The sequence below is a fragment of the Rhamphochromis longiceps genome, linkage group LG3 (genome assembly GCF_057381845.1).
Source record: "Rhamphochromis longiceps isolate RC_006_pf linkage group LG3, R_longiceps_female_GT1.1, whole genome shotgun sequence".
NCBI lineage: Eukaryota > Metazoa > Chordata > Actinopteri > Cichliformes > Cichlidae > Rhamphochromis > Rhamphochromis longiceps.
The window spans coordinates 16,770,302-17,014,906 of record NC_140559.1 but is presented as its reverse complement, the minus strand read 5'-3'; the positions used below and the strand labels follow the sequence as shown (position 1 = coordinate 17,014,906).

Below are 244,605 nucleotides of genomic sequence, written 5' to 3'. Positions count from 1 at the left end.
CTCAGTACACACCCCTGTGGAGCACCAGTGTTCAGTGTGATGGAGGATGAGGTGATGCTGCCCAGCCTGACCACTTGGCGTCTGTCAGACAGGAAGCTAAGGATCCAGCTGCAGAGGGAGCTGCTCAGTCCTAGATCCTGCAGTTTCCTGTCCAGCTTCGAGGGAACGATGGTATTGAATGCTGAGCTGTAATCTACAAACAGCATTCTCACATACGTGTCTCTCTTCTCCAGGTGTGACAGGGCAGTATGTAGTGTCAGGGCTATGGCATCATCAGTGGACCTGTTGTGGCGGTATGCGAACTGTAGAGGGTCCAGTGAGTCGGGTAGTGCAGAGCGGATGAAGTCCCTGACCAGCTTCTCGAAGCATTTGCTCACGATGGGGGTCAGGGCTACAGGTCGCCAGTCGTTCAATGAGGAGATGGTGGAGGATTTGGGTACAGGGACGATGGTGGCCATTTTGAAGCAGGCTGGGACTACAGACAGAGAGAGGGAAAGGTTGAAGATGTGTGTGAACACTCCAGCCAGCTGAGCCGCGCATGACTTGAGGACGCGGCCGGGAATCCCGTCCGGACCAGTAGCTTTGCGCGCGTTCACGCATTTATGCTTATCTATAAATTTTTCCAGTCTGTTTTTAAACAGTTTTTCAAGAACTTTTGAGAATTGAGGTAGTAAAGAGACAGGCCTGTAGTTTGTGAAATGGTGTTTGTTTCCAGATTTGTATAGAGGTATAACTTTTGCTATTTTCATTCTGTCTGGAAATCGACCAGTTTGAAATGATAAATTACAGATGTATGTAAATGGTTTTATAATAGCCTCAATGACTCTTTTAACCACTATAATATCAATATCATTACAATCCAAAGATTTGTGATTTTTACATTTTTTGACAATTTCAAGAACTTCATTTTCATCAACGGCTGTGAGAAACATAGAATATGGATTTCTGTCAATCAGTGTATCGGGTTTTTCCTGTGCTTTCCCAGGATGAGTGATTGTTCTTGCTAAATTTGGTCCAGCAGTTACAAAGAATTCATTGAGACTATTTGCCACAACATCCATATTGTATTCTTCATGGTCATTACAAATGAAATACTTGGGATAGTTCTTTTGTCCAGTCCCACATTTTATAACACTGTTCAGGATTTCCCATAATCTTTTATGGGAGCATTTTTCTTTATACATGCATTTTGCAGACCTTTTGTTATCCATGGACAGTCCATATATTTCTGTTTCCTACTATATTGCTTTATTGGACAGTTGTTATTGTACAGTAATGTAAATATTCTAAGGAATTTATTATAAGCACTATTAACGTCCTGTTCCTGATATACTTCACCCCAGTTTTCCTTCAATAAATCTTTTTTAAATGCATTCATTCTTTCTTCTGTTCTTACTCGTCTGTACTCTTTTTTACTGTCCATTTTATTGATCTTGTAATTCCTATCATAGATTGTAAAAATTGGAAGATGGTCACTTATGTCGTTAATCACTTGTAATGATTAGAAACTTGATAGAATTTCAAATCTAGTTTGGGGAGTCATTCAGTGAGAAACAGTGAAATGATTTTCCATGTGAAAAGGTGGACAGCAGAAACAGAAAGAAACAGTGAAACTAAAAGAGAAACAAAGAGCTTTGGAACAACGAGGCAGCAGGAGGACAGCTGCAGTTTAACAGCTTCAACTCACTGACAGGAAACAACATTAGAAACATCATCATCCTCAACTCATCTGCTGCACTGACACTGACACCTTCAACGGACACACCTTCACTTTACCATCAGTCCAAATGTATGGAAACATCCTGTGAGTGAAAGTGTGTGTGAAGGTGTGTATGTGTGTGTTAGTATCAGGATCAGAGAACGACAGCTTTCCTCTGTTCCAGTCCAGATTCACTCTGATCCTCCGGAGCTTCTTCTCTACTGAGAGAGCAGATTCTGATGGTGAGCATGCTGAGTATTTACTTTTAATTCCATTAAACCGTATTCTCCATAATCCAGACCGTATGTCTCCCTTCCTCTGCACAGACTCTGCTAACACACCCAGTCCCCACCATGTACTGTCTCCAACTTCAACATCCCAGCTGTGAGTCCCTGAGTTAAAGCCCTCAGAGCCCAGGACAGAGCCGTAATAATCAAACCTCTCTGGATTATCAGGAAGCTGCTGCTTCTCTCCTCCTCGTCTCACACTGGTCAGATCTTCAGACAGGATGAGTTCTGGATAAGCAGTGTTTGGGTCCAGAATGAGAGGAGTGTAGGAGACCATGTCCTTCATGTTGTTCCAGATGTTGAAGGTCAGGTTGCCCAGGTGTTTGGCCTGGTCTATCAGAGCTCCTGAGGGCAGCTGTGGATCATCCAGCAGGGGGCAGCGCTGGACTCTTTCCACTGCAGCCTTGTAGTTGTGCAGGAATGAGACGTCTTCAGCTCTCAGCTCCTCCTCTGTGGCTCTGACTGTGTCTGAAAGAGCTGCTATCTCTCTGCTCAGAGCCTCCATCTTCTCCTTCATCATCACACTCTTCTGCTCCTCTTCCTCCCTCAGTGCAGCCAGCCTGGCCTCCTCTTCCTCTGCTAGAAACTGGTGAAGCTTCTTAAACTGCTCCTTAATCTGCCTCTCTGTGTGTCGGGCCTGGACCTTAATGTGTTCTGCTGTTTGATCAAACTTCACTTGAACTTCTTCACAAACCTTTAACTTCTTCTTTAAGGGCTCCAGAGTTTCTTGAAGTTCCTTCTTGTGTTGTTGTGCAGCTTCATCGATGGGTCTGAATCTGTGATTGGTGTGTTTTTCTGAGTCTCTGCAGACGAGACACACTGGCTGCTGATGGTCCAGACAGAAGAGTTTGAGTTTCTCAGAGTGCAGACTGCAGAGAGCCTCTGAAGCTCTCTGATCTCTCTCCTGTAAGAACGACTCACACAGGTTCTTTAAAGCTCGGTTTAAAGGTGGATCATAAACTGATATTTCCTTACAAACTGGACACTCGTGTGTTGGTCTCTCTCTCCACCATCTCTTCAGACAGTCTTTACAGAAGCTGTGGCTACATGACAGAATAACAGGATCTCTGAAGACCTCCTGACAGACCGGACAGCAGAGATCCTCCTCTGATCTGGAAGCCATTGAGTCTGTGAGTGAAGCTGAAAACAGCAGACAGGAAGTACAGTCAGTCCTGGCTCCCCTCCCTCCTCTACCACCTTCACTGAAACGTCCTTTGAGTCGTGTTTTTGCTCAAACTCACATTCAGTGTGTGGAGCGTCAGCAGCTTGAAGCAGCAGTGTTGGAGTTTTCCACTTTTCTCTCCTGTAGCTGGACTCACTCAGAGGAAGCTGCTAGTTTGGTCTGAGCTCAGTCTGATCGTCTGTGCGTCTCTCTTTACTGAGGACGAAGAACTTCCTGTTTCCTGGTTTGTCACATTTGAGTGACGTGAGGGGAGGAGACAAATGTTGCTGTTTGACTTTTAACTAAGGTGTGTTTCAATCCTGCCTGCAGCTCAAAAGCTGTAAAACAGGTTTTGTGTCTTTTCACCTCCACAGGTCACAACATGAAACCTGTTGTGAAGTTTATAAAATAAAGTGTCACTCGGTGGTGCAGCTGTTTGTCAGCTTCTATTTTAGACTTTGTTCTGGTTCTTGTTCAGGTTCCCAGCAGTGGGAGTGTAATGCAGTCACACACACACAGGTGGTGTTAAGGTGGATTCACTTAGTTACAGACAGTGGTGTTATTTCCTGTAACTAAGGGTGTGTTTCACTCCAAAGTTCAGACATTAACCTGCCAGAAGCTGTAAAAGTTACTAATAAAGAGCTTTTCTCTCATTTCACATGTTGTCCACAATCTCCTCGTGATTACCTCTGGAAAGCCCCGTGGCACAGCTCTCCATCCAATGCAGCTTTATGGTCATTGCTGTGGTTCCAGAATCTTCTCATGATGACCAGTAGGTCCCCAAACAGCATGACCTTTGACCTCAACCCCTGCCTGGGCTGTCAGCTATGGTCCCTACTTCTCGCTGGGTCTCTGAAGATTTCTCAGGAGATTCCACCCTTGGGATCATTTCTTCCAGCAATGCTCTGCTGCACCTGCATCTCCTCACTAGAGGAAAAACTTCTATTTGGAAAACATGTCAACCATCATCAAACCAAAATTTCCTTTCAGTTCAGTGAACTTCACTTATCAAAAAATATAATTATTTATTAATTATATTATTGGTTTATCACGTTTTCACTTTCACTTATAGGCCATCAAAGTGTTTATTATCTTTACCCAAATAATTGGAGCAGAACTTGTTCCATATTCAGTTTTTCAGCAAAACGTGTTTGAGAAAAGATTCATTCTTATATCTGGAGGAATAAATATATTTCAATAAATATTAACGTTAGCCTGCGACTTTGTTCCAGTTTTGAATTTTGGCCCACTGTGTATTTGAGTTTGACACCCCTGATCCATAGCTGGACTGGCCATCGGGCATACCGGGCATTTGCCCGGTGGGCCGCTGGCGATTTTTTGTTTTTATGGGCCGATGGATTTTTTTTTTTAGGAAGGGTATTTATAATGAAAGGTGTTGGATTGGCCAATTGGTCATGATCGACTCTTGGCTGGACCAATTACAGCCGAGGAGGCCGGATGCACCCTCCCCCTTGTTTAGCAATCACGTGATTTTCGCGCATTGCATGCCGGGAACTCGTGGCAAAACAATCCAAGTACCGCATCAAATGCAAGCATTTGCAGCACCGCTAAACGTTCATTCTCCGGTTCCAATACCTTCTTGTTTTTTCTTTGCCGCACAATAAAGGAATGTACAAAACAAAAGGAGAACAATGCCGGTCCGTACAAAGACAGACTTGATGAAAAGACAAAGAAAAGATACGAGGAAAAAATCAAAGGAGTGAAAGGGTCAGACCCTTACGAGCACACAGAGGGACAAAAGACATTAGCGTGCTGCCCAACTTTCACCACGCTCAGATCTATAATTATACGGTTCTTGGAGTGAGTGCATACACTTATGAAGTTTAGTAACTTCAGGTCACTGCAACAAGCCCAGGTACAGTTTACCGACGGATGGGTACAGGACCTTGAAATGCACCGTGTAGAACGAAAGACCATCGTACGAACAAAGGTAAGTTTACCAGTCTCACAAATCGTCGTCATAAATACACATTCGTTAACCATTTATTAATATAACCTTTGAGCTCAACGGTAATTAATTAGTAGTGGAAATAATTTCTGGTTCATCACAGAAATGTAGCAGTGACAATAATATTGTATGCTGTAATCGCACTGGAGAATTAGTGATACAAAACAACTGTGTTATCCTGTGAATAAAATGTTTTTGTCAATGTACCATGGTAATAACAGAAGCGAAACACAATATTGTGTCACGACAATTTACTATTTATGCACAATAAACAAAGGAGCATAGCGCGACAGTTTCTGTTCAGACTTGCTTGTAACCTATATCACCAATTATGTTAAGAAAAATGACACATTAACTACAACAAAACTCTGACCTTTGTGGGAATGCTTGGAGCAGACTAACATGTGAGCTGGAGTGTTCTGGGACGTTATGTTTGGTATATCCACCGCGGTAAAGTGAGCCGTCATTTGTGAGCCGCGGTCAAGCCAGCCGCCTCCTATCCGCCGCATAAATTTCCTTGCGCTTTTACACCAGTCTTTACGGTAGCCCCTTTTCGCTTTATATAAAAATTCATTAAAAATCATCCTGAGTAGTTGAGGTCCAACTTTCAACACATCCCTCCTCTAGGACACCTACTGTACCTGTGTGCCAAGTTTCAGCCAGATTTACTGTAGAATTCCTCAGAAATTAAAGGGTACTTGTATCCAATGCAATACAGCCAATACTGCAGGACTCCCGTTCACTGCTAAACGGTCACAGCTTCACAGCAAGAACCTTGAGAGCAAACTGCTGCTGAAGCTGAACCACCATTTCACTGACTGAAGAAACAATTTATGGTAAAGTGAGCCATACACATATGTACATCCACATAGTGGAAATTTGTATTTGTCTTTTATAATCAGTTTTACTCTGATTTCAGTACTTATTTGTGAGTGTAGTTTTTACATTTTTACATATTACATTGTGTTAATCCACTGTTTATACTTCAGGGTATTTTAGTATACAAAGAACATTTTAAAGTTTTGTTAGAATGTCTATTCCTGTGGAATTTTAGCACAGATGTGTTGTTTGTGGTTTTTTTGTTGTTTTGTTTTAATTCCTGCTGTCCGCCTTGGGAATAAACTTTTCCTGATTATACCTGTTGCAACTCTATGTCATTTGTTTCTGATTTACTTAATCCCTCGTTGTATTTAAAAGAACCACCCCTAGTTTGACATTCTGGCGCATCAGCTGTAGTCTGTTATGTTGAAGTTGCCTCGTTCTAATGTTTTCTCTGAGGCTGCTGTAAATGCGAATATATTTACTGTGGGTTTTTCTTGATAGAACTTTTACGTTGTGAAAAACTGAAATCTTGAAATTAGAATTGTTGTGCCTTGTTTTGTGGATCTTTTTACATATATTCCTTTTGAAAATACTAAAATTTGTATGTTTATTTATTTTTGTTTGTCTGATAACATTTATTTATAAAATAAATCGGACATTTCAAACAGTTACTCGCTACTTACTCAGTACTTGAGTAGCCTTTTCACCAAGTACTTTTTTACTCGAGTAACTTTTTTGATGGCTACTTTTCACTTTTACTTGAGTAATAACATTTTAAAGTAATGATACTCTTACTTGAGTACAATTTTTGGATACTCGACCCACCTCTGGGCCCCATCTTATCTTAATGACCTTGTAGTACCATATCACCCTATTAGACACTTCACTCTCGCTCTGCAGGCCTACTTGTTGTTCCTAGAGTATTTAAAAGTAGAATGGGAGGGAGAGCCTTCAGTTTTCAGGCCCCTCTTCTGTGGAACCAGCTTCCAGTTTGAATTCGGGAGACAGACACTATCTCTACTTTTAAGATTAGGCTTAAAACTTTCCTTTTTGCTAAAGCATATAGTTAGGGCTGGACCAGGTGACCCTGAATCCTCCCTTAGTTATGCTTCAATAGATGTAGGCTGCCGGGGATTCCCATGATGCATTGAGTTTTTCCTTTCCAGTCACCTTTCTCATTCACTATGTATTAATAGACCTCTCTGCATTGAATCATATCTGTTATTAACCTCTGTCTCTCTTCCACAGCATGTCTTTATCCTGTCTTCCTTCTCTCACCCCAACCGGTCGCAGCAGATGGCCGCCCCTCCCTGAGCCTGGTTCTGCCGGAGGTTTCTTCCTGTTAAAAGGGAGTTTTTCCTTCCCACTGTTGCCAAAGTGCTTGCTCATAGGGGGTCATATGATTGTTGGGTTTTTCTCTGTATCTATGAAGCGCCTTGAGGCGACTTTTGTTGTGATTTGGCGCTATATAAATAAAATAGAATTGAATTGTGTGAGAGCGTTTCAGTAATAATGTCCCTTACGGCACCTCATATCAGACCATTTGCTGGTTTGTAATTAAAACAGTATGACACTTTTTTTTAGGTTGTTACTAATAAAAAAATGAAAAATCTCCACATCAAAGAAAAACACCAAAACAGGGTATTTGATATTTGAAGGGTAGTTTTTACATGTAAACCCCTTCAAATATTGATAGGTTTGCTAGCACAGACCTATTATTGGAACAAACAAGACAATTCGACTACAACAGCAAAAGCATTAGACACCTGGCTGAACTCTTTGGGTAATCTTCTGCACGAGGGAGAGAACTTAGATGACCACTGTTCTTGCCGCTCCCACCCCAGTCACTCTCAGTTAGCTCCCTTGTAGCACTGCTCTTTATTGTGGTTACATGAATATGCATAGTCTCATTAATATGACTTCTTACACAGGCATGCATACAAACAAAGAGTACCAGTCTGCATGTACGTGTGTGTGTGTGTGTGTGTGTGTCAAGATGTGACCCTGTGAACGACTCCTCAAAGCTGGTGCTAGGAACCAAGCGGTCCACCTAAACAAAGGGCTCTTATACTTAAAACAGATACAGAATAGGTGTCCTCCCATAGTATAAATCAGTAAGAGAAGGTAGGACCTCTCTCATGACCTTAGGGTGTGTGTGTGTATGCCAGAACCCTCTGGAAGGCACACAGAGTCTTTGCAGACTACTAAGGATCAGAAATCCTATCCCTATACAATCGATTATACGCCTCTAAGAATATATGGTTATATATTTCTAAGCATAAATGACAATCCACAATATAAACCTAACAAATATCATTGATGCAAATATCAACATGTTTTGTATTGTTAAATCCCCCCAATTCTTTCAATCATTGGGCTGAAGGAAGGACAATACTCGGTGTATAAACGCTCAATCAACAATTTCTTTATTACATACTGTTACGAAATCAGTTTTACCCCGGTTCTTTTATTAGTCGAAACTTCCAGAGATGGCACCGGAACTCAGTAGTCATTTCACAAAACCTTTATTCATCTTTATTCATCTTCATTTAAGCATGCACTTCTAGAAGGCAAGACGAGGCCGGTGTCCCTCTCCAAAATCTTCACTCCTTTGTCTGTGAAACACAGTTTTATACGGGCGACCCCATCATAAAACCCCCTACGGTGTGCTGCGAACTCTGTCTGTGTCTATGTGCACGAGCACATGAATGCCTACATGTGCACGTTCCCTCGTGTCTATGTGAGTGCTCGTGTGTGACTGTGTACTGTTGAAAATCCCCAATTCTTTGAATCTTTGGGCTGAAGGAAGGACAATACTCGGTGTATAAATGCTCAGTCAACAATCATTTATTTCCATACAATTCAATACTTATGAGCATTAGAACCATCATGATGGGGAGAGCTGCCTGCAGAGGGTCACAGCAAGTCTCAAAGTGGTGACGGGTTACTCAGCTTTTTATACCCTCTAGTGGCCCCCACCTAGTCGCAAAAGCCTAAACATTACATTCTTTCTCTCTTACGGCGCCTAAGTTATGACCTCGGCTCCCTGTCTTTCTGCTCTTCTGAAAGGTGGGGGTCTGGAATGTGGTCCGTTTCTTCTATTATCTGCACAAGGTCCTCTGCACACAACATTCTCTTCATGATTCAGCAGTATGAAATGTCAAGAAACAGTGTAACACATTCAACAGTGTCGAGTAATACAGGTCAATCCAATAGATCAAATGATTTTCACACTCTTTTAAGTCAGAAGTATAATGCAAACTAAAACTACATACTGATCACACACTCTATGTTAAAGGGTATAATATGATCTATAGCAGTATCATACTTCAACTACTTTGATTACATATATAAGGTAACATATGATAACAGAATAATATCACAGTACACATACCTGTGTGTATGTGTGAGTGCACATGAGTGAGTGTGCGTGTGGATGTGTGTGCGTGACAGTTAAAACACTGTGGGTGTAGGTAACTCCCTAGAGGTCATAAAACCCCTCTCACTTCCAGACCACAGTTACAAATCTTGAGACCCCCACCCTAAAACATCCTCTGGGGAATTTCCACTCAGTGGGGGAGAGGTCTCCTACAATCTACTCCTAAGTTCACGACACAGTGAGGCCTTTATTACTTTAAGGGCAGTATCTCTACAATAGTTCTACATTCTATGATAACACATTTCTAAACTCTAAAATAAGCTAAACATTCTACAATACAATTCAACACTTTTGAGCATGAACCATCCGGATGGGGAGAAGGTCACAGCAAATCTCAAACTGGTGGAGGGTTACTCAAACTCTTATAGCTTCTAGTGGCCCCCACCTAGTCGTAAAAACCTAAACATTCACATTCTTTCTAACTTCTAGCGAGCCTGACTTATGGCCTTGGCTCCCTTCAACAACGGTGGGGGTGAAGTCTCCCGAATGTGCTCTGTCTCCTCTACTATCAGAAAAAGCAAATTCCTGACTCTCTGAAAACAGTATTTCTTATAACTCAGCAGTATAATGCATCATAAACAATATCATTCATTCACACTGAATCAGCAGTCTAATGTAAATTAAAATTAAAAGAGCAGTTATGTAACTGCGCAAAAGTCCGCCAAGAAGCCAAAAAAAAAAGAAGACTAGAAAATTTACATTTTTTAATTTTTCCTGCAGCAGAAGTTACGTAGACAACGTTGGAAAGCTTCAGAGTTCAGAGATCAGACTGAGAGAAATGTCTGATTCTATGTTGGATCAACTCAAACTATCTCTGGATCAAAACTCAGGCTGATGAAGCTGATGGACTCCCATGAGTCTGTTTCTCTCATGAAGACACCACACTCGTATGCTCCAGTGTCATTAATCGTCACATCCTTCAGAATCAAAGACACGTCTCCATCCTTCATCTGTCTGTTCTTCAGATCCACCCGGTTCTTAAAAGATGGATGCTGGTTGTCTGGAACAAAGTGACCATCCTGGTACAAAAGCACATGTTCATCTCCCAGGTCAGCTCTGCTCCACTTCACAGCTGTGATCTTGTTGTTTGGAGCTCGACATGTCAGAGTGACGTTCTGTCCAGACTCAGCTGCGATGAATTTATGGTCTGAAAGAGGAAACAACACAGAGCAGAGAGGTTAAAGGTCAAAGTACAATTATGATCAGAATGATTGACTTTAAATATTTTCTTTATTTCCTTTGACATTTGAGTTTGTAGTCATGTTGGATTTAATGAACCTCTGAACATCCAGCAGGTCACCAGTGACCCACTGAGGGGGAATTTTAAGTTCAATAAAAAGTTTCAGAGTATCAGGATCAGACAGAAATCTCTGAGTGTGCAGCTCCATAAATCTGTAGTTTGATAACAATCATAACACTGTGAGCTGTAAAACACCATCAGCTGTATTTAATGAAAAGATGATGAAACCTACTGAGTGTAAAAATAAGCAGCATCAGTTAAAGAGAGGTTTGTTATACACACTTTGTTTTTCTTCCAGTCTGCTGCATTCAACACACACAAAGTTCATAGAAACATGAAAGAGCTCAGTTTGACTTGGACAACATTTCTACATCCAAACTGAGTCAAAGCTCGTTCATTTGTAACTGATCGATGATCCTGAACACAAGCAGGCAGATTATTGATCGTCTATAATCCACAGACCTTCATCTACACTCAGATCATCACACAGCGTTTGTGTTGTCACTTCATTCAGTGTGTGTAGCAGCTGATCTCAGGTCTGTGTTGTTCATCTCTCACAGAACAAGTTCTTACAAACAGCTGAACCTGAAGCTCCAACACAAAAACACTCACTGACTCTGAGATCAGAAATTCATGTATGTTTGTAACACAGTTTGACTTTGTGTCAGTAAATCTCATGAACAGCCTGAAGATGAATAAACTGTAGTTCAGAGTCACTGACAGACAGCACAGACACACACTGTTGGTCTGAGTCTGAACATGATGATCATCAGAGAAATAACATCAGACTCTGAACATCCAGCTTTCTACTGCTGGATGTTCACCATCATTTATTTATCTTTCTTTGTGTTTGTTCATCTGACTCACATTTGTGCTGAAGATGCTCTGCTACATGTGGATCAGCAGGATTCGGTTTACATCTTCTGTAGATCAGGAAACCAACAGCAGCTGCAGGAAGAAGAAGAACTGCAGAAACTGTCAGACCAGCTATCTGTCCAGTAGATAGATCCTTCTTCCCTCTGTCTTTGTCGTCTTCATCCTTCTCTTGTTCTCTTGTCTGACCTGCAGGTGAGAAACAGGTGTGAGGTGTCAGGTAGGTGATGAGTGAAGAACAGAACAGAATCCATTTCCTCTTCAAACTGCTGTCAGACATTATCTACTGCACTCTGATCACATCACTCAGACCAGCTGCTTTCTACAAAGTCTCATCAACAACATCTTTAGAAACAAACATCAACAAGCAGGAAGCAGCTTCACCTCTGATCACACACACACTCAACTCTACTCACTCACCTGGAGGATCAACAACCAGGTCGGTGCTGTTGATTAGAGTCATAGGTCCTCTCACTCGCTGGACAACACGACACTCGTATGATCCAGCATCATTAATTGTCACATCCTTCAGAATCAAAGACACGTCTCCATCTTTCATCTGTCTGTCCTGCAGATCCACCCGGTTCTTAAAAGATGGATGCTGCTCATCTGGAACAGGGTGACCGTCCCGGTACACAAACACATATTCATCTCCCAGGTCAGCTCTGCTCCACTTTACAACTATGATGTTGTTGTTTGCAGCTCGACATGTCAGAGTGACGTCCTGTCCAGACTCAGCTGTGATGTTTTTCTGATCTGAAAGAGGAAACAACACAGAGCAGAGAGGTTAAAGGTCAAAGTACAGCTGTTCACTTCTACAGCAGCCAATCAGAAACACACAATAAAAGACAGTCTTCTATTATTAGATGATGATCTTTGATTGTGTGTAATCTGTTAGTTTGATAAAATGTTGTTGATGGACGAGTTCATTGAGACTCTGGATGTCTGTCAGACTGAGTCACTGCTTTTTATTGTAACAGCTGTACTGATGCTCCTGAATCTGGCCTCTGACACAAACCTCCAAACAGTAAGAATGAAAAAAGAATAAAACTATTAAAACTCTTCAAGCAATAAATAATCAAACCTGAAAAAGAAGAAAATCATCTGGAAACTAAACTGAACTAAACACAAAAAGTCCAAATGGAATAAAAACTCAAACTAATGAGAAAAAACTACAATAACTCTGTTCCACAGAACAACAACATGTGCTGATAATAAGTGAACATAATGTGTGAGAGAAAGCAGCCTCTCATTATAAGACACTGTGAGTCTCTGCATGCTGCCTTTATGGAGCTACAGCTGTTTGTATACACTGAACAAAAAGCTTTGTAGCTGCATCCTGACTCCTGACACTACAACACATCACACTGACACACACATTACACTTCTTTGTGTCTGTGCTGCAAACTGCACCAACACACAGACTCCACCCAGCTTTGTGTCGATCGCAACACTGAATGAGTAATAAACTACTTCTTAGAGAAATATAATCAGCATGTAAACCAGACTGAGACTCTTTATCTCAGAAATAAACTCAGTTTAGTTTCTATCAGTTAAATCTCACCTGCAGAGACGAATAGGACAAACATCAGCGTGGAGCAGAGCGACGCAGTTACAGCAGACATGTCCGTGTTCTCTGTTTCTGCCGATCTGACTCTTAGTTTGTCCTAAATGTCTGAGTCTGTTGGTGTTTTCACTCAATAACTGAACCTGAGTTTAAACCTGAACACATCAGATTAAATTTAAGGTTTAAATAAAGCTGAAGCTGCGGTTCAAACTCTTCCGTGTCTCGTGAGGACGTGGCGTTAGAGTGACGTTTGGTAGGTTAGACTGAGGATGCGCAGAAATAAGTGCGTCACAACAAACGAAGTAGAAAAGTTTTAGTGTTCAGTTGTTGAACGATCTCCACAGAACAAAATCAGAACCTCTCATGTGTCGTCATGTAGGAACAGTTTGTGTTTCAGTCGCTGAAGCACAAGAACGTTTTGTTTCTGACGGCAGTTTGATTCTTGTTTCATCGTCACAAACAGAAAAACTGAAACAATATGAAAATAAGTCTCAGGGAAATATTTTTACTGTGCAGCCAAAACTTCCTGTTTTATCTCAGAGTTAAATCTCACCTGCAGAGACGAACAGGACAAACATCAGCGTGGAGCAGAGTGACGCAGTTACAGCAGACATGTCCGTGTTCTCTGTTTCTGCTGATCTGACTCTTAGTTTGTCCTAAATGTTTGAGTCTGTTGGTGTTTTCACTGAATAACTGAACCTGAGTTTAAACCTGAACACATCAGATTAAATTTAAGGTTTAAATAAAGTTAAAGCTGCGGCTCAAACTCTTCCGTGTCTCGTGAGGACGTGGCGTTAGAGTGACGTTTGGTAGGTTGGACTGAGGATGCGCAGAAATAAGTGCGTCATAACAAACGAGGCGAAGTGGAAAAGTTTTAGTGTTCAGTTGTTGAACGATCTCCACAGAACAAAATCAGAACCTCTCATGTGTCGTCATGTAGGAACAGTTTGTGTTTCAGTCGCTGAAGCAGAAGAACGTTTTGTTTCTGACGGCAGTTTGATTCTTGTTTCATCGTCACAAACAGAAAAACTGAAACAATATGAAAATAAGTCTCAGGGAAATATTTTTACTAAAGAGCCAAAACTTCCTGTTTTATCTCAGAGTTAAATCTCACCTGCAGAGACGAACAGGACAAACATCAGCGTGGAGCAGAGAGACGCAGTTACAGCAGACATGTCCGTGTTCTCTGTTTCTGCTGATCTGACTCTTAGTTTGTTCTAAATGTCTGAGTCTGTTGGTATTTTCACTCAATAACTGAACCTGAGCTTAAACCTGAACACATCAGATTAAATTTAAGGTTTAAATAAAGATCAAAATTTGTTCTTCAACGATTTGCTCGATCTCAAAATGTCCGACTCGTTAAGCCACAACCAACAGGTCACGTGGAATATTGTTCCACGTGACCTGTTGTTCAGCTGCGTGTTCAAACTCAACTCTTCAATCTCAGATTCAACACCTGATACAGAAGAAGAAGAAGTCGTGTTGGTTCGATGTTTGATATGTTGGACCAATAAAATGTGAATTTTCTAGAAATTTCATGTTTCAGGGTTTACAGGGTTAACATCCAGTAGAAATTGAATGACAGTAGAAATTGAATGACAGTAGAAATTGAATGACATTTTAAAATTTGTCTCAATTGTTTTTGAAACAGTTTTTCTGTTCAAACATTTTTGTGGGTGGAAGTTAACTGAACTGTAACCATGACAACTGAAACTTTTTACCTAAAAAGTTTGACTGAAGATGATTTTAGAAAAAGACAGCAAACACTTACTGTTGTTCTTAAGAGATGTGTTAAATCCTCAAACACTCTTCTGATCATCAGGATGAACAAACATCCATATGAAGATAAAAAGTGTGAGATTGGTTTAATCCATCTGCTTTCTCTGTAGGTCAAAAGGAACCTACTGCTTTTACAAAGCAATTTGTAAGAAGTCAATCTGTTGTTGAACTGACCTCTGTGCCAGACAGCTCAACAACTGACTCTTGCTTCACTTTGACGTGCCATTTAACAGGTAAAGCAGGTTTTACAGTAACAGGAAATGAACTTTTCCAAGGAAACAGGGAAATGTAGAGACAACCCTCCACTCTGTCTGTCTGAGAATTGAGATAAACTTGATCTTAATGAATAAAGTCAAAGGTCATGAGCTCCTGTGCAGCTGTTCTGCAGAATTTTGTCCACCTTTGATTTATTGATTGATTTGCCAGTGTGTCTCAGTGAGTTGAGTTAATGGTAACTTTATTGTAACAATATGGGAAATTGATTTGATCTGTCCACAGAGAAACAAAAACAAAACAGACAGTAAAAAAAAAGTCTTTAAGTTGTGTTGCAGCCACAGAGAGCAAATCTTTGTTTTTTATGTAGAACCAGTGAGTTTGTTTGGACAAAGAAGCAGCACAAACACACACAGAGAAAACATACATGACTGTAATCAGAGTACAGGAGAGTAACTGACTAAATTTCCTCTTTGTGATTTAGGTGATTTTCTTCTTTATATTGTGTCAGATAAAGTCTGACAGCTTTTAACAATAACAAAAATCACCCAACTGTTTTTTCTTTCTTTTTTTCAAGAATAATTTTGTGTGCATGTTTCTTTTCTTTCTTGTCTGTGTTTTTGTGTTCTGTTCCTTTTGTGAAACACATGATCAAAGAGTTTATGAGCGGCTGTGTTTGTCCACAGTCACAACCTCAGCACATGTGATTGGATCAGTAATGGCAGCTTTGAGTCTCACATGGTTGGTGTTTCATGGGTGGCTGGAGTCACAGTTTTACTCCAATGTTAAAAACCTTTAAATACTCTTCATAGTATAAATAACATATATAAATATTAAGATGTTCTCCCAAACTCAAGGAACGTTCTTTTCTCTGATTGTGCATGAAAACAGGAAGTTATGTCAAAGTGAAACTAAAAACCTGTCTGTTTTTAAATCAGTTTGTTTATGTAACATCAGCTGATCGAAACTTCAGATGAAGCTTATCAAAGAAACAAAACAGAAACAATAAGAGAAGAGGAATCTGTGATGTCAGAGGTGGTGTACTCAGAAACAGTGGACCTTTGTGTTCATGGGAGGAAGTGTGACTGAGTAAATTTCCTCCAGTTGAAATGAGTTAAGTTCAGCCTTAATGTTTTATTCTGTTTTACACTTTGGTGACTTTACACACTTTATGTTCTACAAACTAAACATGTGAAGAGCTCATGATCCTGTTAGCGTCTCTGGGTCTGTTCCCACTGTTCTGTTTCTTGGACTTGGATCTAGGTTGTGTTTTGACAAGTGAGTTCTCTTATAAAGTGAGACACACAGAGACCGAGTTCCAAAGCATACACAGATTTCTATGCGAGGCAAATTTCTCTCCATGTGTGAACCTGCAGGTAAAACAGAGGCAAAGCTGTTCCTGTGAAATGAAACTGAAAGCCTCGAATTGGATTTGTTCACCTTAATTACAAACACCTCCATTTGGAAACTGGATTTTGTGTTTTCTTTGTTTGATATTTAAATCTGTTTGATCTTGTGGTATTGTAAAGAATTATTTGTTCATATAAATATATTTGTTTGCGTATGCATAGAGGTTATTAATTACAAGTACAGACATCTGAAGTTCATGTTATTCATCTGAAGAACACACAGAATGAGTGTGATAATAGTGTGTTGCTATACTGGTAATGCCAGGTGAGGCAGCATCGGTGCTGCGTTACGTGAATGTCCTGTACAAAGGTGGAAGAAGAGAGTGTCCTGTAGGAGGCAGTGAATGGACACTGGTGTTGTGAACATGTGACTAAAAAGAAGGTTCAGTAAAACAAGTAGCAACAATATTCCTGTGTGAGGCTCAGTGATTTCATTTTGGTTTTTGAAGATGCAACAGATCTGAAACATTTAAGTTTCAGCTCCTAACTTTTTTTCTTAGGTGTATCAACACAAAAATTAGGTGCAACCAAATTTTTCAACCACATTTTTTTTCAACACTGCAGCTGAAGATGTTCACTTTTTAAAAAATACATGCATAATGCAAAATGCTGCAGCAAGAGTCCTGACAGGGACTAGAAAGAGAGAGCATATTTCTCCTGTTTTGGCTTCCCTTCATTGGCTTCCTGTTAAGTCCAGAATTGAATTCAAAATCCTGCTCCTCACATACAAGGTCTTAAATAATCAGGCCCCATCTTATCTTAATGACCTTGTAGTACCATATCACCCTATTAGAGCACTTCGCTCTCGCTCTGCAGGCCTACTTGTTGTTCCTAGAGTATTTAAAAGTAGAATGGGAGGCAGAGCCTTCAGTTTTCAGGCCCCTCTTCTGTGGAACCAGCTTCCAGTTTGGATTCGGGAGACAGACACTATCTCTACTTTTAAGATTAGGCTTAAAACTTTCCTTTTTGCTAAAGCATATAGTTAGGGGTGGACCAGGTGACCCTGAATCCTCCCTTAGTTATGCTGCAATAGATGTAGGCTGCCGGGGGATTCCCATGATGCATTGAGTTTTTCCTTTCCTTTATGTTTATGTAAGTTCCAGCTGGAAGGTGATCATTGGTTGGAGAGTGAATGGGGACGACTACAAGACTGGTTGTTCCTACCTATGCCGCATTTCCAATCAGGCTGTGTTTACTTGTGTGATGAAGTTTATGCATCTAGAAGAGCTAAATTAGTTTTCTGTAGAAATTATTAATATTGTTAGTTATTAGTTAGTTGGTTATTAGATGCTGCTCCAGCCAGAGAATCCCCCGCCCTCTCCTCCCTGTGCTGCAAGCAGCAGGTGCACCTCGCAAACGGAGGGCGCCCTTACTCCCAGCAAATGGCCGATAGAAAACCGATTGGTGCCTATGCCATTCACAATATGCGCTGGCTAATGTCGGGGCAGCATGAGTACGAGCAATTTTTTATTTTTATTTTTTTTGCCGATGCCCGTGATGCCGCCCCCCACCACAATGCCACCCCGGGCAACCACCCGTGTCGCCTGTATCAAAAACCGCTACTGTGTGTAACGTTGGTACCCAGTCTGGATTTGTGTGATTCATTTCATAGGCAGGCTTCCCTACAGTTGTGCGAAAGAATTAGTGAATCGTTACATAGCACGTATGTCTGCACCGTCACTTAATTCTATGTTTGTTCGCAATTTCTACAACCTCCAAGAGCCCCAACGATAATATTATTAAGCTATAAAGAGTGATATGAACATATATAGAACTTACCGGAGTGAAAATGTCTGGAGCACCAACAGATATCTGGAGATGGAAGAGAACTGGATATCAGCTCGTCTCACGGCTGCTATCCAGGCTAGACGCCTTCGTTTTGTAAGGTCAGCAATGTAGTATTTTTACTCAGTTGTATAAAGCATTTGTATTCTATTTTTATCCTATTGTATATTTTATTCTATTTATTCTACTGTATATAGTATTTTATTTTATTCTATTCTGTACAGTTGGGTACAGTATTTTATTCTTGTCGTATTCTAATTTTTGCTATATAACTTTTACACTGTCCACTTCCTGCTGTGACAAAACAAATTTCCCACGTGTGGGACTAATAAAGGTTATCTTATCTTATCATGTTGCTTCCAGGTTGGGAAAGAATAAAAAGACAAAACCTTTTTAGGCTTATTCCTGTGCCGGTCGTGTGACCGAACATTGCAGCCAGCATTGAAGAACCATAGCTGTGTGCTCCTTTTTCGCTTGCGCTTTGTTTGGTCCTGGAAAATGGCGCATCAGGCCAAAATCCTTTCCACGCCCACCCCTGTGACATCACGCTGGTTTAGACCGCCATTTTGGGGGTCTAAACAAAGCGCAAGTGAAAAGGGAGCGAAGGCACAACAGGGTTTATCTTTTCATTCTTTCCCAACCTGGAAGCAACATGAGGCAGCTCGTGTATCGGATGTTACCAAACGAAGGCGTCTAGTCTGGAGAGCAGCTGTGAGAGGAGCTGACGTGCAGTTCTCTTCCATCTCCAAATATCTGTTGGTGCTCCAGACATTTTCATTCCGGTAAGTTCTAAATATGTTCATATCTCTCTTTATAGCCTATTAGTTTTATTTTCTATGCGCTCTGAGCTCATAGCAAATTAGAACAAACATCCTACTGAGTGATTTTGCAGAACTACCTTCTATTTATAGAGTTGCTAATTATTTGGCATTATTGCAGCAAACCAGCCGATGAAATGGATGAAACATCATGACTGGGTTCCAGCGCTACACAAGGGACCTGCTTCAAACATACCACCATGCCAATCAGATTACTTCTTCCATGTGAGGGTGAAGAGGTGACCCTCCTGGATAAGATGGTGAAGGTTTGCTGCGTTTGGTGAACAGTGTGATAATAAAACCAGAGAAGAATGAAACCCGCTCCTGTTAAATACTCTTAAGTCTTGTGCTGTTATTTTTTCAAAGGATACAGTAAATAAAGTAATGTTAGTAGTGGGTGATATCATGTAAACACTCATGATTTTGTGTAAACATTTTGTCATTTGTAAACTATAAATGACATGGATTCTACATTGTAACTGATGTGATGTTCTATAAAGTGGTTTTAATAAAAAAAAAAAGAGGCAAAAATTAGTTTGTTTCTTTATTCAGTTTTTGAACAGTGGGACTCAGTCAGTACATATTCAGTAAATGCAAATTATTTACACGGCAGTGCACTACAGGCATAAATCTAGACCCTTAGATAAAACATTATGGGTCATTCCCACAACCCACAGCTTTACTGTGTTCCAGCAAAGTATCCAATAGCAGTGACAACTGCTCCAAAGTGTCATGGTCCGCGGCCCGGCGTCCGAGGTGCTGATGGGATGCCCACGCCCACGGGCGTGGCTGTTAACTCCACACCTGCACCCCATCCCAGGCGATCATCAGGTGGACTATTTGATCCAGCCCAGCCTGCTGCTCCACGCCAGTCCGTAGTCGTCTCACAGCGGTAACGTACACCTGCGGGAAAGCGATTGTGAAAACTCATCTGTCTGAACTAGTGCTAATTCTGTCCTGTGCACTCAGATAACAACTCGGCGTGTTTTTTGAGCCACCTGCCCGTCTGGAATTTGGATCGCCTTCAGTACTCGCCACCTCGACTTTCCTGGAGCTCCCCCGCGGACCCTCACCCTCCCTCCGGCTCCCACGGCCCCGCTGTCATCGTAAGACTCATACTCTTCCCCCACGTATGCTGCTATTCCCGCGCCCCAATAATTCTTTTCCTTTTTCTGTTGCAGCCTCCCACAGTCCCGTTTTTGGCGTTCCTGCGCGACTCATCTCCCGGTCCCTTGGTTTCTCTAGTTTCACGCGTGTTTTCCTTCTACCCTCCCGGGACACCTTCAGTTAAAATAAAGTTTATTTTCTCGTACTCCTGTGTGTGTTGGCTCTGCTTCTGGGTCCAGCTTGTGCGCTGAACTTCGGTTCATGACACAAAGTAGCAGGTGGGATTTTTCTTTTTTGAGGACGGCTCCTTTTACCTGTCACTACAGATGGTCTGTTTATGTTTTGATCAAGAGCCTTTTTTTAGGCAGCTGAAGAGGAGAAGTCCATCTTATGGCCAACCTCTGGCTGTATCTTGGTCACATTACCCAGCAAAACCCAGTATGCAGGTTCATCTATGTTAAGTCTAATTGTTGAATGTTGCCATTGTGTTTCTTAAATTTGTACAGTCTTAGTTTAAGCAGTAGGATCAAAGCCATTCCTTTGATCCTGACCACCTCTCCAACCACTCTGTGCTGGGGGAGGTTTTATTGTAGATACATCCTATCTGAAAGATCTGTTTCTTTTGATGTAAGCTTCCTGGGTTTTCGACCCTTTGGTCAGCAGGAGGTCTGACACACACATTCTCACATAACACACACACACACACACACACACACACACACACACACACACACACACACACACACACACACACACATTCTTACAGAAGTTCACACATATACATAAAATGCTTTGTCTTAGAACCAAGGGGGCGTGGCTTTGTTCTGACGTGTTTTGTGTGAACTGTCTCTCAATAAAAGGTAGCAGGAGGAGGTCAGATCTGGGGGTCATTTTCGTGGTGGACACAGATGAGGCCTCCCTTGCGCAAATAATCGATCGATCGACTGTCTTGTTTTCTTCATGATGAATAAGTCTCTAGAATTAGCGGGGCTTGTGGAAACACAGACCCAACAATCTGTAACAGTCCTTGTGCCACGGATCAACACTGTTGCTTCTACATTAAACAGAAGAGCAGCGACATGGCTGCAGGTCTCTGCGACTCCAGCCATACAGGTGCAGTGGGCAGCTTCAACCTTCCCTGTGATGCTCACAGTGACCCATGGCTGCAATACTGGTTCATTCAGCCTTTGAGAGTGCAGGACCTGAAACACACACAGACAAATTTCATTTAAAGACAAGAACTATGAGCCAAGGCCGACATAAATGTGTTTAATCTACTTTATCATAAATGTAACAAAGTGTTTAGAAAGTTAGCACATACATGTAATTTTTCATTTCTTTATGTGTCCATCTATAGAATGCTGCAGGTTATAGTGTAAATCTGTCTGTTCTCTGTCAGAAACCTGCCTGCAGAAAATGAACCTAAAGTATGTAATGCAAGGATGTCATCACTTTAGAGATGGAGAAAGCATAAAGTGACAATTATGAATCACTTAATATAATAAGGAGATTCTGCAGGTCATTGATCAAAGTATAAAACTAAAATAAAATGTATTTTTAGTGACACAGGATACAAACATGGAAGCAAGATGTATAATTAGGATTATTTATAATAAATATGAATAGTGCAATTTCTTTAACCATAAGGAATAACTAAATCCTTCAGGACAGTGTCTCATCAATGCACTGAACTCACTATGTTATCCATCTAACAGCCTCCACATGTTCTCACTGTAATTTCCCCTCATGAATGAATTTATGCTGCACTAATCTGAATGTTTGCAGGGAAATCAAACGCGTTTCACTCGCAGTACTCGAGCTGACTTACCTTTGTTTGAATGACGACTTGTACGCGCTGACTCCACAGACAAGGTACGAAAATATATCAGGCTACGTCAGTAGCGGTTGGTCTTCAGGGTTTCTACTCCACGGCCGTATTTCATACGGGTCCACATTTCCAATGCACGCTATTTTCTGCAAGTACCGCTGCTTTGCCTCTGGACGCAATCGGTCTCTATACAGTCCATTCTCTTTTGAGCTGCTTTTAAGCATCTTGTAATCGGCGTTCCAACACTGTGTGTTTGTGTGTGCCCTATAGGGCTTTAGAGTTGATGTCACGCCGCAGTGCATTGTGGGATCGCGGTGCCATGTTAGAAAGCCACAAATCAAAACAAACACACTGTGTTGGAAGGAGGTCTGCCAGAACCATGCTTAAAATCAGCACAAAAGACAAAGAGACTGCTTGCGCCTGGATGCCAAGAGACATTAGGCTGTTTGTTCTAATTTTCTATGACCTCAGCGCATTGAAAATAAAACTAAAAGCCTATAAAGAGCAATACGAATTTCTTTAGAACTTATCGGAATGAAGATGTGGAGAACACACCAACAAAAAATGATGACAGAGAACTCGATATCAGCTCGTCTCACCGCTGCTCTCCAAGCCTGACATCTTCGTTTGGTAACATCAGATACATGAGATCCCTCACGTTGCTTCCAGGAGGGGAAACGGTAAAAATAGAGCCCATTTTCCAGCTTATTTCTTTCCCTATCGTGCTATCGCCTAACACTGCAATCGACAACACAGCAAGTACAAGCCATAGCTGATGTTTCCATCTGCTTTCGCTCCTGTAGCCCTTTGTTTGGCCTACTAACATGGCGGCTCGACCAAAAATCGTGACCACGCCTCCTCCCATGACATCACGCTCTAAAGCCCTATCGAGCTGGTGGGTAAGAGACGTCTCTGAAAACATCAGCGCACTTTTGCAAATATGTGATGTCTTGATAAACCAGATATTTGAAATTTACACGACTACTTTCTCACCTGAAAATATGTTAAAAGTTTATTTTGTGACCAAGAAAGATTAATAAAAGTAATTTAAAACCTTAGTAGTGGCCGCCAGTGTTGGAAACTGAAATTGGCTGGGCCACGCTATGAATTCTGGGATATGGTGGACCACAAAGGACACACCCAACCCATCCTTCAAATTCGGGGAAGTGAAGGACGCATTTGCAGGAGTCTATGAATTGGGACAGCCTTCGTCGCCTGACTGTAACTTAATCGGCCTTCAAATGCGGCCTCCGGTGGATGCAGCCGACGTTTTGGGACACAGCTGCTGAGAGTGCCAGCAACACATAGCGAGCAGGTCCGCAGAGATCTGAGCAAGAGCAAATGCAAAAACTGAGCCATATGGGCTGTTATTGTGTGTGTATATGGATAATAGCAAACACTGAAATACATTTTTTGCACGCAGCAATGAATTTGCTCAAAATAAATCTCTCCTCAAAATGCAACACGTATTTATTTATTATTTTTTTTACGTGCGCTCAAATGTTTCATGTGCCCTCAGAATAGTGGTACAAAAATAACACTGTACTGCACAGCAAAAAGAGGACACGTGACTGCAGTTAACCTCTCTGCCACCAGGTGTCATTGCTGGGCTTTACAGACCTGAGTACATACAGGAGGGTCTATGTTTGAGCTTTTTATTCATTTTTACAGCATTTTTGATCCCTCATTAGTTCATAAAGTACAGATACAAAGAATAAAACATTTTGAAACAACTACAAAATAAAAGATTATGACACATAAAATAACAAAAACAAATAATAATAATTAAAATTATCATAAGAAAGGAAATAGACTTTAGAAACACTGAAATTTCTAAAGACTCCACTAAATCAGGGTCAGATGTGTGTGGAGGTCCAAGACGTTTGCTGGATGCGAATTATCATGTGCAATGCTCCAGTTTGACCACACGGGGGCAGTGCTGTTACACACTCAGACTGCAGGACATAATAACAGTGTTGGAGTGTGAAAGTAAATCAGCTTTTCTCTCAGTGTTTCCAGAGTGATTTCTGATGACATCAAATTGTTTGTGTGTCTGTTGTCACAGCAGCAGCCATCAGTGACAGCAGCACACAAAAGCAACACAACAGGAGGTTGTATGTTTGTCACACTTAAATGTTTCAGATCAAACACAAAATGAAGTTTGTAAATGAAGGCGTTTGTTATTAAGGGAACAAATCCAAAGCTACATCTTCCTGATCTGAAACATGTAAGTGTGACAATTATACAAGGAACAGGAAATCAGTTTGAACAGCTGTAATCAAACTGTCAACCTTTTTTAATAAACAGTCCGAAAACACCAATGAGGTGAAGGAAAGGTCACTAGGAGAACTGATAAGGAGTTAGGAAATAACAGAGCCGTGTGCTGAGAATGACCTTACACTCTCTCTCATTAACAACGTGATGCTGGATGTCCACAGGGTTAAAACTACAATGACCAGAAGATGGACTACAAAACGTGCATCTTACTTTTCCACAGTGTGTCTGACCCTGCTGTTTGAAAAATACGTGTTCACAACAAAGGTTGAAATTTTAAAGAAGATTTAGGGTCAGATTTACTAACATGTGCAGCAGCATCACATCTGTATCTGTGAGAGTTTCACTGTCACGACAAAAAACTTAAACGAGTCACACAGATGTGAATTACAAAGACTGTTTTACTGTAACTGCAGGAAGTGAAACTATCCTTCCTCATGCCCATTTGCCTGTGGCAGTTGCTGCTGGGAGGTTATTACTGGGAGGGAGATGTTATCAGAGTTATCAGAGCTGTCAAAACAGCACCAAAACTTTGTCTCTGTCAGTAAACTGGAATGAGCTTCTTCTCTGCTGGATCTGAAACAAAGGCAGCTGTTACTGTGTTAGATTCTGTCTGCATGTTGAAACATCTTATTAAAAGTAAAGATGTGCACATACAGACACGTATCACAGTGACGGCTGAGGATCCTCAGAGTCCTCTGAGGGATTTCCTCATCTTTCATGTTGTCTGTCTGTTTGAATTCAAGCACTATTGTCTATAACTGAGCCTCAAACAGCCTCAAACAACCAGAGCCTGAAAATGAGACATAAAAAGCCTTTTTGGTGAAATTATGCTCACATTTAAAATTGATGTCATTTGCTTCATTTTGAGCTTGATTCTTTTTTCTTTTCTGTAATTAGTTTCCAAACCTGTAAATGGTTGAGTGCAGGGGTGTCAAACATAAGGCCCGGGGCCCAGAATCGGCCCAGCAAAGAGTCCAAATCGGCCAAATGGAAGTTTTTGGAGAATGTGAAGGAGGAACGTCTCCTCCGCCATGACCACTCATACAAAACCAAATGAATGAAGCAACAGAGAAACAATTAAATGACAGAAAATTCCTGTTTTTCACTGTTTATAGAAATAAAAAAAAGACATTTTCTGTTCATTAACAAAAACTTTTTTACAGATTTTTAGATGAGCTACATTCCTCTGAACCTTCAGTTTGGTTATTTATTTATTTCCATCCTTGTTCTTAATGTTTTGACCATCACAGGTCCAAGTCACCAAGCGTCGGTTCAGATTTGCCGGTCACATCCTTCGGCTACCGGACCCGAGACCTGCCCGTGTCGCGGTTCTATGGAACCTGAAGAATGGAAAGAGACGGCGAGGAAGACCTAAAATAACATGGAGGAGGACTTTCCTTGAAGATTTACGTTCAGTCGAACTGTCATGGGATGAAGCAACAACTGCCGCGATAGACCGAGTTCGATGGCGTTCTCTTGTCGCCCGATGCGCCGATCAGCACGGGAGGATCTAAGTCTAAGTAAGTCATCACAGCACTATGAACTGTGGGTAATCCCTCAGGTCCACGGAGATGAGGACTTATAGAAAATGTGAATAAGGACTCAAAGTGTGTGCAGAGAGCCGTCGTGCACTTGATAACATGACAACTGCCTGTCGTCCTCTGAGCCTTCAGAGGCCGACACAAAGCTGTGACTGTTTATCTGCACGTCTCAAACACGCCTCCATTTGTCTGCAGGCTGAGTGATCTGACTGAGCTCAGCCTCCATTTTCTACAGGGAGACGCTCAGAGGGGCTTTCAGTTTCATTTCACAGGAACAGACTTGCTTTTGTTTTACATGCAGGTGCTGCACAGAACACACCCTGTTCAACCTGTTTGTGTGGCTGACTCCATCTTAGACTAATGGGTGGATCAGCTGGTTCAACAGCTCAGCAGTTTGCATGATTTTCCTCTATATAAAAACCAAACAGTCCTGTACACAGTGTGCTTAGTACTCCGAGTGTGTTATCTGTCAGTAATCGTGTTGAAAGGCTCTAAAGCCTGAGTTTATAAACAAACCCGAACTCTGGATTTATCTCCACCATGTAACCTGCTGACATCCACCTAGCTGCTGTTGACCCATGATATGGAGATATGGTACTCTGAGATAAGATGGGCCTGATCATTAAAGACCTTGTACGTGAGGAGCAGGAATTAAATTGTGGATTTTACAGGGAGCCAATGAGGAGAAGCCAGTATAGGAGAAAGCTGCTCTGTCCTTCTAGTCCCTGTCAGGACTCGACTGCAGCATTTTGCATCAGCTGAAGGTTTTTCAGGCAGTTTTTAGGACATCCTGATAATAACCAGTTACAATAATCTGTGCAATGTTCACACTTGTTTCTGCTGCTGATATAACTTCTGCTTCCTGTCTGTGTGTTTCTTCAAGACAGGAAGCTGATTCTCACGCAGGTCACAGATCCACACTCTAAACCCACTGTGGACTGTCCCACAGACACAGAGCACATCCTGTTCAACCTGTTTGTGTGACTGAGTCCAGCTCAGACTCCAGCTGGTTTGACAGGTCAGTAGTTTGCATCATTTTCATCTATGAAAACACCAAGTTCCACAGTGTGTTTAGTAAAGCACAGCAGAGGCTGCAGAGACAGATGCTGGTTGCGGTTTATCTGTGTACAGAGCTGTAAATTAAATCTGTGTTATCAGTCACACAGAATAACAATAACTAGATTATTTGTGACGGGCTGACAGGTTAAGTGTGATCATCAGAGGATTCATGGACTGTTACTGTGAACACAGCTGAACCATGAGGACACCTTCACTCATGGCTGACTGTGAGCTCCTGATGGTGGGCTTTGAATGAGGGGAAAGAAAGTCACAACAAACAGTCTTATTATCCAAGGGAGGATTTGTTATTCCCATCAGCTTTTGCCTGGAGCTTCCAGCTGGCGCCAGGGGGGCTGCATGAGATGAAGATGGTAGCTGTTCTGGTCAGTGCGAACAAACTGCTTCCAATTTTACAGTTGGTCTAATGTCTGTCACTGGTCACCAGGTCTCTCAATTCCCATTGTTCTTCTCCAACATCTTATCCATATTGTGTTCAATAAACACAGTCTGAGTGCTCACAGCCCTGCCCATCGTCTATCATGTTGGCCAGCCTTGTGGGATTTTGAACAGCTGTAGCCACTTTTGTTCTTCGATAAGCCAGCTCCAATCAGCCAGAACTCTGTTATCATGGTTCTGAATTGGTAGATGTCATTCAATGTCCTCCATCAAGATTGTTGCCAGACACGCGATGTGACCGACGAGTATCCGGCAGCAAATGTCTCTGCAGGACAAGGACGGGATCTCCCAAGAACAGGAGGGTGTCAGTTTCATTAAGGGACCAGTTGATCAAATCTATAATTCTTCTTCAAGTTTTTAGAGAACACGTCTAGGAGACTCTCTTAGCGTTAGAGAACAAGCGAGACTATACAAAGAGAAGCCAAGCAGAAAAGATAACGGAGAAGGAGAAAGTGTGACAGCCTCTCAAGAGCCAAGAGCAGAGAAATCCTGCTGATTGCTGCTCAAAGCTGCTTTGACCTGAAAACTGGGAGATGGATTCAAAGTATCTGAGGATTTCAGAGATGCTTTGGGAATAACAGGAAGGGGTTACTGGTTACAGACGAAGGTCATGTGAAGGTAGTGTAAACATCTGATTTACTGTTGTCTGGTTTCATCTGTGAAAACACATCATATGAAATGAATTCAAGAAAAGCTGTCAGACTTTATCTGACACAATATAAAGAAGAAAATCGCCTCCATCACAAAGAGGAAGTGAACTCAGTCACTCTCCTGTACTCTGATTACAGTCATGTGCTTTACAGGAAGCTGCTGAACACCCTGGACACACATGAACCAAGCTGTTTAAAGAAGGAAGTGAAGAGTACAGAAGTCGAACAGGGTGGAGCAGTTCAGTGATGTAGGTGGAGGCTTCACACTGTCAGGCCTGTTTGTTGTGACTCTCTTTCCCCTCATTCAAGGCCGCGTTGATCAAAGATTGTTGACTTTTGCTTAACTGGGTGAAGGGACACTGTCTCGTGATTGTGCACAGAACACACACACACACACACACACACACACACACACACACACACACACACACACAAACATACGCATGTACACTGACACAGACCTGCACTCACCCCCTCCAAACATCTTCCTTTGCAAGTTAACATGAGGGTTCCCGATGGTCAGGGACAAATGCAATCACAAGGCAGGTGCTGTAAATGGACCAAACTTCAGTCACGAGAACAACTGAGATAATCCAGCCACAATACGACGAGTCTAGTCTTTAATTTACTGCTGTATGTGTTGGTTGTAGTTACATCATAAGGTTTTAAAAACTGAGCTTCAAAACGAACGATGGAAACAAAGACCAAGAGAGTCTGACAGTGATCACTGCCTCGTTTTAGGGGCCTGTTCAGATTAAAAAGAGCAAGATACAAAGAATTTAAACATGTTAAAAACACAACAGCCTTAATAAACACAGAGTAGTTTGGACCTGGACGGAGGGTTTATCACTTAATGACTGGATATCCAACCTGCTGTGAATGTTTTAATGCAGTACAGTTGTTATTATTATCACTTGTCACATCCTGTTTATGACAGTTAAATTAAATATAATTAGTATAAGAAATAAAAACTTCTCATGTAAACTGTATATGGTGTTAAATACTACTATAATGTCGGTCATAAGGTGGTACTTTAAGAGCCATATATTTTATAAGGTGGTACTTATTGTGACAAGTTTGAAGACCACCGCTGTAAACAAAGCAGCACGTCTGAGGTGCAGGCCACACCTTTTCTTATTCTATAACACGTGTTTTTTTCTCAGAAACTTATTATTATTGCATGCAATAATAATAAGTATAACATAATAATAATAATAACATGCAATTATTTTTGCATGTTGGGTCAGGAGCATACCCACTGTTCTCTCTGCTCCCGGGCTATAGAGGACACCCTGCATCCTCCACCACGGTTTCAAAGCTCCAGCCGAATACTGACCATGCCGCTGTCAGCTGTCACACACTATTCTCACTGAGAAAAACTGGTAAACATTATAAACTTCTATTCACATTTAGAATAACTGATTAGGCCATTTTATTCATTTGCTACCATTAAAAATCCATGAATTAAAAAAACAGGACCACCAACATGAATGTAGAAAGACGTTCTTTCATGTTTACCTTTTAAATAGGTTTGCTTACAAAGACATCATGAACGTCTTTAAACACTGAGCTCCCACATAAACCATCGCTAATCCCCGTGTGTTGCACCCTCTTCCCTGTCAAATTCCAGTGTTAGTTTCCATGTTTATTTTGTGGCTTTTGAGCCCTAATGAGGGCTAATGTAACACTGAGGAACAAGTGCAACATTTTCAGTGTAGAGGAAGGGGTCTCTCTCCTCCCATTTACTTTCATACAGCAGCGACAGCAGGAAGTGCGACCTTTGATGCAACTAGTCCACTAGTAAACTAGTAATATTTGTACAGTATTTTTGCACAAGAGTTTTGTACCTGGATTTTAACTGATTACATTTCATTAGTGGCTTTTCCCAAAGCTAGTCACCGATTGAAGTTAACCAAATCATTTTTAAATTATTCAAGGTGTTAATGTTGGACTAGCCTTTTCTTTGAACTAGAAACTGATTATTTACGAGCTTTCATAGGATCTCAGAAGCATCTAAAAGTTCAAAGATCTTTTCAAATAACGTGTTTGCCAGTATGATTGTTAATTTACAAATTGAAGAAAGGCTAATATTTGCTGTGCAAATAAACATTTGTGATAGTCAGGCTCCTTCACTGTCAAAGGAAGAGTTAAGGAGTGGTCAGAGAGAGGAGACCACTCCCCCAATAAGAATTACTTATAACCTGAACAGAAACTAAACTAAAATTCACTTCTGTCTGATCATCTCACGATGCAGATCCTTGTGCTGGTCCTTGGGATTGTGCTGCTCCCTAAAGGCAAGTTTTTGTTCAGTTATCTGTTCTTTTAAAGGAAGTGTGTACTCTAATATTCAATGAAACTTTTTTAAATTGCTTTTACAACATGTACAACCCAGCAATGTGTCTACTTCCTGTAAATGATTTTTTTTGTTCTTTGTTTGAATCTATTTTAGTCAGTGTTTCATAATTTATCCACACAATTAATGCAAGAGAACATGATTTAACTCTCTTTTTAAAAATATTTTGTGGTTTATCAGCCTGCCCATTGAAATGCTATGATTGCATACCTGGAACATCTGGAGTCTGCATTGGGACAAGAGATTGTCCTTCGTCCTATACTCGCTGTGGTTCAGCCAGAATTAATACAAAAATGGGTGAGATTTTATTTTATAGTTCTTCTTCTTTTCTTTTTTGACCTTACTGAGCTGACAGTGGTTCCTCTTTGGTTTCAGGTGGTTTGGAAACTAAACGTGTGTTGAGAACCTGTTTTACACCTGATCAGTGCTTCAATGGCTCACTCAATCTCGGATTTTCCCAAGCTGTAATTAACACCATGTGTTGCACCTCTGATCTTTGCAACTCTCAAGATGTCCCTGGTAATTCACACCATGTTTCTTGGTATTGTGGAATAGTATTCCCTGTTGTGATAAATAACTAGATTTTATTAATTATGTGAAAAAAAGTTACAAAATGAGGTTTAAGACTATTTATTTTTTCACTCACCAAGTTCACTTGATGAGAAAGAATCCAGTATTTGTGTATCTGAAGTTTTTTGGCACTTGATGAAATAATCAATGAAAGAAATATGACATATATTTTTGTGCTTCATAGATTGGAGCATCTCCTCTCCAAATGGGAAAAAGTGCTTCCAGTGTGATGAAAAGGACTGCACCAAAACTCTCAGCTGCAATGGAACTGAGGACTACTGCATCTCAGCAGCAGGTAATGGGCCTACAGCATTACGTTTCTGCATGTTTCTTCTTTTCTGCTTAGAGGAACATTCAGTGATTCTTTTTTCAAACTTGTAGTTGAATAATTTTTGTTTTCTCAGTGAAAGCAGGAGGGACAACTACTAAAGTAAAGGGCTGTGCCTCCAAGACGATTTGTTCACATTCACAAACTGAACAGCTCTCAGCAGTCATTGGAGGAGAAATCAGCTGCTGCCAGGGTGACCTCTGCAACAGAGCCAGCAGTACAACAGCCCACCTCCTGCTTTTTGTGTCCCCGCTGATCTCTTTGGTCTTTTTCTCTTAGCTGACGGGAAAAAGATCACAGTCCACTTTTCTTTAAACCACTTATTTACCAAGAGTTGGATGAAAATATAGTTTCATGAATAACAGTCTTTACTTTTTATCCTTCCTCAAATATTTTAAAATTTGCTCCTTTAATTTCTTTAAGTCCTTTATACATTTATACTGTTTTCTTTAACATTTCTAAAACATTTTGACGTACAAAGTGTGTATACTCATTATTATGTTACTTGAACTCTCCCAGCAGCTTCTATGAATGACACGCACGCTGATGATGTAGATGTAGAGTCAATGTTCATTTGAATGTGACAGCTTCAGTCTTGGTGACACATCAGATTAACCTGTACTGACACACAACTGTTTTAGCTGATCTTGGCTCTGTAGAAGCTTTAGCACCACTTCTTAAAAGATTTAAGTGAGTCTATGTAGATATTTAAGCCTGAAGAATTTTTGTGCCTTGTGGATTAGAGAAAATCTCAAATAAATGTATACCTGTGCACCCAAGTCTTGTTCTTTTAAGAATCTAAAGATATATAATGTACAATCATTCAATTCTGGAAAATATCAGCGAGATAATTACAAATCTTCAAACATCATCTGGTTCCAGTAGCACAACATGTGTACATAATTATACGTACAGTACAAGCCAAGCAGGGAAACATAGACAGAGAGGGAAAAAAGACGTTTCCACCTCTGCCAAGAGAGAAATTTTAATGAAGCAGAAATATCAAATGAACGCAATTAATAAGACAACAATTCAGTTCTTTAAAGAAGTTTTAACACAGTCGCTCAGCAAGATCAGGATTAAAAGAATAATGCAACACGGTTGTTATTCTTCTTTAATTGTGGAGATTTCTGAGATGAAAACTACACTGCTACATTTAACACAGAGGTCACATTATGAGTGATAGCATAGATGAAATAAACATAAACAGAAGATGTGATTCCCAGGTCTGAATCCACTGTGATTACAGCCCAGTACAGGTGGAGATCCACCACAGCGCCACGAGGTTTCCACACGAACGGGCAAATTAGCTCCAGCTGCTAATCTGTAGCATCATGGCTAATCTACATCACTACCAGTAATATACAGTAACCACACATAATGGGAATTAACAGCCAACTTTCACACATTCCCTGCAACCGTGTGGACTTATCTTTAGACCAAGGTCAAACTATTTACTGCTTTTATCTCTTTACCTGCAAATATATAGACATAGTATATTGTTACACACTTGTAAATGTCTCATTGGAGACTGGCACACACATTATTTTGCAACAACTAAAGAAAAGAAAATATTTGAACCATCAGAACATTTTAACCAAATACAATATTGTAAATAAAAGATTACAGGGGCAGCGTTTCTTGTTTTTGTCAATAAAGCTTTTCATGTCCTTACAAGTGCTATTTTTTCTCCTGCTTAAAAATTTGGTCAGTGACAGTCCCTGGATAAGCAGAGGAAGATGGATGGATTAAATTTTCTTAGTCCATCCATCTTCTATAGAGCTGAGGTGTCAGATTCTGTGTAATATTATGCCACAATCCTGTCAGGAATCAGGATGATTTTGTTGTGTTTTACGCTTTGGAGGGACAAAATAACGTTAGGTCTGCTGGATTAAAAAATTATTTTGTGAGATCATGCTTATGTGAAACTAGTGGAGATGGAGGTTGCCCAGGTGTTTGGCCACATCTATCAGAGCTCCTGACACCAGCTGTGGATCATCAAGCTGGGGGCACTGCTGGACTCTGCTCACTGCAGCCTTGTAGTTCTGCAGGAAAGCAATGTCTCGTGCTCTCAGCTCCTCCTCTGTGGCTCTGATTGTTTCTGAGAGACTTGCTATCTCTCTGCTCAGAGCTGCAATCATTTCACTCATACTCGCACTCTTCTCCTCCTCTTCCTCTCTCAGAGCAGTGATCCTGGCCTCCTCTTCCTCTTGCAGAAACTGGTGAAGCTTCTTAAACTGCTCCTTGATCTGCCTCTTTGCGTTAAAGGCCTGAACCTTAATGTGTTCTGCTGTTTGAACAAAGTTTCCTTTAACTCGTTCAAAGGCCTTCAGTTTGTCCTGTAAGGGTTTCAGTGAGATCTGGAGCTCCTTTCTGTGATCCTGCGCAGCCTCATCGATGGGTCTGAATCTGTGGTTGCTGTGAGTTTTTGAGTCTCTGCAGATGAAACACGCTGGCTCCTGATGGTCCAGACAGAAGAGTTTGAGTTTCTCCGAGTGCAGACCGCAGAGCGACTCGGACTCTGCTGAAGCACTCTGATTTGTCTCCAGTAAGAAGTTCTCACACAGGTTCTTTAACACCAAGTTACAGGGTGGGTTTTTCTTTTTAGATGCACTCTTACAAACAGGACACTGGTGTATTTCTTTCTTTCTCCACCATCTTTTCAGGCAGTTTCTACAAAAGCTGTGGCTGCACGACAGAACAACAGGGTCTCTGAATATGTCTCGACAAACGGGGCAGGACAGCTCTTCTTGGATTCCAGACGACATTTTATCTGTGACTGACGCTGTTAACAAACCACACAAACAGGAAGTTAGAAACTTACTAATCTATAGAAGGTACTTCCACATTTTTAGGGCTCTAAAAACTCACGTAAACGAGGTGAAGTAATCCCAAATCTCTTCTCCTTCTGTGGGTTTTGTCTTCTGGTGAATAATATTGAATTGTTTTTTACAGAGTTTGAAGTTTCCCCTCAGTTGAAAAAGATCTTCTGCTTCCTCTTTTTAGTAACGTAAGTCAGGAAACACGTGGAGCGCGCTCATACGTCAGAGGTGCTACATCACTTTAAATTTGTTTATAGTATTGAAGATATCAGTTAAAGAGACAGCATCATCTTCCGTGGATTACTTTAGCCTGAAGTCCAGATTTTCAAATTTAACTCAATAAAGTTAATGAAAAAAAAAGAAAAAAAGAAAAAAGAAACTAGTGGAGACGTTTCTACATAATACACACAAACAGTTTGGACGCAGCTTTTCATTTTATGGTTCTTCTTTATTTTGTAGATTGTCACTGAAGGCACCAAAACTCTAAATGAACACATGTGTAATTTTGTAGTAAAGAAAAAAGAATGAAATAACTCAAATATGTTTGTTATGTTTATGTTATATTTTTTAAAATAGTCGACCTTTGCTTTGATCACTGCTTTGCACACTCTTGGCACTCTGTTGAGGAACTTCATGAGGTATTCAGCTGTGTTAAGGAAGAAACGCTTTTATAAGGTTTGTGTTGCATTAAAGTATATGTTCATATTTTACTCTTAATAGGAAAAGAACAAAATGTACTACTCGCTCTGTCTCTAGAAACAGGAAGTTCACCCTGTGACATTTACCGCGAGAGATTAACACACACACACACACACACACACACACACACACACACACACACACACACACACACACACACACACACACACACACACACACGTATGCAAAATTAAAGGAAACTGCTATGCTTGTTTCACCCTGCTTACTATAAATAAAGACGAACTGCAGCTCGGTGTGAGTGAGTCTCTCTCTGAGCTCTCACCCGTGCAGCACGTTAACAGTCTCCAAGTGTCTCAGTGTTGTTTATTCACCTAACTGTTTGATAACTGTAAATCTCTAACAACCTGAAATATTATTGTTATTGTTATCTTAAAGTAATATTATTATTGCTTCTAGGCTGGACTAATGTAGTTCATTATTATCAGGATGTCCTAAAAACTAACTCCAAAGGCTGAGTGAGTTCTGAACAACCAAAAAGCTCAATCAGACCAATGTTTTGCCACTAAGCAACATCCTCAGGCAGAACTCTATGTATCAGGTTGGTCCTGATGCACAAACATGTTTTAGATGGACTCAGCGGTTTAACATTAAGATGTTATTATGAAAGAAAAAAAGTTTTGCTCTGACAGCTTTTCTGAGAGATCTAATAAGATCCCAAACACATTGACCTCTTTGTAGAACATTATTAAATAAGCATATTATTTAACCTTTTAAACATTTTAAACACTGGGTTGTGAATAGAAGATGGAAAAACAAAACAACTAAAACAAAGAGAAAAAAGCTACGCAGCACACAAACTCTGGAAAGGGGACCTTTATGTCACCGAGCACATTATTATGTATGCATTAATAAATAACAACTTAATAAAGATATTACACTCTTAATTTGTCGTTCTGTCACGGCTGGGGCGGCAGTCGTGTGGAGGGTGAGAAAGGAGGATCCAATAGCAGACAATGGCGGAGGTGCAAGTGGGTTTTATTTACAGTGCACAAAACCAAGGTGTGGGCAGAACCGAACATAAACCTAAACTGGGAAACCTAATGCAAAAACGGAGGACATGAAGCGAGGAGCAGAGACACAAAGAAACATGGAACAATGCAGACTACACGGGAGGTTCACAGAGAAATACAGACGACACCACGAGAAGCAGACACCAACTATAAATACACACACCAGGTAATCAGGAAATGGCACACAGGAGGGGACACAGCTGGAACTAATGGGCATAACGAGACAGGGGAGAGGTAAAACTGAACACACTGACATGTGATATGAACTTTCAGAATAAAACAGGAAACTAACAGACACAGAGAACCAGACAGGACACTGAACTTGACAGGCAGACTCATGAGCAGACACAATAACACCATGGACAGACAGAGGGAACACAGAGAAGTGGGAGCAGGCAGGCAGAGAACAGAAACCTAACAAATGGCAAAATCACAACAGAATACACACTTGGAATGAACAAAAGCATAAAGAAACACAAAACACTGAGTCCTCAGACTCAGGACCATGACAACTCTAAAGCAATAGGTAACCCAAGTTGTTTCAGTACCTTGCCATTCCGGGTTTCTAAACAGTTCCAATATCTTGGAATAAATGTCACTCAGGATTATTGTGGTTTATTTAAACACAATCTCTCTAAACTATATGATGAAACCAAAAATAACATAGACAAATGGATTAATCTACCAATTTCATCAGCAGGGAGGATAAACATTGTTAGAATGAATATTCTTCCCAAATTCTTATTTTTATTTCAGTGTATCCCTATTGTGATTAATAAAGCCTTTTTTAATAAATTAGACTCCTTAATATCCTATTTCATATGGAACAGAAAGAATCCAAGAATCAAGAAAAGCTACCTGCAGAGACCGACATGTCAGGGAGGGATGGGGTTACCATGCTTCCGTCTGTATTATTGGTCATGTAATGTTCGTTCCATGTCGTTTTGGTTGCGGACTAAGGGGGCCGACTGGACAACGATGGAGAATGAAAGCTGCTACCCCTCCTCATTAGAAGCTGTGATCTATTCAGCTCTCCCTATCCCTAAACATGACTTTAAAAATCCTGTAGTCTCTCATACAATTAAAATCTGGACACAGATAAGGAAACATTTCGGGTGGAAGGAAGCTTCCATACTAACTCCACTCATGAATAACGCATCATTCGCACCATCACTCTCAAACATTTAATTCTCCAATGGAACCACAAGGGGCTGCACTCAATAAAGGATTTATTCATCAACAAGGTTTTTCCCACATTCCGGCAACTGCTAGAAAAATTTGACTTGCACAGTAATGACTTTTTCAAATACTTACAGATCAGAAGCTTTGTAGGGAAGCTTTTTCCATCTTTTCCAGGTCGGCCCCCAGACTCTGCCTTAGATAACTTATTTCAGTTTGATCCACTCAAGAAAGGACTAATAACAAAAATTCACAACGCTTTGTCACAACTGGATGGAACTGTCACACTTGACTATCTGAAAGAGGCCTGGCAGCGTGACCTTGGTACGAGAACTACAGACAATCAATGGAAAAAAGCCCAGGAAAATGTACACTCTTCCTCTGTTTGCATTCGTCATGGACTCTTACAGTTTAAAGTGCTACATAGACTCCATTTATCAAAGTTGAAACTGTCAAAAATGTTCCCCAACGTAAACTCATCCTGCAAGAGATGTAAACAGCAACCTGCTTCACTGGCGCATATGTTTTGGACTTGTCCCTGTATAACAACATATTGGAATAATGTCTTTCATATCTTGTCTAAAATTCTAAAAAAAACACTTAAGCCAGACCCAATCTGTGCTTTATTTGGAGTGAAGCCGGTTGTTGTAGACCTATCAGCCACCCAAAATAATGTGATACGTTTTGTGACGCTGCTGGCACGCCGTTTGATTCTATTAAACTGGAAACAAAAGGTGCTTCCTACCACATCAGCGTTAATACAAGATGTATTGAGACACTTGCAGCTGGAAAGAATTAAACTCCTACTAAAGGGGAGGTTGGAGGAATTCCATTCAACCTGGCAACCTTTTATAGATTTCTTCAATACTGTACAGATATAAATGGTCACTGAGCCTCATTGGTAGTTCGATAAATAGCATCCTCTGTCCAACATTGTTTGTTGTTGCCTTTTTTTTTGTTGTTGTTGTTGTTTTGTTTTTACTTTGTTTTTTCCTATTGTATATATGCAATCATTTATATTTGAATCTTAGTAGCCTTTATGATAAAGAACACTGGAAAACCAAATAAAGAGATTTGAGAAAAAATAAATAAATAAATAAATAAATATTGAAATATCTTTTGAATTAGTTAAATGTCAGAATAAAGAGAGACAGAGCTATTTTTATCACTCTCATCATATTTAGGAGTACATATACACTAAGTTTATTGTTAATTAATAAGAAAACTCCAGACGATTCGATTCTGAGCTGAAGAAGCTTCTGATAGTTTAGTAGAGTCCATGTGAGTAAATCGGTGGCACAGCTGTGGATGCATATAAGGCAAAACACAGAGCCTGTTTCTTTGACATGGGAACATCAAGAGATGTCAACCAAAACACCAGGAAAAGAACTGTGGAGCTCCATAAGTGTGGCTCAAGTTTGAATACAATTTGGTGCCATTTACAATTAAGAAATACAGATAGTTTCTCTCTTTACTCTTAAAGTTAACAAATATTGTTATTGATAAATAATATATTTATCAATCAAAAAAATAAACATTTAGTCTGATTTGATGTTACAATTAAAAAGTGTTTGTTTTTATCTGAAGAGTTTGTACAGTGGGGCAAAAAAGTATTTAGTCAGCCACCGATTGTGCAAGTTCCCCCACTTAAAATGATGACAGAGGTCAGTAATTTGCACCAGAGGTACACTTCAACTGTGAGAGACAGAATGTGAAAAAAAAATCCATGAATCCACATGGTAGGATTTGTAAAGAATTTATTCGTAAATTAGGGTGGAAAATAAGTATTTGGTCACCTCAAACATGGAAAATCTCTGGCTCTCACAGACCTGTAACGTCTTCTGTAAGAAGCTTTTCTGTCCCCCACTCGTTACCTGTATGAATGGCACCTGTTTGAACTCATCATCTGTATAAAAGACACCTGTCCACAGCCTCAAACAGTCAGACTCCAAACTCCGCCATGGCCAAGACCAAAGAGCTTTCGAAGGACACCAGGAAAAGTATTGTAGACCTGCACCAGACTGGGAAGAGTGAATCTACAATAGGCAAGCAGCTTGGTGTGAAAAAATCAACTGTGGGAGCAATCATCAGAAAATGGAAGACATACAAGACCACTGATAATCTCCCTCGATCTGGGGCTCCACGCAAGATCTCATCCCGTGGGGTCAAAATGATCATGAGAACGGTGAGCAAAGATCCCAGAACCACACGGGGGGACCTGGTGAATGACCTGAGAGAGCTGGGACCAAAGTAACAAAGGTCACCATCAGTAACACACTACAACGGCAGGGAATCAAATCCCGCAGTGCCAGACGTGTTCCGCTGCTGAAGCCAGTGCATGTCCAGGCCCGTCTGAAGTTTGCCAGAGAGCACATGGATGATACAGCAGAGGATTGGGAGAATGTCATGTGGTCAGATGAAACCAAAGTAGAACTTTTTGGTATAAACTCAACTCGTCGTGTTTGGAGGAAGAAGAATACTGAGTTGCATCCCAAGAACACCATACCTACTGTGAAGCATGGGGGTGGAAACATCATGCTATGGGGCTGTTTCTCTGCCAAGGGGACAGGACGACTGATCCGTGTTAAGGACAGAATGAATGGGGCCATGTATCGTGAGATTTTGAGCCAAAACCTCCTTCCATCAGTGAGAACTTTGAAGATGAAACGAGGCTGGGTCTTCCAACATGACAATGATCCAAAACACACCGCCCGGGCAACAAAGGAGTGGCTCCGTAAGAAGCATTTGAAAGTCCTGGAGTGGCCTAGCCAGTCTCCAGACCTCAACCCCATAGAAAATCTGTGGCGGGAGTTGAAAGTCCGTGTTGCTCGGCGACAGCCCCAAAACATCACTGCTCTCGAGAAGATCTGCATGGAGGAATGGGCCAAAATACCAGCTACTGTGTGTGCAAACCTGGTAAAGACCTATAGTAAACGTTTGACCTCTGTTATTGCCAACAAAGGTTATGTTACAAAGTATTGAGTTGTATTTTTGTTATTGACCAAATACTTATTTTCCACCCTGATTTACGAATAAATTCTTTACAAATCCTACCATGTGGATTCATGGATTTTTTTTTTTTCACATTCTGTCTCTCACAGTTGAAGTGTACCTCTGGTGCAAATTACTGACCTCTGTCATCATTTTAAGTGGGGGAACTTGCACAATCGGTGGCTGACTAAATACTTTTTTGCCCCACTGTAAATATCTGGTTTCAACTGTATATTTGATGATTGTCAGCACAAAGAGGGAGAGAGAGGAGCAGAACAGAGATGAACAAGAGCAGGTGAGACACACATGTTAGTGAAATGGTTGTTTACCAAAAGTATCACTGTATCACAGGTACTCATGTTTCTTTTTAGGTTTGCTTTTTTTCAAATTCTGTATTTATTAAGTTATGCAGGCTTGTTTGCACAACAAGGCTAAATAATTATATAAAATTTTCCATCCATCTTCATCCGCTTTGTCCGGGGCCGGGTCGCGGGGGCAGCAGCCTAAGCAAAGAGGCCCAGACCTCCCTCTCCCCAGCCACCTCCTCCAGCTTATCCGGGGGAATACCAAGGCGTTCCCAGGCCAGCTGAGAGAGATATAATCTCTCCAGCGTGTCCTGGGTCTGCCCCGGGGCCTCCTCCCGGTGGGACATGCCTGGAACACCTCACCCAGGAGGCGCCCAGGGGGCATCCTTGTCAGATGCCCGAACCACCTCAGCTGGCTCCTTTCGATGTGGAGCAGCAGCTGCTCTACTCTGAGCCCCTCCCGGATGGCCGAACTTCTCACCCTATCTCTAAGGGAGAGGCCAGCCACCCTTCGGAGGAAGCTCATTTCTGCCGCTTGTATCCGCGATCTCGTTCTTTCGGTCACTACCCACAGCTCGTGGCCATAGGTGAGGGTAGGGACGTAGATCGACCGGTAAATTGAGAGCTTCGCTTTTACACTCAGCTCCCTCTTCACCACGACGGACCGGTGCAGCGTCCGCATTACTGCAGCTGGAGCCCCAATCCGTCTGTCGATCTCCGGCTCCCTTCTCCCATCACTCGCGAACAAGACCCCGAGATACTTGAACTCCTCCACTTGGGGCAGGAACTCATCCCCGACCCGGAGTGGGCACTCCACCCTTTTCCAGCTGAGAACCATGGCCACAGATTTGGAGGTGCTGATCCTCATTCCCGCTGCTTCACACTCAGCTGCGAACCGTTCCAGTGCGAGCTGGAGGCCCTCACCCGATGAAGCCAACAGAACCACATCATCCGCAAAAATCAGAGATGAGATTCTGAGGCCACCAAAGCGAAAGCCCTCCGCCACTTGGCTGCGCCTAGAAATCCTGTCCATAAAAATTATGAACAGAACCGGAGACAAAGGGCAGCTAGTCGAACCTCGGATATAAAATTTTCTGAATCTAAATATTGTACTTTGGTAGAATTAAAAAATAAGTGTAGTGCAGGTCTATGATGATTTTTAGTTCTACTATCATCTAGTTCTGATTGTGGTTCTGTCTTGGTTAAGTCCTCAGTAGTCCTGGTTTTGAACTGTTGTAGTCCTGTTTTAATTCTGGATCAGTTATGGGTCTGGTTGAATTGGGGTTTAGTCCTCGTGTCTTGATGCAGCCCCGACCTTGTTCTGCCTTGCTGCTTAATTAAAAAACTAGTTTAAGGTGTCCTGCACATGTGATATATATTTTTCCCTATATGAGGTCATTCTTTTTTGAACAAAACTCAAAACAGAGCCTATTAATCATTCAGTCATTTCTAACCCCCCCCCCCCCCCCCCCCCCCCCCCGCCCCCCCCAAAAAAACAAACAAAAAACAAACAAAAAAAACAAAACCCACATGCATACTACCCTTTAGGGCTAAGCCCCGGGTGTTTCAAATGTCTGGCTCCGCCTCTGGTCTATGCCAAACCAGAATTTTAAACTGCTTTTCCAATTCGCCTCTCAAAATTTCTGATTCACAGTTAAGAGTGTGGCATGTGCACATGACATGTTTTCACCATTTGTAAGCCAGAAGAGTGACTGCTCTTGAAGCCTGGTTGTTGCACAATACTAATACTCTTACTGCCACTACTTCTTGTTCTACTAGTACAGCTACTGCTACTGCACAAGGACCTCAGAGGGACATATGGCAACAAGGCTTGGAGGTCAGACACGTAGGGCCTGCAGGGTGGGGATCCAGGTGCCACATGGTGTTGCAGCTGATAAAGCCATAAACTATGCCCATTTTGTTGAAGTGATCACCAGTTTGCTGGGTTTTTTAGAGACACAGAGTGAGAGCGATCATGTTCTACATTACTGTTTTTAATGGATTTTCAGAGCTGTTGATTTATGAAGCAGTCTTCATGGAAACATGTCAAGTCTGTTTTTGGGATTGAGTGTTAAATTGTCAGTTTTAATAAAACCTGCATTTTCCTGCAATGATACTGGAGAGCAAAGAAAAGTTAGACGATGTTTATCCAGCTCTTCCAAAATGTACCTCACAAACATCTGCTGGATCCTGAATTCAACATTCTAGGGCCTATGAACAGGTTAACACTGAATGTTCTACGAATACTGGCCCAAAGGTAAAAGGTGAGAATTCCTCCGGTAAAATCTTTTCTTTTTCTTTTTAAATTGTAAGAGCCTTCAGGCACTATGGCAACAGGAATGCAAATATTAAAATGTGATGAAGAAAAGCTTGAAAATAACATTTTCACCCACAAGCACAAAACCAAGAGCCCTAACATGTGATTAGTTTTGACTTGCTGCTATAACTAAAACATGGTGTAGCTGTTGTGTTGTTTAAGAATGGAGAACGCATTTTTTCAGCGTGGGAGCGTCAGGCCTCACATTTCGGAACAGCTTCTAATGGAGCCTCACTGCGTCTAGAGACTGGAGAACAGGTGTTTTTATGTCTCTGGGTTAGTTTTAAAATATATGACAATCATTTTCACCATTCCACCTTCAGTGGTCATCTTCTTTTTACCATGTAAAAAGGGAAACACTTGTCTCTGTCCACAGTCAAAGATAAAGAGCAGCTGTACCTGGGCCTCCTTGTTCTGATGGTTGTTTGTCCATAACGGACGTCTTCAGTTGTCACTGCTGAGTAGATCACAGCTGAATCAGTCTCTGTACAATAAACACATTAAAATTACTGCAACAGTGCTGTGATATTATTACACTACAGCGATGGAGACATTTCATTCTGTTCTTTTAAGCTTATTAAAAGCATTAAATGGTGTCTTTTTATAAATAGCAGCAACTTTTCACAGTTTTTATTTTTTAATCTTAACACCTCTGCAAAACAGTGAGAACAAAGAAATCAGGATGTTTCTGAGAAAAAGAAGAAGGGCGGCCACAGAGCTGCAGACTGATGCACTTTTACCACAGAGCATGAAGGAAACATGCATGACCAGTGTTATCAGCCAAACCCAAACACACTGCAGCAAGAAGCTCCATCAGTGTCACACTAACTCGAGTCAAAAAGAAGCAGCACAAGTTTAAAAGAATAAAAAGTCACTGATGGATATAAAGGACATTTTATCTGTTCAGTCTCTTCATATGTCTCATGTTCACATGTTCCATATCTTAACTGTGTGTAGCAACAACAGATAACACACATGTGTGGGCCTCATCTGAGCTCTGACACATGTAGCTCAGTGACAGCACTGTCTCTCTCTGCCTCTCTGTCTACATGGCTGTGAACAAAAATATAAACACTGAGGCTTCAAAATGCAGCATCTACAACACTGTCACTCTGCCTCCACCATGGAGACAGTCTCCATGGTGATGAGTACAATTGGCAGCTGAAACTGTTGTGAACTTCTCCATGAGTCATATTTCCTGTTTCAGAGCTGCTGATTGGCTCTTTGGGCCCTTTACCTTCAGGAGGTCATGGACGAAGCACTGAAGTCGTTTATCACGTAAAAAATATTTTTAGTTTATAATAATTTGATAAATAATAAAATATTAATAAAAACTGGAAGTTTTTTTAGAACTTAGATTTTAAGCTATTTATGCCTTTTTTGCTGCTCTTTTTTAAACTTATTCCCTTTAAACTGTATTTATTCTTTTTAAAATATATTGGTTATTGCACTGTAGAGGCTGCTGAGGAACAGTATTTCGTTTCAGGCTGTGTAACACGAAATGACAATAACCAATAAAGTCTTGAGAGCTGCCATCATTGTTCCAGCAGGAGGCAGTAAAACACCAAACTGCACCTGTTGTGCTGAAAAGGTGTGAGCATGTGCAGTAACCCAGTAAGTTACCTGAATATCTCTCTCTCAGACACACACACACACACACACACACACACACACACACACACACACACACACACACACACACACACACACACACACACACACAGTACTGATACTAATGACTCACTCTCAGATCTATTTGGGTTTAATGTCAGGGTATATTTGTGGATGAAAGTTTTGGTAGGACACATGATGTGGACAGTCTGGTAATCCCAGAATATTTTAATGTAAGAAAACTCCAGACAGCTCTGGAGAAAGTTTCAGAGTAAAAGCCCTGGAGTGTTTTACATGTTATTCTGTTGGATTAAATCTGACGGAGCTGATTCATAAACACTTCACTGCCAGGTATCAGGTGACCTGCAGAGACTGATCCTACAAACACTCAGAAACAGAGTAAACCAAACTGCACCACAGTGATCAGACGAAACCTTCCTGACATGAACACAGCTCCTCAGTAAAAACTGTGAACATCTGGGACTCTCCTCAGCTCTTACTGGGACAGTGGCGCGGCTGCCCCTCTGTGGGTCTTCCTTGGTCTCTTGTGTTCTGGGGGCCTCTGGATGTCTGGAACACTCCCTAGCAGATCATTACATGGAGAAACCTTTGGAATGCAAGCATGCTGATCCACACAGGTATGCACACATGGGTATTCACAGACGCGGACTAAAGCTTTCTTGGCTGCTGCCTCAAAGCACACTGTGCGCTGTCTATCTTGCGTGCTGAACAATATCGTTTATTATTTAGTAACTATTGATATCTATGACTAGCTAGTTTATTGTGATGGTGCTTTTTTTTCTATTATTATGTTGCTCTTTGTTGTTTACTGTCTCCTCTGTTTGTTTTTGTTTTTTTTTTTCTCCATACAGGTGACCCAGGAGTTTTTTTTGTTGTTTTTTTTTTTCTTCTCTCTCCCCCCCCCCCCCTTCTCACCGTCTCTTCTCCCCTTTGGTTTTCTTTCATTCTTTCCCCCTGTCCTATTAAAAAAAAAAAAAAAAAAAAAAAAAGATGACAAAGGATGAACTGAAGCTCCACCATCACGTGATGTCGCATGCTGCTGTTTCTGATGTCACTTAAAAAAAAAAACAAAAAAAAAAAACTGTGAACCAGCAGAGAGACTACAGCCAGCACCATACACCACCTCTCTGACACAGTACACCCTCGGGCAGGTGGTGTCCCCATAAACAGTGTGAGAAGCTCTGATTATTTACTATGTTCAAACAAACTGAGTGTCCACAAACGTCTGAGCTCACAGTGAGAGCTGCTGGCACAGTTTGGAGGTGTTCTGCCGCCTGCTGGACACACAGAGCTACAACATGAGGATCAGAGGAGGCTGGTGCTGCTTCACCTTTAGACACAAGAAGGAGGTCAAAAAATGTAGAAACAGAGATTGTTTTTAAACCTGTAAAGGAGGAAATCCTGACGAACCAATCCACAGCCAGAAAAGAAGTCTAACTCTGTGCTGCTCCAATCAGGAATCAGCTCTGTTACTGTGTGAGTGTGTAAAGTCACAGAGTAGCTGGTTTCAAATGTATCTATAAAGTTTATTCACATTTTATTTAGGCTTCAAAAAACAGTCCAAGTTTATTTCTTTGGACTTTGTTCACTTAATGGATGTTTCCCTGCATTTCTATTTTCACACAGTTTATTTCTTACAGCAGGAAAACTGAACAGAATGTATGTAAGAGGTCAGAGTGAGGATGACGTCACTTAATACAGGAAATACATGTTTGTCTGTTTTGATGATGAAGGACTTCTTCAGCTCTGTAAACAGCTACACTTGAGAGGACAGAGGTGATTTCATGGATCAATAACAATGTGTTTATCAGCTTTCATCATCGCAGTGCAGACATGACGTCAGATCTATCAGAGTGAAGGCCGTCTCTCTGATGACGTCACAGAGCAGAGTCCTTCTGTCCAATAAAGGATCTCAGATCAGCTGCTGCCATCTTGTGGCCACAGTTGGTTACTGTCTCTGAAAGTTGTCTCATGTTTCCTGTTGTCCTGCTAACAAAGGCTGGAGCTCATCATGCTGAGAGGGCAGCAGCATTTTGTGGCTCTTCACACATGTTCATTATATTCTGATGATCCTGGATGGAGACAAACTACAGATAAGTGTGTTCAGCCCAACTAGTTTATCTCATTACAGCAGTTTGATGTTTCCCTTTGAATCCCCCTGAAGATCCTGACAGTGAAGCACGTACATAATACTCCAGCCTTTCAACTCTGAGCTTATTTAGTTCTATTAATACACTGAAATCTCATTTGTGTCATGAAGAAAGTCTTTAATCAAACAGAATTCAAAGATCAGAAACATTTCATATATGGAGTTAAACATGAATCATTGTTTCAACAACATATTTATTGTTGTCATAAACAGACAAGAAGACAACAACAAACTGCTCCTCCCATTCAACACATGTCAGTCCATATCCCAGCAAACTAAATCATCTCCATTTACACATCAAATAGAAACATGAATCACTTGTAATGATTAGAAACTTGATAGAATTTCAAATCTAGTTTGGGGAGTCATTCAGTGAGAAACAGTGAAATGATTTTCCATGTGAAAAGGTGGACAGCAGAAACAGAAAGAAACAGTGAAACTAAAAGAGAAACAAAGAGCTTTGGAACAACGAGGCAGCAGGAGGACAGCTGCAGTTTAACAGCTTCAACTCACTGACAGGAAACAACATTAGAAACATCATCATCCTCAACTCATCTGCTGCACTGACACTGACACCTTCAACGGCAACACCTTCACTTTATCACGTGTATAAATGTATGGAAACATCCTGTGAGTGAAAGTGTGTGTGAAGGTGTGTATGTGTGTGTTAGTATCAGGATCAGAGAACGACAGCTTTCCTCTGTTCCAGTCCAGATTCACTCTGATCCTCTGGAGCTTCTTCTGAACTGAGAGAGCAGATTCTGCTGATGGTGAGTGTGCTGAGTATTTACCTTTATTGAACCCTATTATCCATAATCCAGTCGTGGATCCAGTTAATGGTGAGTATTTACCTAAAACGAACAACCGTATTCTCCATAATGTAGACCGCATGCTTCCCTTCCTCTGCACAGACTCTGCTAACACACCCAGTCCCCACACTGTACTGTCTCCAACATCAACATCCCAGCTGTGAGTCCCTGAGTTAAAGCCCTCAGAGCCCAGGACAGACCAGTAATTATCAATCCTCTCTGGATTATCAGGAAGCTGCTGCTTCTCTCCTCGTCTCACACTGGTCAGATCTTCAGACAGGATGAGGCTTGGATGAGCAGTGTTTGGGTCCAGAATGAGAGGAGTGTAGGAGACCATGTCCTTCATGTTGTTCCAGATGTTGAAGGTCAGGTTGCCCAGGTGTTTGGCCTGGTCTATCAGAGCTCCTGAGGGCAGCTGTGGATCATCCAGCAGGGGGCAGCGCTGGACTCTTTCCACTGCAGCCTTGTAGTTGTGCAGGAATGAGACGTCTTCAGCTCTCAGCTCCTCCTCTGTGGCTCTGACTGTGTCTGAAAGAGCTGCTATCTCTCTGCTCAGAGCCTCCATCTTCTCCTTCATCATCCCACTCTTCTGCTCCTCTTCCTCCCTCAGTGCAGCCAGCCTGGCCTCCTCTTCATCTGCTAGAAACTGGTGAAGCTTCTTAAACTGCTCCTTAATCTGCCTCTCTGTGTGTCGGGCCTGGACCTTAATGTGTTCTGCTGTTTGATCAAACTTCACTTGAACTTCTTCACAAACCTTTAACTTCTTCTTTAAGGGCTCCAGAGTTTCCTGAAGTTCCTTCTTGTGTTGTTGTGCAGCTTCATCGATGGGTCTGAATCTGTGATTGGTGTGTTTTTCTGAGGCACAGCAGACGACACACACTGGCTGCTGATGGTCCAGACAGAAGAGTTTGAGTGTCTCAGAGTGCAGACTGCAGAGAGCCTCTGAAGCTCTCTGATCTCTCTCCTGTAAGAACGACTCACACAGGTTTCTTAAAGCCAGATTTAAAGGTGGATCCTCCTTTGAAGATCTTCTCTTACAAACTGGACACTCGTGTGTTGGTCTCTCTCTCCACCATCTCTTCAGACAGTCTTTACAGAAGCTGTGGCTACATGACAGAATAACAGGATCTCTGAAGACCTCCTGACAGACCGGACAGCAGAGATCCTCCTCTGATCTGGAAGCCATTGAGTCTGTGAGTGAAGCTGAAAACAGCAGACAGGAAGTACAGTCAGTCCTGGCTCCCCTCCCTCCTCTACCACCTTCACTGAAACTTCCTTTGAGTCGTGTTTTTGCTCAAACTCACATTCAGTGTGTGGAGCGTCAGCAGCTTGAAGCAGCAGTGTTGGAGTTTTCCACTTTTCTCTCCTGTAGCTGGACTCACTCAGAGGAAGCTGCTAGTTTGGTCTGAGCTCAGTCTGATCGTCTGTGCGTCTCTCTGTACTGAGGACGAAGAACTTCCTGTTTCCTGGTTTGTCACATTTGAGTGACGTGAGGGGAGGAGAAAATGTTGCTGTTTGACTTTTAACTAAGGTGTGTTTCAATCCTGCCTGCAGCTCAAAAGCTGTAAAACAGGTTTTGTGTCTTTTCACCTCCACAGGTCACAACATGAAACCTGTTGTGAAGTTTATAAAATAAAGTGTCACTCGGTGGTGCAGCTGTTTGTCAGCTTCTATTTTAGACTTTGTTCTGGTTCTTGTTCAGGTTCCCAGCAGTGGGAGTGTAATGCAGTCACACACACACACAGGTGGTGTTAAGGTGGATTCACTTAGTTACAGACAGTGGTGTTATTTCCTGTAACTAAGGGTGTGTTTCACTCCAAAGTTCAGACATTAACCTGCCAGAAGTTGTAAAAGTTACTGATAAAGAGCTTTTATCTCAGAAAGCAGAAAGAAAAGAAATAAGTGTAAAGAGTGCAGCAAAATGTTTTAGTGTGAGCTGGTTCATCTGATCTGGTTGTGTAAAAGTCACTGCATGACACTGAGTTTTACTTCTGTCATGATTAGTGGAGCGGACTCAGGCGCAGACCACAAGTTTCTTCAAATCAAAAGTGAATTTATTTACAGTGTTCTCCACGGTGACACACACACACACACAACGGTGTCTGGGGAAAAGGGGTTCCAGGGTCCGGGAGTGAAAGGGGCAGGAGTCCAGGGAGGGGAGATTTCCATACAGCCCTCGCAACCACACACAGCTCCTCTTCTTTCCTCCATCACTCTTGCTCACGCTCAGTCACCGTGCACAGGGAAAACAGGTTCAGGGGAAATCTATACACAGACAGAGAAACAGTTAGTCTCCTGGTTCAGACACGAACAAACTTTGCAGAGTGCAGGACGACTGACGCTGACGGCTCAACGATCCAGCGACGAGTAGAGCAGACTCGCCATCTTAAGTAGGACTCCAATTCTCATAATCAGCGGCAGGTGTGCTGATCATCTCCAGGTGCGTGGGCCAGGAGCAGGAGCCCATACTGAGCTCCGCCCCGGCAGGAGAAAGAGAGAGTGGGAGAGGACGAGAGAGAAAGGGAGAGCAGAGGCGAGAGAGGAGAATAAACAAAACAAAGCGCCTGACTGCTGTCAGCTGGAGAGGTGCGGGGACCATGACAACTTCTGTGTTACTGACACTCATCTCTGACTCAGAGAAACGATTTCTCCCCTGTGATCTTCACACAGTGGTGAGTTACATGTGTGTGGAATTTTTCACGTTTTATAGAATTAAATTTCCTCTTACTTTCTTTTTTGTTAACCTGAGTCACTGATCATTTGCAGTATTACAGAGTCTGGCAGTCTTTGCATGATGTCCACGTCACTGTAAGTTTCTAGCTGACTCTCAGGTGTGACAGGTGTGCCAGCAGGAAAGAGTAATAATAACCTGCATCCTGAGGTTTGTCATGCAGGATTAAAGGAGCCAGGCTTTGTTCACACAGCTAGGATTGTATTTTACACTGACCCTGGGTCAGTATAAGTATCATACAGTTCAAATGAAGCACTGAAACTTGCACATATTTATTACAGATGCACTAAAGAAAAACGGGATATTTACCGTCAATCTGTGGCTGCGATTAAACACTTTACTGGAAACTTTATTAACCAGTAACTTCATCAGTCATGACAGAAGCTAATATTTCTGAGCTAACATCGTTTAAACCAGTGGTTCCCAAACTTTTTTTGCTGGGCCCCCCTTTGTTTTACAAGAAAAATTTCCACCCCCCCTTTGTGCGCATGAACACATCCTCCAACCACACACACCCATAATTTGCTCCATTGCATGTGGCTATTTTCACGCCACGCTGTGCGCCACGTTATTGTTGAGATGAATAGCAGAATGGTAGATAGAGACAAAATACTGTTAATCTTACCATCTTCAGGTTTTACACGCTTACATACACACACAGTTACTGTCCCTCCATTTAGAAAGGCAGAGGCGTCACGATGTGATTATTTTACTGTAGTTATTTTTTTTGATGTGTAATAATATTCAATATTACTATCAATGCATTTTCCAAAAAATGCCTCTCTGTGCAAAATGGGTTTAAAAACATAAACAACTGTAGGATCCTGTTTGTCCGTGATTTAAACAGCCCAGCGCTGCTCCTGATGAAGGGAAAACCAATTCTGCAGGGAGACCTACCTCGGCACTTGTGCAGGTGATTTTTCTCTTACTTTCTTTTTTCTGTTATTTACTAAAGAATCTGTCAAAGAAATAATGAATTCTCCACACGTGTTTGAAGGTTGCTGATACGTTCATCTAGCACAGACCTATTGCTGGAACGCCAAGACAATTCTACTACAATGGCAAAGACAAGACGCAAGTCACCAGAGCTCTTTGTGTTGCTCGTGCATGAGGGAGAGAACTGTGACGAGCATCGTTCTCTCTGTTAAGGAATATATTCTAAAATACTTCTTCAGCAAAGACTCAGAGAAGAGAAACACACAGAATTTCTTGCAAGCAAGGGCAGTCTCCGGACTGAGAGAGTCGCGCCTGAGAAACTGCCCCGGTCTTTATTTTATACTTCATTGTGTGTGTGTGTGTGTGTGTGTGTGTGTGGGGGGGGGGGGGGGTGTCAGAGTGTGGCCCCATAAGATCTTCCCTAAACCTGCTGGTCTCAAAGTCCAGCAGTTCATCAAACCAAAAGGCACTTAGACTAAAACAGACATAGCTACGTTAATCCTACCATAAAACAATAAGACAAGGTACGACCTCTCTCATGCTCCTAGGATGTGGGGTGAACACCCTAGAATGTTACAGACCTCCTAGGATGAGACATTCTTTCAATATGCCACCAACTATATACTTCTACACACAAATGATTACATGCAGCATTCTACCATATGCAAACTTATATCACTAAAAGATTATACTGACTACTAAATACAATTTTCCATTGACACCCTCCAAGTAAGCAAATGAATGTTAACAGTCAAACATAGAAATTAACATTTGCAAAATCATTCCAGCTTTGTGGTGCATCTCCTCCAGGTGTGTAAATCACACATGCAGAGTGGTTTGAGTTCCTCAGAGCTTCATAAATGTCTCTTCCAGTTGTTTCTATCACTGTCCATATGACCAGAGTCCAAATGTATGCAGACATGGGTATAACAAACACACCAGTTAGTTTTGCTGTTTGTCAATGTGGCTTTCAGTTATCTTCAAGGCTGCAGGCCTTTGTCAGCACTCCTGTTTTATGGCCTCTATCAACCCTCATCACCTCATTTCATGCATTCTTCCTGTGGGGGGATACTTATGACTCCTCTATTGTCCTTTCGTCTCTGCAGAAAACCTTTTTTGGAAAGGGTATTGGATTCAATGATTTTACTGCTGTTGTAACCCCACCTGTTGAGTCACTTCAGCAGTCTTGTTCATGATGCAAATGACAACAACAATGACACAAAGGAAGACCCTCTTCAGAGTGTCAAAGCATGCATAGCACAGTGACACAGCATTAGGTGATGTTCATAGGAAACTGCTGTCAGTCATTCCCCGTCACCACCATAGCTTCTGCTTTCTGTTCACAGAATCATGATGCCATCCTTGAACTTCCTCTCTGCACTGTCGATTGGAGCTTGGAACGCTCCCCTCATCCTTCAGATCTCCATCTGTTGTCCACAATCTCCTCGTGATTACCTCTGGAAAGCCCCGTGGCACAGCTCTCCATCCAGTGCAGCTTTATGGTCATTGCTGTGGTTCCAGAATCTTCTCATGATGACCAGTAGGTCCCCAAACAGCATGACCTTTGACCTCAACCCCTGCCTGGGCTGTCAGCTATGGTCCCTACTTCTCGCTGGGTCTCTGAAGGTTTCTCAGGAGATTCCACCCTTGGGATCATTTCTTCCAGCAATGCTCTGCTGCACCTGCATCTCCTCACTAGAGGAAAAACTTCTATTTGGAAAACATGTCAACCATCATCAAACCAAAATTTCCTTTCAGTTCAGTGAACTTCACTTATCAAAAAATATAATTATTTATTATTTATTAATTATATTATTCGTTTATCACATTTTCACTTTCACTTATTGACCATCAAAGTGTTTATTGTCTTTACCCAAATAATTGGAGCAGAACTTAAAATCTATAAGCTGTAAAAACTTTATATTTGAAGACTGAAAGAGACCCAGGAAGTGGTCACAGGACGAGGGTGACAGACTGTCTGAAGCAGTTAGAACAAGACAAGGCTGTTGGACCAGGTGTGCTTGCTTTTGAAACTGTGTCTTAATTCCACCTGTTTCACATGCAAGGGTCAGTTCTACAGGCAGGAACGTGGGTGTGCCGTGGGCTCCCCAGTTTCACCCATTGTGGGCAACTTGTATATGGAAGACGTGGGAAAGAGGGCTTTGCTATCCTACCCTGAAACACCACCAAGTCATTGGTTCAGGTATGTGGATGACACCTGGGTGAACACACAAACCTCCATCTCTGGTTTCTTTGACTGGAGGTTGTTGAGGATTTGATGATTTCACAACACTGTATGTGATGTCACTGGTGATGTCATCTTCTCCATCTGCTGAAATGAGTTAAAGTAAACACTTTTATGATTTAAGAATCTAAATGGACCAAATTATGATGACAGAATGGAAACAAAATACCACGATGAATAAGAATGAATATGTACAAACCTTCAAGTTTCCTGTGAACACATCGTCTCACCAGCAGAACCAGTAACACCAGTAGAATCACAACATAGACTACATATAAGTAAATCTTATAAGGCTTACATGATTTACTCATGAAAGTGGCCACTTTCTCATTACTGTCATATATTGTTTTAGTAAGTAATTCAAAGAACTGTTTAGACGGAGCCAAAGTTCAGTAGAGATAGTTGTGATTGGGAAAGCTCAGAGATATTAAAAGAAGCACTGAGGCTCCATCCCCACCAGAGATGTGACACGCCTCGTCCCTTCGCTAGAATCTGTAGCGAGGGATTGGTTCACCAGAGACCTCGCTCCTGGCTGCTGCCCAGCACACATTGCACCCTGAAGATTCTTGTTTGTTTGCAAAGAAAATTAATATCACTCTCTCTGTCCAAATGCTGTACGTCCACGATTTTAGCTACTTTGTTAGGCTACTTTACTTTTCTAAGGCTTAAGTAAATTCAGGAGTGATCCCCAACAATGTCAGAGTAAGAATCTGCTTAGATACGATATTACTAAGATTTTCAGGGCCGAGTACAATAACCTCAGTTTTATCTGAATTAAGAAGCAGAAAGTTAGCGGCCATCCAGGTCTTTATATCTTTAAGACATGTGTGTTATCTAGCTAACATGTAGTGAGTCGTTTAATCTTTAAATGACATTTGTAGAATTTGCCCACTTCCTCTCACCCACCAGTGAAAGGAGAGGAAAGGGAGAGAATCCTGTGCACACAGAAATGAAGAGCTGGCAGAATTCAATTCAATTCAATTTTATTTATATAGCGCCAAATCATAACAAAAGTTGCCTCAAGGCGCTTCATAGATACAGAGAAAAACCCAACAATCATATGGCTCCCTATGAGCAAGCACTTTGGCGACAGTGGGAAGGAAAAACTCCCTTTTAACAGGAAGAAACCTCCGGCAGAACCAGGCTCAGGGCAGAAAGTGGACCCTCGAACAAATGCTCATCCTCTGAAAAGGTCTGCAAATGTTTTCACTGTCAGTAGCAGTAGTTTCCACTGAACCAAATAATCCTAAAAATGTTTCCTAAAACCATAAACCTATGAAGGCTGCAGGCCACAACGTGCTGGTCAGGCAACAAAGTTGTTCTTCATACTTCTAAAATGTTTGCTCTTCTTACTTGCAAATAGCCGAGGGGAAATGCCCGAAACCTCAGTCCTGATTCCACAGCTTTATTACATCAGCCTGGTAGAAAATAATTTTTCACTATCAAATCAGGCCACCAGGGGGCGGAGCGGTCCCAGAAGTTCAGTCGTGAGTGATATCTAACCACTCTTCTTCCTCGCAGCTCGTCTGATCGTGAGTCCCAACAGCTCTGATTTCTCTGAGGGAGATGTTGTGACTGTAATCTGTGAGGAGGACCAAAGCTTTTCTGATTGGACTGTGAGGAGAAACACAAGCAAACTGCAGAGGGCTGAGTGTGGAGATGGGCGGGGACAACAGCAACGTGATCAATCATGTTCAATCAGTACGCTGGTGCCTCACGACACTGGAGTTTACTGGTGTGAGTCCAGTAATGGTGCCATCAGTAACCTGGTTAATATCACAGTCACTGGTAAGCTGATCACTCTCACTTTACTTCTTATTGCATCCACAAATTGAGCTGAACATGCAGGTACATAGATTCTGTGCTGTTCTTCACTGATCACCTACCTGACTGACAGAGTAATGAAGGACTTCCCTCCCTCGGTGCTTCTTAATGTGTGAGGATATTCTCCATTACTGAGTGAAGACTTCCTTATTTAGATCTAAGCTCTGGATTATCTTGCACGTCTCGTGGCTCCCAAATGTCTCTTAAGTTATTATCCTCTGTAGCCTCATACTTTAGCTTTACTTGGCAAATGTGAATGCTTTGTGTGCTGACAAACCCTTTTGCATGTAGTGTTTTTATGAAAAGCCTTATAATTGCCTAATTCTGTGTTTTTGTTCTGTTACAAAAGCAGGCATTCTTACTGTTGTTTAATATTTTAATCAAACCTTTAAGTTTAATTCAACACAAAAAGCCCCACTGTAAACAAATCCACAGAACAGAACCAAACTCAGCAGCCAAACAGTTTGTCCTCAGTGCAGGTCGACATTCAGAAAAACCAGCTGCCTCAGCTTGGATGGGCTGATGTGGTTTCTCCTTAGTATCTGCCCAGTTTTTGAGAAGACCCTCCAAAGGAACAGATGTTGCCACAATGCACAGTCTCCCCTCCATCACCTTCAACAGGTAGGGAAAGACTGTGGCCTTGGCCTCCCACCAGCTCTGTGGGCCTTCTCCTTGTTGGATGAGGGGCTCCTCAAGATAACATTTCATCTCCATCATAACATCAGCTGTAGTATTTCTCTTTGCAGCATCTCCTGTAGCTCTTTCATCAAAGAGGCTCCACACAGCAGACGTCTGTGGCTCCTCCTTCACTTGGCCCTGTAATGGTGGAGCTGGGTGGGAGTGCACTTTGCTGCTGCAGTTATTCTCTGAAGTGCCTCATCAACAGCTCTGTTGTCACTGAATGCAAGCTTTTTAAATCTACCATCCAGTGATGCAGCTTCTGAGTGGACGGTGTTGAACTCCACACACAGAAACTTTTCACACTCACTGCTAATTTTGTTTTACAGTGAAGCCACTCTGCTCTGCTAGTCCCAATATCTTTCACCTGCAGCAGATGCTGCTTCGTTTGCAGCTGTCAGTCATATTTCTGTGTTTTTGTGTCGCACTCTCCTCCACACTGCTGTCTGTCATCTCACAGGTATGATGTGCGGAGCGATGCTGAACTTCCAATCCCAGCGTTTCATGTTGCAGGATCAATTCCCATATGAAAATATCAATATCTAATTTGATTACATTTGTTTTTCATCATAAATATGACAGACAAAAGTAAATTCGGCAATTAGCGGGATGGTCTGCAATACCCTGTCAATAGGAACTACACTCACCACCTCTCATTCATGTGCGTGTTACGGCTCTGCAAGAGTGTGAGCCAATGAGAAACCAGAGGCACAAAACTTTAGACCACAAAACACACAATCTGATGTTGGTTTGTAAAGATGTTGCTGATGAGACTTTGTAGAAAGCAGCTGGTCTGAGTCATGTGATCAGAGTGCAGCAGATAATGTCTGACAGCAGTTTGAAGAGCAAATGGATTCTGTTCTGTTCTTCATCATCACCTACCTGACACCTCACAGCTGTTTCTCACCTGCAGGTCACACAGGAGGATCTGTTGGACTGAAGGTCAGCCTGTCAGTTCCTGCTGTGCTTCTTGTTGCTGCTGTTTTCTTCATGTAGAGAAAACAAAAACAACAAAAGAATCAGGATCCAGCCTCATGTTGAGCTGCAGCAAAATAAAATGTCTGAATTTTTTTTAAATCAGCACTCTTAGTCTCCCGCTGGTGGTTTCAGCGTTGTCAGTGAACCTGGGGAACATGAGATGATGCTGGTAACAGAAATCAAAGGGAGTGAACAGCAGACAGGGATCAGCTGCAGGTTTAATACACGTCCTGAATTTGGTTTAGTTTGAAGTTTCTGTAAAATAAAACCAAACGTTGTGATTTGTCTCTTTATAAATAAAGTTGAATTGAATTTCTCTCTGAGCTCCTGCTTCTGTTGTCTGTCAGTGATTTTATCAGTTGGACATCAAGTAAAACTTTGGATAAAATGAAAACTGTTCACACAGTGTCTGTAAATCCACGGGTGAAAATAATACATGTAACATTCACACAAGTCCACGAGTGATTGAATGAAATGTGATCATGGAAAAATAAATTCAAAACTATTCAAGACTTTTACCATTAACTGTCATTCTATTATGAAGTAACAGGAAGGTAATAACACTATAATATAATAATAATAAAGAAAATTAAAAAATATGGTATAACAGAGCTCACTGCCTCACACTGTCGATAGCAGCATTTCTTTTTAACCTTATTTCATTTAAGGCTCAGACGATCATCTGTTTTCACTTAAAGTAGTCTAGCTCTGATATCACTTTAGCCTCTGGATGGAGGATTTGCTATGTTAACTTATAGATAATAAACTCAACGTATTACAGACCAAAACCAAACACGTCCGTAGTATAAGACTGGATTTAACTCCCTTCACACCTGTCTCGACACAACAGTCAGGTCAGTCCCTTCCCTTTTAAGAAATCCACCTTAAATGTATTTTAAATGTAAGTGATGCAAAATGAATTTAATATTTTATCTTTAGTTTGTCAGGTAGCATCAGGTCAGATGGATGATGTTGGGTGAGATGGAGCAGACAGAGATGTCATCACAGCTGAGAGGAAGCAAAAGCCTCAACATCCAGGCTTAAAAGTGATGTAGGGAGCTAAAGCTAAAGCTCTGCTTTCTTTGTGTGCTTGTGCTAACAGCAACTAATGAGAAATGTGATGACAATTGTCCAGCTTTGTCCTTTTATATTCTACCAAATGTGAAGTGAACCTGTGGTTATACAGTATACGATAAGAGCATCTTTATTAGTCCCACATGTGGGAAATTTGTTTTGTTACAGCAGGAAGTGGACAGTGCAGTTACATAGCAAACATGAGAGAACCCTGGAATAGAATAAGAAACTGTACACAACTGTACCCAATAGAATAGAATAGAATAGAATGATAGGATAAAAATAGAATACACATGCTATATACAACTGAGTACAAATACAACGTTGTCAGAAAAAGAGTGTTACACTTAGTCCTATTGCACATGTGTGTGTTTGATCAGCTGCAAAGTCTTTGTGGTGGAGTCTGACAGCAGAGGGGAGGAAATCTCTCCGCCCACATCGTGGGTGCCGCAGCCACTGAAGGAGCTGCTCTGAAGTGCTATAAAGGTTTGTGATGATCAATACAGGTTTACAGCTCAGATCATACTGAGTTCATTATGACTGATATAAATATGTGATAGAATAATAATAAATCGAGTAAATTGTGATTGACAAACAGTTTTAAAGAGAAAGTTTGTTAGTTTAAATTGTGTGAAAGGTCAGAGATGGAGAGAACACCAGGCTGGGGCTGAATATCAGTGTATTACATGCAAATCTGATTGGATGACAGGACAGAGCATAAACTGAAGCTGGCATGGATGTTCTGGGTCTCCTGCCTCTGTGAGATCAGCAGGTCAAAGATTCAATAGCAAAACTTGGTTGTTCCAGCAGCGACGCCGAGGGCAGTGAGCTCTAAAAGCCTCCCAGATGAAAACGTGCCCGATCGAGAGGTGATCTGCTGCTGATGGGTGACGAACCTACTCAGGTCTCCAGCTCTTATCAGAGGAGGCAGTGAAGACACCTGAGCTTCAAGGCAGTCGGGCTGGGCGAGTCTGTGATGACTTTTATCTAAGTACAATCTGAGTATTTTACCTGTAAGTAATCTTACAGTATTATGTTATATTGTGAGTCCTTCTTACAGATCTTCCTAGGTTGAAAATGAAACAGTACTAAATGTAACAAGTAGACAGCAGCACTAAAGTCATCAGTTTAATGGACACAGAGGAAGCTTTTCAAAGGCTTAAGAAGAATAACATGATGCTAGAACATCACATTTTATAATATGACAGTAAAAATAACTCACAGAGATCATCTTCTATGTTTTCCTCCATAAGGGCGGCGAGCCTGGGTCCAGCTATTTGAGTGGTGTCTTGTTTTGGTGAAGCTTTTGAATTGCTTGGCCTTTGAGGCCTGCATGGAGCTCAGGCTGACACTAAGCACAGGAAAGGCCCACAGTGGGTGCACACACAGGATACAGATCTGTCAGGTCATGATCAACAACCACTGACCAAAGCCCACTGATCTCTGACCTCCCAGCCCATTCTTCCTTCAGTGGGCTGCTTTCAGTCATTATGCAAATGTTCTGTTTATAAGATTGAGGAAACCTGCAGTCAGCTGAGACTGAAGAAGTCACCTGGATGAGTGACGAAACGTTTCTCCCACAAAACGCTGCGTCCAGATGAACAGAATCAACTTTTGGAGATTTACTTACCTGGATGATTGAGCATGCATCAAGACGTTTGGCAGCTGTAGCAGTCGTGGAAAATTCCCTCTGTGGCAGAAAATCCTCGCAGATGCAGTCTTGATACCAATAGATGGATAAAAACTGGAGGAAATCCTCAGAGGCCTTGAAAACTCCTAAATGGAAGTAGCTTCTTCTGCTGGGTCTATTCTGTTGGTCTGAGACTGGCTTCCCTTCATTGGCTTCCTGTTAAATCCAGAATTGAATTCAAAATCCTGCTCCTCACATACAAGGTCTTAAATAATCAGGCCCCATCTTATCTTAATGACCTTGTAGTACCATATCACCCTATTAGAGCACTTCGCTCTCGCTCTGCAGGCTTACTTGTTGTTCCTAGAGTATTTAAAAGTAGAATGGGAGGCAGAGCCTTCAGTTTTCAGGCCCCTCTTCTGTGGAACCAGCTTCCAGTTTGGATTCGGGAGACAGACACTATCTCTACTTTCAAGATTAGGCTTCAAACTTTCCTTTTTGCTAAAGCATATAGTTAGACCCTGAATCCTCCCTTAGTTATGCTGCAATAGACGTAGGCTGCCGGGGATTCCCATGATGCATTGAGTTTTTCCTTTCCTTACCTTTATGGTTATGTAAGTTCCAGCTGGAAGGTGATCATCGGTTGGAGATTGAATGGGGACGACTACAAGACTGGTTGTCCCTACCTATGCCCCATTTCCAATCAGGCTGTGCTTACTTGTGTGATGAAGTTTCTGCATCTAGAAGAGCTAAATTAGTTTTTTGTAGAAATTATTATTATTGTAATTAATTATACATTTTTGTAGCTGTAGGAGTGGGAAGCCTTTTACGTCATTTTTGTTTCCTTTCTACAAGGCTTTGTTTGTTGTGTTAGATGTGTCCCTCTGATGTTCCTCTAAAGACAAATAAAACATTTTGTTTTGGTGAAACTGTAAAACTTGCTGTGGCATTGGTGCTTGAATGGGGAAGTCATTTTTTGTGTTGCATACATCTCTGGGCAGATATTTGGGCAGTAATTTTGAACACCATGTAAAAATGTCAGTGGACATAATGCAAAACCCAATGCTTCAAATCACAGCATCTAAAACCAAAATTGTGCCAAAGATGCCTCATTTCTGTTTAATAGGATAAAACAATGCTAGCTATGTTATAGACACAGTAACCCAAGGAAAGCAGTAAGTACACTGACTGACATTGTTACTATGACAACAACAAGCTGACATTTGGACAAAAAAAACCTTGGAGTAATTATTGAGAAAAACATTAAATTTAAATAAAGTTTTAAAAAACACATGACCAAAAATAACTAAAACACATCCTCTGGATGTTTCCAGAATATTTTAAATAAATAAATAATTTAAGGAACAACAACAAAAGAAGATCTATAATCAGCATTTATCTCTTCTGTTTTATTTGATGGTGGGGAAATCATAATCATAAAGAGGCTTCTGATTAGAATTTATTTGTTATAAATGTGATTTATATAAACTTTCATTTAGTACGGTGTGTTGATTATATGTAATATATTTTACTTATTATTTATTTATATTCAGTTTTTATTCCTGAGGATTTTGTTTTTTTTTTTATAAAAACTAAAATCAGGACAGAATAATTATTTTGCTGTCTTATTTTATGAATCATTTCGATGTAAGCAGCTATCTTTTGAATATGTGGCTTTACAGCTGAAGGCCCATCCAAAGTTGTGTTTCTTAATGTTTACAGGCCTCCCAAATACTGCACAGACTTTTTTAATGACCTCAGTGAACTGCTGTCTGTGATCTGTGTTGATTTCGACTGTGTAATTATTGTTGGGGATTTTAACATCCATGTGGACAACCCTCAGGACAAAGGGACTAAAGACCTGAGTAACACTCTGGGCAACTTTGGGCTGACTCAGCATGTAACAGAGGCCACACATAATAGAGGACACACTCTTGACCTACTGATCTCCAAGGGCCTGAGCATTTCAAAGGTTACTGTGTCTGATGTGGGCATGTCTGATCATTACTGTGTTTTCTTTAAAAGTAAAATCTCAGCCCACATAAATATATCAACAGCCGTGATCACAAAACGGTGTATAACTGAACACAGTAGTGAGATCTTTAACCAGGTCTTCCCATTAACACCTGACCTGTCCAAAGGTTCAGTCAATGAGCTCGTCAATAGCTTCAATGCTAACATGTTAAATGTAATGGACACTATTGCTCCCATTAAGGTGAAGGTTATCTCTGGAAGGAAAAAGTCTCCATGGAGAAACTCCACACTGGTGAAAAATGAAAAAAGAGAGTGTAGGAAAGCTGAGCTTGAACTTCATTCAACCATGGCCTGCAATGACTTTGCCAAATTCTTCACAGACAAAATCCAAAAGATTAGACAAGCAATTGGTACATCAACAGCAGATCCAGGATATGTACTGTGTCCACCGAAAAACTGTTTAAACACCATGAAACAGTTTCACCCGATTAACAGCAAAGACCTGGAGGACATCTTAGGTCAACTGAACTCCTCCTCCTGCTGTTTAGATGTCCTGCCAACAAGTTTTTTCAAAAAGGTCTCAAAGACTTTGGAGTCAGACCTGTTACAGATCGTCAACTTTTCCTTAATGTCAGGTGTGTTTCCGGAACCACTAAAAACTGCTGTAATCAAACCTATACTGAAAAAGGACAATCTTGACAAGACACAAATGAAAAACTACAGGCCGATCTCAAATCTCCCATTTGTAAGTAAGATCATTGAAAAAGCAGTTTCTCAACAGCTCAGTTACTTCTTAAAACAGAATAACTGCTATGATGCCTTCCAGTCAGGTTTTAGACAGAACCACAGCACTGAAACCGCTCTGACCAAAGTGTTTAATGACATATGTCTGAATACAGACAGTGGAAAAATGTCAGTCCTAGTTTTACTGGATCTCAGTGCAGCATTTGATACAGTTGACCACAACATATTACTCAAACGACTGGAGAACTGGACAGGTCTTTCAGGAACTGTACTAAACTGGTTCAAAACATACTTAGAAAACAGGAAATACTTTGTATCAATAGGTAACTTCACATCTGAGCAGACAAGTATCACATGTGGAGTTCCCCAAGGTTCCATCTTGGGACCCCTTCTGTTTAACATCTACATGCTCCCACTGGCACAGATTATAAAGAACAACAAAATAAACTATCACAGCTATGCAGATGACACACAAATATATATCACAATGTCACCAGGAGACCGAGGCCCTGTACAGGCTCTTGGTAAATGCATTGAGGAAATCAATGACTGGTTGTGCCAAAATTTTCTCCAGCTAAACAAAAAGAAAACTGAGGTAATAGTCTTTGGCGCCAAAGAAAAATGATTACAGGTCACCAGAGAACTTCAATCTATACATCTAAAAACCACAAACCAGGTGAGAAATTTGGGTGTAGTGATGGATGCAGACCTAAACTTAGAAAAACACATTAAGACAATAACAAAGTCAGCTTACTATCACCTCAAGAATATTTCAAGGATAAAAGATCTGATGTCTCAACAGGACCTGGAAAAACTAGTCCATGCATTCATCTTTAGTAGGCTTGATTACTGTAACAGCATCTTTACAGGTCTACCTAAAAAATCAGTCAGACAACTACAGCTCATTCAGAACTCTGCTGCTCGAGTCCTCACTAAGACCAAAAAAGTGAACCACATCAGTCCAGCTCTGAGGTCTTTACACTGGCTGCCTGTCCGTCAGAGGATAGACTTTAAAGTTCTGATGCTGGTCTATAAAGCTCTGAATGGTTTAGGACCAAAATACATCAATGACCTCCTGACCCAGTATGAACCTTCCAGATCCCTCAGGTCATCTGGATCTGGTCTTTTATCAGTTCCCAGAGTCAGAACCAGACACGGAGAAGCTGCATTCAGCTTTTATGCTCCTTATATCTGGAACAAACTCCCAGAAAGCCTCAGATCAGCTGAAACAAATAAAGCACCAAATCCACACTTTTAAGCTTAAATTTCAAAACTTATATTTTAACTACTGATTTTATCTACAGTTTTTTTAAATCATGCTTTTTATTGTTTTTGTTTTTTAATGTCTCTGTAAAGCACTTTGAATCACCTTGTTGTTGAATTGTGCTATATAAATGAACTTATATAAATAAACTTGCCTCGCCGCTTTCAGCCACATTTACAAAAACGCTCCTCCTGTTCTGATTTTTCTGATTATAATCTGAGAGAAAGTGCTGAACTCCTCCTCTGAGCTGTTACAGGAACAGATGTTGGCAGATGTGTCAGTGACAGAGTTACAGTTAGAGAGGTCAGTGAGCAGGATTTCTATCAGGATTCGTGTCAGATTTATTATAATGATGTCTGTTGGTTCACACTCACGGCTGCTTTGGACTGATTCCAGCTCAAAGAGCATCAACATGTTTTCATGTTTCCATCATGATGAGGAGCAGAAACTCTGAGGATTCTCCTGAACTGACTACAGTAAGTCATCCACAGCTTCTGCTTTATATTCTACATATTATTCAGTAAATAATAGATAATTACTGATAATTAGACACTTTCAGAGGGACAAAAGTTAAAAAAAAAAAAATCTGTAGTTAAGAAGTACAGATACTCAAGCTGTACAAATACTCTGGTAATAGCTGAAGTTGTCAAGGCTCGGCTGTGTGGCAGGCAGGAGGAGGACCCAAAATGCAAAACTCACACACACGGGGATGAACTCAAAAGGCAGCTTTATTGCCGAAGAGGCAGAACATAGGAAATACAAAACTAAACTGGGAAAAGTAAACTAACACTCGGAGAGAGACACAGGGAAATCCACGCAGCATGAGGGACGACGTCACGCTGAACAGAGGGAGACGCAGACAGAAATACACAGAGGGTTAACGAGGAAAGTGGGAACACACGGGGAACACAGGTGACACTGATAATCATGACGAGACAGGGCGGGGTGAACTGAACATGACATGTGCGGGCGTGAGAGTCACAAAGTAAACAGGAAGTGCACAGAGGTTCAGACAGGAGGAGAGAGAGCACGAGTAGAACACCAACGTAACAGGCAGGGGAGACACGGAATAAACACGAAAGGGGACGAGGGCTCATAAATACATAGAGGGCACACAGGGGGAAGAGAGAGCACGGGGAGAACTTAGACATAATGGGCAGGGGAAGCATGGAATAAAACATAAGGAGAGACGAGGGCTCACAGATACACAGAGGGGCACACAGGGGGTAAGAGCCATGAAGGGAGAACACTTAGGGAACAACACAACAGGGCAACTCAGAAAACATAGCCTAAGCAAGGAACAAAATACAAACATACAAGGAAACTAAGAACACTGGGCCAACATGGCCCAGAACCATGACAGAAGTACTCATTAAACTTCTTTACAGAAGTAAAAGTGAAAACTACAGGCTCTGAAAAGTACTCAGGTCCTACCGTAGTACTCAGTAAAAGGTAGTCTGGGGTTAAAGTGGATGTGGCAGGTAGAGGAACTCTACGACTGAGTGCAGCAGGGATAAAGAAATAAGTCGGAATCATTTGTTTTGTGAGCTCCAGCTGTTTCCAGGCTGTGATCAGCTGATCTACAAGCAGACGTGAGCCATCAGCGCTCGTGTAACACAGTACAGTACAGAGCTGTCAGAATGAATCACCCAAGTTTAGTCTCACACTCTTTATCCAGGTTGTTGGCAATTATTAATTAATCGCCCTTCAGTGTCACACCAACACAGTGTCAACACAGCAAAGTGAATGTGCCACACACTCCATGTGTCATCTACTCATCACCATCTGAAACTATAACCTTCATGGGCCAATCACAGAGGACGAGACAGACGAAGTAAAACTAGACACAGGAAGTAGGACTCACTGGTTCTCCATAAAGAACAGAGATTTTCAGTTTTTTAGGTAAAACGTTTCAGTTTTCTTGGTTAACGTTTGGTTAACATCAACCCACAAAAATATTTGAACAGAAACTCCAAAAGCGAGTGAAACTAAATTTAAAATATAATTTCATTTTCAGTGGATGTTAACCATGAAAAGCCTGAAAGATCATTGGTAGAAAATTCAAATGATATTGGTCGAACATATCAGACTTTCAAAGCATCTTCAAAGTGTTGAGTTTAAACGAGCAGCTGAACAACAGATCAGCTCTAACCCTCAGGGACATTCAGATTTATTTAAACCTTAAATGTAATCTGATGTGTTCAGGTTTAAACTCAGGTTCAGTTATTGAGTGAAACACCAACAGACTCAGACATTTAGAACAAACTAAGAGTCAGATCAGCAGAAACAGAGAACACGGACATGTCTGCTGTAACTGCGTCACTCTGCTCCACGCTGATGTTTGTCGTGTTCGTCTCTGCAGGTGAGATTTAACTCTGAGATAAAACAGGAAGTTTTGGCTACACAGTAAAAATATTTCCCTGAGACTTATTTTCATATTATTTCAGTTTTTCTGTTTGTGACGATGAAACAAGAATCAAACTGCCGTCAGAAACAAAACGTTCTTCTGCTTCAGCGACTGAAACACAAACTGTTCCTACATGACGACACATGAGAGGTTCTGATTTTGTTCTGTGGAGATCGTTCAACAGCTGAACACTAAAACTTTTCTACTTTGCCTCGTTTGTTGTGATGCACTTATTTCTGCGCATCCTCAGTCCAACCTACCAAACGTCACTCTAACGCCACGTCCTCACGAGACACGGAAGAGTTTGAACCGCAGCTTTAACTTTATTTAACCCTTAAATTTAATCTGATGTGTTCAGGTTTAAACTCAGGTTCAGTTATTGAGTGAAAACACCAACAGACTCAAACATTTAGAACAAACTAAGAGTCAGATCAGCAGAAACAGAGAACACGGACATGTCTGCTGTAACTGCGTCGCTCTGCTCCACGCTGATGTTTGTCCTGTTCGTCTCTGCAGGTGAGATTTAACTGATAGAAACTAAACTGAGTTTATTTCTGAGATAAAGAGTCTCAGTCTGGTTTACATGCTGATTATATTTCTCTAAGAAGTAGTTTATTACTCATTCAGTGTTGCGATCGACACAAAGCTGGGTGGAGTCTGTGTGTTGGTGCAGTTTGCAGCACAGAGACAAAGAAGTGTAATGTGTGTGTCAGTGTGATGTGTTGTAGTGTCAGGAGTCAGGATGCAGCTACAAAGCTTCTTGTTCAGTGTATACAAACAGCTGTAGCTCCATAAAGGCAGCATGCAGAGACTCACAGTGTCTTATAATGAGAGGCTGCTTTCTCTCACACATTATGTTCACTTATTATCAGCACATGTTGTTGTTTGTGGAACAGAGTTATTGTAGTTTTTTCTCATTAGTTTGAGTTTTTATTCCATTTGGACTTTTTGTGTTTAGTTCAGTTTAGTTTCCAGATGATTTTCTTCTTTTTCAGGTTTGATTATTTATTGCTTGAAGAGTTTTAATAGTTTTATTCTTTTTTCATTCTTACTGTTTGGAGGTTTGTGTCAGAGGCCAGATTCAGGAGCATCAGTACAGCTGTTACAATAAAAAGCAGTGACTCAGTCTGACAGACATCCAGAGTCTCAATGAACTCGTCCATCAACAACATTTTATCAAACTAACAGATTCTAAAACCAAAGATTTGTTTTTCAGATGATGTTTTTCATCCGTCTCAGTCTTTGCTCATGAACTTTGTCTCCAAACGTCTCAGCCTGAGCTTCCCTCTGATGAACTCGTTCATAATCTCGTCCATTCTGCTCTCAATGAAAATCTGAACATGTTCAGCTCGGCCTCCTGTCTTTGTGTCAGAGTCTCCAAAGCAAACATGACAGCAGCTCACTGCCATCTTCAAACCTTCCCTTTCACTCTTGCTGCTGTCCTTCTGTCACAAATCAGCCCTGATGAAGATGCTCGGGATCAGGTGAGGAGGAGGAGAAGACTCGCTGTGGTGACGCCTGAAGGGACACAAGAAGAAACACAATCAAAGATCATCATCTAATAACAGAAGACAATCTTTTATTGTGTGTTTCTGATTGGCTGCTGTAGAAGTGAACAGCTGTACTTTGACCTTTAACCTCTCTGCTCTGTGTTGTTTCCTCTTTCAGACCAGAAAACCATCACAGCTGAGTCTGGACAGGACGTCACTCTGACATGTCGAGCTGCAAACAACAACATCATTATTTTAGAGTGGAGCAGAGCTGACCTGAGAGATGAATATGTGCTTGTGTTCCGGGACGGTCACTTTGTTCCAGCCAACCAGCATCCATCTTTTAAGAACCGGGTGGATCTGCAGGACAGACAGATGAAGGATGGAGACGTGTCTTTGATTCTGAAGGATGTGAACACTGCTGATAGTGGAACATATGAGTGTCGTGTCTTCATGGAAGAAACACGCTCATGGAAGTTCATCAGCAGCATCCACCTTCATGTTGTTCCTCCAGGTGAGTGAGTAGAGTTGAGTGTGTGTGTGATCAGAGGTGAAGCTGCTTCCTGGTTGTTGATGTTTGTTTCTAAAGATGTTGCTGATGAGACTTTGTAGAAAGCAGCTGGTCTGAGTGATGTGATCAGAGTGCAGTAGATAATGTCTGACAGCAGTTTGAAGAGGAAATGGATTCTGTTCTGTTCTTCACTCATCACCTACCTGACAGCTGACACCTGTTTCTCACCTGCAGGTCTGACAGGAGGACAAGAGAAGGATGAAGACAAAGAGAAGGAGGATGGATCTGTTGGACTGATTGTTGGTCTGTCAGTTCCTGCTCTGCTTCTTGTTGTTGTTGCTGTTGTTGGTTTTTTGATCTACAGAAAACATAAACAACAGCAGAGAGTGGAAACAAACCAGCCTCCTGTTTAAGTGCAGCAGGTTTAAAATGTCTCAGAGGTTTTTCCAGCTTTGAGTCTGCTGCTGCTGTTCAGAGTTCTGGGTGTTGTCAGTGTTTAAACTCCTGCAGAAACAGATGAACTGAGCACAGACAGCAGGCCCACAGCACTGTAGGTTTATTTCAGTTTTATCTTTAATGGCTGCTTCTGTTTTTGCTGACAGCTCATCTCAGTGGACGAGTTTCATCTTTAAAAACAGTCTTTACATTTCATAGTAACTGGAACATCCAGAGGGCTGTGACTACAAATCAACTTCAACACAGTCAGGCTTTCTTTGTGTTAGCTGGCTCAACTAAACCTGAAACTGCAGTCAGAGACAGCAGGTATCACCGTGGTGATTATCACCTTTCTCTGCTTCAGGCTCTGAGCACGCTCAGATGAAAAGGAGCGTTTCATGTATCATGTGACTTTTCTTCTACACAAAATGGTCCCTGTGAGCGCCACCCAGTCCAATCAGAGACGTTACTCACTGATAACTTCACTAATGTCTCCACTACATGAATACAGGTACATTGTAACAGTGTGATGTGCAGTTTAGCTTCACTCAGTGGCTTCAGCAAGTTACAGTTTAACAAGCTGCACATATGAAACATTTCCTCCAGCAGAGAATCGACATCACAGTGAAAACGTGGCTCTAACAGCTGATTTAAAAACAAAACTCTGAACATGAAATGCTCCTGACCAGGTGATCTTTCACCATCAGTTACCATGGTGATTTAGCCTCTTTCTGACACAGAAAGCTCTGACTTTGAGTGTGACACAGCTCACTGAGACATTTTGTTGTGCACGCCTACTTTTAACTCTTCAAACAAATGAAATCAACACTTGAACATTTTTCACTTTGATGGTTTTGTTTCCACTGACTGTAGTTACATCATTTTGAGCTCAGATTACATATTTATGAAGTTTTTCACACCTGAATGTTTCAATCATCAAGATCTGGTTTCAGTTTTCTCTTTATCTTTGTGAGCTGTGTGGGTTGTTTACCCTCAGTATCCATGAACAGTGTTACAGACCTGGGATCAGTGTTTTTGTTTATAAGATCAAATATGACCTCATTATGTGAGTGTGAGCTGTGGACCACAAAACCTCAACAACACTAATCCTCGATCAGCTGTTTCACTAAAATTACATCCAAGTATGAACTCATCCCATCGTTCATGCATCAATTTGTAGCTGACAGATGGTTATGCACATCCCTGGTTGCCTAGGTAACCCTCTAACCTTAGATAACGCTATTGTTGTCACTCAGCAGTATGATTTAATGTAGTTGTTTCAATAGATCTCAAAGATAAGAAAAGTTCACCTCGGTACTCGCTGACTTCACATAAGTGATCAGTTATTGCGTTTAAAAAGTGTAGCTACTCGTCTTTGACCTTGTATGTATGTGTGTTTATGCTCTGATTGTATTTTCCTGCTGCTCACACAGCATTAGAAAAGCCTGAAAACTCAGTGTTCACAGAGTCTGTAAGCACCAAATGTTTGTATGAAGGACAGAGAACAAACAACAAAGGTCAGTGTGAGAGTGTCTCTGTATTTGAACAATAAACTCTTACTTTGGTTTAAATTATTTATTCTTTCATTTGTGTTGTTGGCAGAGAAGCTACATCATGTGAACTTCATCATATTGTCACATGTCATCACAGATTCAAAAGATGTAATATTTGTGTGTTTGTTATTAACAATCGTGCCCCCAGACGCCAAAACAGTGCCAGCAAACTGAAACTGAAAAAAAAACTGTAAGCAAAAAAGAAAAAAAAAAGATGTAAGTGTGAAAACTTTTTTCTTGTCTTAATGTCAATATTTATTTTTCAGTTTCATTTTAAGGTGGCATCGTTTTAACCCCAACAAAACAAAACAAAAATGACAGAAAGTCCATTGAAATCTGAAAAATATTCATTTTCTGTGCATGAACAAAAACTTTACTTTTTACAAGACAGGAAAACTAACAGTAGCTTTAAATTTTTTATAGTGTATCCTCATCCTCAGTATTGGAAACACGTCAAACTGCATTTCCTATAAAATCAAATCAAATCATAATGATCGTGGAAATTTCTTGATCTAAATTCTCTTCTAGATTGAGTGGCAAAAACAAGAAGAGCTGCTGTTTGTGTTTGTGCAAGTGCAAGAAATACATATAGCACGCTCTCCATCCTTCTGCTAATGTTTAATGTACTGAAATTAATTCTAATTAATGAAATTAATGTCTAATTAAATTCAAAGAACTGAAGATAAACAGGCCACAGAAAGCACTTTGTCACCTCTGCTGTGATGTTAACTGTCGTGGTGCCTCAGACCTCGTCGTGTGATCTGACATTTACTGATTGATTTTGTCTGTTTTCAGGCTCTAACTTTACAGGAAGAAACTGTAAAATAATCAAATTATTCATCATTGTGAAAACTTCATCATGAAGCATTTGTGATGAGCTACATTCCTCTGAACCTTCAGTTTGGTTATTTATTTATTTATTTTCCATCCTTGTTCTTAATGCTTTCACCATCACAACTAGGGATGGGTACCGGTGTCCGGTGCCATGATGGCACCGGTTCTGACATAAACGGTAGTAACCAGACCGAAAAGCAGCGCACATTTCGGTGCTTTATTTCGGTGCTTTTTTTTCCTGAGCTGTGATACACTCCTAGCCAATCATTTTACGTTTCCGAGGATAGTAGGCAGGTCCAGGTACGTACGTTCTGTTAGAGCAGAGCTACAGATTAAAAATGTCCAAGGCGAAGCGGTCAAAAGTCTGGCTGTACTTCACAGCAAAATATGCAAACTCAGCAGCAACAAGTGCTTTAAGCTGATACTGTGCAAAGGAGGTAACACCTCAAATCCGATGAAACACCTGGCGACGCATAGCGTTTTTTTTTTTTTTTAAAGCCGAGAAATGCACCGTATTTGATGGCAGCAGCAGCCGTTCTTCTCTGCGTGAGTAGCTTAATGTTGTTCGCGTGTAATTTACGTTGAGTAGGCTAACCACGTTATTACATTAATGCATGTAAGGTGAACTAGCAAACATCATCATAGCTACATGCGGCTGTCTTCTTGTTTGATGGCAGATACTCCCTTCACCCTGGCCAAAAAGGCTAAAATGACCAAAGAAAAAGAGGGAAACAGCTGAACATGAGAGGTTTTTGGACAAAGTTTGTATTTTTTCCATTGTTTAAGCACTGCTTCCAGCCAAGAGTGATACCATATATGCCCCATAGCTGCAGAAAAGGCTAACATTGTTATCTTTTTACATAAAACCAGCTGAACATGAGAGGTTTTTGGACCAATTTTGTCTTCTCCATTCTTTAAGCACCGGTTTGAGCACCGTTTGAGCACCGGCACCGTTTCAAAAGTACCGATTTGGCACCGGTATCGGATAAAACCTAAACGATACCCATCCCTAATCACAACACTATGAACTGTGGGTAATCCCTCAGGTCCACAGAGATGAGGACTCGTGAAAATGTGCATAAGGACTCAAAGTGTGTGCAGAGAGCCGTCATGCACTTGATAACATGACAACAGGACGGCCCTGAGCCCTCAGAGGCCGACACTAAGCTGTGACTGTTTATCTGCACGTCTCAAACACGCCTCCATTTGTCTGCAGGCTGAGTGATCTGACTGAGCTCAGCCTCCATTTTCTACAGGGAGACGCTCAGACAGGCTTTCAGTTTCATTTCACAGGAACAGCTTTGCTTCTGTTTTACATGCAGGTGCTGCACAGAACACACCCTGTTCAGTCTGTTTGTGTGACTGACTGCAGCTCAGATAAGAGGCTGGATCAGCTGATTCAACTGGTCAGCAGGCTGCATCATTTTCATCTCTGCAAACACCAATCAAAGTCCTGTACACAGTGTGTTTAGTACTCTGAGTGCGTTATTTGTCAGTAATTGTGTTAAAAGGCTCTGAGTTTAAATGGTAAATGGTAAATGGCCTGTATTTGTATAGCGCTTTTCTAGTCCCTAAGGACCCCGAAGCGCTTTACACAACCTGTCATCCACCCATTCACACACACATTCACACACTGGTGATGGCAAGCTACAATGTAGCCACAGCCACCCTGGGGCGCACTGACAGAGGCGAGGCTGCCGGACACTGGCGCCACCGGGCCCTCTGACCACCACCAGTAGGCAACGGGTGAAGTGTCTTGCCCAAGGACACAACGACCGAGACTGTCCAAGCCGGGGCTCGAACCAGCAACCTTCCGATTACAAGGCGAACTCCCAACTCTTGAGCCACGATCAGTTGTGGCTCAAGAGTTGTAAACAATCTCAAACCCTGGATTTATCTCCACCATGTAAGCTGCTGACATCCACCTAGCTGCTGTTGAACCATGATTTGGACATATGGTACTCTAAGGTCAATGAAATAAGATAGGCCTGATTAAAGTTCTTCTATGTGAGGAGCAGGATTTTAAATTGTGGATTTAACAGGAAGCCAATGAGGAGAGGCCAGAATAGGAGGAAGCTGCTCTGTCCTTCTAGTCCCTGTCAGGACTCGACTGCAGCATTTTGCATCAGCTGAAGGTTTTATGGGAGTTTTTAAGACATCCTGATAATAACCGATTACACATGATCTGTGAAATGTTCACACTTGTTGCTGCTTCCTGTCTGTGTGTTTCTTCCAGACAAATGTTAGGAAGCTGATTCTCACGCAGGTCACAGATCCACACTCTCAACCCACTGTGGACTGTCCTACATCTCGGAAAACGTTAGAGCACTTTTGCAAATCTGTGATGTCTTGATAAATCGAGTAGATATTTGAAGTTTACACAGCTACATTCAGAAAGAATATTTTAAACTGTGCATCCCTCCGAAACTGCCTCTTACGTTTTCGACGAAATGCATTCTGGGATATTTGCCTGGGTTAGCCTTCAGTAGCTTACTGGGGTCATGGAGAGAATGTGTTAATAATACTGAGTGGTGGGATTTATAACTATGGACTAGTGATGCGCAAATCATGAACGAATCGTTCAATACTCGAGAATCACTTTACTGACTCGTGAATCATGATTCACAAGCCCAACTGACTCACTGACTCATCCCTGTTGCTGTTAGCAGCAATGTATCTAGCTTATAATTAAAATTGTGGAGAAAAACACAACATCCAGTATCGTAACAAAAAATTTCTGCTCTGAACTGGAAGAAAAAACCCTGAGTAGAAGCTCACATCAAGAAAATAGCTCCTCGGTTCACAGTAGCATCGCTCTGCTAACATGCTAACAGCACATTTGAGCTACTCACCCCCTCCCTCCTGTGCTGATTTGTAGGCATAAGCAAATCACTCAGGACTCACTCACCCCCTCCCTCCTGGCTCACAGCTTCTTCTTCTTCTTGGTTGGCAACCAATGTTAAGGTGCATTACTGGCTCACAGCTCAGTGGACATTTAGATGAGAAAATATATATTTAACACATTTAAGGAAAATACTAATAAAATAAAAAATAAAAATATATTAATATAAAATAAAATAAATGTTTATTAAGCAATTTTGATAGAAAATTGCTTAATTTTAGAAATGTTTTGCTCTTTTTTGCTCTGTAAAATAGTTGTTTTCTTTTAGAATCATTCATCTTAGCAGTAGGATTTACATGAAAAGAGAAACAAATTAAGTTTGAGTGAAAATGTACATTTTTTGCACTCTCTGGTCAACTGACTCAGTGAATCAAATGAGTCAACAAACCCGATTCACTTTGGTGAGTGACTCATTAAAACTCGATTCAGTAAAAAGAATCAAATTTACCATCACTACTATGGACACTATGTGCTGACATGACCTTTTATAAATTTACTGTCCAATCACAAACCTTTAATGGGAGGAAAGAATTTGATTGGACAGTGAGGGTCATGTCCTCATCGAGGATAGAGCGCACAAGAGTGGACTATTATATTGATTAGTCAAATCTCATTAGGCAATAAAACAACTATGGTCAGAAGAGAATGTATTCATTAAAAAAATAAATAGAATTTACAAATAAAATAGTTCCATTAAAAATTACGTGTACTTGTTGAGCCTTTCTGAGAAATGATCCATGTGATTGATTAATTATGCCTGCAGAGACCAAAAGGGGCCCCAAGAGTCTGGCTGCAGCCACTGGGGGGCGCCATATTGCGACTCGCTCAGACACATGAAAAATTAGAGGGAACATTGCCCGGCAGCCTACGTCTATTGCAGCATAACTAAGGGAGGATTCAGGGTCACCTGGTCCAGCCCTAACTATATGCTTTAGCAAAAAGGAAAGTTTTAAGCCTAATCTTAAAAGTAGAGATAGTGTCTGTCTCCCGAATCCAAACTGGAAGCTGGTTCCACAGAAGAGGGGCCTGAAAACTGAAGGCTCTGCCTCCCATTCTACTTTTAAATACTCTAGGAACAACAAGTAGGCCTGCAGAGCGAGAGCGAAGTGCTCTAATAGGGTGATATGGTACCACAAGGTCATTAAGATAAGATGGGGCCTGATTATTTAAGACCTTGTATGTGAGGAGCAGGATTTTGAATTCAATTCTGGACTTAACAGGAAGCCAATGAAGGGAAGCCAAAACAGGAGAAATATGCTCTCTCTTTCTAGTCCCTGTCAGGACTCTTGCTGCAGCATTTTGGATTAGCTGAAGGCTTTTCAGTGAGTTTTTTGGACATCCTGATAATAATGAATTACAGTCGTCCAGCCTGGAAGTAATAAATGCATGAACTAGTTTTTCAGCGTCACTCTGAGACAGGATATTTCTAATTTTAGAGATGTTGCACAAATGGAAGAAAGCAGTCTCACATATTTGTTTAATATGTGCATTGAAGGACATGTCCTGGTCAAAATGACTCCAAGGTTCCTCACAGAGTTACTGGAGACCAAGGTAATGCCATCCAGAGTAAGAATCTGGTTAGACACCATATTTCTAAGATTTTCAGGGCCGATTACAATAACCTCAGTTTGATCTGAATTAAGAAGCAGAAAGTTATCATCCAGGTCTTTATGTCTTTAAGACATTCCTGCAGTTTAACTAAATGGTGTGTGTTATCTGGCTTCATGGACAGATAGAGCTGGGTGTCCAGTTGTAGACGATGATGCTTGAATTCAAACAGGCACACAATATGAAAGATGAGGAAAATCCCTGAGCACTGTGCAGAGGACTCTGAGGACTGAGACGCATGTTGTCATGCATGTGATAATATGACAACAGGACGGCCCTGAGCCCTTAGAGGACGACACAAAGCTGAGTGTTTATCTGCACGTCTCAAACACGCCTCCATTTGTCTGCAGGCTGAGTGATCTGACTGAGCTCAGCCTCCATTTTCTACAGGGAGACGCTCAGAGAGGCTTTCACTTTCATTTCACAGGAACAGCTTTGCTTCTGTTTTACATGCAGGTGCTGCACAGAACACACCCTGTTCAGTCTGTTTGTGTGACTGACTGCAGCTCAGACTAAAGGCTGGATCAGCTGTTCAACAGCTCAGCAGTTTGTAGTTTGTTTTCATTTTGCCCCGCCTCTGTCAGTGCGCCCCAGGGCCGCTGTGGCTACAATGTATGTCTGCCTTGCCATCACCAGTGTGTGAATGGGTGGATGACTGAATATAGTGTAAAGCGCTTTGGGGTCCATAGGGACTAGTAAAGCGCTATAGAAATTCAGACCATTTACCATTTATGTAAACACCAAACAAAGTCCTGCACACAGTGAGTTTAGTGCACTGGGTGTGTTATCTGTTAGTAATCGTGTTGAACATTATAAAAGTGTCACAAAAGGTTGATTCTGTTTATCTGGACGCATTCAATTGGAGAAATGCTTCGTCACTCTTCCAAGTGATTTCTTCAGTTCCATTCGATTCCTTCTTGTGGGACATGCATGGAACAATTCACCCAGGAGGCATCCTCGTCAGATGCCCAAACCACCTCAACTGGTTTCTTTCGATGTGAAGGAGCAGCAGCTCTACCCTGAGCCCCTCCAATAGCCAAACTGCTCACCCTATCTCTAAGGCAGAGGCCAACCACTCTTTGGAGGAAGCCCATTTCTGCCACTTCTATCCGCAATCTCAATCGCTATCCGAAAGAATAATGATCATTGATCAATGACCATTTAATCAGTGTCCATGTGCACCATTAACAGAGAGAGTTGTGGAATAGCTGCAATCACAGCATTGTAAAATCAACAAATCAGTTTATTTCTAAGCTCAGTTGATCTGACTGAGTGATCTGAGTGAGCTCAGCCTTCACTTTCTACAGGGAGATGTTGTTTTCAGGCACAGAAGTAAAGACATGTTTACCCACAGCATTCAGTTACAGAGGAAGACGTTGCTCTAAGGCACTTCAGAAACAGAGGTTTGTCTGTTATTGGAGGGACAAAAACAATGAAAAGAGAATTCAACAGGTACATGTAAATCTTTATTAACACTTACACACTTACATAGTGCTCATATTTCATTCAATCACAGAAGGAATTCACTGATTGTCATTGTCTTTAAAAAACAAACTCTTATAAGGCACACATGAACTGAGAAAAACCCCACAAACACCAAGAGGATGTTTCAAGAAGGCCACAGAGAGAAGAGTACAGAAGTGGAGCAGTTCAGTGATGTAGGTGGAGGCGTCACACCATCAGGCCATGAAAATATGAACCATGATTTGAACCTGAAACAGTGCAGAAGCTCTAACAGTGGAGAGATGTTTGGAGTTAAAGCTTTGGTCAGACCAGAGATCAGAGCATCAGTTCATCACACTGTCCTCACTGCTGTAATATTAATGCCACACTGTTGTTCTTTCATGTGCTGATGTGATGTACTCATGTTTACATGTTAGTGTTACTGACCATTAAGTTCTGTAGGAACCACACATTAACACACAGCATACACGGATAAATAAAAAACACCCGTTGATGTCTTTGGACTGTGGGAGGAAGTCAGAGACCCAGAATCCACTTCAGGAGATACATGTATGACCTTTGTTCCTCATGTGCTCCATGTGTTACTTTACTAATTCACAGTCTGTTTCTGTGGGCAACAGGATGACTTCACTGCTTCACTGCTGTCTCATTACAAATCCACACAAACATGATGTGTATATTTATACATTATGAGTGGCAATTTTCCCTAAAATCACAATGTTTCTAACTTGAGCCAAACTGGTGGATCTGAAAATCCATCTAAACAAATGAGTCAAACTTCACCCAAAAGAGCATCAGTGTACAAAAGTTTGCATCATCTATACAACAGTATAAATGTGAAAATATGTTTCATATTTTTGAGTCTTATGGGTCTGTTTATGAAAAGTAATCAGGTCTCAACCCAGCAAAGTTGTTCAGGATGTTTTGCTGGTGTCAAAGGTCAAAGCAGTTTAAATCTGAGCTGAACAGTGTGTCATGTTAAAGAAAAGTTGAAGAGGTTGTCAAACTTCTCAGTGCAGGATCAGAGAGAGACGTTAACAGTTTGTACAATCTGTTAAACTGGGTAAGATTGGTTTACAAACTAAAAACAATGTCAGCCAAAGAGATGATTTTTATACAAAGTGTTTTCCAGTGGACTGTACTTAAAGAAGAAAAAGTCACATGAAGCTAATAAACAATCACACCAACATAAAATAGTTAATTTGTCTAACCTGAAGCTCCAACACTCACTGACTCTGAGATCAGAAATTCATGTGTGTTTGTAACACAGTTTGACTTTGTGTCAGTAAATCTCATGAACAAGATGAATAAACTGTAGTTCAGAGTCACTGACAGCACAGACACACACTGTTGGTCCGAGTCTGAACATGATGATCATCAGAGTCGACTGCTGGATGTTCAGGAGAGTTTCTGTCTGTCCTCAGATCGTCCGACTCACAGTTCATCTCTGTGTCCTCCTGGCTGACCTGCAGGTGAGAAACAGCTGTGAGGTGTCCTCTTCTAGTTCAGGAGATTAGATGAAAAAATCATTCATAACATTTATAAAGTGAGAAAATGTTAATGTTGATTTTTCTGCTTTTTATTTAAAAACATGATCTGACCAAAACTGCAGTCTGGAATCTTGCTTTCACCATAAAAAAATCATATTTTTTTTCAAATACACAGGTCTAACAGCTGCTTCGGGGTCAGAGGTCATGTTGGGTTGATCCAGCTGTTCTTTATAATTTGACCTGTTTGGCTGCAGACTGTGAGAGCTCATTAAAACATGTCTGAGACTTTTGGAAGGTCAAATCCTCGAGTCTCTGAAAATGTGTTTGTTTATTATGAGGCTGAAACATCTGAACCTGTGATTCAGTGACAACAGCTCTGTCACACCAAACACTGTGTACACAGTTTACTACTTTTATATACGAAGCACTTCAAACAGTGCAATATATCAATACCATGCAATATATAATACTATATACCAAACATCATACTTACAGTTTGATATAATTGTTCAAAACAACCAAACATCTAAAAAAAAACCTGACTTTTTAGGTTTCTACACTGAATAAATATCCAAAAACATTTTGACTGGTTAAAATCACGTTTGCAGAAGATTTGGTGGTTTCCTGGTGTAGAGTTACTAGAGTTAGAATAGAGTTAATATTCCTTCTTTAATAATCCTTTGTTGTGCTCACTGCTTGTTTTATTCCTGTGTTTGATGATCAGAGTCTCTGTAAGTCATGAGTGTCGATGAACGATCAAATGAGAAACTCCAGGAAGTGCTGAGTGGACTGTGCCATGGGGGAAATATGATGTTGTTTATGTTTAATATTTATGCTGTTTAGCTTACATTTGAGTTATTCTGGATTTGATTAATTGACCTGTTAACATACACCAGGTCACCAGTGCATTACTTAAAGCTTTAGCAACATGCTAATTAAACATATGTTCAAGAAATAAAAAATATTAACTTCATCTGATCCAACATTCAGATTATTTTAAATGTGCGAGTCTGTAATCTCAGTGACTAACAGAGAACCTGAGTGTAAATGTGACCAGATGAAGTGTGAGGTTGTGAGAAAGTGTCTGACTGCATTCATAGATGTGTCCTTTCAGCTGCTCGCTCTGATCCAACCTTTGGTCTCTAAGAAGAGGCTTCAGGGAGACGTTTGCTACGTTGGACTGTAGGACCATCAGAAATGTGTGCAGTAACAAAACAGGCAGCACTGAAAGCAGCTCTAAGTGTTTGTGTTGTTCAATGATTTGTGCACAACAACAACAATGGGACCTCTTTCATCCATCAGTCACCATGTGGACATTTTTCTGACACACTTTGAAGCTGATGGACGTTTTGTGTCTGCACTAAGTACGTTTTCAGCAGCTATGGCACCGGCAGGATTCACTTTCACAGACTCACAACCACCAGCTTCACCCCTCCCCTCCCCCTCCAGATGTAGGCTTTATCATTGAGTTTCCCCACACATGTTTACAGACGAGTTAGAGAGCAAGAGAAGAAGAGACATAAATGTCTTTGTTTCTGCTCTAACCAAACAATGCTGCTCTACAACTCTAGACTACCAGCCACAAAGACAACAGCTGGAGAAACATCTGTCTACCTCTGACATCCACCAGCTCATCCATACAACAAACACACATCAACAACCAGGAAGCAGCTTCACCTCTGATCACACACACACTCAACTCTACTCACTCACCTGGAGGATCAACAACCAGTTTGATGAAGCTGTGTTTGAATGAGCGTGCTTCTACCATGAGGAAACGACACTCGTATGTTCCAGCATCATTAATCGTCACATCCTTCAGAATCAAAGACACGTCTCCATCCTTCATCTCTTTGTCCTGCAGATCCACCCGGTTCTTAAAAGATGGATGCTGGTCATCTAGAATAATATCACAACCAACTCGGAAAAGAACATTTCCTGACTTCAGGTCAGCTCTCTCCCACTCTAGAGCGAAGATGTTGTTGTTTGGAGCTCGACATGTCAGAGTGACGTCCTGTCCAGACTCAGCTGTGATGGTTTTCTGATCTGAAAGATGAAACAACACAGAGCAGAGAGGTTAAAGGTCAAAGTGCAATTATGATCAGAATGGTTGACTTTAAATATTTTGTTTATTTCCTTTGACATTTGAGTTTTATTTATTTTTTTTCATTTTATTTTCAGTTACAGCAGCATGTTAATAGCAAAACTTTGAACGTACAGTAGTTTGCTGTTCAGTTTTTAAAATACCCCAAAAGATAACAGAAAGAAAACAAACAAACAAACTAAAGAAACCCCTACAAAACAAAAAACAAACAAACAACAACAACAAAAATAAAATGGATGGATGGTATCTGGTCATGACAATGTGGTCATTTTAAATGTTTCCATGTACATTAGAAAAGGCTGCCATGCCTCAAGAAATTTGGTGGTTGAACCTACCAGTGTATATCTCATCTTTTCTAAATGCAAAAACTTCATGAGCTCTGCAAGCCTCTGTTCATGTGTGGGAGGAGCTTCCTGCTTCCATCTTAAAAGTATAAGGCGCCTTGCAATGAGTGAAGCAAAGAATTTGAATAGTATTTTGGCAAAGTGATGTTTTGAGGTATCACCCCAAAGATTAGAGCAGAGGGATCATAATTAACGTTATATATCTCTGAAAAGGTGTTAAATATACCCATATGGAAAAGAAATAGAAAAAACTTATAAGACTTGCATAAGATGTGGCCTACTTCATACAGTCAATCATATAAGGCTTATATGATTTACTCATGAAAGTGGCCACTTTCTCATTACTTTCTTATATTGTTTTAGTAAATATCCAAAACATACAAGTTTCATTTATATGATTTTCAAGGGATCTTAATCTGTTTTCACTCTTGTATGCTTTTCATAAAAGCTTCACACAAGACAGATACAAACTTTATAAGATTTATATGCATCTTTTCCGTATGGGTAGACACCCAATAGTTATGAAGATTGGGGCCAAAAACTATGAAGGAGTGAACCTGTTTCTGCTTTACATCTGTTACACAGGGGGTCAGCCCATGTCTAGCACATATAGAAGAAGAGTGTACCCTATGGAGAAAACATAGAGCTCATCTGTTAAAGTCATCCCAAGGTCTTTCTCCCACTGAGCTTTAAGGATGGAGAGAGAAGGAGATTGAAGATCTAATAATATAGCATACATTTCTTTAATCGCCCCTCTCTTATGAGTGTTTATATTAATAATTTTATCCAAAGAAGTTTCCTCAGGTACTTCTGGAAATGAAGGAAATCGACTCTTTACAAAGTGGTGAACTTGTAAATAGCGGAAAAAATGTTTGCGAGGAACATTAAACTGCTTCAGGAGCTGCGTGAATGAGAAAAATTCCATCTGCAAAAAGGTCTTTGATATTTCTAAGTCCATTACCTTCCCATATTTTAAAGGCAGAATCCATCATTGAGGGTGGGAACATATGATTTGAGCTGATAGTGTAACCCAAACCTTACATTGCACCCAGATTCTGAGCGAGTCATACAACAAAGGGTTACATTTATAGGTGTACAGTTCTAATGGGAGAGCTGAACTCAACAAAGCTGATAGGCACATTTTGCCACAATTGGATGAGTCAATTTGGAGCCAAGCTGGAGTCTCTGTGGTAAAATTACTGATCCAGCATATTTCGAATATTTGCTGCCCAATAATAAGACTGAAAAATTGGCAAGGCTAATCCACCCATTGGCCTAGTCCTCTGCATGAAATCTTTACGAATTCATGGACTTTTGCCGTTCCAAATAAATGCAGGGATATGCTTATTCAGTGTTATAAAGGCTCTGACATATACAGCAGGAGATCGTCAGCATATACGGATATTTTGTGCTCCTGGTCAGCTCTGAAGATGCCCTTAATGCAACTGTCAGCTGTCAGCTTGGCTTTAATCGCCAATGGTTCAATTGATAACGCAAAAGGAGAGGGGATAAGGGACATCCTTGTCTCGTACCACGGAGAAGTGGGAAATAAGAAGAGAATAACAAATTTGTTCTAACACGTGCCATAGGTGAGGAGTCAAGTAACTGAATCCATGAAATGAAATTAGGGCCAAATCCAAATTTATTTAGAGTATAAAACAGATAATCCCACTCCACCCGTTCGAATGCTTTCTCAGCATTGTGTAATAAGGCAATTTAAGGGGCTGTAGTTGACTGTGATTCACTTTCACAGACTCACCACCAGCTTCACCCCTCCCCTCCCCCTCCAGCTGTAGGCTTTAACATTGAGTTTCCCCACACATGTTTACAGACGAGTTAGAGAGCAAGAGAAGAAGAGACGGATTCATAAATGTCTTTGTTTCTGCTCTAACCAAACAATGCTGCTCTACAACTCTAGACTACCAGCCACAAAGACAACAGCTGGAGAAACATCTGTCTACCTCTGACATCCACCAGCTCATCCATACAACAAACACACATCAACAACCAGGAAGCAGCTTCACCTCTGATCACACACACACTCAACTCTACTCACTCACCTGTAACAATCAGGTTGAGGCTGCTGATGGACTTCCATGAGCGAGTTTCTTCCATGAGGAAACGACACTCGTATGCTCCAGCATCATGAACTGTCACATCCTTCAGAATCAAAGACACGTCTCCATCCTTCATCTGTCTGTCCTGCAGATCCACCCGGTTCTTAAAAGATGGATGCTGGTGTGTTGAATCAGGGAGACCATCCTGGTACAAAAGCACATAATCATCTCCCAGGTCAAATCTCTCCCACTTTATTACTCTAATGTTGTTGTTTGGAGCTCGACATGTCAGAGTGACGTCCTGTCCAGACTCAGCTGTGATGGTTTTCTGCTCTGAAAGAGGAAACAACACTTTGACATTTGAGTTTTTAGTCATGTTGGATTTAATGAACCTCTGAACATCCAGCAGGTCACCAGTGACCCACTGAGGGGGGATTTTAGCCTCATGCTAAACATGCAAAGTGTCAGAAACTACAAGATGTTAGCTTCCACAGAACAACAACATGTGCTGATAATAAGTGAACATAATGTGTGAGAGAAAGCAGCCTCTCATTATAAGACACTGTGAGTCTCTGCATGCTGCCTTTATGGAGCTACAGCTGTTTGTATACACTGAACAAGAAGCTTTGTAGCTGCATACTGACTCCTGACACTACAACACATCACACTGACACACACATTACACTTCTTTGTCTCTGTCACAGCTGGATTACAGATGTTAAGTGTCCACCCAGCCTGGTGTCTCCTTCACACACAGACAAACTGAATCCAGATGAAAATAATCCTCCTGTACTTCTTGTTATCTCAGAGAGAACCTCAGTTTAGTTCAATCTCACCTGCAGAGACGAAGACAAGGACAAACAGCAAAGTGCAGCAGAGCAGCGCAGTGCCAGCAGCCATCTCTGTGTCAGTATTTGTGCTGATCCGACTCTTAGTTTGTAATAAAGCTGAAAGTCTGCTTTGAAGAACAGATCTGACTTTCAGCAGCTCACTCTTACCCTGTAGTTTGTGGTTCATTTAAGAACCTTGGAAACCTTGGCTGTTTAGTTGAATCAACAGGTATTATCAGGCTGACGTCAGCATGATGTCATAAACACACGATAAAACATCAGAGTTTTAGTACAGCCTCTTGTTCTCTCCTGTAGTCTGAGTGTAGCCATTATAACAGTGAGACGGCACTGCCACCATGAGGTCAAACTGGAGCATTGCAGGTAATAATTCTCATCCTGAACACTGTTGGAACATCAGACCTCCTCACGCTTTGAACTCATTGTGATTCTAAATATTTCTAGTTTCACTTTGACCCCAACCCTAACCCTGAAATGGGCTGTACAGCTTTTATACTTTGACAATGACAAAATATTATTATCTTCTCCCAAATCCAACGTGGCAGTCTGCTGCGAATCCTCCCCGTCCACATCCGACCTCCCCTGGTATCTGCTCCTCCTGGAATCAGAAACACATGGACACAAAAACACATCCTGCCTTGATTATCTAATGTTATCCTTCAGCTTATTCTAAGGCCCAGTTCAGGACGTCATGTTTGGACTTCCTGACCCAGAGACTTATAGAAAACAATTATCAGTGTATGTGTAAAAATCCTCTGCACTCTGCGTGTACCTGCAATATTTCAGATCCAGACAATATCGCTGAATGAATCTGTTAACTCTGAAAACACAGAGTCAACTCATTTATGAGCACATTTGCATTATGTATATATTCATTTAATAAAACAGCTTTATTTAATTTTTTTTAGAAACAATTTATAATTTTGCCTTTCACACCTATTTTCCGTGTGAACAAAAGAACGTTCAGCTGTTATCAGGTTCCTCTCCTGTCTCGGTTGTGGAGTGTATGTAGACGACCCACGAACAGACATAGGCAGAGAGATGGAACTTGAAACCAAAAGCAAGCCTTTATTTGGCTGGTGACAGGAGAACTAAGAAACCTATGAACAACTATGACATACTGTGATAATATGAGGGCACTATGACACACACTATGACTCTGTGACTATGAGGACATGGGGGTGGGAACACAGACGAAGCAACAATGAACAAAGGGAGACAGAAGACTTACATACACATATGAGGTGATGGGGAAGTGGAGGCACCTGGGAAAAAAGCTGACACAAATGGACATAATGACATCACATGGGGAAGAGTAAAACTAAACACATTGGCTGTGTCCAAATCAATGACTGTAGAAAACATGGACGACGCGACAGCGCCTCCTCCCATTGTGCAAAAATGAAGCCAAACAACCTGCCTGCTGCACAGCTGGCTTATGGCACTAAGAGGCACATACCTCCCTCTAGTGGTCACATTAAGTTCAAACATGGAAAAAGTGTTGGCTACCTATAACATAGTCCTGGGATCACTTCCGGGCCATTCACCCCCCCCCCCCCCCCCCCCCCCCCTCACACATTGACCCATGTGACCTCAGTAACTCAGTTGACAGCAGGGTGGGTCATCCACTCTCAGGACCTCCGCCAGCATCACAACCTCACTGGGAGTTAAACACCCGAGACTCTCCATCAGCTTTCAGAACTGAAGAGGTGAAGCGCAGTTTGCTTGTTAACGTGTTGACGCCGTCCAGCCCCACGCACGGGGCGATCCGCTGTAGCTCGTTAACGGAGATTTGCCGTGTTGTGGCGTTAACGTCATTTCAACGAGATTAACGCTGACAGCACTAGTGAGAACACAACGAATATGACTGCACATTGACGCCGACATCATCCTAGTGCAAAGACAAGTGGAAGCAGACAAAAACAACAAGCACGCATGCTACAAACTTTACCCGAGTCATTTAGACAGCCGTTAGCACAGGATTCTCCTTATGGGGACCTGATATGTTTAATATGCTGCTGAGAATATAGCCCAGAAGAAGCGTATAGTATAGCTTTTATTTTGGAAAGAGCCATTTCTCTGTAATAAACTCTCTTTTCCAAAGATGAGTGATTTCTTGATCAGATAGATTTATTTTATCCCTTTGTTGTTTCAGCAACATTAAATCTAAAAACTGCACGTTTGAGTTAAAATATATATTTATAATTTTAATAAATGAGAAATTAAAAAGGCATGAACATTTTTTTGTATCGAAAAAATATCGAACCGTGACACCAAAGTATCGAACCGAACCGAACCGTGAATTTTGTGTATCGTTGCACCCCTAAAAAATTATATATATATATATATATATATATATATATATATATATATATATATATATATATATATATATATATATATATATATATATATATAAATATATATAATTTTTTTGGGGTGGTTTTGGTTGCATTTTTCAGGATTTATGTTCTAAAACATCTGCAGCTCCATGACACTGAAACAAACCAATTACCATGCAGTACAGCAATTTTACATTTTTTCACATTTAATAATCACTATTTAGTTTAGAGTCCAGTGCGTATGATTAAAAAAAACTGCTGTTGTTTCAACTGGTCAGTTTCAGTCTTCTGACTCTCCACCTTTGCTTCATGCTCTAATGCAAGTGCAAAATGAACTGTGCAAGATCTTCTTCCTTCCGCCATCAATTTCTCTGGAAATTACAGCAATGTTGTCAGTCACAAATTACCATTAAGCATAGTCTCACTACCCGACCCAACACTTTACCTTGGATCTTCTTTTCAGACGTAGTATGTGTGTCTGTGCAAACCTGAGCTTTTTATACCATGACAGGAAGAGGGGTGAATGAGTACTTACTTACTTAAGTACTTACTTAAGTACGGAGGCATAAAGGGGATGATATGATAGTTCTATAAATCTTCTAACATGGTGGAATCAACATGTTGTTTAGTTTATGTTCAAGGGCAGTGTGAGTACCAGTCAAATGTAGTGTGGACGGGGTTGTTGGAGTGCAGTCTGCTCGTGGTCTGATCTGTGGAAAAAGAACAAAGAAAACTGCAATGATCTCCATTCAGTCACTGAAAACATAACAGCATCTGTGTCATCTGCAAACGTCAATGATTTTTCTACCTGCAGACAGAAAAATAAATCACTGAGCCGACACAAAGTATAAATAAATGTAACTCTAGAAACATGGATGAAAACAAGAGAGGACAAAGCAGAAAGAAGAACAGAACACTGAATGTTGTTTAAGGTCAGACTCTGAGGTGAGGTTAAGGTTCTTCTCACCATTTTGGACTAAGTTTAAAGAAGTGACTATTTTACTGTGGACAGGCTCAATTCTCTAACAATATACTACACTCTGCTTTTTAACATGACCACAGAAAGAAAAGGCAAATAAAGGAAACATGTTATAAAGCACACAATCTGATCTATTAACTAAAAAGAGAGAAATTATGTTCATGATAATTGGACTCAAATGCAGGACACATTGGTTTTACTAGGGATGGGTATCGAAAACCGGTTCTTGTTGAGAACCGGTTCCCACTGTTTCAATTCCTTGGAATCGTTTGCCATTTTTGCAAACGATTCCCTTATCGATTCTAGTCGCCCCGAATGACGTCACCACGTTGCGGAGCGTCATTTACCTGGCAGGAAACACGGCGCCTAAGCGGCTCAAACGCTCAAAAGTTTGATTATACTTTATGAGAACCGATGACAACAGGGCAACTTGCAAAGTAGATATTTCATTTAAGGGAGGAAACACTACGAATATGCAAAAGCATTTGCTCACAAAACACGCGATGACACGCGTTTTTAATTCCGCTCCGGACTCGTGACTCTCAACCCAGCAGCAGCGCTAACGTTTGCACGTCCTCTCCCGTTAATGCGGCAGGTAAATAATCAACTAACAGTGCATATTATGTTAGCGCAATCTGCCTTATTACAAGACCTGCCATTACTGTACATGGTTTTTTTTTTTTGTTTTTTTTGTTTTTTTAAATACTTTAATTAAATTTATGCACATATTACAATCTCTCGTTGGGAGACAACATTTGTGCAACAACATCTTGAAAAGGTTGAATAAGAAATCAAACGAAAAAAAACAAAAAAAACAAAAAAAACAAAACAAAACAAAACAAAACAAAAAAAAAAACCACATATATACATATACATAAATATATGAAGGCCATTTTTATGACATATAACAGTTTCCTTTCTGCGAACACTTTAACATACATGTGGCTTACTTAGTACACCAAAAACACAATCAATCATCATAGAGATTGAGTCCCATTGTCGCATATCAAAGCAGCCTCTTTACATGAATCCCTCCGTAATTCTAAAGATGACAAAAAAGATTTTAATTCAATTTTCAATACAGTTAGGGAAGGTCTTTTACTTTTCCATTTGCATTTGTGTATGTGGTATTTGCCCATAATTATCACCACCTTGTGTAGCATGGACAGTTCCTTAGATGGATCACCATTATTATATAAAACTTGTGTTAGAGTCAGTGGGGTCATCCCATCTATTCTTATACTCAACCAGTCTACTAGATCTTGCCAAAAGTCAGTTGTTACTGAGCAGGAAAAAAACAAAATCCACATGGCTCTACCTCAAACCCAAACCTTTTTTTAAGCATTTCAGCTGCTGGGTAATATCCATTAATTATTTTAAATTGCATTTCTTTGACTTTGGGGGGGATAGGCCATTTTAAAAAGTGCGTATATTTGTTCGTTATTTTAACATTACTCCCTTTTAGTTTTGTGTTACTGTTAAAGTCGTGAAATAATTTGTTTTTAAATATCTTGTTCATGGTTTTATTATTACAGTTTTTATCCGTCAAAGGAATCTGGTTTAGATGTAAAGAAGGTAGACTAATTTGTGCCTTAGAGTAATACAAATAACCTTGAATCAAACTCAACAGAGGTAAGGGGATTGCCTTACAAACCTTGTCATATTCTCTAAGGGAACACTGAATGTTAAACTTCGCATTAAAAACACCCACTGAGAGAAACTGACCCCTTTCATCAAGTAAGTCTGTTATAAAGATTATGTTTTTTTCAAACCACTCTTTAATAAACAATGACTTCTTATTAATTGTAATTGTTCTGTTATTCCACAAGGTGGAGCAATGTGGTGAAAAGTTATGGGCAAACACCATCTTCCAATAAGACAAGACCTGCTTATGATATTCTGACAGTTTCACAGGCAACTTCAATATATCAAAATCACATTTCAGGAGAAAATCCAACCCTCCCACCTTTTTGAAAATATTGTTTGGGATATGGAACCATATGGAGTCAGGTTTCAAGAGGAAGGCTTTTATCCAGTTTATTTTAAATACTCCAACCATTGATTGAAAATCAATTGACTTTATACCACCTTTAGCGTAATCTTTGACAAGTTGTGATTTTTTAATGTAATGTGTTTTATTGCGCCAAATGAATTGATAGATTATAGAGTTAATCTTTTTAATGCTTTTCGGGGTAATGTATAGTGAGTATGCTGGATAAACCATCTTTGAGACGCCCTCTGATTTGGATAATAGATTGCGTCCAAAAATTGTAATATCTCTCGTCAACTAATGATTTAGTGTTTTGGACATGCCATCAATTTTGTCTTTTAGGTTTTTTGATTCTCTAGTGTTGATGTCTTTGTCTAAATAGATGCCTAGATACTTAACTTCATTTTTCACTGGAATCGTCCTCATGCTATTTTCCAAACAATCATAAAGTGGCAAAAGTTCACACTTCTTTAGGTTCAGACACAAGCCTGAAGCTTTAGAAAAAATTGAAATGACATTCAATTTATCCTTTATTGATTTATCCTTTAAAAATATTACTGTGTCATCTGCAAACTGACTTATTTTCAGTTCAATATCAAAAATGTTTATTCCTTCGATGTCTGAATGGTTCACAATGAGGTAAGCCATTAATTGAGTGCAAAGAATAAATAATTTTGGAGAAATTGGGCAACCCTGTCGAATTCCACAGAATATGTCTATCCTAGATGTTATGCCTGGATTGAGCGAAACATAACTATAAATTTGCTTGTAGAACAGTTTGATCACTTTGCAAAATTTGTTTCCAAATCCAAAAAGTTCTAAAGATCTAAATAAAAAATTATGGTCTATTGAATCAAATGCTTTAAAAAAGTCAATAAATAGTATTAAACTTTCTGAATTAATAAAGGATCGATAGTCAATCATATCTAATATTAATCTTATGTTATTATGAATCTGCCTTCCTTTAATAAACGCTGATTGGCACTCATCAATCAATTTGGTTAAGACGCTTTTAAGCCTATTTGCATATACTAAGGCTAATAATTTGTAGTCGTTACATAAAAGTGTTATGGGTCTCCAATTGTCTAGCATTTGTAAATCTTTGTTTGGTTTGGGTAATAAGGTTATTAATCCTGTTTTCATTGTTGGGGATAGTTCTTCATTTTTTAAACAATCCAAAAAGCCATTAAATAACAAATCTTTAATGTCTTGCCAAAAGGTTTTATAAAATTCAATCGTTAAACCATCAATTCCAGGCGATTTTCCATTTTTCATTTGTTTTAGAGCTGTATCTAATTCGGACATTTTCAAATCTTCTTCTAACCATGTTTTATCATCCTCTTCCAATTTTTTAACCTGATCTTTAATCATATCAAAAAAGATATCTGCATTTTCTTTTTCAGTTCTTGATTTATACAGATTACTATAGAACATGTTAATTTCCTCACTTATTTTGTTTGGTTCCTCAATTATAGTACCATCCTTACTCAATTTAGTTATTTTTTTCTTTGTTTGTCTACGCTTCTCTAGACTATAGAAATAAGATGAATTTTTTTCTCCATGTTCAATCCACTTGGCTCTAGACCTTACATATGCTCCTTTAGCTTTAATCAAGTACACCTCATCTAGCTTATTTTGTAAAGATTGTAAGCGTTCTGACTCTTCCGCAGTCATACAGGGTTTACCACATAATAAATGAATTTGTTCAATTAGATTTTTCTGTTCACATACGCGTAGGGCAGACACTTTCTTTCCCGTTTCTATAGCTAATTGTTTCACACTATATTTAAACCATTCCCATTTACTGACATTAGTCATGCTCATATTGTTAATTTCTGATTTAAGTTCTTTAACTTGTTTACAGAAGTCTTCGTTTTGTAATAAACTATTGTTAAATTTCCATATGTTGTCAGATCTTTGTTGTTTACGTAGAGATAATAAGAGACTTATCAGACAATGATCAGTAAGTGGGGTTGACTGGGTCTCACATTTCGTAACATATGATGATACTGTTTGGGAGACAAGCCAATAATCTAATCTTGAACATACGTTTTTATTTGATGGACTAAACCAAGTATATTTCTTCATATTTGGGTTTGTCATCCTCCAATAATCGATCATATTGGTTGTCGTACAAAAGTCACAAATAATGCTATCATGTTCTGGTTGATTTCCTCTTTGTGGTTGTCTGTCAAGCCATGAGTTAGGAGCCAGGTTAAAATCGCCTCCAGTTATCACCTGGGTAGAACCATATGTAGTACTCCACTTTGCAATTAATTTACTTAAGTTAGACATCATATTTCTATTTAGTGACCTGTTATTGTATCCATACACGTTAATAAGAATAATTTTCTGTTCACAGACTTCTACCAACACCATGATCCAATGCCCCATTCCGTCGCTTTTATGATCAATAACTCTCCCTGCAAATTTGTTGAATAAGATCATAACTCCTGCTGAGTGAGTAGTACCATGTGAATAAAGAATACTATCTCCCCATTGATGTTTCCAAAATGTTTCCTCTTCCTTACCAGAATGTGTTTCTTGTAAAAACAACATGTTTGCCTTAATTTCCTTGCAGAATAAGAACATGGCCTTACGTTTGACATTGTTTTTTAAGCCTCGAACATTTAAGGAACTTAATAGAACAGCCATCTATAAGATAAAGAAAAAACAAAAACAAAAAACGCAAGAACAAAATACAAAACAAGAACAGTAACGGCTTCCTTGGCACTTACTAGAAGAAAAAAAAAGTGCTTGAAGCAGGAATAAGCCTAGTGTCCTACCTATGTAATCATAACAGTACTCCGACCCTATCACAGTACTACCCTTTATATATGCGGCAATTTTAGCTCTGGATAGCCCACGTTTAACTACGGCTTTGCTTTTTGACCCTCTCCTATTTTTTATTTGTGTATTTTTAACAGATATGTATATATAAACATAAATATACACACATACATACCCACATTTTATGGTTAACTTGTAGTGACTTCTTCAAGTGCATCTCACAGATCGATCCTTTTACCGTCTATTATTGCATAACCCTCCTTTAGGAATGCTCTTTTGCCGTTGTTTCGAGCTTCCTGCACCTTGGGCCACAGCTTGATCCGAGCTTCACGGTCTTCTTTGGAGAAGTCTTCTTTAAATTTTATGTTCAGTTCTCTGCAGACCCTGGCCTCTTTGGATTTCCTCCATACTTCATCCCTTGCCGTCCTCATGCTGAACTGTATGATGATTGGTCTTGGCACCTTGTTGCTCACTGCATTGTCTTTCTTCCCCAGTCGGTGTACTGTATCAACCATGAGCTGCAGTTTTTCCACTGATACAGGAACCACTCTTGTTAGAATACCGATCACTGTTTCACGTGTATTCTCGTTGTCCTTCTCTGTCAGACCCAAAATTCTGAGGTTCCATCTTCTGCGGTAACGTGCACTCTCCCGACAGCTCTCCTTTAATTCTTTGTTTTCCTTCATCAGCGACTCCACCTTCGTCGTCAGCTTGTCAATTTCCTCTCTGTTTTTTTGGGTCGCCTGTGTATTTACTTCAATGCGTTGTTCGAAGGCTTCCAACTTCTTTTCAAGCGAATCAAACCTTTCCTCGCATCTCTTTGTGAAGCCAAGTAAAACTTCATATACATTCTCGATGCTCACCTGCTTCTCAGTTATTTTGCTTTTCATTTTTTTGGGATTGGGACTTGGTAACGGAGTGTGGTCACCTATGGGTCTTCCGATCTCTTTCTGAAGTTCCATCTCTTCTATATCTTCATCCTCACATGCTTCCCGCATAGCAGCAAGGTTGTAATCATGGTCGGAGAGGCTACCTGTTAGCTTGGGGTTAGCCATTTTTATCACTCTAAGTTTATCTTTGTGTCTGCCTGAAGGTCTGTCAAAGTAACTTCCAGGGGGTTTCGCTTGCGTTCTACTTCCTTTGGAGTAACAGTTTGTCAGTAAAGTATTTTACAGGACATCAAAATCACGTTTCTTAATCAGACCCGCAGATTGTACAACCGCTTATTCCGCCATCTTTCTCTCCCCCCCCCCCCCATTACTGTACATGTAGGTGACCATGATGAGAGAGACAGACAGAGTCTGGCTGGCGCTCGCTGGTAGTTCTCGCTGCAGTCTACGGGTAGCTTCTCCTTTCAGGCCAGGATAGACTAATGTCACCGAGCAGTGTCTAAGTTTGTGGTCAAAGGCTTGCACCCATTTGCCACAGCAGATGCCCCGATTTTTGGTAAGTGAATGTGTTTAATTGTGGGCAGGGACATTACTGGATATTCTTGTGTAATTGCCACAGAACAATTGATGTTATACTTTGTTATTGCTACAGAAGAATGTTGCAGCTTTAAGGCAGGGATGACTCCTGGAGTTGCTTTCTCACTGCATATGCTTTATTTCACAATCAGATCGATTCGATAACAAAAACATACAGCAGCTCCTCTCCTACTCCTAGCCCTTCGCTGCGGTGGAAAAAAGAACGACTTCAATCCCCTTCAAGGAACATACGTACAAAATAGTTTTCCTGATACACCAATGGGGCGTTCAATGCCATCTTGTAAATATGAGTACTCTGGCAGAGTAACAGTTCAAATGAAAAATACACCAGAACAAACAAGCAAACAAAAAAAGAAGTGTGGGGTACCTTTGAACCAATGAACAAAGTATAACAATTTATACTTTTTAACATAACCCGACCCCGTCAATATGTGATATGTCTCACAAGAATATTTATTTTATTATTTTACATTTACAATTTTTTTTCCTGGGGACCCTGTGACACCCCATTGAAGAGCCGTAGGCTGGATCTCTCAAGATCTCACTGTTGGGTTTGTAAGGCCATGTTACTCCTAAATTTCTATCTTGTTCAAAGAGAAGATATAAAACAAAGCTCTGAGCTAATCGACCTTAGTGTTCTCCTTTTTTTAAAAAAAAAAAAGAATCGATAAGAGAATCGATAAAGAATCGAATCGTTAAACAGAATCGAAAATGGAATCGGAATCGTTAAAATCTTATCAATACCCATCCCTAGGTTTTACAGTATTTTTTTTTATCAAGTTTAGCCAGAATTTGTAATGGGGAGGGCAAGGAGGTCTCTGAGTTTACAGAGGAGAGGACAGTCCAACAGGCACATGGGTGAAGATCCAAGCAGAGGGGAAGAAGCAAAGGTAAGACCAGAGGTAAGCATGAGGAGCATCAGCAGCAGGTAAATACAAAAAAACAGAGATTCAGAGGCCCGAGCAACTGCACCACTGAAACATTCAGTGAGGAAGTGATTGTCAGTGAATCACACCTGCAGTAATGTCACTGCGGCACATGTGTAAAGCTTAACTCATTTTAAATACTTTATATTGTGTTCAGTTTACAGTAATGCATCATTTTCTGTGAAAGAACCACGGATCTCTAAACAGCTTTCAATTAGCTCAGAAAAAAGGCGGATTTAAAAAGGAAAAATGCCACAGCTCAATTTACCCGTGGCATATTAAAGTGTTTGTGCTACTTTATGTAATTTTTATGTCATTCTTAGTAGGCAAGTTTTAATTATGCCAAATATTACTCTTTTTTTTGCGCTTTGGTTATTATTATTTTTTGTAAAGATACAAATATTTGGGGGACCCATGAGACTCCACTCAAAAGCATCTTATTTTTCCTGCCCAGTTTAAAATCATTTGCTTGTCCTAGTGCCAAGTTTATATCCCATTATTTACATTTTTTGGTACTTCTCCCAATATAAAACGCACCTTTGGTTTCATAGACTGATCATCTCTGCAGTTTTATTCCAAGACTGCAGCACCCCTGAGCACCCGCCCCTTTCCTGATGGGTGCCCAGAGTGCCCTTTTGTTGAGGCAACTTTAAAAAAAAATTTTTTTTTAAGTATGTGTGCGTGCGGAGTCCTGTCTGTGCCCCTCAACAATAATATTTAACTATTAATCACAGTTTTGCTAAATAAAAGGATCTGGCTTGCATCAGTCACATGATCACATTTAACCAATGATCGCCCTTGACGGCAGAACGCGCTGGTTACGAGCCGGGAACGAGCTCACAAAGAGCACGCGCATTTTTAGCGGTCCGGAGCTGCAGGAGAAACACAAGTTAACTCAGAGACACAGACTGATGCGACACAACCAGTAAGTAGGTGTACAGCGTACACTGTAGTGTATAGCACACAGGAGTGTTAGCTTATTACGTACACGTTGGTAAGTTGTCTTGTTGCAGCTGACTAACTGAAACAAACGAGCGTGCTGTGTGTGCAACAGGGCGACAAACATTACCTGTCCTTTTATTAACTGCACAAGCAGTGCTGGTCATAGCTGCTGGCTACCTGTGTAAGGCTGTCATGTGTCTGTAGCTCTGTCACCGTTTTAGGGAACATATTTAGTTTTAAAGCAAGTTACATAGCTTTTCCTGCCTTTCTGGAGGGATTATATTCCACTAAAAAACGATCTAATATGCATGTCCACATAATTATGCATTATTATAATTATGATATATTAAAAAACACAAGCTGTATGTAACGTTGGACCCAAGAAATATAAGCTGGAGCGAATTTGACGACAGCCGAACTTTTATTTAATACTGTGCGTTTGTACAGGGACACAGACACTCCCGCTCTCTCTCTGCTGTCATGTCCGCCCTCCTCCTCCGACTGTCACTGCCAACATATAAAGAGACACAATCACTGTCAGATCCCAGCACACCTGTTCACCCCGCCCCTGCACCGCCCCGGGAGCTCACTGCGTCACCCGTCCTCTGCAGCTGGCCAGAGACCACACCCACGCCACACTGTATTTTAAAGAACATACATTAAGAAGCAGATTATATTAGATTTATATTTTAAATAAGACAAAATTTGGATTTTACAGCAGTAAAATTATTGTATCTCTACAGTTTAAACATGTAATAAGCTTTGCCCTGCACAGAGTGGATAGTGAAACAAATGGAATCATCATAAATACATTATTTCATATTTATTACTTCCCCCTCCTCTTTGCTTTATTATTGTAGCTCTAGTAATAAATAATAATGTAAGGATTCTGGATCAGCACCGAGATGCCCAAAGTATATACAGTATTCTGAAGGTCTAAAATGTCACTGTGTGTGTGCATGTGTTTGTTTTATGTATATGGATTATTTTTAATTATTACTCATGATATGACATTGTCCAGACAGAATTTTATTGGAATTCCACGTGAAAGACCAACACAAAGTGGTGCACACGTGAGAAGTGGAACGAAAATCATACATGATTCCAAACATTTTTTACAAATAAATAACTGCAAAGTGGGGTGTGCATAATTATTCAGCCCCCTGAGTCAATACTTTGTAGAACCACCTTTTGCTGCAATTACCGCTGCCAGTCTTTTAGGGTCTGTCTCTACCAGCTTTGCACATCTACAGACTGAAATCTTTGCCCATTCTTCTTTGCAAAACAGCTCCAGCTCAGTCAGATTAGATGGACAGCGTTTGTGATCAGCAGTTTTCAGATCTTGCCACAGATTCTCGATTGGATTTAGATCTGGACTTTGACTGGGCCAGTCTAACACATGGATATGTTTTGTTTTAAACCATTCCATTGTTGCCCTGGCTTTATGTTTAGGGTCGTTGTCCTGCTGGAAGGTGAACCTTCGCCCCAGTCTCAAGTCTTTTGCAGACTCCAAGAGGTTTTCTTCCAAGATCGCCCTGTATTTGGCTCCATCCATCTTCCCATCAACTCTGACCAGCTTCCTGTCCCTGCTGAAGAGAAGCACCCCCAGAGCATGATGCTGCCACCACCATATCTGACAGTGGGGGTGGTGTGTTCAGAGTGAGGTGCAGTGTTAGTTTTCCGCCACACATAGCGTTTTGCATTTTGGCCAAAAAGTTACATTTTGGTCTCATCTGACCAGAGCACCTTCTTCCACATGTTTGCTGTGTCCCCTACATGTTTGCTGTGTCCCCCACATGTTTGCTGTGTCCCCCACATGTTTGCTGTGTCCCCTACATGTTTGCTGTGTCCCCCACATGTTTGCTGTGTCCCCCACATGGCTTGTAGCAAACTGCAAACGGGACTTCTTATGGTTTGCTGTTAACAACGGCTTTCTTCTTGCCACTCTTCCATAAAGGCCAACTTTGTGCAGTGCACGACTAATAGTTGTCCTATGGACAGATTCCCCCACCTGAGCTGTAGATCTCTGCAGCTCGTCCAGAGTCACCATGGGCCTCTTGGCTGCATTTCTGATCAGCGCTCTCCTTGTTCGGCCTGTGAGTTTAGGTGGACGGCCTTGTCTTGGTAGGTTTACAGTTGTGCCGTACTCCTTCCATTTCTGAATGATGGCTTGAACAGTGCTCCGTGGGATGTTCAAGGCTTGGGAAATCTTTTTGTAGCTTACGCCTGCTTTAAATTTCTCAATAACTTTATCCCTGACCTGTCTGGTGTGTTCTTTGGACTTCATGGTGTTGTTGCTCCCAATATTCTCTTAGACAACCTCTGAGGCCGTCACAGAGCAGCTGTATTTGTACTGACATTAGATTATACACAGGTGCACTCTATTTAGTCATTAGCACTCATCAGGCAACGTCTATGGGCAACTGACTGCACTCAGACCAAAGGGGGCTGAATAATTACGCACACCCCACTTTGCAGTTATTTGTAAAAAATGTTTGGAATCATGTATGATTTCCGTTCCACTTCTCACGTGTGCACCACTTTGTGTTGGTCTTTCACGTGGAATTCCAATAAAACTGATCCATGTTTGTGGCTGTAATGTGACAAAATGTGGAAAAGTTCAAGGGGGCCGAATACTTTTGCTGTATTTAGCAACCAAGACTCTTCGGCATGCTCTTGTATTGCTTATAAGATTGTTCACTGCATCTGGAGGAGTGCTTGGAGTGGAAGGGTCAGAGATTAATTCATTCTCTGAAAAGCATTGAACACTAGCTTTCTCACCTAAGTGGTCAGAGAAGAAAGAAACAAAAAAGGACAGCTGTGGTTTTATTGAACTGGAGTGGGAAGGGTGGTCAACCAAGTGTCATGTTACACATGAAGAGTAGAAGTTCATCTTCAAGTTATACCATGTCAGTGACCTTCATGGTTCCTACATTCACATTGGATTTTCTAAAACAACACGTGCTGATTAATTTTATGAACGGCTGATAATCATTGACATTCACTTGTTTATCTCTTTGTAGTCTTGTACCTTGTAAAAGTTGTAAAGATTACTTTATGCATTTTGTCGCTTAGAGTATTTTTGCTCTGAGTTATTAGAGGAATTCCATAATCAAAGGCAATTACTTCCTCAGTGCCAAAAACTTCCAGATATGTTCTTTCACAGCTGCTTAAACATCTGTATCTGAGCACACATTTTGATATTTGTCCTCTAAGCTCTGGTCAGTTGGTGGAAACACACATGCTCATGTTTTACTATCAGTTGACAATCATTGATACTCACTTGTTCTTCTCCTTGTACTGCATCTGAAAGTCATAAAGATTACATTAGTCACTGATTCACTAGAATAAGGTTGAATCTAATGCTACAGTGACCTCCCCTCTGTACTGTGTAATATAAAAGTCAGTCAGGTTTGCAGATGACACACAGATACTGTTGAGTTTTCACTGACAGAATGGAGATCACGCTGTTTTTCTCGCTGTTGCTTCTGGTCTGCTCTGTTTCCACAAATCAGACAGAGGCAGATGATGAAATTCTTGACCAGCAGATTTCAAACCAACAACCCTGTCCACAGGAAATCCATGCTGTGCTCAGAGAGCTGACTGCCTCAGTGGCTGAACAGAAAGTGGAAATCAGGACCTTAAAACAAGAGAATAAAGGTAGAGTATGATGTCAGGTAGTGAGAAAAATGACAGCATGAGGAAACCTTCATATGAGCCCCTGTTACAGAGATATCAATGTCACTTCATGAATCTATCACTAACGTTTCTCATTAATTTTTTTATTTTTATTATTTATTCATTATTTATTCAATAATCTAACCTACTAAAAATGAAAAGATTCAAATGATGCAGATAAATAAAATTCATATTGACTTATTTATGTTCTTTTCTGTCAGACCATGTCGCAAAACTGAAAGACCTGGAAATGCAGAACGTTGAACTTCAGAGACAGAGGTCTGAAATTGACAAACTTAAACAGCAACAAATAATAAATAAATAAATAAACTTTATTTATAAAGCACACTAAAAAAAACAAGGGTATACCAAGGTGCTTGACAAAAATAAAATAGGAAAAGGGAGATGGGAGGGAAAAGAGAAAGGACCTGGCACGTATCAATTATAAAAACCATCATAAGATATAAAAGTAGTTCACAAGCATAAAAAATGTACCAGCGCACACAAGTGTTAACTGGGTGGAAAGGCAAGATTAAACAAATAAGTCTTAAGCCGTGATTTAAACAGTGGCATAGAGTCAGACGCCCGGATAGCGACAGGAAGGTTGTTCCATAAGACCGGGGCAGCTACAGCAAACGCGCGGTCACTGCGAGACTTCAGCCGAGAACGAGGTTGCTCCAGAAGAATTTGGGTAGCAGAGCTAAGTGCTCTGACAGGAGTGTGTAACCTGAGAAGCTCATTGAGGTAGCTCGGCGCAAAGTTATTAATGGTTTTGTAGGTGAAAAGTAATATTTTAAATTGAATACGGTATTTAATTGGAAGCCAGTGCAAGCCAGCAAGAACAGGAGTGATGGAAGAAAACTTCCTGCTACCTGTCAAAAGGCGTGCCGCCGCATTCTGGACAGTCTGCAATCTAACGAGAAGGGTGGAGGAAAGGCCAATGTAAAGAGAGTTGCAGTTCATATCCAGAATCGGATTCTTTTGGTTATTACCCAAAGCTCGTGACCATAGGTGAAGGTGGGGACAAACTGATAGGAAAGAGCTCCTGCCAGCCACACAGCCACCTGCGACAATCACAGACATTTATCTACCGGCTTGACTGGCGGCTGCAAAACATTGCAAGATAATCTTGGTCAGGTATTCTTCCAGTCCACAACTTTACCACGAGTGTTGTTATATCAATTTAATTGTCCCACAAGGGGAAACTTGGGTGTAACAGCAGCAAGAAAACACATATACAAACAAACAGTACACATGACACAGAACAGAAACATACACAATTCTTACATATTTACATGAAGGACAATGGTTACCAAAAACTGAGTACCATACTGTTGTTAAATTAAATAAAATTAAATACAGATAAGAGGCAACCCTGGTTGTAGTGTGAATCGGTTGATAAAACAGTGCACGATACAGCGCTGATGTAAACATCTGTGTTTGTTGGGAGCAGTTCAGATTGTACAGTCTGACAGCTGCAGGGAGGAAGGACCTGTGGAAACACTCCTTCATGCATCGAGGATGCAGCAGTCTGTCACTGAAGCAGCTCTGCAGTTCAGCAACATCTACATGCATGGGGCAGGAGATAAACTGCTGCTCCAACATACCACACTGTGAAAAATGACAGATGCCACCACAGAGTCATAGAAGGTCTTTAAAAGCGCTCCCTGGACTCCAAATGACCTCAGCCGCCTCAGCAGGTAGAGTCTGCTCTGACCCTTCCTGTAAAGAGCATCAACCCTGTACTTATACTTTTGTGTAGCTCTCTCATCACATCTTCATTATTCTCATCACTGCTTAAAACAACACACATCTTTTTTTAACTGTCCTTTCTCCAAAACAGAAAGTGGCATTACAGTTGTTTCAGGCTGAGAGACACAAAACGCTCTTCGTATTATCATTCATATATCATCCACACAACTATTTTATTTCTTTTTGTCCACTGGGCAGGTGACCTGCAGAATCATGTCTGCCCCAGCTGGATACCTTTTCACACACACCGTGACATCAGACACACTCACAGTCACTTCATTCGTCAGACTTCTTTTAAGTTTGCAGCAGGCAACGCGACTGAGTATTGTGTCAAGATAAGTAGGAAGACCACGCTATAATGGACAGTTGAAGGAAAAGGTCAAATTTACAGGGAATCTTTTTGTTTTGTTTTTGGACAGAAAGATGAGAGTTTGATGTGTACATGGCTGTGAACAAAAATATAAATGTGGTGGATCATAAATTTGATTAGTTTTGAAGTTGTACATCTCTGTTCCTTACATTTCATGTCATGCCCTTATTAATGTTTTATTTGTTGCTTTGACTGTTTTCGAATAGAATATGCAGTGGGAATATAGAGGGAGATAAGTAGTGAAAGTTTTGCCTGGGTTGATTGTGCGTCGATCCATTGTTAATGCCTCAGGGCTCCAGTAGGTGGGTTCGCGCGCTTCCTCCTTCACTCAATACAGACGAGTGAGAGTGAGAGCTGCGTGTCTGTGCCGCTCTTTCACCTCTCCTCACTATTTCCCCTGTTTAAGGGCACAACATAAACACTGAGGCTTCAAAATGCAGCATCTACAACACTGTCACTCTGCCTCCACCATGGAGACAGTCTCCATGGTGATGAGTACAATTGGCAGCTGAAACTGTTGTGAACTTCTCCATGAGTCATATTTCCTGTTTCAGAGCTGCTGATTGGCTCTTTGGGCCCTTTACCTTCAGGAGGTCATGGACGAAGCACTGAAGTCGTTTATCACGTGAAAAATATTTTTAGTTTATAATAATTTGATAAATAATAAAATATTAATAAAAACTGGAGGTTTTTTTAGAACTTAGATTTTAAGCTATTTATGCCTTTTTTGCTGCTCTTTTTTAAACTTATTCCCTTTAAACTGTATTTATTCTTTTTAAAATATATTGGTTATTGCACTGTAGAGGCTGCTGAGGAACAGTATTTCGTTTCAGGCTGTGTAACACGAAATGACAATAACCAATAAAGTCTTGAGAGCTGCCATCATTGTTCCAGCAGGAGGCAGTAAAACACCAAACTGCACCTGTTGTGCTGAAAAGGTGTGAGCATGTGCAGTAACCCAGTAAGTTACCTGAATATCTCTCTCTCTCACTCACACACACACACACACACACACACACACACACACACACACACACACACACACACACACACACACACACACACACAGTACTGATACTAATGACTCGCTCTCACATCTATTTGGGTTTAATGTCAGGGTATATTTGTGGATGAAAGTTTTGGTAGGACACATGATGTGGACAGTCTGGTAATCCCAGAATATTTTAATGTAAAAAAACTCCAGACAGCTCTGGAGAAAGTTTCAGAGTAAAAGCCCTGGAGTGTTTTACATGTTATTCTGTTGGATTCAATCTGACGGAGCTGATTCATAAACACTTCACTGCCAGGTATCAGGTGACCTGCAGAGACTGATCCTACAAACACTCAGAAACAGAGTAAACCAAACTGCACCACAGTGATCAGACGAAACCTTCCTGACATGAACACAGCTCCTCAGTAAAAACTGAACCAGCAGAGAGACTACACCCAGCACCATACACCACCTCTCTGACACAGTACACCCTCGAGCAGGTGGTGTCCCCATAAACAGTCTGAGAAGCTCTGATTATTTACTATGTTCAAACAAACTGAGTGTCCACAAACGTCTGAGCTCACAGTGAGAGCTGCTGGCACAGTTTGGAGGTGTTCTGCCCCCTGCTGGACACACAGAGCTACAACATGAGGATCAGAGGAGGCTGGTGCTGCTTCACCTTTAGACACAAGAAGGAGGTCAAAAAATGTAAAAACAGAGATTGTTTTTAAACCTGTAAAGGAGGAAATCCTGACGAACCAATCCACAGCCAGAAAAGAAGTCTAACTCTGTGCTGCTCCAATCAGGAATCAGCTCTGTTACTGTGTGAGTGTGTAAAGTCACAGAGTAGCTGGTTTCAAATGTATCTATAAAGTTTATTCACATTTTATTTAGGCTTCAAAAAACAGTCCAAGTTTATTTCTTTGGACTTTGTTCACTTAATGGATGTTTCCCTGCATTTCTATTTTCACACAGTTTATTTCTTACAGCAGGAAAACTGAACAGAATGTCTGTAAGAGGTCAGAGTGAGGATGACGTCACTTAATACAGGAAATACATGTTTGTCTGTTTTGATGATGAAGGACTTCTTCAGCTCTGTAAACAGCTACACTTGAGAGGACAGAGGTGATTTCATGGATCAATAACAATGTGTTTATCAGCTTTCATCATCGCAGTGCAGACATGACGTCAGATCTATCAGAGTGAAGGCCGTCTCTCTGATGACGTCACAGAGCAGAGTCCTTCTGTCCAATAAAGGATCTCAGATCAGCTGCTGCCATCTTGTGGCCACAGTTGGTTACTGTCTCTGAAAGTTGTCTCATGTTTCCTGTTGTCCTGCTAACAAAGGCTGGAGCTCATCATGCTGAGAGGACAGCAGCATTTTGTGGCTCTTCACACATGTTCATTATATTCTGATGATCCTGGATGGAGACAAACTACAGATAAGTGTGTTCAGCCCAACTAGTTTATCTCATTACAGCAGTTTGATGTTTCCCTTTGAATCCCCCTGAAGATCCTGACAGTGAAGCACGTACATAATACTCCAGCCTTTCAACTCTGAGCTTATTTAGTTCTATTAATACACTGAAATCTCATTTGTGTCATGAAGAAAGTCTTTAATCAAACAGAATTCAAAGAGCAGAAACATTTCATATATGGAGTTAAACATGAATCATTGTTTCAACAACACATTTATTGTTGTCATAAACAGACAAGAAGACAACAACAAACTGCTCCTCCCATTCAACACATGTCAGTCCATATCCCAGCAAACTAAATCATCTCCATTTACACATCAAATAGAAACATGAATCACTTGTAATGATTAGAAACTTGATAGAATTTCAAATCTAGTTTGGGGAGTCATTCAGTGAGAAACAGTGAAATGATTTTCCATGTGAAAAGGTGGACAGCAGAAACAGAAAGAAACAGTGAAACTAAAAGAGAAACAAAGAGCTTTGGAACAACGAGGCAGCAGGAGGACAGCTGCAGTTTAACAGCTTCAACTCACTGACAGGAAACAACATTAGAAACATCATCATCCTCAACTCATCTGCTGCACTGACACTGACACCTTCAACGGACACACCTTCAGTTTAACAGCATCAACAGTGCTAATGAATGGAAACATCCTGTGAGTGAAAGTGTGTGTGAAGGTGTGTATGTGTGTGTTAGTATCAGGATCAGAGAACGACAGCTTTCCTCTGTTCCAGTCCAGATTCACTCTGATCCTCTGGAGCTTCTTCTGGACTGAGAGAGCAGTGAGAGGAGCTGATGGTGAGAGTGTGTAGTACGTACCTAAACTGCACCCTATTCTCCATAATCCAGACTCTATGTCTCCCTTCCTCTGCACAGACTCTGCTAACACACCCAGATCCCACCGTGTACTGTCTCCAACTTCAACATCCCAGCTGTGAGTCCCTGAGTTAAAGCCCTCAGAGCCCAGGACAGAGCAGTAATAATAAATCCTCTCTGGGTTATCAGGAAGCTGCTGTTCATCTCCTAGTCTCACACTGGTCAGATCTTCAGACAGGATGAGTTGTGGATGAGCAGTGTTTGGGTCCAGAATGAGAGGAGTGTAGGAGACCATGTCCTTCATGTTGTTCCAGATGTTGAAGGTCAGGTTGCCCAGGTGTTTGGCCTGGTCTATCAGAGCTCCTGAGGGCAGCTGTGGATCATCCAGCAGGGGGCAGCGCTGGACTCTTTCCACTGCAGCCTTGTAGTTGTGCAGGAATGAGACGTCTCCGGCTCTCAGCTCCTCCTCTGTGGCTCTGACTGTGTCTGAAAGAGCTGCTATCTCTCTGCTCAGAGCCTCCATCTTCTCCTTCATCATCCCACTCTTCTGCTCCTCTTCCTCCCTCAGTGCAGCCAGCCTGGCCTCCTCTTCCTCTGCTAGAAACTGCTGAAGCTTCTTAAACTGCTCCTTAATCTGCCTCTCTGTGTGTCGGGCCTGGACCTTAATGTGTTCTGCTGTTTGATCAAACTTCACTTGAACTTCTTCACAAACCTTTAACTTCTTCTTTAAGGGCTCCAGAGTTTCCTGAAGTTCCTTCTTGTGTTGTTGTGCAGCTTCATCGATGGGTCTGAATCTGTGATTGATGTGTTTTTCTGAGTCTCTGCAGACGACACACACTGGCTGCTGATGGTCCAGACAGAAGAGTTTGAGTTTCTCAGAGTGCAGACTGCAGAGATCCTCTGAAGCTCTCTGATCTCTCTCCTGTAAGAACGACTCATACAGGTTCTTTAAAGCCAGACATAAAGGTGGATCCTCCTTTGAAGATCTTCTCTTACAAACTGGACACTCGTGTGTTGGTCTCTCTCTCCACCATCTCTTCAGACAGTCTTTACAGAAGCTGTGGCTACATGACAGAAGAACAGGATCTCTGAAGACCTCCTGACAGACCGGACAGCAGAGATCCTCCTCTGATCTGGAAGCCATTGAGTCTGTGAGTGACGCTGAAAACAGCAGACAGGAAGTACAGTCAGTCCTGGCTCCCCTCCCTCCTCTACCACCTTCACTGAAACTTCCTTTGAGTCGTGTTTCTGCTCAAACTCACATTCAGTGTGTGGAGCGTCAGCAGCTTGAAGCAGCAGTGCTGGAGTTTTCCACTTTTCTCTCCTGTAGCTGGACTCACTCAGAGGAAGCTGCTAGTTTGGTCTGAGCTCAGTCTGATCGTCTGTGCGTCTCTCTTTACTGAGGACGAAGAACTTCCTGTTTCCTGGTTTGTCACATTTGAGTGACGTGAGGGGAGGAGACAAATGTTGCTGTTTGACTTTTAACTAAGGTGTGTTTCAATCCTGCCTGCAGCTCAAAAGCTGTAAAACAGGTTTTGTGTCTTTTCACCTCCACAGGTCACAACATGAAACCTGTTGTGAAGTTTATAAAATAAAGTGTCACTCGGTGGTGCAGCTGTTTGTCAGCTTCTATTTTAGACTTTGTTCTGGTTCTTGTTCAGGTTCCCAGCAGTGGGAGTGTAATGCAGTCACACACACACAGGTGGTGTTAAGGTGGATTCACTTAGTTACAGACAGTGGTGTTATTTCCTGTAACTAAGGGTGTGTTTCACTCCAAAGTTCCGACATTAACCTGCCAGAAGTTGTAAAAGTTACTGATAAAGAGCTTTTCTCTCATTTCACATGTTGTCCACAATCTCCTCGTGATTACCTCTGGAAAGCCCCGTGGCACAGCTCTCCATCCAGTGCAGCTTTATGGTCATTGCTGTGGTTCCAGAATCTTCTCATGATGACCAGTAGGTCCCCAAACAGCATGACCTTTGACCTCAACCCCTGCCTGGGCTGTCAGCTATGGTCCCTACTTCTCGCTGGGTCTCTGAAGATTTCTCAGGAGATTCCACCCTTGGGATCATTTCTTCCAGCAATGCTCTGCTGCACCTGCATCTCCTCACTAGAGGAAAAACTTCTATTTGGAAAACATGTCAACCATCATCAAACCAAAATTTCCTTTCAGTTCAGTGAACTTCACTTATCAAAAAATATAATTATTTATTAATTATATTATTGGTTTATCACGTTTTCACTTTCACTTATAGGCCATCAAAGTGTTTATTATCTTTACCCAAATAATTGGAGCAGAACTTGTTCCATATTCAGTTTTTCAGCAAAACGTGTTTGAGAAAAGATTCATTCTTATATCTGGAGGAATAAATATATTTCAATAAATATTAACGTTAGCCTGCGACTTTGTTCCAGTTTTGAATTTTGGCCCACTGTGTATTTGAGTTTGACACCCCTGATCCATAGCTGGCGATTTTTTGTTTTTATGGGCCGATGGATTTTTTTTTTTTAAGGAAGGGTATATATAATGAAAGGTGTTGGATTGGCCAATTGGTCATGATCGACTCTGGGCTGGACCAATTACAGCCGAGGAAGCCGGATGCACCCTCCCCCTTGTTTAGCAATCACGTGATTTTCGCGCATTGCATGCCGGGAACTCGTGGCAAAACAATCCAAGTACCGCATCAAATGCAAGCATTTGCAGCACCGCAAAACGTTCATTCTCCGGTTCCAATACCTTCTTGTTTTTTCTTTGCCGCACAAAAAAGTCTCGACGAAAAGACAAAGAAAAGATACGAGGAAAAAATCAAAGGAGTGAAAGGGTCAGACCCTTACGAGCACACAGAGGGACCAAAGACGTCAGCGTGCTGCCCAACTTTCACCACGCTCATATTTATAATCATACGGTTCTTGGAGTGAGTGCATACACTCATGAAGTTTAGTAACTTCAGGTCACTGCAACAAGCCCAGGTACAGTTTACCGACGGATGGGTGCAGGACCTTGAAATGCACCGTGTAGAAAGTAAAGACCATCGTACGAACAAAGGTAAGTTTACCAGTCTCACAAATCGTCGTCATAGATACACATTCGTTAACCATTTATTAATATAACCTTTGAGCTCAGCGGTAATTAATTAGTAGTGGAAATAATTTCTGGTTCATCACAGAAATGTAGCAGTGACAATAATATTGTATGCTGTAATCGTACTGGACAATTAGTGATACAAAACACCTGTTTTACCCTGTGAATAAAAGTATATGTTTCTGTCAATGTACCATAATAACAGAAGCAAAACACAATATTGTGTCAGGACAATTCACTATTTATGCACAATAAACAAAGGAGCAATTTCTGTTCAGCGCCAGACTTGCTTGTAACCTATATCACCAATTATGTTAAGAAAAATGACGCATTAACTACAACAAAACTCTGACCTTTGTGGGAATGCTTGGAGCAGACTAACCTGTGAGCTGGAGAGTTCTGGGACGTTATATTTGGTATATCCAGACCATCCGTCGGCTCTTACTTCGGAAACATGGCTTAAAAATTTTCACTTCAACGACGTAATCCGATAAAAAAAAAGATCTCTTTACCCGTCGGCTTCCCGTGGCTGTCATGTGACCGGCTGTTGCAGTCAATAATACAACAGCTTCTTGCCATTTTTGTGTTTCTTTTTATCGCTGTGTAACTGAGTTCAATTGAAAGCCTGCGTGCGCTAGTACCTCTTGCCACAAGTTCCCAGAATCCTTTGCGGTTTTACCCCTGAATGACGTCACATTTTCAATCTTCATCCCGACTTTTTGTCCCAGTCCAGCCTTGCCCTGATCTAACCTCTCCTCTTCCTCACAGCTCTGATTTCTCTGAGGGAGATGTTGTGACTGTAATCTGTGAGGAGGACCAAAGCTTTTCTGATTGGACTGTGAGGAGAAACACCAGCAAACTGCAGAGGGCTGAGTGTGGAGATGGGCGGGGACAACATCAACGTGATCAATCATGTTCCATCAGTGCGCTGGTGCCTCACGACACCGGAGTTTACTGGTGTGAGTCCAGTAATGGTGCCATCAGTAACCTGGTTAATATCACAGTCACTGGTAAGCTGATCACTCTCACTTTACTTCTTATTGCATCCACAAATTGAGCTGAACATGCAGGTACATAGATTCTGTGCTGTTCTTCACTGATCACCTACCTGACTGACAGAGTAATGAAGGACTTCCCTCCCTCGGTGCTTCTTAATGTGTCAGGATATTCTCCATTACTGAGTTAAGACTTCCTTATTTAGATCCAAGCTCTGGATTATCTTGCACGTCTCGTGGCTCCCAAATGTCTCTTAATTGATTATCATCTGTAGCCTCATACTTTAGCTTTACTTGGCAAATGTGAATGCTTTGTGTGCTGACAAACCCTTTTGCATGTAGTGTTTTTATGAAAAGCCTTATAATTGCCTAATTTTGTGTTTTTGTTCTGTTAGAAAAGCAGGCATTCTTACTGTTGTTTAATATTTTACTCAAACCTTTAAGTTTAATTCAGCACAAAAAGCCCCACTGTAAACAAATCCACAGAACAGAACCAAACTCAGCAGCCAAACAGTTTGTCCTCAGTGCAGGTCGACATTCAGAAAAACCAGCTGCCTCAGCTTGGATGGGCTGATGTGGTTTCTCCTTAGTATCTGCCCAGTTTTTGAGAAGACCCTCCAAAGGAACAGATGTTGCCACAATGCACAGTCTCCCCTCCATCACCTTCAACAGGTAGGGAAAGACTGTGGCCTTGGCCTCCCACCAGCTCTGTGGGCCTTCTCCTTGTTGGATGAGGGGCTCCTCAAGATAACATTTCATCTCCATCATAACATCAGCTGTAGTATTTCTCTTTGCAGCATCTCCTGCAGCTCTTTCATCAAAGAGGCTCCACACAGCAGACGTCTGTGGCTCCTCCTTCACTTGGCCCTGTAATGGTGGAGCTGGGTGGGAGTGCACTTTGCTGCTGCAGTTATTCTCTGAAGTGCCTCATCAACAGCTCTGTTGTCACTGAATGCAAGCTTTTTAAATCTACCATCCAGTGATGCAGCTTCTGAGTGGACGGTGTTGAACTCCACACACAGAAATTTTTCACACTCACTGCTAATTTTGTTTTACAGTGAAGCCACTCTGCTCTGCTAGTCCCAATATCTTTCACCTGCAGCAGATGCTGCTTCGTTTGCAGCTGTCAGTCATATTTCTGTGTTTTTGTGTCGCACTCTCCTCCACACTGCTGTCTGTCATCTCACAGGTATGATGTGCGGAGCGATGCTGAACTTCCAGTCCCAGCGTTTCATGTTGCAGGATCAATTCCCATATGAAAATATCAATATCTAATTTGATTACATTTGTTTTTCATCATAAATATGACAGACAAAAGTAAATTCAGCAATTAGCAGGATGGTCTGCAATACCCTGTCAATAGGAACTACACTCACCACCTCTCATTCATGTGCGTGTTACGGCTCTGCAAGAGTGTGAGCCAATGAGAAACCAGAGGCACAAAACTTTAGACCACAAAACACACAATCTGATGTTGGTTTGTAAAGATGTTGCTGATGAGACTTTGTAGAAAGCAGCTGGTCTGAGTGATGTGATCAGAGTGCAGCAGATAATGTCTGACAGCAGTTTGAAGAGCAAATGGATTCTGTTCTGTTCTTCATCATCACCTACCTGACACCTCACACCTGTTTCTCACCTGCAGGTCACACAGGAGGATCTGTTGGACTGAAGGTCAGCCTGTCAGTTCCTGCTGTGCTTCTTGTTGCTGCTGTTTTCTTGATGTAGAGAAAACAAAAACAACAAAGAATCAGGATCCAGCCTCATGTTGAGCTGCAGCAAAATAAAATGTCTGAATCTTTTTAAATCAGCACTCTTAGTCTCCCGCTGGTGGTTTCAGCGTTGTCAGTGAACCTGGGGAACATGAGATGATGCTGGTAACAGAAATCAAAGGTAGTGAACAGCAGACAGGGATCAGCTGCAGGTTTAATACACGTCCTGAATTTGGTTTAGTTTTAAGTTTCTGTAAAATAAAACCTAACGTTGTGATTTGTCTCTTTATGAATAAAGTTGAATTGAATTTCTCTCTGAGCTCCTGCTTCTGTTGTCTGTCAGTGATTTTATCAGTTGGACATCAAGTAAAACTTTGGATAAAATGAAAACTGTTCACACAGTGTCTGTAAATCCACGGGTGAAAATAACACATGTAACATTCACACAAGTCCACGAGTGATTGAATGAAATGTGATCATGGAAAAATAAATTCAAAACTATTCAAGACTTTTACCATTAACTGTCATCCTATTATGAAGTAACAGGAAGGTAATAATACTATAATATAATAATAATAAAGAAAATTAAAAAATATGGTATAACAGAGCTCACTGCCTCACACTGTCGATAACAGCATTTCTTTTTAACCTTATTTCATTTAAGGCTCAGACGATCATCTGTTTTCCCTTAAAGTAGTCTAGCTCTGATATCACTTTAGCCTCTGGATGGAGGATTTGCTATGTTAACTTATAGATAATAAACTCAACGTATTACAGACCAAAACCAAACACGTCCGTAGTATAAGACTGGATTTAACTCCCTTCACACCTGTCTCGACACAACAGTCAGGTCAGTCCCTTCCCTTTTAAGAAATCCACCTTAAATGTATTTTAAATGTAAGTGATGCAAAATGAATTTAATATTTTATCTTTAGTTTGTCAGGTAGCATCAGGTCAGATGGATGATGTTGGGTGAGATGGAGCAGACAGAGATGTCATCACAGCTGAGAGGAAGCAAAAGCCTCAACATCCAGGCTTAAAAGTGATGTAGGGAGCTAAAGCTAAAGCTCTGCTTTCTTTGTGTGCTTGTGCTAACAGCAACTAATGAGAAATGTGATGACAATTGTCCAGCTTTGTCCTTTTATATTCTACCAAATGTGAAGTGAACCTGTGGTTATACAGTAACGATAAGAGCATCTTTATTAGTCCCACATGTGGGAAATTTGTTTTGTTACAGCAGGAAGTGGACAGTGCAGTTACATAGCAAACATGAGAGAACCCTGGAATAGAATAAGAAACTGTACACAACTGTACCCAATAGAATAGAATAGAATGATAGGATAAAAATAGAATACACATGCTACATACAACTGAGTACAAATACAACGTTGTCAGAAAAAGAGTGTTACACTTAGTCCTATTGCACATGTGTGTGTTTGATCAGCTGCAAAGTCTTTGTGGTGGAGTCTGACAGCAGAGGGGAGGAAATCTCTCCGCCCACATCGTGGGTGCCGCAGCCACTGAAGGAGCTGCTCTGAAGCGCTATAAAGGTTTGTGATGATCAATACAGGTTTACAGCTCAGATCATACTGAGTTCATTATGACTGATATAAATATGTGATAGAATAATAATAAATCGAGTAAATTGTGATTGACAAACAGTTTTAAAGAGAAAGTTTGTTAGTTTAAATTGTGTGAAAAGTCAGAGATGGAGAGAACACCAGGCTGGGGCTGAATATCAGTGTATTACATGCAAATCTGATTGGATGACAGGACAGAGCATAAACTGAAGCTCGCATGGATGTTCTGGGTCTCCTGCCTCTGTGAGATCAGCAGGTCAAAGATTCAATAGCAAAACTTGGTTGTTCCAGCAGCGACGCCGAGGGCAGTGAGCTCTAAAAGCCTCCCAGATGAAAACGTGCCCGATCGAGAGGTGATCTGCTGCTGATGGGTGACGAACCTACTCAGGTCTCCAGCTCTTATCAGAGGAGGCAGTGAAGACACCTGAGCTTCAAGGCAGTCGGGCTGGGCGAGTCTGATTACATACTTTTATCTAAGTACAATCTGAGTATTTTACCTGTAAGTAATCTTACAGTATTATGTTATATTGTGAGTCCTTCTTACAGATCTTCCTAGGTTGAAAATTAAACAGTACTAAATGTAACAAGTAGACAGCAGCACTAAAGTCATCAGTTTAATGGACACAGAGGAAGCTTTTCAAAGGCTTAAGAAGAATAACATGATGCTAGAACATCACATTTTATAATATGACAGTAAAAATAACTCACAGAGATCATCTTCTATGTTTTCCTCCATAAGGGCGGCGAGCCTGGGTCCAGCTATTTGAGTGGTGTCTTGTTTTGGTGAAGCTTTTGAATTGCTTGGCCTTTGAGGCCTGCATGGAGCTCAGGCTGACACTAAGCACAGGAAAGGCCCACAGTGGGTGCACACACAGGATACAGATCTGTCAGTTCATGATCAACAACCACTGACCAAAGCCCACTGATCTCTGACCTCCCAGCCCATTCTTCCTTCAGTGGGCTGCTTTCAGTCATTATGCAAATGTTCTGTTTATAAGAATGAGGAAACCTGCAGTCAGCTGAGACTGAAGAAGTCACCTGGATGAGTGACGAAACGTTTCTCCCACAAAACGCTGCGTCCAGATGAACAGAATCAACTTTTGGAGATTTACTTACCTGGATGATTGAGCATGCATCAAGACGTTTGGCAGCTGTAGCAGTCGTGGAAAATTCCCTCTGTGGCAGAAAATCTCACAGATGCAGTCTTGATACCAATAGATGGATAAAAACTGGAGGAAATCCTCAGAGGCCTTGAAAACTCCTAAATGGAAGTACCTTCTTCTGCTGGGTCTATTCTGTTGGTCTGAGACTGGCTTCCCTTCATTGGCTTCCTGTTAAATCCAGAATTGAATTCAAAATCCTGCTCCTCACATACAAGGTCTTAAATAATCAGGCCCCATCTTATCTTAATGACCTTGTAGTACCATATCACCCTATTAGAGCACTTCGCTCTCGCTCTGCAGGCCGACTTGTTGTTCCTAGAGTATTTAAAAGTAGAATGGGAGGCAGAGCCTTCAGTTTTCAGGCCCCTCTTCTGTGGAACCAGCTTCCAGTTTGGATTCGGGAGACAGACACTATCTCTACTTTCAAGATTAGGCTTCAAACTTTCCTTTTTGCTAAAGCATATAGTTAGACCCTGAATCCTCCCTTAGTTATGCTGCAATAGACGTAGGCTGCCGGGGATTCCCATGAAGCATTGAGTTTTTCCTTTCCTTTCCTTTATGGTTATGTAAGTTCCAGCTGGAAGGTGATCATCGGTTGGAGATTGAATGGGGACGACTACAAGACTGGTTGTCCCTACCTATGCCCCATTTCCAATCAGGCTGTGCTTACTTGTGTGATGAAGTTTCTGCATCTACAAGAGCTAAATTAGTTTTTTGTAGAAATTATTATTATTGTAATTAATTATACATTTTTGTAGCTGTAGGAGTGGGAAGCCTTTTACGTCATTTTTGTTTCCTTTCTACAAGGCTTTGTTTGTTGTGTTAGATGTGTCCCTCTGATGTTCCTCTAAAGACAAATAAAACATTTTGTTTTGGTGAAACTGTAAAACTTGCTGTGGCATTGGTGCTTGAATGGGGAAGTCATTTTTTGTGTTGCATACATCTCTGGGCAGATATTTGGGCAGTAATTTTGAACACCATGTAAAAATGTCAGTGGACATAATGCAAAACCCAATGCTTCAAATCACAGCATCTAAAACCAAAATTGTGCCAAAGATGCCTCATTTCTGTTTAATAGGATAAAACAATGCTAGCTATGTTATAGACACAGTAACCCAAGGAAAGCAGTAAGTACACTGACTGACATTGTTACTATGACAACAACAAGCTGACATTTGGACAAAAAAAACCTTGGAGTAATTATTGAGAAAAACATTAAATTTAAATAAAGTTTTAAAAAACACATGACCAAAAATGTAACTAAAACACATCCTCTGGATGTTTCCAGAATATTTTAAATAAATAAATAATTTAAGGAACAACAACAAAAGAAGATCTATAATCAGCATTTATCTCTTCTGTTTTATTTGATGGTGGGGAAATCATAATCATAAAGAGGCTTCTGATTAGAATTTATTTGTTATAAATGTGATTTATATAAACTTTCATTTAGTACGGTGTGTTGATTATATGTAATATATTTTACTTATTATTTATTTACATTCAGTTTTTATTCCTGAGGATTTTGTTTTTTTTTTATAAAAACTAAAATCAGGACAGAATAATTATTTTGCTGTCTTATTTTATGAATCATTTCAATGTAAGCAGCTATCTTTTGAATATGTGGCTTTACAGCTGAAGGCCCCATCCAAAGTTGTGTTTCTTAATGTTTACAGGCCTCCCAAATACTGCACAGACTTTTTTAATGACCTCAGTGAACTGCTGTCTGTGATCTGTGTTGATTTCGACTGTGTAATTATTGTTGGGGATTTTAACATCCATGTGGACAACCCTCAGGACAAAGGGACTAAAGACCTGAGTAACACTCTGGGCAACTTTGGGCTGACTCAGCATGTAACAGAGGCCACACATAATAGAGGACACACTCTTGACCTACTGATCTCCAAGGGCCTGAGCATTTCAAACATTACTGTGTCTGATGTGGGCGTGTCTGATCATTACTGTGTTTTCTTTGAAAGTAAAATCTCAGCCCACACAAATATATCAACAGCTGTGATCACAAAACGGTGTATAACTGAACACAGTAGTGAGATCTTTAACCAGGTCTTCCCATTAACACCTGACCTGTCCAAAGGTTCAGTCAATGAGCTCGTCAATAGCTTCAATGCTAACATGTTAAATGTAATGGACACTATTGCTCCCATTAAGGTGAAGGTTATCTCTGGAAGGAAAAAGTCTCCATGGAGAAACTCCACACTGGTGAAAAATGAAAAAAGAGAGTGTAGGAAAGCTGAGCTTGAACTTCATTCAACCATGGCCTGCAATGACTTTGCCAAATTCTTCACAGAAAAAATCCAAAAGATTAGACAAGCAGTTGGTACATCAACAGCAGATCCAGGATATGTACTGTGTCCACCGAAAAACTGTTTAAACACCATGAAACAGTTTCACCCGATTAACAGCAAAGACCTGGAGGACATCTTAGGTAAACTGAACTCCTCCTCCTGCTGTTTAGATGTCCTGCCAACAAGTTTTTTCAAAAAGGTCTCAAAGACTTTGGAGTCAGACCTGTTACAGATCGTCAACTTTTCTTTAATGTCAGGTGTGTTTCCGGAACCACTAAAAACTGCTGTAATAAAACCTATACTGAAAAAGGACAATCTTGACAAGACACAAATGAAAAACTACAGGCCGATCTCAAATCTCCCATTTGTAAGTGAGATCATTGAAAAAGCAGTTTCTCAACAGCTCAATTACTTCTTAAAACAGAATAACTGCTATGATGCCTTCCAGTCAGGTTTTAGACAGAACCACAGCACTGAAACCGCTCTGACCAAAGTGTTTAATGACATATGTCTGAATACAGACAGTGGAACAATGTCAGTCTTAGTTTTACTGGATCTCAGTGCAGCATTTGATACAGTTGACCACAGCATATTACTCAAACGACTGGAGAACTGGACAGGTCTTTCAGGAACTGTACTAAACTGGTTCAAAACATACTTAGAAAACAGAAAATACTTTGTATCAATAGGTAACTTCACATCTGAGCAGACAAGTATCACATGTGGAGTTCCCCAAGGTTCCATCTTGGGACCCCTTCTGTTTAACATCTACATGCTCCCACTGGCACAGATTATAAACAACAACAAAATAAACTACCACAGCTATGCAGATGACACGCAAATATATATCACAATGTCACCAGGAGACCGAGGCCCTGTACAGGCTCTTGGTAAATGCATTGAGGAAATCAATGACTGGTTGTGCCACAATTTTCTCCAGCTAAACAAAAACAAAACTGAAGTAATAGTCTTTGGTGCCAAAGAAAAACGATTACAGGTTACCAGAGAACTTCAATCTATACACCTAAAAACCACAAACCAGGCGAGAAATTTGGGTGTAGTGATGGATGCAGACCTAAACTTAGAAAAACACATTAAGACAATAACAAAGTCAGCTTACTATCACCTCAAGAATATTTCAAGGATAAAAGATCTGATGTCTCAACAGGACCTGGAAAAACTAGTCCATGCATTCATCTTTAGTAGGCTTGATTACTGTAACAGCATCTTTACAGGTCTACCTAAAAAATCAGTCAGACAACTACAGCTCATTCAGAACTCTGCTGCTCGAGTCCTCACTAAGACCAAAAAAGTGGACCACATCAGTCCAGCTCTGAGGTCCTTACACTGGCTGCCTGTCCGTCAGAGGATAGACTTTAAAGTTCTGATGCTGGTCTATAAAGCTCTGAATGGTTTAGGACCAAAATACATCAGTGACCTCCTGACCCAGTATGAACCTTCCAGATCCCTCAGGTCATCTGGATCCGGTCTTTTATCAGTTCCCAGAGTCAGAACCAGACACGGAGAAGCTGCATTCAGCTTTTATGCTCCTTATATCTGGAACAAACTCCCAGAAAGCCTCAGATCAGCTGAAGCACTCAGTTTATTTAAATCCAGGTTGAAGACTCACCTGTTCTCAGCTGCATTTGAATAAAGCACCAAATCCACACTTTTAAGCTTAAAGTTCAAAACTAACATTTTAACTACTGATTTTATCTATTGTTCTGATTTTATCTACAGTTTTTTTAAATCATGCTTTTTATTGTTTTTGTTTTTTAATGTCTCTGTAAAGCACTTTGAATCACCTTGTTGTTGAATTGTGCTATATAAATGAACTTATATAAATAAACTTGCCTCGCCGCTTTCAGCCACATTTACAAAAGCGTTCCTCCTGTTCTGATTTTTCTGATAATAATCAGAAAGTGCTGAACTCCTCTGAGCTGTTACAGGAACAGATGTTGGCAGATGTGTCAGTGACAGAGTTACAGTTAGAGAGGTCAGTGAGCAGGATTTCTATCAGGATTCATGTCAGATTTATTATAAGGATGTCTGTTGGTTCACACTCACGGCTGCTTTGGACTGATTCCAGCTAAAGAGCATCAACATGTTTTCATGTTTCCATCATGATGAGGAGCAGAAACTCTGAGGATTCTCCTGAACTGACTACAGTAAGTCATCCACAGCTTCTGCTTTATATTCTACATATTATTCAGTAAATAATAGATAATTACTGATAATTAGACACTTTCAAAGGGAGAAAAGTAAAAAAAAAAAATCTGTAGTTAAGAAGTACAGATACTCAAGCTGTACAAATACTCTGGTAATAGCTGAAGTACTCATTAAACTTCTTTACAGAAGTAAAAGTGAAAACTACAGGCTCTGAAAAGTACTCAGGTCCTACCGTAGTACTCAGTAAAAGGTAGTCTGGGGTTAAAGTGGATGTGGCAGGTAGAGGAACTCTACGACTGAGTGCAGCAGGGATAAAGAAATAAGTCGGAATCATTTGTTTTGTGAGCTCCAGCTGTTTCCAGGCTGTGATCAGCTGATCTACAAGCAGACGTGAGCCATCAGCGCTCGTGTAACACAGTACAGTACAGAGCTGTCAGAATGAATCACCCAAGTTTAGTCTCACACTCTTTATCCAGGTTGTTGGCAATTATTAATCAATCGCCCTTCAGTGTCACACCAACACAGTGTCAACACAGCAAAGTGAATGTGCCACACACTCCATGTGTCATCTACTCATCACCATCTGAAACTATAACCTTCATGGGACGCAGCTGTGAGGCAGAATAACAAAGAGCAAGAAAAGACAAAGACAACATGTACACACAGTATAACATGTGGGAGCACAGCTGGGCCAATCACAGAGGACGAGACAGACGAAGTAAAACTAGACACAGGAAGTAGGACTCACTGGTTCTCCATAAAGAACAGAGATTTGCTCTCTGTGGCTCCAACACAACTGACTTTTGACTTTTTATTCATTAGGACAAGTTCATTTCAATTCACTGCCAGAGTGGAGCTTGTCTCTACACGTCTACCTGTTGCATTGGAAACGGGTTCATTTCCTATAACTGTGACACCTTGTTTTACCTGTTAAACAGGACAGCAGAGTGAAACAAGAGTCAGTTGGTTCAGCTGTTTGGCACAGAGGTCAGTTCAGCCACAGATTTACATTTTTAGCATTTTTTTTCTTTTTTAATCGCTCATTTAAAAAAAAAAAGCTCACCTAAAGTAGTTTCTTTTGAACCTACAGAGAAAGCAGATCGATTAAACCAGCCTCACAGTTTTTATCTTCATGTGGATTTTTTTTCCATCCTGATGATCAGAAGAGTGTTTGAGGATTTAACAGATCTGTTAAGAACAACAGTAAGTGTTTGTTGCCTTTTTCTAAAATCATTTTCAGTCTTTTAGGTAAAACGTTTCAGTTTTCTTGGTTAACGTTTGGTTAACATCAACCCACAAAAATATTTGAACAGAAACTCCAAAAGCGAGTGAAACTAAATTTAAAATATAATTTCATTTTCAGTGGATGTTAACCATGAAAAGCCTGAAAGATCATTGGTAGAAAATTCAAATTATATTGGTCGAACATATCAGACTTTCAAAGCATCTTCAAAGTGTTGAGTTTAAACGAGCAGCTGAACAACAGATCAGCTCTAACCCTCAGGGACATTCAGATTTATTTAAACCTTTAATCTGATCTGATGTGTTCAGGTTTAAACTCAGGTTCAGTTATTCAGTGAAAACACCAACAGACTCAGACATTTAGAACAAACTAAGAGTCAGATGAGCAGAAACAGAGAACACGGACATGTCTGCTGTAACTGCGTCGCTCTGCTCCACGCTGATGTTTGTCCTGTTCGTCTCTGCAGGTGAGATTTAACTCTGAGATAAAACAGGAAGTTTTGGCTGTTTAGTAAAAATATTTCCCTGAGACTTATTTTCATATTGTTTCAGTTTTTCTGTTTGTGACGATGAAACAAGAATCAAACTGCCGTCAGAAACAAAACGTTCTTGTGCTTCAGCGACTGAAACACAAACTGTTCCTACATGACGACACATGAGAGGTTCTGATTTTGTTCTGTGGAGATCGTTCAACAACTGAACACTAAAACTTTTCTACTTCGTTTGTTGTGACGCACTCATTTCTGCGCATCCTCAGTCTAACCTACCAAACGTCACTCTAACGCCACGTCCTCACGAGACACGGAAGAGTTTGAGCCGCAGCTTTAACTTTATTTAAACCTTAAATTTAATCTGATGTGTTCAGGTTTAAACTCAGGTTCAGTTATTGAGTGAAAACACCAACAGACTCAGACATTTAGGACAAACTAAGAGTCAGATCAGCAGAAACAGAGAACATGGACATGTCTGCTGTAACTGCGTCGCTCTGCTCCACGCTGATGTTTGTCGTGTTCGTCTCTGCAGGTGAGATTTAACTGATAGAAACTAAACTGAGTTTATTTCTGAGATAAAGAGTCTCAGTCTGGTTTACATGCTGATTATATTTCTCTAAGAAGTAGTTTGTTACTCATTCAGTGTTGCGATCGACACAAAGCTGGGTGGAGTCTGTGTGTTGGTGCAGTTTGCAGCACAGACACAAAGAAGTGTAATGTGTGTGTCAGTGTGATGTGTTGTAGTGTCAGGAGTCAGGATGCAGCTACAAAGCTTCTTGTTCAGTGTATACAAACAGCTGTAGCTCCATAAAGGCAGCATGCAGAGACTCACAGTGTCTTATAATGAGAGGCTGCTTTCTCTCACACATGTTGTTCACTTATTATCAGCACATGTTGTTGTTTGTGGAACAGAGTTATTCTAGTTTTTCTCATTAGTTTGAGTTTTTATTCCATTTGGACTTTTTGTGTTTAGTTCAGTTTAGTTTCCAGATGATTTTCTTCTTTTTCAGGTTTGATTATTTATTGCTTGAAGAGTTTTAATAGTTTTATTCTTTTTTCATTCTTACTGTTTGGAGGTTTGTGTCAGAGGCCAGATTCAGGAGCATCAGTACAGCTGTTACAATAAAAAGCAGTGACTCAGTCTGACAGACATCCAGAGTCTCAATGAACTCGTCCATCAACAACATTTTATCAAACTAACAGATTCTAAAACCAAAGATTTGTTTTTCAGATGATGTTTTTCATCCGTCTCAGTCTTTGCTCATGAACTTTGTCTCCAAACGTCTCAGCCTGAGCTTCCCTCTGATGAACTCGTTCATAATCTCGTCCATTCTGCTCTCAATGAAAATCTGAACATGTTCAGCTCGGCCTCCTGTCTTTGTGTCAGAGTCTCCAAAGCAAACATGACAGCAGCTCACTGCCATCTTCAAACCTTCCCTTTCACTCTTGCTGCTGTCCTTCTGTCACAAATCAGCCCTGATGAAGATGCTCGGGATCAGGTGAGGAGGAGGAGAAGACTCGCTGTGGTGACGCCTGAAGGGACACAAGAAGAAACACAATCAAAGATCATCATCTAATAACAGAAGACAATCTTTTATTGTGTGTTTCTGATTGGCTGCTGTAGAAGTGAACACTTTGACCTTTAACCTCTCTGCTCTGTGTTGTTTCCTCTTTCAGACCAGAAAACCATCACAGCTGAGTCTGGACAGGACGTCACTCTGACATGTCGAGCTGCAAACAACAACATCATTATTTTAGAGTGGAGCAGAGCTGACCTGAGAGATGAATATGTGCTTGTGTTCCGGGACGGTCACTTTGTTCCAGCCAACCAGCATCCATCTTTTAAGAACCGGGTGGATCTGCAGGACAGACAGATGAAGGATGGAGACGTGTCTTTGATTCTGAAGGATGTGAACACTGCTGATAGTGGAACATATGAGTGTCGTGTCTTCATGGAAGAAACACGCTCATGGAAGTTCATCAGCAGCATCCACCTTCATGTTGTTCCTCCAGGTGAGTGAGTAGAGTTGAGTGTGTGTGTGATCAGAGGTGAAGCTGCTTCCTGGTTGTTGATGTTTGTTTCTAAAGATGTTGCTGATGAGACTTTGTAGAAAGCAGCTGGTCTGAGTGATGTGATCAGAGTGCAGTAGATAATGTCTGACAGCAGTTTGAAGAGGAAATGGATTCTGTTCTGTTCTTCACTCATCACCTACCTGACACCTCACACCTGTTTCTCACCTGCAGGTCTGACAGGAGGACAAGAGAAGGATGAAGACAAAGAGAAGGAGGATGGATCTGTTGCACTGATTGTTGGTCTGTCAGTTTCTGCTCTGCTTCTTGTTGCTGTTGTTGGTTTTTTGATCTACAGAAAACATAAACAACAGCAGAGAGTGGAAACAAACCAGCCTCCTGTTTAAGTGCAGCAGGTTTAAAATGTCTCAGAGGTTTTTCCAGCTTTGAGTCTGCCGCTGCTGTTCAGAGTTCTGGGTGTTGTCAGTGTTTAAAATCCTGCAGAAACAGATGAACTGAGCACAGACAGCAGGCCCACAGCACTGTAGGTTTATTTCAGTTTTATCTTTAATGGCTGCTTCTGTTTTTGCTGACAGCTCATCTCAGTGGACGAGTTTCATCTTTAAAAACAGTCTTTACATTTCATAGTAACTGGAACATCCAGAGGGCTGTGACTACAAATCAACTTCAACACAGTCAGGCTTTCTTTGTGTTAGCTGGCTCAACTAAACCTGAAACTGCAGTCAGAGACAGCAGGTATCACCGTGGTGATTATCACCTTTCTCTGCTTCAGGCTCTGAGCACGCTCAGATGAAAAGGAGCGTTTCATGTACCATGTGACTTTTCTTCTACACAAAATGGTCCCTGTGAGCGCCACCCAGTCCAATCAGAGACGTTACTCACTGATAACTTCACTAATGTCTCCACTACATGAATACAGGTACATTGTAACAGTGTGATGTGCAGTTTAGCTTCACTCAGTGGCTTCAGCAAGTTACAGTTTAACAAGCTGCACATATGAAACATTTCCTCCAGCAGAGAATCGACATCACAGTGAAAACGTGGCTCTAACAGCTGATTTAAAAACAAAACTCTGAACATGAAATGCTCCTGACCAGGTGATCTTTCACCATCAGTTACCATGGTGATTTAGCCTCTTTCTGACACAGAAAGCTCTGACTTTGAGTGTGACACAGCTCACTGAGACATTTTGTTGTGCACGCCTACTTTTAACTCTTCAAACAAATGAAATCAACACTTGAACATTTTTCACTTTGATGGTTTTGTTTCCACTGACTGTAGTTACATCATTTTGAGCTCAGATTACATATTTATGAAGTTTTTCACACCTGAATGTTTCAATCATCAAGATCTGGTTTCAGTTTTCTCTTTATCTTTGTGAGCTGTGTGTGTTGTTTACCCTCAGTATCCATGAACAGTGTTACAGACCTGGGATCAGTGTTTTTGTTTATAAGATCAAATATGACCTCATTATGTGAGTGTGAGCTGTGGACCACAAAACCTCAACAACACTAATCCTCGATCAGCTGTTTCACTAAAATTACATCCAAGTATGAACTCATCCCATCGTTCATGCATCAATTTGTAGCTGACAGATGGTTATGCACATCCCTGGTTGCCTAGGTAACCCTCTAACCTTAGATAACGCTATTGTTGTCACTCAGCAGTATGATTTAATGTAGTTGTTTCAATAGATGTCAAAGATAAGAAAAGTTCACCTCGGTACTCGCTGACTTCACATAAGTGATCAGTTATTGCGTTTAAAAAGTGTAGCTACTCGTCTTTGACCTTGTATGTATGTGTGTTTATGCTCTGATTGTATTTTCCTGCTGCTCACACAGCATTAGAAAAGCCTGAAAACTCAGTGTTCACAGAGTCTGTAAGCCCCAAATGTTTGTATGAAGGACAGAGAACGAACAACAAAGGTCAGTGTGAGAGTGTCTCTGTATTTGAACAATAAACTCTTACTTTGGTTTAAATTATTTATTCTTTCATTTGTGTTGTTGGCAGAGAAGCTACATCATGTGAACTTCATCATATTGTCACATGTCATCACAGATTCAAAAGATGTAATATTTGTGTGTTTGTTATTAACAATCGTGCCCCCAGACGCCAAAACAGTGCCAGCAAACTGAAACTGAAAAAAAAACTGTAAGCAAAAAAGAAAAAAAAAGATGTAAGTGTGAAAACTTTTTTCTTGTCTTAATGTCAATATTTATTTTTCAGTTTCATTTTAAGGTGGCATCGTTTTAACCCCAACAAAACAAAACAAAAATGACAGAAAGTCCATTGAAATCTGAAAAATATTCATTTTCTGTGCATGAACAAAAACTTTACTTTTTACAAGACAGGAAAACTAACAGTAGCTTTGAATTTTTTATAGTGTATCCTCATCCTCAGTATTGGAAACATGTCAAACTGCATTTCCTATAAAATCAAATCAAATCATAATGATCATGGAAATTTCTTGATCTAAATTCTCTTCTAGATTGAGTGGCAAAAACAAGAAGAGCTGCTGTTTGTGTTTGTGCAAGTGCAAGAAATACATATAGCACGCTCTCCATCCTTCTGCTAATGTTTAATGTACTGAAATTAATTCTAATTAATGAAATTAATGTCTAATTAAATTCAAAGAACTGAAGATAAACAGGCCACAGAAAGCACTTTGTCACCTCTGCTGTGATGTTAACTGTCGTGGTGCCTCAGACCTCGTCGTGTGATCTGACATTTACTGATTGATTTTGTCTGTTTTCAGGCTCTAACTTTACAGGAAGAAACTGTAAAATAATCAAATTATTCATCATTGTGAAAACTTCATCATGAAGCATTTGTGATGAGCTACATTCCTCTGAACCTTCAGTTTGGTTATTTATTTATTTATTTTCCATCCTTGTTCTTAATGCTTTCACCATCACAACTAGGGATGGGTACCGGTGTCCGGTGCCATGATGGCACCGGTTCTGACATAAACGGTAGTAACCAGACCAAAAAGCAGCGCACATTTCGGTGCTTTATTTCGGTGCTTTTTTTTCCTGAGCTGTGATACACTCCTAGCCAATCATTTTACGTTTCCGAGGATAGTAGGCAGGTCCAGGTACGTACGTTCTGTTAGAGCAGAGCTACTGATTAAAAATGTCCAAGGCGAAGCGGTCAAAAGTCTGGCTGTACTTCACAGCAAAATATGCAAACTCAGCAGCAACAAGTGCTTTAAGCTGATACTGTGCAAAGGAGGTAACACCTCAAATCCGATGAAACACCTGGCGACGCATAGCGTTTTTTTTTTTTTTTTTAAAGCCGAGAAATGCACCGTATTTGATGGCAGCAGCAGCCGTTCTTCTCTGCGTGAGTAGCTTAATGTTGTTCTTGTGTGATTGACGTTGAGTAGGCTAACCACGTTATTACATTAATGCATGTAAGGTGAACTAGCAAACATCATCATAGCTACATGCGGCTGTCTTCTTGTTTGATGGCAGATACTCCCTTCACCCTGGACAAAAAGGCTAAAATGACCAAAGAAAAAGAGGGAAACAGCTGAACATGAGAGGTTTTTGGACAAAGTTTGTATTTTTTCCATTGTTTAAGCACTGCTTCCAGCCAAGAGTGATACCATATATGCCCCATAGCTGCAGAAAAGGCTAACATTGTTATCTTTTTACATAAAACCAGCTGAACATGAGAGGTTTTTGGACCAATTTTGTCTTCTCCATTCTTTAAGCACCGGTTTGAGCACCGTTTGAGCACCGGCACCGTTTCAAAAGTACCGATTTGGCACCGGTATCGGATAAAACCTAAACGATACCCATCCCTAATCACAACACTATGAACTGTGGGTAATCCCTCAGGTCCACAGAGATGAGGACTCGTGAAAATGTGCATAAGGACTCAAAGTGTGTGCAGAGAGCCGTCATGCACTTGATAACATGACAACAGGACGGCCCTGAGCCCTCAGAGGCCGACACTAAGCTGTGACTGTTTATCTGCACGTCTCAAACACGCCTCCATTTGTCTGCAGGCTGAGTGATCTGACTGAGCTCAGCCTCCATTTTCTACAGGGAGACGCTCAGACAGGCTTTCAGTTTCATTTCACAGGAACAGCTTTGCTTCTGTTTTACATGCAGGTGCTGCACAGAACACATCCTGTTCAGTCTGTTTGTGTGACTGACTGCAGCTCAGATAAGAGGCTGGATCAGCTGATTCAACTGGTCAGCAGGCTGCATCATTTTCATCTCTGCAAACACCAATCAAAGTCCTGTACACAGTGTGTTTAGTACTCTGAGTGCGTTATTTGTCAGTAATTGTGTTAAAAGGCTCTGAGTTTAAGTTGTAAACAATCTCAAACCCTGGATTTATCTCCACCATGTAAGCTGACATCCACCTAGCTGCTGTTGAACCATGATTTGGACATATGGTACTCTAAGGTCAATGAAATAAGATAGGCCTGATTAAAGTTCTTCTATGTGAGGAGCAGGATTTTAAATTGTGGATTTAACAGGAAGCCAATGAGGAGAGGCCAGAATAGGAGGAAGCTGCTCTGTCCTTCTAGTCCCTGTCAGGACTCGACTGCAGCATTTTGCATCAGCTGAAGGTTTTATGGGAGTTTTTAAGACATCCTGATAATAACCGATTACACATGATCTGTGAAATGTTCACACTTGTTGCTGCTTCCTGTCTGTGTGTTTCTTCCAGACAAATGTTAGGAAGCTGATTCTCACGCAGGTCACAGATCCACACTCTCAACCCACTGTGGACTGTCCCACATCTCGGAAAACGTTAGAGCACTTTTGCAAATCTGTGATGTCTTGATAAATCGAGTAGATATTTGAAGTTTACACAGCTACATTCAGAAAGAATATTTTAAACTGTGCATCCCTCCGAAACTGCCTCTTACGTTTTCGACGAAATGCATTCTGGGATATTTGCCTGGGTTAGCCTTCAGTAGCTTACTGGGGTCATGGAGAGAATGTGTTAATAATACTGAGTGGTGGGATTTATAACTATGGACTAGTGATGCGCAAATCATGAACGAATCGTTCAATACTCGAGAATCACTTTACTGACTCGTGAATCATGATTCACAAGCCCAACTGACTCACTGACTCATCCCTGTTGCTGTTAGCAGCAATGTATCTAGCTTATAATTAAAATTGTGGAGAAAAACACAACATCCAGTATCGTAACAAAAAATTTCTGCTCTGAACTGGAAGAAAAAACCCTGAGTAGAAGCTCACATCAAGAAAATAGCTCCTCGGTTCACAGTAGCATCGCTCTGCTAACATGCTAACAGCACATTTGAGCTACTCACCCCCTCCCTCCTGTGCTGATTTGTAAGCATAAGCAAATCACTCAGGACTCACTCACCCCCTCCCTCCTGGCTCACAGGTTCTTCTTCTTCTTGGTTGGCAACCAATGTTAAGGTGCATTACTGGCTCACAGCTCAGTGGACATTTAGATGAGAAAATATATATTTAACACATTTAAGGAAAATACTAATAAAATAAAAAATAAAAATATATTAAAATAAAATAAAATAAAATAGTTCCATTAAAAATTACGTGTACTTGTTGAGCCTTTCTGAGAAATGATCCATGTGATTGATTAATTATGCCTGCAGAGACCAAAAGGGGCCCCAAGAGTCTGGCTGCAGCCACTGGGGGGCGCCATATTGCGACTCGCTCAGACACATGAAAAATTAGAGGGAACATTGCCCGGCAGCCTACGTCTATTGCAGCATAACTAAGGGAGGATTCAGGGTCACCTGGTCCAGCCCTAACTATATGCTTTAGCAAAAAGGAAAGTTTTAAGCCTAATCTTAAAAGTAGAGATAGTGTCTGTCTCCTGAATCCAAACTGGAAGCTGGTTCCACAGAAGAGGGGCCTGAACACTGAAGGCTCTGCCTCCCATTCTACTTTTAAATACTCTAGGAACAACAAGTAGGCCTGCAGAGCGAGAGCGAAGTGCTCTAATAGGGTGATATGGTACCACAAGGTCATTAAGATAAGATGGGGCCTGATTATTTAAGACCTTGTATGTGAGGAGCAGCATTTTGAATTCAATTCTGGACTTAACAGGAAGCCAATGAAGGGAAGCCAAAACAGGAGAAATATGCTCTCTCTTTCTAGTCCCTGTCAGGACTCTTGCTGCAGCATTTTGGATTAGTTGAAGGCTTTTCAGTGAGTTTTTTGGACATCCTGATAATAATGAATTACAGTAGTCCAGCCTGGAAGTAATAAATGCATGAACTAGTTTTTCAGCGTCACTCTGAGACAGGATATTTCTAATTTTAGAGATGTTGCGCAAATGGAAGAAAGCAGTCTTACATATTTGTTTAATATGTGCGTTGAAGGACATATCCTGGTCAAAAATGACTCCAAGGTTCCTCACAGTGTTACTGGAGGCCAAGGTAATGCCATCCAGAGTAAGAATCTGGTTAGATACCATATTTCTAAGATTTTCAGGGCCGATTACAATAACCTCAGTTTGATCTGAATTAAGAAGCAGAAAGTTATCATCCAGGTCTTTATGTCTTTAAGACATTCCTGCAGTTTAACTAAATGGTGTGTGTTATCTGGCTTCATGGACAGATAGAGCTGGGTGTCCAGTTGTAGACGATGATGCTTGAATTCAAACAGGCACACAATATGAAAGATGAGGAAAATCCCTGAGCACTGTGCAGAGGACTCTGAGGACTGAGACGCATGTTGTCATGCATGTGATAATATGACAACAGGACGGCCCTGAGCCCTTAGAGGATGACACAAAGCTGAGTGTTTATCTGCACGTCTCAAACACGCCTCCATTTGTCTGCAGGCTGAGTGATCTGACTGAGCTCAGCCTCCATTTTCTACAGGGAGACGCTCAGAGAGGCTTTCACTTTCATTTCACAGGAACAGCTTTGCTTCTGTTTTACATGCAGGTGCTGCACAGAACACACCCTGTTCAGTCTGTTTGTGTGACTGACTGCAGCTCAGACTAAAGGCTGGATCAGCTGTTCAACAGCTCAGCAGTTTGTAGTTTGTTTTCATTTTGCCCCGCCTCTGTCAGTGCGCCCCAGGGCCGCTGTGGCTACAATGTATGTATGCCTTGCCATCACCAGTGTGTGAATGGGTGGATGACTGAATATAGTGTAAAGCGCTTTGGGGTCCATAGGGACTAGTAAAGCGCTATAGAAATTCAGACCATTTACCGTTTATGTAAACACCAAACAAAGTCCTGCACACAGTGAGTTTAGTACACTGGGTGTGTTATCTGTTAGTAATCGTGTTGAACATTATAAAAGTGTCACAAAAGGTTGATTCTGTTTATCTGGACGCATTCAATTGGAGAAATGCTTTGTCACTCTTCCAAGTGATTTCTTCAGTTCCATTCGATTCCTTCTTGTGGGACATGCATGGAACAATTCACCCAGGAGGCATCCTCGTCAGATGCCCAAACCACCTCAACTGGTTTCTTTCGATGTGAAGGAGCAGCAGCTCTACCCTGAGCCCCTCCAATAGCCAAACTGCTCACCCTATCTGTAAGGCAGAGGCCAACCACTCTTTGGAGGAAGCCCATTTCTGCCACTTCTATCCGCAATCTCAATCGCTATCCGAAAGAATAATGATGATTGATCAATGACCATTTAATCAGTGGCCATGTGTACCATTAACAGAGAGAGTTGTGGAATAGCTGCAATCACAGCATTGTAAAATCAACAAATCAGTTTATTTCTAAGCTCAGTTGATCTGACTGAGTGATCTGAGTGAGCTCAGCCTTCACTTTCTACAGGGAGATGTTGTTTTCAGGCACAGAAGTAAAGACATGTTTACCCACAGCATTGAGTTACAGAGGAAGACGTTGCTCTAAGGCACTTCAGAAACAGAGGTTTGTCTGTTATTGGAGGGACAAAAACAATGAAAAGAGAATTCAACAGGTACATGTAAATCTTTATTAACACTTACACACTTACATAGTGCTCATATTTCATTCAATCACAGAAGGAATTCACTGATTGTCATTGTCTTTAAAAAACAAAGTCTTATAAGGCACACATGAACTGAGAAAAACCCCACAAACACCAAGAGGATGTTTCAAGAAGGCCACAGAGAGAAGAGTACAGAAGTGGAGCAGTTCAGTGATGTAGGTGGAGGCGTCACACCATCAGGCCATGAAAGTATGAACCATGATTTGAACCTGAAACAGTGCAGAAGCTCTAACAGTGGAGAGATGTTTGGAGTTAAAGCTTTGGTCAGACCAGAGATCAGAGCATCAGTTCATCACACTGTCCTCACTGCTGTAATATTAATGCCACACTGTTGTTCTTTCATGTGCTGATGTGATGTACTCATGTTTACATGTTAGTGTTACTGACCATTAAGTTCTGTAGGAACCACACATTAACACACAGCATACACGGATAAATAAAAAACACCCGTTGATGTCTTTGGACTGTGGGAGGAAGTCAGAGACCCAGAATCCACTTCAGGAGATACATGTATGACCTTTGTTCCTCATGCGCTCCATGTGTTACTTTACTAATTCACAGGAGGAGTCTGTTTCTGTGGGCAACAGGATGACTTCACTGCTTCACTGCTGTCTCATTACAAATCCACACAAACATGATGTGTATATTTATACATTATGAGTGGCAATTTTCCCTAAAATCACAATGTTTCTAACTTGAGCCAAACTGGTGGATCTGAAAATCCATCTAAACAAATGAGTCAAACTTCACCCAAAAGAGCATCAGTGTACAAAGGTTTGCATCATCTATACAACAGTATAAATGTGAAAATATGTTTCATATTTTTGAGTCTTATGGGTCTGTTTATGAAAAGTAATCAGGTCTCAACCCAGCAAAGTTGTTCAGGATGTTTTGCTGGTGTCAAAGGTCAAAGCAGTTTAAATCTGAGCTGAACAGTGTGTCATGTTAAAGAAAAGTTGAAGAGGTTGTCAAACTTCTCAGTGCAGGATCAGAGAGAGAGAAATACCTGAGACGTTTACAGTTTGTACAATCTGTTAAACTGGGTAAGATTGGTTTACAAACTAAAAACAATGTCAGCCAAAGAGATGATTTTTATACAAAGTGTTTTCCAGTGGACTGTACTTAAAGAAGAAAAAGTCACATGAAGTTAATAAACAATCACACCAACATAAAATAGTTAATTTGCCTAACCTGAAGCTCCAACACTCACTGACTCTGAGATCAGAAATTCATGTGTGTTTGTAACACAGTTTGACTTTGTGTCAGTAAATCTCATGAACAAGATGAATAAACTGTAGTTCAGAGTCACTGACAGCACAGACACACACTGTTGGTCCGAGTCTGAACATGATGATCATCAGAGTCGACTGCTGGATGTTCAGGAGAGTTTCTGTCTGTCCTCAGATCGTCCGACTCACAGTTCATCTCTGTCTCCTCCTGGCTGACCTGCAGGTGAGAAACAGCTGTGAGGTGTCCTCTTCTAGTTCAGGAGATTAGATGAAAAAATCATTCATAACATTTATAAAGTGAGAAAATGTTAATGTTGATTTTTCTGCTTTTTATTTAAAAACATGATCTGACCAAAACTGCAGTCTGGAATCTTGCTTTCACCATAAAAAAATCATATTTTTTTTCAAATACACAGGTCTAACAGCTGCTTCGGGGTCAGAGGTCATGTTGGGTTGATCCAGCTGTTCTTTATAATTTGACCTGTTTGGCTGCAGACTGTGAGAGCTCATTAAAACATGTCTGAGACTTTTGGAAGGTCAAATCCTCGAGTCTCTGAAAACGTGTTTGTTTATTATGAGGCTGAAACATCTGAACCTGTGATTCAGTGACAACAGCTCTGTCACACCAAACACTGTGTACACAGTTTACTACTTTTATATATGAAGCACTTCAAACAGTGCAATATATCAATACCATGCAATATATAATACTATATACCAAACATCATACTTACAGTTTGATATAATTGTTCAAAACAACCAAACATCTAAAAAAAACTGACTTTTTAGGTTTCTACACTAAATAAATATCCAAAAACATTTTGACTGGTTAAAATCACGTTTGCAGAAGATTTGGTGGTTTCCTGGTGTAGAGTTACTAGAGTTAGAATAGAGTTAATATTCCTTCTTTAATAATCCTTTGTTGTGCTCACTGCTTGTTTTATTCCTGTGTTTGATGATCAGAGTCTCTGTAAGTCATGAGTGTCAATGAACGATCAAATGAGAAACTCCAGGAAGTGCTGAGTGGACTGTGCCATGGGGGAAATATGATGTTGTTTATGTTTAATATTTATGCTGTTTAGCTTACATTTGAGTTATTCGGGATTTGATTAATTGACCTGTTAACATACACCAGGTCACCAGTGCATTACTTAAAGCTTTAGCAACATGCTAATTAAACATATGTTCAAGAAATAAAAAATATTAACTTCATCTGATCCAACATTCAGATTATTTTAAATGTGCGAGTCTGTAATCTCAGTGACTAACAGAGAACCTGAGTGTAAATGTGACCAGATGAAGTGTGAGGTTGTGAGAAAGTGTCTGACTGCATTCATAGATGTGTCCTTTCAGCTGCTCGCTCTGATCCAACCTTTGGTCTCTAAGAAGAGGCTTCAGGGAGACGTTTGCTACGTTGGACTGTAGGACCATCAGAAATGTGTGCAGTAACAAAACAGGCAGCACTGAAAGCAGCTCTAAGTGTTTGTGTTGTTCAATGATTTGTGCACAACAACAACAATGGGACCTCTCTCATCCATCAGTCACCATGTGGACATTTTTCTGACACACTTTGAAGCTGATGGACGTTTTGTGTCTGCACTAAGTACGTTTTCACCAGCTATGGCACCGGCAGGATTCACTTTCACAGACTCACAACCACCAGCTCCACCCCTCCCCTCCCCCTCCAGCTGTAGGCTTTATCATTGAGTTTCCCCACACATGTTTACAGACGAGTTAGAGAGCAAGAGACGAAGAGACATAAATGTCTTTGTTTCTGCTCTAACCAAACAATGCTGCTCTACAACTCTAGACTACCAGCCACAAAGACAACAGCTGGAGAAACATCTGTCTACCTCTGACATCCACCAGCTCATCCATACAACAAACAAACATCAACAACCAGGAAGCAGCTTCACCTCTGATCACACACACACTCAACTCTACTCACTCACCTGGAGGATCAACAACCAGTTTGATGAAGCTGTGTTTGAATGAGCGTGCTTCTACCATGAGGAAACGACACTCGTATGTTCCAGCATCATTAATCGTCACATCCTTCAGAATCAAAGACACGTCTCCATCCTTCATCTCTTTGTCCTGCAGATCCACCCGGTTCTTAAAAGATGGATGCTGGTCGTCTAGAATAATATCACAACCAACTCGGAAAAGAACATTTCCTGACTTCAGGTCAGCTCTCTCCCACTCTAGAGCGAAGATGTTGTTGTTTGGAGCTCGACATGTCAGAGTGACGTCCTGTCCAGACTCAGCTGTGATGGTTTTCTGATCTGAAAGAGGAAACAACACAGAGCAGAGAGGTTAAAGGTCAAAGTGCAATTATGATCAGAATGGTTGACTTTAAATATTTTGTTTATTTCCTTTGACATTTGAGTTTTATTTATTTTTTTTCATTTTATTTTCAGTTACAGCAGCATGTTAATAGCAAAACTTTGAACGTACAGTAGTTTGCTGTTCAGTTTTTAAAATACCCCAAAAGATAACAGAAAGAAAACAAACAAACAAACTAAAGAAACCCCTACAAAACAAAAAACAAACAAACAACAACAACAAAAATAAAATGGATGGATGGTATCTGGTCATGACAATGTGGTCATTTTAAATGTTTCCATGTACATTAGAAAAGGCTGCCATGCCTCAAGAAATTTGGTGGTTGAACCTACCAGTGTATATCTCATCTTTTCTAAATGCAAAAACTTCATGAGCTCTGCAAGCCTCTGTTCATGTGTGGGAGGAGCTTCCTGCTTCCATCTTAAAAGTATAAGGCGCCTTGCAATGAGTGAAGCAAAGAATTTGAATAGTATTTTGGCAAAGTGATGTTTTGAGGTATCACCCCAAAGATTAGAGCAGAGGGATCATAATTAACGTTATATATCTCTGAAAAGGTGTTAAATATACCCATATGGAAAAGAAATAGAAAAAACTTATAAGACTTGCATAAGATGTGGCCTACTTCATACAGTCAATCATATAAGGCTTATATGATTTACTCATGAAAGTGGCCACTTTCTCATTACTTTCTTATATTGTTTTAGTAAATATCCAAAACATACAAGTTTCATTTATATGATTTTCAAGGGATCTTAATCTGTTTTCACTCTTGTATGCTTTTCATACAAGCTTCACACAAGACAGATACAAACTTTATAAGATTTATATGCATCTTTTCCGTATGGGTAGACACCCAATAGTTATGAAGATTGGGGCCAAAAACTATGAAGGAGTGAACCTGTTTCTGCTTTACATCTGTTACACAGGGGGTCAGCCCATGTCTGGCACATATAGAAGAAGAGTGTACCCTATGGAGAAAACATAGAGCTCATCTGTTAAAGTCATCCCAAGGTCTTTCTCCCACTGAGCTTTAAGGATGGAGAGAGAAGGAGATTGAAGATCTAATAATATAGCATACATTTCTTTAATCGCCCCTCTCTTATGAGTGTTTATATTAATAATTTTATCCAAAGAAGTTTCCTCAGGTACTTCTGGAAATGAAGGAAATCGACTCTTTACAAAGTGGTGAACTTGTAAATAGCGGAAAAAATGTTTGCGAGGAACATTAAACTGCTTCAGGAGCTGCGTGAATGAGAAAAATTCCATCTGCAAAAAGGTCTTTGATATTTCTAAGTCCATTACCTTCCCATATTTTAAAGGCAGAATCCATCATTGAGGGTGGGAACATATGATTTGAGCTGATAGTGTAACCCAAACCTTACATTGCACCCAGATTCTGAGCGAGTCATACAACAAAGGGTTACATTTATAGGTGTACAGTTCTAATGGGAGAGCTGAACTCAACAAAGCTGATAGGCACATTTTGCCACAATTGGATGAGTCAATTTGGAGCCAAGCTGGAGTCTCTGTGGTAAAATTACTGATCCAGCATATTTCGAATATTTGCTGCCCAATAATAAGACTGAAAAATTGGCAAGGCTAATCCACCCATTGGCCTAGTCCTCTGCATGAAATCTTTACGAATTCATGGACTTTTGCCGTTCCAAATAAATGCAGGGATATGCTTATTCAGTGTTATAAAGGCTCTGACATATACAGCAGGAGATCGTCAGCATATACGGATATTTTGTGCTCCTGGTCAGCTCTGAAGATGCCCTTAATGCAACTGTCAGCTGTCAGCTTGGCTTTAATCGCCAATGGTTCAATTGATAACGCAAAAGGAGAGGGGATAAGGGACATCCTTGTCTCGTACCACGGACAAGTGGGAAATAAGAAGAGAATAACAAATTTGTTCTAACACGTGCCATAGGTGAGGAGTCAAGTAACTGAATCCATGAAATGAAATTAGGGCCAAATCCAAATTTATTTAGAGTATAAAACAGATAATCCCACTCCACCCGTTCGAATGCTTTCTCAGCATTGTGTAATAAGGCAATTTAAGGGGCTGTAGTTGACTGTGATTCACTTTCACAGACTCACCACCAGCTTCACCCCTCCCCTCCCCCTCCAGCTGTAGGCTTTAACATTGAGTTTCCCCACACATGTTTACAGACGAGTTAGAGAGCAAGAGAAGAAGAGACGGATTCATAAATGTCTTTGTTTCTGCTCTAACCAAACAATGCTGCTCTACAACTCTAGACTACCAGCCACAAAGACAACAGCTGGAGAAACATCTGTCTACCTCTGACATCCACCAGCTCATCCATACAACAAACACACATCAACAACCAGGAAGCAGCTTCACCTCTGATCACACACACACTCAACTCTACTCACTCACCTGTAACAATCAGGTTGAGGCTGCTGATGGACTTCCATGAGCGAGTTTCTTCCATGAAGAAACGACACTCGTATGCTCCAGCGTCATGAACTGTCACATCCTTCAGAATCAAAGACACGTCTCCATCCTTCATCTGTCTGTCCTGCAGATCCACCCGGTTCTTAAAAGATGGATGCTGGTGTGTTGAATCAGGGAGACCATCCTGGTACAAAAGCACATAATCATCTCCCAGGTCAAATCTCTCCCACTTTATTACTCTAATGTTGTTGTTTGGAGCTCGACATGTCAGAGTGACGTCCTGTCCAGACTCAGCTGTGATGGTTTTCTGCTCTGAAAGAGGAAACAACACTTTGACATTTGAGTTTTTAGTCATGTTGGATTTAATGAACCTCTGAACATCCAGCAGGTCACCAGTGACCCACTGAGGGGGAATTTTAGCCTCATGCTAAACATGCAAAGTGTCAGAAACTACAAGATGTTAGCTTCCACAGAACAACAACATGTGCTGATAATAAGTGAACATAATGTGTGAGAGAAAGCAGCCTCTCATTATAAGACACTGTGAGTCTCTGCATGCTGCCTTTATGGAGCTACAGCTGTTTGTATACACTGAACAAGAAGCTTTGTAGCTGCATACTGACTCCTGACACTACAACACATCACACTGACACACACATTACACTTCTTTGTCTCTGTCACAGCTGGATTACAGATGTTAAGTGTCCACCCAGCCTGGTGTCTCCTTCACACACAGACAAACTGAATCCAGATGAAAATAATCCTCCTGTACTTCTTGTTATCTCAGAGAGAACCTCAGTTTAGTTCAATCTCACCTGCAGAGACGAAGACAAGGACAAACAGCAAAGTGCAGCAGAGCAGCGCAGTGCCAGCAGCCATCTCTGTGTCAGTATTTGTGCTGATCCGACTCTTAGTTTGTAATAAAGCTGAAAGTCTGCTTTGAAGAACAGATCTGACTTTCAGCAGCTCACTCTTACCCTGTAGTTTGTGGTTCATTTAAGAACCTTGGAAACCTTGGCTGTTTAGTTGAATCAACAGGTATTATCAGGCTGACATCAGCATGATGTCATAAACACACGATAAAACATCAGAGTTTTAGTACAGCCTCTTGTTCTCTCCTGTAGTCGGAGTGTAGCCATTATAACAGTGAGACGGCACTGCCACCATGAGGTCAAACTGGAGCATTGCAGGTAATAATTCTCATCCTGAACATTGTTGGAACATCAGACCTCCTCACGCTTTGAACTCATTGTGATTCTAAATATTTCTAGTTTCACTTTGACCCCAACCCTAACCCTGAAATGGGCTGTACAGCTTTTATACTTTGACAATGACAAAATATTATTATCTTCTCCCAAATCCAACGTGGCAGTCTGCTGCGAATCCTCCCCGTCCACATCCGACCTCACCTGGTATCTGCTCCTCCTGGAATCAGAAACACATGGACACAAAAACACATCCTGCCTTGATTATCTAATGTTATCCTTCAGCTTATTCTAAGGCCCAGTTCAGGACGTCATGTTTGGACTTCCTGACCCAGAGACTTATAGAAAACAATTATCAGTGTATGTGTAAAAATCCTCTGCACTCTGCGTGTACCTGCAATATTTCAGATCCAGACAATATCACTGAATGAATCTGTTAACTCTGAAAACACAGAGTCAACTTATTTATGAGCACATTTGCATTATGTATATATTCATTTAATAAAACAGCTTTATTTAATTTTTTTTAGAAACAATTTATAATTTTGCCTTTCACACCTATTTTCCGTGTGAACAAAAGAACGTTCAGCTGTTATCAGGTTCCTCTCCTGTCTCGGTTGTGGAGTGTATGTAGACGACCCACGAACAGACATAGGCAGAGAGATGGAACTTGAAACCAAAAGCGAGCCTTTATTTGGCTGGTGACAGGAGAACTAAGAAACCTATGAACAACTATGACATACTGTGATAATATGAGGGCACTATGACACACACTATGACTCTGTGACTATGAGGACATGGGGGTGGGAACACAGACGAAGCAACAATGAACAAAGGGAGACAGAAGACTTACATACACATATGAGGTGATGGGGAAGTGGAGGCACCTGGGAAAAAAGCTGACACAAATGGACATAATGACATCACATGGGGAAGAGTAAAACTAAACACATTGGCTGTGTCCAAATCAATGACTGTAGAAAACATGGACGACGCGACAGCGCCTCCTCCCATTGTGCAAAAATGAAGCCAAACAACCTGCCTGCTGCACAGCTGGCTTATGGCACTAAGAGGCACATACCTCCCTCTAGTGGTCACATTAAGTTCAAACATGGAAAAAGTGTTGGCTACCCATAACATAGTCCTGGGATCACTTCCGGGCCATTCACCCCCCCCTCACACATTGACCCATGTGACCTCAGTAACTCAGTTGACAGCAGGGTGGGTCATCCACTCTCAGGACCTCCGCCAGCATCACAACCTCACTGGGAGTTAAACACCCGAGACTCTCCATCAGCTTTCAGAACTGAAGAGGTGAAGCGCAGTTTGCTTGTTAACGTGTTGACGCCGTCCAGCCCCACGCACGGGGCGATCCGCTGTAGCTCGTTAACGGAGATTTGCCGTGTTGTGGCGTTAACGTCATTTCAACGAGATTAACGCTGACAGCACTAGTGAGAACACAACGAATATGACTGCACATTGACGCCGACATCATCCTAGTGCAAAGACAAGTGGAAGCAGACAAAAACAACAAGCACGCATACTACAAACTTTACCCGAGTCATTTAGACAGCCGTTAGCACATGATTCTCCTTATGGGGACCTGATATGTTTAATATGCTGCTGAGAATATAGCCCAGAAGAAGCGTATAGTATAGCTTTTATTTTGGAAAGAGCCATTTCTCTGTAATAAACTCTCTTTTCCAAAGATGAGTGATTTCTTGATCAGATAGATTTATTTTATCCCTTTGTTGTTTCAGCAACATTAAATCTAAAAACTGCACGTTTGAGTTAAAATATATATTTATAATTTTAATAAATCACAAATTAAAAAGGCATGAACATTTTTTTGTATCGAAAAAATATCGAACCGTGACACCAAAGTATCGAACCGAACCGTGAATTTTGTGTATCGTTGCACCCCTAATATATATATATATTAGGGGTGCAACGATATTCGTATCGATATTGAACCGTTCGATACAGTGCTTTCGGTTCGGTACGCATATGTATCGAACAATACAACATTTGTAATTTATTTTATCAATTTTCCTTCTGACGATGCTGTCTGTGTTGAGCGCTCAGTGAATCTGTGTTCGACTACTCCGCCTAGGCTGCACTGTCGAGCGCAGATCCACTGAGCGCTCAACACAGACAGCATCGTCAGAAGGAAGAGCGCAGGGCAAGCTAGCGAGACAGAAGTTAAGCTCTACTTGCAACAGGCAAATTGAACCTCATTCAGATCTGGCGTTTGGAATTATTTTGGTTTTAATGTGACGTATGACCCTGAAGGTAAGCGAGTCATGGACTAAAGTAAAACAGTATGTTGGATGTGCCATGCAATGCTCAATTACATTGGTGTGAACTAGTGTGTTAGCGCAGTTAGCTCGTTAACGTGTTGGCCATCTAGCCCCATGCACGGGGCGATCGGCGGTAGCTCGTTAACGGAGATTTGCCGTGTTGTGGCGTTAAGGTCATTTCAACGAGATTAACCTGAAAGCACTAGTGGGAACACAACGAATATGACTGCACATTTACGCCGCCATCATCCTAGTGCAAAGACAAGTGGAAGCAGACAAAAAAAAGCAAGCATGCTACTAACTTTAGCCGAGTCATTTAGACAGCTGTTAGCACATGATTCTCCTTATGCTGCTGAGAATATAGCCCAGAAGAAGCGGATAGTATAGCTTTTATTTTGGAAAGAGCCATTTCGCTGTAATAAACTCTCTTTTCCAAAGACGAGTGATTCCTCAATCAGATACAGGGCTTGCAATATCGCTAGCCCGACGTCCCGGAGCTAGCGATTTTTTCAGTCGGGCTACCAAAATCTATCTCTTCCCTGCCCGTCGTGCTATTGTAGGAAAAATATATGTCAATGCTTTTGCATTCTTTCAGAAATGTAGCTGGGTAATTATGTCATTGGCATCGGTGAGCCACTGTCAATATGTGACATATTGAAGTCGCGTTTGAATTTGCGCTTGTTTTTTTGCTTTCACTTTGCAATCGTGCGAACTGTGTATAGAGAGCGACAGCACTGATCTGTGAGTGATGATAATTTGTGCACCAATTCCTCTGACATCGTCTTATTAATCGTTAGCTTACTATGCAAACATGACAAGTGAAATCTCCCGCAGCAAGCTTAAACATGTGAGAGGTTGATCGCGCAGAGAATCGCTGAGCTTATGTGAGTCCGTGTGTAAAAGCAGCAGGATTTATATTTCAGTTCTGCTGAGCCAAATAAGACAGGTCAGGGTGAAGAAGTGACAGCCAAAGAAAAGCTTACCACAAAACGGAGAAGTTATGACAAATCAGACTATAAGGCAAAAAGAAAGTGCAGCTTTATGGTTTCATGGACAAAAGAATTTCTGTGGCTGCAATATGACGAGCTAAATAACCAGGGCTGCACATAAGTGGTCCGCAGGTGCGCATTCGCTGTCAAAATAAAAAACACGCACAAGGGTTAGGGTTAAATTTAAAAACTGTACTTTTGAGTTAAAATATATATTTATAATTTTAATAAATGACAAATTAAAAATGCATGAACATTTTTTTGTATCGAAAAAATATCGAACCGTGACACCAAAGTATCGAACCGAACCGAACCGTGAATTTTGTGTATCGTTGCACCCCTAAAAAATTATATATGTATATATATATATATATATATATATATATATATATATATATATATAATTTTTTTGGGGTGGTTTTGGTTGCATTTTTCAGGATTTATGTTCTAAAACATCTGCAGCTCCATGACACTGAAACAAACCAATTACCATGCAGTACAGCAATTTTACATTTTTTCACATTTAATAATCACTTTTTAGTTTAGAGTCCAGTGCGTATGATTAAAAAAAACTGCTGTTGTTTCAACTGGTCAGTTTCAGTCTTCTGACTCTCCACCTTTGCTTCATGCTCTAATGCAAGTGCAAAATGAACTGTGCAAGATCTTCTTCCTTCCGCCATCAATTTCTCTGGAAATTACAGCAATATTGTCATGTCACAAATTACCATTAAGCATAGTCTCACTACCCGACCCAACACTTTACCTTGGATCTTCTTTTCAGACGTAGTATGTGTGTCTGTGCAAACCTGAGCTTTTTATACCATGACAGAAAGAGGGGTGAATGAGTACTTACTTACTTAAGTACTTACTTAAGTACGGAGGCATAAAGGGGATGATATGATAGTTCTATAAATCTTCTAACATGGTGGAATCAACATGTTGTTTAGTTTATGTTCAAGGGCAGTGTGAGTACCAGTCAAATGTAGTGTGGACGGGGTTGTTGGAGTGCAGTCTGCTCGTGGTCTGATCTGTGGAAAAAGAACAAAGAAAACTGCAATGATCTCCATTCAGTCACTGAAAACATAACAGCATCTGTGTCATCTGCAAACGTCAATGATTTTTCTACCTGCAGACAGAAAAATAAATCACTGAGCCGACACAAAGTATAAATAAATGTAACTCTAGAAACATGGATGAAAACAAGAGAGGACAAAGCAGAAAGAAGAACAGGGCCCTGTGCTTCGTACGTCGCTTACTACATCCAAGATCAAATGAAACATCCAAGATCAAATCATCGCGCTAACTCTGAGCTCGCTATTCCGGTTCCCCGAACACACCTGTTGTTGACGATTAGTACAGCTGGATGAAGTAATGTGAGATCACTGGGTGGCCCAACAGGGGCTACGCATCGATAGTAGAAACATTGATCGGCAACCGTTTGATTGGTCGGCGAAAATGTCGAAGGAGCGCGCTCGGTATTTTTCGGCAGCAGAGCAAGAACTCTTGAGTGAGGGATTTCAGGAGTTTCAGAGTTTAATTAAAACGCAAGGGAACACTGCAAAGGCTGCAAAAGCAAGGAGAGAGGGCTGGCAGAAAGTTGCTGACAAATTAAACTCGTAAGTAATTTAATAATAACAATAATAATGGAGTGGATTTATATAGCGCTTTCCAAGGCACCCAAAGCGCTTTACAATACCACTATTCATTCACTCTCACATTCACACACTGGTGGAGGCAGCTACGGTTGTAGCCACAGCTGCCCTGGGGCAGACTGACAGAAGCGAGGCTGCCATATCGCGCCATCGGCCCCTCTGGCCAACACCAGTAGGCGGTAGGGTAGATTTATCATATCACACCATATTATCCAATATTATATTACATTATATTATATTATAATATGTTATATTATATCCCCTTTCACATTAGAGCCACAACAGGACCCACTAGAACATGGGAACAAGTAAAAGTGAAATATAAGAATATTCTACAGAATGGTAATATTTATCACTTATATTGCTTTTAGTCTCTTGGAAAGAGACCCTGAAATAATCTGTTTGTTTGTTCATAACAGCAACCAAGAAAAGGGCAGAGCAAAAAAAAAGACAGGTGGTGGTCCTGCACCCCCTCGTCAACAAGTTGGTTAAGTGAATAATACCCTCACGGGAAAATCGATATCTCTCTATGAGCACACTGTCGCGCTGAGCTAAAGGATCCTGTCTGTCCCGCAATATACGCTGAATTCTGAGGACTCTCCTTATCAATCTTGCACCTTCCGCAATGGGTTGGTCGCGTATACGGACAGGACATGGCTGCGACAGGCTTCCCAAATCCACCTTCGCTTTTATAGCCGTGGTCTCTCATCTTGATTACACGAAGTAATTTCCAATTACTACTCTGAAATATGAATTACATCTGTAATAATCACATACATGTAATAGAATGTTAATAGTACATTTCCCTTTTTTAGGAAATGACCTGTATGTATCTGTGTGACATCAATAAAAGGATCAAGTGCTGCATTATCTTTAGTTACATTGATGTTATTTATTTATGGTGAAACAGTGGTGGAATATCGCTGTTGCTTTCGTATGAATGACGCGGACATACCTGCGTGGCCGCGATCTAATCCTGTTTACATAAAGTAAACCTGCTCCCCAGCAGGTTTACGCTTACGGCTCTGTTGCTATGACAGCAAGTCCCGGATGGGCTTCGGGGAACCGAACGATCCAGGATCACGCGAAATCGTCAACAATCTCATCCAGCTAACTCACTTAGCGCGGTACGAAGAACAGGCCCCAGAACACTGAATGTTGTTTAAGGTCAGACTCTGAGGTGAGGTTAAGGTTCTTCTCACCATTTTGGACTAAGTTTAAAGAAGTGACTATTTTACTGTGGACAGGCTCAATTCTCTAACAATATACTACACTCTGCTTTTTAACATGACCACAGAAAGAAAAGGCAAATAAAGGAAACATGTTATAAAGCACACAATCTGATCTATTAACTAAAAAGAGAGAAATTATGTTCATGATAATTGGACTCAAATGCAGGACACATTGGTTTTACTAGGGATGGGTATCGAAAACCGGTTCTTGTTGAGAACCGGTTCCCACTGTTTCAATTCCTTGGAATCGTTTGCCATTTTTGCAAACGATTCCCTTATCGATTCCAGTCGCCCCGAATGACGTCACCACGTTGCGGAGCATCATTTACCTGGCAGGAAACACGGCGCCTAAGCGGCTCAAACGCTCAAAAGTTTGATTATACTTTATGAGAACCGATGACAACAGGGCAACTTGCAAAGTAGATATTTCATTTAAGGGAGGAAACACTACGAATATGCAAAAGCATTTGCTCACAAAACACGCGATGACACGCGTTTTTAATTCCGCTCCGGACTCGTGACTCTCAACCCAGCAGCAGCGCTAACGTTTGCACGTCCTCTCCCGTTAATGCGGCAGGTAAATAATCAACTAACAGTGCATATTATGTTAGCGCAATCTGCCTTATTACAAGACCTGCCATTACTGTACATGTTTTTTTTTTTTTTTTTTTTTTTTTTTTTAAATACTTTAATTAAATTTATGCACATATTACAATCTCTCGTTGGGAGACAACATTTGTGCAACAACATCTTGAAAAGGTTGAATAAGAAATCAAACGAAAAAAAACAAAACAAACAAAAAAAAAAAAAAAAAAAAAAAAAAACCACATATATACATATACATAAATATATGAAGGCCATTTTTATGACATATAACAGTTTCCTTTCTGCGAACACTTTAACATACATGTGGCTTACTTAGTACACCAAAAACACAATCATTAAAAGGATAGAGATTGAGTCCCATTGTCGCATATCAAAGCAGCCTCTTTACATGAATCCCTCAGTAATTCTAAAGATGACAAAAAAGATTTTAATTCAATTTTCAATACAGTTAGGGAAGGTCTTTTACTTTGCCATTTGCATTTGTGTATGTGGTATTTGCCCATAATTATCACCACCTTGTGTAGCATGGACAGTTCCTTAGATGGATCACCATTATTATATAAAACTTGTGTTAGAGTCAGTGGGGTCATCCCATCTATTCTTATACTCAACCAGTCTACTAGATCTTGCCAAAAGTCAGTTGTTACTGAGCAGGAAAAAAACAAAATCCACATGGCTCTACCTCAAACCCAAACCTTTTTTTAAGCATTTCAGCTGCTGGGTAATATCCATTAATTATTTTAAATTGCATTTCTTTGACTTTGGGGGGGATAGGCCATTTTAAAAAGTGCGTATATTTGTTCGTTATTTTAACATTACTCCCTTTTAGTTTTGTGTTACTGTTAAAGTCGTGAAATAATTTGTTTTTAAATATCTTGTTCATGGTTTTATTATTACAGTTTTTATCCGTCAAAGGAATCTGGTTTAGATGTAAAGAAGGTAGACTAATTTGTGCCTTAGAGTAATACAAATAACCTTGAATCAAACTCAACAGAGGTAAGGGGATTGCCTTACAAACCTTGTCATATTCTCTAAGGGAACACTGAATGTTAAACTTCGCATTAAAAATACCCACTGAGAGAAACAGACCCCTTTCATCAAGTAAGTCTGTTATAAAGATTATGTTTTTTTCAAACCACTCTTTAATAAACAATGACTTCTTATTAATTGTAATTGTTCTGTTATTCCACAAGGTGGAGCAATGTGGTGAAAAGTTATGGGCAAACACCATCTTCCAATAAGACAAGACCTGCTTATGATATTCTGACAGTTTCACAGGCAACTTCAATATATCAAAATCACATTTCAGGAGAAAATCCAACCCTCCCACCTTTTTGAAAATATTTTTTGGGATATGGAACCATATGGAGTCAGGTTTCAAGAGGAAGGCTTTTATCCAGTTTATTTTAAATACTCCAACCATTGATTGAAAATCAATTGACTTTATACCACCTTTAGCGTAATCTTTGACAAGTTGTGATTTTTTAATGTAATGTGTTTTATTGCGCCAAATGAATTGATAGATTATAGAGTTAATCTTTTTAATGCTTTTCGGGGTAATGTATAGTGAGTATGCTGGATAAACCATCTTTGAGACGCCCTCTGATTTGGATAATGTTGGGTTTAGAGTTTATTATTGTCATTTGTATTAGGAAACATTTAATCATATATGCTTAGAGGTGTATAATCAATTGTGTAGTGATAAGTTGTGTGATCTTTAACAGGCTACAGAGGCTTGGTGTGTATTCCACACTGGAATGCACACCTGCATCTTGGGGGCATGGGAAGAGGTCGCATCTTGTTTTATTGTTTTATGGTAGGATTAACGTAGCTACATTTGTTTTAGTCTAAGTGCTTTTCTGTTTAGATGAACTGCTGGACTTCCTTACCGGGGGGGGTCTAGTCTACCCTCTTCCTGACCAAGGATGATTGCCTTCGTGCTTTCATGTTGTTATATGACCTTTGACACACACACACACACACACACACACACACACACACACACACACACACACACACACACACACACAGTATTCTTTGTTCACATGTATACCTATGTAAGATGTTATATGTTAATGACCCTATGCATATTCATGTAACCACAATAAAAGGAGTGCTGTGGGGAAACCTGGCTGAGAGTCTGACAGTGGTCAAGTGGTGGAACGACGCTTGGCTCCAGCCAGGTCTCCCTCATGCATGAGTAACCAGAGAACTTTGGTGCCTTGAGTCTTGCTTTTTGCTGCGTAGCAGATTGTCCTTAACGTTCCAGCGAATAGGTTTATGCTACAAACCTATCATTAATTGGTCCTTCGAGAGCCGGATCCCTGGAGTCGACGTTCACCGAGGGGAAAAGAGACACACCGAAAGACTGACGTCAGCCAGGACTTATAGAGGTCCTGCAACAAAGTCCTGAGGCGTGAGAATTCGTCATCGGGCCGGTGGATTAGCCGTCTGTTTTTTTCTCCTCGATGGATGGCGATTGATGGGATTCGGGACTGACGCTACACGCAATAAGCAACTCCAAGTAAGAAAAAAAAAAAAAAAAAGAGTTTATAGCTATAATTACGTCTTCACCGCTCAGTGGGGTGTTGCCCGTGGCCGCTCAGTGGGGCTAAAATTCGCCGTCTCAGTGGGGCGATGTACAAAGCCGCTCAGTGGGGTTTTAGTACAGAAGCATTAAGTCGCATTGTTGCGCAGTTCGAACTTTATTTTGGTTAAAATACAGACCGCTTTGTGGGGTACTGTAGTGAGTTCTCCACCGCTCAGTGAGGTGTTGAGAAGTTCCGCGGAGTCCATTTGTGCTGGACGATAGGCCTATTTCGTGTTAATTTTTTGTTGTTGTGTGAGTGTGTTTGTGTGAGTGCGTGCAGAGCAGAGCACGTGGCCTGTGATGTCAGCAGTTGTTGTTGTTGTTGTTGTTGTTGTTGTTGTTGTTGTTGTTGTTATTATGGGTTCCCAAGCTACCAAGAGTGTGCCAGAGGGTGACGAGAAGTTTATGATGAAATTCGCTCCCGGTAGCACAAAGTATTTAGGACATTGGCGCAAGAAATATGATTTTGAAGGTAAATTGGTTGTAGGACAATGTCAAATGTTAGTAGATCAGTTGACAGTAAAAGCAGCCTGTGCGACAGGGAAATTGAAACAGGAGCGAGAGTTACAACTGGCGTCCGCTAAATTGTGGTTAGAGCAGGCGCAGAAAAGACAGGAGGCAGTGAATGCAAAGAGAGCAGCTTTGCAGGCATTAGCTGTGAAACCTGAAGATGAAACGGTGCGGTCTAATTCAGTGGTGCTGACGTTAAAGGACCAACAGCGTAGAGCAGCATTAGAGAGAGAGAGAGAGGTCAGAGAGGAGGAAGAAAAGCAGGAGCAGGAGAAGAGAGAGAGAGAGAGAGGAGGAGGACAGAGTACGGCTGGAGTTTGGGGATGCCGCAGCAGAATATTTAAGTCCTTATAACACTAGATCCAAATCTAAAAGCCATGAGGCGAGTGCATCTGCTATGCCTGCCTCCCCTTTCCATGATACCTTTCCCATGGTGGAGGTCGCGAATCCCCATTTTGGTGTTGAGGATGACCGAAGCCGTGTTATTTGTGTTTACAGGCCATGGACTGAATCTGAATGTGCAGAGGCATGTAAAGATTTAGGAAACCCGTTGACTAATGTTGATGAATTTATCGCCCGACACAAGCAACTCTGCTCCTCGTATCGTTTAAACGGTCAGGAAACAGAAGCCACCTTTAAGAAGTGTCTCACATATAACTGGGCTCGGGTGCGAGGCACCTACACAGGGAGGGATGGTAATACCGTCCTACCCTATGGCCATGCAAATTTAAGAGGCCAAGTTGACGGGGTTTATGAGCGTCTTAGAAATACCTTTAAAGCTTCTGTAGATTACAACAAAATTGCCCAATGCATTCAGAAGGAAGGAGAGGATGTTCATGAGTTCAGGGCAAGAATAGAGGAAGTTTTCAAAGAACATAGTGGCCTTGAAGAGAGTGCAGAGAAGGCCAGCCCATATCAGCAGCAGTTAAAACATGCTTTGATGAATGGCTTCCATCCACGCATTGCTGCTCTCATCAGGAAACAAAATGTCAATCAGAACACTGATGGGTCCGTTGAATGCATGAACTGGGCCCGCCATGCACAGGAAGTTATTAAAAATAAAAAAAAGAAGTCACAAAACACTGAGGCCGCTGCCTTTTTAGTAGATGAAATTTTGTTTCAGGGACAGGCTGGAAGAGGGCAAAACAGAGGCAGGAATAGGAGAGGTAGAGGCCCATGGCGACCCCAGGATAACCGTGGTAAAAGAGATGATAAGTGCTATGCATGTGGGGAAATGGGCCATCACGCAAGGGAGTGTCCTGATCGCATGCCTGAAGAGTATAAACGCCCTGATCCAAGAAACCCTTATTATAATAAATGACTAGCACCTGTTGACACTGCTAACACACATACATGTACAAATGATCCCTTACTTTGCCAGAATTTACAACAGCCTGTGTTTCAGACTCTAGATTTGACTGAAGTATTGTTAAATCTGTCAGGGAAAGAAGTAAAACCAGTTCGCACGTTAACTGTGCAAGGCAAAACTGTTCAATTTCTGTGTGATTCAGGTGCAGATAAAACTGTTTTAAAAGATCATGTGTCAGGAGTTGACCCTTCAAATGGCACAATTTATGTGAAGTCTGCAAATGGTCAGTTAAATCAGCATAGAATCTCTAAACCAGTCTGGATTAGAGATCCTACCACAGGAGAGGCAGTTCAGAGTTCAGTTGTAATGTGCCCAACTTGTCCGGTGAACCTCTTGGGAAGAGATATGATGATGAAACTTGGAATTTCAATAATTCCAACATCCATTGGGATGATAGCTGCAGGAAAAGGTGAAACTGCTGAGACAATGGTTCATCAGGGCAGTGGGGATTTGCATTATTACTGGACACTTGACCTGTCGGCCTCCAGACCTGATCAAATAAACTGTAAACTGTTAGCTGCAGCTGAGGAAATGTTGACAACTAGCCATGACATACAGCCACCAGATGATTTGCATGTCACACTGAGATTTAAGACCATGCCTGGGCCTGATGAGGCCTACACAGATAAAGTGCTGAAATTAGGGCCACAGAGAATCACCATAAAAGCGATATATACTGATGGTGAAACCATGGCTGGATGTAGTGTGATCCTTTCTGAAGCTGCACAACAACTCTTTACAGGGCAAACACCACACATTTCACTGACAAAGAGTGTCACAGCCGAGTGGACAGACTTAGCATCTTTGGTGAGACAGGGGGAGAGTGTTAGAATGTGGCAGCAAGCTGGAGGGGGTTGGGAGACAGACGTGCAGCACAGCATCTTTCGTAAAAAGCTGGGATGGGTGACACACACTACACCACAAACACATTTAAAGGGGAGTGAGAATGACACAGCAGAATGATATGTTGTAGATGTCAAAGATCACCCGGAGCTTAAACAGGTCCCAGAGAAGCTCTGGTCTACTGGGAAGACTGATGTGGGGTTAATAACAACAGCGAGTCCAGTAGTTATAAAACCCAAAACGTCTTTTAGGCCAAGAGTGAAACAATATCCCTTAAAGCCTGATGCAGTAGAAGGCATTAAACCAGTAATAGAGGATATGATTAAGGCAGGGATACTAGTTGAAGCTCCACAAGCAGCATGTAACACACCCATCTTCCCAGTTAGAAAGGCTGATTCACAGTCGTGGCGCATGATTCAAGATTTAAGAGCTGTAAATCAAGCAGTGGAGAGTATAGCTCCATGCGTCCCCGACCCCCACACCTTGTTAAATCAGCTTAAGCCAGACAAGACACACTTCACCGTGGTAGATTTAAGTAATGCTTTCTTTTCCATACCAGTACATGAGAATTCGCAAGGCTGGTTTGGTTTCACGTATCAAGGCAAAAAATACACATACACCAGACTGCCGCAAGGTTTTTGTGATAGTCCTACAATTTTCACACAGAATATTACAAATTGTCTGTCTGATTTTGTGATTCCATCACATTCACAGATGTTGGTATATGTCGATGACATTTTAATTGCATCCAATTCAGAGAAGAACTGCAAAGACATATCATTGGCATTGCTGACTCACTTAGCTGAGACAGGTAACAAGGCCTCACTTTCAAAGCTACAGTGGGTAAAGACAGAAGTGAAATTTTTAGGACATCTGCTTAGTGCAGCAGGGAAAAGCATACACCCAGAGAGGAAAACAGCCATCTTGGCAGCACCTAGGCCAGTGACAAAGAAACACATGATGCAATTCCTAGGGTTGCTAAATTTCTGTCGATCGTGGATGCCCCATTACTCTGAAATTGCGCAGCCATTATTAGATATGATGTACAGTAAGCCTTTGGCTATGTCAGAAAGTTTAAGTTGGACCCCTGAGGGGGAGCAAGCTTTGTGCACGCTGAAACAGATGCTGACAGGAGCATCGGTTCTAGGGCTTCCAGATTATAACAAGCCTTTTGTTCAAACTGTTGACTGTAAAGGACATTTTATGACATCCATGTTAGCACAAAAATGTGGAGGTGGCATGAAGCCAGTAGCTTATTATTCTAAGAGGCTGGATCCTGTGGCTTGTGCCTTACCTCACTGTGTGCGATCTGTGTGTGCAGCCGCTGAAGCCGTAAAGTGTTCTGGTGAAATTGTTTTGTTTCACCCTTTGACCCTGCTGGTCCCACATGAGGTTGATGTTTTATTGCTGCAGACTAAAATGACATTCTTGTCACCTGCCAGACACTTGTCTTTAATGTCACTGTTGCTCTCCCAGCCACACATAACTATTAAGCGGTGTACTACTTTGAATCCCTCTACATTGTTGCCCACAGAGGAGGAGGGTACACCACATGTGTGTAGTGAGCATGTGGAAACACAGTGTAAACCTAGAAGTGATTTAACGGACATACCACTCACTGAGGGCAAGATTTGGTTTGTTGATGGTTCCAGTTTTAAAACAGCGGAGGGAAAGACTAAAACAGGCTTTGCTGTTGTGGATGATGTGCAGGTCATCCGTGCTGGGCAGTTATCACATTCCATGTCTGCCCAAGCAGCTGAGATAGTGGCTCTGACGGAAGCCTGTAAAGCAGCTGAAGGGCAGGCAGTGACTATATATACAGACAGTCAGTATGCATATGCTACACTTCATTTCTTTGCCGCTCAGTGGTCAAGACGAGGCATGACAACTTCAACAGGGAAACCTGTGGAGCATGCGACATTGTTGCAGGCCCTGTTGAAAGCAGTCTTACTGCCTAGTAAAGTTGCAGTTTGCAAATGTGCAGCACACACACGTGGCACTGACCCCATTGTACTGGGCAACGCCTTTGCAGACAAAATTGCAAAGGAAGCAGCCCTTGGAACACATGGGGTTCATATTCTGGCGGCACAGGAGCAAACTATGCCCATCACACATGATGTGCTGGCAGACATGCAGTCACACTCACCTCCAGCTGAGAAACAGCTGTGGCTCACTAAAGGAGCAAGCCTGAGAGGTGATGTCTACTATCTTTGTGATAAACCTATATTGCCTAAAAACTTATATAGGACTGCTGCAATTTTGAGCCATGGGCTCTGCCATGTCTCAACAGCCGGGATGTTAGCAGCAGTCGAACGGCAGTTTTTCACACTGGGATTCAATGCTTATTCAAAACATTTTTGTAAAGCATGTTTAATATGTTGTAAACATAATGCTCAGGGAAACCTCAGACCTAGGAGAGGAAGGTTTCCCAGACCCAGCTACCCATTTGAAGTAATCCATATGGATTTCATTGAGTTGTCTAACTGTAACACCTACAGGTACTGCCTGGTGATTGTGTGCCCGTTCTCAAAGTGGGTAGAAGTTGTCCCCACTAAGAAAGCAGATGCTATTTCAGTGGCTAAAGTAATATGCAAAAATGTGATCCCAGAGCATGGGATCCCCCAGACTATTTACAGTGACAATGGTCCTCATTTTGTGAATGAAGTAATTGAGAAAATGTCACAACGTCTGGGGATAACACTGAAAACGCACTGCTCATATCACCCCCAGAGTGCAGGGCTGGTTGAAAGGACTAATGGCACAGTAAAGCTGAGACTCAGGAAAACAATGGAGGAAACAGGCAGAACATGGGTAGACTGCATTGAGCTAGTGAAAATGTATATGAGAATCACGCCAACTGATAATGGCCTAACGCCTTTTGAAATAATATATGGCAGGCCATTTAGAGTTCCAGTGTTCTGTAATGATAATGATAAAGCAGAAGAAGAAAACACACTAGCAGACTGGATGATTAAAATGCTGAAAAGCAAAGAAGTCATGAGTGCAAATAATCTGCCAGATGATTCTGTTTCTGTACAGGAAGAACGTCTGAAGCCAGGGGACTGGGTGCTGATAAAGGTCATAAAGAGGAAGTGCTGGTCAAAGCCACGGTGGGACGGACCATACCAGGCTCTGCTGACAACACCGACAGCTGTGAAAATTGCACAACGACCCACCTGGATACACCAAAGCCACTGCAAGAAGGTGACACACATCCAGGCCAGCTCGGAGTAAGTGGCAGGAAGACCGGGTACAAAGGGGGGGGAAAGCCTCCAGGGCCCCTCGTCTCAATCCGGTGAAGAAACCAACTGAGCCACAGGTACTCATCAGAATGGCTGGTAAAGTGTTGTCTACCCTGCTGGGTGTAATGGCTTTGATGTCATCATGGTCAGCTGTGGAGACCCTGTATGTTCAAGGAAACCACACCCAATACCCTCATGGCTATTCTACAAACTTTTGGTGGCAGTTTATGAATACAACTGCTCACTTGAACAATAGGACAGACTGCTATGTGTGTGCTCATATGCCGTTATCCGCATATACATCTGGACTGTGGCCGTACAGCATATCAAAGGACAGGAGTTGGTGTCTGTTGGGCTTAGCAACTCATCCTGGCAACAGAGTCCTCTGGTCCCAGGCCAATTACAGTACACCTCTGAACATCACCTGGAGTAAGTCACCACTTCTAAACATGAATTGTTCTGAGCAAACTGACTTATTGGCCTGGCCTCAAGTGTCAGACCCACTGCCGGACATAATATTGCTGAACAAGCTGAATACAGCCCAATTGCCGTTGTGTGTGATGAACAATGGATCATTGTCAGTGGGGGAGTTGCCGCTTCACTTATGTGGATACATATACACCTACTGCCCTCCAGAGAATGAGAGCAGGTGTATGAAATGCTTGACCGATGCAAAGTGCGCTGAGAACTTGACATTAAGGAGGACTGAATGCAAGTCCAACCGGGCTTACAGGATACCAGTAAAGGCAAAGAGTCAGGAGTGGACAGGATGTTCAAGGACGGTGCCGAGCAGTAAAGGAACAAGAGTTTTGGCTGATTGGTATTTCCTGTGTGGACATAAAGCCTATCTATCACTCCCTGAGGGATGGGGAGGATTGTGTGCCGTGGTGAAATTATCCGATCATGTCTTCTTCATGGACAGAGTTGAACATCACCCTAGCAACCGACAGAAGCGTGAGGTGAATTTAGCCTCACCTGACTCGTTTGGAGTGACAGTAGACACTGGAGTGCCACGAGAATTCCGCATTTGGAGTGGAGGAGCTAAGTTCTTCCAAAGTTTGATCCCAAACATCGGAGTTGCAGAGGTGCGGGATCATGTGGAGATCAACCGATATGCCTTACTGCGACACATTAATCTCACTAAGACTCTGGGAACAGCCTTAGCGGAGGAGCAACAGGCCATCAGAACGATGGTACTGCAAAACAGGCTGACCCTAGACTTGATAACAGCATCACGAGGAGGAGTGTGTAAGCTGATTGGAGAGACGTGTTGTACGTTTATTCCGGATGGATATACGACTGGAGGAGACATCTATGAGGCACTGCAGAACTTAACTGCTCTGCAGAAATATGTGGCAGACCACACATCAGGAGGAGACGCGTCACAAGGCTGGATAGCCTGGTTGACATCTGGACCATGGTGGAATATGTTCTTACGGTTTTTGACTCCCATTCTTACATTATTGGCGTTGCTTTGCTTGTTTACAGGTTGCATTTTGCCATGTGTAAGATCGATGGTGAATAGAATGATTGCTAACACCTTTACCAATTACATACTGTTGCAGCAGAGTGACATGGATGCTAAGGCTAATATGTGTGTATGAAATGAAGCCTGCACTGAAAATGTTGACAAGTGGTGTAGAGCTGAAGATATATATATGCCGTATAGCCTTAAAAAATGACAATACAGGGTGGTGATGTTGGGTTTAGAGTTTATTATTGTCATTTGTATTAGGAAACATTTAATCATATATGCTTAGAGGTGTATAATCAATTGTGTAGTGATAAGTTGTGTGATCTTTAACAGGCTACAGAGGCTTGGTGTGTATTCCACACTGGAATGCACACCTGCATCTTGGGGGCATGGGAAGAGGTCGCATCTTGTTTTATTGTTTTATGGTAGGATTAACGTAGCTACATTTGTTTTAGTCTAAGTGCTTTTCTGTTTAGATGAACTGCTGGACTTCCTTACCGGGGGGGGTCTAGTCTACCCTCTTCCTGACCAAGGATGATTGCCTTCGTGCTTTCATGTTGTTATATGACCTTTGACACACACACACACACACACACACACACACACACACACACACACACACACACACACACACACACACACACACACACACACAGTATTCTTTGTTCACATGTATACCTATGTAAGATGTTATATGTTAATGACCCTATGCATATTCATGTAACCACAATAAAAGGAGTGCTGTGGGGAAATCTGGCTGAGAGTCTGACAGTGGTCAAGTGGTGGAACAACGCTTGGCTCCAGCCAGGTCTCCCTCATGCATGAGTAACCAGAGAACTTTGGTGCCTTGAGTCTTGCTTTTTGCTGCGTAGCAGATTGTCCTTAACGTTCCAGCGAATAGGTTTATGCTACAAACCTATCAGATAATAGATTGCGTCCAAAAATTGTAATATCTCTCGTCAACCAATGATTTAGTGTTTTGGACATGCCATCAATTTTGTCTTTTAGGTTTTTTGATTCTCTAGTGTTGATGTCTTTGTCTAAATAGATGCCTAGATACTTAACTTCATTTTTCACTGGAATCGTCCTCATGCTATTTTCCAAACAATCATAAAGTGGCAAAAGTTCACACTTCTTTAGGTTCAGACACAAGCCTGAAGCTTTAGAAAAAATTGAAATGACATTCAATGCTTTCTCGAGTATTGATTTATCCTTTAAAAATATTACTGTGTCATCTGCAAACTGACTTATTTTCAGTTCAATATCAAAAATGTTTATTCCTTCGATGTCTGAATGGTTCACAATGAGGTAAGCCATTAATTGAGTGCAAAGAATAAATAATTTTGGAGAAATTGGGCAACCCTGTCGAATTCCACAGAATATGTCTATCCTAGATGTTATGCCTGGATTGAGCGAAACATAACTATAAATTTGCTTGTAGAACAGTTTGATCACTTTGCAAAATTTGTTTCCAAATCCAAAAAGTTCTAAAGATCTAAATAAAAAATTATGGTCTATTGAATCAAATGCTTTAAAAAAAGTCAATAAATAGTATTAAACTTTCTGAATTAATAAAGGATCGATAGTCAATCATATCTAATATTAATCTTATGTTATTATGAATCTGCCTTCCTTTAATAAACGCTGATTGGCACTCATCAATCAATTTGGTTAAGACGCTTTTAAGCCTATTTGCATATACTAAGGCTAATAATTTGTAGTCGTTACATAAAAGTGTTATGGGTCTCCAATTGTCTAGCATTTGTAAATCTTTGTTTGGTTTGGGTAATAAGGTTATTAATCCTGTTTTCATTGTTGGGGATAGTTCTTCATTTTTTAAACAATCCAAAAAGCCATTAAATAACAAATCTTTAATGTCTTGCCAAAAGGTTTTATAAAATTCAATCGTTAAACCATCAATTCCAGGCGATTTTCCATTTTTCATTTGTTTTAGAGCTGTATCTAATTCGGATATTTTCAAATCTTCTTCTAACCATGTTTTATCATCCTCTTCCAATTTTTTAACCTGATCTTTAATCATATCAAAAAAGATATCTGCATTTTCTTTTTCAGTTCTTGATTTATACAGATTACTATAGAACATGTTAATTTCCTCACTTATTTTGTTTGGTTCCTCAATTATAGTACCATCCTTACTCAATTTAGTTATTTTTTTCTTTGTTTGTCTACGCTTCTCTAGACTATAGAAATAAGATGAATTTTTTTCTCCATGTTCAATCCACTTGGCTCTAGACCTTACATATGCTCCTTTAGCTTTAATCAAGTACACCTCATCTAGCTTATTTTGTAAAGATTGTAAGCGTTCTGACTCTTCCGCAGTCATACAGGGTTTACCACATAATAAATGAATTTGTTCAATTAGATTTTTCTGTTCACGTACGCGTAGGGCAGACACTTTCTTTCCCGTTTCTATAGCTAATTGTTTCACATTATATTTAAACCATTCCCATTTACTGACATTAGTCATGCTCATATTGTTAATTTCTGATTTAAGTTCTTTAACTTGTTTACAGAAGTCTTCGTTTTGTAATAAACTATTGTTAAATTTCCATATGTTGTCAGATCTTTGTTGTTTACATAGAGATAATAAGAGACTTATCAGACAATGATCAGTAAGTGGGGTTGACTGGGTCTCACATTTCGTAACATATGATGATACTGTTTGGGAGACAAGCCAATAATCTAATCTTGAACATACGTTTTTATTTGATGGACTAAACCAAGTATATTTCTTCGTATTTGGGTTTGTCATCCTCCAATAATCGATCATATTGGTTGTCGTACAAAAGTCACAAATAATGCTATCGTGTTCTGGTTGATTTCCTCTTTGTGGTTGTCTGTCAAGCCATGAGTTAGGAGCCAGGTTAAAATCGCCTCCAGTTATCACCTGGGTAGAACCATATGTAGTACTCCACTTTGCAATTAATTTACTTAAGTTAGACATCATATTTCTATTTAGCGACCTGTTATTGTATCCATACACGTTAATAAGAATAATTTTCTGTTCACAGACTTCTACCAACACCATGATCCAATGCCCCATTCCGTCGCTTTTATGATCAATAACTCTCCCTGCAAATTTGTTGAATAAGATCATAACTCCTGCTGAGTGAGTAGTACCATGTGAATAAAGAATACTATCTCCCCATTGATGTTTCCAAAATGTTTCCTCTTCCTTACCAGAATGTGTTTCTTGTAAAAACAAAATGTTTGCCTTAATTTCCTTGCAGAATAAGAACATGGCCTTACGTTTGACATTGTTTTTTAAACCTCGAACATTTAAGGAACTTAATAGAACAGCCATCTATAAGATAAAGAAAAAACAAAAACAAAAAACGCAAGAACAAAATACAAAACAAGAACAGTAACGGCTTCCTTGGCACTTACTAGAAGAAGAAAAAAGCGCTTGAAGCAGGAATAAGCCTAGTGTCCTACCTATGTAATCATAACAGTACTCCGACCCTATCACAGTACTACCCCTTTATATATGCGGCAATTTTAGCTCTGGATAGCCCACGTTTAACTACGGCTTTGCTTTTTGACCCTCTCCTATTTTTTATTTGTGTATTTTTAACAGATATGTATGTATAAACATATATATACACACATACATACCCACATTTTATGGTTAACTTGTAGTGACTTCTTCAAGTGCATCTCACAGATCGATCCTTTTACCGTCTATTATTGCATAACCCTCCTTTAGGAATGCTCTTTTGCTGTTGTTTCGAGCTTCCTGCACCTTGGGCCACAGCTTGATCCGAGCTTCACGGTCTTCTTTGGAGAAGTCTTCTTTAAATTTTATGTTCAGTTCTTTGCAGACCCTGGCCTCTTTGGATTTCCTCCATACTTCATCCCTTGCCGTCCTCATGCTGAACTGTATGATGATTGGTCTTGGCACCTTGTTGCTCACTGCATTGTCTTTCTTCCCCAGTCGGTGTACTGTATCAACCATGAGCTGCAGTTTTTCCACTGATACAGGAACCACTCTTGTTAGAATGCCGATCACTGTTTCACGTGTATTCTCGTTGTCCTTCTCTGTCAGACCCAAAATTCTGAGGTCCCATCTTCTGCGGTAACGTGCACTCTCCCGACAGCTCTCCTTTAATTCTTTGTTTTCCTTCATCAGCGACTCCACCTTCGTCGTCAGCTTGTCAATTTCCTCTCTGTTTTTTTGGGTCGCCTGTGTATTTACTTCAATGCGTTGTTCGAAGGCTTCCAACTTCTTTTCAAGCGAATCAAACCTTTCCTCGCATCTCTTTGTGAAGCCAAGTAAAACTTCATATACATTCTCGATGCTCACCTGCTTCTCAGTTATTTTGCTTTTCATTTTTTTGGGATTGGGACTTGGTAACGGAGTGTGGTCACCTATGGGTCTTCCGATCTCTTTCTGAAGTTCCATCTCTTCTATATCTTCATCCTCACATGCTTCCCGCATAGCAGCAAGGTTGTAATCATGGTCGGAGAGGCTACCTGTTAGCTTGGGGTTAGCCATTTTTATCACTCTAAGTTTATCTTTGTGTCTGCCTGAAGGTCTGTCAAAGTAACTTCCAGGGGGTTTCGCTTGCGTTCTACTTCCTTTGGAGTAACAGTTTGTCAGTAAAGTATTTTACAGGACATCAAAATCACGTTTCTTAATCAGACCCGCAGATTGTACAACCGCTTATTCCGACATCTTTCTCTCCCCCCCCCCATTACTGTACATGTAGGTGACCATGATGAGAGAGACAGACAGAGTCTGGCTGGCGCTCGCTGGTAGTTCTCGCTGCAGTCTACCGGTAGCGTCTCCTTTCAGGCCAGGATAGACTAATGTCACCGAGCAGTGTCTAAGTTTGTGGTCAAAGGCTTGCACCCATTTGCCACAGCAGATGCCCCGATTTTTGGTAAGTGAATGTGTTTAATTGTAGGCAGGGACATTACTGGATATTCTTGTGTAATTGCCACAGAACAATTGATGTTATACTTTGTTATTGCTACAGAAGAATGTTGCAGCTTTAAGGCAGGGATGACTCCTGGAGTTGCTTTCTCACTGCATATGCTTTATTTCACAATCAGATCGATTCGATAACAAAAACATACAGCAGCTCCTCTCCTACTCCTAGCCCTTCGCTGCGGTGGAAAAAAGAACGACTTCAATCCCCTTCAAGGAACATACGTACAAAATAGTTTTCCTGATACACCAATGGGGCGTTCAATGCCATCTTGTAAATATGAGTACTCTGGCAGAGTAACAGTTCAAATGAAAAATACACCAGAACAAACAAGCAAACAAAAAAAGAAGTGTGGGGTACCTTTGAACCAATGAACAAAGTATAACAATTTATACTTTTTAACATAACCCGACCCCGTCAATATGTGATATGTCTCACAAGAATATTTATTTTATTATTTTACATTTACAATTTTTTTTCCTGGGGACCCTGTGACACCCCATTGAAGAGCCGTAGGCTGGATCTCTCAAGATCTCACTGTTGGGTTTGTAAGGTCATGTTACTCCTAAATTTCTATCTTGTTCAAAGAGAAGATATAAAACAAAGCTCTGAGCTAATCGACCTTAGTGTTCTCCTTTTTTTAAAAAAAAAAAAGAATCGATAAGAGAATCGATAAAGAATCGAATCGTTAAACAGAATCGAAAATGGAATCGGAATCGTTAAAATCTTATCAATACCCATCCCTAGGTTTTACAGTATTTTTTTTTATCAAGTTTAGCCAGAATTTGTAATGGGGAGGGCAAGGAGGTCTCTGAGTTTACAGAGGAGAGGACAGTCCAACAGGCACATGGGTGAAGATCCAAGCAGAGGGGAAGAAGCAAAGGTAAGACCAGAGGTAAGCATGAGGAGCATCAGCAGCAGGTAAATACAAAAAAACAGAGATTCAGAGGCCCGAGCAACTGCACCACTGAAACATTCAGTGAGGAAGTGATTGTCAGTGAATCACACCTGCAGTAATGTCACTGCGGCACATGTGTAAAGCTTAACTCATTTTAAATACTTTATATTGTGTTCAGTTTACAGTAATGCATCATTTTCTGTGAAAGAACCACGGATCTCTAAACAGCTTTCAATTAGCTCAGAAAAAAGGCGGATTTAAAAAGGAAAAATGCCACAGCTCAATTTACCCGTGGCATATTAAAGTGTTTGTGCTACTTTATGTAATTTTTATGTCATTCTTAGTAGGCAAGTTTTAATTATGCCAAATATTACTCTTTTTTTGCGCTTTGGTTATTATTATTTTTTGTAAAGATACAAATATTTGGGGGACCCATGAGACTCCACTCAAAAGCATCTTATTTTTCCTGCCCAGTTTAAAATCATTTGCTTGTCCTAGTGCCAAGTTTATATCCCATTATTTACATTTTTTGGTACTTCTCCCAATATAAAACGCACCTTTGGTTTCATAGACTGATCATCTCTGCAGTTTTATTCCAAGACTGCAGCACCCCTGTTAGCTTGTTGTTTAGTTTGTATTGGCTGTTGTTTGTGATATTTAATCAGTAGGAGTAATAAACTTTGTCTCTTCCTGATGTGTGTCTTTTATCCTGTCGCCATCTGCCCTCGTCTCTTTTCCGTCACCCCCAACCAGTCACAGCAGATGGCTGCCAAAACACCTATTGGATCAGTGCCTGTATAACCTACGATGGTGTAACAGCAGGCACGTGCAGAGGGGGGGGGGGGGGGGGGGGGGGGGGGGCTGGAGGGGCTTGAGCACCCGCCCCTTTCCTGATGGGTGCCCAGAGTGCCCTTTTGTTGAGGCAACTTTTAAAATTTTTCTGCGGAGTCTCTCAACAATAATATTTAACTATTAATCACAGTTTTGCTAAATAAAAGGATCTGGCTTGCATCAGTCACATGATCACATTTAACCAATGATCGCCCTTGACGGCAGAACGCGCTGGTTACGAGCCGGGAACGAGCTCACAAAGAGCACGCGCATTTTTAGCAGTCCGGAGCTGTAGGAGAAACACAAGTTAACTCAGAGACACAGACTGATGCGACACAACCAGTAAGTAGGTGTACAGCGTACACTGTAGTGTGTAGCACCCAGGAGTATCAGCTTATTACGTACACGTTGGTAAGTTGTCTTGTTGCAGCTGAAGAACTGAAACAAATGAGCGTGCTGTGTGTGCAACAGCGCGACAAACATTACCTGTCCTTGTATTAACTGCACAAGTAGTGCTGGTCATAGCTGCTGGCTACCTGTGTAAGGCTGTCATGTGTCTGTAGCTCTGTCACCGTTTTAGGGAACATATTTAGTTTTAAAGCAAGTTACATAGCTTTTCCTGCCTTTCTGGAGGGATTATATTCCACTAAAAAACGATCTAATATGCATGTCCACATAATTATGCATTATTATAATTATGATATATTAAAAAACACAAGCTGTATGTAACGTTGGACCCAAGAAATATAAGCTGGAGCGAATTTGACGACAGCCGAACTTTTATTTAATACTGTGCGTTTGTACAGGGACACAGACACTCCCGCTCTCTCTCTGCTGTCATGTCCGCCCTCCTCCTCCGACTGTCACTGCCAACATATAAAGAGACACAATCACTGTCAGATCCCAGCACACCTGTTCACCCCGCCCCTGCACCGCCCCGGGAGCTCACTGCGTCACCCCTCCTCTGCAGCTGGCCAGAGACCACACCCACGCCACACTGTATTTTAAAGAACATACATTAAGAAGCAGATTATATTAGATTTATATTTTAAATAAGACAAAATTTGGATTTTACAGCAGTAAAATTATTGTATCTCTACAGTTTAAACATGTAATAAGCTTTGCCCTGCACAGAGTGGATAGTGAAACAAATGGAATCATCATAAATACATTATTTCATATTTATTACTTCCCCCTCCTCATTGCTTTATTATTGTAGCTCTAGTAATAAATAATAATGTAAGGATTCTGGATCAGCACCGAGATGCCCAAAGTATATACAGTATTCTGAAGGTCTAAAATGTCACTGTGTGTGTGTGCATGTGTTTGTTTTATGTATATGGATTATTTTAAATTATTACTCATGATATGACATTGTCCAGACAGAATTTTATTGGAATTCCACGTGAAAGACCAACACAAAGTGGTGCACACGTGAGAAGTGGAACGAAAATCATACATGATTCCAAACATTTTTTACAAATAAATAACTGCAAAGTGGGGTGTGCATAATTATTCAGCCCCCTGAGTCAATACTTTGTAGAACCACCTTTTGCTGCAATTACCGCTGCCAGTCTTTTAGGGCATGTCTCTACCAGCTTTGCACATCTACAGACTGAAATCTTTGCCCATTCTTCTTTGCAAAACAGCTCCAGCTCAGTCAGATTAGATGGACAGCCTTTGTGATCAGCAGTTTTCAGATCTTGCCACAGATTCTCGATTGGATTTAGATCTGGACTTTGACTGGGCCATTCTAACACATGGATATGTTTTGTTTTAAACCATTCCATTGTTGCCCTGGCTTTATGTTTAGGGTCGTTGTCCTGCTGGAAGGTGAACCTCCGCCCCAGTCTCAAGTCTTTTGCAGACTCCAAGAGGTTTTCTTCCAAGATTGCCCTGTATTTGGCTCCATCCATCTTCCCATCAACTCTGACCAGCTTCCTGTCCCTGCTGAAGAGAAGCACCCCCAGAGCATGATGCTGCCACCACCATATTTGACAGTGGGGATGGTGTGTTCAGAGTGAGGTGCAGTGTTAGTTTTCCGCCACACATAGCGTTTTGCATTTTGGCCAAAAAGTTACATTTTGGTCTCATCTGACCAGAGCACCTTCTTCACATGTTTGCTGTGTCCCCTACATGTTTGCTGTGTCCCCTACATGTTTGCTGTGTCCCCCACATGTTTGCTGTGTCCCCCACATGTTTGCTGTGTCCCCCACATGGCTTGTAGCAAACTGCAAACGGGACTTCTTATGGTTTGCTGTTAACAACGGCTTTCTTCTTGCCACTCTTCCATAAAGGCCAACTTTGTGCAGTGCACGACTAATAGTTGTCCTATGGACAGATTCCCCCACCTGAGCTGTAGATCTCTGCAGCTCGTCCAGAGTCACCATGGGCCTCTTGGCTGCATTTCTGATCAGCGCTCTCCTTGTTCGGCCTGTGAGTTTAGGTGGACGGCCTTGTCTTGGTAGGTTTACAGTTGTGCCGTACTCCTTCCATTTCTGAATGATGGCTTGAACAGTAGTGATGGGACGTTCTGTATCGAGGCTTCGGAGCGTGTGTCGAGTAATGGAGGGGGCGTTTCCGCGAAGCGCGTATCGAGGCTTGCTTCATTTATGGGAGGAGCTGAAAATGATGACGTCCGAAGCCTCGCTGCCCGGCTGTACCACGTGACTGGTTCATGAAGTGGTTCGAACTTTGCCGCGAGATATGACAGCGATATAAACCCCTCAGACTTCAATCAAAATGTGGGTGTTTGATGGAGAGTTGCGGTTAGTGAGAGTTTGGAGACAGTTTGGAGGTTTATGAGAGTGAGGAGAGAAAGTCAGGAGAGAATGGAGCCAGCTAAGAAGAGGAGGATGTCCTCCCCTGTGTGGGAACATTTTGATCTTATTCCTCCCAACAAGGTATGTAAATTTCTACAGAAGATGTATTTTCATGATACTGATGGTGCAATACAATTTATGTTGAGCTGTCTTGACTTTTGTACAAGGTGAAGTGTTTGCTATGTGCCAGGGAGCTGGGATATAACAACAACAACACCTCATCCATGCTTAGGCACTACACTGCATGAGAATAAGGGGGACACCGATTGTGGAGCAAGACCAGGTGAGCCATCAAATGCAATGATAATATAGGATGCAGTAATGTTACTAAATGATATAACAATATTATACAACTGTAATAAGTTACGTGTGTGATATTTATATTTGTGCTTTATCTTTATTGTCTTTCCTCAGGAGAACAATCTCAAATAGATGAAGACCTGGTCAGCATGGTGATTGAGGACTCCCAGCCATTTAGCATTGTGGAGGACAAAGGATTCAAAAGATTTGTTAAATCATTAAATCCTAGCTATGTTCTCCCCACTAAAAAGGTCATAAAAGCAGTGAAAATTTAGTTTTTACAGAATAAAATGTGAACAGGCAGTGTGTAGCTGTCCATACCTCAACGTTACAAAAGCACAACTACTGTCCACACCCCAACCACACCTCACCTCACAGTAAATGATCATTTCCATTTCAAGCATTTCCAAATAATCATTTCCCATACTGCCACTATAAATATACACAGTATACTGCCATCACTACAATATACATGTTTTACACACTCCTTTGTTGTTGACATTTACAGGCTGTGTGCAAAATGCCACACTCTTCAAATTCATGCCAGCTATTATTTTTACGTCCAGTAGGTGTCCTGCTAGAGCAAATGAAGCTTCATGAAGCTTCACGTTGGGGTGAACCAATTGGATGAAAAGCTTCAGTGCTTCATGGGGCTTCATCTGCCCATCACTATTGAACAGTGCTCCGTGGGATGTTCAAGGCTTGGGAAATCTTTTTGTAGCTTACGCCTGCTTTAAATTTCTCAATAACTTTATCCCTGACCTGTCTGGTGTGTTCTTTGGACTTCATGGTGTTGTTGCTCCCAATATTCTCTTAGACAACCTCTGAGGCCGTCACAGAGCAGCTGTATTTGTACTGACATTAGATTATACACAGGTGCATGCTATTTAGTCATTAGCACTCATCAGGCAACGTCTATGGGCAACTGACTGCACTCAGACCAAAGGGGGCTGAATAATTACGCACATCCCACTTTGCAGTTATTTGTAAAAAATGTTTGGAATCATGTATGATTTCCGTTCCACTTCTCACGTGTGCACCACTTTGTGTTGGTCTTTCACGTGGAATTCCAATAAAACTGATTCATGTTTGTGGCTGTAATGTGACAAAATGTGGAAAAATTCAAGGGGGCCGAATACTTTTGCTGTATTTAGCAACCAAGACTCTTCAGCATGCTCTTGTATTGCTTATAAGATTGTTCACTGCATCTGGAGGAGTGCTTGGAGTGGAAGGGTCAGAGATTAATTCATTCTCTGAAAAGCATTGAACACTAGCTTTCTCACCTAAGTGGTCAGAGAAGAAAGAAACAAAAAAGGACAGCTGTGGTTTATTGAACTGGAGTGGGAAGGGTGGTCAACCAAGTGTCATGTTACACATGAAGAGTAGAAGTTCATCTTCAAGTTATACCATGTCAGTGACCTTCATGGTTCCTACATTCACATTGGATTTTCTAAAACAACACGTGCTGATTAATTTTATGAACGGCTGATAATCATTGACATTCACTTGTTTATCTCTTTGTAGTCTTGTACCTTGTAAAAGTTGTAAAGATTACTTTATGCATTTTGTCGCTTAGAGTATTTTTGCTCTGAGTTATTAGAGGAATTCCATAATCAAAGGCAATTACTTCCTCAGTGCCAAAAACTTCCAGATATGTTCTTTCACAGCTGCTTAAACATCTGTATCTGAGCACACATTTTGATATTTGTCCTCTAAGCTCTGGTCAGTTGGTGGAAACACACATGCTCATGTTTTACTATCAGTTGACAATCATTGATACTCACTTGTTCTTCTCCTTGTACTGCATCTGAAGTCATAAAGATTACATTAGTCACTGATTCACTAGAATAAGGTTGAATCTAATGCTACAGTGACCTCCCCTCTGTACTGTGTAATATAAAAGTCAGTCAGGTTTGCAGATGACACACAGATACTGTTGAGTTTTCACTGACAGAATGGAGATCACGCTGTTTTTCTCGCTGTTGCTTCTGGTCTGCTCTGTTTCCACAAATCAGACAGAGGCAGATAATGAAATTCTTGACCAGCAGATTTCAAACCAGCAACCCTGTCCACAGGAAATCCATGCTGTGCTCAGAGAGCTGACTGCCTCAGTGGCTGAACAGAAAGTGGAAATCAGGACCTTAAAACAAGAGAATAAAGGTAGAGTATGATGTCAGGTAGTGAGAAAAATGACAGCATGAGGAAACCTTCATATGAGCCCCTGTTACAGAGATATCAATGTCACTTCATGAATCTATCACTAACGTTTCTCATTAATTTTTTTATTTTTATTATTTATTCATTATTTATTCAATAATCTAACCTACTAAAAATGAAAAGATTCAAATGATGCAGATAAATAAAATTCATATTGACTTATTTATGTTCTTTTCTGTCAGACCATGTCGCAAAACTGAAAGACCTGGAAATGCAGAACGTTGAACTTCAGAGACAGAGGTCTGAAATTGACAAACTTAAACAGCAACAAATAATAAATAAATAAATAAACTTTATTTATAAAGCACACTAAAAAAACAAGGGTATACCAAGGTGCTTGACAAAAATAAAATAGGAAAAGGGAGATGGGAGGGAAAAGAGAAAGGACCTGGCACGTATCAATTATAAAAACCATCATAAGATATAAAAGTAGTTCACAAGCATAAAAAATGTACCAGCGCACACAAGTGTTAACTGGGTGGAAAGGCAAGATTAAACAAATAAGTCTTAAGCCATGATTTAAACAGTGGCATAGAGTCAGACGCCCGGATAGCGACAGGAAGGTTGTTCCATAAGACCGGGGCAGCTACAGCAAACGCGCGGTCACTGCGAGACTTCAGCCGAGAACGAGGTTGCTCCAGAAGAATTTGGGTAGCAGAGCTAAGTGCTCTGACAGGAGTGTGTAACCTGAGAAGCTCATTGAGGTAGCTCGGCGCAAAGTTATTAATGGTTTTGTAGGTGAAAAGTAATATTTTAAATTGAATACGGTATTTAATTGGAAGCCAGTGCAAGCCAGCAAGAACAGGAGTGATGGAAGAAAACTTCCTGCTACCTGTCAAAAGGCGTGCCGCCGCATTCTGGACAGTCTGCAATCTAACGAGAAGGGTGGAGGAAAGGCCAATGTAAAGAGAGTTGCAGTTCATATCCAGAATCGGATTCTTTTGGTTATTACCCAAAGCTCGTGACCATAGGTGAAGGTGGGGACAAACTGATAGGAAAGAGCTCCTGCCAGCCACACAGCCACCTGCGACAATCACAGACATTTATCTACCGGCTTGACTGGCGGCTGCAAAACATTGCAAGATAATCTTGGTCAGGTATTCTTCCAGTCCACAACTTTACCACGAGTGTTGTTATATCAATTTAATTGTCCCACAAGGGGAAACTTGGGTGTAACAGCAGCAAGAAAACACATATACAAACAAACAGTACACATGACACAGAACAGAAACATACACAATTCTTACATATTTACATGAAGGACAATGGTTACCAAAAACTGAGTACCATACTGTTGTTAAATTAAATAAAATTAAATACAGATAAGAGGCAACCCTGGTTGTAGTGTGAATCGGTTGATAAAACAGTGCACGATACAGCGCTGATGTAAACATCTGTGTTTGTTGGGAGCAGTTCAGATTGTACAGTCTGACAGCTGCAGGGAGGAAGGACCTGCGGAAACGCTCCTTCATGCATCGAGGATGCAGCAGTCTGTCACTGAAGCAGCTCTGCAGTTCAGCAACATCTACATGCATGGGGCGGGAGATAAACTGCTGCTCCAACATACCACACTGTGAAAAATGACAGATGCCACCACAGAGTCATAGAAGGTCTTTAAAAGCGCTCCCTGGACTCCAAATGACCTCAGCCGCCTCAGCAGGTAGAGTCTGCTCTGACCCTTCCTGTAAAGAGCATCATCCCTGTACTTATACTTTTGTGTTGCTCTCTCATCACATCTTCATTATTCTCATCACTGCTTAAAACAACACACATCTTTTTTTAACTGTCCTTTCTCCAAAACAGAAAGTGGCATTACAGTTGTTTCAGGCTGAGAGACACAAAACGCTCTTCGTATTATCATTCATATATCATCCACACAACTATTTTATTTCTTTTTGTCCACTGGGCAGGTGACCTGCAGAATCATGTCTGCCCCAGCTGGATACCTTTTCACACACACCGTGACGTCAGACACACTCACAGTCACTTCATTCGTCAGACTTCTTTTAAGTTTGCAGCAGGCAACGCGACTGAGTATTGTGTCAAGATAAGTAGGAAGACCACGCTATAATGGACAGTTGAAGGAAAAGGTCAAATTTACAGGGAATCTTTTTGTTTTGTTTTTGGACAGAAAGATGAGAGTTTGATGTGTACATGGCTGTGAACAAAAATATAAATGTGGTGGATCATAAATTTGATTAGTTTTGAAGTTGTACATCTCTGTTCCTTACATTTCATGTCATGCCCTTATTAATGTTTTATTTGTTGCTTTGACTGTTTTCGAATAGAATATGCAGTGGGAATATAGAGGGAGATAAGTAGTGAAAGTTTTGCCTGGGTTGATTGTGCGTCGATCCATTGTTAATGCCTCAGGGCTCCAGTAGGGCATTAACAATGGATCCAGTAAAAGATCAGAAACATTTCATATATGGAGTTAAACATGAATCATTGTTTCAACAACATATTTATTGTTGTCATAAACAGACAAGAAGACAACAACAAACTGCTCCTCCCATTCAACACATGTCAGTCCATATCCCAGCAAACTAAATCATCTCCATTTACACATCAAATAGAAACATGAATCACTTGGAATGATTAGAAACTTGATAGAACTTCAAATCTAGTTTGGGGAGTCATTCAGTGAGAAACAGTGAAATGATTTTCCATGTGAAAAGGTGGACAGCAGAAACAGAAAGAAAGAGTGAAACTAAAAGAGAAACAAAGAGCTTTGGAACAACGAGGCAGCAGGAGGACAGCTGCAGTTTAACAGCTTCAACTCACTGACAGGAAACAACATTAGAAACATCATCATCCTCAACTCATCTGCTGCACTGACACTGACACCTTCAACGGACACACCTTCACTTCATCATCAGTGTTAATGTATGGAAACATCCTGTGAGTGAAAGTGTGTGTGAAGGTGTGTATGTGTGTGTTAGTATCAGGATCAGAGAACGACAGCTTTCCTCTGTTCCAGTCCAGATTCACTCTGATCCTCTGGAGCTTCTTCTGGACTGAGAGATCAGTGACAGCTGATGGTGACCATGCTGAGTATTCACCTTCATCAAACCATATTCTCCATAATCCAGACTCTATGTCTCCCTTCCTCTGCACAGACTCTGCCAACACACCCAGTGCCCACCATGTACTGTCTCCAACATCGACATCCCAGCTGTGAGTCCCTGAGTTAAAGCCCTCAGAGCCCAGGACAGACCAGCAAAAATCAAACCTCTCTGGATTATCAGGAAGCTGCTGCCTCTCTCCTCCTCGTCTCACACTGGTCAGATCTTCAGACAGGATGAGTTTTGGATTTGCAGTGTTTGGGTCCAGAATGAGAGGAGTGTAGGAGACCATGTCCTTCATGTTGTTCCAGATGTTGAAGGTCAGGTTGCCCAGGTGTTTGGCCTGGTCTATCAGAGCTCCTGAGGGCAGCTGTGGATCATCCAGCAGGGGGCAGCGCTGGACTCTTTCCACTGCAGCCTTGTAGTTGTGCAGGAATGAGACGTCTTCAGCTCTCAGCTCCTCCTCTGTGGCTCTGACTGTGTCTGAAAGAGCTGCTATCTCTCTGCTCAGAGCCTCCATCTTCTCCTTCATCATCCCACTCTTCTGCTCCTCTTCCTCCCTCAGTGCAGCCAGCCTGGCCTCCTCTTCCTCTGCTAGAAACTGGTGAAGCTTCTTAAACTGCTCCTTAATCTGCCTCTCTGTGTGTCGGGCCTGGACCTTAATGTGTTCTGCTGTTTGATCAAACTTCACTTGAACTTCTTCACAAACCTTTAACTTCTTCTTTAAGGGCTCCAGAGTTTCCTGAAGTTCCTTCTTGTGTTGTTGTGCAGCTTCATCGATGGGTCTGAATCTGTGATCTCTCTCCTGTAAGAACGACTCACACAGGTTCTTTAAAGCTCGGTTTAAAGGTGGTTCTTCCCTTGAAGATCTTCTCTTACAAACTGGACACTCACGTTCCCTTTTTTTTCTCCACCATCTCTTCAGACAGTCTTTACAGAAGCTGTGGCTACATGACAGAATAACAGGATCTCTGAAGACCTCCTGACAGACCGGACAGCAGAGATCCTCCTCTGATCTGGAAGCCATTGAGTCTGTGAGTGAAGCTGAAAACAGCAGACAGGAAGTACAGTCAGTCCTGGCTCCCCTCCCTCCTCTACCACCTTCACTGAAACTTCCTTTGAGTCGTGTTTTTGCTCAAACTCACATTCAGTGTGTGGAGCGTCAGCAGCTTGAAGCAGCAGTGTTGGAGTTTTCCACTTTTCTCTCCTGTAGCTGGACTCACTCAGAGGAAGCTGCTAGTTTGGTCTGAGCTCAGTCTGATCGTCTGTGCGTCTCTCTTTACTGAGGACGAAGAACTTCCTGTTTCCTGGTTTGTCACATTTGAGTGACGTGAGGGGAGGAGAAAATGTTGCTGTTTGACTTTTAACTAAGGTGTGTTTCAATCCTGCCTGCAGCTCAAAAGCTGTAAAACAGGTTTTGTGTCTTTTCACCTCCACAGGTCACAACATGAAACCTGTTGTGAAGTTTATAAAATAAAGTGTCACTCGGTGGTGCAGCTGTTTGTCAGCTTCTATTTTAGACTTTGTTCTGGTTCTTGTTCAGGTTCCCAGCAGTGGGAGTGTAATGCAGTCACACACACACAGGTGGTGTTAAGGTGGATTCACTTAGTTACAGACAGTGGTGTTATTTCCTGTAACTAAGGGTGTGTTTCACTCCAAAGTTCAGACATTAACCTGCCAGAAGTTGTAAAAGTTACTAATAAAGAGCTTTTATCTCATTTCACATGTTGTCCACAATCTCCTCGTGATTACCTCTGGAAAGCCCCGTGGCACAGCTCTCCATCCAGTGCAGCTTTATGGTCATTGCTGTGGTTCCAGAATCTTCTCATGATGACCAGTAGGTCCCCAAACAGCATGACCTTTGACCTCAACCCCTGCCTGGGCTGTCAGGTATGGTCCCTACTTCTCGCTGGGTCTCTGAAGATTTCTCAGGCGATTCCACCCTTGGGATCATTTCTTCCAGCAATGCTCTGCTGCACCTGCATCTCCTCACTAGAGGAAAAGCTTCTATTTGGAAAACATGTCAACCATCATCAAACCAAAATTTCCTTTCAGTTCAGTGAACTTCACTTATCAAAAAATATAATTATTTATTATTTATTAATTATATTATTGGTTTATCACGTTTTCACTTTCACTTATAGGCCATCAAAGTGTTTTTTATCTTTACCCAAATAATTGGAGCAGAACTTGTTCCATATTCAGTTTTTCAGCAAAACGTGTTTGAGAAAAGATTCATTCTTATATCTGGAGGAATAAATATATTTCAATAAATATTAACGTTAGCCTGCGACTTTGTTCCAGTTTTGAATTTTGGCCCACTGTGTATTTGAGTTTGACACCCCTGATCCATAGCTGGCGATTTTTTGTTTTTATGGGCCGATGGATTTTTTTTTTTTAAGGAAGGGTATATATAATGAAAGGTGTTGGATTGGCCAATTGGTCATGATCGACTCTTGGCTGGACCAATTACAGCCGAGGAGGCCGGATGCACCCTCCCCCTTGTTTAGCAATCACGTGATTTTCGCGCATTGCATGCCGGGAACTCGTGGCAAAACAATCCAAGTACCGCATCAAATGCAAGCATTTGCAGCACCGCAAAACGTTCATTCTCCGGTTCCAATACCTTCTTGTTTTTTCTTTGCCGCACAAAAAAGTCTCGACGAAAAGACAAAGAAAAGATACGAGGAAAAAATCAAAGGAGTGAAAGGGTCAGACCCTTACGAGCACACAGAGGGACCAAAGACGTCAGCGTGCTGCCCAACTTTCACCACGCTCATATTTATAATCATACGGTTCTTGGAGTGAGTGCATACACTCATGAAGTTTAGTAACTTCAGGTCACTGCAACAAGCCCAGGTACAGTTTACCGACGGATGGGTGCAGGACCTTGAAATGCACCGTGTAGAACGAAAGACCATCGTACCTATCATAAGTTTACCAGTCTCACAAATCGTCGTCATAAATACACATTCGTTAACCGTTTATTAATATAACCTTTGAGCTCAGCGGTAATTAATTAGTAGTGGAAATAATTTCTGGTACGCGTTACAGAAATGTAGCAGTGACAATAATATTGTATGCTGTAATCGTACTGGGCAATTAGTGATACAAAACAACTGTTTTATCCTGTGAATAAAAGTATATGTTTTTGTCAATGTACCATAATAACAGAAGCGAAACGCAATATTGTGTCAGGACAATTCACTATTTATGCACAATAGACAAAGGAGCAATTTCTGTTCAGCGCCAGACTTGCTTGTAACCTATATCACCAATTATGTTAAGAAAAATGACGCATTAACTACAACAAAACTCTGACCTTTGTGGGAATGCTTGGAGCAGACTAACATGTGAGCTGGAGAGTTCTGGGACGTTATATTTGGTATATCCAGACCATCCGTCGGCTCTTACTTCGGAAACATGGCTTAAAAATTTCTCTTCAACGACGTAATCCGATAAAAAAACTATCTCTTTACCCGTCGGCTTCCCGTGGCTGTCATGCGACCGGCTGTTGCAGTCAATAATACAACAGCTTCTTGCCATTTTTTGGGTTTCTTTTTATCGCTGTGTAACTGAGTTCAAAAGCCTGCGTGCGCTAGTACCTCTTGCCACAAGTTCCCAGAATCCTTTGCGGTTTTACCCCTGAATGACGTCACATTTTCAATCTTCATCCCGACTTTTTGTCCCAGTCCAGCCTTGCCTCTTCCTCACAGCTCTGATGTCTCTGAGGGAGATGTTGTGACTGTAATCTGTGAGGAGGACCAAAGCTTTTCTGATTGGACTGTGAGGACAAGCAAACTGCAGAGGGCTGAGTGTGGAGATGGGCGGGGACAACAGCAACGTGATCAATCATGTTCCATCAGTACGCTGGTGCCTCACGACACCGGAGTTTACTGGTGTGAGTCCAGTAATGGTGCCATCAGTAACCTGGTTAATATCACAGTCACTGGTAAGCTGATGACTCTCACTTTACTTCTTATTGCATCCACAAATTGAGCTGAACATGCAGGTACATAGATTCTGTGCTGTTCTTCACTGATCACCTACCTGACTGACAGAGTAATGAAGGACTTCCCTCCCTCGGTGCTTCTTAATGTGTGAGGATATTCTCCATTACTGAGTTAAGACTTCCTTATTTAGATCTAAGCTCTGGATTATCTTGCACGTCTCGTGGCTCCCAAATGTCTCTTAAGTTATTATCCTCTGTAGCCTCATACTTTAGCTTTACTTGGCAAATGTGAATGCTTTGTGTGCTGACAAACCCTTTTGCATGTAGTGTTTTTATGAAAAGCCTTATAATTGCCTAATTTTGTGTTTTTGTTCTGTTACAAAAGCAGGCATTCTTACTGTTGTTTAATATTTTAATCAAACCTTTAAGTTTAATTCAGCACAAAAAGCCCCACTGTAAACAAATCCACAGAACAGAACCAAACTCAGCAGCCAAACAGTTTGTCCTCAGTGCAGGTTGACATTCAGAAAAACCAGCTGCCTCAGCTTGGATGGGCTGATGTGGTTTCTCCTTAGTATCTGCCCAGTTTTTGAGAAGACCCTCCAAAGGAACAGATGTTGCCACAATGCACAGTCTCCCCTCCATCACCTTCAACAGGTAGGGAAAGACTGTGGCCTTGGCCTCCCACCAGCTCTGTGGGCCTTCTCCTTGTTGGATGAGGGGCTCCTCAAGATAACATTTCATCTCCATCATAACATCAGCTGTAGTATTTCTCTTTGCAGCATCTCCTGTAGCTCTTTCATCAAAGAGGCTCCACACAGCAGACGTCTGTGGCTCCTCCTTCACTTGGCCCTGTAATGGTGGAGCTGGGTGGGAGTGCACTTTGCTGCTGCAGTTATTCTCTGAAGTGCCTCATCAACAGCTCTGTTGTCACTGAATGCAAGCTTTTTAAATCTACCATCCAGTGATGCAGCTTCTGAGTGGACGGTGTTGAACTCCACACACAGAAACTTTTCACACTCACTGCTAATTTTGTTTTACAGTGAAGCCACTCTGCTCTGCTAGTCCCAATATCTTTCACCTGCAGCAGATGCTGCTTCGTTTGCAGCTGTCAGTCATATTTCTGTGTTTTTGTGTCGCACTCTCCTCCACACTGCTGTCTGTCATCTCACAGGTATGATGTGCGGAGCGATGCTGAACTTCCAATCCCAGCGTTTCATGTTGCAGGATCAATTCCCATATGAAAATATCAATATCTAATTTGATTACATTTGTTTTTCATCATAAATATGACAGACAAAAGTAAATTCAGCAATTAGCAGGATGGTCTGCAATACCCTGTCAATAGGAACTACACTCACCACCTCTCATTCATGTGCGTGTTACGGCTCTGCAAGAGTGTGAGCCAATGAGAAACCAGAGGCACAAAACTTTAGACCACAAAACACACAATCTGATGTTGGTTTGTAAAGATGTTGCTGATGAGACTTTGTAGAAAGCAGCTGGTCTGAGTGATGTGATCAGAGTGCAGCAGATAATGTCTGACAGCAGTTTGAAGAGCAAATGGATTCTGTTCTGTTCTTCATCATCACCTACCTGACACCTCACACCTGTTTCTCACCTGCAGGTCACACAGGAGGATCTGTTGGACTGAAGGTCAGCCTGTCAGTTCCTGCTGTGCTTCTTGTTGCTGCTGTTTTCTTGATGTAGAGAAAACAAAAACAACAAAGAATCAGGATCCAGCCTCATGTTGAGCTGCAGCAAAATAAAATGTCAGAATCTTTTTAAATCAGCACTCTTAGTCTCCCGCTGGTGGTTTCAGCGTTGTCAGTGAACCTGGGGAACATGAGATGATGCTGGTAACAGAAATCAAAGGTAGTGAACAGCAGACAGGGATCAGCTGCAGGTTTAATACACGTCCTGAATTTGGTTTAGTTTGAAGTTTCTGTAAAATAAAACCAAACGTTGTGATTTGTCGCTTTATGAATAAAGTTGAATTGAATTTCTCTCTGAGCTCCTGCTTCTGTTGTCTGTCAGTGATTTTATCAGTTGGACATCAAGTAAAACTTTGGATAAAATGAAAACTGTTCACACAGTGTCTGTAAATCCACGGGTGAAAATAATACATGTAACATTCACACAAGTCCACGAGTGATTGAATGAAATGTGATCATGGAAAAATAAATTCAAAACTATTCAAGACTTTTACCATTAACTGTCATTCTATTATGAAGTAACAGGAAGGTAATAACACTATAATATAATAATAATAAAGAAAATTAAAAAATATGGTATAACAGAGCTCACTGCCTCACACTGTCGATAGCAGCATTTCTTTTTAACCTTATTTCATTTAAGGCTCAGACGATCATCTGTTTTCACTTAAAGTAGTCTAGCTCTGATATCACTTTAGCCTCTGGATGGAGGATTTGCTATGTTAACTTATAGATAATAAACTCAACGTATTACAGACCAAAACCAAACACGTCCGTAGTATAAGACTGGATTTAACTCCCTTCACACCTGTCTCGACACAACAGTCAGGTCAGTCCCTTCCCTTTTAAGAAATCCACCTTAAATGTATTTTAAATGTAAGTGATGCAAAATGAATTTAATATTTTATCTTTAGTTTGTCAGGTAGCATCAGGTCAGATGGATGATGTTGGGTGAGATGGAGCAGACAGAGATGTCATCACAGCTGAGAGGAAGCAAAAGCCTCAACATCCAGGCTTAAAAGTGATGTAGGGAGCTAAAGCTAAAGCTCTGCTTTCTTTGTGTGCCTGTGCTAACAGCAACTAATGAGAAATGTGATGACAATTGTCCAGCTTTGTCCTTTTATATTCTAACAAATGTGAAGTGAACCTGTGGTTATACAGTAACGATAAGAGCATCTTTATTAGTCCCACATGTGGGAAATTTGTTTTGTTACAGCAGGAAGTGGACAGTGCAGTTACATAGCAAACATGAGAGAACCCTGGAATAGAATAAGAAACTGTACACAACTGTACCCAATAGAATAGAATAGAATGATAGGATAAAAATAGAATACACATGCTACATACAACTGAGTACAAATACAACGTTGTCAGAAAAAGAGTGTTACACTTAGTCCTATTGCACATGTGTGTGTTTGATCAGCTGCAAAGTCTTTGTGGTGGAGTCTGACAGCAGAGGGGAGGAAATCTCTCCGCCCACATCGTGGGTGCTGCAGCCACTGAAGGAGCTGCTCTGAAGTGCTATAAAGGTTTGTGATGATCAATACAGGTTTACAGCTCAGATCATACTGAGTTCATTATGACTGATATAAATATGTGATAGAAGAATAATAAATCGAGTAAATTGTGATTGACAAACAGTTTTAAAGAGAAAGTTTGTTAGTTTAAATTGTGTGAAAGGTCAGAGATGGAGAGAACACCAGGCTGGGGCTGAATATCAGTGTATTACATGCAAATCTGATTGGATGACAGGACAGAGCATAAACTGAAGCTGGCATGGATGTTCTGGGTCTCCTGCCTCTGTGAGATCAGCAGGTCAAAGATTCAATAGCAAAACTTGGTTGTTCCAGCAGCGACGCCGAGGGCAGTGAGCTCTAAAAGCCTCCCAGATGAAAACGTGCCCGATCGAGAGGTGATCTGCTGCTGATGGGTGACGAACCTACTCAGGTCTCCAGCTCTTATCAGAGGAGGCAGTGAAGACACCTGAACTTCAAGGCAGTCAGGCTGGGCGAGTCTGTGATTACTTTTATCTAAGTACAATCTGAGTATTTTACCTGTAAGTAATCTTACAGTATTATGTTATATTGTGAGTCCTTCTTACAGATCTTCCTAGGTTGAAAATGAAACAGTACTAAATGTAACAAGTAGACAGCAGCACTAAAGTCATCAGTTTAATGGACACAGAGGAAGCTTTTCAAAGGCTTAAGAAGAATAACATGATGCTAGAACATCACATTTTATAATATGACAGTAAAAATAACTCACAGAGATCATCTTCTATGTTTTCCTCCATAAGGGCGGCGAGCCTGGGTCCAGCTATTTGAGTGGTGCCTTGTTTTGGTGAAGCTTTTGAATTGCTTGGCCTTTGAGGCCTGCATGGAGCTCAGGCTGACACTAAGCACAGAAAAGGCCCACAGTGGGTGCACACACAGGATACAGATCTGTCAGGTCATGATCAACAACCACTGACCAAAGCCCACTGATCTCTGACCTCCCAGCCCATTCTTCCTTCAGTGGGCTGCTTTCAGTCATTATGCAAATGTTCTGTTTATAAGATTGAGGAAACCTGCAGTCAAACAACATATAAGAACATAAGATGGAAACAAACAGAGTGAAACAGAGTTTGTTTCCTTCCTGGTTTCCTGGTTTTCGTATGTTTGTCACACTTAAATGTTTCAGATCAAACACATTAAAATATTAAACAAAGAAAACACAAACTGAAGTTTGTAAATGAAGATGTTTGTTATTAAGGGAACAAATCCAAAGCTACATCATCCTGATCTGAAACATTTAATAAGTGTGACAAACATACAAAGAACAGGAAATCAGTTTGAGCAGCTGTAATCAAACTGTCAACCTTCACACTTTTTACTAAAACCTTTAATTCTCCACTAACATCACTTTGTATCCACGGTCACTCTAATGGACCCTAGAAAATAAGATAAAACACATTCAAAGACTATTTTGTGTTGAGAAGAAGTTTCTGGCTCTTATTCTATTTTCTAAAGGAGGCAAACAGCAAACAGGACTCTCCAGCTGCCCCGGAGCAGATTGTAATCATTGCTCTAGACGAGCTTCATCATGTTGCAGACACACCTTCATGCTCAGGGCAGCCGTTACCTGTGTGCCCAAACTGAGTCTATAACAGTTTGTAAACTCTGTCAAATTTGATACGATGGATTTACAAACCACGGAGAACAAAGTACAAGCTGTCTCCCAGTGGGCTGGGCTTAAGGAGGAAAGTCACATGAGGCAGGAAAAGTCACACGAGGCAGGAAAAGTCACATGAGGCAGGAAAAGTCACATGAGGCATCATCAGTTTCTTTCTGTCCTTGATCATCTGTTTTTCATCATGCTGGGTAACAGTGACTTCATGCAACATCAGGCTCAGCTTTATTCAGCTTTGAATACTTTACAGACCTTTCAATTGTTTTTTTACGTTTTTTTCTCTGGTTTTGTTTTCTTGTGCTAAAACCCCTCTCATATTTTCTGCAGATCAGATTAATAAGAAGAGCAACAACAACAAGAAGCACAGCAGAAACTGACAGACCAACTATCAGTCGAGCAGATCCATCCTCCTTCCCTCCATCCTCCTTCCCTCCAGCCTCCTTCCCTCCAGCCTCCTTCCCTCCAGCCTCTGTGTCTCCTCCTGTCTGACCTGCAGGTGAGAAACAGGTGTGAGGTGTCAGCTGTCAGGTAGGTGATGAGTGAAGAACAGAACAGAATCCGTTTCCTCTTCTAGTTCAGGACAACAGAGTAATACAAACTATTCACAATATGTATAAAGTGAGAAAATACTGGTGGATTTTTCGAGCTTCTTAAAAGTAAACAGATGTTCTGACTAAACATGACTAAAACTGATCCAGCTGTTCTTTATTATTTGACTGGATTAAACGTTTTAAACAAACTTGAAGAAGTCCAGCTCCTTACAATAGTTTTTTACAGTTGTTACACAGACAAACTGTATTATTGTCAGGGTCCTATGTCTGAGCGACCCAGGATCCCTGAGCAGTTATGGACCTGTTATATTACATGTATTTTTGGTGTTGCTGCCCCTCTTCTCCATGTTTGTAGATATGAGTGTGTGTGTGTGTGTGTGTGTGTGTGTGTGTGTGTGTGTGTGTGTGTGTGTGTGTGTGTGTGTGTGTGTCTGAACTCTTGTTTACAGGCACCTTCAGGCCTGGTGGGTGTGGCCCTGCTAGGGGACTGGCCACACCCGAAGCCACACACCTACTGCTGATCAGGGCTCGCCGGGGGAGCTACTTAGGAGAGTCTTGGAGCTCCCACAGATGTGGGATTACTGCGTGAGACTCCCAAGTCAGAGTGAGTGAGTGTCCCCGCGGGGTCAGTGTTTAACGGCTGCCTCTATTGTTTTCCTACAGGAGGAACATGGAGAGGAAGAACAGCACGCACAGGGTGTGCAGAGTCACGACAGCGGGGAGCACGAACACGGACGCCAATAGACACACACGGTAGCCTTGGGGAGCACGGGGATTAATTGTGCATCGATATTTACCACACTGTAAATAAACGCTTCCAGATCAGTAACTCTGCTCAGCTGGTCTCATTACAGCGAGAGGGCAGCCATGTTTTTAACACAGCTGCAGTAAAGATACTTTACAATAAGCACTGCCTGTGTTCAGATAAACTGCCAGCTTAGTTTGATTTGATCTAAACCTGACAGAGTGACAGCAGCCGTCCTCTCTCTGTAACAGCAACAACATGCAGGGAGCACCGAGTCTGCTCAGCTACACATGGATTAAACTCTGAGGTTAAACTATCAGGACATAATAGAAGTCAGTGAATTAATAAATAACAAACTAGCTCAGCTGGAGTCTCACATTGTCACAGATGAGGATGATAACACTGACTCCAGAGTGAGCAGGACACATCTGTGCTAAAGAAAACTGATGGAGGCCAACTGAGTGTGGGTGGATGCTGGACTACCAGCCACAAAGACAACAGCTGGAAACATCTGTCTACCTCTGACATCCACCAGCTCATCCATACAACAAACAAACATCAACAACCAGGAAGCAGCTTCACCTCTGATCACACACACTCAGCTCTACTCACTCACCTGGAGGAACAACCAGGTATACGAAGCTGATGTTCATCCATGACCTTGTTTCATTCATGAACACACGACACATGTATGTTCCAGTGTCATTAACCGTCACATCCTTCAGAATCAAAGACACGTCTCCATCCTTCATCTGTCTGTCCTGCAGATCCACACGGTTCTTAAAAGATGGATGCTGGTGTGTTGAATCAGAGGGACCATGCTGGTACAAAAGCACATATTCTGGCTTCAGGTCAGATCTTGTCCAGTTTAAAACTGTAACTGTGTTGTTTGGAGTTCGACATGTCAGAGTGGCGTTCTGTCCAGACTCAGCTGTGATGATCTTTGGGTCTGAAAGAGGAAACAACACAGAGCAGAGAGGTTAAAGGTCAAAGTACAATTATGATCAGAATGATTGACTTTAAATATTTTGTTTATTTCCTTTGACATTTGTGTTTTTAGTCATGTTGGATTTAATGAACCTCTGAACATCCAGCAGGTCACCAGTGACCCACTGAGGGGGGATTTTAGCCTCATGCTAAACATGCAAAGTGTCAGAAACTACAAGATGTTAGCTTCCACAGAACAACAACATGTGCTGATAATAAGTAAGAACAAGTCAACTCTAGACTACCAGCCACAAAGACAGCAGCTGGAGAAACATCTGTCTACCTCTGACATCCACCAGCTCATCCATACAACAAACAAACATCAACAACCAGGAAGCAGCTTCACCTCTGATACACACACACTCAGCTCTACTCACTCACCTGGAGGAACAACCAGGTATACGAAGCTGATGTTCATCCATGACCTTGTTTCATTCATGAACACACGACACATGTATGTTCCAGTGTCATTAACCGTCACATCCTTCAGAATCAAAGACACGTCTCCATCCTTCATCTGTCTGTCCTGCAGATCCACACGGTTCTTAAAAGATGGATGCTGGTGTGTTGAATCAGAGGGACCATGCTGGTACAAAAGCACATATTCTGGCTTCAGGTCAGATCTTGTCCAGTTTAAAACTGTAACTGTGTTGTTTGGAGTTCGACATGTCAGAGTGGCGTTCTGTCCAGACTCAGCTGTGATGATCTTTGGGTCTGAAAGAGGAAACAACACAGAGCAGAGAGGTTAAAGGTCAAAGTACAATTATGATCAGAATGATTGACTTTAAATATTTTGTTTATTTCCTTTGACATTTGTGTTTTTAGTCATGTTGGATTTAATGAACCTCTGAACATCCAGCAGGTCACCAGTGACCCACTGAGGGGGAATTTTAGCCTCATGCTAAACATGCAAAGTGTCAGAAACTACAAGATGTTAGCTTCCACAGAACAACAACATGTGCTGATAATAAGTAAGAACAAGTCAACTCTAGACTACCAGCCACAAAGACAACAGCTGGAAACATCTGTCTACCTCTGACATCCACCAGCTCATCCATACAACAAACAAACATCAACAACCAGGAAGCAGCTTCACCTCTGATCACACACACTCAGCTCTACTCACTCACCTGGAGGAACAACCAGGTATACGAAGCTGATGTTCATCCATGACCTTGTTTCATTCATGAACACACGACACATGTATGTTCCAGTGTCATTAACCGTCACATCCTTCAGAATCAAAGACACGTCTCCATCCTTCATCTGTCTGTCCTGCAGATCCACACGGTTCTTAAAAGATGGATGCTGGTGTGTTGAATCAGAGGGACCATGCTGGTACAAAAGCACATATTCTGGCTTCAGGTCAGATCTTGTCCAGTTTAAAACTGTAACTGTGTTGTTTGGAGTTCGACATGTCAGAGTGGCGTTCTGTCCAGACTCAGCTGTGATGATCTTTGGGTCTGAAAGAGGAAACAACACAGAGCAGAGAGGTTAAAGGTCAAAGTACAATTATGATCAGAATGATTGACTTTAAATATTTTGTTTATTTCCTTTGACATTTGTGTTTTTAGTCATGTTGGATTTAATGAACCTCTGAACATCCAGCAGGTCACCAGTGACCCACTGAGGGGGAATTTTAGCCTCATGCTAAACATGCAAAGTGTCAGAAACTACAAGATGTTAGCTTCCACAGAACAACAACATGTGCTGATAATAAGTAAGAACAAGTCAACTCTAGACTACCAGCCACAAAGACAGCAGCTGGAGAAACATCTGTCTACCTCTGACATCCACCAGCTCATCCATACAACAAACAAACATCAACAACCAGGAAGCAGCTTCACCTCTGATACACACACACTCAGCTCTACTCACTCACCTGGAGGAACAACCAGGTATACGAAGCTGATGTTCATCCATGACCTTGTTTCATTCATGAACACACGACACATGTATGTTCCAGTGTCATTAACCGTCACATCCTTCAGAATCAAAGACACGTCTCCATCCTTCATCTGTCTGTCCTGCAGATCCACACGGTTCTTAAAAGATGGATGCTGGTGTGTTGAATCAGAGGGACCATGCTGGTACAAAAGCACATATTCTGGCTTCAGGTCAGATCTTGTCCAGTTTAAAACTGTAACTGTGTTGTTTGGAGTTCGACATGTCAGAGTGGCGTTCTGTCCAGACTCAGCTGTGATGATCTTTGGGTCTGAAAGAGGAAACAACACAGAGCAGAGAGGTTAAAGGTCAAAGTACAATTATGATCAGAATGATTGACTTTAAATATTTTGTTTATTTCCTTTGACATTTGTGTTTTTAGTCATGTTGGATTTAATGAACCTCTGAACATCCAGCAGGTCACCAGTGACCCACTGAGGGGGAATTTTAGCCTCATGCTAAACATGCAAAGTGTCAGAAACTACAGGGTGGCCTTTTGTTGTGGGCAGTCTGAGGTACACCTGTGCACTACTCATGATGTCAGATCAGCATCCTGATGTGGCACACCTGTGAGGTGGGACGAATTATCTCAATATAGCAGATGTGCCCACTACCACACATTTGGACTGATTTGTGACCACTGTTTGGGAGGGATGGTTATATTGTGTATCTGGAATGAATTTTAGGTCTCTACGTCCATCCCATGGGGAATGGGAGCAGTAACAAAGGTGTTGCGTTTATATTTTTGTTGAGTGTATATAGACATAGTATATTGTTACACACTTGTAAATGTCTCATTGGAGACTGGCACACACATTATTTTGCAACAACTAAATAATATAAAATATTTGAACCATCAGAACATTTTAACCAAATACAATATTGTAAATAAAAGATTACAGGGGCAGGGTGCCTTGTTTTTGTCGATAAAGCTTTTCATGTCCTTAAAAGTGCTATTTTTTCTCCTGCTTAAAAATTTGGTTAGTGACAGTCCCTGGATAAGCAGAGGAAGATGGATGGACTAAATTTGCTTAGTCCATCCATCTTCTATAGAGCTGAGGTGTCAGATTCTGTGTAATATTATGCCACAATCCTGTCAGGAATCAGGATGATTTTGTTGTGTTTTACGCTTTGGAGGGACAAAACAACGTTAGGTCTGCTGGATTAAAAAATTATTTTGTGAGATCATGCTTATGTGAAACTAGTGGAGACGTTTCTACATAATACACACAGTTTGGACACAGCTTTTCATTTTTACTTCTTTTTACTTTATTTTTACTTCTTTATTTTGTAGATTGTTACTGAAGGCACCAAAACTCTAAATGAACACATGTGTAATTTTGTAGTAAAGAAAAAAGAATGAAATAACTATAAATAAATATGTTTGGTTATGTTTATGTTATATTTTTTTAAATAGTCAACCTTTGCTTTGATCACTGCTTTGCACACTCTTGGCACTCTGTTGAGGAACTTCATGAGGTATTCAGCTGTGTTAAGGAAGAAACGCTTTTATAAGGTTTATGTTCAGCAGTCATTGATCAATGATTCCTCTTCCTGATTTGTTTGCTTGGTTTACATACCAAGCAAACATACTTTATATACATTAAAGTATATGTTCATATTTTACTCTTAATAGGAAAAGAACAAAATGTACTACTCGCTCTGTCTCTAGAAACAGGAAGTTCACCCTGTGACATTTACCGCGAGAGATTAACACACACACACACACACACACACACACACACACACACACACACACACACACACACACGTATGCAAAATTAAAGGAAACTGCTATGCTTGTTTCACCCTGCTTACTATAAATAAAGACAAACTACTGCAGTGAGTGAGTCTCTCTCTGAGCTCTCACCCGTGCAGCACGTTAACTGTCTCCAAGTGTCTCAGTGTTGTTTATTCACCTAACTGTTTGATAACTGTAAATCTCTAACAACCTGAAATATTATTGTTATTATTATCTTAAAGTAATATTATTATTGCTTCTAGGCTGGACTAATGTAGTTCATTATTATCAGGATGTCCTAAAAACTAACTCCAAAGGCTGAGTGAGTTCTGAACAACCAAAAAGCTCAATCAGACCAATGTTTTGCCACTAAGCAACATCCTCCAGCAGAACTCAGTATCAGGTTGGTCCTGATGCACAAACATGTTTTAGATGGACTCAGCGGTTTAACATTAAGATGTTATTATGAAAGAAAAAAAGTTTTGCTCTGACAGCTTTTCTGAGAGATCTAATAAGATCCCAAACACATTGACCTCTTTGTAGAACATTATTAAATAAGCATATTATTTAACCTTTTAAACATTTTAAACACTGGGTTGTGAATAGAAGATGGAAAAACAAAACAACTAAAACAAAGAGAAAAAAGCTACGCAGCACACAAACTCTGGAAAGGGGACCTTTATGTCACTGAGCACATTATTATGTATGCATTAATAAATAACAGCTTAATAAAGATATTACACTCTTAATTTGTCGTTCTGTCACGGCTGGGGCGGCAGTCGTGTGGAGGGTGAGAAAGGAGGATCCAATAGCAGACAATGGCGGAGGTGCAAGTGGGTTTTATTTACAGTGCACAAAACCAAGGTGTGGGCAGAACCGAACATAAACCTAAACTGGGAAACCTAATGCAAAAATGGAGGACATGAAGGGAGGAGCAGAGAGACACGAAGAAACATGGAACAGTGCAGACTACACGGGAGGTTCACAGAGAAATACAGACGACGCCACGAGAAGCAGACACCAACTATAAATACACACACCAGGTAATCAGGAAATGGCACACAGGAGGGGACACAGCTGGAACTAATGGGCATAACGAGACAGGGGAGAGGTAAAACTGAACACACTGACATGAGACATGAACTTTCAGAATAAAACAGGAAACTAACAGACACAGAGAACCAGACAGGACACTGAACTTGACAGGCAGACTCATGAGCAGACACAATAACACCATGGACAGACAGAGGGAACACAGAGAAGTGGGAGCAGGCAGGCAGAGAACAGAAACCTAACAAATGGCAAAATCACAACAGAATACACACTCGGAATGAACAAAAGCATAAAGAAACACAAAACACTGAGTCCTCAGACTCAGGACCATGACAACTCTAAAGCAATAGGTAACCCAAGTTGTTTCAGTACCTTGCCATTCCGGGTTTCTAAACAGTTCCAATATCTTGGAATAAATGTCACTCAGGATTATTGTGGTTTATTTAAACACAATCTCTCTAAACTATATGATGAAACCAAAAATAACATAGACAAATGGATTAATCTACCAATTTCACCAGCAGGGAGGATAAACATTGTTAGAATGAATATTCTTCCCAAATTCTTATTTTTATTTCAGTGTATCCCTATTGTGATTAATAAAGCCTTTTTTAATAAATTAGACTCCTTAATATCCTATTTCATATGGAACAGAAAGAATCCAAGAATCAAGAAAAGCTACCTGCAGAGACCGACATGTCAGGGAGGGATGGGGTTACCATGCTTCCGTCTGTATTATTGGTCATGTAATGTTCGTTCCATGTCGTTTTGGTTGCGGACTAAGGGGGCCGACTGGACAACGATGGAGAATGAAAGCTGCTACCCCTCCTCATTAGAAGCTGTGATCTATTCAGCTCTCCCTATCCCTAAACATGACTTTAAAAATCCTGTAGTCTCTCATACAATTAAAATCTGGACACAGATAAGGAAACATTTCGGGTGGAAGGAAGCTTCCATACTAACTCCACTCATGAATAACGCATCATTCGCACCATCACTCTCAAACATTTAATTCTCCAATGGAACCACAAGGGGCTGCACTCAATAAAGGATTTATTCATCAACAAGGTTTTTCCCACATTCCGGCAACTGCAAGAAAATTTGACTTGCACAGTGATAGGTTTGTAGCTTGAACCCATCCGCTGGAACGTTGAAGACAATATAATTACACTGCAAAATATGACACAAGTAGGCAAGCTTCTTCATGTTTCTCGTGCACGGGAGAGAACCGGACAGGCACCGTTCCTTCGCTTGACCCCAGTTGCTCTCGTCCGTTCTCCCGTACCACTGTTCTTTTATTGAGGTTACATGAATATGCATAAGTTCATTAACATATGACATCTACATACACACAAAGAGTACCTTGCCTGTGTGTGTGTGTGTGTGTGTGTGTGTGTGTGTGTGTGTGTGTGTGTGTGTGTGTGTGTGTGTGTGTGTGTGGACTGCTGATCAAAGGGTCAAACATCCTTGGTCAGGAAGAGGGTAGCCTCCCCCTCACCCTAGATGGTTCATCCTAGATAACACGGTGAGGAAGTCCTGCAGTTCATCTAAACAAAGAGCACTTAGACTAGAACAGACGCAACTACGTTAATCCTACCATAAAACAATAAGACACGGTATGACCTCTCATGCTCCCAAAGTGCTGTCTAATACACACAAAGTTTGCAGACTATCAAGGATCAAAACCTCTACCAATCTACAACTAATTACAAAACTCTAAGCATATATAAGTAAATATTTCTAAGCATAAATGACAATCAACAATACAAATCTAACATTTCCCCCCTTTTTGACCTTTATGCTTGAAAAGTTCCCAGGTATGAATACCTCATGTCTGACAGTTTCAATGCAAACCTTTTTATACTCAGCATATGTCAAATCACCCTAAATTACTGAAAAGGTACACAGTTTAACAAATGTATTAGCAGTTATCCCATTCCTCATTGATCTCATCTCATGGCAAACTGCATCCCACAAACAAACAAATTGTTAATTTAATAGTGAAAATAAGAAGATAACATTTCCAAAAACATCTCAGCTTGGTGGTGCTTCCTCCGGGTGTGCACATCACATGTCTCTCTGCAGGGTGGTTTAAGCTCTGCAGGGCGTCATGAATGTCTCTTCCAGTTGTTTCCATCACTGTCCATAGGACCAGAGTCCAAATGTATGTAGAATAGACATTCAAACATACCAGTTGGTTTTGTTGTTCGTCAACATGGGTCTCAGCTATTTCCAAGCTGCAGACTTCTCAGCACTCTAGTTTTATGGCCTCTTACCAGCCCCCATCACCTGACTTCAGACCTTCGTCTTGTGAGGGGGATATTTATGACTCCTTAATTGTCCACGCTCTGCAGAAAAAGCTCTCTGTGGAAAGGGTGCTGGGTTCCGTCATCTTACTGCTGTTATGATCCCAGCAGCCTTCAGAGTGTCATCGTATGCACAGTACAGTGGCACAGCGTTAGGTGATGTTCATAGGAAACTGCTGTTATCACCACCATAGCTTCTGGTTCCTGTGCTTTTCACAGAATCATGACGTCATCCTCGAACTCCTTCTGCGCTGTCGATGGAGCTTGGCACGCTCCCCTCATCCCTCGAGTTTTCATATCCCAACGCTGCTGAAGATTTAAGGCAGAGCACGTCGTACACCTTAATTGTCTTTCTCAGCGTCAATATTGAATGTTTCATTTTATTTAACATCTTGCTGTGGGAAGTCTCCTCTTGATCTCCTGGAAGCTCAGTAGCACAGCTCTCTGTGTGATGTCTGCTGTGCTGAAGATGATCTCTGATCCTCCTGAAGCCTCTCTCCTGGCCTCAGCTCCCATCCTGTGGACGATCCTCTCAGGCACTCCTTCTCGTAATGCATAGTCCTGATTTTGGGCCTGCTGGATCTGTCTCTCTTAGGTGAGAGTTGTCATGTGTCCATCTCCTCTGCCTTCCTCCTGGTTCAGCTGTTTCCGGCACCAGCTGGGGTCCTATAAGGATGACCGTCGTAGTCAAGGTAACCAAGAGGGTCCTGGTCGCACACAGGTCCGTCACGCCTCGCACTTGGTTGCCCTAGAGTTGATCAGAGGCTGGAGGTTGAAGTGCGAGCTTACCCTACGGGGGCTCAATCAGCACTCCCCCCTCACCACTGAAACAACCAAGTGTGAGATTTCTCTATTGTGCTGTCTTGAGGGTGCCGGGGTTTCCTGGGACCTCGACCTCTTGCAGTGGCTCTGATAAATCCAGGAGGGTCTCTCGCTATTTTGCAGGCAGTTAAAATGGTCCTTGCTGTGGCTCCAAGGTCTGATCTCATGATGGGCCCCAACCAGCTTGACCTTTGACCTCAACCACTGCCTGGTCCTGTCAGCTATGCGCTTCTCACTGGGCCTCTGAAGATTTCTCAGGAGATTACTGCTGCACCTGTATTTCCTTGCTAGGAAGACAAACTATTTGGAGAGCATGTCAACAATCATCAAACCACATTCTTTAGTTCAGTGAACTTCACTTATAGGCCATCAAAGCCTCATCTGAACATGGGTGCACCACTTGCATAGGTTTAATATTTGTAAATAAAACGGCTAATCACACAAATCACTGCAACAATAATAGTAAACATTGCTTAATGTTACTCCTTGGACCCCACCTCTTGACGCATGGACACACTCATGCGCCAACACACCAAACCTGGATTCCTGTCTTAAAGAAAAAGATTAGCTAGAACATGTCCCAGGCAACATCAGGGCATCTCCTCCCCTGGAGCAGCACCACCCTGGACCTATAATCCTGCAATAAAAATGTTAGTGTGTTTTGCATATTAAGTATGCTTAACACCTGGCTCTCCCAGGAGCCTGCATACACACCATCATGGCCTGGAAAGCAAAATCTGGAAGTAAAATCAAACTTCATACCTGTAAACAATTGTATCATAAGAACAATAAGCATTCAACATCAGCAAGACAAGTGTCATGTGCAGGTTTTCTCAAATCAGTAAACTACAATTATTTTCATAAGTCGCCTCAGACATGGATCATCCCACGTACTCAGGCAACATTAATGTAATCGGTGACTGCTCTTAAGCAAAGTCACTCCACTTATATATTACTATGGGCTCAAAAGTGGCCAGCTAATGAGCCCATATCAAACTATCCCAGAAACACTGTATCTCTTATTTGTTCTTCTCATGTCACTTGTCCGCTTCTGCCGAATCCTCTACACGCAGTCATAGAAAAACAAACATTAGCAACACAGTGACCATTGGTGGTCAGACGCAGGTCGACAGGTTCCAGAGGTGCCATAAAAAGACCATAAAGTTAGCCATCTATAGCTGTGGAAAGAAGTAACACCAGTTCTCAAAACACGAAATTTCACACGTTATTCACATTATCAAAGTAACCTTCACATTTTCCCATCAACACAATGCAACAGCATCACCACTCATAACCTGTAAACACAGTTTTCCTCACACATAAACCCAGAAATCCTGTAGTAGGAAAAAACATCAACCAGTTGTCCTGGTATAAATCGCATCATCAATTCACATGAAGAACTGGCATGCTGTAAGAAAAGAAAATGCAAATATTAGCGCTTGCGCAGGCGTATGCATACTTTGTCACAGTTATCTCTGTGAGCAACACAAGCCTATGAATAACACACCTGATAAATGCACAGACACAGAAAATGGCATTTAAAAGGTTAAATCATCATGCAACCTCGAGTGTTGCTGTCATCTTTCTGCTCCTGTAAAAGGAAACACATGGGTTCATCTGCACCTTTGTCAGGTGGGGGTTAACTTCACACAATCATGTTCAGTCAGTCAGTTATTTTAAAATTCTTACTCATTCACTCAGTGGTTCCTTCTTTTGCTAATTGTGGAAATTATCATCGCATTCGTTTCCACGCTCAGCAAAACGACGTTATTTCAAAAAGAAAAATAATTTAGACTAGATTTCCTCGTTGAATCCTTTTTGGGGGGGACTCTCATTTCCTAATTGTCCCAAATAAGTGGCTTTCTCCTGAGCCCATTTTAAATGTGGAGAAACTCACTTGCAACAATTGTCTTGACGACGTGTAACGCTTTTAATTCCCGACTTGCAGATCTGCTCAAAGAAAAGAAATTCACAAGCAAAAATCAGTGCTTGTTCAAAAATGAAAAATAAAAAATAACAGAGATTATCAAACCAAACTCTCAGTGCACTGTGAAAGTATCAAAATAAAAAGGCCTTGTTAAGTCATGACACAAACTCCTCATCAACTTCACAACAGGAGAAGAATCATCAGCTAGATTCACTCCAAACCAACCATCAGCTGCACAACACACCACACCACATAACTATGAGTTTAATCACCAGGTCTGTGCTCTTCACTCATTTAGGCCACAGATCTATTTTATTCAATTTTCCTTTCTGCCTTCATCATAAAACATGTGACATGCTGTCATGCACTTCACAAAAGAAGTTTGTTCTGACGTATTCAGAGTTGTGTATCTAAATACAGGATTCACTCGCACATCAAAACAGGAAACTCAGTGTTTTAGAGTCTCCACTCTAACAAACTCCAACACATCCCATTCACTCGTGCTAGAATTCAGTCACCTTTCATTAATCTAAAAACCAATCAAATAATTTGCATATCGGCTATTAAACCACTAAGTTGACAGGACAACAGAAATGCATGTTCAAAATGTTATCACTAAAAGACAATTTCCCTCATACAGTAAATTTAGTAGTAAACTTGTGCTGCATCAATCAAGCAGGAAGATTCTCCCAATTTACTATATTAACACTAAATTTATTATCTGATCACTAGTTGGTCAAACCAGGATCTTTTTTCCCACAAAAGTTTAAATTGTTGTCCTGCAACCTAGAGAGTCAATTTTTTGCATTGGATAAATTCAGCATTTGATAACAAGTGTCTGCTAAATTGACACTATTTTAACACTGATGAAAGATAACAAGCTAATTTTCATTGCATGTGTGTTTGTTATTAGGCAGGTTTAATGCATGTCTGTGGAGCTGCATATCCAACAGAGCATGTTCTCTGCCTTTCCTACACACTTCTCTACTATTATTTGATCACTTCTTAACTAATGTGCTATGAGTCCACTGGTTTTTGCATCACACGAGGTGACTTGGACAAGATGATAAACAGACTCACACGCTTAAGATGTTGTCTAATCTTCATAAGCTCTCTTGTGTTTGTGTTAGTAGGGTTAATGCATGTTGTGCTTGTGTGTGTGATTTTGTATATGTTTCTATTTTTGCAGTGTTTCAGACTCCTTCACAATTTTCCAACTTAAGCAGTCAGTTTTGTTTTTCCCAGGTTTGCTAACCCAAATTTTGATTTCCCACATTAAATAATTCCTATGTGTTCTCACCTAGTCTTCTCACTCTGTTGTCCTCTCACTCTGTTGTCCTCTCCCACTTCAACAGTCCAACAGCCGGCAGTTCTCCTTCAGCTTTGTCCTGTATTCCACTGTCTCTTCTTGCCATTTTACTCCACAGGTGGCAAATGTCAAACTCCAACTGTTCAGTTCTCCTCAAATGTTTTCTTCACATGCACAGTGAAGTCACAGCCTGTTGTAAACACAGTGCCATCCATCCGATCAGTCAGGATGATGGGTTTGCTCTTCTTCTCTGATGCTGTTTGTCCACATTGCTGCTGCTTTGCTGGGACTCTTTGCTCAGGACTTGCTGCTGTCTCTTTATCATGTTATTGCTTTGGAGCTGCATTCCTTGTCTTCAGGGAGGGGTGAGAGCTTGCTTGCTTGTGAGGTTGAGAGACACATGGCGCTGTAAATAAGTCAGCCAGAAACTTGGCCTGCATGTTTCCAATGATGTTAAACTATAACTTTCTTCCGACTGCTGCATGTGGAAAATTGATTCAGGTCTGCTTTTCACCTGAAAGTGACAAACTAACAAACTAAGACATTTTCATTATTATCATCGCTGCACACATCTCTCTCTCTGTTTTTGTGAACAATCCTTTCTTAAAAGCAAAAAATAAAATCGTGGTTGTTTTTGGCTGATCAACACAAAACCTTTTCCCTATGATTTATTTTTCATCTACAATATAAATTCTTCCTCTTTTTCATTTGCATAAATAAATCACATGGCCGATGATACCATGGTGATCCATAAATATAATCACCAGTTTATTAAATTATTTTTAACCCAACAAAACAAATAAACAAAAACATGATGCTGATGCTACACACACACACGAGTCAAGGTGCAGGAAAACTGCTCACGGGAACGCTGCACACTCTCTGTTTCCCCCTCTTTGAGTAGTTCCCAGACAGCTCTTGATCTGATAATGTGTAGCTTGCTCATCAGCTCAGAAAAAAAACTGCAACGCAACATCACACAGTAGTTGCATGCTCTGCCCACAGCGGCAAAGTCTTACACTTTCATATTCAATACAGCTTCTCCATCATGTACTTTTAGATGTTTCATACAGGGTTGAGCATATTAGTTGTTTTCACAGGTGTGCTCCATATCTCAACAATGGCTCATAACAAGACGACAGTCTTTCACACAGGTCAAGTGCCTCTATGCACTTCATTAGTTTAAATATTTACCTATATCACTTCACCTTACATGTCATTGTACTGAATTTAAGCAACCACAAGCTTAATGTAGATTACTTTTAACAACTATCCACCTCAATTACGTCTATGGTCTGGCACACAGGCTGTTGTCGATCAGGGCAAGCTAAAGAGTTAACATTTTGTGTCAGCTGCCAGGAGCAAAGTCCAGCACAAACGTCTGTCTCCCTCCAACTCACTCTTGGTTGCTTAGAAACCCATGATAACAACAACAGTCGGTGTCACAGACCACGTGTTCTGCTCCGCACACACTCACACAACAACAACAACAAAAACGACGACGACAACAATGACAACAACACAAAATAGGCCTACTCCGGACTCACACCGGACCGCTCGGGACCCTGACCCAGTTGTGGGACGCTCACCCACTCGCGCGACAAAACCCAATGAAGGGACGCTCGGGACACACACCCAGGGCGATTTCAAAACCGGACACTCACCGGACGCTTGGGACCCTTGGGCGATTTAACCAAAACCTCTTTTTCGGGACACAAACCCAGTTATCGCTCCACAAAGCAGCGAACTTCTCAACGCCTCACAAAATGGCGGAGACTGCACAACGACACGGTTATAGAGTCGGCCTCTTTAAACTTACTTGGCGTTGCTTAGCGTGTAATATCAGCTTCGAATCCCGCCGATCGGCATTCATCGAGGAGAAAGATAGACCGCGAATCCACAGGAACTTCCTGGCTGACGTCAGTCTTTCAGCGTGTCCCTCCTCCCCTCGGTGAATGCGATTCCAGGGCTCCGGCTCTCGAAGGACCAATTAATGATAGGTTTGTAGCTTGAACCCATCCGCTGGAACGTTGAAGACAATATAATTACACTGCAAAGCAAGACACAAGTAGCCAAGCTTCTTCATGTTTCTCGTGCACGGGAGAGAACCGGACAGGCACCGTTCCTTCGCTTGACCCCAGTTGCTCTCGTCCGTTCTCCCGTACCACTGTTCTTTTATTGAGGTTACATGAATATGCATAAGTTCATTAACATATGACATCTACATACACACAAAGAGTACCTTGCCTGTGTGTGTGTGTGTGTGTGTGTGTGTGTGTGTGTGTGTGTGTGTGTGTGTGTGTGTGTGTGTGTGTGTGTGGACTGCTGATCAAAGGGTCAAACATCCTTGGTCAGGAAGAGGGTAGCCTCCCCCTCACCCTAGATGGTTCATCCTAGATAACACGGTGAGGAAGTCCTGCAGTTCATCTAAACAAAGAGCACTTAGACTAGAACAGACGCAACTACGTTAATCCTACCATAAAACAATAAGACACGGTATGACCTCTCATGCTCCCAAAGTGCTGTCTAATACACACAAAGTTTGCAGACTATCAAGGATCAAAACCTCTACCAATCTACAACTAATTACAAAACTCTAAGCATATATAAGTAAATATTTCTAAGCATAAATGACAATCAACAATACAAATCTAACACACAGTAATGACTTTTTCAAATACTTACAGATCAGAAGCTTTGTAGGGAAGCTTTTTCCATCTTTTCCAGGTCGGCCCCCAGACTCTGCCTTAGATAACTTATTTCAGTTTGATCCACTCAAGAAAGGACTAATAACAAAAATTCACAACGCTTTGTCACAACTGGATGGAACTGTCACACTTGACTATCTGAAAGAGGCCTGGCAGCGTGACCTTGGTACGAGAATTACAGACAATCAATGGAAAAAAGCCCAGGAAAATGTACACTCTTCCTCTGTTTGCATTCGTCATGGACTCTTACAGTTTAAAGTGCTACATAGACTCCATTTATCAAAGTTGAAACTGTCAAAAATGTTCCCCAACGTAAACTCGTCCTGCAAAAGATGTAAACAGCAACCTGCTTCACTGGCACATATGTTTTGGACTTGTCCCTGTATAACAACATATTGGAATAATGTCTTTCATATCTTGTCTAAAATTCTAAAAAAAACACTTAAGCCAGACCCAATCTGTGCTTTATTTGGAGTGAAGCCGGTTGTTGTAGACCTATCAGCCACCCAAAATAATGTGATACGTTTTGTGACGCTGCTGGCACGCCGTTTGATTCTATTAAACTGGAAACAAAAGGTGCTTCCTACCATATCAGCGTTAATACAAGATGTATTGAGACACTTGCAGCTGGAAAGAATTAAACTCCTACTAAAGGGGAGGTTGGAGGAATTCCATTCAACCTGGCAACCTTTTATAGATTTCTTCAATACTGTACAGATATAAATGGTCACTGAGCCTTATTGGTAGTTCGATAAATAGCATCCTCTGTCCAACGTTGTTTGTTGTTGCCTTTTTTGTTGTTGTTGTTGTTGTTTTGTTTTTACTTTGTTTTTTCCTATTGTATATATGCAATCATTTATATTTGAATCTTAGTAGCCTTTATGATAAAGAACACTGGAAAACCAAATAAAGAGATTTGAGAAAAAATAAATAAATAAATATTGAAATATCTTTTGAATTAGTTAAATGTCAGAATAAAGAGAGACAGAGCTATTTTTATCACTTTCATCATATTTAGGAGTACATGTACACTAAGTTTATTGTTAATTAATAAGAAAACTGCAGACGATTCGATTCTGAGCTGAAGAAGCTTCTGATAGGTTTGTAGAGTCCATGTGAGTAAATCGGTGGCACAGCTGTGGATGCATATAAGGCAAAACACAGAGCCTGTTTCTTTGACATGGGAACATCAAGAGATGTCAACCAAAACACCAGGAAAAGAACTGTGGAGCTCCATAAGTGTGGCTCAAGTTTTGAATACAATTTGGTGCCATTTACAATTAAGAAATACAGATAGTTTCTCTCTTTACTCTTAAAGTTAACAAATATTGTTATTGATAAATAATATATTTATCAATCTAAAAAAATAAACATTTAGTCTGATTTGATGTTACAATTAAAAGGTGTTTGTTTTTATCTGAAGAGTTTGTAAATATCTGGTTTCAACTGTATATTTGATGATTGTCAGCACAAAGAGGGAGAGAGAGGAACAGAACAGAGATGAACAAGAGCAGGTGAGACACACATGTTAGTCAAATGGTTGTTTACCAAAAGTATCACCGTATCATAGGTACTCATGTTTCTTTTTAGGTTTGCTTTTTTTCAAATTCTGTATTTATTAAGTTATGCAGGCTTGTTTGCACAACAAGGCTAAATAATTATATAAAATTTTCCATCCATCCATCTTCATCCGCTTTATCCGAGGCCGGGTCGCGGGGGCAGCAGCCTAAGCAAAGAGGCCCAGACCTCCCTCTCCCCAGCCACCTCCTCCAGCTTATCCGGGGGAACACCAAGGCGTTCCCAGGCCAGCTGAGAGATATAATCTCTCCAGCGTGTCCTGGGTCTGCCCCAGGGCCTCCTCCCGGTGGGACATGCCTGGAACACCTCACCCAGGAGGCGCCCAGGGGGCATCCTTGTCAGATGCCCGAACCACCTCAGCTGGCTCCTTTCGATGTGGAGCAGCAGCTGCTCTACTCTGAGCCCCTCCCGGATGGCCGAACTTCTCACCCTATCTCTAAGAGAGAGGCCAGCCACCCTTCGGAGGAAGCTCATTTCTGCCGCTTGTATCCGCGATCTCGTTCTTTCGGTCACTACCCACAGCTCGTGGCCATAGGTGAGGGTAGGGACGTAGATCGACCGGTAAATTGAGAGCTTCGCTTTTACACTCAGCTCCCTCTTCACCACGACGGACCGGTGCAGCGTCCGCATTACTGCAGCTGCAGCCCCAATCCGTCTGTCGATCTCTGGCTCCCTTCTCCCATCACTCGCGAACAAGACCCCGAGATACTTGAACTCCTCCACTTGGGGCAGGAACTCATCCCCAACCCGGAGTGGGCACTCCACCCTTTTCCAGCTGAGAACCATGGCCTCAGATTTGGAGGTGCTGATCCTCATTCCCGCTGCTTCACACTCGGCTGCGAACCGTTCCAGTGCGAGCTGGAGGCCCTCACCCGATGAAGCCAACAGAACCACATCATCTGCAAAAATCAGAGATGAGATTCTGAGGCCACCAAAGTGAAAGCCCTCCGCCACTTGGCTGCGCCTAGAAATCCTGTCCATAAAAATTATGAACAGAACCGGAGACAAAGGGCAGCTAGTCGAACCTCGGATATAAAATTTTCTGAATCTAAATATTGTACTTTGGTAGAATTAAAAAATAAGTGTAGTGCAGGTCTATGATGATTTTTAGTTCTACTATCATCTAGTTCTGATTCTGGTTCTGTCTTGGTTAAGTCCTCAGTAGTCCTGGTTTTGAACTGTTGTAGTCCTGTTTTAATTCTGGATCAGTTCTGGGTCTGGTTGAATTGAGGTTTAGTCCTCGTGTCTTGATACAGCCCCGACCTTGTTCTGCCTTGCTGCTTAATTAAAAAACTAGTTTAAGGTGTCCTGCACATGTGATATATATTTTTCCCGATATGAAGTCATTCTTTTTTGAACAAAACTCAAAACAGAGCCAATTAATCATTCAGTCATTTCTAACCCCCCCCCCCCCAAAAAAAAAAAAAAACCCCAAAACAAACAAAAAACAAACAAAAAAAACAAAACCCACATGCATACTACCCTTTAGGGCTAAGCCCCGGGCGTTTCAAATGTCTGGCTCCGCCTCTGGTCTATGCCAAACCAGAATTTTAAACTGCTTTTCCAATTCGCCTCTCAAAATTTCTGATTCACAGTTAAGAGTGTGGCATGTGCACATGACATGTTTTCACCATTTGTAAGCCAGAAGAGTGACTGCTCGTGAAGCCTGGTTGTTGCACAATACTAGTACTCTTACTGCTACTACTTCTTGTTCTACTAGTACAGCTACTGCTACTGCACAAGCACCTCAGAGGGACATATGCAACAAGGCTTGGAGGTCAGACACATAGGGCCTGCAGGGTGGGGATCCAGGTGCTACATGGTGTTGCAGCTGATAAAGCCATAAACTATGCCCATTTTGTTGAAGTGATCACCAGTTTGCTGGGTTTTTTAGAGACACAGAGTGAGAGCGATCATGTTCTACATTACTGTTTTTTAATGGATTTTCAGAGCTGTTGATTTATGAAGCAGTCTTCATGGAAACATGTCAAGTCTGTTTTTGGGATTGAGTGTTAAATTGTCACAGTTTTAATAAAACCTGCATTTTCCTGCAATGATACTGGAGAGCAAAGAAAAGTTAGACGATGTTTATCCAGCTCTTCCAAAATGTACCTCACAAACATCTGCTGGATCCTGAATTCAACATTCTAGGGCCTATGAACAGGTTAACACTGAATGTTCTACGAATACTGGCCCAAAGGTAAAAGGTGAGAATTCCTCCGGTAAAATCTTTTCTTTTTAAATTGTAAGAGCCTTCAGGCACTATGGCAACAGGAATGCAAATATTAAAATGTGAAGAAAAGCTTGAAAATAACATTTTCACCCACAAGCACAAAACCAAGAGCCCTAACATGTGATTAGTTTTGACTTGCTGCTATAACTAAAACATGGTGCAGCTGTTGTGTTGTTTAAGAATGGAGAACGCATTTTTCAGCGTGGGAGCGTCAGGCCTCACATTTCGGAACAGCTTCTAATGGAGCCTCACTGCGTCTAGAGACTGGAGAACAGGTGTTTTTATGTCTCTGGGTTAGTTTTAAAATATATGACAATCATTTTCACCATTCCACCTTCAGTGGTCATCTTCTTTTTACCATGTAAAAAGGGAAACACTTGTCTCTGTCCACAGTCAAAGATAAAGAGCAGCTGTACCTGGGCCTCCTTGTTCTGATGGTTGTTTGTCCATAACGGACGTCTTCAGTTCTCACTGCTGAGTAGATCACAGCTGAATCAGTCTCTGTACAATAAACACATTAAAATTACTGCAACAGTGCTGTGATATTATTACACTACAGCGATGGAGACATTTCATTCTGTTCTTTTAAGCTTATTAAAAGCATTAAATTGTGTCTTTTTATAAATAGCAGCAACTTTTCACAGTTTTTATTTTTTAATCTTAACACCTCTGCAAAACAGTGAGAACAAAGAAATCAGGATGTTTCTGAGAAAAAGAAGAAGGGCGGCCACAGAGCTGCAGACTGATGCACTTTTACCACAGAGCATGAAGGAAACATGCATGACCAGTGTTATCAGCCAAACCCAAACACACTGCAGCAAGAAGCTCCATCAGTGTCACACTAACTCGAGTCAAAAAGAAGCAGCACAAGTTTAAAAGAATAAAAAGTCACTGATGGATATAAAGGACATTTTATCTGTTCAGTCTCTTCATATGTCTCATGTTCACATGTTCCATATCTTAACTGTGTGTAGCAACAACAGATAACACACATGTGTGGGCCTCATCTGAGCTCTGACACATGTAGCTCAGTGATAGCACTGTCTCTCTCTGCCTCTCTGTCTACATGGCTGTGGACAAAAATATAAACACTGAGGCTTCAAAATGCAGCATCTACAACACTGTCACTCTGCCTCCACCATGGAGACAGTCTCCATGGTGATGAGTACAATTGGCAGCTGAAACTGTTGTGAACTTCTCCATGAGTCATATTTCCTGTTTCAGAGCTGCTGATTGGCTCTTTGGGCCCTTTACCTTCAGGAGGTCATGGACGAAGCACTGAAGTCGTTTGTCACGTAAAAAATATTTTTAGTTTATAATAATTTGATAAATAATAAAATATTAATAAAAACTGGAGGTTTTTTTAGAACTTAGATTTTAAGCTATTTATGCCTTTTTTGCTGCTCTTTTTTAAACTTATTCCCTTTAAACTGTATTTATTCTTTTTAAAATATATTGGTTATTGCACTGTAGAGGCTGCTGAGGAACAGTATTTCGTTTCAGGCTGTGTAACACGAAATGACAATAACCAATAAAGTCTTGAGAGCTGCCATCATTGTTCCAGCAGGAGGCAGTTGTTGTGAATTTTAGCACTACGGTTAGCATTTACAGGATATTGTTTTGTAGTGATATTATACAGGAAAACTGTTACTCAATAAGGCCCATTTACTAGTTGTCTTTCTCTTTCTATGTAACCCAAGAATTAATGTGTAAGAATCACAGGCTGGTACCTCAAGGTTGAAAACACCACAGAGATCACTTCCTTACTCCCATCCTCCCTTCTTTATCTCTTAGAAAAGAGCTTGTTAAAGGCCAGGTGGTTTGTTTCAGACTTCACTAATGAAAGAACTCTGTATTCTATGTCTAGGAGTGTATTTTTGCTGGGATGATCATAAATTGTAGCTGAACTGATAAACTACACAAAGTATACTTCTTTGCTCAGAGGGCAGGAAGACGTTTCCTTATTTGGTCTGTACCGGTTTGAACTGAGGATCTGCTGACACATGAACCTTTTTCCTCTATATAAACTGTTGTATGATAACATTAGACTGAAGATTCTGTGACTTAACAAGGCTCTTTATGTTAACCGTTATTTTCTCTTGCCTTGTCAACTCAAGATTTATGGTGTGAAAGTAGATGCTAAGGTTGGAGGGAAAACACCAACAAATCACTCTTTTGCCTATCACTCCCTTGCAGAAGATGTTTATGTTAAGACCATCTGGGTGTGTCAGAACTCAGGATGTAGGAGACCTCTGTATAAGATTTATAGGACTTGAGAATGCATCTGTAGAACAAAGGATTCCAACTGTCGAAGAACACAGCCCCACCCAGTGGGCAGGGTCTGAAACTGAAACTTGTTGTCTGCCTATAAAACTGCTGCACAAAAGAATAAACTTAAAAAAAGCTTGAGAATATTTTAATTTTGTTATAGGTTAAAGGATGAACTCTGATGATGAAAGCCTCAGAGAAACCCAGAATGGAGTTTCTTACAGCAGTAAAACACCAAACTGCACCTGTTGTGCTGAAAAGTTGTGAGCATGTGCAGTAACCCAGTAAGTTACCTGAATATCTCTCTCTCTCTCACACACACACACACACACACACACACACACACACACACACACACACACACACACACACACACACACACACACACACACAGTACTGATACTAATGACTCGCTCTCAGATCTATTTGGGTTTAATGTCAGGGTATATTTGTGGATGAAAGTTTTGGTAGGACACATGATGTGGACAGTCTGGTAATCCCAGAATATTTTAATGTAAGAAAACTCCAGACAGCTCTGGAGAAAGTTTCAGAGTAAAAGCCCTGGAGTGTTTTACATGTTATTCTGTTGGATTAAATCTGACGGAGCTGATTCATAAACACTTCACTGCCAGGTATCAGGTGACCTGCAGAGACTGATCCTACAAACACTCAGAAACAGAGTAAACCAAACTGCACCACAGTGATCAGACGAAACCTTCCTGACATGAACACAGCTCCTCAGTAAAAACTGTGAACCAGCAGAGAGACTACACCCAGCACCATACACCACCTCTCTGACACAGTACACCCTCGGGCAGGTGGTGTCCCCATAAACAGCCTGAGAAGCTCTGATTATTTACTATGTTCAAACAAACTGAGTGTCCACAAACGTCTGAGCTCACAGTGAGAGCTGCTGGCACAGTTTGGAGATGTTCTGCCCCCTGCTGGACACACAGAGCTACAACATGAGGATCAGAGGAGGCTGGTGCTGCTTCACCTTTAGACACAAGAAGGAGGTCAAAAAATGTAGAAACAGAGATTGTTTTTAAACCTGTAAAGGGGGAAATCCTGAAGAACCAATCCACAGCCAGAAAAGAAGTCTAACTCTGTGCTGCTCCAATCAGGAATCAGCTCTGTTACTGTGTGAGTGTGTAAAGTCACAGAGTAGCTGGTTTCAAATGTATCTATAAAGTTTATTTACATTTTATTTAGGCTTCAAAAAACAGTCCAAGTTTATTTCTTTGGACTTTGTTCACTTAGCGCCACCTGGAGGACAGTCAGCTCCCTGCAGCAGCTCTGGAGGACTGTTAACTGATGAAGAGCTCGGACTGCACAGCCTGCTTCATCACCGACTTCTTTAAATAAACATGACCACGATCAGTCGCAGCACCTCAGACAAACGTTTGTTACACAGCAGCCGCCTTCACACCGACTGAGCTCCATCACAGCTTCAGAGCTCAGCTTACTAAAGTCAAAGTTTATTTCCTCTCAGGTTTCTTACTTTCAGTAAAGTTTCACTGTTAGAGCCCTGACCAGCATCCTGCAGCATCTGGAGCAGCTGTGTGGTGCTGTCATGGCAATAAGGATCCAAATCTGTGGGGATGTTTCCAGCAGGGGTTATAACCTGCAGCCAGCAAGGTGTGCCTAATAAAGTGGCCGTGTTTATGTCCCAGTGCAGCAGCATCAGAAAACGGTGGTTTACATCTCTGTTACAGGAAACCTGAAGAGTTAAAACACAAGAGAAGAAAATCTAAACGTTACACAAAGAACAAAAAAGAAGTAAACTTCATAAAAACTTCACAAATGATGCTTTAAATGAAAAATAAATCCCTGTAAATAATTCAACAGGTCACATGTTAGAACCACCTTAACTAAACTCTGTAGCCGCTCACTGTGGTTTGTCCCAGCAGCTCTTAGGAAACAAACTGCTAACTTCAGTGTCAGCACACACTGTTAGTAAACTATGCAACACTGGATTCAGGTTTCAGTTGTGTTAAGTTGTGAAGTTGTGATGAAAGTCTTCTTACTGACACAGGTAGGATGGTCAGGCGTCCTCTGTTCCTTCACCGTTCATGAACTGTCACTTATAAAATGCTGCCAAACATCAACTACACTCAATAACTAAACGTGTGCAGGTTAAAGTGATGGACGCCCAGATCTGCACTCCAAATACAAACAGACTAAAGGTGTTTCCTCCAGAAACAAAGACAATATTTACAAAGGTCTCACAGGTAAATTGTGAGCGATCACAGCAGCATCTCATCCTGACTAACAGCTTTTAGATGCAGGGAGAGCGTCGTGGTTCAGAGGTGGTTCAGCAGATGATGAAGGCCTTTCTGTTGCATTGTGTAGTGCTGTGGAGGCCATGATGGTCGACTGGGTCTGCTTCTACTGAACTCACAAACACTTCTGAGGTATTTACACCTGAAGCCTCATTGAATGTGAGTCAGAAACAAACGGCTCAGCTGTGATTAATGGATGTTTCCCTGCATTTCTATTTTCACACAGTTTATTTCTTACAGCAGGAAAACTGAACAGAATGTATGTAAGAGGTCAGAGTGAGGATGACGTCACTTAATACAGGAAATACATGTTTGTCTGTTTTGATGATGAAGGACTTCTTCAGCTCTGTAAACAGCTACACTTGAGAGGACAGAGGTGATTTCATGGATCAATAACAATGTGTTTATCAGCTTTCATCATCACAGTGCAGACATGACGTCAGATCTATCAGAGTGAAGGCCGTCTCTCTGATGACGTCACAGAGCAGAGTCCTTCTGTCCAATAAAGGATCTCAGATCAGCTGCTGCCATCTTGTGGCCACAGTTGGTTACTGTCTCTGAAAGTTGTCTCATGTTTCCTGTTGTCCTGCTAACAAAGGCTGGAGCTCATCATGCTGAGAGGGCAGCAGCATTTTGTGGCTCTTCACACATGTTCATTATATTCTGATGATCCTGGATGGAGACAAACTACAGATAAGTGTGTTCAGCCCAACTAGTTTATCTCATTACAGCAGTTTGATGTTTCCCTTTGAATCCCCCTGAAGATCCTGACAGTGAAGCACGTACATAATACTCCAGCCTTTCAACTCTGAGCTTATTTAGTTCTATTAATACACTGAAATCTCATTTGTGTCATGAAGAAAGTCTTTAATCAAACAGAATTCAAAGATCAGAAACATTTCATATATGGAGTTAAACATGAATCATTGTTTCAACAACATATTTATTGTTGTCATAAACAGACAAGAAGACAACAACAAACTGCTCCTCCCATTCAACACATGTCAGTCCATATCCCAGCAAACTAAATCATCTCCATTTACACATCAAATAGAAACATGAATCACTTGTAATGATTAGAAACTTGATAGAATTTCAAATCTAGTTTGGGGAGTCATTCAGTGAGAAACAGTGAAATGATTTTCCATGTGAAAAGGTGGACAGCAGAAACAGAAAGAAACAGTGAAACTAAAAGAGAAACAAAGAGCTTTGGAACAACGAGGCAGCAGGAGGACAGCTGCAGTTTAACAGCTTCAACTCACTGACAGGAAACAACATTAGAAACATCATCATCCTCAACTCATCTGCTGCACTGACACTGACACCTTCAACGGACACACCTTCAGTTTACCATCACCAGTGCCAATGTATGGAAACATCCTGTGAGTGAAAGTGTGTGTGAAGGTGTGTATGTGTGTGTTAGTATCAGGATCAGAGAACGACAGCTTTCCTCTGTTCCAGTCCAGATTCACTCTGATCCTCTGGAGCTTCTTCTCTACTGAGAGATCAGTGACAGCTGATGGTGAGAGTGCTGAGTATTTACCTTTATAGAACTGTATTCTCCATAATCCAGACCGTATGCTTCCCTTCCTCTGCACAGACTCTGCTAACACACCCAGTGCCCACCATGTACTGTCTCCAACTTCAACATCCCAGCTGTGAGTCCCTGAGTTAAAGCCCTCAGAGCCCAGGACAGAGCAGTAATAATCAAACCTCTCTGGATTATCAGGAAGCTGCTGCTTCTCTCCTCCTCGTCTCACACTGGTCAGATCTTCAGACAGGATGAGTTTTGGATTTGCAGTGTTTGGGTCCAGAATGAGAGGAGTGTAGGAGACCATGTCCTTCATCTTGTTCCAGATGTTGAAGGTCAGGTTGCCCAGGTGTTTGGCCTGGTCTATCAGAGCTCCTGAGGGCAGCTGTGGATCATCCAGCAGGGGGCAGCACTGGACTCTTTCCACTGCAGCCTTGTAGTTGTGCAGGAATGAGACGTCTTCAGCTCTCAGCTCCTCCTCTGTGGCTCTGACTGTGTCTGAAAGAGCTGCTATCTCTCTGCTCAGAGCCTCCATCTTCTCCTTCATCATCCCACTCTTCTGCTCCTCTTCCTCCCTCAGTGCAGCCAGCCTGGCCTCCTCTTCCTCTGCTAGAAACTGGTGAAGCTTCTTAAACTGCTCCTTAATCTGCCTCTCTGTGTGTCGGGCCTGGACCTTAATGTGTTCTGCTGTTTGATCAAACTTCACTTGAACTTCTTCACAAACCTTTAACTTCTTCTTTAAGGGCTCCAGAGTTTCCTGAAGTTCCTTCTTGTGTTGTTGTGCAGCTTCATCGATGGGTCTGAATCTGTGATTAGTGTGATTTTCTGAGGCACAGCAGACGACACACACTGGCTGCTGATGGTCCAGACAGAAGAGTTTGAGTTTCTCAGAGTGCAGACTGCAGAGAGCCTCTGAAGCTCTCTGATCTCTCTCCTGTAAGAACGACTCACACAGGTTCTTTAAAGCTCGGTTTAAAGGTGGATCATAAACTGATATTTCCTTACAAACTGGACACTCGTGTGTTGGTCTCTCTCTCCACCATCTCTTCAGACAGTCTTTACAGAAGCTGTGGCTACATGACAGAATAACAGGATCTCTGAAGACCTCCTGACAGACCGGACAGCAGAGATCCTCCTCTGATCTGGAAGCCATTGAGTCTGTGAGTGAAGCTGAAAACAGCAGACAGGAAGTACAGTCAGTCCTGGCTCCCCTCCCTCCTCTACCACCTTCACTGAAACTTCCTTTGAGTCGTGTTTTTGCTCAAACTCACATTCAGTGTGTGGAGCGTCAGCAGCTTGAAGCAGCAGTGTTGGAGTTTTCCACTTTTCTCTCCTGTAGCTGGACTCACTCAGAGGAAGCTGCTAGTTTGGTCTGAGCTCAGTCTGATCGTCTGTGCGTCTCTCTGCACTGAGGACGAAGAACTTCCTGTTTCCTGGTTTGTCACATTTGAGTGACGTGAGGGGAGGAGAAAATGTTGCTGTTTGACTTTTAACTAAGGTGTGTTTCAATCCTGCCTGCAGCTCAAAAGCTGTAAAACAGGTTTTGTGTCTTTTCACCTCCACAGGTCACAACATGAAACCTGTTGTGAAGTTTATAAAATAAAGTGTCACTCGGTGGTGCAGCTGTTTGTCAGCTTCTATTTTAGACTTTGTTCTGGTTCTTGTTCAGGTTCCCAGCAGTGGGAGTGTAATGCAGTCACACACACACAGGTGGTGTTAAGGTGGATTCACTTAGTTACAGACAGTGGTGTTATTTCCTGTAACTAAGGGTGTGTTTCACTCCAAAGTTCCGACATTAACCTGCCAGAAGCTGTAAAAGTTACTAATAAAGAGCTTTTATCTCATTTCACGTTGTCCACAATCTCCTCGTGATTACCTCTGGAAAGCCCCGTGGCACAGCTCTCCATCCAGTGCAGCTTTATGGTCATTGCTGTGGTTCCAGAATCTTCTCATGATGACCAGTAGGTCCCCAAACAGCATGACCTTTGACCTCAACCCCTGCCTGGGCTGTCAGCTATGGTCCCTACTTCTCGCTGGGTCTCTGAAGATTTCTCAGGAGATTCCACCCTTGGGATCATTTCTTCCAGCAATGCTCTGCTGCACCTGCATCTCCTCACTAGAGGAAAAACTTCTATTTGGAAAACATGTCAACCATCATCAAACCAAAATTTCCTTTCAGTTCAGTGAACTTCACTTATCAAAAAATATAATTATTTATTATTTATTAATTATATTATTCGTTTATCACATTTTCACTTTCACTTATTGGCCATCAAAGTGTTTATTATCTTTACCCAAATGATTGGAGCAGAACTTAAAATCTATAAGCTGTAAAAACTTTATATTTGAAGACTGAAAGAGACCCAGGAAGTGGTCACAGGACGAGGGTGACAGACTGTCTGAAGCAGTTAGAACAAGACAAGGCTGTTGGACCAGGTGTGCTTGCTTTTGAAACTGTGTCTTAATTCCACCTGTTTCACATACAAGGGTCAGTTCTACAGGCAGGAACGTGGGTGTGCCGTGGGCTCCCCAGTTTCACCCATTGTGGGCAACTTGTATATGGAAGACGTGGGAAAGAGGGCTTTGCTATCCTACCCTGAAACACCACCAAGTCATTGGTTCAGGTATGTGGATGACACCTGGGTGAACACACAAACCTCCATCTCTGGTTTCTTTGACTGGAGGTTGTTGAGGATTTGATGCTTTCACAACACTGTATGTGATGTCACTGGTGATGTCATCTTCTCCATCTGCTGAAATGAGTTAAAGTAAACACTTTTATGATTTAAGAATCTAAATGGACCAAATTATGATGACAGAATGGAAACAAAATACCACAATGAATAAGAATGAATATGTACAAACCTTCAAGTTTCCTGTGAACACATCGTCTCACCAGCAGAACCAGTAACACCAGTAGAATCACAACATAGACTACATATAAGTAAATCTTATAAGGCTTACATGATTTACTCATGAAAGTGGCCACTTTCTCATTACTGTCATATATTGTTTTAGTAAGTAATTCAAAGAACTGTTTAGACGGAGCCAAAGTTCAGTAGAGATAGTTGTGATTGGGAAAGCTCAGAGATATTAAAAGAAGCACTGAGGCTCCATCCCCACCAGAGATGTGACACGCCTCGTCCCTTCGCTAGAATCTGTAGCGAGGGATTGGTTCACCAGAGACCTCGCTCCTGGCTGCTGCCCAGCACACATTGCACCCTGAAGATTCTTGTTTGTTTGCAAAGAAAATTAATATCACTCTCTCTGTCCAAATGCTGTACGTCCACGATTTTAGCTACTTTGTTAGGCTACTTTACTTTTCTAAGGCTTAAGTAAATTCAGGAGTGATCCCCAACAATGTCAGAGTAAGAATCTGCTTAGATACCATATTACTAAGATTTTCAGGGCCGAGTACAATAACCTCAGTTTTATCTGAATTAAGAAGCAGAAAGTTAGCGGCCATCCAGGTCTTTATATCTTTAAGACATGTGTGTTATCTAGCTAACATGTAGTGAGTCGTTTAATCTTTAAATGACATTTGTAGAATTTGCACACTTCCTCTCACCCACCAGTGAAAGGAGAGGGAAGGGAGAGAATCCTGTGCATACACAGAAATGAAGAGCTGGCAGAATTCAATTCAATTCAATTTTATTTATATAGCGCCAAATCATAACAAAAGTTGCCTCAAGGCGCTTCATAGATACAGAGAAATACCCAACAATCATATGGCTCCCTATGAGCAAGCACTTTGGCGACAGTGGGAAGGAAAAACTCCCTTTTAACAGGAAGAAACCTCTGGCAGAACCAGGCTCAGGGCAGAAAGTGGACCCTCGAACAAATGCTCATCCTCTGAAAAGGTCTGCAAATGTTTTCACTGTCAGTAGCAGTAGTTTCCACTGAACCAAATAATCCTAAAAATGTTTTTAAACCTTAAACCTATGAAGGCTGCAGGCCACAACGTGCTGGTCAAGCAACAAAGTTGTTCTTCATATTACTAAAATGTTGGAGCTTGTGCCTCTTCAGATGTTTGCTCTTCTTACTTGCAAATAGCCGAGGGGAAATGCCCGAAACCTCAGTCCTGATTCCACAGCTTTATTACATCAGCCTGGTAGAAAATAATTTTTCACTATCAAATCAGGCCACCAGGGGGCGGAGCGGTCCCAGAAGTTCAGTCGTGAGTGATATCTAACCTCTCTTCTTCCTCACAGCTCTGATGTCTCTGAGGGAGATGTTGTGACTGTAATCTGTGAGGAGGACCAAAGCGTTTCTGATTGGACTGTGAGGAGAAACACAAGCAAACTGCAGAGGGCTGAGTGTGGAGATGGGCGGGGACAACAGCAACGTGATCAATCATGTTCAATCAGTACGCTGGTGCCTCACGACACCGGAGTTTACTGGTGTGAGTCCAGTAATGGTGCCATCAGTAACCTGGTTAATATCACAGTCACTGGTAAGCTGATCACTCTCACTTTACTTCTTATTGCATCCACAAATTGAGCTGAACATGCAGGTACATAGATTCTGTGCTGTTCTTCACTGATCACCTGCCTGACTGACAGAGTAATGAAGGACTTCCCTCCCTCGGTGCTTCTTAATGTGTGAGGATATTCTCCATTACTGAGTTAAGACTTCCTTATTTAGATCTAAGCTCTGGATTATCTTGCACGTCTTGTGGCTCCCAAATGTCTCTTAAGTTATTATCCTCTGTAGCCTCATACTTTAGCTTTACTTGGCAAATGTGAATGCTTTGTGTGCTGACAAACCCTTTTGCATGTAGTGTTTTTATGAAAAGCCTTATAATTGCCTAATTTTGTGTTTTTGTTCTGTTACAAAAGCAGGCATTCTTACTGTTGTTTAATATTTTACTCAAACCTTTAAGTTTAATTCAGCACAAAAAGCCCCACTGTAAACAAATCCACAGAACAGAACCAAACTCAGCAGCCAAACAGTTTGTCCTCAGTGCAGGTCGACATTCAGAAAAACCAGCTGCCTCAGCTTGGATGGGCTGATGTGGTTTCTCCTTAGTATCTGCCCAGTTTTTGAGAAGACCCTCCAAAGGAACAGATGTTGCCACAATGCACAGTCTCCCATACACATATACATCAATGACCTCCTGACCCAGTATGAACCTTCCAGATCCCTCAGGTCATCTGGATCCAGTTTTTATCAGTTCCCAGAGTCAGAACCAGACACGGAGAAGCTGCATTCATCTTTTATGCTCCTTATATCTGGAACAAACTCCCAGAAAGCCTCAGATCAGCTGAAGCACTCAGTTTATTTAAATCCAGGTTGAAGACTCACCTGTTCTCAGCTGCATTTGAATAAAGCACCAAATCCACACTTTTAAGCTTAAATTTCAAAACTTATATTTTAACTACTGATTTTATCTATTGTTCTGATTTTATCTACAGTTTTTTTAAATCATGCTTTTTATTGTTTTTGTTTTTTAATGTCTCTGTAAAGCACTTTGAATCACCTTGTTGTTGAATTGTGCTATATAAATGAACTTATATAAATAAACTTGCCTCGCCGCTTTCAGCCACATTTACAAAAACGCTCCTCCTGTTCTGATTTTTCTGATAATAATCAGAAAGTGCTGAACTCCTCTGAGCTGTTACAGGAACAGATGTTGGCAGATGTGTCAGTGACAGAGTTACAGTTAGAGAGGTCAGTGAGCAGGATTTCTATCAGGATTCATGTCAGATTTATTATAAGGATGTCTGTTGGTTCACACTCACGGCTGCTTTGGACTGATTCCAGCTCAAAGAGCATCAACATGTTTTCATGTTTCCATCATGATGAGGAGCAGAAACTCTGAGGATTCTCCTGAACTGACTACAGTAAGTCATCCACAGCTTCTGCTTTATATTCTACATATTATTCAGTAAATAATAGATAATTACTGATAATCAGACACTTTCAGAGGGACAAAAGTAAAAAAAAAAAATCTGTAGTTAAGAAGTACAGATACTCAAGCTGTACAAATACTCCGGTAATAGCTGAAGAACTCATTAAACTTCTTTACAGAAGTAAAAGTGAAAACTACAGGCTCTGAAAAGTACTCAGGTCCTACCGTAGTACTCAGTAAAAGGTAGTCTGGGTTTAAAGTGGATGTGGCAGGTAGAGGAACTCTACGACTGAGTGCAGCAGGGATAAAGAAATAAGTCAGAATCATTTGTTTTGTGAGCTCCAGCTGTTTCCAGGCTGTGATCAGCTGATCTACAAGCAGACGTGAGCCATCAGCGCTCGTGTAACACAGTACAGTACAGAGCTGTCAGAATGAATCACCCAAGTTTAGTCTCACACTCTTTATCCAGGTTGTTGGCAATTATTAATTTATCGCCCTTCAGTGTCACACCAACACAGTGTCAACACAGCAAAGTGAATGTGCCACACACTCCATGTGTCATCTACTCATCACCATCTGAAACTATAACCTTCATGGGCCAATCACAGAGGACGAGACAGACGAAGTAAAACTAGACACAGGAAGTAGGACTCACTGGTTCTCCATAAAGAACAGAGATTTGCTCTCTGTGGCTCCAACACAACTGACTTTTGACTTTTTATTCATTAGGACAAGTTCATTTCAATTCACTGACAGCTTGTCTCTACACGTCTACCTGTTGCATTGGAAACGGGTTCATTTCCTATAACTGTGACACCTTGTTTTACCTGTTAAACAGGACAGCAAAGTGAAACAAGAGTCAGTTGGTTCAGCTGTTTGGCACAGAGGTCAGTTCAGCCACAGATTTACATTTTTAGCATTTTTTTTCTTTTTTAATCGCTCACTTTAAAAAAAAAAGCTCACCTAAAGTAGTTCCTTTTGAACCTACAGAGAAAGCAGATCGATTAAACCAGCCTCACAGTTTTTATCTTCATGTGGATTTTTTTTCCATCCTGATGATCAGAAGAGTGTTTGAGGATTTAACAGATCTGTTAAGAACAACGGTAAGTGTTTGTTGCCTTTTTCTAAAATCATTTTCAGTCTTTTAGGTAAAACGTTTCAGTTTTCTTGGTTAACGTTTGGTTAACATCAACCCACAAAAATATTTGAACAGAAACTCCAAAAACGAGTGAAACTAAATTTAAAATATAATTTCATTTTCAGTGGATGTTAACCATGAAAAGCCTGAAAGATCATTGGTAGAAAATTAAAATTATATTGGTCGAACATATCAGACTTTCAAAGCATCTTCAAAGTGTTGAGTTTAAACGAGCAGCTGAACAACAGATCAGCTCTAACCCTCAGGGACATTCAGATTTATTTAAACCTTTAATCTGATCTGATGTGTTCAGGTTTAAACTCGGGTTCAGTTATTCAGTGAAAACACCAACAGACTCAGACATTTAGAACAAACTAAGAGTCAGATCAGCAGAAACAGAGAACACGGACATGTCTGCTGTAACTGCGTCACTCTGCTCCACGCTGATGTTTATCCTGTTCGTCTCTGCAGGTGAGATTTAACTCTGAGATAAAACAGGAAGTTTTGGCTGCACAGTAAAAATATTTCCCTGAGACTTATTTTCATATTATTTCAGTTTTTCTGTTTGTGACGATGAAACAAGAATCAAACTGCCGTCAGAAACAAAACGTTCTTGTGCTTCAGCGACTGAAACACAAACTGTTCCTACATGACGACACATGAGAGGTTCTGATTTTGTTCTGTGGAGATCGTTCAACAACTGAACACTAAAACTTTTCTACTTCGCCTCGTTTGTTGTGATGCACTCATTTCTGCGCATCCTCAGTCCAACCTACCAAACGTCACTCTAACGCCACGTCCTCACGAGACACGGAAGAGTTTGAACCGCAGCTTCAGCTTTATTTAACCCTTAAATTTAATCTGATGTGTTCAGGTTTAAACTCAGGTTCAGTTATTGAGTGAAAACACCAACAGACTCAGACATTTAGAACAAACTAAGAGTCAGATCAGCAGAAACAGAGAACATGGACATGTCTGCTGTAACTGCGTCACTCTGCTCCACGCTGATGTTTGTCCTGTTCGTCTCTGCAGGTGAGATTTAACTGATAGAAACTAAACTGAGTTTATTTCTGAGATAAAGAGTCTCAGTCTGGTTTACATGCTGATTATATTTCTCTAAGAAGTAGTTTATTACTCATTCAGTGTTGCGATCGACACAAAGCTGGGTGGAGTCTGTGTGTTGGTGCAGTTTGCAGCACAGAGACAAAGAAGTGTAATGTGTGTGTCAGTGTGATGTGTTGTAGTGTCAGGAGTCAGGATGCAGCTACAAAGCTTCTTGTTCAGTGTATACAAACAGCTGTAGCTCCATAAAGGCAGCATGCAGAGACTCACAGTGTCTTATAATGAGAGGCTGCTTTCTCTCACACATTATGTTCACTTATTATCAGCACATGTTGTTGTTTGTGGAACAGAGTTATTGTAGTTTTTTCTCATTAGTTTGAGTTTTTATTCCATTTGGACTTTTTGTGTTTAGTTCAGTTTAGTTTCCAGATGATTTTCTTCTTTTTCAGGTTTGATTATTTATTGCTTGAAGAGTTTTAATAGTTTTATTCTTTTTTCATTCTTACTGTTTGGAGGTTTGTGTCAGAGGCCAGATTCAGGAGCATCAGTACAGCTGTTACAATAAAAAGCAGTGACTCAGTCTGACAGACATCCAGAGTCTCAATGAACTCGTCCATCAACAACATTTTATCAAACTAACAGATTCTAAAATCAAAGATTTGTTTTTCAGATGATGTTTTTCATCCGTCTCAGTCTTTGCTCATGAACTTTGTCTCCAAACGTCTCAGCCTGAGCTTCCCTCTGATGAACTCGTTCATAATCTCGTCCATTCTGCTCTCAATGAAAATCTGAACATGTTCAGCTCGGCCTCCTGTCTTTGTGTCAGAGTCTCCAAAGCAAACATGACAGCAGCTCACTGCCATCTTCAAACCTTCCCTTTCACTCTTGCTGCTGTCCTTCTGTCACAAATCAGCCCTGATGAAGATGCTCGGGATCAGGTGAGGAGGAGGAGAAGACTCGCTGTGGTGACGCCTGAAGGGACACAAGAAGAAACACAATCAAAGATCATCATCTAATAACAGAAGACAATCTTTTATTGTGTGTTTCTGATTGGCTGCTGTAGAAGTGAACACTTTGACCTTTAACCTCTCTGCTCTGTGCTGTTTCCTCTTTCAGACCAGAAAACCATCACAGCTGAGTCTGGACAGGACGTCACTCTGACATGTCGAGCTGCAAACAACAACATCATTATTTTAGAGTGGAGCAGAGCTGACCTGGGAGATGAATATGTGTTTTTGTACCGGGACGGTCACTTTGTTCCAGCCAACCAGCATCCATCTTTTAAGAACCGGGTGGATCTGCAGGACAGACAGATGAAGGATGGAGACGTGTCTTTGATTCTGAAGGATGTGAACACTGCTGATAGTGGAACATATGAGTGTCGTGTCTTCATGGAAGAAACACGCTCATGGAAGTTCATCAGCAGCATCCACCTTCATGTTGTTCCTCCAGGTGAGTGAGTAGAGTTGAGTGTGTGTGTGATCAGAGGTGAAGCTGCTTCCTGGTTGTTGATGTTTGTTTCTAAAGATGTTGTTGATGAGACTTTGTAGAAAGCAGCTGGTCTGAGTGATGTGATCAGAGTGCAGTAGATAATGTCTGACAGCAGTTTGAAGAGGAAATGGATTCTGTTCTGTTCTTCACTCATCACCTACCTGACACCTCACACCTGTTTCTCACCTGCAGGTCTGACAGGAGGACAAGAGAAGGATGAAGACAAAGAGAAGGAGGATGGATCTGTTGGACTGATTGTTGGTCTGTCAGTTTCTGCTCTGCTTCTTGTTGCTGTTGTTGGTTTTTTGATCTACAGAAAACATAAACAACAGCAGAGAGTGGAAACAAACCAGCCTCCTGTTTAAGTGCAGCAGGTTTAAAATGTCTCAGAGGTTTTTCCAGCTTTGAGTCTGCCGCTGCTGTTCAGAGTTCTGGGTGTTGTCAGTGTTTAAAATCCTGCAGAAACAGATGAACTGAGCACAGACAGCAGGCCCACAGCACTGTAGGTTTATTTCAGTTTTATCTTTAATGGCTGCTTCTGTTTTTGCTGACAGCTCATCTCAGTGGACGAGTTTCATCTTTAAAAACAGTCTTTACATTTCATAGTAACTGGAACATCCAGAGGGCTGTGACTACAAATCAACTTCAACACAGTCAGGCTTTCTTTGTGTTAGCTGGCTCAACTAAACCTGAAACTGCAGTCAGAGACAGCAGGTATCACCGTGGTGATTATCACCTTTCTCTGCTTCAGGCTCTGAGCACGCTCAGATGAAAAGGAGCGTTTCATGTACCATGTGACTTTTCTTCTACACAAAATGGTCCCTGTGAGCGCCACCCAGTCCAATCAGAGACGTTACTCACTGATAACTTCACTAATGTCTCCACTACATGAATACAGGTACATTGTAACAGTGTGATGTGCAGTTTAGCTTCACTCAGTGGCTTCAGCAAGTTACAGTTTAACAAGCTGCACATATGAAACATTTCCTCCAGCAGAGAATCGACATCACAGTGAAAACGTGGCTCTAACAGCTGATTTAAAAACAAAACTCTGAACATGAAATGCTCCTGACCAGGTGATCTTTCACCATCAGTTACCATGGTGATTTAGCCTCTTTCTGACACAGAAAGCTCTGACTTTGAGTGTGACACAGCTCACTGAGACATTTTGTTGTGCACGCCTACTTTTAACTCTTCAAACAAATGAAATCAACACTTGAACATTTTTCACTTTGATGGTTTTGTTTTCACTGACTGTAGTTACATCATTTTGAGCTCAGATTACATATTTATGAAGTTTTTCACACCTGAATCTTTCAATCATCAAGATCTGGTTTCAGTTTTCTCTTTATCTTTGTGAGCTGTGTGGGTTGTTTACCCTCAGTATCCATGAACAGTGTTACAGACCTGGGATCAGTGTTTTTGTTTATAAGATCAAATATGACCTCATTATGTGAGTGTGAGCTGTGGACCACAAAACCTCAACAACACTAATCCTCGATCAGCTGTTTCAATAAAATTACATCCAAGTATGAACTCATCCCATCGTTCATGCATCAATTTGTAGCTGACAGATGGTTATGCACATCCCTGGTTGCCTAGGTAACCCTCTAACCTTAGATAACGCTATTGTTGTCACTCAGCAGTATGATTTAATGTAGTTGTTTCAATAGATCTCAAAGATAAGAAAAGTTCACCTCGGTACTCGCTGACTTCACATAAGTGATCAGTTATTGCGTTTAAAAAGTGTAGCTACTCGTCTTTGACCTTGTATGTATGTGTGTTTATGCTCTGATTGTATTTTCCTGCTGCTCACACAGCATTAGAAAAGCCTGAAAACTCAGTGTTCACAGAGTCTGTAAGCCCCAAATGTTTGTATGAAGGACAGAGAACAAACAACAAAGGTCAGTGTGAGAGTGTCTCTGTATTTGAACAATAAACTCTTACTTTGGTTTAAATTATTTATTCTTTCATTTGTGTTGTTGGCAGAGAAGCTACATCATGTGAACTTCATCATATTGTCACATGTCATCACAGATTCAAAAGATGTAATATTTGTGTGTTTGTTATTAACAATCGTGCCCCCAGACGCCAAAACAGTGCCAGCAAACTGAAACTGAAAAAAAAAACTGTAAGCAAAAAAGAAAAAAAAAGATGTAAGTGTGAAAACTTTTTTCTTGTCTTAATGTCAATATTTATTTTTCAGTTTCATTTTAAGGTGGCATCGTTTTAACCCCAACAAAACAAAACAAAAATGACAGAAAGTCCATTGAAATCTGAAAAATATTCATTTTCTGTGCATGAACAAAAACTTTACTTTTTACAAGACAGGAAAACTAACAGTAGCTTTAAATTTTTTATAGTGTATCCTCATCCTCAGTATTGGAAACACGTCAAACTGCATTTCCTATAAAATCAAATCAAATCATAATGATCGTGGAAATTTCTTGATCTAAATTCTCTTCTAGATTGAGTGGCAAAAACAAGAAGAGCTGCTGTTTGTGTTTGTGCAAGTGCAAGAAATACATATAGCACGCTCTCCATCCTTCTGCTAATGTTTAATGTACTGAAATTAATTCTAATTAATGAAATTAATGTCTAATTAAATTCAAAGAACTGAAGATAAACAGGCCACAGAAAGCACTTTGTCACCTCTGCTGTGATGTTAACTGTCGTGGTCCCTCAGACCTCGTCGTGTGATCTGACATTTACTGATTGATTTTGTCTGTTTTCAGGCTCTAACTTTACAGGAAGAAACTGTAAAATAATCAAATTATTCATCATTGTGAAAACTTCATCATGAAGCATTTGTGATGAGCTACATTCCTCTGAACCTTCAGTTTGGTTATTTATTTATTTATTTTCCATCCTTGTTCTTAATGCTTTCACCATCACAACTAGGGATGGGTACCGGTGTCCGGTGCCATGATGGCACCGGTTCTGACATAAACGGTAGTAACCAGACCGAAAAGCAGCGCACATTTCGGTGCTTTATTTCGGTGCTTTTTTTTCCTGAGCTGTGATACACTCCTAGCCAATCATTTTACGTTTCCGAGGATAGTAGGCAGGTCCAGGTACATACGTTCTGTTAGAGCAGAGCTACAGATTAAAAATGTCCAAGGCGAAGCGGTCAAAAGTCTGGCTGTACTTCACAGCAAAAGATGCAAACTCAGCAGCAACAAGTGCTTTAAGCTGATACTGTGCAAAGGAGGTAACACCTCAAATCCGATGAAACACCTGGCGACGCATAGCGTTTTTTTTTTTTTTTTAAAGCCGAGAAATGCGCCGTATTTGATGGCAGCAGCAGCCGTTCTTCTCTGCGTGAGTAGCTTAATGTTGTTCGCGTGTAATTTACGCTGAGTAGGCTAACCACGTTATTACATTAATGCATGTAAGGTGAACTAGCAAACATCATCATAGCTACATGCGGCTGTCTTCTTGTTTGATGGCAGATACTCCCTTCACCCTGGCCAAAAAGGCTAAAATGACCAAAGAAAAAGAGGGAAACAGCTGAACATGAGAGGTTTTTGGACAAAGTTTGTATTTTTTCCATTGGTTAAGCACTGCTTCCAGCCAAGAGTGATACCATATATGCCCCATAGCTGCAGAAAAGGCTAACATTGTTATCTTTTTACATAAAACCAGCTGAACATGAGAGGTTTTTGGACCAATTTTGTCTTCTCCATTCTTTAAGCACCGGTTTGAGCACCGTTTGAGCACCGGCACCGTTTCAAAAGTACCGATTTGGCACCGGTATCGGATAAAACCTAAACGATACCCATCCCTAATCACAACACTATGAACTGTGGGTAATCCCTCAGGTCCACAGAGATGAGGACTCGTGAAAATGTGCATAAGGACTCAAAGTGTGTGCAGAGAGCCGTCATGCACTTGATAACATGACAACAGGACGGCCCTGAGCCCTCAGAGGCCGACACTAAGCTGTGACTGTTTATCTGCACGTCTCAAACATGCCTCCATTTGTCTGCAGGCTGAGTGATCTGACTGAGCTCAGCCTCCATTTTCTACAGGGAGACGCTCAGACAGGCTTTCAGTTTCATTTCACAGGAACAGCTTTGCTTCTGTTTTACATGCAGGTGCTGCACAGAACACACCCTGTTCAGTCTGTTTGTGTGACTGACTGCAGCTCAGATAAGAGGCTGGATCAGCTGATTCAACTGGTCAGCAGGCTGCATCATTTTCATCTCTGCAAACACCAATCAAAGTCCTGTACACAGTGTGTTTAGTACTCTGAGTGCGTTATTTGTCAGTAATTGTGTTAAAAGGCTCTGAGTTTAAGTTGTAAACAATCTCAAACCCTGGATTTATCTCCACCATGTAAGCTGCTGACATCCACCTAGCTGCTGTTGAACCATATTGGACATATGGTACTCTAAGGTCAATGAAATAAGATAGGCCTGATTAAAGTTCTTCTTTTTTTTTTTTTTTTTCTTTTTTTTTTTCTAAATGACATCAGAAACAGCAGTATGCGACATTACGTGATGGCAGAGCTTCAGTTCATCCTTTGTCATTTTTTTTTTTTTTTTTTTTTTTTAATAAATAGGACAGGGGGAATGAATGAGAGAAAGAGGGGGAGAGAAAGAAAGAAAACCAAAGGGGAGAAGAGACGGTGAGAAGGGGGGGGAAGAGAGAGAGAAAAAAAAAAAAGAACTCCTGGGTCACCTGTATGGAGAAAAAAACAAACAAACAAACAAAAAAAACAAACAGAGGAGACAGCAAACAACAAAGAGCAACATAATAATAGAGAAAACAAAGCACCATCACAATAAACTAGCTAGTCATAGATATCAATATTTACTAAATAATAAACGATATTGTGCAGCACGCAAGATAGACAGCGCACAGTGTGCTTTGAGGCAGCAGCCAAGAAAGCTTTAGTCCGCGTCTGTGAATACCCATGTGTGCATACCTGTGTGGATCAGCATGCTTGCATTCCAAAGGTTTCTCCATGTAATGATCTGCTAGGGAGTGTGGGGGGGCCACAGCCCCGTCCTCCAGGGTGTGAAGCGGGTATGGAGGAGATCAAAACTCCAGACATCCAGAGGCCCCCAGAACACAAGAGACCATGGAAGACCAACAGAGGGGCAGCCGCGCCACTGTTCCAGTAAGAGCTGAGGAGAGTCCCAGATGAGGGCTCGCCCAGCAGCCGCGGAGCAGAAGTCAGGGGGAGTTGCAGTGACGCGCCCGTGAGCTCCGCCGGCCCCCAGCTGTGCCTGAGTGACCGAGCCCCAGGCCGAGAGGCCGGGGGCACCCCACCTCCAAAGGGGCCCGAGCGAGCCCCAGGCCCCAGGCCCCAACAAGCGGCCGCCAAGGAGTGAGCCGGTGTGTACCCGGACGCCCACCCCCAGACACAAAGAACCACCAACACACCGACACCTGAGGGAGTCCGCCACCGGCAGGGGAAGTGGTGGTGGGTGGAGATAGGCCTCCAAACCTTGGAGGGCCTGAGGTGTCCCCAGAGAGGTGGCGTCTGATACCCAACCTGACATATAGACACAGACATACAGGCACACACAGACACAAACATCCATTCCCACCCTCATGCTCTCATATGCACTCACTCCACACTCAACCAACGTGGAGACAGACATAAAGAGACGCTGTACACACAATCACACTCCCCAAGCGTACTCTACAAACCGGGTCTAGGTACCCTTGCCCCTGGAGGGGGGAATTGCACCCAGACCCAGGTGGTGTTACCCTTTTCCCTGCGGTGGGGAGAGGCAGACCACCCCGACTCCACAGCAGCAGGGAGGCCCCACACCCCAGACCGCAGTCGGACGGCCAACTCCTCCTACTAGCCCTCCCGCTCCAGCAGGCCGCAGAGAATGGGGGTGGGAGAAGACTCCAAACCTCCCTCCACCCGCTCATTGTAGTGTTGATGCATATGTGTTCTAAGGTGCAATTAAAGTTCTTCTATGTGAGGAGCAGGATTTTAAATTGTGGATTTAACAGGAAGCCAATGAGGAGAGGCCAGAATAGGAGGAAGCTGCTCTGTCCTTCTAGTCCCTGTCAGGACTCGACTGCAGCATTTTGCATCAGCTGAAGGTTTTATGGGAGTTTTTAAGACATCCTGATAATAACCGATTACACATGATCTGTGAAATGTTCACACTTGTTGCTGCTTCCTGTCTGTGTGTTTCTTCCAGACAAATGTTAGGAAGCTGATTCTCACGCAGGTCACAGATCCACACTCTCAACCCACTGTGGACTGTCCCACATCTCGGAAAACGTTAGAGCACTTTTGCAAATCTGTGATGTCTTGATAAATCGAGTAGATATTTGAAGTTTACACAGCTACATTCAGAAAGAATATTTTAAACTGTGCATCCCTCCGAAACTGCCTCTTACGTTTTCGACGAAATGCATTCTGGGATATTTGCCTGGGTTAGCCTTCAGTAGCTTACTGGGGTCATGGAGAGAATGTGTTAATAATACTGAGTGGTGGGATTTATAACTATGGACTAGTGATGCGCAAATCATGAACGAATCGTTCAATACTCGAGAATCACTTTACTGACTCATGAATCATGATTCACAAGCCCAACTGACTCACTGACTCATCCCTGTTGCTGTTAGCAGCAATGTATCTAGCTTATAATTAAAATTGTGGAGAAAAACACAACATCCAGTATCGTAACAAAAAAATTCTGCTCTGAACTGGAAGAAAAAACCCTGAGTAGAAGCTCACATCAAGAAAATAGCTCCTCGGTTCACAGTAGCATCGCTATGCTAACATGCTAACAGCACATTTGAGCTACTCACCCCCTCCCTCCTGTGCTGATTTGTAAGCATAAGCAAATCACTCAGGACTCACTCACCCCCTCCCTCCTGGCTCACAGCTTCTTCTTCTTCTTGGTTGGCAACCAATGTTAAGGTGCATTACTGGCTCACAGCTCAGTGGACATTTAGATGAGAAAATATATATTTAACACATTTAAGGAAAATACTAATAAAATAAAAAATAAAAATATATTAAAATAAAATAAAATAAATGTTTATTAAGCAATTTTGATAGAAAATTGCTTAATTTTAGAAATGTTTTGCTCTTTTTTGCTCTGTAAAATAGTTGTTTTCTTTTAGAATCATTCATCTTAGCAGTAGGATTTACATGAAAAGAGAAACAAATTAAGTTTGAGTGAAAATGTACATTTTTTGCACTCTCTGGTCGACCGACTCAGTGAATCAAATGAGTCAACAAATCCGATTCACTTTGGTGAGTGACTCATTAAAACTCGATTCAGTAAAAAGAATCAAATTTACCATTACTACTATGGACACTATGTGCTGACATGACCTTTTATAAATTTACTGTCCAATCACAAACCTTTAATGGGAGGAAAGAATTTGATTGGACAGTGAGGGTCATGTCCTCATCGAGGATAGAGCGCACAAGAGTGGACTATTATATTGATTAGTCAAATCTCATTAGGCAGTAAAACAACTATGGTCAGAAGAGAATGTATTCATTAAAAAAATAAATAGAATTTACAAATAAAATAGTTCCATTAAAAATTACGTTTTCTGAGAAATGATCCATGTGATTGATTAATTATGCCTGCAGAGACCAAAAGGGGCCCCAAGAGTCTGGCTGCAGCCACTGGGGGGCGCCATATTGCGACTCGCTCAGACACATGAAAAATTAGAGGGAACATTGCCCGGCAGCCTACGTCTATTGCAGCATAACTAAGGGAGGATTCAGGGTCACCTGGTCCAGCCCTAACTATATGCTTTAGCAAAAAGGAAAGTTTTAAGCCTAATCTTAAAAGTAGAGATAGTGTCTGTCTCCTGAATCCAAACTGGAAGCTGGTTCCACAGAAGAGGGGCCTGAACACTGAAGGCTCTGCCTCCCATTCTACTTTTAAATACTCTAGGAACAACAAGTAGGCCTGCAGGTCGAGAGCGAAGTGCTCTAATAGGGTGATGTGGTACCACAAGGTCATTAAGATAAGATGGGGCATGATTATTTAAGACCTTGTATGTGAGGAGCAGCATTTTGAATTCAATTCTGGACTTAACAGGAAGCCAATGAAGGGAAGCCAAAACAGGAGAAATATGCTCTCTCTTTCTAGTCCCTGTCAGGACTCTTGCTGCAGCATTTTGGATTAGCTGAAGGCTTTTCAGTGAGTTTTTTGGACATCCTGATAATAATGAATTACAGTCGTCCAGCCTGGAAGTAATAAATGCATGAACTAGTTTTTCAGCGTCACTCTGAGACAGGATATTTCTAACTTTAGAGATGTTGCGCAAATGGAAGAAAGCAGTCTCACATATTTGTTTAATATGTGCATTGAAGGACATGTCCTGGTCAAAAATGACTCCAAGGTTCCTCACAGCGTTACTGGAGGCCAAGGTAATGCCATCCAGAGTAAGAATCTGGTTAGATACCATATTTCTAAGATTTTCAGGGCCGATTACAATAACCTCAGTTTGATCTGAATTAAGAAGCAGAAAGTTATCATCCAGGTCTTTATGTCTTTAAGACATTCCTGCAGTTTAACTAAATGGTGTGTGTTATCTGGCTTCATGGACAGATAGAGCTGGGTGTCCAGTTGTAGACGATGATGCTTGAATTCAAACAGGCACACAATATGAAAGATGAGGAAAATCCCTGAGCACTGTGCAGAGGACTCTGAGGACTGAGACGCATGTTGTCATGCATGTGATAATATGACAACAGGACGGCCCTGAGCCCTTAGAGGACGACACAAAGCTGAGTGTTTATCTGCACGTCTCAAACACGCCTCCATTTGTCTGCAGGCTGACTGATCTGACTGAGCTCAGCCTCCATTTTCTACAGGGAGACGCTCAGAGAGGCTTTCACTTTCATTTCACAGGAACAGCTTTGCTTCTGTTTTACATGCAGGTGCTGCACAGAACACACCCTGTTCAGTCTGTTTGTGTGACTGACTGCAGCTCAGACTAAAGGCTGGATCAGCTGTTCAACAGCTCAGCAGTTTGTAGTTTGTTTTCATTTTGCCCCGCCTCTGTCAGTGCGCCCCAGGGCCGCTGTGGCTACAATGTATGTCTGCCTTGCCATCACCAGTGTGTGAATGTGTGGATGACTGAATATAGTGTAAAGCGCTTTGGGGTCCATAGGGACTAGTAAAGCGCTATAGAAATTCAGACCATTTACCGTTTATGTAAACACCAAACAAAGTCCTGCACACAGTGAGTTTAGTGCACTGGGTGTGTTATCTGTTAGTAATCGTGTTGAACATTATAAAAGTGTCACAAAAGGTTGATTCTGTTTATCTGGACGCATTCAATTGGAGAAATGCTTTGTCACTCTTCCAAGTGATTTCTTCAGTTCCATTCGATTCCTTCTTGTGGGACATGCATGGAACAATTCACCCAGGAGGCATCCTCGTCAGATGCCCAAACCACCTCAACTGGTTTCTTTCGATGTGAAGGAGCAGCAGCTCTACCCTGAGCCCCCCCCAATAGCCAAACTGCTCACCCTATCTCTAAGGCAGAGGCCAACCACTCTTTGGAGGAAGCCCATTTCTGCCACTTCTATCCACAATCTCAATCGCTATCCGAAAGAATAATGATCATTGATCAATGACCATTTAATCAGTGGCCATGTGTACCATTAACAGAGAGAGTTGTGGAATAGCTGCAATCACAGCATTGTAAAATCAACAAATCAGTTTATTTCTAAGCTCAGTTGATCTGACTGAGTGATCTGAGTGAGCTCAGCCTTCACTTTCTACAGGGAGATGATGTTTTCAGGCACAGAAGTAAAGACATGTTTACCCACAGCATTGAGTTACAGAGGAAGACGTTGCTCTAAGGCACTTCAGAAACAGAGGTTTGTCTGTTATTGGAGGGACAAAAACAATGAAAAGAGAATTCAACAGGTACATGTAAATCTTTATTAACACTTACACACTTACATAGTGCTCATATTTCATTCAATCACAGAAGGAATTCACTGATTGTCATTGTCTTTAAAAAACAAACTCTTATAAGGCACACATGAACTGAGAAAAACCCCACAAACACCAAGAGGATGTTTCAAGAAGGCCACAGAGAGAAGAGTACAGAAGTGGAGCAGTTCAGTGATGTAGGTGGAGGCGTCACACCATCAGGCCATGAAAGTATGAACCATGATTTGAACCTGAAACAGTGCAGAAGCTCTAACAGTGGAGAGATGTTTGGAGTTAAAGCTTCGGTCAGACCAGAGATCAGAGCATCAGTTCATCACACTGTCCTCACTGCTGTAATATTAATGCCACACTGTTGTTCTTTCATGTGCTGATGTGATGCACTCATGTTTACATGTTAGTGTTACTGACCATTAAGTTCTGTAGGAACCACACATTCACACACAGCATACACGGATAAATAAAAAACACCCGTTGATGTCTTTGGACTGTGGGAGGAAGTCAGAGACCCAGAATCCACTTCAGGAGATACATGTATGACCTTTGTTCCTCATGCGCTCCATGTGTTACTTTACTAATTCACAGTCTGTTTCTGTGGGCAACAGGATGACTTCACTGCTTCACTGCTGTCTCATTACAAATCCACACAAACATGATGTGTATATTTATACATTATGAGTGGCAATTTTCCCTAAAATCACAATGTTTCTAATTTGAGCCAAACTGGTGGATCTGAAAATCCATCTAAACAAATGAGTCAAACTTCACCCAAAAGAGCATCAGTGTACAAAAGTTTGCATCATCTATACAACAGTATAAATGTGACAATATGTTTCATATTTTTGAGTCTTATGGGTCTGTTTATGAAAAGTAATCAGGTCTCAACCCAGCAAAGTTGTTCAGGATGTTTTGCTGGTGTCAAAGGTCAAAGCAGTTTAAATCTGAGCTGAACAGTGTGTCATGTTAAAGAAAAGTTGAAGAGGTTGTCAAACTTCTCAGTGCAGGATCAGAGAGAGACGTTAACAGTTTGTACAATCTGTTAAACTGGGTAAGATTGGTTTACAAACTAAAAACAATGTCAGCCAAAGAGATGATTTTTATACAAAGTGTTTTCCAGTGGACTGTACTTAAAGAAGAAAAAGTCACATGAAGCTAATAAACAATCACACCAACATAAAATAGTTAATTTGCCTAACCTGAAGCTCCAACACTCACTGACTCTGAGATCAGAAATTCATGTGTGTTTGTAACACAGTTTGACTTTGTGTCAGTAAATCTCATGAACAAGATGAATAAACTGTAGTTCAGAGTCACTGACAGCACAGACACACACTGTTGGTCCGAGTCTGAACATGATGATCATCAGAGTCGACTGCTGGATGTTCAGGAGAGTTTCTGTCTGTCCTCAGATCGTCCGACTCACAGTTCATCTCTGTCTCCTCCTGGCTGACCTGCAGGTGAGAAACAGCTGTGAGGTGTCCTCTTCTAGTTCAGGAGATTAGATGAAAAAATCATTCATAACATTTATAAAGTGAGAAAATGTTAATGTTGATTTTTCTGCTTTTTATTTAAAAACATGATCTGACCAAAACTGCAGTCTGGAATCTTGCTTTCACCATAAAAAAAAATCATAATTTTTTTCAAATACACAGGTCTAACAGCTGCTTCGGGGTCAGAGGTCATGTTGGGTTGATCCAGCTGTTCTTTATAATTTGACCTGTTTGGCTGCAGACTGTGAGAGCTCATTAAAACATGTCTGAGACTTTTGGAAGGTCAAATCCTCGAGTCTCTGAAAACGTGTTTGTTTATTATGAGGCTGAAACATCTGAACCTGTGATTCAGTGACAACAGCTCTGTCACACCAAACACTGTGTACACAGTTTACTACTTTTATATACGAAGCACTTCAAACAGTGCAATATATCAATACCATGCAATATATAATACTATATACCAAACATCATACTTACAGTTTGATATAATTGTTCAAAACAACCAAACATCTAAAAAAACCTGACTTTTTAGGTTTCTACACTGAATAAATATCCAAAAACATTTTGACTGGTTAAAATCACGTTTGCAGAAGATTTGGTGGTTTCCTGGTGTAGAGTTACTAGAGTTAGAATAGAGTTAATATTCCTTCTTTAATAATCCTTTGTTGTGCTCACTGCTTGTTTTATTCCTGTGTTTGATGATCAGAGTCTCTGTAAGTCATGAGTGTCAATGAACGATCAAATGAGAAACTCCAGGAAGTGCTGAGTGGACTGTGCCATGGGGGAAATATGATGTTGTTTATGTTTAATATTTATGCTGTTTAGCTTACATTTGAGTTATTCTGGATTTGATTAATTGACCTGTTAACATACACCAGGTCACCAGTGCATTACTTAAAGCTTTAGCAACATGCTAATTAAACATATGTTCAAGAAATAAAAAATATTAACTTCATCTGATCCAACATTCAGATTATTTTAAATGTGCGAGTCTGTAATCTCAGTGACTAACAGAGAACCTGAGTGTAAATGTGACCAGATGAAGTGTGAGGTTGTGAGAAAGTCTCTGACTGCATTCATAGATGTGTCCTTTCAGCTGCTCGCTCTGATCCAACCTTTGGTCTCTAAGAAGAGGCTTCAGGGAGACGTTTGCTACGTTGGACTGTAGGACCATCAGAAATGTGTGCAGTAACAAAACAGGCAGCACTGAAAGCAGCTCTAAGTGTTTGTGTTGTTCAATGATTTGTGCACAACAACAACAATGGGACCTCTCTCATCCATCAGTCACCATGTGGACATTTTTCTGACACACTTTGAAGCTGATGGACGTTTTGTGTCTGCACTAAGTACGTTTTCACCAGCTATGGCACCGGCAGGATTCACTTTCACAGACTCACAACCACCAGCTCCACCCCTCCCCTCCCCCTCCAGCTGTAGGCTTTAACATTGAGTTTCCCCACACATGTTTACAGACGAGTTAGAGAGCAAGAGAAGAAGAGACATAAATGTCTTTGTTTCTGCTCTAACCAAACAATGCTGCTCTACAACTCTAGACTACCAGCCACAAAGACAACAGCTGGAGAAACATCTGTCTACCTCTGACATCCCGCTCATCCATACAACAAACACACATCAACAACCAGGAAGCAGCTTCACCTCTGATCACACACACACTCAACTCTACTCACTCACCTGGAGGATCAACAACCAGTTTGATGAAGCTGTGTTTGAATGAGCGTGCTTCTACCATGAGGAAACGACACTCGTATGTTCCAGCGTCATTAATCGTCACATCCTTCAGAATCAAAGACACGTCTCCATCCTTCATCTCTTTGTCCTGCAGATCCACCCGGTTCTTAAAAGATGGATGCTGGTCATCTAGAATAATATCACAACCAACTCGGAAAAGAACATTTCCTGACTTCAGGTCAGCTCTCTCCCACTCTAGAGCGAAGATGTTGTTGTTTGGAGCTCGACATGTCAGAGTGACGTCCTGTCCAGACTCAGCTGTGATGGTTTTCTGATCTGAAAGATGAAACAACACAGAGCAGAGAGGTTAAAGGTCAAAGTGCAATTATGATCAGAATGATTGACTTTAAATATTTTGTTTATTTCCTTTGACATTTGAGTTTTATTTATTTTTTTCATTTTATTTTCAGTTACAGCAGCATGTTAATAGCAAAACTTTGAACATACAGTAGTTTGCTGTTCAGTTTTTACAATACCCCAAAAGATAACAGAAAGAAAACAAACAAACAAACTAAAGAAACCCCTACAAAACAAAAAACAAACAAACAACAACAACAAAAATAAAATGGATGGATGGTATCTGGTCATGACAATGTGGTCATTTTAAATGTTTCCATGTACATTAGAAAAGGCTGCCATGCCTCAAGAAATTTGGTGGTTGAACCTACCAGTGTATATCTCATCTTTTCTAAATGCAAAAACTTCATGAGCTCTGCAAGCCTCTGTTCATGTGTGGGAGGAGCTTCCTGCTTCCATCTTAAAAGTATAAGGCGCCTTGCAATGAGTGAAGCAAAGAATTTGAATAGTATTTTGGCAAAGTGATGTTTTGAGGTATCACCCCAAAGATTAGAGCAGAGGGATCATAATTAACGTTATATATCTCTGAAAAGGTGTTAAATATACCCATATGGAAAAGAAATAGAAAAAACTTATAAGACTTGCATAAGATGTGGCCTACTTCATACAGTCAATCATATAAGGCTTATATGATTTACTCATGAAAGTGGCCACTTTCTCATTACTTTCTTATATTGTTTTAGTAAATATCCAAAACATACAAGTTTCATTTATATGATTTTCAAGGGATCTTAATCTGTTTTCACTCTTGTATGCTTTTCATAAAAGCTTCACACAAGACAGATACAAACTTTATAAGATTTATATGCATCTTTTCCATATGGGTAGACACCCAATAGTTATGAAGATTGGGGCATGTCCAAAAACTATGAAGGAGTGAACCTGTTTCTGCTTTACATCTGTTACACAGGGGGTCAGCCCATGTCTGGCACATATAGAAGAAGAGTGTACCCTATGGAGAAAACATAGAGCTCATCTGTTAAAGTCATCCCAAGGTCTTTCTCCCACTGAGCTTTAAGGATGGAGAGAGAAGGAGATTGAAGATCTAATAATATAGCATACATTTCTTTAATCGCCCCTCTCTTATGAGTGTTTATATTAATAATTTTATCCAAAGAAGTTTCCTCAGGTACTTCTGGAAATGAAGGAAATCGACTCTTTACAAAGTGGTGAACTTGTAAATAGCGGAAAAAATGTTTGCGAGGAACATTAAACTGCTTCAGGAGCTGCGTGAATGAGAAAAATTCCATCTGCAAAAAGGTCTTTGATATTTCTAAGTCCATTACCTTCCCATATTTTAAAGGCAGAATCCATCATTGAGGGTGGGAACATATGATTTGAGCTGATAGTGTAACCCAAACCTTACATTGCACCCAGATTCTGAGCGAGTCATACAACAAAGGGTTACATTTATAGGTGTACAGTTCTAATGGGAGAGCTGAACTCAACAAAGCTGATAGGCACATTTTGCCACAATTGGATGAGTCAATTTGGAGCCAAGCTGGAGTCTCTGTGGTAAAATTACTGATCCAGCATATTTCGAATATTTGCTGCCCAATAATAAGACTGAAAAATTGGCAAGGCTAATCCACCCATTGGCCTAGTCCTCTGCATGAAATCTTTACGAATTCATGGACTTTTGCCGTTCCAAATAAATGCAGGGATATGCTTATTCAGTGTTATAAAGGCTCTGACATATACAGCAGGAGATCGTCAGCATATACGGATATTTTGTGCTCCTGGTCAGCTCTGAAGATGCCCTTAATGCAACTGTCAGCTGTCAGCTTGGCTTTAATCGCCAATGGTTCAATTGATAACGCAAAAGGAGAGGGGATAAGGGACATCCTTGTCTCGTACCACGGACAAGTGGGAAATAAGAAGAGAATAACAAATTTGTTCTAACACGTGCCATAGGTGAGGAGTCAAGTAACTGAATCCATGAAATGAAATTAGGGCCAAATCCAAATTTATTTAGAGTATAAAACAGATAATCCCACTCCACCCGTTCGAATGCTTTCTCAGCATTGTGTAATAAGGCAATTTAAGGGGCTGTAGTTGACTGTGATTCACTTTCACAGACTCACCACCAGCTTCACCCCTCCCCTCCCCCTCCAGCTGTAGGCTTTAACATTGAGCTTCCCCACACATGTTTACAGACGAGTTAGAGAGCAAGAGAAGAAGAGACGGATTCATAAATGTCTTTGTTTCTGCTCTAACCAAACAATGCTGCTCTACAACTCTAGACTACCAGCCACAAAGACAACAGCTGGAGAAACATCTGTCTACCTCTGACATCCACCAGCTCATCCATACAACAAACACACATCAACAACCAGGAAGCAGCTTCACCTCTGATCACACACACACTCAACTCTACTCACTCACCTGTAACAATCAGGTTGAGGCTGCTGATGGACTTCCATGAGCAAGTTTCTTCCATGAAGAAACGACACTCGTATGCTCCAGCGTCATGAACTGTCACATCCTTCAGAATCAAAGACACGTCTCCATCCTTCATCTGTCTGTCCTGCAGATCCACCCGGTTCTTAAAAGATGGATGCTGGTGTGTTGAATCAGGGAGACCATCCTGGTACAAAAGCACATAATCATCTCCCAGGTCAAATCTCTCCCACTTTATTACTCTAATGTTGTTGTTTGGAGCTCGACATGTCAGAGTGACGTCCTGTCCAGACTCAGCTGTGATGGTTTTCTGCTCTGAAAGAGGAAACAACACTTTGACATTTGAGTTTTTAGTCATGTTGGATTTAATGAACCTCTGAACATCCAGCAGGTCACCAGTGACCCACTGAGGGGGAATTTTAGCCTCATGCTAAACATGCAAAGTGTCAGAAACTACAAGATGTTAGCTTCCACAGAACAACAACATGTGCTGATAATAAGTGAACATAATGTGTGAGAGAAAGCAGCCTCTCATTATAAGACACTGTGAGTCTCTGCATGCTGCCTTTATGGAGCTACAGCTGTTTGTATACACTGAACAAGAAGCTTTGTAGCTGCATACTGACTCCTGACACTACAACACATCACACTGACACACACATTACACTTCTTTGTCTCTGTCACAGCTGGATTACAGATGTTAAGTGTCCACCCAGCCTGGTGTCTCCTTCACACACAGACAAACTGAATCCAGATGAAAATAATCCTCCTGTACTTCTTGTTATCTCAGAGAGAACCTCAGTTTAGTTCAATCTCACCTGCAGAGACGAAGACAAGGACAAACAGCAAAGTGCAGCAGAGCAGCGCAGTGCCAGCAGCCATCTCTGTGTCAGTATTTGTGCTGATCCGACTCTTAGTTTGTAATAAAGCTGAAAGTCTGCTTTGAAGAACAGATCTGACTTTCAGCAGCTCACTCTTACCCTGTAGTTTGTGGTTCATTTAAGAACCTTGGAAACCTTGGCTGTTTAGTTGAATCAACAGGTATTATCAGGCTGACGTCAGCATGATGTCATAAACACACGATAAAACAGAGTTTTAGTACAGCCTCTTGTTCTCTCCTGTAGTCTGAGTGTAGCCATTATAACAGTGAGACGGCACTGCCACCATGAGGTCAAACTGGAGCATTGCAGGTAATAATTCTCATCCTGAACACTGTTGGAACATCAGACCTCCTCACGCTTTGAACTCATTGTAATTCTAAATATTTCTAGTTTCACTTTGACCCCAACCCTAACCCTGAAATGGGCTGTACAGCTTTTATACTTTGACAATGACAAAATATTATTATCTTCTCCCAAATCCAACGTGGCAGTCTGCTGCGAATCCTCCCCGTCCACATCCAACCTCACCTGGTATCTGCTCCTCCTGGAATCAGAAACACATGGACACAAAAACACATCCTGCCTTGATTATCTAATGTTATCCTTCAGCTTATTCTAAGGCCCAGTTCAGGACGTCATGTTTGGACTTCCTGACCCAGAGACTTATAGAAAACAATTATCAGTGTATGTGTAAAAATCCTCTGCACTCTGCGTGTACCTGCAATATTTCAGATCCAGACAATATCGCTGAATGAATCTGTTAACTCTGAAAACACAGAGTCAACTCATTTATGAGCACATTTGCATTATGTATATATTCATTTAATAAAACAGCTTTATTTAATTTTTTTTAGAAACAATTTATAATTTTGCCTTTCACACCTATTTTCCGTGTGAACAAAAGAACGTTCAGCTATTATCAGGTTCCTCTCCTGTCTCGGTTGTGGAGTGTATGTAGACGACCCACGAACAGACATAGGCAGAGAGATGGAACTTGAAACCAAAAGCGAGCCTTTATTTGGCTGGTGACAGGAGAACTAAGAAACCTATGAACAACTATGACATACTGTGATAATATGAGGGCACTATGACACACACTATGACTCTATGACTATGAGGACATGGGGGTGGGAACACAGACGAAGCAACAATGAACAAAGGGAGACAGAAGACTTACATACACATATGAGGTGATGGGGAAGTGGAGGCACCTGGGAAAAAAGCTGACACAAATGGACATAATGACATCACATGGGGAAGAGTAAAACTAAACACATTGGCTGTGTCCAAATCAATGACTGTAGAAAACATGGACGACGCGACAGCGCCTCCTCCCATTGTGCAAAAATGAAGCCAAACAACCTGCCTGCTGCACAGCTGGCTTATGGCACTAAGAGGCACATACCTCCCTCTAGTGGTCACATTAAGTTCAAACATGGAAAAAGTGTTGGCTACCCATAACATAGTCCTGGGATCACTTCCGGGCCATTCACCCCCCCCCCTCACACATTGACCCATGTGACCTCAGTAACTCAGTTGACAGCAGGGTGGGTCATCCACTCTCAGGACCTCCGCCAGCATCACAACCTCACTGGGAGTTAAACACCCGAGACTCTCCATCAGCTTTCAGAACTGAAGAGGTGAAGCGCAGTTTGCTTGTTAACATGTTGACGCCGTCCAGCCCCACGCACGGGGCGATCCGCTGTAGCTCGTTAACGGAGATTTGCCGTGTTGTGGCGTTAATGTCATTTCAACGAGATTAACGCTGACAGCACTAGTGAGAACACAACGAATATGACTGCACATTTACGCCGACATCATCCTAGTGCAAAGACAAGTGGAAGCAGACAAAAACAACAAGCACGCATGCTACAAACTTTACCCGAGTCATTTAGACAGCCGTTAGCACATGATTCTCCTTATGGGGACCTGATATGTTTAATATGCTGCTGAGAATATAGCCCAGAAGAAGCGTATAGTATAGCTTTTATTTTGGAAAGAGCCATTTCTCTGTAATAAACTCTCTTTTCCAAAGATGAGTGATTTCTTGATCAGATAGATTTATTTTATCCCTTTGTTGTTTCAGCAACATTAAATCTAAAAACTGCACGTTTGAGTTAAAATATATATTTATAATTTTAATAAATCACAAATTAAAAAGGCATGAACATTTTTTTGTATCGAAAAAATATCGAACCGTGACACCAAAGTATCGAACCGAACCGTGAATTTTGTGTATCGTTGCACCCCTAATATATATATATATTAGGGGTGCAACGATATTCGTATCGATATTGAACCGTTCGATACAGTGCTTTCGGTTCGGTACGCATATGTATCGAACAATACAACATTTGTAATTTATTTTATCAATTTTCCTTCTGACGATGCTGTCTGTGTTGAGCGCTCAGTGAATCTGTGTTCGACTACTCCGCCTAGGCTGCACTGTCGAGCGCAGATCCACTGAGCGCTCAACACAGACAGCATCGTCAGAAGGAAGAGCGCAGGGCAAGCTAGCGAGACAGAAGTTAAGCTCTCCTTGCAACAGGCAAATTGAACCTCATTCAGATCTGGCGTTTGGAATTATTTTGGTTTTCATGTGACGTATGACCCTGAAGGTAAGCGAGTCATGGACTAAAGTAAAACAGTATGTTGGATGTGCCATGCAATGCTCAATTACATGGGTGGGAACTAGTGTGTTAGCGCAGTTAGCTCGTTAACGTGTTGGCCGTCTAGCCCCATGCACGGGGCGATCGGTGGTAGCTCGTTAATGGAGATTTGCCGTGTTGTGGCGTTAACGTCATTTCAACGAGATTAACCTGAAAGCACTAGTGGGAACACAACGAATATGACTGCACATTTACGCCGACATCATCCTAGTGCAAAGACAAGTGGAAGCAGACAAAAAAAAGCAAGCATGCTACTAACTTTAGCCGAGTCATTTAGACAGCTGTTAGCACATGATTCTCCTTATGCTGCTGAGAATATAGCCCAGAAGAAGCGGATAGTATAGCTTTTATTTTGGAAAGAGCCATTTCTCTGTAATAAACTCTCTTTTCCAAAGATGAGTGATTCCTCAATCAGATACAGGGCTTGCAATATCGCTAGCCCGACGTCCCGGAGCTAGCGATTTTTTCAGTCGGGCTACCAAAATCTATCTCTTCCCTGCCCGTCGGGCTATTGTAGGAAAAATATATGTCAATGCTTTTGCATTCTTTCAGAAATGTAGCTGGGTAATTATGTCATTGGCATCGGTGAGCCACTGTCAATATGTGACATATTGAAGTCGCGTTTGAATTTGCGCTTGTTTTTTTGCTTTCACTTTGCAATCGTGCGAACTGTGTATAGAGAGCGACAGCACTGATCTGTGAGTGATGATAATTTGTGCACCAATTCCTCTGACATCGTCTTATTAATCGTTAGCTTACTATGCAAACATGACAAGTGAAATCTCCCGCAGCAAGCTTAAACATGTGAGAGGTTGATCGCGCAGAGAATCGCTGAGCTTATGTGAGTGCGTGTGTAAAAGCAGCAGGATTTATATTTCAGTTCTGCTGAGCCAAATAAGACAGGTCAGGGTGAAGAAGTGACAGCCAAAGAAAAGCTTACCACAAAACGGAGAAGTTATGACAAATCAGACTATAAGACAAAAAGAAAGTGCAGCTTTATGGTTTCATGGACAAAAGAATTTCTGTGGCTGCAATATGACGAGCTAAATAACCAGGGCTGCACATAAGTGGTCCGCAGGTGCGCATTCGCTGTCAAAATAAAAAACACGCACAAGGGTTAGGGTTAAATTTAAAAACTGTACTTTTGAGTTAAAATATATATTTATAATTTTAATAAATGACAAATTAAAAATGCATGAACATTTTTTTGTATCGAAAAAATATCGAACCGTGACACCAAAGTATCGAACCGAACCGAACCGTGAATTTTGTGTATCGTTGCACCCCTAAAAAAAAAAATATATATATATATATATATATATATATATATATATATATATATATATATATATATATATATATATATATATATATCATTTTTTTGGGGTGGTTTTGGTTGCATTTTTCAGGATTTATGTTCTAAAACATCTGCAGCTCCATGACACTGAAACAAACCAATTACCATGCAGTACAGCAATTTTACATTTTTTCACATTTAATAATCACTTTTTAGTTTAGAGTCCAGTGCGTATGATTAAAAAAAACTGCTGTTGTTTCAACTGGTCAGTTTCAGTCTTCTGACTCTCCACCTTTGCTTCATGCTCTAATGCAAGTGCAAAATGAACTGTGCAAGATCTTCTTCCTTCCGCCATCAATTTCTCTGGAAATTACAGCAATATTGTCATGTCACAAATTACCATTAAGCATAGTCTCACTACCCGACCCAACACTTTACCTTGGATCTTCTTTTCAGACGTAGTATGTGTGTCTGTGCAAACCTGAGCTTTTTATACCATGACAGAAAGAGGGGTGAATGAGTACTTACTTACTTAAGTACTTACTTAAGTACAGAGGCATAAAGGGGATGATATGATAGTTCTATAAATCTTCTAACATGGTGGAATCAACATGTTGTTTAGTTTATGTTCAAGGGCAGTGTGAGTACCAGTCAAATGTAGTGTGGACGGGGTTGTTGGAGTGCAGTCTGCTCGTGGTCTGATCTGTGGAAAAAGAACAAAGAAAACTGCAATGATCTCCATTCAGTCACTGAAAACATAACAGCATCTGTGTCATCTGCAAACGTCAATGATTTTTCTACCTGCAGACAGAAAAATAAATCACTGAGCCGACACAAAGTATAAATAAATGTAACTCTAGAAACATGGATGAAAACAAGAGAGGACAAAGCAGAAAGAAGAACAGAACACTGAATGTTGTTTAAGGTCAGACTCTGAGGTGAGGTTAAGGTTCTTCTCACCATTTTGGACTAAGTTTAAAGAAGTGACTATTTTACTGTGGACAGGCTCAATTCTCTAACAATATACTACACTCTGCTTTTTAACATGACCACAGAAAGAAAAGGCAAATAAAGGAAACATGTTATAAAGCACACAATCTGATCTATTAACTAAAAAGAGAGAAATTATGTTCATGATAATTGGACTCAAATGCAGGACACATTGGTTTACAGTATTTTTTTTATCAAGTTTAGCCAGAATGTGTAATGGGGAGGGCAAGGAGGTCTCTGAGTTTACAGAGGAGAGGACAGTCCAACAGGCACATGGGTGAAGATCCAAGCAGAGGGGAAGAAGCAAAGGTAAGACCAGAGGTAAGCATGAGGAGCATCAGCAGCAGGTAAATACAAAAAAACAGAGATTCAGAGGCCCGAGCAACTGCACCACTGAAACATTCAGTGAGGAAGTGATTGTCAGTGAATCACACCTGCAGTAATGTCACTGCGGCACATGTGTAAAGCTTAACTCATTTTAAATACTTTATATTGTGTTCAGTTTACAGTAATGCATCATTTTCTGTGAAAGAACCACGGATCTCTAAACAGCTTTCAATTAGCTCAGAAAAAAGGCGGATTTAAAAAGGAAAAATGCCACAGCTCAATTTACCCGTGGCATATTAAAGTGTTTGTGCTACTTTATGTAATTTTTATGTCATTCTTAGTAGGCAAGTTTTAATTATGCCAAATATTACTCTTTTTTTGCGCTTTGGTTATTATTATTTTTTGTAAAGATACAAATATTTGGGGGACCCATGAGACTCCACTCAAAAGCATCTTATTTTTCCTGCCCAGTTTAAAATCATTTGCTTGTCCTAGTGCCAAGTTTATATCCCATTATTTACATTTTTTGGTACTTCTCCCAATATAAAACGCACCTTTGGTTTCATAGACTGATCATCTCTGCAGTTTTATTCCAAGACTGCAGCACCCCTGTTAGCTTGTTGTTTAGTTTGTATTGGCTGTTGTTTGTGATATTTAATCAGTAGGAGTAATAAACTTTGTCTCTTCCTGATGTGTGTCTTTTATCCTGTCGCCATCTGCCCTCGTCTCTTTTCCGTCACCCCCAACCAGTCACAGCAGATGGCTGCCAAAACACCTATTGGATCAGTGCCTGTATAACCTACGATGGTGTAACAGCAGGCACGTGCAGAGGGGGGGGGCTGGAGGGGCTTGAGCACCCGCCCCTTTCCTGATGGGTGCCCAGAGTGCCCTTTTGTTGAGGCAACTTTTAAAATTTTTTTGCGGAGTCTTGTCTGTGCCCCTCAACAATAATATTTAACTATTAATCACAGTTTTGCTAAATAAAAGGATCTGGCTTGCATCAGTCACATGATCACATTTAACCAATGATCGCCCTTGACGGCAGAACGCGCTGGTTACGAGCCGGGAACGAGCTCACAAAGAGCACGCGCATTTTTAGCGGTCCGGAGCTGTAGGAGAAACACAAGTTAACTCAGAGACACAGACTGATGCGACACAACCAGTAAGTAGGTGTACAGCGTACACTGTAGTGTGTAGCACCCAGGAGTATCAGCTTATTACGTACACGTTGGTAAGTTGTCTTGTTGCAACTGACGAACTGAAACAAACGAGCGTGCTGTGTGTGCAACAGCGCGACAAACATTACCTGTCCTTTTATTAACTGCACAAGTAGTGCTGGTCATAGCTGCTGGCTACCTGTGTAAGGCTGTCATGTGTCTGTAGCTCTGTCACCGTTTTAGGGAACATATTTAGTTTTAAAGCAAGTTACATAGCTTTTCCTGCCTTTCTGGAGGGATTATATTCCACTAAAAAACGATCTAATATGCATGTCCACATAATTATGCATTATTATAATTATGATATATTAAAAAACACAAGCTGTATGTAACGTTGGACCCAAGAAATATAAGCTGGAGCGAATTTGACGACAGCCGAACTTTTATTTAATACTGTGCGTTTGTACAGGGACACAGACACTCCCGCTCTCTCTCTGCTGTCATGTCCGCCCTCCTCCTCCGACTGTCACTGCCAACATATAAAGAGACACAATCACTGTCAGATCCCAGCACACCTGTTCACCCCGCCCCTGCACCGCCCCGGGAGCTCACTGCGTCACCCCTCCTCTGCAGCTGGCCAGAGACCACACCACACCACACCACACTGTATTTTAAAGAACATACATTAAGAAGCAGATTATATTAGATTTATATTTTAAATAAGACAAAATTTGGATTTTACAGCAGTAAAATTATTGTATCTCTACAGTTTAAACATGTAATAAGCTTTGCCCTGCACAGAGTGGATAGTGAAACAAATGGAATCATCATAAATACATTATTTCATATTTATTACTTCCCCCTCCTCATTGCTTTATTATTGTAGCTCTAGTAATAAATAATAATGTAAGGATTCTGGATCAGCACCGAGATGCCCAAAGTATATACAGTATTCTGAAGGTCTAAAATGTCACTGTGTGTGTGCGCATGTGTTTGTTTTATGTATATGGATTATTTTTAATTATTACTCATGATATGACATTGTCCACACAGAATTTTATTGGAATTCCACGTGAAAGACCAACACAAAGTGGTGCACACGTGAGAAGTGGAAGGAAAATCATACATGATTCCAAACATTTTTTACAAATAAATAACTGCAAAGTGGGGAAATAAAAGTCAGTCAGGTTTGCAGATGACACACAGATACTGTTGAGTTTTCACTGACAGAATGGAGATCACGCTGTTTTTCTCGCTGTTGCTTCTGGTCTGCTCTGTTTCCACAAATCAGACAGAGGCAGATGATGAAATTCTTGACCAGCAGATTTCAAACCAACAACCCTGTCCACAGGAAATCCATGCTGTGCTCAGAGAGCTGACTGCCTCAGTGGCTGAACAGAAAGTGGAAATCAGGACCTTAAAACAAGAGAATAAAGGTAGAGTATGATGTCAGGTAGTGAGAAAAATGACAGCATGAGGAAACCTTCATATGAGCCCCTGTTACAGAGATATCAATGTCACTTCATGAATCTATCACTAACGTTTCTCATTAATTTTTTTATTTTTATTATTTATTCATTATTTATTCAATAATCTAACCTACTAAAAATGAAAAGATTCAAATGATGCAGATAAATAAAATTCATATTGACTTATTTATGTTCTTTTCTGTCAGACCATGTCGCAAAACTGAAAGACCTGGAAATGCAGAACGTTGAACTTCAGAGACAGAGGTCTGAAATTGACAAACTTAAACAGCAACAAATAATAAATAAATAAATAAACTTTATTTATAAAGCACACTAAAAAAACAAGGGTATACCAAGGTGCTTGACAAAAATAAAATAGGAAAAGGGAGATGGGAGGGAAAAGAGAAAGGACCTGGCACGTATCAATTATAAAAACCATCATAAGATATAAAAGTAGTTCACAAGCATAAAAAATGTACCAGCGCACACAAGTGTTAACTGGGTGGAAAGGCAAGATTAAAGAAATAAGTCTTAAGCCGTGATTTAAACAGTGGCATAGAGTCAGACGCCCGGATAGCGACAGGAAGGTTGTTCCATAAGACCGGGGCAGCTACAGCAAACGCGCGGTCACTGCGAGACTTCAGCCGAGAACGAGGTTGCTCCAGAAGAATTTGGGTAGCAGAGCTAAGTGCTCTGACAGGAGTGTGTAACCTGAGAAGCTCATTGAGGTAGCTCGGCGCAAAGTTATTAATGGTTTTGTAGGTGAAAAGTAATATTTTAAATTGAATACGGTATTTAATTGGAAGCCAGTGCAAGCCAGCAAGAACAGGAGTGATGGAAGAAAACTTCCTGCTACCTGTCAAAAGGCGTGCCGCCGCATTCTGGACAGTCTGCAATCTAACGAGAAGGGTGGAGGAAAGGCCAATGTAAAGAGAGTTGCAGTTCATATCCAGAATCGGATTCTTTTGGTTATTACCCAAAGCTCGTGACCATAGGTGAAGGTGGGGACAAACTGATAGGAAAGAGCTCCTGCCAGCCACACAGCCACCTGCGACAATCACAGACATTTATCTACCGGCTTGACTGGCGGCTGCCAAACATTGCAAGATAATCTTGGTCAGGTATTCTTCCAGTCCACAACTTTACCACGAGTGTTGTTATATCAATTTAATTGTCCCACAAGGGGAAACTTGGGTGTAACAGCAGCAAGAAAACACATATACAAACAAACAGTACACATGACACAGAACAGAAACATACACAATTCTTACATATTTACATGAAGGACAATGGTTACCAAAAACTGAGTACCATCCTGTTGTTAAATTAAATAAAATTAAATACAGATAAGAGGCAACCCTGGTTGTAGTGTGAATCGGTTGATAAAACAGTGCACGATACAGCGCTGATGTAAACATCTGTGTTTGTTGGGAGCAGTTCAGATTGTACAGTCTGACAGCTGCAGGGAGGAAGGACCTGCGGAAACGCTCCTTCATGCATCGAGGATGCAGCAGTCTGTCACTGAAGCAGCTCTGCAGTTCAGCAACATCTACATGCATGGGGCGGGAGATAAACTGCTGCTCCAACATACCACACTGTGAAAAATGACAGATGCCACCACAGAGTCATAGAAGGTCTTTAAAAGCGCTCCCTGGACTCCAAATGACCTCAGCCGCCTCAGCAGGTAGAGTCTGCTCTGACCCTTCCTGTAAAGAGCATCATCCCTGTACTTATACTTTTGTGTTGCTCTCTCATCACATCTTCATTATTCTCATCACTGCTTAAAACAACACACATCTTTTTTTAACTGTCCTTTCTCCAAAACAGAAAGTGGCATTACAGTTGTTTCAGGCTGAGAGACACAAAACGCTCTTCGTATTATCATTCATATATCATCCACACAACTATTTTATTTCTTTTTGTCCACTGGGCAGGTGACCTGCAGAATCATGTCTGCCCCAGCTGGATACCTTTTCACACACACCGTGACGTCAGACACACTCACAGTCACTTCATTCGTCAGACTTCTTTTAAGTTTGCAGCAGGCAACGCGACTGAGTATTGTGTCAAGATAAGTAGGAAGACCACGCTATAATGGACAGTTGAAGGAAAAGGTCAAATTTACAGGGAATCTTTTTGTTTTGTTTTTGGACAGAAAGATGAGAGTTTGATGTGTACATGGCTGTGAACAAAAATATAAATGTGGTGGATCATAAATTTGATTCGTTTTGAAGTTGTACATCTCTGTTCCTTACATTTCATGTCATGCCCTTATTAATGTTTTATTTGTTGCTTTGACTGTTTTCGAATAGAATATGCAGTGGGAATATAGAGGGAGATAAGTAGTGAAAGTTTTGCCTGGGTTGATTGTGCGTCGATCCATTGTTAATGCCTCAGGGCTCCAGTAGGTGGGTTCGCGCGCTTCCTCCTTCACTCAATACAGACGAGTGAGAGTGAGAGCTGCGTGTCTGTGCTGCTCTTTCACCTCTCCTCACTATTTCCCCTGTTTAAGGGCACAACATAAACACTGAGGCTTCAAAATGCAGCATCTACAACACTGTCACTCTGCCTCCACCATGGAGACAGTCTCCATGGTGATGAGTACAACTGGCAGCTGAAACTGTTGTGAACTTCTCCATGAGTCATATTTCCTGTTTCAGAGCTGCTGATTGGCTCTTTGGGCCCTTTACCTTCAGGAGGTCATGGACGAAGCACTGAAGTCGTTTATCACGTGAAAAATATTTTTAGTTTATAATAATTTGATAAATAATAAAATATTAATAAAAACTGGAGGTTTTTATTTAGAACTTGGATTTTAAGCTATTTATGCCTTTTTTGCTGCTCTTTTTTAAACTTATTCCCTTTAAACTGTATTTATTCTTTTTAAAATATATTGGTTATTGCACTGTAGAGGCTGCTGAGGAACAGTATTTCGTTTCAGGCTGTGTAACACGAAATGACAATAACCAATAAAGTCTTGAGAGCTGCCATCATTGTTCCAGCAGGAGGCAGTAAAACACCAAACTGCACCTGTTGTGCTGAAAAGGTGTGAGCATGTGCAGTAACCCAGTAAGTTACCTGAATATCTCTCTCTCACACACACACACACACACACACACACACACACACACACACACACAGTACTGATACTAATGACTCGCTCTCAGATCTATTTGGGTTTAATGTCAGGGTATATTTGTGGATGAAAGTTTTGGTAGGACACATGATGTGGACAGTCTGGTAATCCCAGAATATTTTAATGTAAGAAAACTCCAGACAGCTCTGGAGAAAGTTTCAGAGTAAAAGCCCTGGAGTGTTTTACATGTTATTCTGTTGGATTAAATCTGACGGAGCTGATTCATAAACACTTCACTGCCAGGTATCAGGTGACCTGCAGAGACTGATCCTACAAACACTCAGAAACAGAGTAAACCAAACTGCACCACAGTGATCAGACGAAACCTTCCTGACATGAACACAGCTCCTCAGTAAAAACTGTGAACCAGCAGAGAGACTACACCCAGCACCATACACCACCTCTTTGACATAGTACCCCCTCGAGCAGGTGGTGTCCCCATAAACAGTGTGAGAAGCTCTGATTATTTACTATGTTCAAACAAACTGAGTGTCCACAAACGTCTGAGCTCACAGTGAGAGCTGCTGGCACAGTTTGGAGGTGTTCTGCCCCCTGCTGGACACACAGAGCTACAACATGAGGATCAGAGGAGGCTGGTGCTGCTTCACCTTTAGACACAAGAAGGAGGTCAAAAAATGTAACAACAGAGATTGTTTTTAAACCTGTAAAGGAGGAAATCCTGACGAACCAATCCACAACCAGAAAAGAAGTCTAACTCTGTGCTGCTCCAATCAGGAATCAGCTCTGTTACTGTGTGAGTGTGTAAAGTCACAGAGTAGCTGGTTTCAAATGTATCTATAAAGTTTATTCACATTTTATTTAGGCTTCAAAAAACAGTCCAAGTTTATTTCTTTGGACTTTGTTCACTTAATGGATGTTTCCCTGCATTTCTATTTTCACACAGTTTATTTCTTACAGCAGGAAAACTGAACAGAATGTCTGTAAGAGGTCAGAGTGAGGATGACGTCACTTAATACAGGAAATACATGTTTGTCTGTTTTGATGATGAAGGACTTCTTCAGCTCTGTAAACAGCTACACTTGAGAGGACAGAGGTGATTTCATGGATCAATAACAATGTGTTTATCAGCTTTCATCATCGCAGTGCAGACATGACGTCAGATCTATCAGAGTGAAGGCCGTCTCTCTGATGACGTCACAGAGCAGAGTCCTTCTGTCCAATAAAGGATCTCAGATCAGCTGCTGCCATCTTGTGGCCACAGTTGGTTACTGTCTCTGAAAGTTGTCTCATGTTTCCTGTTGTCCTGCTAACAAAGGCTGGAGCTCATCATGCTGAGAGGGCAGCAGCATTTTGTGGCTCTTCACACATGTTCATTATATTCTGATGATCCTGGATGGAGACAAACTACAGATAAGTGTGTTCAGCCCAACTAGTTTATCTCATTACAGCAGTTTGATGTTTCCCTTTGAATCCCCCTGAAGATCCTGACAGTGAAGCACGTACATAATACTCCAGCCTTTCAACTCTGAGCTTATTTAGTTCTATTAATACACTGAAATCTCATTTGTGTCATGAAGAAAGTCTTTAATCCAACAGAATTCAAAGATCAGAAACATTTCATATATGGAGTTAAACATGAATCATTGTTTCAACAACATATTTATTGTTGTCATAAACAGACAAGAAGACAACAACAAACTGCTCCTCCCATTCAACACATGTCAGTCCATATCCCAGCAAACTAAATCATCTCCATTTACACATCAAATAGAAACATGAATCACTTGTAATGATTAGAAACTTGATAGAATTTCAAATCTAGTTTGGGGAGTCATTCAGTGAGAAACAGTGAAATGATTTTCCATGTGAAAAGGTGGACAGCAGAAACAGAAAGAAACAGTGAAACTAAAAGAGAAACAAAGAGCTTTGGAACAACGAGGCAGCAGGAGGACAGCTGCAGTTTAACAGCTTCAACTCACTGACAGGAAACAACATTAGAAACATCATCATCCTCAACTCATCTGCTGCACTGACACTGACACCTTCAACGGACACACCTTCACTTTATCAACAGTTTGAATGTATGGAAACATCCTGTGAGTGAAAGTGTGTGTGAAGGTGTGTATGTGTGTGTTAGTATCAGGATCAGAGAACGACAGCTTTCCTCTGTTCCAGTCCAGATTCACTCGGATCCTCTGGAGCTTCTTCTCTACTGAGAGAGCAGTGACAGCTGATGGTGAGAGTGCTGAGTATTTACCTTGATAGAACCATATTCTCCATAATCCAGACAGTATGTGTCCCTTCCTCTGCACAGACTCTGCTAACACACCCAGTTCCCACCCTGTACTGTCTCCAACTTCAACATCCCAGCTGTGAGTCCCTGAGTTAAAGCCCTCAGAGCCCAGGACAGAGTAGGAATAATCAATCCTCTCTGGATTATCAGGAAGCTGCTGCCTCTCTCCTCCTCGTCTCACACTGGTCAGATCTTCAGACAGGATGAGTTTTGGATGAGCAGTGTTTGGGTCCAGGATGAGAGGAGTGTAGGAGACCATGTCCTTCATGTTGTTCCAGATGTTGAAGGTCAGGTTGCCCAGGTGTTTGGCCTGGTCTATCAGAGCTCCTGAGGGCAGCTGTGGATCATCCAGCAGGGGGCAGCGCTGGACTCTTTCCACTGCAGCCTTGTAGTTGTGCAGGAATGAGACGTCTTCAGCTCTCAGCTCCTCCTCTGTGGCTCTGACTGTGTCTGAAAGAGCTGCTATCTCTCTGCTCAGAGCCTCCATCTTCTCCTTCATCATCCCACTCTTCTGCTCCTCTTCCTCCCTCAGTGCAGCCAGCCTGGCCTCCTCTTCCTCTGCTAGAAACTGGTGAAGCTTCTTAAACTGCTCCTTAATCTGCCTCTCTGTGTGTCGGGCCTGGACCTTAATGTGTTCTGCTGTTTGATCAAACTTCACTTGAACTTCTTCACAAACCTTTAACTTCTTCTTTAAGGGCTCCAGAGTTTCCTGAAGTTCCTTCTTGTGTTGTTGTGCAGCTTCATCGATGGGTCTGAATCTGTGATTGGTGTGTTTTTCTGAGGCACAGCAGACGAGACACACTGGCTGCTGATGGTCCAGACAGAAGAGTTTGAGTTTCTCAGAGTGCAGACTGCAGAGAGCCTCTGAAGCTCTCTGATCTCTCTCCTGTAAGAACGACTCACACAGGTTCTTTAAAGCTCGGTTTAAAGGTGGATCATTCTTTGAAGATCTTCTCTTACAAACTGGACACTCGTGTGTTGGTCTCTCTCTCCACCATCTCTTCAGACAGTCTTTACAGAAGCTGTGGCTACATGACAGAAGAACAGGATCTCTGAAGACCTCCTGACAGACCGGACAGCAGAGATCCTCCTCTGATCTGGAAGCCATTGAGTCTGTGAGTGGATCTGAAAACAGCAGACAGGAAGTACAGTCAGTCCTGGCTCCCCTCCCTCCTCTACCACCTTCACTGAAACTTCCTTTGAGTCGTGTTTTTGCTCAAACTCACATTCAGTGTGTGGAGCGTCAGCAGCTTGAAGCAGCAGTGTTGGAGTTTTCCACTTTTCTCTCCTGTAGCTGGACTCACTCAGAGGAAGCTGCTAGTTTGGTCTGAGCTCAGTCTGATCGTCTGTGCGTCTCTCTTTACTGAGGACGAAGAACTTCCTGTTTCCTGGTTTGTCACATTTGAGTGACGTGAGGGGAGGAGAAAATTTTGCTGTTTGACTTTTAACTAAGGTGTGTTTCAATCCTGCCTGCAGCTCAAAAGCTGTAAAACAGGTTTTGTGTCTTTTCACCTCCACAGGTCACAACATGAAACCTGTTGTGAAGTTTATAAAATAAAGTGTCACTCGGTGGTGCAGCTGTTTGTCAGCTTCTATTTTAGACTTTGTTCTGGTTCTTGTTCAGGTTCCCAGCAGTGGGAGTGTAATGCAGTCACACACACACAGGTGGTGTTAAGGTGGATTCACTTAGTTACAGACAGTGGTGTTATTTCCTGTAACTAAGGGTGTGTTTCACTCCAAAGTTCAGACATTAACCTGCCAGAAGTTGTAAAAGTTACTGATAAAGAGCTTTTCTCTCATTTCACATGTTGTCCACAATCTCCTCGTGATTACCTCTGGAAAGCCCCGTGGCACAGCTCTCCATCCAGTGCAGCTTTATGGTCATTGCTGTGGTTCCAGAATCTTCTCATGATGACCAGTAGGTCCCCAAACAGCATGACCTTTGACCTCAACCCCTGCCTGGGCTGTCAGCTATGGTCCCTACTTCTCGCTGGGTCTCTGAAGGTTTCTCAGGAGATTCCACCCTTGGGATCATTTCTTCCAGCAATGCTCTGCTGCACCTGCATCTCCTCACTAGAGGAAAAACTTCTATTTGGAAAACATGTCAACCATCATCAAACCAAAATTTCCTTTCAGTTCAGTGAACTTCACTTATCAAAAAATATAATTATTTATTATTTATTAATTATATTATTGGTTTATCACGTTTTCACTTTCACTTATAGGCCATCAAAGTGTTTATTATCTTTACCCAAATAATTGGAGCAGAACTTGTTCCATATTCAGTTTTTCAGCAAAACGTGTTTGAGAAAAGATTCATTCTTATATCTGGAGGAATAAATATATTTCAATAAATATTAACGTTAGCCTGCGACTTTGTTCCAGTTTTGAATTTTGGCCCACTGTGTATTTGAGTTTGACACCCCTGATCCATAGCTGGCGATTTTTTGTTTTTATGGGCCGATGGATTTTTTTTTTTTAAGGAAGGGTATATATAATGAA

General features: G+C 41.2%; 15 protein-coding genes and 1 long non-coding RNA gene across 23 annotated transcripts; 5 read left to right on the top strand and 11 right to left on the bottom strand.

The window, feature by feature from the left end:
• Nucleotides 1-1,720: 1,720 nt before the first annotated feature.
• Nucleotides 1,721-3,118, bottom strand: LOC146673205 (nuclear factor 7, ovary-like). Its single transcript, XM_085401767.1, has one exon. The coding sequence runs from the start codon at nt 3,107-3,109 to the stop codon at nt 1,721-1,723; it is 1,389 nt and encodes a 462-aa protein (XP_085257893.1). The 5' UTR covers nt 3,110-3,118.
• Nucleotides 3,119-8,428: 5,310 nt separating this feature from the next.
• Nucleotides 8,429-14,400, bottom strand: LOC146673204 (butyrophilin-like protein 2). Of its 3 annotated transcripts, XM_085401854.1 has the most exons (5): nt 13,770-14,400; nt 13,056-13,201; nt 11,912-12,247; nt 11,486-11,680; nt 8,430-10,525 (listed from the first exon to the last, which is right to left on the bottom strand). In XM_085401854.1, exons 2-5 carry the CDS (start codon nt 13,114-13,116, stop codon nt 10,182-10,184), a joined length of 936 nt encoding a protein of 311 aa, XP_085257980.1. In that variant the 5' UTR covers nt 13,117-13,201; nt 13,770-14,400; the 3' UTR covers nt 8,430-10,181. The 3 variants fall into 3 exon arrangements, with proteins under 3 accessions (XP_085257982.1, XP_085257980.1, XP_085257981.1); XM_085401856.1 differs by lacking the exon at nt 13,770-14,400 and having other exon boundaries at nt 8,429-10,525; nt 13,056-13,254; XM_085401855.1 differs by lacking the exon at nt 13,056-13,201 and having other exon boundaries at nt 13,612-14,400.
• A 15,748-nt stretch (nt 14,401-30,148) lies between these two features.
• LOC146673203 (phospholipase A2 inhibitor PIP-like) lies at nt 30,149-31,998 on the top strand. Its single transcript, XM_085401970.1, has 5 exons — nt 30,149-30,274; nt 30,514-30,630; nt 30,709-30,852; nt 31,088-31,198; nt 31,308-31,998. The coding sequence occupies exons 1-5, from the start codon at nt 30,229-30,231 to the stop codon at nt 31,508-31,510; spliced, it is 621 nt and encodes a 206-aa protein (XP_085258096.1). The 5' UTR covers nt 30,149-30,228; the 3' UTR covers nt 31,511-31,998.
• An 866-nt stretch (nt 31,999-32,864) lies between these two features.
• Nucleotides 32,865-34,229, bottom strand: LOC146673202 (E3 ubiquitin-protein ligase TRIM35-like). The gene is made up of 2 exons (XM_085401899.1): nt 34,103-34,229; nt 32,865-34,016 (listed from the first exon to the last, which is right to left on the bottom strand). The coding sequence occupies exon 2, from the start codon at nt 33,997-33,999 to the stop codon at nt 33,160-33,162; it is 840 nt and encodes a 279-aa protein (XP_085258025.1). The 5' UTR covers nt 34,000-34,016; nt 34,103-34,229; the 3' UTR covers nt 32,865-33,159.
• A 12,673-nt stretch (nt 34,230-46,902) lies between these two features.
• Nucleotides 46,903-48,588, bottom strand: LOC146673201 (nuclear factor 7, ovary-like). 4 transcript variants are annotated; one of them, XM_085401754.1, is made up of 2 exons: nt 47,208-48,588; nt 46,903-47,159 (listed from the first exon to the last, which is right to left on the bottom strand). In XM_085401754.1, exons 1-2 carry the CDS (start codon nt 48,349-48,351, stop codon nt 46,903-46,905), a joined length of 1,401 nt encoding a protein of 466 aa, XP_085257880.1. In that variant the 5' UTR covers nt 48,352-48,588. The 4 variants fall into 4 exon arrangements, with proteins under 4 accessions (XP_085257880.1, XP_085257882.1, XP_085257881.1 ...); XM_085401756.1 differs by having other exon boundaries at nt 46,903-47,147; XM_085401755.1 differs by having other exon boundaries at nt 46,903-47,176; nt 47,231-48,588.
• A 16,821-nt stretch (nt 48,589-65,409) lies between these two features.
• Nucleotides 65,410-68,064, top strand: LOC146673200 (butyrophilin-like protein 2). Its single transcript, XM_085402096.1, has 3 exons — nt 65,410-66,166; nt 67,319-67,654; nt 67,886-68,064. The coding sequence occupies exons 1-3, from the start codon at nt 66,106-66,108 to the stop codon at nt 68,062-68,064; spliced, it is 576 nt and encodes a 191-aa protein (XP_085258222.1). The 5' UTR covers nt 65,410-66,105.
• On the top strand, nt 65,941-121,267 carry LOC146673197 (butyrophilin-like protein 2). The gene is made up of 4 exons (XM_085402031.1): nt 65,941-66,008; nt 118,400-118,545; nt 120,247-120,582; nt 120,814-121,267. Exons 2-4 carry the CDS (start codon nt 118,485-118,487, stop codon nt 120,984-120,986), a joined length of 570 nt encoding a protein of 189 aa, XP_085258157.1. The 5' UTR covers nt 65,941-66,008; nt 118,400-118,484; the 3' UTR covers nt 120,987-121,267.
• On the bottom strand, nt 77,494-83,459 carry LOC146673199 (CD226 antigen-like). Its single transcript, XM_085401893.1, has 4 exons — nt 83,279-83,459; nt 82,446-82,775; nt 79,651-79,983; nt 77,494-77,913 (listed from the first exon to the last, which is right to left on the bottom strand). The coding sequence occupies exons 1-4, from the start codon at nt 83,457-83,459 to the stop codon at nt 77,882-77,884; spliced, it is 876 nt and encodes a 291-aa protein (XP_085258019.1). The 3' UTR covers nt 77,494-77,881.
• LOC146673198 (nuclear factor 7, ovary-like) lies at nt 98,203-104,988 on the bottom strand. 2 transcript variants are annotated; one of them, XM_085401771.1, is made up of 2 exons: nt 103,600-104,976; nt 98,203-98,569 (listed from the first exon to the last, which is right to left on the bottom strand). In XM_085401771.1, the coding sequence occupies exons 1-2, from the start codon at nt 104,974-104,976 to the stop codon at nt 98,549-98,551; spliced, it is 1,398 nt and encodes a 465-aa protein (XP_085257897.1). In that variant the 3' UTR covers nt 98,203-98,548. The 2 variants fall into 2 exon arrangements, with proteins under 2 accessions (XP_085257897.1, XP_085257899.1); XM_085401773.1 differs by lacking the exon at nt 98,203-98,569 and having other exon boundaries at nt 103,582-104,988.
• LOC146673192 (butyrophilin-like protein 2) lies at nt 118,876-212,182 on the top strand. The gene is made up of 3 exons (XM_085402057.1): nt 118,876-118,943; nt 210,347-210,492; nt 211,639-212,182. The coding sequence occupies exons 2-3, from the start codon at nt 210,426-210,428 to the stop codon at nt 211,980-211,982; spliced, it is 411 nt and encodes a 136-aa protein (XP_085258183.1). The 5' UTR covers nt 118,876-118,943; nt 210,347-210,425; the 3' UTR covers nt 211,983-212,182.
• On the bottom strand, nt 134,529-228,857 carry LOC146673191 (polymeric immunoglobulin receptor-like). Its single transcript, XM_085400935.1, has 9 exons — nt 228,742-228,857; nt 227,916-228,238; nt 227,857-227,866; nt 225,110-225,442; nt 180,652-180,984; nt 179,900-180,232; nt 179,151-179,483; nt 178,399-178,731; nt 134,529-134,866 (listed from the first exon to the last, which is right to left on the bottom strand). Exons 1-9 carry the CDS (start codon nt 228,803-228,805, stop codon nt 134,529-134,531), a joined length of 2,400 nt encoding a protein of 799 aa, XP_085257061.1. The 5' UTR covers nt 228,806-228,857.
• On the top strand, nt 144,485-153,403 carry LOC146673196 (uncharacterized). Its single transcript, XM_085401744.1, has 2 exons — nt 144,485-145,062; nt 150,890-153,403. Exon 2 carries the CDS (start codon nt 151,182-151,184, stop codon nt 152,694-152,696), a length of 1,515 nt encoding a protein of 504 aa, XP_085257870.1. The 5' UTR covers nt 144,485-145,062; nt 150,890-151,181; the 3' UTR covers nt 152,697-153,403.
• Nucleotides 167,404-168,919, bottom strand: LOC146673195 (nuclear factor 7, brain-like). The gene has a single exon (XM_085402636.1). The coding sequence runs from the start codon at nt 168,676-168,678 to the stop codon at nt 167,404-167,406; it is 1,275 nt and encodes a 424-aa protein (XP_085258762.1). The 5' UTR covers nt 168,679-168,919.
• On the bottom strand, nt 187,311-188,882 carry LOC146673194 (uncharacterized). The gene is made up of 2 exons (XR_014910491.1): nt 188,143-188,882; nt 187,311-188,043 (listed from the first exon to the last, which is right to left on the bottom strand). It is a non-coding gene; the product is annotated as an uncharacterized LOC146673194 (long non-coding RNA).
• Nucleotides 202,053-203,624, bottom strand: LOC146673193 (E3 ubiquitin-protein ligase TRIM39-like). Its single transcript, XM_085401768.1, has 2 exons — nt 203,589-203,624; nt 202,053-203,405 (listed from the first exon to the last, which is right to left on the bottom strand). The coding sequence occupies exons 1-2, from the start codon at nt 203,622-203,624 to the stop codon at nt 202,236-202,238; spliced, it is 1,206 nt and encodes a 401-aa protein (XP_085257894.1). The 3' UTR covers nt 202,053-202,235.
• Nucleotides 228,858-236,476: 7,619 nt separating the features above from the next.
• LOC146673190 (nuclear factor 7, ovary-like) lies at nt 236,477-243,211 on the bottom strand. 2 transcript variants are annotated; one of them, XM_085401766.1, is made up of 2 exons: nt 241,841-243,211; nt 236,477-236,843 (listed from the first exon to the last, which is right to left on the bottom strand). In XM_085401766.1, exons 1-2 carry the CDS (start codon nt 243,209-243,211, stop codon nt 236,823-236,825), a joined length of 1,392 nt encoding a protein of 463 aa, XP_085257892.1. In that variant the 3' UTR covers nt 236,477-236,822. The 2 variants fall into 2 exon arrangements, with proteins under 2 accessions (XP_085257892.1, XP_085257891.1); XM_085401765.1 differs by lacking the exon at nt 236,477-236,843 and having other exon boundaries at nt 241,823-243,211.
• Between the last annotated feature and the right edge of the window lie 1,394 nt (nt 243,212-244,605).

Bases quoted from the DNA above. Each gene is read 5' to 3' on its own strand.
- LOC146673196 (XM_085401744.1), top strand. From the start codon at position 151,182: ATGGCTGGTAAAGTGTTGTCTACCCTGCTGGGTGTAATGGCTTTGATG.
- LOC146673201 (XM_085401753.1), bottom strand. From the start codon at position 48,351: ATGGCTTCCAGATCAGAGGAGGATCTCTGCTGTCCGGTCTGTCAGGAG. The intron at 47,208-47,249 runs GCATGCGGTCTA...TGTTCGTTTTAG, and splicing joins GTCTGTGCAGAGGAAGGGAA to GTAAATACTCACCATTAACT.
- LOC146673204 (XM_085401855.1), bottom strand. From the start codon at position 13,672: ATGTCTGCTGTAACTGCGTCACTCTGCTCCACGCTGATGTTTGTCCTG. The intron at 11,681-11,911 runs GTGAGTGAGTAG...TCTCACCTGCAG, and splicing joins CCTGGTTGTTGATCCTCCAG to GTCAGACAAGAGAACAAGAG. The intron at 10,526-11,485 runs GTGAGTCAGATG...TTCCTCTTTCAG, and splicing joins AGAGCATCTTCAGCACAAAT to ACCATAAATTCATCGCAGCT.
- LOC146673192 (XM_085402057.1), top strand. From the start codon at position 210,426: ATGGACATGTCTGCTGTAACTGCGTCACTCTGCTCCACGCTGATGTTT. The intron at 210,493-211,638 runs GTGAGATTTAAC...TTCCTCTTTCAG, and splicing joins TGTCCTGTTCGTCTCTGCAG to ACCAGAAAACCATCACAGCT.
- LOC146673205 (XM_085401767.1), bottom strand. From the start codon at position 3,109: ATGGCTTCCAGATCAGAGGAGGATCTCTGCTGTCCGGTCTGTCAGGAG.
- LOC146673195 (XM_085402636.1), bottom strand. From the start codon at position 168,678: ATGGCTTCCAGATCAGAGGAGGATCTCTGCTGTCCGGTCTGTCAGGAG.
- LOC146673197 (XM_085402031.1), top strand. From the start codon at position 118,485: ATGTCTGCTGTAACTGCGTCGCTCTGCTCCACGCTGATGTTTGTCCTG. The intron at 118,546-120,246 runs GTGAGATTTAAC...TTCCTCTTTCAG, and splicing joins TGTCCTGTTCGTCTCTGCAG to ACCAGAAAACCATCACAGCT. The intron at 120,583-120,813 runs GTGAGTGAGTAG...TCTCACCTGCAG, and splicing joins CCTTCATGTTGTTCCTCCAG to GTCTGACAGGAGGACAAGAG.
- LOC146673203 (XM_085401970.1), top strand. From the start codon at position 30,229: ATGCAGATCCTTGTGCTGGTCCTTGGGATTGTGCTGCTCCCTAAAG. The intron at 30,275-30,513 runs GCAAGTTTTTGT...GTGGTTTATCAG, and splicing joins GATTGTGCTGCTCCCTAAAG to CCTGCCCATTGAAATGCTAT. The intron at 30,853-31,087 runs GTAATTCACACC...TGTGCTTCATAG, and splicing joins CAACTCTCAAGATGTCCCTG to ATTGGAGCATCTCCTCTCCA.
- LOC146673193 (XM_085401768.1), bottom strand. From the start codon at position 203,624: ATGGCTTCCAGATCAGAGGAGGATCTCTGCTGTCCG. The intron at 203,406-203,588 runs GTCTGTCAGGAG...TCGTTCTTACAG, and splicing joins AGGAGGATCTCTGCTGTCCG to GAGAGAGATCAGAGAGCTTC.
- LOC146673191 (XM_085400935.1), bottom strand. From the start codon at position 228,805: ATGGCTGCTGGCACTGCGCTGCTCTGCTGCACTTTGCTGTTTGTCCTT. The intron at 228,239-228,741 runs GTGAGATTGAAC...TTCCTCTTTCAG, and splicing joins CCTTGTCTTCGTCTCTGCAG to AGCAGAAAACCATCACAGCT. The intron at 179,484-179,899 runs GTGAGTGAGTAG...TTCCTCTTTCAG, and splicing joins ATACCTGGTTGTTCCTCCAG to ACCCAAAGATCATCACAGCT.
- LOC146673200 (XM_085402096.1), top strand. From the start codon at position 66,106: ATGTCTGCTGTAACTGCGTCGCTCTGCTCCACGCTGATGTTTGTCCTG. The intron at 66,167-67,318 runs GTGAGATTTAAC...TTCCTCTTTCAG, and splicing joins TGTCCTGTTCGTCTCTGCAG to ACCAGAAAACCATCACAGCT. The intron at 67,655-67,885 runs GTGAGTGAGTAG...TCTCACCTGCAG, and splicing joins CCTTCATGTTGTTCCTCCAG to GTCTGACAGGAGGACAAGAG.
- LOC146673202 (XM_085401899.1), bottom strand. From the start codon at position 33,999: ATGTCGTCTGGAATCCAAGAAGAGCTGTCCTGCCCCGTTTGTCGAGAC.
- LOC146673198 (XM_085401771.1), bottom strand. From the start codon at position 104,976: ATGGCTTCCAGATCAGAGGAGGATCTCTGCTGTCCGGTCTGTCAGGAG. The intron at 98,570-103,599 runs GTGCAGCAGATG...CATTTTTAGTAG, and splicing joins CGTTGAAGGTGTCAGTGTCA to GTTAGATTATTGAATAAATA.
- LOC146673190 (XM_085401766.1), bottom strand. From the start codon at position 243,211: ATGGCTTCCAGATCAGAGGAGGATCTCTGCTGTCCGGTCTGTCAGGAG. The intron at 236,844-241,840 runs GTGCAGCAGATG...CATTTTTAGTAG, and splicing joins CGTTGAAGGTGTCAGTGTCA to GTTAGATTATTGAATAAATA.
- LOC146673199 (XM_085401893.1), bottom strand. From the start codon at position 83,459: ATGAACCACAAACTACAGGGTAAGAGTGAGCTGCTGAAAGTCAGATCT. The intron at 79,984-82,445 runs GTGAGTGAGTAG...TTCATCTTTCAG, and splicing joins CCTCAACCTGATTGTTACAG to ATCAGAAAACCATCACAGCT. The intron at 77,914-79,650 runs GTGAGTGAGTAG...TCTCACCTGCAG, and splicing joins ACTGGTTGTTGATCCTCCAG to GTCAGCCAGGAGGACACAGA.